This window comes from Pelophylax lessonae (genome assembly GCF_965119305.1).
Source record: "Pelophylax lessonae genome assembly, chromosome: 3".
Lineage (NCBI taxonomy): Eukaryota > Metazoa > Chordata > Amphibia > Anura > Ranidae > Pelophylax > Pelophylax lessonae.
Genome location: NC_138770.1, coordinates 452,502,332 through 452,790,689, shown reverse-complemented (window position 1 = coordinate 452,790,689; position 288,358 = coordinate 452,502,332). Strand labels below are relative to the sequence as shown.

The following is a 288,358-nucleotide window of genomic DNA, read 5'->3' as shown; positions in this document are numbered from 1 at the left end:
AAATACCTTCTACTTCCTAATAATAGATATCACTGTGCTTCTAGGCATTGATAAAGCTTTTGACATTTTTTTTGTATTCATCCCCTGTCCACAACTTTATTCCGGAGATGCCTTGCCACCCATAGTTGATTATATGCTTCAGTTGCACTATCAGTGATTGAAATGCTTCAGGAAGCTCTTTTCATGCTGAGATAATCACAATTACCACAGCTGATCCCAGTTGAAAGTCAATTGGCTTTGTGTGCCATTGAGAAGGTGATTAGCTACACCCAATTGAGTTTACAAGTTATTTTTACTAGGGGGTGATCCTCTATCTAACTCAAAGATTCTGTTTTTGATTTTTTTTTTTTTTTTTTTTACATTTTGGTGTTACATCTTTCACTTGAATGCTATAAGTTGCAGTGAGTAAATACAGCTGGATAAAACAAAAAAGTGCCTGTCTTCATTTCAGGCTGCAAAGCAAACAAAATATTATTATTTTAAAGGGGGGATTTGATTATTTTCTTTATCCACTGTATGTGTGTGTCTGTGTATATAGATATATATATCTATATACAGTGGGGATCGAAAGTTTGGGCACCCCAGGTAAAAATTTGTATTAATGTGCATAAAGAAGCCAAGGAAAGATGGAAAAATCTCCAAAAGGCATCAAATTACAGATTAGACATTCTTATAATATGTCAACAAAAGTTAGATTTTATTTCCATCATTTGCACTTTCAAAATAACAGAAAACAAAAAAATGGTGTCTGCAAAAGTTTGGGCACCCTGCAGAGTTAATATCTTGTACTGCCCCCTTTGGCAAGTATCACAGCCTGTAAACGCTTTTTGTAGCCAGCCAAGACTCTTTCAGTTCTTGTTTGAGGTATCTTTGCCCATTCTTCCTTACAAAAGTCTTCCAGTTCTTGGAGATTTCTGGGCTGTCTGTCACACACTGCTCTTTTAAGGTCTATCCATAGATTTTCAATTATGTTGAGGTCAGGAGATTGTGAAGGCCATGGCAAAACCTTCAATTTACGCCTCTTGATATAATCCTCCGTGGATTTCGTGGTGTGTTTAGGATCATTATCGATTTGTAGAAGCCATCCTCTCTTTAACTTAGATTTTTCACAGATGGCATCAAGTTACCATCCAAAATTTGCCGAAATTTTATTGAATCCATTTTTCCTTCTACTCATGAGATGTTCCCTGTGCCACTGGCTGCAATACAACCCCAAAGCATGATTGATCCACCCCCATGCTTAACAGTTGGACAGAGGTTCTTTTCATTAAATTCTGTGCCCCTTCTTCTCCAAACGTACCTTTGCTCGTTCCGGCCAAAAAGTTCAATTTTAACCTCATCGGTCTACAGAACTTGTTTCCAAAATGCATCAGGCTTGTCTATATGTTTATTTGCAAAGGTAAAACGCTGATTTTTGTGGTGAGGACATAGAACAGGTTTTCTTCTGATGACTCTTCCATGAAGACCATATTTGTACAAGTATCTCTTTATAATGGAATAGTGTACCACAACTCCAGTGTCTGCCAGATCTTTCTGGAGGGATCGTGCAGTCAAACGTGGGTTTTGAATTGTTTTTCTCACAATCCTGTGAGCTGTTCTGTTCGATATTTTTCTTGGTCTTCCAGATCTTGCTTTAACTTCCACTGTTCATGATGACTGCTATTTCTTAATTACATTCCGAACAGAGTATATTGACATCTGAAAACGCTTTTCTATCTTCTTATAGCCTTCTCCAGCTTTGTGAGCGTCAACTATTATCAGTTTCAGTTTTCTAGACAACTGCTTAGAAGATCCCATGGTGCTGATTGTTGGGGCAAGGTCAGATGAGTCTGGGCATTTAAAACCTTTGAGATTGACATCACCTGGTCTTCCTATACGATGATTGAGAACAATCCATGACACTGGCAGGTCTCAGCTTTGCAAAGGGGGCAGCGCATGCTATAAATTCTGCAGGGTGCCCAAACTTTTGCAGATGCCATTTTTTTGTTTTCTGTAATTTTGAAAGTGTCAATGATGGAAATAAAATTGAACTTTTGTTGACATATTATAAGAATGTCTAATCTGTAATTTGATGCCTTTTGGAGATTTTTCCATCTTTCCTTGGCTTCTTTATGCACATTAATACAAATTTTTACCTGGGGTGCCCAAACTTTCGATCCCCACTGTAATATATGGAAAGAAAAAGAGAGAGAAAAAAAACAGATCTTGCTCTGATTTTGTTTCTTTTTCTATTTCTTTATGTATGGCTTTATCTATGGCTTTATCCTTCAAGTTCTGGCTCTCTGTCTCTTGCTCGCTCTCTTTCTCTCTGGGTTTTTCTCTCTCTCCCTCTCAGGTCCTCACTCACTTAGATTCAAATTCAAATAAGTTTTATTATGAAGCACATATGGCTTTTTTATATACAAATTGGGCCTTCAGGGGCAACAACTTTCAATTTTCCTGTGTCCCAGAGGTATTGCTTCAAAGTTTGGTTTGTCCTTTTAGTTGGTCATTTGTCTGTGGGGGGGGTACCAGAAAAAAGTGTCATTGATCTTAAGCTTACTGCAAATATCTTGCCAAAATCTTGAGGTAAATAATGGGCCAAACACTATACAATTGTCTTTAGATATTCTCCTTTAGATTTACCAAAACCATATAATATGAGGTCAAATCTAAACACTTTTAATTTGAATGCAATCAGGCAGGCCCTTGCACTACATAGTTGAAGGTAAATCTAAAGGAAATCTAACCACAAAAGTTGTATAGCGTGTATCCAGCTTTACACTCCTCTTTCTAATAGATGTCATGAACACCAGGACGTCCGAGCACTAGACATAGCTGAAGTGTCCTTCATAGGGAGGAAGTGTGTCATCCTGCTGATTCTGTCCACAACCGCAAAGATGGAACTGTATCCTTACATTGTAAGTAAGCTCCAAGTATGAATTGTGGTCTGCTAAGAAAACCCAAAGGTTTGGCCGTACAGCTCTTTGCATGAACGCAATTAGTCAGGATGAAATAAATGCTCTAGTCTTTAACAAAATCTGGTCACCAAAAAGTTTGTGGTAATAACTTCTACGTTCTAGAAATGCTGGAATGCCCAGCAACTAGGACGTCATGGCAGACACCAACCACAGCAATTTGGGGATCTTATCAGGCAAAAGTAGATCATTAGAGCAGCAGATTTAAATGCAGAGAAACAGGTAAGTCTTGGAATTTTCTTTTATCTGAGATAGCAGACTGGGCTGGATGATCAATAAATTCTTGCCTGAGAGGATGGTCTCAGGTGGGACAGGAACAGCATCTTTGGGAAACATACATGATAAGGTACCATGAGTGATGAATACCTTCCCTACTCTTTTCATCCAAGCAGAGGACACTTTCCAGATTAAACAAACAAAATCGGCATTCATTTGAGTGGAAAGAGACCTCCCCAACAACCAATTAATGCTAGGATTATAGGCTTGCAACCAGGGTTCTACCAAGATGGGGGGAAAACCAGGATAAAGGCTCCGGTGGTCTGGTGACCTGGCAAAACTGTGTTTAAGAGAGGGTAGGTTGCTTGTGTGACAGACAGAAAAAATTAGGCAAAAAGCACTATATCTGGTGAGTCACCGGGGAATTGTTACAAAAACATATTAAATCAACCTACAATAAGTGTAGCAAAAAGTATCACATCTTATTGTAAATACAATCTAAGCAAATGCAACATGTAGACCCCGTTCACACTGGGGCGACGCTACTTGCCGGGGCGACCTCACATCTCGGCCGGCACAGACTTCATATCATTGAAGTCAATGCAGGTCGCTCCAGGTCGCCCCAAAGAAGCTCCGGATCCTTTTTCTAAGTCGGAGCGACTTGTGTTGCTCCTATTAGAACGGGTCCACAGCTACTCTATGGCAGACGACCGAGTGTCTGAAATGATGTAAAACAAAACACCTTCGCACCATCACCAATAAAATACAACTATGTCTTTTTAAAATAAATAAATACAATTTGATACTTTTTGCTACACCTATTGTAGGTTGATTTAATATGTTTTTGTAACCATTCCCTGGTGGCTCATCAGATATGCTGCTTTAGGCTACTCTTTCTATTGCCTAATTTTTTCTGTATGGTGCTTTTTTGCTATAGAGCCCCACTCTTTAATCTATTGTATATTTAAGAGTGAGTGGGTAGGTTACTAGAAGATGTTCACTACATCCTAATTTATTAGCATTCACATTTTTCTTTTTTCTAGTTATATGCTTGTGTGACAGGCCTGTTTTTAATGGCAGAGCCACCAGATTTTTGAATGGATAGTGCATGAGTGTTTAGGCAGAGAGGTAGGCCTACGTGACAGGCAAGGGACATGTCCAAGCAGGCATATGTGTCCGAATCAGTTTTCGATTGAATCTCCATGGTCTTTTTGGGTCCTCGCAAAAACATGAGTAATGAAATATGGGTGGGAGAAGCAAAAGAAGGCCATGGTAAGCTAGGGAAATTACCCAGAGCCCTTCAGTAGAGACATGGGTTGGTTTGTCAAAGCCACAGGAGCTCTTCAGGGTTCAAAGCTGGTCAGGCCATGCTCAGCTGCATCCTTTTCTTGTGTCTGTTCTCTTCCCTGAGACAATGGCTGATCTGGGTGGGCAGTGGACTACGCTCATTCTTTGTGATTTTGATTCCAACTCTAGCTACTTCACCTTTTAACTGTTCTGAGAGAACTAGGCGGAAATGGTGCTTGAGGAAAGCGTCATTCCATTGAGTGTTCACACTCCACCTAGGAAGTCAGAGATAGACTCCTGAATGTATCTTCAACCTTGACAAAGGTTTCCTATAGAAAACACTGCAGTGGGACAAGGGTCATCACAAGGTTTGACCAGTGCTTCAAACAAGGAGGAGACACTGTAAAAAAATCTCACTTTCTTTTCCACTAGGAGATGAAAAGCCCAGGCTTGAGGCTCATCCTAATGTTGGGACGTTGTGAGATTATGGTGCCTGCTCTGGTACACTAAACAACAAAGGTTTGGATCAGAGAAGAGGGAGTTTGGATTCGGAAGTGATAGGCAAAGCAAAGGCAGGAACAGCTGAGGGCCTGGCAGAGAACATAGCAACTGGCAGGCACATAATATATTGGTGAATGAAAAGAATGAATAGTGCGCTAACCTAATATATAAGTGAAAATCAATAAACATAGAAATTCATAACTTGCACGTGTCAATATAAGTGCAAAGTATATATAATCTTGTGAATGAGTCCGTGTTAAATGTGATGATCAATTAAACACAAATCAGAAAAAACACAAGTCTCTCAAATGATGTGAAGTATATGAAACTTCAAAACTTGAAAAGAGTGTTCCGTGCCAAATAAACGTGCCACTATGTGAAGGTGATCGTATTTCCCATATAGAATCCTTAATTTTTGTCAAGGTGGCCCTTTACCGCAGAAAACTTCTAAGAAAGCTTTCAAGTGGTAAACTTTCTATGGCGTTGAAGTGATGACACTTTATGGTAAAGATGGGTGCTTACCAGAAATCAGGGAGACTTGAGCATGGACTGCTGTAAGACAGGGAATTCCGCGAGGAAGCTTGGAAGCCGATCCGCTTTGCAGTAATGAGGTTCCAGCAATGTAAGGAGCAAATTCCACGGAGCAGGTACCTTCTCTTTACAGACTCTCCAACACAACTTGATCCAAATGCTCTTTGGTACCTGCTCCGCTCACCAAAGAGATGCCTTCTGTGAAGTTTAGGACTGGAGCTAGGATTTAGCTCAGCCTGTCATTGTTTGGAGCGGTACCTGTTCAATCTTATATGCTGCCGGGGAAGTGAACAAAGAGTGATTGAGTGGTTTCTGTCAGTACACACAGCCCTGCACTAAGACACAAGAAGGTGACAGGCTGTGGAGATACAGCAGCATCTGCCCAGATCTGAGGGTTCCGATTGCAGGCAATTAAGGGCTCAAGGGGCAGCTGCTTTGGGCCCCACAACAATGACTGGGACCAGGGAGGCTGCCCCTTTTGCTCTGCGTTAAAGACAGCTTTGGGTTAATGATGGGTATAATAAAGAAAGTTGGACTGCATCACTGTTTAACTCCAAGGGCCTGCCAAAAGTACTTTGTTTTTTCTAATTCACTATCAAGCTGCAACTGTTTTCAGCATATGAGCTCTTCAAGAGAGCATATGTTTTTCCTCCTATTCTACTCTCCACTTTCCAGTAGTTTGAGGAACAGTCCTGGTTGCCACACTGAATTGATATCCACAAAACCAGGCAAACCTTTCCCATTTTTTATTTTGAGGCCATAGAGGGATTTCTTTGATGCAGTTGGTCAGCTTTAACAAGTATTGCAATATATGTGAACTAAAAATCCCTGTTTTGTATCTGTTTGGCAGAAAGGGTATATAGCAGTGTGCAGAGGGTTTATCCAGAATTTCTATTATTCATTTTGGACACAGTTCTTGATAAGATTGTGTATGTTGACGATGCTATCTGTGCTACTTTGGTCTGATACGATCCCTTTTCAGCTTCTCCTGAAAGCAAAAGGCTGTGTTAGAAAGGTTAGGATGCTTTTGTGTAGGATACAGTTGGAACTGTTTCAAATAATGCTGCTGACTTATATCCCTCTGTAGTTGGACCGCACTTTATACACTGTGAGTGTTGAACTTTCCAAGTTGTTTCTTGTACTGTAACTGGTATATCTAGTGGGTTTTGAAAACCCTTGTTTTTTTTTTTCCTCCACAGCATTTAGGGGTATATGGGATGATGTGTTGTTTCTTCCACGGTTAATTCCTCTTTTGGGATGTGCCTGTAGAGTATTTTAAAGCAGTTGAGACACATTTTACCATTTTGCATGTGGAACTTTTTTTTCATACATCTTGATGTGATTCCATATTTCAGTTTTCCTGAATTGCATCTTCTGATTGTTGCAGGTTGTTGAAGATGAAACTTTTTATTTTCTCTTTAAGGCTTTGTGCTTTTTTGTGAGATGTCATGAGATATTCCTAGACCAGTGTTGTCAATGCCCCCTTATTTTTTATTCGTGATGGTTTCTCGTTGTTTTTTCTATTTGGAATATATTTGTAATGATGTTTAATATTTAGCAGAGGTCCTTTGCTCCATTCACACCTTACTTACTTCATAGGTGCTGTTTGGAAGTTTTCAAGCTGTACTTTCAGGTCTGTCAGCTGATTTCTGGCCTGTAAATTACCTCTCTGAATTTTATGTACTTGCCAACTGGGCCAATTATGACGCTTCTCACATGTAAAAATCTACATTTTGCTAGAAAATTGTATATATTGCATATATTATATATATATATATATATATATATATATATATTCATTTACACCCCTCACATTTTTGTAAATATTTTATTATATCTTTTCATGTGACAACACTGAAGAAATTACACTTTGCTACAATGTAAAGTAGTGAGTGTACAGCTTGTATAACAGTATAAATTTGCTGTCCCCTCAAAATAACTCAACACACAGCCATTAATGTCTTAACTTCTGGCAACAAAAGTGAGTACACCCCTAAGTAAAAATTAAAAAATTGGGCCCAAAGTGTTAATATTTTGTGTGGCCAACATTATTTTCCAGCACTGTCTTAACCCTCTTGGGCATGGAGTTCACCAGAACTTCACAGGTTGCCACTGGAATCCTCTTCCAGTTCTCCATGAAGACATCACAGAGCTGGTGGATGTTAAAAAACATTGCGCTCCTTCACCTTTCGTTTGACGATGCCCCACAGATGCTCAATAGGGTTTAGGTTTGGAGACATGCTTGGCCAGTCCATCACCTATACCTTCAGCTTCTTTAGCAAGACAGTGTTTGTCTTGGAGGTGTGTTTGGGCTTGTTATCATGTTGGAATACTGCCCTGCAGCCCAGTCTTCAGAGGGAGGGGATCTTGCTCTGCTTCAGTATGTCACAGTACATGTTGGCATTCATGGTTCCCTCAATGAACTGTAGCTCCCCAGTGCCGGCAGCACTCATGCAGCCCCAGACCCTGACACTCTCACCACCATGCTTGACTGTAGGCAAGACACACTTCTCTTTGTACTCCTCACCTGGTTGCTGCCACAAACGCTTGACACCATCTGAACCAAATAAGTTTAGCTTGGTCTCATCAGAGCACTGGACATGGTTCCAGTAATCAATGTCCTTAGTCTGCTTGTCTTCAGCAAACTGTTTGCAGGCTTTCCTGTGCATCATCTTTAGAAGAGGCTTCCTTCTGGGACACAGCCATGCAGACCAGTTTTATGCAGTAAGCGGCGTATGGTCTGAGCACTGACAGATTGACCCCCCACTCCTTCAACTTTTGCCGCAATGCTGGCAGCACTGATACATATATTTCCCAAAGACAACCTCTGGATATGACGCTGAGCATGTGCACTCAACTTCTTTGGTCGACCATGGCGAGGCCTGTTCTGAGTGGAACCTGTCCTGTTAAACCGCCGTATGGTCTTTCACACTGTGCTGCAGCTCAGTTTCAGGGTCTTGACAAACTTCTTAAAGCCTAGGCCATCTTTATGTAGAGCAACAATTCTTTTTTTCAGATCCTCAGAGAGTTCTTTGCCATGAGGTGCCATGTTGAACTTCCAGTGACCAGTATGAGAGAGTGAGAGCGATAAAACCAAATTAAACACACCTGCTCCCCATTCACACCTGAGACCTTGTAACACTAACAAGTCACATGACACGGGGAGGGAAAATTGCTATATGGGCCCAATTTGGGCATTTTCAATTAGGGGTGTACTCACTTTTGTTGCCAGCTGTTTAGACAATAATGGTGTGTTGAGTTATTTTGAGGGGACAGGAAATTTACACTGTTAGGCCCCTTTCACACATGCTGTCCGTTTGTCCGTTTTTCATCCATGTTGACGGATGAAAAACGGACATCAATGTATCTCTATGTAAAAATGGATTACAACGGATGATCATCTGTTAACATCTGTTTTCATCCGCTTTCGTCAATGTCCGTTTTTTTGAACGGATGAATGCCCTATTTTTCATCCGTCAAATAAACGGATCAGATGAAAAACGGATGACAACGGAAGAAAACGGATGAAAAACTGATAACAACTGCCGAAAAACGGATGAAAAACGGATGACAACTGACGAAAAAAGGATGAAAAACGGATATGAACTGAGATGAAAACGGACGTTGACTGAAGACAAAAAACGTGACTGAACTGATGAACTGAATGGACCGTATGTCCTTTCGGTATGACCGTATGTGAGCTATCCACTCACTACTTTACATTGTAGCAAAGTGTAATTTCTTCAGTGTTGTCACATGAAAAGATATAATAAAATATTTACAAAAATGTGGAGGGTGTACTCACTTTTGTGAGATACTGTATATATATATAAATATATATATACACTATATTGTCAAAAGTATTGAGACACCCGCCTTTACACGCGAATTAACTTTCATGGCATCCCAATCTTAGTCTGTAGGTTTCAATATTGAGTTGGCCCACCCATTGCAGCTATAACAGCTTCAACTCTTCTGGGAAGGCTGTCCACAAGGTTTAGTAATGTGTCTATGGGAATGTCTGACCATTCTTCCAGAAGCGCATTTTATATACTGATATTGGACGAGAAGGCCTGGCTTGCAGTCTCCGCTCTAATTCGTCCTAAAGGTGTTCTATCGGGTTGAGGTCAGGCCAGTTAAGTTCCTCAAACTCACTCATCCCAGTCTTTATGGACCTTGCTATGTGCACTGGTCCAATTCATTTGGTGGAAGGGGGATTATGGTGTGGGGTTATTTCTCAGGGGTTGGGCTTAGCACCTTAGTTCCAGTGAAGGGAACTCTTAGGGTGTCAGCATACCAAGACATTTTGTACAATTTCATGCTCCCAACTTTTTCGGAACAGTTTGGGGATGGCTCCTTCCTGTTCCAATATGACCGCACAACAGTGCATAAAGGAAAGTCCACAAAGAGTTTGGGGTTGGGGAACATGACTGGCCTGCACAGAGCCCTGACTTCAACCTGATAGCATACCTTTGGGATGAATTAGAGTGGAGCCTGCGAGCCAGGCCTTCTCATCCAACATCAGTGCCTGACCTCACAAATGCACTTCTGGAAGAATGGTCAAACATTCGCATAGACACACTCCTAAACCTTGTGGACAGCATTCCCAGAGGAGTTGAAGCTGCTATAGCTCCAAAGGGTGGGCCAGCTCAATATTGAACCCCATGGACTAAGACTGGGATGCCATTAAAGTCCATGTGCGTGTAGAATAAAATTATGGGTTTTGAAATTTTTTATGTCACACGGTATTTGCACAGCGGTTTTTCCAATTCTTGGGGAAAAAATACACTTTAATGAATTTTATTGCACACAAACACAATTCTGTATAATACCCAATTTTTTGGTAGAATGTAAAATATGTTGTTCAGCCAAGTAAATAGATACCCAATATGTCACACTTTGCCCGGGGAATGGCACCAAACTACTGTACTTAAAAATCTCTATAGGCAACTCTTTGAACATTTTTACAGGTTAGCAGTTTAGAGTTACAGAGGAGGTCTGGTACTAGAATTATTGCTCTTGCAGATGTTCGCAATGAAACCTCCATGTGTGGTGCGATCACCGTTTACATACAGTATGTGTGTGGGACTTACTGATGCGTTCACATTTGCGCATAAGTACCGAGGGACGGGGGCACTTATTTATTTTATCTAAAACTTTTTTTTTTAAAATGTCTCTTTCATTTCTTTTTTGTATTAACTTTATTGCTATCACAAGGGATGAACAACATTGCTTGTGACAGCATGGGCCGTGACAGGTCCTCCTTATGGAGAGACCTGGGGTCTATTGGACCCCAAATCTCTCCTCTCGCCTCCTCTGGCCTTAGACACAGATGGGTCCAGTCAGCTGCTTTCTTGGCCGCTAACGGCCAGGTGAAAAAAGAGAGAAGAAAACCGGAAGTGCCGAAATCCGCATCACTCCCAGTTTCTGGGAACACAGAGAGGGAGGAACAATGTCAGTTCCTCTTTCTCTGTGCTGTGCAGCTGTTGCTCCCAGCCACAGCTATCCCGGGCTCCATGATTGAATGGTAGAGCTGTGCAAGTGCAGCAGCGTTGATGAATTGCCAGCTGAAAACTCTGATACTGACATGATATCTGTAGCTGCAGGCATCATCTCTGTATAACCAGGGCCAGCACAACCATAAGCACCAGCATGGGGTTTGGTAAAATCTGAATCTCCAGCCACTTGATTGGAATTCAGATCTTTAACCAATCTGCATACATGTGCTTTTTTACACACTCCTGGCCAGTTTAGCATTTGTGTACGGCAAATTTATCACCACTACTAAAACGGATACCGCTCAGCCGCAGTTACATATGAGAAGTGTAAAAAGGCGGCAGTATATAAAACGTGGCTGTGTGTTTTCACCACTGATCACCGCGGCCAAGCAGATTTTATTATTTTATCGTTAAGACTCTTCTGTTTGATATGTAAGTGCATTTAGTCTTTTAATAAAAATTTAGTTTTTATCTACTGCACCATGAGACTTTCCCCATTTACACTTCTTATATGTAATTGCAGGTTAGCGGTATCTGTTCCGGAAGTGATGATAGGTTTGCCGTGTATGAGACATTCTCTTTGGAGAAGGAAGTCCATTCATCCGAAAGTCTGATAGCGGAGGTTTCTGCCTTGGACCTAGTCAGCTTTTTTGATCTCTGTAACTTGAGATCATTGGTTGCCAGTAAGAGTCGGTTTCTGCTTGAGGAGCACTTTTATGCACTGGAGCACCTTATATGATATTTATGAGCACAGAGCACTTTAATCACACTGGAACTTCATATGGACTTTATTGTTATCTAATTTTCTTTTGTATGAGTTGTATTCTTTAGGATTTTCATATTATTGATTATACATTGTATATTTGCAATGGTATAATATGTGGTATTCGTCCATATATGAGCACTTAAAGGATCTATTCATTTATCCATTCATTCACTTTTTGGGTTTAGACACTTTTTAAAGGGATAGTTCACTATTACACATACGGATTGCTTAATTGCAATGTTGGTTTTACCTATGGAATAAGTTATCACTATTTATTTTTGATTATTAGATACTTATTTCTAGCTGTAGCAGTCTGGTTACTAACTTGGAAGTAAGCGCAAGGATTGTTCTCTATGTATCTATAGTAATTATTAATGCTGTACTTTAACTATATATTTGAGATATTGCTAACAACACTGTTCCACAGCTGGTTGAATATTAATCATACTAATAATGTAAACTATCCTATTGGTAGTTCAATATGCTGCAATTACTATTTTATTATTTTCAGTTATTCTGACACCTTCTGTTTTCATTGTAGAAAAATAACGCATTTTTTCTGCAACAAATGTTTTTTGTTTTTTTTTTTGTTAATTTGCTCTTTTTTGAAGAAAAAAACATCGTAATCAAACATTTTCTAGGAAATGTTGAAAATAAGCATTTCATTTGTAGCTAACAATTTTGTTGCATGTTCATGATTTCAATAGAAATGAAAAGTTATTTGTAAATGCCCTTAACAGATCTCATCCTGTTTGGTTCCTAAAGGGAAGAACAGCTTTAGTGGAAGGTATTTTTGTTCAAATTACATCTATGATTGGTCTGTACCATGAAACAAAAACTGTGGCTGATATTAGATTTGGCAAAAAAAAAAATGAATTTAATATTTTTTAAAGAAATTTTGGAGGTTTATAATACAGCCACATAGGTCACAGATAAAATTATAATAATTACTGCAAGCTTCAATATAGGATCTTAAAAACAGAGAAAAATTCAGCTGTTGAAGGAGTTGAAAGAAAACTCGCAACGGGAACAAAAGTATAAGTAAGGGCTCATGTACGCACAGACTGGGTTGACCGCCGGCCGCAGGAAAATGCAAAACGCGGCAAAATCACTGCTTATTTTTTAGAACCTTTGTCAGCATTCATTTTCCTAATTCAGATTTTCTTTAACTTCATCTCTAACAAAGGCATAATAAACATTTCTTCTTGCACCTGCATCTGCATAACATGTGGGATGTTATTGTAGTTTCATGGTGTGATTTGTTAACCTGTATGCATAGCCTATAGTAAAACTTTGCATTCTCGTGTCAATAGGTTCTGTTTGTGTTGAAGCATGAGACATCTTGCACAACACTGTACAGGTTTTTGCATGACCTCTGTCTGTAGTGTGAGACTTGACATTTATTGTGAAGGAACTACATATCCCACAATCTCTGGGTGTCTCAGTTTAGTGGTTGGACAGGTTAGAACTGCCCAGTAATTAACATGTACACAAGCAGGCAAAGAGTTGTGATGCAACACAGAGGGGACGGCGAGGCATGCATTGGGCTCTGTGTGCTCCAGGACAGGAAGTTGTCCTTTCCCCTTGATGCATAGAGACCGGTTTGCTGCAGCAATACATGGACATAGGGGAATTATTCAGCCATGACACTGCAAACTGCAGCCACAACATGTGAGCCCATCATAGAGACTGGCTTGCTGCAGCAATACATGGACATAGGTGAATCAATCAGCCATGACACTACAAACTGCCGCCACAACATGTGTGAGCCCGTCATAGAGACTGGCTTGCTGCAGAAATACATGGACATAGGGGAATCATTCAGCCATGACACTACAAACTGCCGCCACAATATGTGAGCCCATCATAGAGATCGGCTTGCTGCAGAAATACATGGACATAGGGGAATCAATCAGCCATGACACTACAAACTGCAGCCACAACATGTGAGCCCATCATAGAGACCGGCTTGCTGCAGCAATACATAAGCATAGGGGAATCAATCAGCTATGACACTACAAACTGCAACCACAAAATATGAGCCCATCATTGGAAGGTAAGGAAAACAAACAACACAGGAAATATAACTACACTAATACATAGGTAAAGCAATGGTATTTGAAAGTGAGAAAAGCCTTTAAAATCTTGTTCCCGTAAAAAAAAGGTAGAGGACTTTTTTCTTGGTTGGAACAACAGATACTAGTAAAACAGTGGGTTCCAGCCCTTCCCCACTTTAGGTTCACCATAATTGACCCATACTGACTATTGTTCTTTTGACTTTTTGAAATTGTTTTCAGTAGTAAGCAGTACAGGGATCTTAACTTTTCTATGTACAGTAAATGCTCAACAGCATTGGGGCAGACCTCTAAGGTCCCTTTCAGACGGGCGTTCTGATCAGGTCTGCTTGTCAATTTTTTAGGCAGTACCAGATTGCAAGGTTCATTCATCCCTATTGGCAACTGGGCATAAATAGACTATGTTTACACCCACCTACCTTTGGGTCTAATGAGGTCCACTATAAAAAAAGGGGAGAGGACTGTTCAATTGGAGGTAGCTGGGTGTAAACATACAGTAGAAATGTTTACTCCCGGCCACCAAAAGAGCAGCGTGGCCCTGCCCATGTTTACTCTGCAGGAACTAAGCAGACAATGCTGATCGCAACAGAATCTGCCCATTTTAAAAGTTGCCTAAATGTACAGCCTTAAGTTTTCTCTACATGTCTGTATGTATGCATTACATGGAGTTTCACAGTGAATTTTGGCTATTCCCAACAAATGCATTTATCCACTCTTTCACCTTGGCTGAAAATGTATATATTTCACTGTGAAAGAATGAATGCATTTAATTTATGCTAGGGCCTACATGTAATGATAAAACTGTGTCATATTTTGAAGACAAGATTTACAAGTAATTTCACTTTGTATTAAACTTGTCTTGCTTCGTTGCTTTTATGTTCATTCTCAGCTGGAGCTATTGGAACATGGTCCCCTTAAACATCTTCCCTGTATCATCCAGCAATCCTTACAGTTGAGTAATAATATGAAAGATGCAGGACACCAAAATATATCTCCCTCTTTGCTTGAAGCATATTGAAAAAATCCATAAGAAAAGGATATCCTCTCCAATATTCGACCTTTTTCTGATAGTTGACATTATAAATCAGCCAAGTTAGTAATACGTTACACATATCTTCAAATAGATTCAAACATTCATAAGAGATTATTGTACTCTAATACAAATTCATATTTTCAGATATATAACTTTTATTCAAGCTCCTGATGAATGGACAAAGGTTCATGAAACGTGTCAAGCCTACAAGAAATTAAGATGTATTGGATGTATTATTTAGAGACTGTAAGCCCACAGATATCAATATGTATGAACCCCACTGCATGTTCAGAGGACAATTCAGCAGAAGAGGCCATAGAGGAAGAAGAGGAGGGGGTGGGGCAGACAGATGTGGCAGAATCACCACCAGCTTTTTGGAGGCGTGGTGGCGGAACAAGCTCCAGCACAGAACCCTGTCCTTCATCCTTCCCAGCTGCCAGCAGAGGTACCCAGGAAATGTCATGTACCTGACCATACCTGCTGGACAATGAGTCAGCAGTAGTGTGAACCTTGTTGCTGACCACTCTGTCCAATCAGGCCAAAACATTGCCTTCCACATGATGGTACAGAACTGGAATTGCGTTACGTGAAAATAAATTTGTTGTCAACTAATTGTTGTCAATTAGTTTTTTTAATAAAGAAAAAATTAATAAAGCCAAAAAAAAAGAAAACCCACGCTGATGCAGAAGAAATAGCACCTGCGACGCAGAAGGGGGACAGAAATGATGCCCTAAATAATATTAGTGCAAACAGAATAAAATAGAGATTATTGCGCTAACTTAAAAAATGTAAGCAGCTGACATCAATCACTGAACTAAGGAGGGTGATAAATCAATAAATACAAAAATATGTGCAGCGCTAGAAGAAAAAAATTCCCAACAAAATAAATTGTCCAATCGCAGGAAACATTCCACAAGTAACGTAAACAATTGATGGTGAGAAAAAGTCCAATATATAATGGTGCAAATCATATATAAGTGCAGCAAATCCCGTCACCAGTGAAGGTAGAAATATATTGCGCTCACCAGATGGATGGGACCCCAAAACACCATATAGTGTAGGAGTCAAACAGGCTTAAAAATGATGGAGTGTCCCCACAGATTTTTCACCGATTCCAACGGCAACCATGCAAATCTCCGGTAGATGGAATAGTTCAGAGATTCCCCTTCCACATGGTGGGTGGTAAAACCGAAAAAAATGGAGGGACATATAGCGTAATATTGCTAAAATCAATTTAATAACAATAAAGCTGATACACTTACAGACATCCGTGAAAGACAGGCATATAAGATGTAAAACAGCTGGGCTGACCAAGTCCTCTTTACATGTTTCGGCATAAATGCCTTTTTCAAAAGATAAAGTCAGCAGGTAGCCAGTGTTCATATATATATAGAGGTAGAATTAATTGGGTACACCTGTAGGAAGTAGGCGGTGGACTGCATGGAAACCGGAAGTAAAACCGGCGTTTGTTCCAAGCCTCACTATGGTATAGCGCCAAAAATGAAGTCTATTAAATCATAAGGGGAAACAGGAAGTGATGAAATGCCTGGAGGGGATGGCATTAGCCATCGTACATCCCAAGCCTCTTTATGAATTGTAAGACAGGAAGTGCTGACATCACATCCGGGAATAGGCGGAAGTGATGTCAGCGTCAAAACATCGAGGGGGAACGGCCTTTAACCATCATCAACCCCAAGCCTCCATCTGAAGTGTAAGACCGGATATGCCGACATCACATCCGGGATTGGGCGGAAGTGATGTCAGCACGGCAAGGCGGACCGCTTTACCGGAAGTTGGAGCATATCAATGCACCAGGTCAACAAAACAGAAATGGAGACAGCTCAGATTGGCCGATTCAGCGAGTAGTGAATATCGCCAATAAGAGAACAAAAAACGGGGGAGAATAAAAAGATGACGTTATAGTTAAACAGCGCCAACAAAAAAGGGGAGAGGAAAAAATCGGTTTAGTTATCTAAACCATAATATATCAACATAGTGGGCTCATTTATTGAGAAACCAGTATATTGAAAAAAACAAAAATGTCAATTGTCCACAGTTGAAGGGACATAATAACAAATTTTGTCTATATACAGTCCATAGTCTATCTCCATATTAGGTGACCCTTAATACAGGATATCTATAACAAAAAATATTTTTATTACATAACTACATGATGTATACAGCCAAAAGACAAATATAATAAAAATATTTTAAAAAATATCGTGAATAAAAATAATAAAATCACATAAAAGAACGAATGAGGATAAAGGGAACATATAAGGCTAAAAATAGCCAGAAAGGCAGATGGGAATGGGATATTTAGTACGCTAAGCTGTGTTTATAAAGGCGTTTATATCCCACTCTATATTCAACCCAAAAGGATGGTAGGACTTCAAAGTATAGATCCAGTATGTCTCTCTCCTAGAGACACCACGAATTTTTGAGCCACCCCTCCAGGGAGGTACATACTGGTCTATGACCTGAAATAAAGTGCCAGTGGGATCTTTATGGTGATAAAGAAGGTAATGTTTACCTACAGTATGCTTATCCTTGCCTGTGAGAATGCTCGTAATATGTTCATTAACACGCACATTAAAGGACCTTATAGTGCGTCCCACGTACTGCTTTTTACAGGGGCACGTTAACAAATAAACAATATGAGTAGTTATGCAAGTGGCGAAAAATTTGATATGGTGAAGACTCCCTGTGACAGAAGATTGAAAGGATGTAAATTTCCTTCTTTTATCACAATTATATTCGCACACTCTGCACTTCCGGCAGGGATAAAAACCAATAAGATCAGCAAAAAATTTTTTTGGTTTAATTGGTTCATCCGGTACATTGGGAGCTAATTGTCCTCTTAATGCAGGTGCACCTCTGAAAGTGACCGAGGGTCGTACAGGTAAAACGGTACCCAAAATGGGGTCATTTCTAAGTACATCCCAATGTTTGGATATAATTCTCTTGATGGAATTATGCTGAATAGAAAAATTGGTAAAAAAGGACCATTTAGCAAAATCAGACTGGTTTTTTGTTTTATTTCTATTTTTAGACCCAGAAAGTAATTGTGCTCTATCAATCTGGGTTACTTCCCTTATAGTGGACTCAAGAGCATCAGAATTATAACCCTTAACTAAGAACCTATCCTTTAGCAGCTGGGCTTGTTGGAGGAATTCATGTTCATGAGTACAATTCCTCCTAAGTCTGATGAATTGACTCTTGGGTATTCCACCCAACCAAGCCTTGTGATGACAGCTGTCAACAGGCAGGTACGAGTTACGGTCTGTGTCCTTGAAAAAAGTACTGGTGACAAACTGATTGTCCACTATGGAAATATTGAGGTCTAGGAAATGGATATTGGTGGAACTATATTCAAAAGACAAATGAATACCTCTCGTGTTATCATTCAAGAATGACATGAATGTCTCGAGAGATGAGGTGTCCCCTTTCCACAGGAGGAGGATGTCGTCTATATAACGCACCCAGAGAACCAGCTCGGGTGCGTCATAAGGAAAGACGACATCCTCCTCCCATTTGGCCATAAAGAGGTTGGCCAAACTAGGGGCGAACTTCGCCCCCATGGCCACACCCCTTTGTTGTAAAAAGTATTGGTGATTGAACCAAAAGTAATTCCTCCCGGTGGCAAATATCAACAGATCTAGAATGAAATCTCGATGTGAAGGAGAGATAGATTTATCTGTCTTTAAGAAATGGTCAACAGCATTTAAACCCTGATCATGAGGGATACAAGTATAGAGAGAGGTGACATCTGCTGTCACCATCAGATGTTCACCTTCTAACTTGATATTTTTCAGCCTGTTGATAACATCACAGGTATCCTTAATAAAGGAAGGAGTTTCACTAACCAGCGGTTGTAGATAGAAATCAATGTATTTGCCAATACGTGATGTAATAGAATTGATGCCGCTAATAATAGGGCGACCAGGAGGATTTACCGGGTTTTTATGTACTTTCGGTAAATAGTACATGACTGGGATGCGAGGGGCTGTGGGAACCAAAAAAGACCTTTCTTTCTTGTTTATTAAGTTCCTTTCATAGCCTTTCTCCACCAGTCTCACCAATTCTTTCTTAAAAGAAGTAGTAGGGTTATTTTGTATTTTAATATAGGTGTCCTGATCTCCTAGGATTCTACCCATTTCATCATAGTAGTCCTGTTTGTCAAGGACGACGATGCCGCCGCCCTTGTCTGCAGGGCGCACTATGAGGTCTTTCTGTTCACACAGAGATTTTAGACCCTTTTTCAGTTGAGGCTGTATATAGGGTTTCTTAACAGCTAACTCAGCCAGATCTTTAAACACCAAATCTTTAAACACCGCCACTGATGGAGCAACCGGACCAGGGGGGTTAAATAAAGATGGATTTGATAATCCGGAATGTTTAATAGAAGAGGTATATTCATGTGGTACTTCTGTTCTGGGTTTTGACAGAATGTACCTTTGTACATTTATTTTGCGTACATATTTGTGGACATCGATAAATGTACTAAATTTGTTAATGGGTTTGGGTGGAGCGAACTTCAAACCTCTATCCAAGGTGTATAGCTCATCAGGACTGAGTTCCACCTTGCTAAGGTTGAAGATACCGGATCCAATCAAGTTTTTATTCTTTTTTCTTTGGATCCGCCACCCCCCTCTGGTACCTCGCTTGGATCCGCACCCCTTTTTCCCTTGTTGTGTTGCCGGGGAAAATCCCATTCATGACTGGGTCCTGGGCGTGGCTGGTTGTAATTAAAAGGTGAACTATTTTGATGGTCATACTCCTCATCGTATGAACGAGACTGATCATCATGTCTAGGTTGTTGCCTCAAAGGAGAAAACCTATTATGTGTGTTCACATTATATGGTTTAGCATATGTTTGTTGAGGGTAAGGTCTAAATGGAGGGGGAGAGAAATGTCTTTGATAATTCTCATTATGAGACCACTGTCCCCTAGGGGAATTCACTGGATGAGGAGGATACCAGTTATTCTTAACAGGGCCTCTTTCATGTGGTGTTTGTGGTGGATGGTTACCCTTCCAATTCTGATTTTTTGGATTTTTTCCTTTTTTATGGGGGGGACCCTTGTTTTTTGGCTTCTTTTGTGTTTTGGGTGGAAGAGAAGTTTGAACAGAGGTAGCCCCAGGAGCATTAGGAATCACATGGTCCGTCTGATTACCATCATTAGGATCACTATTCAGTAGATTCCTTTGCCATTGAAAGACAGTACGGTTATCATAATCGGACATGTCTCTCATAAACTTTTTTTGTTTCTTAGTTTTTTGTTCCCTTTCCTCTTTCTCTAAATACTTTTGAAGATTTTCAGAGAGAGTTTTGTACTCAGCTGTGGTGTTAAAAGGAGTAACTTTTTCTTTTAACTCTTTAATCTCCCTGTCTAGGGAGGTTAATTTGGTACGTTTAATCTCAACAAGATGCCGTAATAACTGTAAACCAGCATTATTGAAATAATCGGACCAAGCCTCTAAGGCTGTCTTACAATTCATAAAGAGGCTTGGGATGTACGATGGCTAATGCCATCCCCTCCAGGCATTTCATCACTTCCTGTTTCCCCTTATGATTTAATAGACTTCATTTTTGGCGCTATACCATAGTGAGGCTTGGAACAAACGCCGGTTTTACTTCCGGTTTCCATGCAGTCCACCGCCTACTTCCTACAGGTGTACCCAATTAATTCTACCTCTATATATATATGAACACTGGCTACCTGCTGACTTTATCTTTTGAAAAAGGCATTTATGCCGAAACATGTAAAGAGGACTTGGTCAGCCCAGCTGTTTTACATCTTATATGCCTGTCTTTCACGGATGTCTGTAAGTGTATCAGCTTTATTGTTATTAAATTGATTTTAGCAATATTACGCTATATGTCCCTCCATTTTTTTCGGTTTTACCACCCACCATGTGGAAGGGGAATCTCTGAACTATTCCATCTACCGGAGATTTGCATGGTTGCCGTTGGAATCGGTGAAAAATCTGTGGGGACACTCCATCATTTTTAAGCCTGTTTGACTCCTACACTATATGGTGTTTTGGGGTCCCATCCATCTGGTGAGCGCAATATATTTCTACCTTCACTGGTGACGGGATTTGCTGCACTTATATATGATTTGCACCATTATATATTGGACTTTTTCTCACCATCAATTGTTTACGTTACTTGTGGAATGTTTCCTGCGATTGGACAATTTATTTTGTTGGGAATTTTTTTCTTCTAGCGCTGCACATATTTTTGTATTTAATAATATTAGTGCTCCTGCGCCACAAAAAAAAAGAAAGCACCTGCTGACACAGAAGGAATGGCACTGGTGATGCAGAAGGGGGGACAGCAATTATGCCCTAAATATTAGTGCTGCTGCGCCACAAAAAAAAGAAAACACATACACTGCTTACACAGAAAGAATAGTACCTGCGACACAGAGGGGGACAGAAATGATGCCCTGAATAGCACCTGCGCCACAAAAAAAGAAATCTGCTGATGCAGAAGGAATGGCACCTGCAATGCAGAAAGGAGGACAGCAATTATGCCTTAAATATTATTAGTGCTGCTGCACCACAAAAAAACCCTGCTGGTGCAGAAGGAATAGCACCTGCTACGCAGAAGGGGGGACAGCAATTATGCCCTAAATATTGTTAGTACTGCTGTGCCATGAAAAAATAAAATAAACAAAAAAAAACATGCTGCTTATGCAGAAGGAATAGCACATGTGGCGCAGAAGGGAGGACAGCAATTATGCCATAAATATTATTAGTGCTACTGTGCCACAAAAAAAAACCCTGCTGGCGCAGAAAGGATAGCACCTGCGACACAGAGGGGGGACAGAAATGATGCCCTAAATATTATTAGTGCTGCTGCGCCACAAAAAAAGAAAACTGCTGATGCAGAAAGAATGACACCTGCAATGCAGAAAGGGGGACAGCAATTATGCCCTAAATATTATTAGTGCTGCTGTGCCACAAAAAAACCCTGCTGGCGCAGAAGGAATAGCGTCTGTGACGCAGAAGGGGGGGCAGCAGATATGCCCTAAATATTATTAGTGCTGCTGCGCCACAAAAATAAATAAATAAATAAATCACTGCTGACGCAGAAGGAATAGCACCTGCGACACAGAAGTCGAAGTACTAATATCGCAGCAACAGAACCTGATCCTGCAAAAAATACATATATATCAATAAAAAATCAGTGTGGTGACACAGACGTGTTGTATACACCAACACTTCAGAGGCACCACTACACTGTGTTACACAAGAATCAGCACAGCACTACACTACACTACACTGACTGCACTAAACTGACTGAAATCACAATTCACTAACTACCTGCCTAATCTCCACTCCTAATCTCCACTCCTAACACACTACACAGGGCTGCCGTGTAAGCAGCTTTATATAGTGTTTGGTCAATCATGGCTCTGACAAGACATTGTGCTGTGATTGGCCGAAGCATACTGGTCAGGTGCATGCTTTGGCCACAAGCACTTAATGCACTGCAATCGCACAGTGCATTCAGCGAACATTCAGCCCATCACTACTCTTTTGTAATGGAAATATTTCAATAAAGAGTTTATGCGGAAAAAAAAATGCCCAATTCCTTTACATAACATGCTTGGGGGTGTCCTAATCCTGCCCGTGAAGGGACACATCGCTGTGATGTACAAAAAGTGCTGCAGCAATATCAACATTTTAAAAAAAAAAGTGTTTTACATTGTTAGGAAATTCCATTTCATTGTCAGCTTCTTACAGAAAAAAAAAATTAAGCCTGATGAAGAAATGTAATTTCAATATTAAAATAAAAGGATGCGCTGGCTTAACGAATAAGATTGCAGCACTTAGGACTCCCTGAACACTGGGAGTAGCATATATTGAAAGAAAAAAGAAACTAGTGCGCTATCTAGAACTCAATAAGTGTGACATATATGTAACGTGACACACTTAGTGATAATCAATGAACTGTGGCCAGGTCCAAAAAGAACAATTATCACTTCTCAAAACACTTGTAAAAAAACATAAAATTGTGACACATACAAAAATAGTATAGTGAAAAAAAGTTGTGACATTTACAAAAATAATACTATTATGAATCACTGTGACAAAGAAGCAAAGCACTTAGGCAGCATGTAAAAAGTCCCATTGCAAAAAATGGCAAACCAAACAGTCTCTGCATGAAAATCAACTGTGCAAGATGTCAGTGGTGATCACCTCCGGGTGCTGCATTCATCCCAAGATTCTCAAAAAAGGAAGAGTGGCCGCTTACCAAAAACAGGCAATCACACAGCCTTTAGAGAGTGCCACAGAGAGGACTCGACAGGGATCACCAGGCCAGACAAACAAGGGGTCCCGCTGTGCTCCAGCAATCAACCCACCTTTAGAAATTCACCACAGAGAGGGCTAGGTGGATATCGCTTTTCTCAAACTTTCAGGAGATCCCGGCTCAGTGTTAAAAAGTAAAGGACTGATAGTGCGTTATCTTCCACATAAAACCAAATTTATTAAAATATTGCACTTACATCAAGCTCTTGAAAAAACAGACATCTGAAGCACGGCTGCCTGCAGTGTGGTTCGTGTGTGGTGACAGCTAGGCTGGCTCCTCCCGACGCGTTTCCCCTCAGAAGGCATCAACTCCAATCCCAGTTGACGCCTTCTGAGGGGAAACGCGTCGGGCGTTTCTCAACCTGCCTCTCAGCAAATAGCTTAGAGTGTCTACAGAAAAAAGAAAGGCCAAATGCGCTAATAATGGGGTATGAGATGTGTGGGGTATAGATATAAAGTATAAGTATAAATCCAAATAAATAAACAGGTGGTTAATCCGTAGGAAAAGCAGCCAACTGTGTAGTGTCACCACAACTGAATACGTAAAAGGAAATCTGAATCAGCGCTATTTCCTAAGTGAGCAAAGGCCCACTGATGTAAATAAAATTCCTATGTGTTCAGAAAATGAAATGCTCCTTAAACTGTGTAATCAATCATATAACACAAAATTATATATCTCAAAAAAAGTAATTCGGTGCAAAGACGGTGCAAATCCAGAGGGTGAAAAAAGTGTCAGTACAACACTAGATACAATTATGAATTTCCCAAAAAACATGTGCGATCCAAATTGGACATAAACATATAATAAAATATATTGCACTAAGTAGATAATCAATCATAGAATATAATCAATCATAAAAATGTGTCCATATTGCACTAAAAATGCGATAAAGTGTCCATGTGCATGGTGCAAAAAAATAGATGAATCAAAAAGGTGCTCCAGATGTAAAAAACTCATGAATCTTCAATTTCCACAGGGTGTGTCACCATACAAGTGTATCCCAAGACAACTAAATCAAAAAATGAGTGAAGTGGCCGCTCACCTCCAGTAACACTCAAAAGCGCGTTGGTTAATAAGTAGACTGTTCTGGATACTCCTCTCTGTAGGGACTGGTGGGGCCTAATCTTCAATCACCCGCTTCTAAGTAAGAACTGGTTCAGCCACTTGTTGTCACACTACTTCCAGGGGCTCACGGAACAACTTCCTTCATATTCTTCCCCTCATGGTAAGGATACAAATGGGGACAACCTCATGGTGCAGTATGTAACAGACTTTATTTAAATAAAACTAGTATAAACATACAGTTCAGTAAGGATTAGCAGGTAAAAACATGATTCTACCGCGATTTGCAGGGTTTGTGGTGTTTTTACCTGCTAATCCTTACTGAACTGTACGTTTTTTTTCATTTATATTGCAAAAAAAAAAAAAAATCCCAGTGGTGATCAAATACTACCAAAATAAAGCTCTATTTGTGGGGAAAAAAGGTCGCAAATTTGGTTTGGGTGTAGCGTTACATGACCGCGCAATTACCAGTTAAAGCAGAGCAGTGCCAAATTGCAAAAAATGCTCTGGTCAGGAAGGGGGTAAAACCTTCTGGAGCCGAAGTGGTTAATTACCTGTTCAAGAAATGGGCAGACTGCCAGAAACAAAAGAGGTCTTAATTAACACAATTAACAATGGAACTGCACCCTAGGAGCCATGCAATGGGAGAGACACACATTTGTGTATTTTGTCCACTTGACACGTCATTAGAACACAATCCATGTCCCAGCAGTCTGATTAATTTATCTTCATAGATTTCTTAAGGGATATTGTTTATAAATACTCCTGTACCATTTAAATCCAAGCCCCTCTCTCAGCTTCCATTAAGTAGTTGTCCATCATTTTCTTGGTCACCCTGCGCCCCTAATAGACACAGGGTGACTTACACATAAGAGTGGCTGGGGAGCGGAAAAATTTGTTTCCTGACCTCTTTATGGCAAGTTGGGTTCCATGAGCCCCCCACCCAAAGTTACTCCCATCATACTCCTCAAAAGCAAATGCCACTATAATGTAAATGCTGATGCCACTGGCAGATACATATATGTTTTGTAGACAGCAGCCTTATATACCAATGCCTTAGATGCTATTATCATGCCTATTCAAAATTAACTAGACCTACACCTATTGAGACTTCTGTACATGTAAATACAGCATTATACAACACAGTTTTAGATCTGATTATCACAGGTGAATCAACACCAAACATTGTTTGTTATAACTGGACTGTTGACCTATGTGAGATTATAAAAAATGACAATGATTGTAATGTGAAACTTTACATGATCAGCATATTAAGGTGAGACTGGTGAAAATATGTAGGCCATACCCAGAGATGGTACTTAACTTCATTGAAAATATCCACATTCAAAACTCAAACCTCTCCGCCCTGTTAAGGAGGATGTGGACTAATAGGGTCCCTGTTTTACAGCCTATGGAGCTGCCCAATGCTTCATGGTTTCTTGAAAGAAGTCTTCAATATCATCTCAAAACATTGTTAAAGCCCTCGTTCCCCTAACACCTGAACTAGCCCTACTCCACCTATCTATAGAAACTATCCCCACACCTTTACGCACAGTACATAGTTACCCATGTACTGCTGGCAGCTAGACTGATTACTAGGCTGTGGAAATCTAACACGTCCCCTTTGACAGAGAACACAATACAACTGACCCAAACCCATCACACCTATTAAACATTGCTGTCTTCCGATAGGAAAGCTTTCATCAACATCAAAAAAGCCTGGAGCTCATGGGCTCAATGGTATACACAACACTTCTGTAATAATACTGCTTTATTATACTTTATATTGGTGCATTTCCCTATGTTTGACTGTTACCCTTTTTCTCTTTTTTGGTATTCTGGATTTGACACACAAAGGTGAGGCATTATTCTACAGTACGTTCACTGTAAATCTTATTTTGAATGTATGCACTACCTTTATTATGTTTTCTGAAACCTGTTTTGTGCTTAAATTGTTTGCATACCCTATATTTGCCATTAACATTGCCTGGCTGTTTTGTTACCCTTGAAAACTCAATAAAACCTATTCAAATGAATATGTAAGACAAATTATGGTTGCATTGTTTTGCTTTAAAATTGTAGAAAGTAAATATTCAACTGAATAAAATGTTCACACGCATTTTTCAGAGAGTCTCCTTTAAAATTCCCTTTTTGTATGTGGTATTTTTTTGAGGGCACTCCTATGATTCTTTTAAGTGGTTCTAAAGGCTGAAGGTTTTTTACTTTCATGCATTCTATACCCCAGCTCCCCCTATCCTTAACTGAGCTCCCTCTGATCCAGCGATTTTCACGATAGCCTCAGCTGTTCCGCGACTCTCCCTCCTCATTAGCTGAGACAGCAACGGGAGCCCTTTGGCTCCCACTGATGTCAATCACAGCTATTGACCCAATGAGGAAAGAGTGGGGGGGGGGCTGAGCCTCGGCTTTATGATTCTTGTGGACATCGGTGCCCCCAGAGCAAGTGGCTTCCTCTGGGGGCACTGCTCGTGGGGAAGGAGCACTAGTGGGGGAGTTTACATTTTTGGTTGCCAAATCAAGCTGCTAAAATCACTATTTGTTACTAAAGCCCCGTACACACGTACTGATCGTCGGCCGAACGATCGGCCGTCTTTTGCCCAGGGCTGTCATGTCTGTTGAAAACTGCAAAAGACTGCACACGAATTTTGTCGGCCAACAACAGCCGACTGCAGAAGTAATGTCATGTGATGGTTAACTTTCCTTGTCTTTTTTCTTTTCTGAGCATGCCCAGTCTTGCTAATCAGCTGTCTGTCGGCCGAAATCTGTACTGACTGGTGAACAATCGGCCGTTCTGGTGATGGCCAACAAATATTTTAAAGTCTGCACGACAGATTCTGTTTGGCCGAAAATGCGCTGTCGGCTGTCGGAAGCATCATACTAACAAGCCTACAATCGGCCGATCGGTCGGCGGCCGAATATTTACGGCCGACAATAGGTACGTGTGTACGGGGCTTTAGAGTAGTGATCAATCACTACACAGATGGAGCAAATGGATCTCTTTGGTATAAGCTACACAAGTAGCATGTGGTAGCGATTAATCGCACATAATCACACAATGCATCAAAGGTGCCTGAATCATTTATGAAACACATTACTACATGCTACTTGTTTACATTGTAGGGAGCCGTTCATGGGTCAGTAGGCTGCACAATATCCCTCTCCACCCCAAATAACAAGATACTTTAATATCTTTTATTACTATTAGAACAATACTAAAACTCAATTACTCAAATTCTAATAATACAAACACATTTAAATGCTTAGTCATAAGAACCCAAGCAAGTAATATAAATTCCATGCAATAACAAATTCCCCCCTCAATACAAGCGCAACATACCACATGAAGTGCTTGTGACAGGTGGAAGGGTGCCTAGTTCTTTTGCTGACACTGACCAACAGTAGATTGCCTTGCCAGTAGTTTGCAAAAAAATTGAGATTTTTTTTTACATGGGTCCACAGGCCAAATGTTACCAACCCCCCCAATAACAGACATTCATTAATAATACCTTTTACAAATATATTATTTGCAAACAAGGCTAGCCTACCCCAAAATCATGGCCATGGCCATGTCAGTGCAGCTCTGAAGCCCCAGGTTAAAAATGTTGAGACCTATATTAGAAAGGTGTATGTATCCTTGCCTATACAGGCCTGAAATACCACCTCCCAAATCAAAATGGCAAAAAAGAAAAGCCCTTAATTAGATGCATAAATATCTCTATAGCTCTATTACCTTGCTTCCTGATCTTTTCAAGTGGCTTAAGACTAGGAAAAGATAGCCAAAAAAGGTTGGATACTATTTCAAAATATACAATGTTTGTTTTTGGGGAAGACAGTAAAAAATTAAAAAAATATGAAGATCAATTTTTTTCATGTAAATTAAATCCAAAGTATTTACTTGACCCACATCATTACCCCCAAGATGCACAACCAATATAGAAAAAAAAGGCCAGACCAGGAACAACCTATAAAGATGAAAATACAATTTAGACCATTGTAAAACCTTTCCATATGATGAAATCATATGGATGTAGAGAGAATTTTTCTAAATAAGCTCTATAAGTCACTCATTTTTGCAAACAATAAATATGGGAGTACACGATAATCCATACGCAGCATGTAGCACCTAAAGAGTTCAAAGGTTTGGCCAGACATAATTTGATACTAAAAAACAAAATAAAAATAGAAGGAGCACACACCTAGTGCATTACCATAAAACCATTTATTCAATAGTGTGAACAATAAAAAAATGGGTACTCACAAAAAAGGGTTAAGAGTCAAGCCAGAAAACTACACACTGCTGGACACTGGAACACGCATGTTTCGCATTCACATAGCAGAGTAGACATGGCTTGACTCTTTCACCTTTTTTGTGATTACCCATTTTTTATTGTTCACTCTATTGAATAAATGGCTTTATGGTAATGCACTAGGTGGGTGCCTCTTCCATTTTTTATTTTGTTTTTTAGTACCAATCGGACCACGCAGTCTGAGGTGGGCAGCATCCGCTTAGGTGGTTCAAGTCATCGTTGTCCTTGCTGTCCTTTACTACGGAGGACCTCTTAGCGCTGGAAGTGGCTGTTTGTGTTTGTACATTAGACATAATTTGATATCTATTTGACCCATCCTTCTCAGTGGCAGCCCCAATCTAAATGAATGAGTGGTAAAACGAAACAGTTGCTAACCTAGGTGTGTAAAACATTTTTTAAATGCAGAATCAAATTTAAAGTTTGTAAGATGGGCCTAAAATGATTTAGGCTACACAACCAAACATTTTTTATTTTTTTTGGCTAAAATAGTGCACATCTCAAAATCCCCATGGAGAAACAAATGAATCCATGCCAAACTGGTCTGTTTTAGATCTTTTAAGAAATAAATTAACACCCGACTCTGAAAGAGCAACTTGATCAAACAAAAGAACCATCCCGCCCTTACCATTTTTAGGCACCTAATTCGTAAGGCACCAAAAAAGGCTTTCACTAAGGCTGTTTGAAAAACAAGGTTTCGCACTGGGAGAAACGTATGGAAACCGTGATAGCAGAGAGCTTCTTCAAAATGGCAATGGAAATGGGTCTTTTGTAGTCAAGAGAAAAGTAAGATTTTTTTATATCCCTTGTTAGCAGCCTGTTTAACCAAGCAAAAATTATTACAGGGCAGAAAATCCATTACCCTAAAGAAAAAGAATCTCCAGCCGAAATTTTCATTACATGGATAAAAGATAATTCCTGCTTCATTAAAAAAACATAAATTGTTCTTTCAGACAGAAATTAAAATGTAAAATTAAACATATTATTAAATGAAACCCATTTTTCCCATGCGGCCGAAGACCTGGTCTATGTTTCAGTAGCCATAGATTTTTTTATAGCTATTACTATACAATTTAAATCAATTCCCATTGGTTAACTGGACACTGGTCCAGGTCTGCATTAGGAAGCAGGCTTCGCAAACAGGCCATCTGAAACTGAAATAAATAATTTGCAAGGTTATTAATCTTTCCAGGAATGAACTGAGCTTTGAACAATTTATTAACTTTCAGACAAAGTAGAACAAAATAGCATAGGAGTTTAATAACTAGAATTGACTTGGAAGACAGGCAAATGATAGCAAAAAGTATGCCTTTACTCACCCCATATCTCCAAAGCTACAACTAATGTGTTGTAACTGTGTAATAATTTGAGTAAAATTAAATTTTTTTGGGGCTTTCTTGTAGTCCAGGATGATGGCCACATACTGCAACACCAATGAGTGTGGCTGCAAAACGTTTGACCCTGTAATGCTCTTAAAGTGGCAGTAAACAGCAAAAAAAAAAAAGAAAGAAAATTTCAACAAAATGGTCCCCTACAGGATAATGTCAAAAAGAGCATATGTTGGGTGAAAAAGCACCCAATCTGAGGAGTGGGTGTACTTGTTGACTCACCAAATGGATGTGGTACTAGACTAAAAAAAATTGAAAAAAGAAAAGGGGGTATACAGCTGTATAGTACAAGGATGTACTAACATATGAAATTGGAATTTACTGTAGCGCCGGCTGACAATAACGCCTAATGTCAAATTCACTAAGACTCCACAACGTCAGGGATAGACTTAAAAACAGTTCAGCTAAAAGCTTGACTACTTTTTTCTAAAACATTGTTTAGCACCCCAAAAAAGCCCAAATGACTGTGGAAGATGTGGGATATCATTTGGAGATGAATGGCTTTTAAACTGTGTCAAAAAGTGACATATAAAGAGAGATTTCTTCAAAAGTGTAAAAAGTAAAAATAGCTAATGAAGTCCCGAGCTGCAAGAAGGCTCATGTGCGCATATGCAATGCCAACTAGGCTGAAAAATTTACGTTTTGCAAAACCTAAGCAGGCAGTATAATGAATTTGAAGGGAAAACTCGCCTTTTCGCCCATGTAAACTGGAGCGAACTGGCGAACTTGGAAAACATGCAGGTTGTCACTGCACACAGTTCATACTTCTAGCAAGTGATTCATTAGTAAACACCATCACATTCCAACATTTTTTAGGGGTTTCCTGCTAAATCATTTTTCCCTTGACCAATGTTATATATAGCTTCTATATATAACCCCAACATTATATAGGGTTGCCCCAAAAATATTTTTTGAGTAAATACGTATGGCCAAGCCTTTGCATTTTGAAACAGATTTTACTGCAGCTGCATCCCCTACCTGGATATTTTGGCACATTTGGTAAAAACCTAAATATATGTATAGATTTTTTGGGTGGTTTGTTTATTTGTGGGAATTTCTTTCTATGAAGAGTTTGGTGATACAAATGCCTATGTCCTAAACAATTTCAAAAGTATTGATGGTAACATTTTGAGGGTTGGAGACCTCGAATTGTTGCCCATAGAGAGAGCTGTTTCAGGATTTGAACCCACAAACAAAGGGCAGGAAGGCAGACTCCCTAATCGTTGTGCTATTTTTCAATCTTCATTGAAACCCCAACCTGAACCCCAAAAGAAATGTCCCCCCAAAATCAAAAATACAAATATATATATATATATATATATATATATAGATCTAGATCTAGATCTAGATCTCTCTCTCTCTCTCTCTCTCTCGCTCTCTCCATATATATATATATATATATATATAAATATATATATATATATATATAAATAATGTATTTGTTTATATTTATTTTTCTATATACCTCTATAAAAACATTAAAAATATGGAGATATAAATATATCTACATATATATACACATACATATATATATATATATATATATATATATATTCTATCTATCTATCTATCTATCTATCTATCTATCTATCTATCTATCTATGTCTATACAGTGCTTTGCGAAAGTATTTGGCCCCCTTGAACTTTGCGACTTTTTGCCACATTTCAGGCTTCAAACATAAAGATATAAAACTGTAATTTTTTTGTGAAGAATCAACAAGTGGGACACAATCATGAAGTGGAACAGAATTTATTGGATATTTCAAACCTTTTTAACAAATAAAAAACTGAAAAATTGGGCGTGCAAAATTATTCAGCCCCCTTAAGTTAATACTTTGTAGCGCCACATTTTGCTGCGATTACAGCTGTAAGTCGCTTGGGGTATGTCTCTATCAGTTTTGCACATCGACAGACTGAAATTTTTTCCCATTCCTCCTTGCAAAACAGCTCGAGCTCAGTGAGGTTGGATGAAGAGCGTTTGTGAACAGCAGTTTTCAGTTCTTTCCACAGATTCTCGATTGGATTCAGGTCTGGACTTTGACTTGGCCATTCTAACACCTGGATATGTTTATTTGTGAACCATTCCATTGTAGATTTTGCTTTATGTTTTGGATCATTGTCTTGTTGGAAGACATATCTCCGTCCCAGTCTCAGGTCTTTTGCAGACTCCATCAGGTTTTCTTCCAGAATGGTCCTGTATTTTTGCTCCATCCATCTTCCCATCAATTTTGACCATCTTCCCTGTCCCTGCTGAAGAAAAGCAGGCCCAAACCATGATGCTGCCACCACCATGTTTGACAGTGGGGATGGTGAGTTCAGGGTGATGAGCTGTGTTGCTTTTACGCCAAACATAACGTTTTGCATTGTTGCCAATAAGTTCGATTTTGGTTTCATCTGACCAGAGCACATTCTTCCACATGTTTGGTGTGTCTCCCAGGTGGCTTGTGGCAAACTTGAAACTACAATTTTTATGTTTATCTTTAAGAAATGGCCACTCTTCCATAAAGGCCAGATTTGTGCAGTATACGACTGATTGTTGTCCTATGGACAGAGTCTCCCACCTCAACTGTAGATCTCTGCAGTTCATCCAGAGTGATCATGGGCCTCTTGGCCTGCATCTCTGATCAGTCTTCTCCTTGTATGAGCTGAAAGTTTAGAGGGACGGCCAGGTCTTCGTAGATTTGCAGTGGTCTGATACTCCTTCCATTTCAATATTATCGCTTGCACAGTGCTCCTTGGGATGTTTAAAGCTTGGGAAATCTTTTTGTATCCAAGTCTGGCTTTAAACTTCTCCACAACAGTATCTCGGACCTGCCTGGTGTGTTCCTTGTTCTTCATAAAAGGTCTCTGTGCTTTAAACGGACCTCTGAGACTATCACAGTGCAGGTGCATTTATACGGAGACTTGATTACACACAGGTGGATTCTATTTATCATCATTAGTCATTTAGGTCAACATTGGATCATTCATAGATCCTCACTGAACTTCTGGAGAGAGTTTGCTGCACTGAAAGTAAAGGGGCTGAATAATTTTGCACGCCCAATTTTTCAGTTCTTTATTTGTTAACAAAGTTTGAAATATCCAATAAATGTGGTTCCACTTCATGATTGTGTCCCACTTATTGTTGATTCTTCACAAAAAAATTACAGTTTTATATCTTTATGTTTGAAGCCTGAAATGTGACAAAAGGTCACAAAGTTCAAGGGGACCGAATACTTTTGCAAGGCACTGTGTATGTATATGTAAATATATATATATATATATATATAGAGAGAGAGAGAGAGAGAGTTGAATATCTATATATGTATTTTTAGAAAGATATATATGCAACTGTTTGGCCAACCATAATAAAGTTCAGGGTGTTTAGCTCTCTCTCTCTCTCTTGCAATTTGCCATTTCTGTTCTACTGGGCATGCTCCCAGACTTTGCCATTTTCATCAGTTTCTAGATAAACCACACATGCTACAAAGCTTTGCAATTCATCCCTGTTACATTCCACTCAAAATTGCAGTTGCACTTATGTTGGTTTGCTTCTAGGACACACACAGTTAATTGGTCTGCTGGGCGTTCCCGTTACTGGGTGTGTTGTCTGACGTATCTTATAAAAAACCATCAGACATCAGGGATGTTTTGGGCTGGCAAAAGGTCCAATATATTGTGGTGGGGATATTTTTTGTGGTGATTTGCTTTGTGTTTGTTTTTTTGGGGTTTGTTTTTTTTTTTGGCGGAGGGGGGGGGGGGGACTTTGGCTGCGTTCCCTGTCATGTCTAATGACACATAGCCCAGGGCTGTATTTGGGGAAATGAATACTTGACCCTCTGTAAGTTTTTTTTTGCTAATTGTGTTTTGGATTGTTAATCTGCACATGCATATTAATCTTATTGGCTCTTTGTTCATGTATGTTGTATGTATTTACTATTGCTGTACTGTACTTGTAAGTAGTTTATTTTTGAAAAGTTCTCAAGCTATTGTGGCTTTAGGCTTGGATATTGTTCACAAAAAATGTCATATGTGAATTGTTTGTGCTGCGCATTGTGCTTTAAATAAACATTGATGGTGGTGGGCGGGCATGTTTAACCACTTCCATACAGAGCAGTTAGACCCCCTTCCTTCCCAGACCAATTTTCAGCTTTCAGCACTCACAATTTGAATGACAATTGCTCAGTCATGTTACACTTTAACCAAACAAAATTTTTATAATTTTTTTGCACACAAATAGAGCTTTCTTTTGGTGGTATTTGATCACAACTGGGTTTTTTTTTTTCGTGATATAAGCAAAAAAAGCACACACATTTTGAAAAATAACCACTTTTTTTTAGTTTCTATTATAAAATTTTGCAAAAAAATTAATTTTTCTTCATACATTTGGGTCAAAATTTATACTGCTACATATCTCTGGTAAAATTGACCCAAATTGGTGTATATTATTTAGTCTGTGTGAAAGTTATTGAGTCTAGAAGCTATGGTACCAATTGCTGAAAATTGATCACACCAGATGTACTGACGGCCTACCTCCTTTCTTGAGGCCCTGAAATGTCAGGACAGCACAAATACCCCCCAAATGACCCCTTTTTGTAAAGTAGACAGTCCAAGGTATTTAGTAAGAGGCAAGGGGAGTTTTTTGAAGTTATAATTTTTTCCCACAATTCTTGGGAAAATTAAGAAAAACATTTTTTTTTCTTTTTTTTCCCCACAAAGTTGCCAAATTATAAGCCATTTCTAACACATAGCACGTACACAGCAAAAATTACACCCCAAAATACATTCTGCTCCTCCTTCTGAGTATGGCGATACCACATGTGTGAGATTTTTACACAGCCTGGCCACAAAAAGAGACTCCACATCCAAGTAGCACTTTCAGGCGTTCTAGGAGCATAAATAAACATAAAACTTTCTTACTATCTATCACATTTTTGAAGGCCCTAGAGCACCAATACAATGGAAAAGTCCACAAAATGACCCCATTTTGGAAAGAAAACACTCAAACGTATAACCTATGAGGCATTATGGGTAGTTTGAACATGTCATTTTTTCCACAAGTTTTTGGAAAATGTGGGAAAAAAATGAAAACTTTTTTTTTACACAAACTTGTCAATTTATAGGATATTCCTAACACATAGCATGTACACAGCAAAAATGACACCCCAAAATACATTCTGCCACTCCTCCTAAGTATGGCGATACCACATGTGTGAGACTTTTTTACAGACTAGCCATATAGAGGGGCCCAACATCCAAGGAGCACCATCATGCATCCTAGCTACTTGCCTAGGCCTATTTTTGACATTTGGTGTTTACAAGCTAAAATCAGTTGTTTTTGCTAGAAAACTACTTAGAACCCCCAAACATTATGTATTTGTTTTTAGCAGAGACCCTAGAGAATAAAATGGAGATTATTGCAATATTTTTTTTTTTTCAAATTTGACTTTATTGAACATATGATAGAACACAGTATATTAAATGCATATAAACAGAGGTATAGCACATCAGCAAGAACAGTGAAAAGTTGCAATCATAAAGTACAAGTATCAAGGAACTGAGAGATTCATAACACATACGAATGCATAATGTAGAGGTTAAGGTGCCGAAATACAAGGCAGTACACAAGTATGGTAGCAGAAATCAACAGGGAAAGCAAAGTAGCATGTGTACAGGAAACCAAAACCATTGGGTTCATACGCTTAATGTGGGGTAAAGTGGAGTAGCTGTATATGTAAGGAAGGGTTACGGGACAGAGGTAGGGGAAGACGGGTAGGAAGAAAGGGAGAGGAGTGAAGACGGGACATGGAATGAGAAAAAGCCAAAGGGAGGACCATAGAAAAGGGGAGAGGGTCCACAGGTAGTGGGGAAGGAGAGGGGGAAGCAAGCAACCCGTGCGGGCGACTCCCGTCTCCAGTCAGGCAGAGGTCGAAGGGGGAGTAGCGCTCAAAGCCTGTCCCCTGTCTGACAGTATAAACATATTCCAGCATGCCCATGTTTTGGAGTATTGTTCTCGTCTACCCTGTGCGGAGAGTACCAGGTCCTCCAGGTCATGAATCTATTTCACTCTGCGCAACCAGAGAGAGATCGTCGGGGGGGGTCGTGCTTTTCCAGCAGAGGCTAATACAGGACTTAGCCGCATCTGTGAGGTGTCGGATCACAGAACGTTTGTAGCGCTTCAGCGCCATCCCAGAGCAGTGTAGTAGGAAGAATGCCGGGTCATCCGGGATAACAGATTCCGTCATTAGTTGGGTAATCCTGTGAACTTCAGTCCAGTAATCTCGAAGCAGAGGATAGCTCCAGAAGTTGTGAAGCATTGTGCCCTCATCCTGTTGGCAACGCCAGCACCTGTCAGAGGTGTCCGGGAAGATATGTCGGAGTCTGACCAGGGAATAATACCAATGAATAAGAATCTTATAATTAGATTCCTGGATACGTGTGCATATAGAAGACTTAAGGGAGAACCGAAGGATGTTGCGTCGCTGGGGTTCAGAAAATGTCCTGTGAAGCTCCCTTTCCCACTTAAGGATTCCCGGAAGAACAAAATCCTCAGGGGGGAGCGAGAGAAGGGCATATAATTGGGAGAGAGCATGAGGCATGTGTCCCTGGGTGGTCAGAAGATGCTCGAATGACGTCAAGTCCCGTGCAAACACTGACGGTTGACCCAGTTCTCTGAAAAAATGGAGAAGCTGCAGCGCCTGCCACCGGGACAGTCGGAATTTCCCCCCTGTGGCAGTCAGTTGAGAGAGGGTCGGCCATTCCCCACCCGTGATAAAGTGGGACACCTGGAACGAGCCCTCACGCAGTAGGTCCCCAAATCTGTCCCCTGCACAACCCGGGGGGAACTTCGGGTGTCCCAAGATTGGAGACAACGGGGACAGTCCGTCCGAAAGGCCCTTGCTAAGAACCACCGCAGCACACGCTCGAATCATCGGACCAATGGTGGGATGGGACTTAACAGCATTAGATATGTCCTGAGAGATCAAAGGCGCCCTGGGCAGGAGAAGTGGAAAGAGTTGTGATTCCAAAGTCACCCACTGTTTGAGGTGGGCATGGCGGGCCCAATCAGTCCACCTCGTCAGCATAGCTGCCTGATAGTAGCGGCGTGGGTCCGGCAAAGCCACTCCTCCATCTTTTTTAGGCAAGACAAGAAAACGGCGAGCCAGCCGCGGTCTCTTCCCGGCCCACACAAAGCGTGTAAAAGTGGATTCGACCTTTCGAAAGAATGACGCCGGTATAAAGATACGCAACGCCTGAAATAAGAATAAAAGCTTGGGCAGTACCGACATCTTTAAGATGTTGCAACGACCGAACCAGGAGCGATGTCCCCCGGACCACTTCTCCAGTAGTGTGCGAAGTACCGCGAGAAGGGGTGGAAAGTTCAGGCGAAACAAGTCCGCAGGGTCGGGTGTTAGCCAGGTGCCCAGGTAGCGTAGACCCCCGGATGCCCACTTGAAGGGAAAATTGTGGGTCAAGAGATCTCGCAGAGCTGGTGCTAAAGCAACCCCCATGATCTCTGACTTGGTGAAGTTGATCTTCAGGTTGGAAAGTGTACCAAATAACTCAAATTCCTTCAGGAGGCAAGGCAGGGAGATCAGGGGCTGGGAGAGGGAGAAAAGAAGGTCGTCTGCGTAAGCCGAGACCTTATGCGAGGTAGGCCCCACAGTAACTCCCGAAATGTCTGGGTTCGAACGGATTTTGGCTAAAAAAGGCTCCAGAGATAGCGCGAAGAGCAGGGGCGATAGGGGACAGCCCTGGCGAGTTCAGTTGAGGATACGGATCGGATCCGAGAGGACTCCATTCGCCTTCACCCTTGCACTGGGATTAGAGTAAATGTTCAGTATCCATGACATCATCCTCTGCCTAAACCCAAAGTGGCGCAGAACTTCAAACATATAGGTCCAGCCGACTCTGTCGAACTCCTTTTCGGCGTCGGTGCTCAAAAAGATCGTCGGGGCCGCAGAGCGTCGGGCAACATGGATCAGATTGATGACCCTGATGGTGTTGTCCCTAGCCTCCCGCGTGGGAACAAAGCCTACTTGGTCCAGATGTACCAGGTCCGGTAGACGTGATTGGAGACGTAGGGCCAGAAGTTTGGTAAAGAATTTTAAGTCTGCATTGAGCAGCGAAATCGGGCGGTAGCTACCGCAGACTGAGGGGTCTTTCCCCTCCTTGGGTATATTGCAATATTTTTTATCACACCGTATTTGCGCAGAGGTCTTCCAAACGCAATTTTTTTGGAAAAAATGCACTTTTTTTAATTAAAAAATAAGAAACCAGTAAAGTTAGCCCAATTTTTTTCCATAATGTGAAAGATAATGTTACGCCGAGTAAATAGATACCCAACATGTCATGCTTCAAAATTGTGCACGCTCACGGAATGGCGACAAACTTTGGTACTTAAAAATCCCCATAGGCAACACTTTAAAAATTTTTACAGGTTGCCATCTTAGAGATACAGAGGAGGTCTTGGGCTCAAATTATTCCTCTTGCTCTAACGATGGCGGCAATACCTCACATGTATGGTTTGAACACCGTTTACATATGTGGGCTGGGTTTCCGTATGCGTTTGCTTCTGCACGCGAGCTCACGGGGACAGGGCGCTTTAATTTTTTACTTTTTATTTTATTTATTATTTTTTATTTTTACACCATTTCTATAAAAAAAAATGATCATTTTTATTTCTATTACAAGAAATGTAAACATTCCTTGTAATAGAAATAGGCATGACAGGACCTCTTTTTTGTGAGATCTGGGGTCAAAAAGTCCTCAGATCTCACAAGTACACTAAAAGATAGAAAAAAAAAATTATTATATAAAATGAAAAAAAAAAAGGGACCTTTAAACCGGTTGCTAGGCAACGACGTTTGCCGTAGCTCCGGTCCTCCAAGACCATAGAGTCGAGTGAGGGCAAGCTTGCCCTCACTCAACATCCTGTCTGTGAGGATCCGGGACCGGATCGTTTTCCCTGCTGCCGGCGGGTCCGGTAAGCGGGGAAAAGGACCGGAACGCGGCGGGAGGGGGGGCACCTCTTCCGCCATCCCACGGCAATTCTGCCGCTGGGACCACCCTTATCGGAAAGCCAACTGTCCACCGTTTAAAAAAATACCAGGGTTATGGCAGCTATCTGCTACCATAACACCGTTATTTAGGTTTAAACGGAGGACGTATATAAACCTTTTTGGACTTGGACATTGTGGCTGTATGAAGGGTGACAGGTACTCGGGTACTTTGCTGGGCAGGTGACAGGCAGGTGACAGGTACTCTGGCACTAATGAGCAGGTGGCAGGTACTCAGGTACTCCGATAGGCAGGTGACAGGTACTCGGGTACTCTGATGGGCAGGTGACAGGCAGGTGATAGGTACTGATGGGTACTGATGAGTAGTACTGATACTGATAGGTGACACAGATACTGTACTGATGGGTACTGATGATCAGTACTGATACTGATAGGTGATATGTACTGATTGGTACTGATGAGTAGTGATGGGTACTGATGAGCAGGCGGCAAGTACTCGTGTACTTCAGGCGTCAGGTACTCTGATGAGCAGGTGGAAGGTACTCGGGTACTCTGATGGGTAGGTGACAGGTACTCGGGTACTCTGATGGGTAGGTGACAGGTACTCGGGTACTCTGGTGACGGGTACTCGGGTACTCCGATGATGGGTACTCTGATGGCGGGTACTCCGGTGACAGGTACTCAAAGTACCCGAGTACCTGTCATCAGAGTACCCGAGTACCTGTCAATAGAGTACCCGAGTACCCATCATCAGAGTAGCCGAGTACCTGTCATCAGAGTACCTGAGTACCCATCATCAGAGTACCCGAGTACCTGTCATCAGAGTACCCGAGTACCTGTCATCAGAATACCCGAGTATCTGTCATCAGAGTACCCGAATACCTGTCACCAGCCCATCAGAGTACCCGAGTACCTGTCATCAGAGTACCTGATGGGCTGGTGACAGGTACTCGGGCACTTTGATGGGCTAGTGACAGGTACTTTGATGGGCTAGTAACAGGTACTTTGATAGGTTAGTGACAGGTGCTCTTTATTGGGGGGGAGGGCAATCAGTGTGTTTGGGGTGCACTGTAATTGGTAACTAGCTGTTCCCACAATCTCCTCCTCACACAGGATCAGTGTGTGAGGAGGAGAATATGGTGACAGCTAGTTACTGTGTTCTCTGTTGACATTTGTGACCGGCTGTGTTTGGACACATCCGGTCACGTGGTAAAAAGCCAATTTCATTGGCTCTTTACCTAGATCGGGGATTGGCTCTGTCCGGGGGATGAGCCTCGTCCCCGATCGCTGCTCTGCGCGCCCCCGGGGGCTTGCATTGCAGAGAGAACGAGCGGCTTGTGCTGGAGCTGCTCATGTGATCGGCTGTGATTGACACAGCCGATCACATGGTAAACAGCCAATTTCTATTGGCTGTTTACCTTGATCAGGGATGGGCTATGTCCGAGGGACGAGCCTCATCCCTGATCGCTGCGCTGCGTGCCCCCGGGGGCGCGCAGTAGCAGCTAGAACGGGCGGACGTCATATGATGGCCGCCCGGAACGGTAAAGCCATCCTGCCGGCGTCATATTACTATACGCCGGTATGGATGTGGTTAAAATGTCTTAAAAAATACTTGCTTATGTGTTAAATAAAAATGATTTCTGGTCTACCCAAATGTTTGTTATATTTTTTCAATGTTTGTTGTAATGATTATCTGTATCTCGGACATGCATTGTGTGTTTAGCAAATTGTGTTTATCAAATGATTCCGCTTGCTCGCAAATTCGCTCGCTTTGTTCATGCGGGCTCACATTTGCAAAAGAAACAGGAAACGACATTGTTAGACGGTGCACACATTTCAGGAAGTTGTACAGTTCCTCTCGCAATTCGGAGAAACATGGCTAGCTCCTTATATACTCCCGAGGTGTTGGTGTTTATCTGCAAGGTAAGATGTGTGTGAGAAAATGTACACATTAGAATGTGGTATTTCTCTCAGTTAGCTAGCAGGGGGGGGGGGGGGTACAAGTTGAGTGTTATATAGTGTAGGTTCACACACGTGCACTTCCAGGCTAGTATACGTCAGTTCCCAATTGTGGAAACTTCCTACATGTGAACCTGTTCCTGTATGTCTGGTTACAAATCTCTCCCTATATATCTACAGGGCATTGTGAAAGTATTTGGCCCCCTTGAACTTTTCGACCTTTTGCCACATTTCAGGCTTCAAACATAAAGATATAAAACTGTAATTTTTTGTGAAGAATCAACAACAAGTGGGACACAATCATGAAGTGGAACCAAATTTATTGGATATTTCAAACTTTGTTAACAAATAAAAAACTGAAAAATTGGGCGTACAAAATTATTCAGCCCCTTTACTTTCAGTGCAGCAAACTCTCTCCAGAAGTTCAGTGAGGATCTCTGAATGATCCAATGTTGACCTAAATGACTAATGATAATAAATAGAATCCACCTGTGTGTAATCAAGTCTTCGTATAAATGCACCTGCACTGTGATAGTCTCAGAGGTCCGTTTAAAGCGCAGAGAGCATCACGAAGAACAAGGAACACACCAGGCAGGTCCGAGATACTGTTGTGGAGAAGTTTAAAGCCAGATTTGGATACAAAAAGATTTCCCAAGCTTTAAACATCACAAAGAGCACTGTGCAAGCGATAATATTGAAATGGAAGGAGTATCAGTCCACTGCTAATCTACGACGACCTGGCCGTTCCTCTAAACTTTCAGCTCATACAAGGAGAAGACTGATCAGAGATGCAGCCAAGAGGCCCCTGATCACTCTGGATGAACTGCAGAGATCTACAGCTGAGGTGGGAGACTCTGTCCATATGACAACAATCAGTCGTATACTGCACAAATCTGGCCTTTATGGAATGGAGTGGCAAGAAGAAAGCCATTTCTTAAAGATATCCATAAAAAGTGTAGTTTAAAGTTTGCCACAAGTCACCTGGGAGACACACCAAACATGTGGAAGAAGGTGCTCTGGTCAGATGAAACCAAAATCAAACTTTTTGGCAACAATGCAAAACGTTATGTTTGGCGTAAAAGCAACACAGCTCATCACCCTGAACACACCATCCCCACTGTCAAACATGGTGGTGGCAGCATCATGGTTTGGGCCTACTTTTCTTCAGCAGGGACAGGGAAGATGGTTAAAATTGATGGGAAGATGGATGGAGCCAAATACAGGACCATTCTGGAAGAAAACCTGATGGAGTCTGCAAAAGATCTGAGACTGGGACGGAGATTTGTCTTCCAACAAGACAAGGATCAAAACATAAAGCAAAATCTACAATGGAATGGTTCACAAATAAACATATCCAGGTGTTAGAATGGCCAAGTCAAAGTCCAGTCCTGAATCCAATCGAGAATCTGTGGAAAGAACTGAAAACTGCTGTTCACAAATTCTCTCCATCCAACCTCACTGAGCTCAAGCTGTTTTGCAAGGAGGAATGGCCAAAAATTTCAATCTCTCGATGTGCAAAACTGATAGAGACATACCCCAAGCGACTTACAGCTGAAATCGCAGCAAAAGGTGGCGCTACAAAGTATTAACTTAAAGGGGCTGAATAATTTTGCACGCCCAATTTTTCAGTTTTTTATTTGTTAAAAAAGTTTGAAATAGCCAATAAATTTTGTTCCACTTCATGATTGTGTCGCACTTGTTATTGATTCTTCACAAAAAATTAAACTTTTATATCTTTATGTTTATGTGTGTGTGTGTGTGTGTGTGTGTATATATATATATATATATATATATATATATATATATATATATATATCTTTTTTAAATATACAAACAAGTTACATATTGATCTGAAATTTAAAAATATATCTATAGTAACACAAATCGATTCACCCTTTTCCACATTATAGTATTAAAAAATATATGATAATGAAATAAACAGATACATACATAAACACTGCAAACTCTTGTGGTCTACATGTCTTTCTGAGTTTCACCATCATAAGATGGCTGTGCACATGTCTATCACTGCAAACACAGCAGCTAATTTGTTCACCGGTGATGTATATGAGTGACTTAGAAAACCTGGCCTGTTCATGTCTCCAAAGGATTGCATTGGAGAAACAATTCAAAAAGCCAGGCTATTAGTCTGGGTTCACCTGATACTGATGTGAGAACACTGCGAGTCTACTGCATGTTAATGGATCGCATTCACAGCACAGGCAGCTCAAACTGGCATATGTGAATCTATGGGGGTGTCAATTGCAAGTTAGCAACACCCCCAGATCAGATTGCATATAGCAGTGGGATTTGACAGGTCGCACATGAATCGGATGGCACTGGTGTGAACCACTATGCGATCCAATTCTGCTGTGGACCACAAAAAGGGTCCTGTGTGATTTCACTGTGATTGCATTGCAAATTCAGCCAGACAAACTGTATGGCTGAATTGGCACCACACAGACATCGAATGTGATTTTATGAGCATTGTGCTCCAAATCACATCCGATGTCTGTCATAGCAAGAGTGTGACCCGGCACTAATAGCTGCTCCAAAGTAGCCCCCAAGTAGTGGAGTAACTTTTTTATACGGTGCAGCGACTTGAGTCACTCTGCTTAGAAGGGTTCCATTGCACACAATGGAGATCGACTTGTCAGGCGACTAAGTCATCTGACAAGTCACCCCAGTGTGAAAAGGGTGTCAAGACATCATTTGCTTTACCAATAATGTACTGTATGTTTGTTTGTGTTGAAAATTAGATGTTAGCTTTAACATGTGTGTCCAAAAATTGCATAGGTACAGATTACAAGATGTGTAAAGAGTGACTTTTGCATGTACATTAGAAAACACCCCAAAAATAAAACATCTTTCAAATACCATGACTCCAACAATAGAGATGGTGCCCTTTGTTGCTTGTCTAGCTTTTTGAAAGTAATAAATAGGCTACAAGTTGTGCTCAGATAATGTCAGGGCTCCCCCCCCCCAAAAAAAAAGCAAAAGTTTAATATGGAAAATGCATCCAAGTGTTGTCATTGTTGGAATTTGAAACCATGACCTTGTTAACTCTAGTTAAGTTTCAAAGCAGATAGCTATTCTGCAGAATCTAGTTGTTTTGGGAACAGAAAGGAGTGGCTTGAGGCTAAAATGCACATATAGCTAAGGTACTCAACATTGTAGGGAATCTAGGAAGAAGACCATTGAAAAAGTGTGACGTTTTAATGTGGACCTCAGTGGTGTAGTGGTTGTAATTGTTTGCTATGCACCGTGCAACCATGAGTTCAAATCCAGACAAAGATGAGATAATTAAATAGCTGTACATGATGTGACTTTGCAAGCGCTTCACAGGGTATGTGCCATCATGTTATCTGCATGTACTTGACGTAAATTTTTGAGCCATATAAATGATCTAATCTGTCAGAGTTTAACAAAAACATATGTCTCCCCAACACAACGTAGGTGGAAATGGTCAGACTAGAACCTACGGCGGAGTGAGATGCATGAATCAGAGGATATGTGCAAGATACCACTAGACCACTGTGCTGTGTGCGAGTGCTGCGTTCACATTCACATAAGCATGATAATTTGAAAAGCCGCGATCAACGCCACTGAAAGCAAAATTCACTGTTTCTCTAACGCTGTCAAGTTCGCCACAGCGGAAGTTAATTGATTTTAACGTGGCGAGAAAAAAAAAAAGCCAGAATCAGAGTTAGGCTGGAGGTTTAATGAATTAGGCCCCCAGTTTCTGCTTTAGCTTTTTGAAGCTTCCAGACTAAAACTTTGATTTTTTTGTATAGCTTCTTCAAAAGTAGAATATGAAATATAGGCCATAGATTGGTCAATGTCATCATTAGGCGAGCTACCTTTAGGAAAAGAGAGGTGGCGGATGAGTCTAAACAAATTAGATTATTTTTTTAGGAATAACACCCAATGGGAATATTCTAAAATGTTTAAATGGAGGAAAATCAAAAGGGCCTACTATGAGACCTTCAGAAATTTCTTTTCTCAACCTGTCCCTAACTATATCATGAAAATGGTCCACTAATTTAAAATTTTTTACTATATGACATTCAACACCAGAAAATGAAGGTAACGTAAATCCTTTAGTAAAACCTTCAATTAGAAGCTGTGCTTTCTCCTTGCTTGGATACAGAACCAACCTAGGGCACCTATTTTCCAGCTTCACTGGTGTGCAAGCTTTTGGAATAATTTTTACGTTAAACATGTGCAGACATGCTTTTATCCTCTTTTTTTCAGTTGAACACTGATTAGCATACACTCATCCATTCTTCCTTTCTCTTTTCTTTTCTCCATCCTTCTTCCTTTTAGGTAGTTTGTGTATAAGAATCATAGATGTATTTTTACCATTTTATATCATTTTTAATGTTTCTCAATCAATATGCTTTTAAAGTAATCATATTACAGAACTGGGTGGCCATTTTATTTTTGTTTGTTTGTAGACCTTTAGCAGCCATTAGTATGGTACAGACTTCAAGAAGTCATATTAATGTGGTCTCAACCAATTATCCTGCATGGCCCCTACCTCCAGCTTTGTTAAATATATATGTGTACCCAAGAGCATATCCTCAGGCTTGAAAAAGGAGCAGTTACACTCTGACACATACAGCCATACTCCTCAAGTTTTGCCCCCCCCCCCCCAACTGTGGCGTCCTGTGCAGTCTATGCAGTCCAGGGAGGCTCCAGGATTTCTGGTTTTGTTTCTGCTGTCTTGCGTAGTCTGTGCACTTCAGGGTGGCCCCAGGATTCCTGGTTTTGTTTCTGGTGTCTTGCATAGTCTATGCACTCCATGGTGGCTCCAGGATTTCTGGTTTTGTTTCTGGTGTCTTGCATAGTCTGTGCACTCCAGGGTTGATCCAGGATTCCTGGTTTTGTTTCTGGTGTCTTGCATAGTCTATGCACTCCAGGGTGGCTCCAGGATTTTTGGTTTTGTTTCTGGTGTCTTGCATAGTCTGTGCACTCCAGGGTTGATCCAGGATTCCTGGTTTTGTTTCTGGTGTCTTGCGTAGTCTGTGCACTCCAGGGTGGCTCCAGGATTTCTGGTTTTGTTTCTGGTGTCTTGCATAGTCTGTGCACTCCAGGGTGGATCCAGGATTCCTGGTTTGGTTTCTGGTGTCTTGCATAGTCTATGCACTCCAGGATGGCTCCAGGATTTTTGTTTTTTTTTTCTGGTGTCTTGCATAGTCTGTGCACTCCAGGGTGGATCCAGGATTCCTGGTTTTGTTTCTGGTGTCTTGCATTGTCTATGCACTCCAGGGTAGCTCCAGGATTTCTGGTTTTGTTTCTCGTGTCTTGCGCAGTCTGTGCACTCCAGGGTGGCTCCAGGATTCATATTTTTGTTTCTGGTGTCTTGCACAGCTCCTGACGGCGGCATCCGCTTCCTGGCTCTTAAAGACACAATGAGGCTTAACAGCTAACTGCACGAAGTGGATTACATGCCTTATGTATCTTGTGGGTTTTCACTTGTGACTTTTAATAAAGTAATGTTCCTATATACTGCACTTAGTTGGTAACCTCTGCTGTTTCCTTGGTCATTCATTTTCCTGTTCACAAGGTGTGCAGAAAATTTAAAGGAGCAGTGTACCTAACATTATAATTAGAAAAGAGTGGGGGGGATGGAACAGCCGCAGATCCATGCAAGTGAGTCCAAATAAATTTTGCCCCTTTTAAGATTGTTGTAAGATTTCTGTGATCAAATTATCCCTTTTACCATCGCAAAATGATTTAACATGTCTTTCTTAAAGGAAAAGGTTGTCTATGGAAGGCCAAATCTTTTATCTTCTGATATATTAGTCTTTGACCTTCTCCTTAGAAATAGTTTCTTCTTTCTTGATGAAATGCATTGTGGTATGCTTTTATATTGAGCTATCTCTACTTCCCTTTTAAAGAACTATGTGGAGAAGGTCCCATTATTATAATTCACACCAGTGCCTTTGCTTTAGTTATTTATACAAACGCATGCATGTGGTAGTTTCATGCTGTACTGATTGTTTGTTTTTAATACTTGGCAAATGCAGCAAAGTAATTTCAACAGCAATTCTTGGAAATATGGTGGTTCTTTTATATGGAAATTATCAGCATAAGTTAGCATTTTAAAGGCTTCAAATGTTAGTGTTAGATGACCTCCAGTTTTTATGTAGAATACTGACCCAGCTGACCCATTAACTACTATTTGCTCTATTTAAGCTTCACAATAAAAATGTTATACTAAAAAAAAACTATTTAAGCTGTCACTCATTTGCTATCAAAGTTAGAGTAGAGGGGATCTATATACAGTATTGTTAATGGTGAAGTGCAGGAATTTTAAGTATCTACTGATGACTGCCAGATATTATTAGTGGAAACTGAGGATGATATTGTGATTAGAAGGAACAAAAAGCAGCTTAAAGCGGAGTTCCACCCAAATGTGGATGTTCCGCTTTAAGGACTCCTGACTCCCTGACATGCCACATTTGGCAAGTCATTTTTGGGGGGGGGGGGAGCGGGTACACAGTTTTGACAGGGCCCCACTCCCATGCCTAGGCGGCCCAAGCGGAGGTTCTCCTCTCCCCCTCCCTCCCTGAAATCTTCTGGGACACATCAAAGGTCCCAGAAGATTGCCCGGCCATTCAGGACACACAGAACGACTTGCAGTGCACACCTGCCTGTGAAGCCGCAAGCTGTCAAAGCCGGGAGCCCACACTAGTGATGCTGGGGAGAGCAGAGGGAGAGAACCGAGGGTTCAGGCGGCCGCATTGCTGGATCGTGGGACAGGTGAGTGTGCGTTTATTAAAGGTCAGCAGCTATACTTTTTGTAGCTGCTGACTTTTTTTTTTTTTTAAATAAATTTTATTGAGAATTTTCACAGTACAAGAAGCATTAAAATCTGCATGGTAAACATGGCAAAAATTGTAACATTCAAAATATAACCAACAGTGCAATCCGAATAGGATCTGAAATAGCATAAAAGAGGAAAATAAGGGGGGGAAAGGATCAAGAAAAGGTGAACATGGCATATCTAACACTACCAATTACCATTGGGCAGCAGGATGAACCACCGGGGGGGGGAGGGGGGGGGTGAAGGTCATTTTCTCGGAGCAGATGATTGAGGCGAGGAAGACCTCTGAAGTTTGGTCAAGTATCCTGTATGGTAGGTAGGGCGGTCATGCAAAACCAATAGTTCCTGAGGCGACATCACAGCTTTGGCAAAGGTGTCCCACCGAGAATTAAAACGAGCAAGAGCCTTCAGATTACCTGGGTCTACACCAAGTCGTTCATTGTACAAGAGTAATAATAAGGCTTGCTTAAGCTGGGAAATTTTTGGACACACTGCTGACTTTTAATAAACACAGAAACAATGGAACTCCATGTTATTAATACACATGCAGTACTGTTTTCAGGTTGAGCAGATGCAGGAAGAAAGGCAATTCTGAGGGTATACCAAGTGGGCCCTCAGGCACCAGAAACAGCAACAGATTATACAAAAACAAAGACATTGACACCAAAAACCCCATCAGCACACATATTAAGAAATCAGATTCAGAAGTGTAACCACCACGCCATCTATAACATTCTTTCTAACTTTGTCTAACATACAACTTTTTTGAAAGGAGGAACATACTGTAATTAACACTGGGCATCACTGCAACTGGTCAGTATATACAATTTTATGTTGTTGCTAATTGTTTTAGGCAGGGTGAAGTCAACAAAACTAAGCCAACTTAGTTCTGTTGACAATATCATTTTTGTTTCCAATGTTTTTTATTGAAGGTTTTCTAAATAAACTGGTACAAGAGTATACCATACACTATATTTGTCAAAGCCACTCATGGAGGACTGTCAATAATATGGAGATTTGCACAAGGTTAATGGAGCAATACATAAAGTTAGGGCATTTGATAAAAAATTCAGGATATGCAACCGTAAGAAGCTCAGGGCCGGATTTAAAGAAACTGCAGCTTCAAACATCTATGACGTGTTTCAGTTTCGCCGCGTTCAAATCAATTAACTGGCGCTGCGGCGAATTGGCGAGTAAAACAGCAATAATGAATTCCGCCGTCAGCGGGATTCACTTACGATCGCGGCTTCGCCAATTCGCAAACTTATGTCTTCGTGCTTATAGCAGTTTCACATAGCGATGTGGGCTAGTGGATTAGTGCACACATCACATGTCTGTAATTCATCTCCCTCTGCTGTAGGTTTGAGGCTTACCATCTCCACCTACTTTTTTTATTTTCTTTTTTTGTTTATATTGCTAAAATGTAACGGATTACATCATATATATTGCTAAATAATGTTACACTCAGAAGCGCTTGCAAGCTTACACCATTTTAAGTGTTTTTTTGATCTTGTCTGTGTGTCGAATCGATCTTATGAAGGAAAGTACCAAAGGCAAGTGACCAAACCCCTACCCTACTTCAGGGCAAGATGAAACCTCACAATTTTACCATGGTCTTCTTCCCACATTCCATACAATGTTTAGTTCTTTAGCTATATGTGCTTTTTAGCCTTAACACACTCCTTTTTTTCCACCATACAGCTTTATTCTGCACAATAGCTAAGTGCTTTGCAACTTCACTGCAGTTAACAACGTCATGGGTTCAAATCACATCACTACACTTGGGATCTCTTTTCACTCTCATTTTTTTAAACAGTTTTTTTAAACTATCTTGAATTTGGGGGGGGGGGGGGTGTCCTACCCAAATTTCAAGCACATCAATGGAAACAACACAATTTTGATTTTATGAGTGTGGTCCTAGTTTTATCGAGATGCAATTCTTTACATATTTACCATGGTTCTTACAATTTCTTGACCAATAAACATAGGTGTCTGATATTGGACTCTCTCCATATTTCAACAACACAGACCCTCATAGTCCAACACTACATTTGCCTCACACCTCAACACAACACTGTCACATCCCTACTCTACATTACAACCCCTCACATCACCAGTACAAGCAGCATGCAAAGTGCAAAACTCCGGCCTTGGCAGCTTAATGGGCCATACACTAACAATTTGTCTAGACTTTTTCCTGTAGACTTAACCAAACCATATAATATAAGCTCAAACCTCAACACTTTCAATTTGGATGCAATCAGGCAGGCCCTTGCACTACATAGAAAATGTCAATCTGAAGGATAAAGTCTTCTCTAAATCTTACAGTGTGGATGGCCCTTTTGTCTGTAGGCACCCACACAAAACAAAAAAACACATGTTCAATTCTAATGTATTTATTTATTTGAGAATGACAGCAGAAGGAGGGATGCAGCAAAAGAATATTGTCACTCTCCAGTCCGTGTGCCTTTACAGCGCCAGACCACGATCTTTGCTCCATGGCTACGGGATTCTGATGTCTTCCACAACTTCCGGCAGAGTTCAGAATCCATTCTGCACCTCTACCAGCTCATAGGGGACAGGCATGGCAAGTTTGCTGGTCAGCTTCCAAGCCACTTTCGAAGTTCCAGGGTGTTCATGTTGGTCATTGGCCATGTGCCTTACCAAATATCCACTGACCACAAAAGAAAATGAGTGGAGTCCATCAAGGTGGGTTTCTACCACCTACACCCGCAAGCAGTACCACTCCTGGAAAAATAAAACAAAGGATAAGACATTTCATAATGAAAATCACATCTTAATGCCTGTTTGCTTCATTCTGAACTTCATTTAATTTCGACATCACGAGTGAAATAACACATTTTATGCCAACTTACACAAACCAGAAATCATTAATGTAAACATTTGAATACACACCTGTGACGCCAGACAGCCCATCACCACTGGCTTCCCATGGTACGTGCCATGATTCCAAGATGTTGATGTTCTGGAAAATTACAACACCATAAGATACCAAGCAGCCGTTCATGTTATCAATAACTACACAGGTGGCATAGACACAAATAAACACCTGCCAGCTCTTCTCAGCCCTTTACACTATTCACAATACCAACATGTTTATGGTTAGAGGTGCATGTTTTTGCTCAAGTAACACAATTTTACCAATGTTGACTACACTTTATCTACAATGGCAAGTGTCATTGGCAGATGATAATCACCCTCTGTCTCCCTGTGAGTGGCACCTCTGCTAACTAGCTAATTAATACACATGCCCTATCTTGACCGGTTACAGTACTTACATGTAAAGTGGCTAGCAACCAGGGTATTCCGGGTGGCCATACCGGCAGCGGTGCTCCGCCGCCTGGGGGCCGCCGGCTGACGGACCTCTGGCTCCCTCTCCTCCGTCAGCTCCCAAGAATCATCCCGGGCAACGCACATGTTGTGCAACACGCAGCACGCCAGGATGATCTTGGAAGCCTTTGTAGGAGAGTACAGGAGTTCACCCCCAGGCCGGGCCAAGCAGAGAAACCGGGACTTGAGAAGACCTATGGTCAACTCAATGATACTCCGGCTTCTCCGCAAGGCCCTGTTGTAATTCCTCTCTGCTGGGCCCTGGGGGTACCTGATTGGAGCCATCAGCCACGTCAGCTGCGGGTAACCAGCATCCCCTGAAAAATAAGAAAAATATACATTAGTTCTTCCTATCATGTGACTTTAGATGACTCCTCAAAATGGGAGACAATTAGGCATTTTACTAAACAACCTGCTCGTCTGTTTGCAAAAAATCATATGAAACATCTCAACTCTGTCTAACTGCCTAAATCACTAATACAAATGGGAAAAAGGACACACAAAGTGGTGGGTTTCTCTTGCAAGTTACAACTTGGCCCCTATTTTGTTCCTATTACATTAGCCTAGGTCTTACTTCTGGAATATATCTGCAACTAGAGTGAGGAAACCAATATTGACTCACTTATGCAAAGTACTTTGGGGATATGGCAATACCATTGGAATCATTTGTAGGTTTTCTTTGGGTGGCTAGAGGACACCATTTACACATTGGTTAACCACCTTCATTGGACTCAAAGACAACTTTGCAAATCTTTCTTTTGTGAGCTGCTAAGCTGCTGATCTGGTTGTGTGTGAACAGCCTGACAACTCCTAACACATCCATTTTAGGTAGGCTTTGCTTAAATCAGGGTGTACACCGATGTAGCTTATTCCTATGTCTATGTAATCTTACAGTTTATGTTGTTAAGACAAAATACTTTACCAATAAGCCACCCTTCGGGCATTTGTCCACTTTCAAACACCTCGTACAGAGTACTTGTTCTTAACATACTGGAATCATGGCACGACCCTGGGTGACCAGTGTTGACACTCATGATGCGCTGTTTGGCGTCACACACTAATTGGACGTTCACGGAGTGGTACTGCTTGCGGTTCCGGTATTCACTTTCGTGGCTCCTTGGGGGCCTAATGGCTATGTGGGTGCCATCGATTGCCCCTAGGATTTGCGGCATGTGTGCCCGCCGGTAGAAACCCAACATGACTTCATTCCACTCATTTTCATTCTGTGGCCAGTGGATAAAATTGGGCACTATATCCACTATGGCATTAATGACCAACATGAACACCCTTGAAACTGTGGGCTGGCTAATGCCCATGATACTTCCCGAAGTGGCTTGGAAGCTGCCACGCCCTAAAATATACAAAGTGGCCAGCAATCTGGCCATGCCGGGCACCGCATGGCCGCGCTGTGTGTCCGGGTCAATTTTGTCTGCTATGAGCTGGTAGAGGTGTAGAATAGTTCCTCGCTCGAGCCGGAACTTCCTCCTGACATCAGAATCCCGCAGCTTGTCCAAATAGATCCTTGGAGCAAAAATGCGTGGCTGGCGAGGTAAGGGCACACGGACTGGAGGTGCTGCTGCTGGAGGTGCTGCTGCTGCTGCTGCAGCTTCCCCACCTTCTGCTGCCTCCTGTGCCAGGGCCTCCTCAAACAAGGCACCGATAAATGCCAGCATTGCACCATCTAATGCGTCTGGGATATCGTCCTCCATTTTGAACGCGCAAATTCGCGAATGCGCAGATATATATAGAAACGGCCGCTAATTATCACACCTGTGAGCCAGCTATAAAAGGAGCACATGGCCAATATGGCTGCTGGATGTTATAGATCGATGTTTCTTATGTGCTAGCAAGACCCTGTGACCCACAACCTACATTATCTGGAGGTAAGACAATTGTATCTCTCTCTCCCAAAAAAAAGGAAGGAGAGAATTTGTACTTATCTTGGGTGTGCTTAAGTTGTCTATGGTGAATCCCCTCCAACCCACAATAGCTTGGGAACCCCTCAAGTGTCTTTTAATCATTGGCAGTTGGCCCCATGTGCATGTGGTTTGGACATGTGTTTTCTCATGTTTGTTAAAGGTGTGCAGTCTAGATTTGGCATCTAAACCTGCCCCCTTACCTTCCCAGCTTCCAAAGACACCATTTTTGCTTTCCTGATAACTGTAATTTATTATGTGCACGTATGTAGGTCATGCGATTTCTCATGTATGTTTAATGTTTGCAGCCTCCTTTTGCCTATAAAGGATTACACCACCCCCCCTCCACCAAGTCTGTTTGTGCCATTAGGTAAGTGTTTGGAGGGCCTTGTGTGATTTGTACCCATATGCGTTTTCTTATGTGTTTTTTTTTTCCATTTCTTTGCAGCCTCTTCTGCTCTTTGCCACCACCACCACCACCACCACCACTGTGTTTGTGCCATTAGGTAAGTGTTTGGAGGGCCTCGTGTGATTTGTACCCATATGCGTTTTCTTATGTGTTTTTTTTTTTCCATTTCTTTGCAACCTCTTCTGCTTTTTTTGCCACCACCACCACCACCGTGTTTGTGCCATTAGGTAAGTGTTTGGAGGGCCTCGTGTGATTTGTACCCATATGCGTTTTCTTATGTGTTTTTTTTTTCCTTTTCTTTGCAGCCTCTTCTGCTCTTTGCCCACTACTACCACCACCACCACCACCAAGTCTGTTTGTGCCATTAGGTAAGTGTTTGGAGGGCCTCGTGTGATTTGTACCCATATGCGTTTTCTTATGTGTTTTTTTTTTCCATTTCTTTGCAGCCTCTTCTGCTCTTTGCCACCACCACCACCACCACCACCACTGTGTTTGTGCCATTAGGTAAGTGTTTGGAGGGCCTCGTGTGATTTGTACCCATATGCGTTTTCTTATGTGTTTTTTTTTTCCATTTCTTTGCAGCCTCTTCTGCTCTTTGCCACCACCACCACCACCACCACCACCACTGTGTTTGTGCCATTAGGTAAGTGTTTGGAGGGCCTCGTGTGATTTGTACCCATATGCGTTTTCTTATGTGTTTTTTTTTTCCATTTCTTTGCAGCCTCTTCTGCTCTTTGCCACCACCACCACCACCACCACCACCACCACCACCACTGTGTTTGTGCCATTAGGTAAGTGTTTGGAGGGCCTCGTGTGATTTGTACCCATATGCGTTTTCTTATGTGTTTTTTTTTTCCATTTCTTTGCAACCTCTTCTGCTTTTTTTGCCACCACCACCACCACCGTGTTTGTGCCATTAGGTAAGTGTTTGGAGGGCCTCGTGTGATTTGTACCCATATGCGTTTTCTTATGTGTTTTTTTTTTCCATTTCTTTGCAACCTCTTCTGCTTTTTTTGCCACCACCACCACCACCGTGTTTGTGCCATTAGGTAAGTGTTTGGAGGGCCTCGTGTGATTTGTACCCATATGCGTTTTCTTATGTGTTTTTTTTTTTCCTTTTCTTTGCAGCCTCTTCTGCTCTTTGCCCACTACTACCACCACCACCACCACCAAGTCTGTTTGTGCCATTAGGTAAGTGTTTGGAGGGCCTCGTGTGATTTGTACCCATATGCGTTTTCTTATGTGTTTTTTTTTTCCATTTCTTTGCAGCCTCTTCTGCTCTTTGCCACCACCACCACCACCACCACTGTGTTTGTGCCATTAGGTAAGTGTTTGGAGGGCCTCGTGTGATTTGTACCCATATGCGTTTTCTTATGTGTTTTTTTTTTCCATTTCTTTGCAACCTCTTCTGCTTTTTTTGCCACCACCACCACCACCGTGTTTGTGCCATTAGGTAAGTGTTTGGAGGGCCTCGTGTGATTTGTACCCATATGCGTTTTCTTATGTGTTTTTTTTTTTCCTTTTCTTTGCAGCCTCTTCTGCTCTTTGCCCACTACTACCACCACCACCACCACCAAGTCTGTTTGTGCCATTAGGTAAGTGTTTGGAGGGCCTCGTGTGATTTGTACCCATATGCGTTTTCTTATGTGTTTTTTTTTTCCATTTCTTTGCAGCCTCTTCTGCTCTTTGCCACCACCACCACCACCACCACTGTGTTTGTGCCATTAGGTAAGTGTTTGGAGGGCCTCGTGTGATTTGTACCCATATGCGTTTTCTTATGTGTTTTTTTTTTCCATTTCTTTGCAACCTCTTCTGCTTTTTTTGCCACCACCACAACCACCGTGTTTGTGCCATTAGGTAAGTGTTTGGAGGGCCTCGTGTGATTTGTACCCATATGCGTTTTCTTATGTGTTTTTTTTTTTCCTTTTCTTTGCAGCCTCTTCTGCTCTTTGCCCACTACTACCACCACCACCACCACCAAGTCTGTTTGTGCCATTAGGTAAGTGTGTTCTGTAACTGTTCACTAATTATACTGTATATGAAGAGCAATCTGCAAATCCTGTTTTTTCTGTTTTCTCTTTTGTCATTTCAGATTTAGGAGTTTGGGGCTCTTTGCTGCTGCTGGACAGCCAGATTCTCTGCCCACCTCGTGCTCCCATGGCCCCACCCACTGGAAGGATGAGAAGGGGCAGGGTGGCCAGGGGGGCCAGGGGGGGCAGGGGGGGCAGGGGGGGCAGGGTGGGCAGATCGTCTGGCTCTGGTGTGAGGGAGGCTCCAGCTGTATCCATGAGGGAGTCCACCATCCCCATCCCGGAGGAGGAAGCCGGGGGAGGTGTTAACACACCAAGTGGACAAGCTGGCTCTTCTGACAGTAGTCCTGGAGCGGGTCCGTCCACCAGAGTCAGCTTGTCCACATTACCCCGGCTTCCCCGTTTCACCCACAATCAGTGCTGTGCCCTGGTCCACGTCTTACTCAGTAACAGAGAAGAACAGATTGTGGGATGAAATCCGGGATGCTGTAAATGCACTGGGTGAAGCACCTCGCCACCGTGACAGTGTGCGGAAGAAGGTCAACGACATCTGTGGGTCCGTTCGGAAGAAGCTAATTGCATGGGCTGCGGAGGGTCTTTATGACCGTCAAGGTCGGCTGGATGAACGTGCACGAAGTTCTCTCTGGGATTATCAATTACCTTTCTTGAACATCATAGGACCCGATACCATCTTTCCCAGAGAGGACTTAGATTCGGATGCTTTGCACCGAGGTAGGATATTATCTTGGATGTCAATTGTGTGAGTTGTTTGGAAAAGATTAACTACTATCCTATGTGTGACATTAAGAGAATGTGATACTTGCCCTTCCAATTGTCCTTTTTTTGTTTTCCCCAACCTGCAATTTGTTCATCTGTAGCACGGATCTCAGCCCCTCCACAGCCCATGCAGCTTGGCGAACCAGACGGACTCACAGGTGTTGACATCAGTGCTGACCCTCCTCCTGGTAGGTCCAATATCATACTGTGCCAAACAATGTAGATGTTTTTTTTTTTTCCAAGATAGCTCATATTGCTATGTCCTTTACAGAAGATCCGCAGCAGGGAACACACCCAGTGCAGCTAGGCCTGGAGGAAGGTGTTGGTATGTCTAGTCAAATAATGTTTTTTTGAATCTTATTAACCCCATTAACACACATGTTTTTTCTTATGAAAGAGTGTTGCCTTTTAGATGTTTACCCTGCAAAACACAGTTGACAGCATTAATGGGTGCCGTCATTAGTAGGCAGACCAAGCCTTCTTAACCTTTGGGAGGGTTTAGCAAGTGTCCTATGAGCCCAGGAAAGCACTTTTGAATGTTTGGCCTCAATGCTTCATTCATGAAGCTAGGAGGGCAATCTGGCCATAATCATTACTGACTAAGGTTATGTACTAAACATGTTTTTTTTTTTTGTTTTTAAAAGAACATCAGGCCCCTCTTGACGTTGCAGCTGGAGTTGGATCAGGAGCTGGCGACGATTCTGCATCCAGTGCTGTGGTATGTGATATAAGGGAACAAGGTGCACATGTAACATTTCAATGGTAGCATTGATTTTGGACTAGATGTGGCTTACATTGTGTGTGTTAAATTAGTGCTATGACATTCTGACGATGCACCAGCACAACAAGAGTTCTATCTTGAACATCAGGGAATTATGTTATAATTTGGTGTGCCACTAATGTTCCAAAAACATCCAGGATCTTTAAAGTCCGGCCCGTCTTTGATTTTCCAGGTCCAAATTCATGGGTATCGTTTGGTTGGGTTGTCCTCTAGCCGATTGATGGCAAGATTTTAGACAACATACGTAGATGTATAAAGTCATTGGTGTAGTAACAGATTTACCAAAAGCATAAACAACCTACCACACCAGGGTTAATTGGGAACACCTTCATGTTGAATCTTTTTTGCCTTTGTCATATTAGTCATACCAATATAATATGTACCCATTATCAGAAGTGTTGCTAGCTTGGATAATCTTACAATGAACAAGTACTCATTAGAAGCACATCAAACTTTTCAACGTTCTGCTTGGGGTGTTAAGTTGTCAAACTAATCTGAAATATTTAGGCATGATGTTTGATAATGATTTGGTCTATTTCTTCTGCTTTCAGGTAGCCTTAGATGCAGAGGGATTGTCACCTACCCAACTTCGTCCATCTATGCTGGATGTAGCCGAGAGGCTGCTTGATGAGTATCAGGTCCAAAATGAGTTAAGGAGGCGTACTCAGCAATCTACTGAGGCAGTACGTCTGCTCGGGCTCATACAGGAATCTGTAGCAACAATGGTACAGGTTCACCAGGATATGTTACAGGTTCAACAGGATATGCGTAACAGCTTGGTAAGTTTAGCAGACCAGCATCAACGGGATCGGCAAAGTGTTGACACTCAGGTGCTGGCCACACGCCAATGCCTGTTTGGATCTGAAGATGCCCCATTGGCAGAGCCCTCCCAAACATCTCACTCACCTGCCACTGCAGGTTGTGGTAGTGGGAGGGTAATGCCAGTGTTGGCCACTTGTCAGGCAGCTGGGGATGGGACAATTCCTCCTGTAGCCACTCCTAGCACTTCACACTCCGTTCGGACTCCCACACCCCTCAATGAGCAATCCTCCTGCACAACCTCAATGCGCACTGGTTCCACAGTACCCCTTCCACCTGACTACATTCCCTCCACACCTTTATCACTTCACTCCTCCCCAGGCCGTTCTTCTTTTTTGTCACCAATGCGACATGTCGTTTGCCCCCGCACCGTGGACCACAACAAACAATCAACCACCACTCCCCACACATCTTCACAACCCTTGCACCACCAGCAGCATCAAATAGCCTTGGAGCAGCAACGATCCCATCTCATGGTAATGGCACACGTTGCCCAAATGCTTAGGCTGACCCCAGAGCAGATGACACTATTGGCAGAACATCTTCTGTCTGGGACATTTCCAACGTTCAACACCCTGCATCATCAGCAGCCTCAGACACAAGATATGATCCTAATGGGCCACTTGAGCACAACTCTACAGTTAACCCCAGACCAGATGGAACTATTGGCCCACCATTTGATGGCAGGAAACTTAACAGTGCTCACCACACTGCTTCAGGCACCACCACCAACTTGATTTTTTGTTTTTTTGTTTAATTTGGTTTAGTTTTGTTAATGATTTACATTGGCCAATTTGTTGGGCCATTTTTTTTTTAATTTGAGGGTGGCACAATATGATTTATTATAGTGCTTCTTTTGGGGATGAAATAAAATTTTATGCAAAATGATTAGTTTGTGTTTGCTCTTTGGTTTTTTAGGAGTGTTGGTGGCCAAGTAATGGCCCTGGTTAATGTAGGCATTTATACACACGTGCTTCTCTATCTCCAAACATATGATTTCATGTAAATTTAGATAACTCAATGTTCACATAACGACCCAAGAAAAGGTCTCCCTTCAAATGTAGCTTCAAAACAAGTCTCAAGGCTAACATAAACCAAAGCCAACATACTAACAATTACAGACCACACCACTCAACTAAACAAATACAACACAAAAGACATTCGATGTGTACACCAAAAAGAAAACTTGGGTAATAAAATAAATGTTTTAATAACACATGTGGGTGTCTACCAACTGTAGCGTACAAAAAATATATTACAATATATAATAGAATGAACTAAATTGCCAATGTAACATTTGTGTTGCAAAGAGCAACATACTTAAATTTAATTTAGATAAACATTTTAAACATTTTTTATGTTTTGACATCATTTTTTGGAAGGTTTTCACAAAAACAATTTTTTTTTGTAAACATTTGTGGTTTTGTCGTTTGCCCTAAAAACAACAAGGCTTTTTTGTAAACATTTGTGGTTTTGTCGTTTGCCCTAAAAACAACAAGGCTTTTTTGTAAACATTTGTGGTTTTGTCGTTTGCCCTAAAAACAACAAGGCTTTTTTGTAAACATTTTTGGTTTTGTCGTTTGCCCTAAAAACAACAAGGCTTTTTTGTAAACATTTGTGGTTTTGTCGTTTGCCCTAAAAACAACAAGGCTTTTTTGTAAACATTTGTGGTTTTGTCGTTTGCCCTAAAAACAACAAGGCTTTTTTGTAAACATTTGTGGTTTTGTCGTTTGCCCTAAAAACAACAAGGCTTTTTTGTAAACATTTGTGGTTTTGTCGTTTGCCCTAAAAACAACAAGGCTTTTTTGTAAACATTTTTGGTTTAGTTTGTTACCAAAAACAACAAGGCTTTTTTGTAAACATTTTTGGTTTTTTCCGTTGCCAAAAACAACAAGGCTTTTTTGTAAACATTTTTTTTTTTTGGTTGCCAAAAACAAGGCTTTTTTTGTTTTTTTTGTTTTTTTGGGTCCCAAAAAAAGGGTTTTTTTTAATTTTTATATTTTTTTTGGTTGCCAAAAACAAGGCTTTTTTTGTTTTTTTTTTGTTTTTTTGGGTCCCAAAAAAAGGGTTTTTTTTTAATTTTTATATTTTTTTTGGTTGCCAAAAACAAGGCTTTTTTTGTTTTTTTTTGTTTTTTTGGGTCCCAAAAAAAGGGTTTTTTTTTAATTTTTATATTTTTTTTGGTTGCCAAAAACAAGGCTTTTTTTGTTTTTTTTTGTTTTTTTGGGTCCCAAAAAAAGGGTTTTTTTTTAATTTTTATATTTTTTTTGGTTGCCAAAAACAAGGCTTTTTTTGTTTTTTTTTTGTTTTTTTGGGTCCCAAAAAAAAGGGGTTTTTTTTAAACTTTTTTTGATTTTTTTGTTAGATTTTTGTTTATAATGGGCAACAATTACAAATGTGACATTTCTTTGTGTTGCAACGTGCAACATAAGTAAACAAAAAAAAAAAAAAAATACTAGGATCTTTTTAAAGGTGTGACATTCCTAATGAATGGCTCCTTAGGGTCTGGATCCACGCCACAAAGGTGTTCCAAATAGAGAATTCGGTCTCCGCACCACCTCATATAATCCAGGAGGACCTCGTAGGTGAGGTGGGTGTGCCCTGGGTAGAAAAAAACATGACAATTAGTTTTAGGCAAAATGATCCAAACAAGGATTGTAATTAATGTGCCTCAACAAATATGCTTAGGAGTCTATTGGTTGGCTTTTATCAACACTCTGAAGCAAATATGCTAAATTGCTGTTGTAAACCTTAAACTCAAACTTTCACAGCAAATTGTTCAAAAGGTTACATAAGATGGCTTGGAATGTTAGTAGCAGTTCCACCAAAGCTAAGTAAAATGCTTTTCTGCATGTAAACACAAGCAATCATTTTGAAGAATGTAAGGTGTTTTGGGTTCAATTGGTCAACACGATACATGTGCACACATTTATCTCTATCACCATTGGAATCTGTGGAGCGTTCTCTCTCCCTCTTACTGTCTATAGATTGAACCTGACACATAGTAGAGACTCACCCTTAGGAATTTTGAGGGCCAGTTCTGGACGGAGCAGATGTGTCTGCTCCCCTGATCTCCTTTCCGCCATCCCAGCTGTGTTAAGAGAGAAGAAAAAGTTTATCAACAAATGGACTCACGCTAACTGTAGGTTACGCAGTCATGAAAACGCTCTAACACCCACTCATTACCCCTCCACATTTCCCTGAAAGTTTGATTTAGACATTGATATGGTGGTGATGCAGATTTGTACAGTGCAAGCGTCATTCTTCTGGGTGAAGCTTGTAGCGTTAAGGATACGTACTCCCTGCTTTTGTGCTGATTGTGTTTTTCTGATGTTTTTGGTGCCTCAGCCCTGCCTGTTCTAAGTGTTGGAAACATATCATTTTGGGAGGGCTGCGGAAAACTAATCAGGTTAGACTTACACTCTCTAGGTTTTTGGGGACAAGAGAAATAACAATCCTCCTTTTTACATGGCCCCTGTACACACCTCTAGGCACCTCCCTCCTGTTGTTTGACCCCACAGCAGGCAGCTTGCTATGGAGGCACATGAGATGAAGCCAAGCACCCTGTGCCTGTTCAGGCACTAGGCTGTGAGCCAGCCTTGCCCCCCTCCCTTCCAATGGTCTCAATGATTAGGAGTGACAGCATCAGGAGGCAATATTGGCATGCTGTCACCTCAGTTAAGGAGGAGGGGGAGTCTGTTCCAGACAAGTATTAGTGCAAAAATTTGGACCGTAAAAAATGGTCCCAGTAAGTCTTAGGGGGAATATGCACACCTATCACTTGGAATACTAATGCATAGAATGCATTCACATAAAGAACCCGCTGCCTTTAGAACAACTTGAAGCCTGAGCGGGGACATGCACAGTTAGCATTTCTCCACTTACTAAGTAGACACATTACTGGAAAAGCACACAACTTACCATCATCAGGTTTTTTTGGGGCCCCTGAAGTGGATGGCGTGGCTGGCTCTGGAGAAACTGCACAAAAAGAACACAAATTGTGAACTGGAATGTGGTACATTACCGAGGAAGAGTATTTATGAAAGATTGACAAACACACATTTTCAGTGTTGACTAAATCAGGACATGATTAAATTACAATGTCCCCAAAAAATTTACAAGTACAAAGCACACCATTTCCAATGTAGAGAAACTAACACCAATTTAGAATAGGGTGGCTTGAGATAACTTACAAAAGATAACATGTCCTGTAATGCTCCCCAAAACCACCTTTCAAACATGAAGGTTAAGCAAGAGTGTTTCATGACCAACCTTCCTGTCACATATAGCAAAACTACACTTGCTTTGACTCCAACTTAGATTATCCTAGATACACATCATCCTAGCACACACAATTCATGTGAGAATCTAATTTTAGGTACTTACAGACTAGTTCAGGGGAGCCTGGAGTGGGGGAGGATGGGGGAGACCCTACATGGGGGGATGGTGTCCCTTCATGGGGGGATGGCGTTGTATCTCCTAGAAACACAAAGACACAAATACAATCCTTGAACAAAAGCTATTTGATAAAGGCACACAGAAAGTAGTCTGGAAACATTGAAGGTAGTAGTTACAGTGGACTGGGTAAGCAGTGGCCCCTCTTCCCCAGTCCTCCACAACAAACATCCTCAATGTCAGCTGCTACAAAACCCCAATGTCAATATATATATATTACAGCCCTTATATTTACCAGGACACATTGAACACACAAACACATGTAGAATACTTACTTCCCCTTTGAGGAGAGCCCAGGTCCTCATCCGAGTCGGACCAATTGGCCTCTTCTTGGCCAACAGTTTGTTCCTGGCCCGGATCCAGGTGACTTGGCCCTGCCTGAGGCTCCTCTCTTGCTGAAGTTACATCAACCACAAAAGAAAACAAAACAAACAATCATTCCTCCAAGTTCGACCTAATACACAACACACCAGCACATCCACATTACTTACAGGGGGCCTGAGAAGGCTGAGCCTCCACATCCTGATCACTGGTTTCTAAAATAAAAGAAAAACATTATATATTATTTATGGACACAAATAGGCAGTAACCTCTCATCATGCTAGCACCATACTCAATGCCCCTACAATTCAGAACATAGAAGTGCACTTACACCAATGAGATGCATTGACCATGTTTTAAAACAGGAGGGCACCATGCAAATTAAGCGGGCGCCTAAGGCCTCGCACCTACAGGGGCCTTGCGGCCAGTGGCGGAGCACCAACATTTTGAAGGGCGCAGTCAGGGAAATCTCCCAAGTAAAAGATTGCTTTCAATCCTCGGATCAAAAAGTTGCAGCAGTGTGCTGCAGTCCCTTCACTGCGTCTGCCAGGTGTCTGTTGTCCACTGACACTTACTCCTCCTTCTCTGCCTGGGGATTGGCCGTCTGATCATGTTATCCTAAGATGTGGAGGAATCGGTAGGTGTGTACCTGCACCAGTAGGAAGTGACTGGCCGGTCAACTCACTCTGCTATCATCAGTTGTTGCTCTGGGAGGAGAGCTCCGCCCTGGACCCGGAACATACAGGTAACCAGGCCCAGACTTGATATTTTGCAGGCTGGTCATAGATTTGTTGTGTCCACTATGCAAAGTGGTTGAGTAGCCCCAGGGAAGTTGGAAGAGTCTGAAAATGGTTGGTGGAGGAGGAGGAGAAGAAGGCCCTGGGTGGCTGGGGGACAAGGAGAGGGCCCCTGGGGCTTTTCTAGAGGAGGAAAGATCCACAATGACGCCAGAGTCAATTGCCAAGGAAGAGAGTGGAGCTGAGCAAGTCCTGCCTATCTGACATGAAAGCCAAACATGGTGTAGATGGAGCCCTTTGCCCTACACAATGACAGCACCAGAGGTGGAAGGTGAGTGGTAGCGGGTCTTTGACATTATAGAGCATATGGACTCTGTCCATTATTGGTAGTTTTGTTTGGAGTTGTCCTTTAGATGTTTAACTGTGTTGTTTTTGACCCGAGCTGTGAGGGACTGAGGTATGACAGCCCACTATGCTGAGACTTATAGTGCCCTAGAATGTTGAGGACTGAGGAATCCTTAGTCCCTAACAGAGGGCACTACAAGTCTTAGCATAGCAGGCAGTATTTCCTCATTCCCCTACAGAGAGGATTACAAGTCCAAGCAGGTAGCCTTCTGCAGTGGGACTTGTTGTGCCCTTGACTGTGGTGGACTGAGGAAGGGAAGTGTAAGAGGGTCTCTGTAAGCTCAGATGTATGGGGGAGCTTTGGGGACCACAGAGTTCCCTTTTACACCAGAGTCCCCAGCTTCCCCCCTCAAATAATGGTTCCCAAACTCTCCTTATATCAGAGTCTTCACACTTCCCTCTTACAGTGTAGTAAGTCTGGAGACTCCGATGTAAAGGGGGCTCTGTAAAATGTGATTAGAGATTAGAAATTTCTATCATTTTTATTTTCTACTTACGATCCACAATTTTCAGCTGCTCAAATGGCTCGCTGCCTCTGAATGCGTATTGTAGTGTGGCCGTCCTCCTCCTCCCCTTCTTCACCAAAAGCACAAGAGGGTGCCGGCCGTCCGCTTTGGCTAGAAGCAGAAGAAAAAAAAGAAACATAAAAAATACGAATGTACATAGTAGTATTAAAGGTTGTGAAGAGACACTTGATGGAGGTAGGAAATGTAGGAGCGAGAGGGAGGGGGGGGGGGGTGTTGGTATTAGTGTTGTTGCATAGCTAAACACATGTCCACCTACCCAAAAAATTGTAACCTATCTGGTCACATGTAATGTATATTTTTACTTACCGGAGATTTGCTCCACAGCCTTTAGCAGGAGCTTGGGAAAGAGAGGAGGAGGAGCTGTGGAAAGAGCAGTGTATGTTTGAGTCCAAGTATGTCCAAAATAGTACAGTCTTCAAATAACATGCTAGGTCGTCTTTGAGATATTGTAGAACAAAGAATTCCATTTCTGGTGATACATATACATCGATGTCCAAATCTACCTCCATGACATAGGTTGCCCCACACTGGTGATTTCCTCTACATGATATAGCCATTTTCTCAATCGGCCTTTCATGACACACCCAGGGCCGCCATCAGGGGGGGACAGGCAGTCACTGTATTTACAACCTTATTGCTGTCCATTTAGCAGGGTGCAAGTAACTTTACACACATGTAGCATAGGTATCAACTTTTGTCACCATGTTAAAAGGACAGCAGTATGGGTAGCATTACAGTGACTGTTATTAGTCCAGGCTCACTAAACTAGCCAATGCTTGGAAAAGCAAGCCATGCAGATTGCTTTTCAGGTCCCTTTTAACACGAGCTGTCTGATTGGGTGTGGCTGTTAATTTTTGACGCAGACCTGATAAGCCCCTCAATTCTCCTTTATGGAGTGTTATATGTAAATGGGATTGCTTCATTTGAGATGCAGATTTAAACTGTGTATGGCCAGGCTGAAGGTACCCAAGTTGATTGGTCGTTCACCTGGAGGACAACGTACAACCAGTCTGTCAGATTTTACACACACTTATCGCTAGCATCTCTTGTAGCCACTAGCAATAATCACTGTGTTTTCCTGGCAGGGGCAGCACCAGGAGAACACAATGGCTCCGCAGGAGGGTTTCCCCTGTCTGTGTTGATGGTGGAATCAAGGCAAAATGTTTTTCCTGCAAGCCACGGGACAAACAAAGATAGTTTTTTAATTAATCCATGATTTTGCCAAAATGGAAAAAAAAAGATGTTTGCTTTGTATATTCTTAAGTTTGCTACATAACTAGAACATGTAACAGTGTTATATCATTGCAGGAGATTTCCCTTCACTTCCTGTCTTGGTGTCACCAGGGCAGGAAGTGAGGGAATCTCCCGTGGGGATATAGCCAGCAATTCTTTCCTTTTATATATACTATGGACATTATAAGGCAACAATTGCAAGCTATTTCCCCACAGTGATATTCCCCTCACTTCCTGTCTTGGTGACACTAAGACAGGAAGTGAGGGAAAATCTCATGCAATGATATCACCCTACTAGAAATTGTAGTTCCGTCTAAAAAGTATACATAAAGTAAGCACTTGGTTTCCAAAGTGGCAAAATTATGGAGGAGTTAAAACCCCATAGTGTGATCGGGTAATCTGACGGTGTGTTCCTACACTCCTCAATGTGTCTGTTCATTAAGCTGTGCTGAATTATCCTTGATTCACAATTCCTGCAAGAGTTGCACATGGTATGTGGGAGATGCAAATTTAAGGTGGCATAATTATCCACACAATCACACATAATCCTTTTTAAAGGTCCCCAGCAGAATTTGATGGCATAGTGGTTCACAGCAGTGCCATCAGATTCCAGTTAGATCTGTAAATTAACAAAGCAATGTGATCTGGGGGTGTATTTAACTTGCAATGGACACCCCCATTCATTATCATATGGCAGTGTGAGATGGGTGTGATCCATTGAGACAAGTGATTATACACTCATGTGTTTCTTTTAGAGGTGATTTGTTCAAGGCAATCCTTTGAAGACATGACCATTCCAGATTTTTGTGATCACTGATTCCATCTCAGGTGAACCAATTAGCTGCTGTGTGCAGATCCAGCTTATGATGGTAAGAGTGTCAGACAAGACAAACGGTGCCGAGCTTGCAGTGTGTATGGATGTATGTAAGGCAATAATTTTTGGCATTATGCATTTAGGGAATATAATGTTTCTAATCTTGCATATATGAAAAGGGTCAATACATTTGTCTTTATCGAGACAGATTCCAAAGCGTCAGAGCAATCTGTCACAGATAATTGTGTTTCATTTTGTGTAAAAGTTGAAACGAATCAAATCTATCTATCTATATACAGGCATAGCCCACTTTAAGTACACAATGGGACCAGGGCATGTATGGAAACTGAAAATGTACTTAAAGTGAAGCAATCCCTTTTTTCTTTTCTCGATGCATGAAAATACACCAGCTCCATTGTAAATTTTGGCCACATTGACATGGCCTTGCTCCCAAACCATGTGGGAGCATGTTAAGGGGATCCAGGACTATGACATGATAGATTACCTAGGCAAGCTGGCCAGCCACAAAATGGATATGGTGTAGTCCTGGGTACCTGGGTACCCTGTCGTTGCTCCCTAAGTTTGTTATCCCTGTCACTTATGGTTTGTGAGCAGTGTCATGGCAAGCTGAACAAGCTGTGTCCTTACTCACGATTGTATATAAAGTGAGTGTACTTAAAGCAGGGTATGCCTATCTATATCTATATAGAAAGTTCAGAGATGTGAACCTGTTCCCTATTATATACACTAATATATGGTATATAACATATTCTATAATGTATCTAATGTATATATATTGTATATAATATATACATAGTATATATATTGTCTAATATATATTTTTTATATACACATACATATATATATATATATACACACACACACTCACACTATATATATATATATATATATATATATAGGGAACAGGTTCACATCTAGGAAGTTTCTATAACAGGAAGCTTCTAGATCACGTCTAATAGGCAGAAAGTGCATGCGCAGATCAGCAGACCAAAAGTTTCTTGCACACCCGCTAGATAAGCGACCCACCCATCCCCCATCCCCCATCCCCCATCCCGCACCCTGCACATTCACACCCCCTCCTTACCTTACACACAAATGCCACTATTTCGTCAGTAAACAGAGCAGGAGCCATGATGCACACTTAAGACAGGGCCTGGACAATTTCCGGAAACGTGTGCACGCACCAAAAGTTTCGTTTCCGGTTTCATGTATAAATGTGAGAACGCGGTTTTGTATATTCGCGAATTGTCAACATACACAACCATTAAGCAGATTTAACTTAGAAAAAGAAATACAAATACATACATTTGTGGACACCAGAAAACTTTATTTAGACACATGAAGACATTTAAAAAAAAAATTGGAAACATGCTGTTTATTACATTTGTATTTTTCAAACAAAAACAACCTTTGTACAACATTTAGACCATATACATCGACAAAGAGCCCATAATCAACAGATGCATGTGCAGATTGACAGAATTATGTTAACAGCAATAAATACTTACAGAGAGTCAACACACAACACAGCCAAATCTCACCTCCATAAATAACAAAGGGCCAAAAATGTTACCCATAAAGCATGTGACACACAAATATATTGGACCTCTTCGTAGGTCAAATCTTTCCTGATGTCTGAGTGAGCTATATATAATCCAAGCAAACACATACCCAGAATGGTAACGCCCAGTCAAAAAATTAACTGTGTGTGTCCTGTGTGTTTTGGAGCATGCTCAGTTGCCAAAACAAGGGAAATAGAAATGAGGAATAGAAATGTATGTAGGTGTGTATAGTATATGTGAATTTAAAAAATTCTCTCTTGAAGTTTGCTAGTCATTATTTAGAATGTTTAGATACAGGAATACATACATATATATACAATTACGTGAGAGAGAGAGAAATATATATTTAGGTAAACAATTGAAACACACCTTTTGGGATTTGGGAAGTGAGATTGTGACAATTGACCAGATATGTAAGCCAACAATCTGACTCATCACTCATGAACATCCCTAAATTTGGCGTGGCAATTATATCAGGCGTTCTTATGTGCATTTTGGCTGGCGTTTTCACAGGCGTTTTGACATGCATTTTTTGGGCAGGCATTGTTATATGAAATCACCTACAAAAGCCCCAAAAACAGACCACAAACACGTACATGTGAACGTAGCCCGTTTGGGGGCGTTTGAGGGGGATTTGTCCAGCTCAAGGATCAGCTCCCAAAACAGGCAAAAAATCCAATCCTATTCAGTTCAATGGCCCCTGTTCCCATGTGAGCATTTTGACGGCATGAGGAAAACACCCAACGCTCACTGAGAAATAGCACAATGATTAGGGAGTCTGCCTTCCTGCTGTAGGTTTGTAAGTTCGAATCCGGAAGGTGCCCTCTGTATGGGCAACACTTGGATATCTCCAATCCTCCAAATGTTGACATCATTAATTTTGTTCATGTTTGAAAAAGGCATGTGTATCAGCAAACTTTTAACCACTTGCCTACTGTGCACTTAAACACCCTTCCCATCCAGGCCAATTTTCAGCTTTCAGCGCTGTCACACTTTGAATGACAATTGCGCGGTCATGCTACACTGTACCCATTTGAAATTTTTATCATTTTTTTCACACAAATAGAGCTTTCTTTTGGTGGTATTTAATCATTTCTGGGTTTTTTATTTTTTACAAAAAAAAAGAATAAAGACAGAAAATTTTGAAAAAAAAAAAAAGTTTTTCTTATTTTCTGTGAGTAAATTTTGAAAATAAATTTTTCTCCTTCACTGAAGGGCGCTGATGAGGCGGCACTGATAGGCTGCACTGATGGGCACTGATGAGGTGGCACTTATGGGCACTGATGAGGTGGCACTTATGGGCACTGATGAGGAGGTACTAATATGCCGCAATGATGAGCACTGATAGGCGGCATTGATAGGTGGCACTGATAGGCGGCACTGATAGGTGGCACTGATATGCGGCACTGATAGGCGGCACTGATGAGCACTGATAGGCGGCACTGCTGGGCACTGAGAGGTGGCACTGCTGGGCACTGAGGTGGCACTGCTGGGCACTGAGAGGCGGCACTGGCGGGCGGCACTGATGGGCACTGAGAGGCGGCACTGATGGGCACTGGCGGATGGCACTAATGGACACTGACGGGTGGCACTGATGAGCACTGATGGGCAGAACTGATGAGCACTGATGGGCAGCACCATCAGTGCCCACACTCAGTGCCCATAGTGCTGCCAGTCAGTGCTTATCAGTGCCTAGATGAGCAGGCACTGATGGGCACTGACTGGCAGCACTATGGGCACTGATTGTGGGCATTGATGGGGGACACTGATGGAGGGCACTGTGGGCACTGATGGGGGGGCACTGTGTATGTTTTTTACCTTTTAGTAATCAGGGCACTGGTAATCAGTGCCCTGATTACATGTCTCTTTGTCCCTGGCGCTGTGCAGCTCTCCCTCCTTCCTCACACTGCAGGCTCCGTGTGAGGAAGGAGCGCCGGCGATGAGAGATGATCTCATATGTTTACATATGAGATCATCTCTCATTGGATGATCCGATCACGTGGTGAATGGCCGCTGTGATTGGCCATTCACCTTGATCTGTAATCGGCTGTGTCCAAGGGACACGGCCGACACAGATTCTCCCCGCTGCGCGCTCGCGGGAGCGCGCGGGGGGCGTGTCACTGGGAGGCCGTTTAAAAACGGCCTCCCGAAAATTCGAGTCCGCGCTGCAGCCGTATATAGGCTGTAGCGCGGATGGGAACTGGTTAATCTAAAGACATGAACAAAATACAAAAGATGCCACATAAAGTCAATATGTAGCAATATTGTGAGCTAAAGCTCTATTTGTTTGTTGGGCATACTTTGCTAATTAGCCAAGTATAAGGGATATATATATATATACCTTCAGTTAAATGTGTAGTAAAATGGTAACACTTGGCCATACCCATATGGAAGAAAAGGTAGTATTTGCAATATATTTCTAAAAACATTCTTTGGAAACACATAAAATATTGTCAAAATTGTGACATTTCCTTGATATGTGTGAAATGCTAATAATTAGTGTTGAGCGAACACGGACTGTATTATTCGTGTTCGTACCGAATAATTGGATTTTTTTTACCCGAACACGGACACGGACACTTTACTGTATGTTCGGGTAAAAATCCGTGTTCGGTCGTTTTATTTCCGGGTTTTGCATGCTTTGGCGCTCTTTTCATGGAGGGCTTTCAACAGCCAATCAACAATCGTTTAACTGGTGTGCCTTAAGCCATCCCAGCCATGCCTGCAAATGTCTTAGTAGCTGTGATTGGCCGTCTGAAGCATGTGACCAAGTCTTTATAAGTTCGAGGCAGCCGCCGCAGCAGCGTCATTCTGCTGCTTAGCTAAGGGACAGAGCACACATCAATGTGCTGGCTGCTGATTAGGGAAAGATAGGCAGGAAAAAACCATTTGTGTCCGGATAGAATTGAGGGACAGGTCGGAGTGTTTAGGCAGGGCGAGTTGTAGGCATTTTAGGGATAGAGTCTGCTGAATTATAGGGTCAGTGTCTTCTACAAACTACAATCGATATTGCTGTGTGGGGGGTGGGGTGAATCTGCACTCAATCCTGATCTACGATCTCTTCTCAATCCTGTTAGGGACAGAGTCTGCTGAATTTTAGGGAAACTGTGTTCTACAAACTACAATCGATATTGCTGTGTGGTGTGGGATTGGAGATAGGCAGGTGTCAGTGATCCACATCCATTTTTCTGTGTGTGAGCTGCAGTGAACACAATCTTTTTGGGCTGCAGTGAACACAATCTTTTTGGGCTGCAGTGAACACAATCTTTTTGGGCTGCAGTGAACACAATCTTTTTGGGGTGCAGTGAACAAAATCTTTTTGGGGTGCAGTGAACACAATCCTTTTTGGTGTGCAGTGAACACAATCTTTGTGGGGTGCAGTGAACAAAATCCTTTGTGGGGTGCAGTGAACACAATCTTTTTGGGGTGCAGTGAACAAAATCCTTTTTGGGGTGCAGTGAACAACATCCTTTTTGGGGTGCAGTGAACACAATCTTTTTGGGGTGCAGTGAACAAAATCCTTTGTGGGGTGCAGTGAACACAAACTTTTTGGGGTGCAGTGAACACAATCTTTTTGGGGTGGAGTGAACAACATCCTTTTTGGGGTGCAGTGAACAAAATCCTTTTTGGGGTGCAGTGAACAAAATCATTTTTGGGGTGCAGTGAACACAATCTTTGTGGGGTGCAGTGAACACAATCTTTTTGGGGTGGAGTGAACAACATCCTTTTTGGGGTGCAGTGAACAACATCCTTTTTGGGGTGCAGTGAACACAATCTTTTTGGGGTGCAGTGAACACAATCTTTGTGGGGTACAGTGAACAGAATCTTTGTGGGGTGCAGTGAACACAATCTTTGTGGGGTGCAGTGAACACAATCTTTGGGGGGTACAGTGAACACAATCTTTTTGGGGTGCATTGAACACAATCTTTGTGGGGTGCAGTGAACACAATCTTTTTGGGGTGGAGTGAACAAAATCATTTTTGGGGTGCAGTGAACAACATCCTTTTTGGGGTGCAGTGATCAAAATCCTTTTTGGGGTGCAGTGAACACAATCTTTTTGGGGTGCAGTGAACAAAATCCTTTGTGGGGTGCAGTGAACAGAATCTTTGTGGGGTGCAGTGAACACAATCTTTGGGGGGGTACAGTGAACACAATCTTTTTGGGGTGCAGTGAACACAATCTTTGTGGGGTACAGTGAACAGAATCTTTGTGGGGTGCAGTGAACACAATCTTTGGGGGGTACAGTGAACACAATCTTTTTGGGGTGCAGTGAACACAATCTTTGGGGGGTACAGTGAACACAATCTTTTTGGGGTGCAGTGAACACAATCTTTGTGGGGTGCAGTGAACACAATCTTTGGGGGGGTGCAGTGAACACAATCTTTTTGGGGTGCAGTGAACACAATCTTTTTGGGGTGCAGTGAACAACATCCTTTTTGGGGTGCAGTGAACACAATCTTTTTGGGGTGCAGTGAACAAAATCCTTTGTGGGGTGCAGTGAACACAATCTTTTTGGGGTGCAGTGAACACAATCTTTTTGGGGTGGAGTGAACAACATCCTTTTTGGGGTGCAGTGAACAAAATCCTTTTTGGGGTGCAGTGAACACAATCTTTTTGGGGTGCAGTGAACACAATCTTTGTGGGGTGCAGTGAACACAATCTTTTTGGGGTGGAGTGAACAACATCCTTTTTGGGGTGCAGTGAACAACATCCTTTTTGGGGTGCAGTGAACACAATCTTTTTGGGGTGCAGTGAACACAATCTTTGTGGGGTACAGTGAACAGAATCTTTGTGGGGTGCAGTAAACATAATCTTTGGGGGGTACAGTGAACACAATCTTTTTGGGGTGCAGTGAACACAATCTTTGTGGGGTGCAGTGAACACAATCTTTTTGGGGTGGAGTGAACAAAATCATTTTTGGGGTGCAGTGAACAACATCCTTTTTGGGGTGCAGTGATCAAAATCCTTTTTGGGGTGCAGTGAACACAATCTTTTTGGGGTGCAGTGAACAAAATCCTTTGTGGGGTGCAGTGAACAGAATCTTTGTGGGGTGCAGTGAACACAATCTTTGGGGGGGTACAGTGAACACAATCTTTTTGGGGTGCAGTGAACACAATCTTTGTGGGGTACAGTGAACAGAATCTTTGTGGGGTGCAGTGAACACAATCTTTGGGGGGTACAGTGAACACAATCTTTTTGGGGTGCAGTGAACACAATCTTTGGGGGGTACAGTGAACACAATCTTTTTGGGGTGCAGTGAACACAATCTTTGTGGGGTGCAGTGAACACAATCTTTGGGGGGGTACAGTGAACACAATCTTTTTGGGGTGCAGTGAACAACATCCTTTTAGGGTGCAGTGAACACAATCTTTGTGGGGTGCAGTGAACAACATCCTTTTAGGGTGCAGTGAACACAATCTTTGTGGGGTACAGTGAACAGAATCTTTGTGGGGTGCAGTGAACACAATCTTTGGGGGGTACAGTGAACACAATCTTTGTGAGGTGCTGTGAACACAATCTTTGTGGGGTGCAGTGAACACAATCATTGTGGGGTGCAGTGAACTCAATCTTTGTGGGGTACAGTGAACACAATCTCATACTTCTGAAGATTTGAGGGTGCTGCCTGTTCCATACTCCCCCTACTCCTCATCTAGCCTTTTAGGGGTACAAACAATAGTAATTGGGGCCTAGTGTGGTTGTGTACGTGTGATATACATACACTTTTTTTGGATCATATTTTCTATTCCGCTATTTAATCAAAAACCTTTGGGGATCAGTTAAATTGGGGGATAGTCTGTGTTGGTACGTGTGAGAGAGATCCACCTTTCCAAGTTGTTGGGGTTCATCTCATACTTCTGAAGGTTTGAGGGTGCTGCCTGTTCCATACTCCCCCTACTCCTAGCCTTTTAGGGGTACAAACAATAGTAATTGGGGCCTAGTGTGGTTGTGTACGTGTGATATACATACACTTTTTTTGGATCATATTTTCTATTCCGCTATTTAATCAAAAACCTTTGGGGATCAGTTAAATTGGGGGATAGTCTGTGTTGGTACGTGTGAGAGAGATCCACCTTTCCAAGTTGTTGGGGTTCATCTCATACTTCTGAAGGTTTGAGGGTGCTGCCTGTTCCATACCCCCCCTACTCCTCATCTAGCCTTTTAGGGGTACAAACAATAGTAATTGGGGCCTAGTGTGGTTGTGTACGTGTGATATACATACACTTTTTTTGGATCATATTTTCTATTCCGCTATTTAATCAAAAACCTTTGGGGATCAGTTAAATTGGGGGATAGTCTGTGTTGGTACGTGTGAGAGAGATCCACCTTTCCAAGTTTTTGGGGTTCATCTCATACTTCTGAAGGTTTGAGGGTGCTGCCTGTTCCATACCCCCCCTACTCCTCATCTAGCCTTTTAGGGGTACAAACAATAGTAATTGGGGCCTAGTGTGGTTGTGTGCGTGTGATATACATACACTTTTTTTGGATCATATTTTCTATTCCGCTATTTAATCAAAAACCTTTGGGGATCAGTTAAATTGGGGGATAGTCTGTGTTGGTACGTGTGAGAGAGATCCACCTTTCCAAGTTGTTGGGGTTCATCTCATACTTCTGAAGGTTTGAGGGTGCTGCCTGTTCCATACTCCCCCTACTCCTAGCCTTTTAGGGGTACAAACAATAGTAATTGGGGCCTAGTGTGGTTGTGTACGTGTGATATACATACACTTTTTTTGGATCATATTTTCTATTCCGCTATTTAATCAAAAACCTTTGGGGATCAGTTAAATTGGGGGATAGTCTGTGTTGGTACGTGTGAGAGAGATCCACCTTTCCAAGTTGTTGGGGTTCATCTCATACTTCTGAAGGTTTGAGGGTGCTGCCTGTTCCATACTCCCCCTACTCCTCATCTAGCCTTTTAGGGGTACAAACAATAGTAATTGGGGCCCAGTGTGGTTGTGTACGTGTGATATACATACACTTTTTTTGGATCATATTTTCTATTCCGCTATTTAATCAAAAACCTTTGGGGATCAGTGAAATTGGGGGATAGTCTGTGTTGGTACGTGTGAGAGAGATCCACCTTTCCAAGTTGTTGGGGTTCATCTCATACTTCTGAAGGTTTGAGGGTGCTGCCTGTTCCATACTCCCCCTACTCCTAGCCTTTTAGGGGTACAAACAATAGTAATTGGGGCCTAGTGTGGTTGTGTACGTGTGATATACATACACTTTTATTGGATCATATTTTCTATTCCGCTATTTAATCAAAAACCTTTGGGGATCAGTTAAATTGGGGGATAGTCTGTGTTGGTACGTGTGAGAGAGATCCACCTTTCCAAGTTGTTGGGGTTCATCTCATACTTCTGAAGGTTTGAGGGTGCTGCCTGTTCCATACTCCCCCTACTCCTAGCCTTTTAGGGGTACAAACAATAGTAATTGGGGCCTAGTGTGGTTGTGTACGTGTGATATACATACACTTTTTTTGGATCATATTTTCTATTCCGCTATTTAATCAAAAACCTTTGGGGATCAGTTAAATTGGGGGATAGTCTGTGTTGGTACGTGTGAGAGAGATCCACCTTTCCAAGTTGTTGGGGTTCATCTCATACTTCTGAAGGTTTGAGGGTGCTGCCTGTTCCATACTCCCCCTACTCCTAGCCTTTTAGGGGTACAAACAATAGTAATTGGGGCCTAGTGTGGTTGTGTACGTGTGATATACATACACTTTTTTTGGATCATATTTTCTATTCCGCTATTTAATCAAAAACCTTTGGGGATCAGTTAAATTGGGGGATAGTCTGTGTTGGTACGTGTGAGAGAGATCCACCTTTCCAAGTTGTTGGGGTTCATCTCATACTTCTGAAGGTTTGAGGGTGCTGCCTGTTCCATACTCCCCCTACTCCTCATCTAGCCTTTTAGGGGTACAAACAATAGTAATTGGGGCCCAGTGTGGTTGTGTACGTGTGATATACATACACTTTTTTTGGATCATATTTTCTATTCCGCTATTTAATCAAAAACCTTTGGGGATCAGTTAAATTGGGGGATAGTCTGTGTTGGTACGTGTGAGAGAGATCCACCTTTCCAAGTTGTTGGGGTTCATCTCATACTTCTGAAGGTTTGAGGGTGCTGCCTGTTCCATACTCCCCCTACTCCTAGCCTTTTAGGGGTACAAACAATAGTAATTGGGGCCTAGTGTGGTTGTGTACGTGTGATATACATACACTTTTTTTGGATCATATTTTCTATTCCGCTATTTAATCAAAAACCTTTGGGGATCAGTTAAATTGGGGGATAGTCTGTGTTGGTACGTGTGAGAGAGATCCACCTTTCCAAGTTGTTGGGGTTCATCTCATACTTCTGAAGGTCTGAGGGTGCTGCCTGTTCCATACTCCCCCTACTCCTAGCCTTTTAGGGGTACAAACAATAGTAATTGGGGCCTAGTGTGGTTGTGTACGTGTGATATACATACACTTTTTTTGGATCATATTTTCTATTCCGCTATTTAATCAAAAACCTTTGGGGATCAGTTAAATTGGGGGATAGTCTGTGTTGGTACGTGTGAGAGAGATCCACCTTTCCAAGTTGTTGGGGTTCATCTCATACTTCTGAAGATTTGAGGGTGCTGCCTGTTCCATACTCCTGCTCCTACTCCTCATCCATCCTTTTAGGGGTAGAAACAATAGTAATTGGGGCCTAGTGTGGTTTTGTACGTGCGAGATACATACACTTTTTTGGATCATATTTCCTATTCCGCTATTCAATAAAAACCTTTCTAGGGCAAGATCTTAAATTACAGAAATATGAGGAGACCGTCAAATAAGGGCCGTGGCCTGGGTCGTGGTGCTGCTGGTAGAGCTCCTGTTGCAAGGAGAGGACGTGGTCGATCTGTGCCAGCTACACGCACAAGTGAAACACCTTCCTCAAGTGTGAGTAGGCGACAGAACCTGCATCAGTATTTGGTAGGGCATCAAACGCCCCTAGAAGTGATGAGGCCAGAACAAGTTGAGGCGATAGTAGATTGGTTTGCTGCTGACAGTGCCTCCAGTTCCTTCACATTGTCTCCCACCCAGTCTACTGCAGAAAGGTCAGAGTTGGCACCTGCAGCCAATGTCCAACCGTCTTTCACCTCACCCCCTTGCAAATCAGGCCAGCAGTCTGAGCCCCAAGCCATACAGCAGTCTCTTATTCTTTTTGAGGACTCTGTCAGCAGGGTTTCCCAGGGCCATCCACCTAGCCCTGCCCCAGAAGTGGAAGAGATTGAGTGCAGCGATGCCCAACCACTTATTTCTCAAGATGAGTACATGCAAGGATCATCGCAGCACGTCTCCGATGATGACGAAACGCAGGTGCCAACTGCTGCGGCGTTCAGCATTGTGGAGACCGACAAGGAGGGCAGGGGTGAAGACTGGGTGGAAGATGATGTGGAGGACGATGAGGTCCTCGACCCCACATGGAATGAACGTCATGCAGGTGACCTGAGTAGTTTGGAGGAAGAGGCGGTGGTCGCACAGAGCCACCAGCACAGCAGAAGAGGGAGCAGGGTGCAGAAGCGGAGCGGCCGTGCCCTAGACACTACGCCCGCTACTGCCCAACGCAGCAAGGGAACGAGCGCACCAAAGTCAGCTCAAAGGAGTTCTCTAGCGTGGAAGTTCTTTAGAAAATGTGCTGATGACAGGACACGAGTGGTTTGCACCCTGTGCAATCAGAGCTTGAAGCGAGGCATAAACCTTCTCAACCTGAGCACAACCTGCATGATCAGGCATCTAAGTGCAAAGCACGAGCTGCAGTGGAGTACACACCTTCAAAACCAAGAAACGTCTCTGGCTCATCCTGCTTCCTCTTCTGCTGCAGTCTCGGCCGCTCCAGCCACATCTGTAGTGATACCGGCACCTGCCACCCCGCAAACAGACGATCTGTCAGCAACACCACCACCTGGGTCACCAACAACCATCTCCACAATGTCCCGTGGAAGCGTTCAGCTTTCCATCTCCCAAACACTTGAGAGGAAGAGGAAGTACCCCCCTACCCACCCGCGATCCCTGGCCCTGAATGCCAGCATTTCAAAATTATTGGCCTTTGAAATGCTGTCATTCCGTCTGGTGGAGACGCACAGTTTTAAAAACCTTATGTCGGTGGCTGTCCCACAGTACGTCGTGCCCAGCCGCCACTACTTTTCCAGGCAAGCCATCCCTTCCCTGCACAACCAAGTGGGGGAAAATATCAGGTGTGCACTGCGCAACGCCATCTGTGCCAAGGTCCACCTAACTACGGATACGTGGACCAGTAAGCACGGTCAGGGGCGTTATATCTCCCTAACGGCACACTGGGTAAATGCAGTGGCGGATGGGCCTGAGGCGGATAGCAATTTGGCGCATGTCCTTCCACCACCGAGGATTGCAGGGCGCTTCAGTTTGCCTCCTGTTCCTAACTCCTCCTACTCCGCTTCCTCATCCTCTACCGCCTCCTCATCCGGACAGCGTAACACCTTCACCACCAACTTCAGCACGGCCAGGGGTAAACGACAGCAGGCAGTTTTACAACTTGCCTGTTTGGGGGACAAACCACACACCGCGCAGGAGTTGTGGAGGAGCATGGAACAGCAGACAAATGAGTGGTTGCTGCCAGCGAGCCTCAAGCCCGGCCTGGTGGTGTGCGATAACGGGCGAAATCTCATAGCAGCTCTGGGCCTAGCCGGTTTGACGCACATCCCTTGCCTGGCGCATGTGCTGAATTTGGTGGTGCAGAGGTTCCTTAAAAACTACCCCGATATGTCAGAGCTGCTGCAGAAAGTGCGGGCCGTTTGTGCGCACTTTCGGCGTTCTCACCCTGCTGCTGCTCGCCTGGCAGCGCTGCAGCGTAACTTCGGCCTTCCCGCTCACCGCCTCATATGTGACGTGCCCACAAGGTGGAACTCCACCTTGCACATGCTGGAAAGACTGTGCGAGCAGCAGCAGGCCATAGTGGAGTTTCAGCTGCAGCACGCACGCGTGAGTCGCTCTGCGGAACAGCACCACTTCACCACCAATAACTGGGCCTCCATGCGAGACCTGTGTGCCTTGTTGCGCTGTTTTGAGTACTCCACCAACATGGCCAGTGGCAATGACGCCGTTCTCAGCTTAACTATCCCACTTCTATGCCTCCTTGAAAAAACAATTCGGGCGATGATGGAAGAGGATGTGGCACAGGATGAGGAGGAGGAGGAGGATGAAGAGGTAACATTTCCAAGGCTTTCAGGGCAGTCATTCGCAAGGGGCTCCGAGGGTGGGTTCCTGCACACGCAAACGCCAGGGACGCAATTGTCCAGCAGGGGCACAGTTCTGGAGGATGAAGAGGATGAGGAGGAGGAGGAGCTGGAGGAGGAGATGGAACCATGTTCACAGCAGGGTGGCACCCAGGCCAGCTCATGGCCATCACTGGTGCGTGGCTGGGGGGATACAGAGGACACGGACGATACACCTCCCACAGAGGACAGCCTTTCGTTGCCTCTGGGCAGCCTGGCACACATGAGCGATTACATGCTGCAGTGTCTCCACAACGACCGCCGAGTTGCCCACATTCTAACTTGTGCTGATTACTGGGTGGCCACGCTGCTGGATCCCCGTTACAAGGACAACGTACCGTCCTTAATTCACTCACTGGAGCGCGATCGCAAGATGCGCGAGTACAAGCGCACGCTGGTAGACGCCATGCTGCTGGCATTCCCATCTGACAGCGGGGCCACAGTGGAAGCACAAGGCAGAGGAGGAGGAGGAGGAGGTCGCCAACGCAACCAGGGCACCGCCAGCACCTCAGAAGGCAGGGTTAGCATGGCCGAAATGTGGAAAAGCTTTGTCAGCACGCCACAACAAACAGCAGCACCAGCAGCTCAGATGGAACGTCTTAGCAGGAGGCAGCATTTTACCAACATGGTGGAGCAGTATGTGTGCACACGCCTACATGTAGTGAATGACGGGTCTGCCCCCTTCAACTTCTGGGTCTCCAAATTGGGCACATGGCCTGAGCTTGCCCTTTACGCCTTGGAGGTGCTGGCGTGCCCTGCAGCCAGTGTATTATCTGAACGGGTATTTAGCACGGCTGGGGGCGTTATAACAGACAAGCGCAGCCGCCTGTCCAGAGACAATGTGGACAAGCTCACGTTCATTAAAATGAACCAGGCATGGATCCCACGGGACTTTTCCGTACCTTATGCAGAATAGCAATGGATACCGACCTTACCCACCCATTGTTCCATTTTTGCTCTTTCTCACTCTTTTGGGGTGTACCCTCATTTAAAATTTTTGAAAAGAAGCAGTGTTGGCTACCTCGTCCTCCTCCTCAGGGCCAGATTAATGTAGGGGCTATTGGAGCTGCAGCTCCAGGCCCCTACCTTTTATATAGGCCCCGGGTTGGCCATATTCACTGTTACCGCTCTTCTGTCACTTGTAAACACAGAAGTCTGGCTTCTATGCTCGCTTCCCCAGGCAGCACCCTCAGAACCTCCCCACACAGCGTGAAGGCCGGACAAGGAGGGACAGTTGGCGATGCATGGATGTGTTTATGGGCTTCAGAGACAGCATCCCATGTTGAATTAGGCATGCATGGCTGCACCCTTCCTCCTCTGGGTGCATGGCAAGGCACGGCCCTTAAGGCCCTTCAAAATCCTCAGCACCAAGCCCATGATGCTGTTAATCCGGCCCTGGTCCTCCTCCACCGCCGCTTCCACCTACACCGCCCATAGGTGTGCGCAGCCTATTGCATTAAGGTGTGCACCCCAAAGTTGAAATACACATGCATGTGTTTGCCAGCAGGGAGAGTAATGTATCGGGGCCATGTACCTGTAGGCAAGGAGAAATAGAGCAGAGCAGGTCCCAGGGAGATCTTTCCCATCTCCTCACTGGCAATGCTATGTGCCCTAGGTGATTAGGGTGTGCCCAGGCACACCCAGCACACCCTGTGCGCACGCCTATGTCACCGCCACATCCACCACCACCTCAACCTCCCTCCTACTCCATATGGGCCTCGTCCTTCAGAGATGAAGAAGAACATTGTTTTATTTTTCTGTTTTTTTTTTGTTGTTTTAAGTTATTTCCCTATCCACATTTGTTTGCAGAGCACTTGCCATGCTCTTAATTACGTTTTGCTGCCATTTGCAGCACTCTAGCCCTTTCCTTTGGTGTTTTAGAGCCATTTTAGTGCCTTAAAGTTCGGGTCCCCATTGACTTCAATGGGGTTCGGTGTCCGGGAAAAGTTCGGTAAAAGTCCGGGACACGGACCCGGACTTTTTTTTAAAGTTCGGCTGAACCCGTCGAACACGGACATCTAGGTGTCCGCTCAACCCTACTAATAATCTTTCTTTGAAATATGTTTTACATCTATTTTTTTTCTATCTGACGACCAATTCCCCAATGTAATATTTTGTGGGTTTTTTCAGAGAATGTGGAGGTTCTATATAAACACTGTAGATTTGACTGCTATGATTTCGGAGTTAGCAGGAAAGGTGTATGGAATGTGATGGTGTTTACTAAAGGATCCCTTGTTGGAAGTGTGCATGTTTTTCCAATTCCGCCGGTTTTTGCCATTTTCTATGGGCGAGACAGCGGATTTGCAAGCGGTATTCAAAAAAAAATTGACCCAAAATCGCGCTGGCGAAATTTTTTGAGCCTATTTGGCGTTGCGCATGCGCACATTCGCGAGTTCGCAGCTCGCGGCTGGAGGAGCTGTTTAACCTTTCCACACTTTCACAGATATCTCTCTTTCTAAGTCAGTTTTTGAGATTTTTTAAACGCAAGTCATCTCCAAATTGACTTCCACACCTTCCACAGTGATTTGGGATTTTTGGGGGTACAGGGGAAAATTTGGCTAAACTTTAGTCGAGCTTTTAGCTGGCGTGGTTTTAAGTCGCGCTCTGACCATATTGCATCTTAATAAATCTCACACTAGGCGCTATTTTCCGCCCGCCGTTCTTTGAATGCCAATTTCAGACTTAAATAATCGCCGCTTCGCAAAATCACGCCGAAACGCCAATTCGCCGTACTATGAATCAGGCCCTCAGTGTCTAAAATGTGTCAACAATAGAGTTATGTATGTAGCTATTAGGGGTCCCTTTTATTTAAGGAGGATATTGGTGAAGAAAACCTTGAAAACGGAAGAAAGAGGTTTCAGTAAGGATGAAAAAGATTGTAGCAATTGTGAATGTAGTGGTCATGAAGAAAAAGGGTTCTCAGAAGAACAAGGAGATACATGGGAAGGAGGCCTCAGTGGGCAATGTCACCAGTGTTAGTCTGGAGGCAGGTAGTAATCTAAAGGTAGGAGACTAAGAAAGAAGTACCAAGATCAGCTCTGCTGCCAGCCAGTGGGTCCATATTTTCAGAAATGTAGCTTTTGTGTCATGAAGGATACTTTTGAGTTTTTCACTAAGAATCCATGGATACAATTTTTAAAGTGGTTGTAAAATCTGAAGGTTTTTTTTTTTTATCTTATTGCATTCTATGCATTAGGATAAGAAACCATTTGTGTGTAGCAGCCCCCCCCCCCTCAGCCCCCCTAATACTTACCTGAATCCATATCTATCCAGTGACGTGCATGACTGCCTCGGCCGTCTGGGACTCTCCCTTCTGATTGGCTACAGAGATACAGCAGTGCACCATTGGCTCTTGCTTCTGTCAATCAAAGTCAGTTAGCCAATAAGGAGAGAGAGAGGGGACGGGGCCAAACCGCGGCTCTATGTCTGAATTGATGGGTGCCCCCATTGCAAGCTGCTTGCTGTGGGGGCGCTCAACAGCACAGAGGAGCCAGGAGAGCCAAAGAGGGACCTGAGAAGAGGAGGATCTGGGCTGCTCTGTGCAAAGCCACTGCACAGAGGAGGTAAGTATAATATTTTTGTTATCTTTAAAGAAAACAAAACGAGACTTTACAATCACTTTAATTCATTGCAATGATATGTCTTGCTTTTTTTTTCCAGGCTGCCATTATGGTTTAAACAGGTTTATTAAACTAAAATTGTCTTACAATTTCTGTGTGTGGCCAACATAAGGTTTTGAGGTTAGCTTTATGGTCCTTTTGTCACTATTATTGAAAATCTAAACATATATCTCAAACATGCACTACTTTTAAGACAACGGCTAAGAATATTTCCAAGAAAGAAATGCTTGCAAAGAAAGAGCGTGAAATGAATCTTAAAGCAATAATAAAAACTGTTAGATGTCTTATAAGAAACATTTGGCTGTTGTGATTTCTGCCACAGGGAATCTTACTAAGTACTGACTGACAGGGTAACCAGATGTATGCACATTTTAAGTTTAACTCAGCAAATAAATACAAATTTTGCATTACAATTTGCAGAAACATGTCACACTTATCTTAGTTACTTAGAAAGGCGTTATAATAGTTGCCTGCAAAGTTTTTAACAATTTTATCACGAGAGTTATCACATAAATATGTGTTTCTATGTAAAAGCACAGAATTTTAGGAGGACAGTGACTTACAAACCAAATGCAGATTTCTAGATTTTACTTCTCTGTATATAAGACAATTGGTGCTAAATAGAATATCACAAAAAAGTGTAGCGCTAATGATAAAAGTCCAATAAATCTAATGAGATTGAATAAACAAACGAAGAAGCAAGTGTGAAGGGTACTTGAGTAGAAGTCCAAGGAAAGCCACTACCAACACCAAACACACTGCCTCTTACCCCAGGATGTGGACCCCCTGCACAGAAGGTCAAAAGAGCTTGATACTATCCTTTAGCAATAATGGACACAGGCACCATTCGTTTCTCAAGGATCCTTAGAATATGACACTAAATCCTCTCTAAACTTCTCCAAAGTCTTGTGAGGCTCATAAACACAAGAGGGACATCTCAGGGGGTAGTACGTTCAAATAGAATTAATTTTATTCAAATAGTTCAACTCACATTTGACAGGTTTTTAAAATCTTTGGGGTTATGAGCCTCAAGAGACTTTAGAGAAGTTTGGAGAGGATTTAGTGCCATATTTTAAGGATCCTTGAGAAACTAATGGTGCCTGTGTCCATTATTGATAAAGGATAGTATCAAGCTCTTTTGACCTTCTGTGCAGGGGGTCCACAAATGTTGTTGCAGTTAAAATATTACTATACTTACTTAAGGTGTAGGTCTTTAGGTATCTCCCGAAACCTGTCTGAAAAACTCCCAGAGATGGCATTACGCCATCCTAACTTGTTAGTAGGCCGTTGTTAAGACTTCAGTCACTAGTATTGACATCATCATTGTGCTATTCATAGCCTGTGCCGACAGCAGAGGAGTGGGAGGGACCCCACAGGCTCCACCCACTACAGGCTGCCTGCAGAAAACTACAAGACCAGTCATCCTGCACAAGGCAGAGGAAAAGCTTCACTGTGGATTACTACACAGATACTCAAAGCACACCAAGGTTCAGGTAAGAATACACATGCCTTTTTTATTTAGACAGCATTTTTGTTATTCTGGAGTTCATCTTCAATCATTCATTAGGAAAACCAAAAATATCTGCGCTCGGTGTTATATGGGTGAGTATCAAAATATAAATGATGTGATATAACAAACAAATCATGTGATTGTGACACAATGTAAAAACATGAATATAAAACAATCAATAATAATAAATAATATTTTGGACAGCAGCACTCATAGATACTGTATAGAGACACATTAATCCACTAAAACAAATTTAAAAAAAAAAAGTTTTGTTTGTTCATCTTTAGACATTGAAATCATGTCCATATCGATAGTATCAATAGGATCTGGGTTTCGCAACAGTGCAGGGCTGTTCAAACCTGTTCACCCACGCAAACTTACTTTCGCTTATTACTTCCATCAAGTGATACATTTCTGCTGCACAGTGCACTTTTTTACTTTTTTTTTTTTGTGTGAGGTTTTTCCTCAATATCAATATCAGACCCTTTGTCTGGCGAGAAGTACTGGCAGCCACACGTCTGCAGCTCGGCATCTAGGAAGTGACGTCACGGCCCTCCGACGGACGAGCCTCGGCAAATCAAGGATCAGGGAAGTCTTCAGTTAACACTCAGGCGACCCCCACTCCTAGGAACAGCTGTGACCGCATCGAGAGGGACCCCTATGATGCTGATGCCCAGGACCATCATTTATAAACAAATGATTTCTTTTATACAACTCTTGTGAGTAAGAACTTTTTTATACTGTATTAAAATGGTTTACTGCTACATTTAGAATGGCACTTATGGCTTTCTCCCCACGGTTAGTGATTATATATTCCATATATAATTTAATGTTTTGGGGGGTTTTACCTAATTTTCTAGGTAAAAATGCAGTTTTTTAAAATTGGTGAGAAAATTAAAAAATGAAAAAAATCCTCCAGAGGGGCTCTGGTTAATTTAAAAAGTCATGAGTTGCTAAATTAAAAAAATATATTTCGTCCCATTTGTGCTCATAAAAAACCTGGACCAAGTATTCGTTAAAACAACAAATCAAATAAAGAAATACTGTCCAAAAAAAAAACTGTGTAAAATAGATCTAGGTAGGAAAATTAGTTTGTAGAACTTTAATCAAATTAACTAAAGCATACAGGCGCTGCAGAAATTGATCTTGGCATCAATGACCTCAGGTGACTAATAGGTAAAAGTTAAATTTTCTTTAAAAAAAAAAACCTATAGAGGTCCTCTCATCTTCGTATGTACTATGCCCCAGCACAGAGCTCATATGTAGTATGAATCCTCTTTCCACTGCCTGGCTAACCATTGTATGAATGGTTTAAGTAACATTAGGAAAAATTGATCTGGGATCATGTAGACATGAACTAGTACGATTGTGCCAAGTATGTAGCCACAAAAATGTTAAATGAATTTGCACATGACTGTGTGAAAGTATGATGCTTAGAAAGCTTATGAAGTAAGTAGTTATATTATATTATTATTATATATTATTATATTATATTATACTTATTTGATTTTTTTAGATATTTTTTTAAAGAAGCTGGATAAGGTCTTAACTCCCTGATTCTATATATACTGCCTCGCCCATTCATTTTATCATCTTCAATTACCCAAATCAAGGCACCTTTTTAAGCTCAGAAAGGATGCATTTTTTTTTTTACCCAATCTCATCCCCAAAATCATTAAAACTTCAGGAACATCGCTGACACGAGAAGTTGACCGGGCTACACAAAATGTTTCCCAAACCACTGGAGGGAGCGAATATACTCGGAAGAGTATAGCCATCTCCACCAGAAGTGCCCCCCCTATATAAAATAGAGGGGGCTATACGTGCCGGGCATGTTCCTCCTCTCCTCTTCTGGGGCCTGGACTCCCATCCTTCAGATCCCAGGGGAGGAGACTGGAACAAATGCCTACTTCAGAAGGAAACCCGTGGGAAACACACATTGGGAGCTACAAACCCCCCAGGCTAAAGGTTAAAGGAGATAATAGGCTTCAGACCATTTCTTGAGGGGTTTACAACAGGAAGGTCAGAACATTTGATGTACACTGAACATCATTGTTAGCCTTGTTGATTTTGTGTTTTTTACACATTGTCACTTCTTCTTTTCTTCCCCCCCTCCCTCCCATCTCCTCCCCCTTTTTTCCAGTTAGTCACATATGTATATTTTAATTTGTATATTATTCATTTTTTCTTACGCCCAGTTTTTGGGGGTTAACTTTTCACATGGATGCCGCCATGCCTGAGCGCACGTTTTCTGTGTACACACGCCTCCTGGCCTTTTGGCTGTGCAGTGCCCTAAATGCCCGCCACACGGGGGGGGCACTTCTGGAGGAGATGGCTGTGCTCTTACGAGTATATTTACTCCCCCTGGTGGTTTGGGCAACATTTTGTGTAGCCCGGTCCACTTCTCATGTCGGCGCTGTTCCTGGCTTTAGCCGCCCTTTTCCATAATGGCGTCAGTGGAACGTCCGTGTTTGAAGTCGCCGCCCTTCCGACTGCAATTCGCTTTTGGCCAGAATGAACCACTTGCCCAGAGACAGCGGTGGACAAGAGGAGACAGCTGTCTCCAATTTGTGGCAACTACTAAGGGGCTGTGTATCCCTCTCTATGCCTCCACAGTGACATCCATCATACCCAGCCTCCCTTGCAGAATGGTTTATGTCTTGGTCTCTACATGCAGGTATGTTGCAATCTTTGGAACCTTTGAATCCCTTCTGATTTACATATAGCACTCTTTGATTATTTTTCAATATTCAAAGTGCATGTGACCAGGGACACGGTCCCTGTCACCTCTGCCCCTTCTATACGTCTGGCTTATTTTTTGGAATGCATGTATGTATTAGCGGATAGATGCAGATTCAAAGGCCCAGGCTGCCACTTTTCTGTCCCTTGCATTCAGGATTCAGCACTGTAGATGTAGGATAATTTCATCTGGTCCCATCCAGTGAATGGATCCCCAGTATAAGTTAATCATCTTTAAGCACCTTTTTGTATATTTAATACGGTTTACCTGTCCAATATTGATAGGATTTCCTTTATATATGTATATTGTCATATTTTCTGATTATATGTTGTAATTTTAGGAAATCCAGCTTGCATTTAAGGTCCATCATTATTTCCCTGAAGAAGACTGAACCAGTCGAAACGCGTTGGAGTTCTGGATGAGAAGCATTGGGATTGTATATTTTTGATGTCAGTATCGCAAAGCCCATTCTATCCTGTATCACATGGGTTCGGTTATATTTGTACACTCCCTATGTTGGGAATTTTTTAACCAATTATGTCAATAAATTTGTGAATTTTACTATTTACCCCTTTTTTGTGAATATTGTTTGATCTCTCTGGCATCACTTAGAGTCCCGCCTCTTCCCCTTTTGACCCTTGTGGTATTTTGTATAATAGCAATTTGGGATGGATGACATCCAGATGACTACAACTTATTATTTACTTAGCCACTAGCTAGACGGTTGTACACAGTGCACTATATTTGTAGCTCCTGTATCAAACACTGTAATTAAAATCAGATCGTGTTGGAAGCCCTATTAATTAATATTTTGTCTTTTTATGGTTTTATTGGGGGGGGGGGGGGGGGTTGCACACCCAGTCCAAAATCTATACTGAAGCCTTGTACTGAACATCAAGAAAATGTTCTCTTCATTTTTAATGGGCCTGTGAAAGAGATTTGTTTTTGTAGAGAACATAAGTGCTGAACGCATGACAAATCAATGCTGTTTAATAGCAAAGCTCAGCTCAGAGATTGATTTAATTAGAACTGATTTAAATCACTCAGCTCACAGAAATGCATTCTTTTTGGAATAATAGTATAAAGGCTCTTATCTTTCACTGACAGAATTATACATAAACGTTTGATATTGTAATGGAAGAGCTCATGATACGTTTAAAAGAATGATAATTTTTTTTATTTATATGGCTACCCTTAACTCCTTCTTCAAAATGAGATTTGTGGCCTTCTAAAGAATAATTACATTTGCAATCTTTGTACATGTGATAATCCTGTACAAGGAATCAATCCAATCAACCAATCAGCTGCACTCGGTGGTCAGTGTATTCTGGCAGTGGTGGGTGCCACTGTCAGAATACAATGTCCCAGTGGTGGGGTTTCTTTCATCTCCCTTGTTTGTGTGAATGTAGGAACTTGTTAGTCTTTCTTCATTCTGCCCGCTGACTGAACAAAAAAAATCAAATTAGGTATGGACTGCTTTAGGGCTTGTTCACACTGGAATGCAGTGCCGGAATCCCGCATTTCCCACCAGCTTCCCACACTGCATTCTGATCGCAGTGCCCTTGCGATCTGCTGCAGGGTTCAGTCCAAGTTAATGACATCCCAAATGCAGGTCACAAATGCATTGTGTTTGCCCACACCTGCCTGCACTGGATCACATGGTACAAACGTATCATGCAATGCGGTTGCCACATGTTTTAAAAAGTAGTGCACGCACTACTTTTGGTGCGGCGTGGTGCAATTTCAGCCTATTCAAAATGAATGGGGGTGAAATCGCACTGCAAAGAACTGCATGTGAAGCGCACAGGAACAGCAAAGTGTTCCTATTAGTCAGCCAGTATAACCCCTTCCATTTCCATCCGAATCCTGTTTTCTTAATTGTTCATTAGGTGTAACCAACTCTTGGCAAGATACAATTAGCTTAACACCCACAATATAATAAATAAGTACTTTATTGAAGAGTTCAGCTGATGATAACACATTCCATTATTTACTAAGCGGGATTAACTGAATAAATCCAGCAAGCCAATTAAACTATCAGTCCATTAACAGTACTGTTGCAACCAAGTCCATAAAGCACTGCATTACATCTATAAGTCCTCTTTATGGTGCCACCTCATCCCTTTAAACCCTAACACATATGAATTACACAGGTTCTGTGGCTGATAAAAGTGGTAATTACTGATTAAAGGACTCACTTGGTGCCTTATCTGCATTAAATTGGCCCCAGAACCTGGTAATTTATATGTGTTCGGGTGTAAAGGGATAAGGTGGCCACCCTAGCAGGGACTGGCTGAATTTTTATCCATCTAAGGCCTTTCCGCTTGAACAGGACTGTTGGAAAACTTTAATTTGATTGCTGGCTGCAGGCTGATCAGTGTATTCTGACAGTGGAGGAGTCCCGTTGTCAGAATACAATAGCACACCGGGGAGGATTTCTCCATCCATTTCGCTTGTGGTTGGGGAAATTCATTCATTTTTCTTTTTTTTTCGATCAGCCCTCTGGCAAAAAAAAAAAAAGAATCATCTATGGTTGATCTTACTGCATATACAGATGTATCTCTTCTCTTCTAAAATTAGAATATCATCAAAAAGTTAATTTAATTCAGTAATTCAATCCAAAACGTGAAATTCATATATTTTATATAGATGTGTTACACACAAAGTGATATATTTCAAGCATTTCTTTCATTTAATTTTAATGATTATGGCTTACAGCCATATAGCTTACAGAAAATTAGAATATTACTTAAAGCGGAGTTCCACCTAAAAAAAAAAAATGACATAAAAATACCCCCGGAACAGTCAGGGCTAGTGCATTCCACAATGGCTAGCCTCTGATCTGTCCCGGGTTGCACTTACCTGCAAGAAGAAATACTTACATTGAAAATGTATTGTCCAGCGTTGCAATCTCAGGTGTGGGCAGCTTGAAGCCAGCACGATCCTCTCTGCGTCCTCTTCTGTCCTCTTCGGTCCCACAATGCACTGTGCCGACCCCCCGGTGTCTGCGCGTCATCCCTCCACAGCTTCTGGGCATGCCCAGAAGCTGTTTAGAAGGGAACTGACATCGGGGCCGGTGCAGGCGCATTGATTCCTGGGAGCGATGACGTTCAGCTCCCAGGAATCATTGCAAGCCAGGAAGTGACGACTCGCCGTGTCCGCCGAGGGGAGGAAGAGGAAGTAAGGTAAGTATATTTTCTTCTAATCTAAGGTAAGTAAAAATAAAAAAAAAATGCGATTATCCATTTCTTTTTAAGGTGACCCGGACCAAGAAGATGGACAGAAGTGTAATTTTAGGGTGGAACTCCACTTTAAGACCAATTTAAAAAAAAGTTTTTTTAATACAGAAATGTTTTCTTACTGAAAAATATATAGATGTACAGTATAGTATGCACTCAATACTTGGTTGGGGCTCCTTTTGCATGAATTATTGCATCAATGCGGCGTGGCATGGAGGCGATCAGCCTGTGGCACTGCTGCTGAGGTGTTATGGAAGCCCAGGTTGCTTTGATTGTGGCCTTCAGCTCATCTGCATTGTTGGGTCTGGGGTCTCTTAGCTTCCTCTTGACAATACCCCACAGATTCTCTATGCACAGTGATACCATGATCATTAAACCAGGTATTAGTACTTATTAGTAATTTTATGAGATGACCCTGTATACTTTAGAGGCTTTCTTATAGGTGTCAGAGTTTCTTAGGTGTAGTCCCTTTCATAATGTCCATTTAACTCTCAGGCTGCCGTTCCAGCATATTCCATCCAACAGATATCCTGTTAGTCCAGCAGCCACAGTCAGCTCCACAGGTATCACTCCTCTGTCACTGTGTTATAGTAACTCCTCCATTCAGGACCACTTTTGTGCCTATTCACACTTTCTGTTTGTTCTTTCTCTGCCTGCAATCTTCAGCCTCTTGCAGCTCTTTTCTCATTACACCTCACAGCTGCTCAGCACTTCCTTCCCTCTCTGGTTTTATACTGGCCAAACCTCTCCCCTATACAGGATTTCCTGCCTTCCAGAAGATTATGGGTATTTCTGTCCACAGACTAACCAACCTTACCAAATCTACTGTACATTATCCAAATTGTAAAACTGCCATAAATAAATTAAAAAAAATCAAATCAAAGTGTTCCTATCTACCACCCTTACAAAGGGACACAGGGTCAGAAGAATTTCAAAAAGCAATCCAACTAAGGGGTGGGCAAGAGAGCAAATGAAATGCTAACAAGTCAACAAAACAACTAGATGAAAGTTTAATGAACTGCCTGAGGCTTGCATCAGCTAGGGCTTGGATATATACCTGTTAAAATGTAGAAAATATGTGAACAGAAGACCAGGTGGCAGCCTTGCAAATCTGGGAAACAGATGTGTGATGCTGAAAGGCCAAAGAGACACATCTAGTAGAGTGTGCCTTGCCAGGAAAAGGTAAAACCTTGTCCTTTAGCCAATACACTTGAATTGTAAGCTTTCTAGGCCACCTAGAATGTGGAGTAAAAGACGGGACAACAATTACGGGAACCCCAAGGAATAACAAAGAGAAAGTCATTCTAAAAGAAGATGATCTGAGGGACCAGCAAAAAGAACAGCAGTGCTGTTGAGGAGAGTGCCAGTTGGCTTGGTATTTTTGTTATCTGTTTTCTTGGTTAAAATACATGGATGGGGCCATGTATTGTAAAATCTTGGGTGAGAACTTTTTTCCATCAGCTAGAACACTGAAGATGGGTCTTCCAGTCTTCCAGCATGACAATGACCCAAAAGATACCCCCAAGGCAACAAAGGAGTGGCTCAAGAAGAAGCACAATCAAGGTCATTGAGTGGCCTAGCCAGTCTCCAGACCTTAATCCTACAGAAAATTTATGGAGGGAGCTGAAACTTCGAGTTGCCAAGAGACAGCCAAGAAACCTTAAGGATTTAGAGAAGATCTGTAGAGAAGAGGGGACCAAAATCTCTCCCGAGATGTGTGCAAACCTGGTAACCAACTACAAAAAATGTCTTACCTCTGTGCTTCTCCACCAAGTACTAAGTCATGAATTTTGCTTGGGGATTAGGCAGTGGCTGAGTGACAGACAACAGAGGGTTGTAGTCAATGGAGAACATTCAGAACAAGGTCATGTTACCAGTGGGGTACCTCAGGGATCTGTACTGGGACCAATTTTGTTTAATATCTTCATAAGTGATATTGCAAAAGGCCTCGATGGTAAGGTTTGTCTTTTTGCTGATGACACAAAGATATTTAACAGGGTTGATGTTCCTGGAGGGAAACGCCAAATGGAAAAGGATTTAGGAAAACTAGAAGAATGGTCAGAACTCTGGCAACTGAAATTTAATGTGGATAAGTGCAAGATAATGCACCTGGGGCGTAAAAACCCAAGGGCAGAATATAGAATATTTGACACAGTCCTGACCTCAGTATCTGAGGAAAGGGATTTAGGAGTAATTATTTCAGAAGACCTAAAGGTGGGAAGACAATGTAATAGAGCAGCACGAAATACCAGCAGAATGCTTGGATGTATAGGGAGAGGTATAAGCAGTAGAAAGAGAGAAGTGCTTATGCCGCTGTACAGAACACTGGTGAGACCTCACTTGGAGTATTGTGCGCAGTACTGGAGGCCATATCTCCAGAAGGATATAGATACTCTAGAGAGAGTTCAGAGAAAAGCTACTAAACTAGTACATGGATTGCAGGAAAAAACTTACAAGGAAAGGTTAAAGGACCTTAACATGTATAGCTTGGAAGAAAGAAGAGAAAGAGGGGATATGATAGAAACTTTTAAATACATAAAGGGAATCAACTCTGTAAAGGTGGAGAGCATATTTAAAAGAAGAAAAACTACCACAAGAGGACACAGTTTTAAATTAGAGGGGCAAAGGTTTAAAAGTAATATGAGGAAGTATTACTTTACTGAGAGAGTAGTGGATGCATGGAATAACCTTCCTGCAGAAGTGGTAGCTGCAAATACAGTGAAGGAGTTTAAGCATGCATGGGATAGGCATAAGGCTATCCTTCAAATAAGATAGGGCCAGGGACTATTCATAGGATTCAGATATATTGGGCAGACTAGATGGGCCAAATGGTTCTTATCTGCCGACACATTCTATGTTTCTATGTATGTTTCTATGGGATCAAATGCTTATTTTACTTACTCAACTGCAATTCAATTTATAACTTTTATATTATGTGTTTTTTTCTGGATTTTTGGTTGATATTTTTTTCCATAATTTAAAATACACCTATGATAAAAATGATAGATTCTTCATTACTATCTATCTATCTATCTATCTATCTATCTATCTATCTATCTATCTATCTATCTATCTATCTATCTATCTATCTATCTATCTATCTATCTATCTATCTATCTATCTATCTATCTATCTATCTATCTATCTATCTATCTATCTATCTATCTATCTATCTATCTATCTATCTATCTATCTATCTATCTATCTATCGCACCCTCCTAGGTAGGTTGCTAGGATGTATTTAGTTAGCATAGTTTGGTCTCTTGCTTAACAGGAAACTAAGGTAAAAAATAGTAGTTTCCTGTCTAACAGGGAGATTAACCACTTCCCGCCCGCCCTATAACAGAATGACGGCGGGAATGTGGTTGTGTTATCCTGACCGGATGTCATATGACGGCGGCAGGATAACACAGCTCTGGGCGCCCCCCGGGGGCGCGCAGAGCGGCAATCGGTGATGCGAGGTGTCAGTCTGACACCCTGCATCTCCGATCTCGGTAAAGAGCCTCTGACGGAGGCTCTTTACCATGTGATCAGCCGTGTCCAATCACGGCTGGTCACATAGTAAATAGGAACAGCCGTTGATCTGCTTTCCTTAGTTCGTGCCTGACAGGCACGAGTAAAGGAGCGCCGATCGGTGGCTCCCCTGACGGGGGGGGGGGTCGGCACTGGTAATCAGATCATTGATTACCAGTGCAGACCCTCGGGGGGGGGGGGATGCCACTAGATCCACCAGGGATACCCACTATGACCCCAGGGATGCCCACCATGACCCCAGGGATGCCCACTATGGCCACCAGGGTGGCAATCAGGGCTCAGGGAGCCCCCCATTGCCCTCCCCATCAGTGCTGCCCGCCAGTGTCCTCCCTATCAGGGCTGCCCACAAGTGCCCATCATTGCCATCCTTTAGTGTCGCCCACCAGTGCCCATTATTGCCCACCAGTGCCACCTATCAGTGCCCATTAGTGCCCATCAGTGCTGCCCGTCAGTGCCGATCAGTGCCACTCCATCAGTGCCCATCAGTGTCCACCAGTGCTGCCTATCAGTGCCCATTAGTGCCCGTCAGTGCCACCTATCAGTGCCCATCAGTGCCACCTATCAGTGTCCATCAATGCCGCCTATCAGTGCCCAGCAGTGCCGCCTATCAGTGCCCACCAATGCTGCATATCTGTGCTACCTATCAGTGCCACATATCAGTGCCTATCAGTGCCGCATATCAGTGCCGCCTATCAGTGCCGCCTATCAGTGCCACCCTATCAGTGCCACCCCATCAGTGCCTCCTCATCAGTGCCTGTCAGTGCAGTCTCATCAGTGCTCATCAGTGCAGGAAAAAACTTATTTATTTACAAAATTGTATAACAAACAAAAAAACTTTTTTTTTTTCAAACTTTTCAGACTTTTTTTATTTGTTTAGCAAAAAGGAAAAAACCCACAGGTGATCAAATACCACCAAAAGAAAGCTCTATTTGTGGGGGGAAAATGACATAAATTTGGTGTAGGTACAGTGTTGCATGACCGCGCAATTGTCATTCAAAATGCAACAGCGCTAAAAGGGGAAAATTGGCCTGGGCAGGAAGGGAGGAAAGTGCCCTGTATTAAAGTGGTTAAATTAGTGCGGCCAGGGAGTCCTGTGTGTTTTGACAAGTGTCACTGTATCTGCATTGACTCATCTGTATCCAGGCAGTTTTGGAAACTGTTGGAAGAACAGGAGTGACTCATGCAGACCAGTGGCATGAATATGGATGCCATCCCAGCCAAAAACAGGCAAACGGCCCCTATGCATGCTGGGAAAGGGTATTCATATTTAGTTAGGAGACACAGGAAGTGATCTTTGCCTGGAGAGGAGAGTCTAGGTGAAGAGGAGTCTAGGTGCCCTCTGCAGCACATGCTGACATGCGGCCTCAGGATGGAGGCCTGGAAGCTGGAGAGCTGACCCGTGTGTTCTGAAGAGCTGACTGAGAGGAGCCATGCCTGAGAGGATCTGTTTGCAACTCCAGTCAGTACAGACCAACGATCTAGGGTCTTGTTCTTTTGTGGGCTACCCCTCTGTTCTAGGAAAGTCAGTGACTGGGTACAGCAGAAAGGGGGTACTGGCTAGTGTCTTGAAGAGCAATAGTCTATCCTTCTCATAGAAGAATGGCTCAAGAGTGCATGTTGCTGAAAATAGGAATTCCACAGTCAAGCTGAAGCAGTTGTTCTCACTGTAGTTAGTTGAATCTGAAGTATCCCAATATCTACCCTTCCCTATCTAAGTTCTCAAAAAAAACATAAAAAAGCAACCAAAACCCCTAGAGTAGATTATTCAAGAAATGAGCCTGTGTGCCTGGCTGTGGAAAATACTGTGTGCCTGGCTGTGGAAAATACTGTGGGCCTGGCTGAAAAGATAAAGCAAAAGAGAGTATTCAAGCAGCTCCCAGCCAGTTGCTTGAGCTGTTTGTAAAAGTAAACCACCTTTATTGTTCTTTCAAACACTATCAAACAAAACAGCTTCCTTCAGCAAAGTGAACACAAACAGTCCATAATTCTGTCTAATGAAAACAATGCAATGGATCACTGCCAGTGTACCAGCCCACACCAGGACTAAGGGTTCCTGTCTGCTTCAGCATAACGCAAAGGCTGCAGGAGCTCAGCAAACAACGTCTCAGTCGCCAGACACTTTCTCAGCTGTGAGCTTTTCCACTCCACCTCACTGACTGGTGCTGACTCCTTCCTGCTCCTTTTCAAGCCTTCCCTGAAGGTGGGCTAACTCTTTTGGGACCAAAGTCCCTGTAATCAGAGTTGGAGCCTTTTTCCAACCCAACGTCTCTCCGAGTCTCCTAATTCTGGATCCCAAATGAGGCCTCACTGTAAATCAATCCTCTCCTCCCAAACTGGACTACCCCTGAACCCCTCACCCTGCATGGGTGAGAAACCCTGAGTACTCAAAAACGTCTCTTTTCGTCCCCTTTAAAAGGACCACAAACCAAACATACCTGCCTGCCTTTCAGGACCCTTCCCTGCTTCCCTGTAATAATTCAGACCCCACCTTGCAGCTGTGTAGCAACAGATCACTTCTAAAGGTAATATATTCCTAGCTGCAATCAGCAAGATTGTTTCAGCTCCTGATTATTCTGAAAAGTTTAAGTGGGATAACTGCTGGAGAGTTGTGAAGTATATATAACAATTGGGGCATATGTATCATTTTTATAAGGTTTACCCGTCCTGTCAAGGACAATTTGAGCTTGGACCACATTTTAACCTTGTCTCGATTTAGGTAATCTAATGGGCGGGGTCACCTGAATACCCAAGTATTTAAATGAGGTAGTGACTGGTATATTGGCAGGTAGGGAGGGCAAGCCGTCTGTGGTAGTGTCTAGTGGCATCAATGACGACTTGGTCCAGTTGATCACCAAGCCTGAGTAAGTCCCAAACTTGGTGATGACCGCCATAGCCTCCTCCAGTGAGGATGCTACATCCCCCAACATCAGCATTATGTCATCCGCGTACAACATGAGGTTTTCATGAAGTAATCCATATTGAAATCCATTTATTTTTGGGTTGGCCCAGATCAACGTCGCCAAATAACAGCGGAGACAGGGGGCAGCCCTGCCTAGTGCCCCTGTGTCAATCAAAGCTTTGGGAGATCCTACCAGCCTCCCTGATCACAGCACTAGGATTAATGTATAGTAGTAGCCTGACCCATGAAATATACACCTCCCCGAACCTAAACTATTTCATTGCGCTCCACAAATAAGACCATTCAATGCTATTGAATGCCTTATGGACATCCAAAGACAGCAGGGCCCTGCTGCCAATGTTGTCAGGGCGTGTTTGCAAATTTAGAAATAGTCGGCTTAGATTTATGGCCGTAGACTTTTGAGGCATAAAACCATATTGGTCTGAGTGAATGATGGTGGAGATTACCTTGTTCAGGCTCAAGGCCAGGACCTTGGCCAGAATCTTAATGTCGCTCTGGAGCAAAGATATGCGGCGGTAAGAGCCCGGGTCCAGAGGGTCTTTGCCTTGCTTAAGTATACGGACAATAGTTGCTTTGGACATGGATTCTGGCAGGGTTTGGCAGTCCCTAGCCTCCTCAAACACCCTAAGCAAGTGGGGGAGCGTGTCAGACTCAATCGGTAGACCGTCAGACCCAGGGGCTTGTTGTTGGGGAAAGACTTGGTAGCCAACTGTAGTTCCTCTAGTGTTAGAGGGGCATCCAATAAATGTCGGGAAGCCTCAGACAAAGAGGGCAACAGGATGCTCTCAATGTATGCGCACACCATCTCCTCAGAAAATTTTTGTTGGGATTGGTACAAGGAAGAGTAGAAAGTAGCTAGTTCCTCCATGATATAAACTGGGGAGTTAGTTATCCAGCCATCATGCTGTTGTAGTGCTCCAATGGATGGGGACAGCTGCTGGCCATGAGCGGTCTTGGCCAAGAGGCGACCAGTCTGTTCCCCCTGTTTCCCCCGTTTGCTGAAAAAGTGCTTCAGTTCCACGGCCGAAATTTCAATGTGGGAAAACGCCTCCTGAGCAGACCGCCAGCGGTCCCTGTTCTCATCAGTGTCCTCCAGTTGTACCAGACGGGCCAGCCGTTCCCCCTGGGATGCCATGTTCTTTTTAATGGCCTGCATTTCCTTGATAAGTTGGCCCCTCAGGAAGACCTTAAAGGCTTCCCAGGCGGCACCCAATAAGTGGTGGTTGGCATGCACCTGCCAAAATTCAGAAATACGGGACTTAAGATGGTCTGGATCGGGGAGCAGATTTAGTCAGAAGGCGTTCAATTTCCATGGTTCTCGGGGAGTGATCTGATATGCCTCTAGTGCCATAGGTGATAGTAGCAATATATTTGGCCACATTCTGGGAACATAGGCAGAGGTCAATTCTAGATAGGAAGAGATGTGTTTTAGAAAAACAGGAGAATTGTCTCACTCCAGGATGAGTAATACGGCAGTGTCCAGCCAGCCAGCCTCTGCTAAAAATTTACCCAGGGCTGTCCGACGAGTGGGGTTCGCCGTGGTTGCGGGCAGGTGTTCATCTAGGACTGCATCAAAATAGCAATTGAAATTGCCAATGACAAACAGGGGCAAGTCAAGGTAACCCATATGGTACATGAGTAACGCTCTTAGTACTTCACAGGGAAAGGGAGGAGGGACATATACAAAAGGAAGAATACATCCCAAATTTTAGAGTCTGCATGTCAGGAAAACATATCTACCCTCCGCATCCACAGAGTGGGCAAGTTCTTGGAAGTCCAGCGACCCGTGAACAAGCACACTGTACCCCCTAGAGTAGTTTGTATGCATGGCATGGTATGATTTCCCCACCCAGGCAAATTTCAGGGATGAAATTGAGTCCTTAGTGAGGTGGGTTTTTTGAAGTGCGCATATGGCTGGAAGGTACTTACGTTTGATGGGATCATGTATACCTCTAATGTTCCAGGATACGATAGGGACCGAGACATGGTGTGATAATGGGAGTCCTCCTGAGCCCAAAGCAAGTGGGCCAATACTGCCAACCTTTGGAATCTGTAGGACTGGTTTGGCAAACAGAATCATCATGTCTCGCCTAGAATATTGAAATGGGACTTGACATAGCTGAGAGGGGTCTAGCACCTCCACAGTGTAGATCTGGAAAGAATAGGACACAATGCTCTGGATTTGACAGGTAAACTCTAGTAGAAAGATGAGACTGTACGGTGTGCACAACTGTGCACTGACCGTGTGCCGGATGGTCAAGGACACACCATTAATTGTTTAGGTAGCAGGAGGGGCAACTGTGCCCCATGTGTCTGTCCATCCAGCTGTCTGATGAGTGCTTGTCTCCCGAAACCCCAGCAAAGGCAATATGCAGAGCTGAAGAAGGACAACAGGTCTTCTCCACAGCTGCGTTATCAACAACTCCTTCTCTAGGAGTAAACTCAAATCTAAAGCAATGAAAAGATTCTGTAACTTGGACATTAGTACAGTCACATACTCCAAACATTGTTTCAGCTCCTGGGTTTATCACTGGACCCCAGCTATCACTGACAGCTGATGGTTTCAGTGCTATTGCTCCAGGGGCAACAGAAACTGCTGAGACTAGTCAACAATTTTAAAATGGCACAGGGGTGCTCTGGGGGAATGGCTGCTATCCCTGAACCACTTTATTGTGATTCTGGGGACTCAAGTGAATAACGAATGCCCTCTTAATAGGGTATTGCTTAGCAGAATGTTTGGAAGGGGAAAATAGCTTGTCAGCAGAGTACCAGTCACTATACAAAATCAGTGCTAGTAGCAAATGTACTGGGAAGGTTTTTACAGGCTGGGGACAGGGAGTCCAGAGTGGTAACCTGGAGAATTTAAATGTGTGTTGCTCCATTTTTAAACATATATGCACTACACCAATACATGCACTACACCAGTCAAGGGAACGAACCTCCTAAGGCACCAGATAATCCAAAGGTAATAGGTTAGACTTCTCATCATCATCAGCTGTATGTGCAGAAGTAGCTACAGGCATATCAGTGATAGACTCTGGAGGAGAAGGAAAATATTCCTCCCTGGATAAGCAGAGGAGAGAGCCACAACAGACGGAGTTAGGGAAGACTCTGGGAAATGTATAGACTCAAGCAGGGGGAAAATATCTGGGCTGTCAGCATCAGGTCCAAAAGGACGTACTCTGCAAGCTGGCCTGGGGCTGTTTTTTTTAGGTTTAGGTGACCTTCTAAGATCAAGTCATTGTAGGTAGCAGTGTAGAGGAATGACCCTGGTTACCCTCATGTGGAGTCAGTGATGTTTCTATTCAGGCTGAAGTGGATAAATGTGGTGCCTGACACATTACAAAAAAGTGTCACAACCATGTTCCTTGAAGTGCTTGAAACACATACAACCCTTTAGTGATTTGTATTTTTTTTTTTTTTCTGAACATGGGCCTGCAAAAAATACAGACGTGGTTCGCTTCAAGCCCCACAATCTCTCTGAGCCCTCTGTGGCCTCACCCACACACCATGGAGTTTATTTGGGACGTTATGACAAGTAGGGCACTAATGGACTACGTAAATATCACATTAAATGTGAATTAAGTGGACTTTCTGGTTTCCTGGTTGTTGTCTGGATTTGTACACTAATAAAGTTCCTGTAACTTTGGCACTAAAACGGGATTTTCCTAATAAAAGGTGGAAATGCAGGCAATGAAACACTCACAACATGTTTGTGGGACGATTCTTAACCTCTTATGGTGTTGCATCTGGTTTCACTTATGACTCATTTTTCCCATATGTTGATACACCAGGCTTTTAGTGAGTCTTGATTCACATGCTCCTTATAGGTCTATGACAGCCAAGTCAATGCGAAAACATGAAATCTTTATTGAATTAATATCCTGTGAGTGTCGATATGTTCATATTTTTTGAAAGCTTACCTTGCATGTGAAGTCTCATATGGGTCATACTGGTATTAATTTTCACAGTGTTTATCGATTTTATTATAACACCAGATGGCATGTAATCATCTAGTGCCACCATGTACCATTTGGCCTTAATGTACTGTATAATGCATTAGAACAGGTGGAAAAACTAACAGCATTTATTTTTTAATAAAATTTTTTAAGTTGATCACCTAAGGGCAAATTCAAAATATACCATATACAGTTGACATAGCTACATATATATAAAGACTTGTTGCATCTTACCCGAAAAGACTCCTGGCTGTATTAGATCAAAAGGGGGCTTCTACTAAATACTGAGCAAAGGGTCTGAATACTTAGGACCATGTGATATTTCAGTTTTTCTTTTTTAATAAATCTGCAACAATGTCAACAATTCTGTGTTTTTCTGTCAGTATGGGGTGCTATGTGTACATTCATGAGGAAGAAGAATGAACCTAAATGATTTTAGCAAATGGCTGCAATATAACAAAGAGTGAAAAATTTAAGGGGGTCTGAATACTTTCCGTACCCACTGTATATATACAGTATATATTACTTAAAACATAATTTATTGCATTTTAAATTTAAATAGTATAAATACCTGAACTTGTCTTAATGTTTGCTTCCTGTAATCCCTTACCTTTTAGGACTGGTAGAGGAAGTGGCTATTTAGTAAGCTATTTGGGCTCTACTACTTTGCGCAATGCTGTTTATTCACACTGGAAGCTTGCTACCAAATAAAGAGACCAATGTGTTAGTTTCATCTCATCATCATCAATGTGGGGTCGTTTATTTATTAGCCGATTAACAAGCTGGTGAGGTCATTTACCATGCTGCACAGCCTCGGTGCAGTGGAGAAACGTGACCATTCTTTCTGGAAATGAGACCTAGATCTTATACCGTATATACTCGAGTATAAGCCGAGTTTTTCAGCACATTTTTTTGTGCTGAAAACGTCCCCCTCGGCTTATACTCGAGTCAGGAAAAAAAAAAAGTCCCTGGCCGCTCCGACGTGCTTAAGCTTTAAAAATGGCGCTGCCCGGCGCATACATGTCACCGCGCATGCGCCGCCGCCGCTCGGGAGAGGCCGGGAATAGCCGAAAGTATACGAGCGGCGGTGGGTGTGCAATGACGTGTCTGCGCCTGGCGGCGCCATTTTTAAAATGAAGGCGCCTCTGGAACAGGTAAGTGAAACAGCTGCACTACCTGCCATTATGCAGGGCTGCGGGCATACTACAAGGGATGCAGTACTGCGGTCATGGTCCACCTGTACCATGCCCACAGCACTGCATCTCCTGTAGTATACCCACAACCCCGGATCCTCTTGTACCATGCCAGTACCCTGCATTCTCCTGCACCATGCCAGTACCCTGCATTCTCCTGTACCATGCCAGTACCCTGCATTCTCCTGCACCATGCCAGTACCCTGCATTCTCCTGTACCATGCCAGTACCCTGCATTCTCCTGTACAATGCCAGTACCCTGCATTCTCCTGTACCATGCCAGTACCTTGCATTCTCCTGCACCATGCCAGCACTCTGCATTCTCCTGCACCATGCCAGTACCCTGCATTCTCCTGTACCATGCCAGTACCCTGCATTCTCCTGTACCATGCCAGTCACCCTGCATTCTCCTGTACCATGCCCACCGCCCTGCATTCTCACCCTAGGCTTATACTGATGTAAACACAGCTGTCTGTCATTCTCCCTGAAGTAATCACAGAGGCTATGTGATCCTGCTATATAGGATCACATGTCTCTTCTATGATTTTATTTCCCTGACAGTTAGAATCACGCCCCTAGGCTCACATTTAACCCACTGATCACCAGTAATGTTAACCCCTTCCCTGCCAGTGTCATTTTTACAGTAATAGTGTATATTTTTAGCACTGATTACTGTAGTAATGTCATTGGTACCCCCAAAAGTGTAAAAAATGTCAGTTAGGGGTTCGAGCTGTCCCCCGCAATGTCGCAGTCCCGCAAAAAAAAATCGCAGATCGCCGTCATTACTAGTAAAAAAAAACTATAAAAATGACATAAATCTTTCCCGTAGTTAGTAAAGTGGTTAAGTAACCCTGCCCTTGCTAAACGCAAGTGTGCTGAACTGTGATCACTTTTTAGTGCCTTTCATTTACAAATGTGTAACAAATGACCACTGTTATTCAGCTGTCACATGCCATGCCACAGTCTCTACTGCTTACTGCAGACTGGCCTTTAAAGTGTTACTAAACTCAGAACCCTGTATTCACTATATCTGGTCTCTCACAGTGCACAGAACATAGAATTGCAAATATTTTAGTAAATATAAACTGCTAAATGCCTTTTAACCTCACATAGTAGTCTTGTGACTTCCATCAGTGTCTGGTTAAAGCTTGTAGGAGGAGTTTTCATTCTACTCTGACTGCCCTATGAGGCTGCATCACCCCTGACCTTCTGTCTGGACAGTGCTGATTGCCCTGTGCTGATCACATGCACCCTCCCTAGAAAAAAAAAAAACAACTCTCTAGCAATACACACCAAACTGAGCATGTGCAGAGTGACTCCAGAGGCTCTGTGTATCAGGAGATGGCTTGGGGACTATGGAAGAAGAGGAGGATCAGAGATGGCAGGATCAAACAGCCTTTTTACACATTGTGGACAATTACCCCTTAGGTTCCACAGTGAGTATAACAAACATGCTTTACTGCATAACAGACTGATTTTACTGTTGTGGATTTAGTAACAATTTAAGTATCAAATCGACGGACCAATAATTATTCATTCATTATTCAATGACAATGGTGGGGAATTTAGGAAAAGATCTCCTTCATTATCAGTGGATCTCTAACATACTCAGCATCATCACACTCCCCATCAGCAAGGACTTCTTTCACACTTATGTTTAGGTAACTTCTAGCATAGAAACACACACCATCACCTTGTCAAAGCTCCCTGACCCTTAGAAAGAGAGCATAGCCGGAAACAATAACAGTCCAATTGTTTGAAGATACTTTGGGAAACATTTGGTGTAGATTGGTGGACTTTGAGGTGCCAATAGTATTTACATGGAAAATCATTAAAAAAGAAAGGTAATTTATTATAACAAATACTGTACTCATATATTGTTTCTCAGTAAACGTCATCAGGAAAATGTACAACTTAAAATCACTGTGTTATTGAATAAATATTCTATTTCAAGTAGTATATTTTTCTGACACAGCCTAGCGTGAAACGCGTTGAAGAAATTACTTATCAACATCTATACAAATCATTCTTTGTAATCACATTACTGGACACCGTTAAATAACAACTGTATAAATTTGATTATATGTCATGTCTTGGCCATAGATATTCTCAGTTGGTTTTATGCTGATGGATTTTAATATTTGGATGTGTTATAATAAAAAAACAGGAACAGGAGTTGCTTCCATCTTTCACCCATCTCATTCACGTTTATGCAACAGGGAGCCGGTGTCTGTGTACGAACTGTCACCATATTGTTGAAGTCTACTAAAGCCTGACAAGCTGATCCTGTCTTTCTTGCATCTGTCCATTCACATGCTGATCGGACTGACACAGGTTTGGGGGGCATTCAATACTATTTTCATTGTTTTGGGCTACATATGTAAAGTTCACATTGTCACGATTGTCCATTTGTTAGTCTCACATTGTCACGATTGCTCATACTGTATATTGTCACTTTTGCCTGATTGTTGTCCATATATTGTCACAATTATCAGCGCGTTGCCTCCTAATAGTTTTGATTGCCTGTTTGTTGCTCTCATTTAGTCACACTTGCCTATTTGTTGCCCACCAATTGTCAAGTTTATGTATTTGTTACCCACATTTTGTCACAATTGGCTGTTTTCTGTGTACATATTGGAATTATCATGTTACGTGTGCATTGTCTATTTGTCTTCCTGCTCAGCTAGGAAAAGCTCTGTATAGCTTTATATTTATTTTCTGTTCCAAGCTCATCTAATTGCTGGAGCTAGATATACTGTAATTTTTTGAGCTATCTGATGCTCCTCTGTGAAGGTCTGCACCAGTTTTGGATTAAAACATTCTATGACCTGCAAGATGTCATTTACAGCTACACTATATTACCAAAAGTATTGCGGCGCCTGTCTTTATACTCACATGAACTTTATTGGAATCCCAGTTTTAGCCTGTAGGGTTCAATTTTGAATTGGCCCTCCCTTTGCAGCTATAACAGCTTCAACTCTTCTGGGAAGGCTGTCCACAAGGTTTAGGAGTGTGTATATGGGAATGTTTGACCATTCTTCCAGAACCGCATTTGTGAGGTCAGGCACTGATGTGAACTAGAAGGCCTGGCTTGCAGTCTCTGCTCTAATTCCTCCCAAAGGTGTTTTATCGGGTTGAGGTCAGGACTCTGCGCAGGCCAGTCAAGTTCCTCCACCCCAAACTCACTCAACCATGTCTGTATGTACCTTGCTTTGTGCACTGGTCCAAATCATTTGGTGGAGGGGGGATTATGGTGTGGGGTTGTTTTTCAGGGGTTAGGCTTGGCTCCTTAGTTCCAGAGAATGGAATTCTTAAGTCATCAGCATACCAAGACATTTTGGACAATTTCATGCTCTCAACCTTGTGGGAATAGCTTGTGGGTGGCACCAGTACAGAAACAAGATCCATAAAGACATAGATGAGTGAGTTTGGGGTGGAGGAACTGGCTTGTACAGAGTCCTGACCTCAACCTGATAGAACACCTTTGGGATAAATTAGAGCAGAGAGCCAGGCCATCTCGGTCAACATCAGTGCCTGACCTCAGAAATGTGATTCTGGAATGATGGTCAAACATTCCCATAGACACACTCCTAAACCTTGTGGACAGCCTTCCCAGAAGAGTTGAAGCTGTTATAGATGCAAAGGGTGAGCCAACTCAATATTGAAACCTACGGACTAAGACTGGGATGTCATTAAAGTTCATGTGCGGGCCTCCTATTACTTTTGGTATTATAGTGTATCTTGCCACAACCTGATTAGTTATAGGGATCACACTTTAGTGCTTAGATTGAAGAGGCAGAACCAAAACGATGACCTGTTTGCTGCTCGCATATTTTTTATGACTGATTTGTCAGGCCTATAGGCATCCATAACCTTCTTTTTGAAGACCTTAAATAGCTCTTTTTATCTTGGCATGATGACACCACACATGTCAATAGCAAAGAGAATACCAGACCACAGATATCTGAGGTTTAGGACAGGTTTTACCTGTTTGGTTCTTAAATAGGTTTTAGGCTAGGTTCACATATATGCAAATTCAATGAATTTTAGACTGAATCCAATTTGCATGACACGCGAATGTGACAGCCTCTCAATGGAGCTGGTTCACACTTGTCTGGGGCAGCCGCAGTGTGGTTTGGTTTAAAAAAGGGTCCTTTGTGTTTTTGTGTCCGGTTCAGGTGCAAATTCCAGGAAAAATTTGGCCCTGAATAGCACCTGAATCGGCGAACACAAATCCACCGGACTGCAACCCGCAGCCGGACATGTAGGAACCCAGCAATAATCATCATACAGTGGGGATCGAAAGTTTGGGCACCCCAGGTAAAAATTTGTATTAATGTGCATAAAGAAACTAAGGAAAGATGGAAAAATCTCCAAAAGGCATCAAATTACAGATTAGACATTCTTATAATATGTCAACAAAAGTTAGATTTTATTTCCATCATTTACACTTTCAAAATAACAGAAAACAAAAAATGGCGTCTGCAAAAGTTTGGGCACCCTGCAGAATTTATAGTATGCACTGCCCCCTTTGCAAGGCTGAGACCTGACAGTGTCATGGATTGTTCTCAATCATCGTCTGGGAAGACCAGGTGATGTCAATCTCAAAGGTTTTAAATGCCCAGACTCATCTGACCTTGCCCCAACAATCAGCACCATGGGATCTTCTAAGCAGTTGTCTAGAAATCTGAAACTGAAAATAGTTGACGCTCACAAAGCTGGAGAAGGCTATAAGAAGATAGCAAAGCGTTTTCACATGTCAATATCCTCTGTTCGGAATGTAATTAAGAAATGGCAGTCATCAGGAACAGTGGAAGTTAAAGCAAGACGTGGAAGAAAAATATCAGACGTTTGACTGCACGATCCCTCCAGAAAGATCTGGCAGACACTGGAGTTGTGGTACACTATTCCACTATAAAGAGATACTTGTACAAATATGGTCTTCATGGAAGAGTCATCAGAAGAAAACCTCTTCTAGGTCCTCACCACAAAAATCAGCGTTTGAACTTTGCAAATGAACATATAGACAAGCCTGATGCATTTTGGAAACAAGTTCTGTGGACCGATGAGGTTAAAATTGAACTTTTTGGCCGGAATGAGCAAAGGTACGTTTGGAGAAGAAGGAGCACAGAATTTAATGAAAAGAACCTCTGTCCAACTGTTAAGCATGGGGGTGGATCAATCATGCTTTGGGGTTGTATTGCAGCCAGTGGCACAGGGAACATCTCATGAGTAGAAGGAAAAATGGATTCAATAAAATTCCAGCAAATTTTGGATGGTAACTTGATGCCATCTGTGAAAAAGCTGAAGTTAAAGAGAGGATGGCTTCTACAAATGGATAATGATCCTAAACACACCTCGAAATCCATGGGGGATTACATCAAGAGGCGTAAACTGAAGGTTTTGCCATGGCCTTCACAATCTCCTGACCTCAACATAATTGAAAATCTATGGATAGACCTTAAAAGAGCAGTGCGTGACAGACAGCTCAGAAATCTCAAAGAACTGGAAGACTTTTGTAAGGAAGAATGGGCAAAGATACATCAAAAAAGAATTGAAAGACTCTTGGCTGGCTACAAAAAGCGTTTACAAGCTGTGATACTTGCCAAAGGGGGCAGTACAAGATATTAACTCTGCAGGGTGACCACATTTTTGCAGACACCATTTTTTTGTTTTCTGTTATTTTGAAAGTGTAAATGATGGAAATAAAATCTAACTTTTGTTGACATATTATAAGAATGTCTAATCTGTAATTTGATGCCTTTTGGAAATTTTTCCATCTTTCCTTGGCTTCTTTATGCACATTAATACAAATTTTTACCTTTTGATCCCCACTGTACCTAATCTGCAAAACCTGATTCAAATTTCATGGTTTGAAACTGGTGCTAGATGTAAGAGTTTATTTACTCTTTGCATTTTAGTTAATTTAGATTATAAGAATGGATATTACAGTGTCAAACGTATGTGTAATTTGTTCAAGTATATCAACTTTATCTGTAGGCACTGATTCAATAACAATTGAATATTTACCTGTTTAAAGATTTAAAAAAAGTAAATCATTTCAAAGGAGTGTACTTACTTTTTCACATGACCATATATAATTTATGATGGCCTATTTTCTGCCTGCATATTTTTACAGCTGTCAATACATGTGCTCTATGTTAATACAGAAAAGACAAACTATGTTTCTTTTGCATTAAAGTATTCTTAGTGGCCTGTTCGCACTGTACACAGGCAACTCAGTGTGCAATTTCGGCATCTGCCAAGATGAATGAACTCTCACCCAGGGAGTTGACATCATCTCGGCTCAGCTAATCAAAACGGCCAAAGATCAGAATCCAGAAGAAGACTGCCCGAGGATATCAGTGGCCGCTGAGGGGGCTCCAGGACATCACATCGCTAGAGTGGAGGTGAGTATAGTTCTGATTTTTAAGCTCTTCCTTTTACTGCATCAGGACTAGTTTGAGACACAGGAGTTAGGAGATGAATGCTTCCAGAAAAACTGAATACTATAAGTGTTTTGTGACAAGTCTCCTCTAAATGCTTTATGATCAAGCTGTGATATTTTTCATTTTCAACTTAGTGCTACTAGATATGCCAAAATACAGTGCACCTAACCAGTGACTCACATTGTGCAAACGCAATGTCAATGCAGGACAATGGAGAAAGATCGGTCAAGAAATCTTTACAGATTTATCTATGTACAGCGCTCCTGGATGCAATACTTATAGATATATAATGCATTTTGTTACACAGTTGAGTCCTTGAGCCTTTATGTACATAACTCCCTTTGAGTCCCAAAGCATTTTTTTTCCAGTCTTGGTTCTACACAATTTACTTTTTGGTGTTTGTAGCCTACCGTTAACTATTTTACATTTTTTTTTTGGGGGGGGGGGGGGGGATTAAAAGCTTTTAAATTGGTAGCAGATTTGAATCCACGAACACAAGGAAAGGAAAAATTGCCTTTTTAATCACATATTTAACAGAAATATTGATAAATGTAATCGCGTACTGTGAAAAAAGTAAGTACACACTTGGGCCCAATATCCTGTTTTGCCCCCTTTAGCAAAAATTACTTAATGTGGGTGTTTTGCATTTTCTGACATTGACTCAGTGAATTGTTGACTATTTCTGTATGCAAAATTCCCTCAGTTGTATGAGGTTTGTGGGTTTTCTTACATGAAATGCCCATTTCAAATACCCCCACAACATTTAAATGTATAAGTCTATAACCCTACATTACTTCTTTTCTAAAAGTAGTATATTTGCTAGTATCTTTCAGATCATTATTGCATTGAGAATCCATTTCCAGTTCAACCTAAATTTTTAGACAGATGGACTTTTTTAATGAAGCATACTTTGATATGATGCAGAATTCATAGTTGAACCAATGACTGCAAATTGCCCATGTCCTGAAGCAGCAAAGCAAATCCAAACTATAAGCTTTCCACCACTATGCTTCACAGTTTGTAAGATGTTTTTCTCCTGAAACTCTATCTTTGGTTAGCCCCAAATATGTATACTATCACTGTAGTCAAAAAATTCTCTGTTTGATTACTGAGTCCACATCACATTGTTCTAGAAGGCTTGGTCTGTGCTTATATATTTAATGGCAAACTTTAGTCTTGTGCTATTGTTCTTTTTTGGACAGCAGAGACTTTTTCCTGGAACATCTCCCACACAGGTTCAATTAGTGCAATTTCTTTCTGACTGTAGATGTATGCACTTTGACAATAGCTGTTACAAGAGTTACCTGGAGATCCTGCAAAAACATTTTGGGAGTTTTGGAGACTTCTTTTAGAATCAAACAGTGAGCTCTTAAGCCCCGTACACAAGGGCCGAATATCGGGAGACATCAGCCGTTCAATAAAAGCCAGCAGCCGACCGACTCCCGATCGACACTCTTAAGCCCCGTACACACGTACTGATAGTCGGCCGAACGATCGGCCGTCTTTTGTCCAGGGCTGTCGTGTCTGTTGAAAACTGCAAAAGACTGCACACGAATTTTGTCGGCCAACAACAGCCGACTGCAGAAGTGATGTCATGTGATGGTTAACTTTCCTTGTCTTTTTTCTTTTCTGAGCATGCCCATTCTTGCTAATCTGCTGTCTGTCGGCCGAAATCTGTACTGACTGGCGAACAATCGGCCGTTCTGGTGACGGCCAACAAATATTTTAAAGTCTGCACGACAGATTCTGTTCGGCCGAAAATGCGCTGTCGGCTGTCGGAAGCATCATACTAACAAGCCTACAATCGGCCGATTGGTCAGCGGCCGAATATTTACGGCCGACAATCGGTACGTGTGTACGGGGCTTAAGTCATTGGATTAATTCTCTAGCGGGAGGGGGGGTGGCAACCCCCTATCAGAACACAACAGCTCAGTGGGGGAGATTGCTGTACTAACATCAGATCATTAATACAGTAGCTTCGACTGGAGCTGACAGGTTTTTTTTCGTTCAACCCGCTCATAGTGTCTACAAGGCTTTATGCTAAATATACTGGGTCCAGGCAAGTCTCAGACAAATTAGCATTCTTTTTAAATCTATGCTATTGTATTTTCCCAGTGGGATTATCAATTTCGAATAACTTGGTAACCTTTTTAAATCCTTTGCCAGGCTTATAGACATCCATAACCTTCTTTCTCAGAACCTTAGAGAGCTCTTTTTATCTTGGCATTATGACATCACATATGTCTATAGCAAAGAGAACATCGGACCACCTTTATAGCTCCTAAGGAGGTTCTTGTCATCATACCTAATCTGCAAAACCTGATTAACGTGTCATGGGTTGGGGGTTGTGGTAAATGTTGTGGTTTGCTTACTCTTTCCATTTGTATTTTACTTATTTAGATTATGAGAATGTCAAGCTTATGTGTCATTTGTTCAACCATATCAACTTTACCTGCAGACACTGTTTCAATGAAAATCTAATATTTGCCTGTTGGAATATTTTTAAAAAGTAATACATTTCAATGGGGTGTACTTACTTTTCACACAACCATATATATTTTAGTTTTGTTTTTGGATTTAGATAAGCTTTAGGTCCGGTTCACATTTTGTGCGACACAAGCTCCGACTTTGAGAGCACATGTCGCAATACAGGTCGTGCCCTATTAAGTGCAATAGATCCGTTCTAATATGAGTGACTTGAGACACTCTGACTTGGAAAAAGGTTTCTGCACTACTTTCGGAAAACTTGAATTGACTTCTGTTAAAAAGTGGTATGCAAGTCGTGCCAAAGTTGTGCTGGGATGTCGACTTTGAAGTCGCGACAGTGTGAAAAGGGCCTGAAGGTTCCCCTAGACCTATACTTGTTGCCCCAATGTGATAATCTCTCAGGACAGCATGACAGTCAGTTAACCTTTTAAGCCCAATTGATTTATTAGCGGTTATTTAATTTAAACTGTAGTTGGTTTGACTGTATGATTCAGACCTCAGATCTGACAGCCGTTTTAATACTCTGTGACAATCTTTAGTTTACCTCTATTCAACATATCCGTCCCGACCCAATAGTAGAAGTAAATACAACTGAACAAATGTGGGTGACAATTTTAGGATATAGTGGAGGATGATATGTTAAAAAAAACAATGAAAAAATTAATGAACAACTTGCAATCTTCCCCACTCACAGCATGACATGAGAAATGTGCAACACAGTTGATGCATGTAACTGTATATTTATTTCTTTTTTAAAGAACACTCCTTATTGTTTTGTAATTCAATATACAAACTTGGTTTCACAGATTTATAATCCACTAAATAGCACAATAACCCAGTTCCACACAGTCAGATGTGCTTTGTCACCTTGAATTTTTTTTTCTGTTTTTTTTTTTTTTTTTTTTTTTTTATAGACACTCCAGAAAATGTATTTGGTGACCTGTCCAACTGAGATTTACAAATAAATTGTACCAGTGATGCACTTGTACATATACATGGGGTGGAATGTTTCCCATATGTATGAATGGAGAATATCAAGCAACATGTTCACATAAGACCATATACTTGTGATATACTTATAACTGTGCTATACAGCATTGGGAGAAAGAAAACCTCACAATAAGCACATGGCTGTACTTTTAATGCTTTTACATTACTATCATTTTAAAATCACAATCAGCATTTAAGTTATTGTCAATTTAGCAAACAAGGGACGAAAAAAGTACATGAGTAAAGAACTGACTGATATAACTGTCATTTTTTCATTGATGTTTACAATGCATAAGTGCATAATAAGATAATATTTCAGTTTAAATATCTTGCTTACACTATACATTTTTTGTTCTAATTACGCAACAGTAAACCCCATGCTTCACATAGAAAAAAAGCATTTCACAACAATAAGAAAAAAATGTACAATTTATGAAACAAAGTAAATAAATATTAGTATTACAGGATTGGAGCTGTACATAAAAGCTGTTGAATTTCAATCATATAAAAATATGTTTTAGTGCAACCTCACATATATATTGATGCTATTTTTAACTTTGTACATTTAGACCAAAGTGTCCAAAAAATAATGAAATTACAATTATTACAAAGCAGATACACAAATTCTAAAATATATACAGGGTACTGCTAAAATGCTTATAAGAATATAAGCAAAGTAAAGAAAAAGGCACAAACATCTGTACAATTAAAAGTACCAGACCCAATACAAGAGTTTAAAGTTTCATTTTGGTCAGGCTCATGATGACTTATTTGTAGAGATACAGTATATACATATGTGTGTGTGTGAATATATATATATATATATATATATATATATTCATATTCATATAATAAAAGTACTTTCAAGAACAATAACTGTAACGCACATCAGACATGCTATGTTTTGTACAAGAAAAAAAAGGTATTCTGTAATATAGTCTACATGCCCATTCAAATCATTGCAGGTTGCTGGAATCAGGGGAAGAGTCCTTTATGTTCTGTGTGCTTGATGGCTCTTCTTTCCTGCCATGGAATCCTAATTTTGTCATGTCCATGGTCTTACTATAGAATTTGGAATGAGCTTGCGTAGACTGTGATGTACCAAAACTGTCTTTTTCTCCGTGCAAGTCAACTGGGGTGGCTGAGGAGCATGCAAGAGACATGCCCCCTTCAAGTCCACTAAAGTGCCTAATGCTAAACTGTGCACTTTCTAAAGTTTTTTGATTGGGCTCAGGAGGACGAGACAGTTGGTCCCGCTTCAGCGGTTGACCTTCCTCTGCAGCAATCCTCAGGCAAGCAATGGCTTTTGTGCAAGTGCGTATATTTTCCTCTTGCTCCCTCTCAGTAGGCTGTGAACTTTCATCTGACGGGCTTTGCCCCGGTGAAGGTAAGAGAGTAGGGGAAGCTCCAGAATCTCCTGGAGGAATATCAGGAGAAGAACGTTTATCAAGGTGCAGTGGGATACAGGACACTGAAATAGTCTTCTCATCTGAACTTCTCAGGTGCAGGGGTTTAGTTGTAGAAGGCTGAGGACTGGATTGGATTGCAGAATTAGAATTAATTATTTGAATCCCACCAATTGGGATCATAGGTAAAGGTGCTCGTATCTGCTGTTGTGAGTGCAATGGAAGGTGACTGAAAATATAGTCTTTGTGGCCATCAGGGTCTTGGCCAAAGCTTTGGTGTCCAGGAACATCTTCTGGATGTGGGCCTATATATGAGAACTGTGGCCAGATTTTTCGTAAATTCTAAAAGCAAAGACAAGAACAGTTTATAATATGGCAAAATAGTGTAATCTATACCAATGTAAAACTGTTATTCAACTTTAACAAAAAATCTGATAAACAGAAAACTTTTTTCCTGTGCAATACATGATTTCCAAAACCAAAGTCCAAAAAAAAATTCTGATTAAGAAACGTCTTTGCTAGCAGAAAATAATTTGTGCATTGTCTGAATATGTTTTTAAACACTTAAGGGGCCACTATACACCAGTTAATTCCAGACAGATCAGTTGAGTTACCATGTCTGTGGGTCTACACACCTGGTTGGCAGTTCTCTAACTATAATGAGCCAGACCTAATTTTTCAGCCAACTGTTTATTTTTCCCCTCTCAACCTTTCTGTTTCATATACATAAACAGTTAAAGTGGGTATTTTATTTGAAAGATAATTAAGATAAAAAGATCTAGTAGTGGTACAACCATACCAGCATGATTGACTCTAGTTAACAGGGTCAACACCTAGACTTGGGAAGGTCATCAGCCCATAATTCCAGTTTTGGATGGATAAAGCAACCCTTTTATGATCTGTGGGTAGCAACAGACACCATTGGTCAACAGCCCTCTGTAATAGGTATTTGCCAAACTATTTTTTTTTTTTCAGCCAAAGGTTTTAGGTAGCTGGAGTTGGAAGTATCTGCTAGTTTCAGTTTCCTCATCTACAAACATGATATGCAAGTATGAATGTTACAAGGGAGTATATGAAAAGATAATTAGGTAGTTTAATGTCTGACTTCAATTTAAACTAAACCTCTGCAATTCATATAAAGAATATGACAAAAAAAATCCATAACCAGAAGTCAAATTCAGTGAGACCATGTATCAAAGTGATCAGCAGAGCTAAAGATATAGGCAAGCAAAGTTATGTGCAAATCTCAACTTTCCCATTAAAGGTCAAACCAGCGGCCGACCGGCTCCCAATCAGCACTCTCAGCCGATGGCTGAGAGCACTGACCAGAGTGTTCTGGCACGGGGAGTATTCCCCTGTTAAAACACAATAGCTCAGTGGTGGAGATTGCTGTACTGACGTCAAGATTTTAGTACAGCAGCTCCGACCGGAGCTGACAGTTTTTTTCATTCAACCCCCTGAGTTGAACAAAAAAAAAACTATTAGTGTGTACTAGTTTATGCCTGGTACATACTAATAGTTTGTTTTCATTTACCCAGTGGGTTGAACAAAAAAAAACTGTTAGCTCTGTTCGGAGCCACTGTACTAGCAATCTGACATTAGAACAGCAAACTCCCCCACTGAGCTTTTGTGTTCTTACACTGGGATGCCCCCCCCCCCCCCTTCGCCAAAACACTCTGGTCAGCGCACTCAGCCATTGGCTAAGAGTGCTGATTGAGAGTTGGTCGGCTGCTTGTTTTCCTGTGTGCTAATTCGACTGGCCTCTGTCGGACCGGCTGACGTGCACACAGGCCAAATGTTGGCCATTTTTTTGAACTGGCATATGTCTCCGGACATTCAGCCAGTGTGTGCGGAGCTTTAGGAGATGAAGGTTCATGGCTCAAGCTTGCCATTTACAGGAAACAATCAGTAGACCCAAAGGCAAAGGTGGCTGATGTTATTTGCAAATGTTGACTCTTCTAGTAAAACATGTAATGGACTCCCTACTAGTTCTTGAGCTTCCCCACTGACACTTTATTATGATGACCGATGAGGATGGATCTGGATTTAAATCAACTTACATGAAAAAATAAAGATTTTCACATAAGTTTAACTGTTCAGCATGTACTAGTCTACATTTTGATATGAAATGCTCCATAAAGGTAGTATTTTCATGCTTCTCATTAGTTTCATTATATGGCCAAATTTGTGACAGAATTACCTTATGAATGAGATGCACTATTCCTACCATGGGGGACATACAGTGCTATGTAGAAGGGCCAAGAAAATAAAATAGTAAACTGCTAACAAAAAAAAGAAATACCTTGTCAGATTTTTAAACTGTTACAAAAGTTGTCCTAAAAGGGTATGAGCACCAGAATCCCAGAAACACATCCTAATAGTGGTCCCAGAGTAGTGGCTGGGTAAATACATCTAAGCCGGAAACTTTTGGGTGGTATTTGGAGTACTGTACAATATATGTTTTTGTGTACCATGACAATTTAAGAAGAGTAATCACAAGTGCCATTTTTTAGCAACTACTATTGAGTTCAAGGTTACCCAGATCAACTTACTGAAGACTTGCTATATTTCTGTATTTTGTTCTAAGCAAAGTCGTAGCTTTAGTTTTGTTTGTAATTATGCGCAACAACTCAAAAATACTTTACCTTGTTTTTTTTACAGGACCAAATTTTACCGCTTCAGCCATATTTTTTTACATTTTTACTTATCAGCGGCTTTTTCCCATAAGATATCTACACTGTGTAGCTTTCCCAGTGCTACAAAGCCTTTCCTGAAACCATTGCAGTAGGCCAGTGAGCAGCCACACATGGTTGGCTTAGACTCCATTAACTTGGCCTGTCTGCAGCCCATCAAATTGTTGACAGGGCTGTACACTGAAATTAATGAAGATCGGGGCATGCATGTGCTTAGGGTGTAGTGATCATCTGGAATGATTTAAGGTTGTACAGAACTGGAAAGATTGTAGAGTGAAGATCTTCATAAGGAAGTGTTATAAATATATTCTATTTTTAATATAATTAGCACAGGGAGGGAGCTCACTAAAGATAAGTGCACTGAATCTGCAGAAAATGTCATTTCTTTGATGCTTTTCTGTGATAACTTTTCCTATTTAGCATACTTCAACAACAGCATGAATAGAAACATATTTAAATGAAAAAAATAAGAAAATTACACTTACTCCATGGCCAAGTAATCCGGACTCTGAGTGCAAATAATGACTCATTGGCAAACTTGTATTATGATGTAAACGTCTTCTTGGGGAAAGTGCTCTAAATGTGGCCATGTATCTTCTCTCTCTCCGTGGGGAAAGGTCTCTTCCGGTGGACATATCTTTCCCAGGGGACATTGGCCGTAATGGTGAAAGATGTCGTCTTGGTGATACATCCCGTCGAGGAGACAACTCTCTCCTCAATGCAGCGTCTTTCCTAGGTGACAGATGTCTCATGGGAGAAGCATCTCTACGTGGTGATAAGTGCCTTCTTGGAGATAAATCTCCCCTCAATGACAGGTACCTCTTTGGTGAATTATCTCTGCAGGGAGAAGAATCATATCCCGGGGAGGAATAACGGCTACTAGACGAGAAGTCTCTAGGAGATGAACTGGGCTCTGAAGTAAGCATATAGTCTTCATCCATGCTACCAGGCATATCCATTTTATCCCGGTCGTGATCTCGGCTAGTAAGGAAAAGCTTTTGATAATCCACCATCTGTGAGTCCCCACTCATAGTGCTTGTGTTCATGAGATGTGTAACCTGTATACTTGGCATGGTGGACAAGTAGCTCATTAAGGGTGAGTGTCCCATAGAACCTTCAGGTGATGTCCTGTGGGATGCTGATGAAGCAGTTACAGAGAGCGTTGAAAATCTGGGAGGCTGAGGGCTAGTACTCCTTGACCTGCTTTTTGGTGTTACATCTCCCTGGTTCTCATCAAATTCCTCCTCCTCATCATCTTCGTCGTCATTGTCATCTCCATCTTCACCATCTGTTTCCTCAGCATCAGAAAACTGGTGATCAATAGAAATGTTGCACTTTTCTGTTTCTTTGTGCATTTCTTCAATGTTTCCTGAAAAAAAAAAGACATTTTAGTTATTGGTGTGCTGGCTGTTAAAATTTAAATTTAACCCTTTTTACCAGTAAAATATGCATTAAACATGAATTTTGATGAATACAGCCAATAGAACCTTTATGGATATTTAAAGAGACTTTGCCAGTGTAGGAAAACTGCTGCAGGCATGACATGCATATACAGAGCAATACTACCTGGAAGTATCGGGGCTTTGCATGTAAAAATAGTGGCAATTAGCAGTGACATAAAGGTTTGGGAGGCTGACAAGGTTATGTTAAGTGCCTGTAATTCACACATGCATCAGTTTGCCTCCCTCCCCCACCCAATGACAGAATCTGTCAAAATAATTTCCTGAATTAACAACATTTTAAAATCCAACCACCACTATGTGAAAAATAAGTGCCCTTTACATTATTCACTTGCATCATCTTAAATGCAAGTCGTAACTAATTAATTTCTCTAATTCAACGACTTTCAACATTTTTTGGAAGAATTTCAGCCCACTCTGCCCTGAAGAACTGCTTTAAGGCTGGGTTAACACTTGTGCAAATTAGATGAGGGATTCCCCGCATCCAATTTGCATGACAGGAGAGTGTGACTCTCAATGGAGCTGGTTCCCACACCTCTGGGGCGGCCGCGGTCTTGCTGTAAAAGGGTCATGTGCGTCTTCTGGTCCGTTTCAGGTCCGAATTCATGCCAAAATTCAGACCTGATTCACACCTGAAACAGGGAACAGGGACGCACTGGACCCCTGCTGTGAGCCACGGCTGCAGCTAGTGTGAACCCAGCCTATTACAGAAATGCTGGCTGGATTTCTAGCAGCTCCTCTTGTTTCAGGTAATATGCAGTATTTCTACTGGGTTAAGATCTGAATATTGACTAGGCCAGTAAAAAAGTTTTTTTTATTTTTTTTGCTTGAAATAATTGTCTTTCTGCATATATCAACTACACTTTGGCCTACGAAGGAATGGGTATACATTCTGCTTCAGGATTTTCTGATACAGAGCAGAATTCAAAAGTCATTTATTATGACAATCTATCCAGATCTTGAGGCAGCCAATGCATCAAAAAGATTGCACTGCCACAGCTATTCTTTTGAAACCGGAACTAAAATGAAAGCTGGTATACATACTTGCACTGTATATTTATGCGAGCCTAAGAAATATACTTATTTACTGAAAATATACTGAAGCCTAAACATATTCTGAGCTTGTAACGACTACAAATAGTATGTATTCCTTTATCTATCTGTATGGTCAACCTTTAGCAAAAGGAAATTTGAAATACATTTTACAGGGTAAGAAAACAGAGTTAAGCAGAGTTGCAGGAAAGAAAATTGCTCAATTCCCTCATCAACACTGTCTTTCGGGGAAAGGACGTGGGGAGCCGTCTCTGCCAGGGGAACACAGTGATTACTTCTAGCGGCTATAGCCGCTGACAATATTCTCATGCTAAAAATCCAACATGCTGGTTGTACCCACGCTGATCAATAGATTGACTTGGGTACAATCAACCTGCCCATAGATAGATCAAATCTTGGCCAGTCCCTGCTGAACAGGCCAAGATTAGATCCATCTATGGCCGGCTTTAGAAGACCCTTATAAGACAGCAACTATGTTCACAAAGCAAGAAATGTTCAATGTTATCTACTGCTTACTTCAAAGCTAAGTTATTACTGTACCAATGACATAAAAAACAAAACATTAAATGCATATCTGGTCAGTTTGGTGACAACACAACGAAGAGCCTGTATATACTTCATTGTGTATTGACACAAAATGATAAGAAAAAAACGTTATATTCTTTAAACAGCATAGCAACCAACGGTGATGGCTCTTTGTTTTCATTCTGAATCTTGGTCTGTCAAACAGGCTATATGAGCAAACAAGATAACTTCCCTTTGTATGCAATGACATTGTTCAAAGAATAAGTCCTATTAATTCAAAGCACCAGATGAAACATATCAAGTTAAGCTAAGCTGCAAGGCTGCAAAGCTGCATGCCCAGTCTACAGGGTGAAACACAGGGGTTGATTTACTAAAACTGGAGAGTGCAAAATCTTGTGCAGCTGTGCATGATAGCCATTCAGCTTCTAACTTTAGCTTGAATAATTAGGCCCTTTCACACATACGGTCCGTTCAGTTTATCAGTTCAGTCACATCAAAATGTATCAGTTTTTCATCCGTTTTTTTACATCCACTACCAATTTACATCCGTTTTTCGTCTGATCCATTTTTTTTACGGATGAAAAATAGGACATTCATCCGTTCCAAAAAACGGACATTGACGGTAGCGGATGAAAACAGATGTTAACGGATGATCATCCATTGTCATCCGTTTTTACATAGAGATGCATTGATGTCCATTTTTCATCCGTCAACAGATGGATAAAATGTGTGTGTGAAACGTATGTATGAAAGGGGCTTAAGCTTTGACAGAAAAAACTGGAAGGTGCTTGGTTTCTATGCAAAGCTGCACCAGATTTTGCACTTTTCAGTTTTAGTAAATTAAACCCACAGTCACATAGATCAAGATCTATAAAATATATCACTATGCTACCTAGTTAAGTGGTGTGTAAAAGAAAACTACACTCATTATTTTACGCAGGGACGTAACTACAGGGGTTGCAATTGAAACCGGGCCCCTTGCTCCAGGGTGCCTGTGTGGCTCCCCTGTACACCAGGATAGGAGGGGCGGCGGGGGCAGCAAGTAGAGAAGTCACTGTATTCCTTTTTCCTCCTGTAGCTGCAGGAGGAAAATTGAGGAGATTGGTTCCTCTGTATGCTGCCCCCGCCACTTCTATCCAGTTCACTTGTGTTCTGCTGTTTCTGGGCACCTGTGTGCTCCCCTGGTCCCCCCCCCACTGTGCTCCCTCCCCTCTCCTGCCGGCTGCTGCAGGGGATGTGTCACAATAGAGAACCAGGAAGGGGTCAGTAAATATGTAATTTACCAGCTCCTTCCTTTTCTGAATGGACAGAGTCATAGTCAGTGACATTGTAAAAAATAAAATAAAATGTTAAAAAATAATACAATTAAAATACCAAAAAATAGAAACTACTGACACCAGTGGGTGAACTTCCAGGATCGCAAAGGTCACACTTGCGACCGGGCCCTGGCATTCCACCACCGTGGGGAGGCCCCAAGATGGCAGGAAGGGAGCCTACTGCAGAACTTGTGAAAGGGTCCCGCTGCGGGACCGTAATAAAGGGCACCCGCAACGAGAGTAAAGGGCCCCAGGATCAGTGGGAAGAGCCCCAGGCTTGAAGGAAAGGGCCCCGGCCAGAGGTCCGGGGGGCCCTTTATGGTTTCTTGCACCGGGGCTCTGAAGGTTCTAGTTACACCTCTGATTTTACGTGGCTTGCTTTTATAAACCAAGTGTAATTTGAAAGACAATCTCACAGTTGTAAAGGTAGATGGGTAGAGTGGCTGAATTATTCTGCCTACGTGTGCAGTCATTGTATAATTGTTTTTGTATCCATTATTCAGAATAATTACATAATATTCTTATAAAAAGACAAAGAGAGAGGGATGAGAAGATCCCACAGCTAGCTGGGGTCTCTACCGCCTCTCCACGTGGTAGGCACGCCAGCACTTAGTGCTGGCGTGCCTACCACGTGGAGAGGCGGTTGGTTATACTGTTAGTGACCGGGCTCATTTCTCTGGCAACAGAACTTTGGCTTCTAATAAGCACTCCTTCCTTAAGTGGGGAATGCACCGTTTTGATTCCCTATGGATCACTCGAGACATTGAGCATTAATTTATGCTGTGCAGCCAACAAGGGCCAAACCTGTAGGAATCACATGTGATACGTCTCCACCTGGACCAGATATCTTTTTCTGGCATAAAGATTTCGCTTACTCAAGCATGTCTGTTCAATGGACAAGGGTAAAAGGAATCGTCTGAGGAAGCGACATGAGCGAAACGCGTCGCGATTCCAGAATTTCCACTGATATATCCCATATCATTTTGTACTAGTATCATGAATCTATCATGACTCATTAGTTATCTTTCAACAATTGCCTTTGATCTCAGAGGCTGGTTGGGATCCAGTGCTTTACCTGTATTGTCTTATGTACATGCATTATTTGCTTTATGAATTTACACCTTTTTGATATTTATATAAGATTTTTAAGCCTATACTAATAAATGCTATATTTTTTATATATCTTTGGTGTATTCATTTTCATCAGGATCTCCACTCCTAGCCTTAAAAGTCCCATTTCTATGTGAGAGACTGTAGAGACCCCAGCTAGCTGTGGGATCTTCTCATCCCTCTCTCTTTGTCTTTTTATATACGTTCCAGGGATGTGGCAGGAGTGGTACCCTCAGTATATCTCACTTATTTTCTACATAATATTCTTGCTTGTATTTTGGCTCTATCTGATCCAAAACTTTTGATGGTTATAAGGATTGGTAGATGAGAGCCATTAAGTAAACCTATTATGGTTATGGTTTCAAAGTGGACTCTTTTTAGAAGAATATAACTACTTGGTTATCATGACAAACCTCCAACTATGAGTCATTCACTAGGTATACAAAGTAGATTATGAGTTCCAAATTTACTCTGACTTTGGAGATGTGCAAAATTGCTTCAGGTCAGTGACTCAAACAGCTGAGGTAAAAAGGTTAGTATGGTAGCCAGGCAATAAGCATTTTTCAGAAGGAAGTCCGCAACAGCAACCTCTATGTTTCTCCCAAGACAGGTTTTTATTTTAAGGAACACAGTTGAAGATTCCATCTTCCAACAAATTTAATAATAAATTCATGACATATTAGAGACATTTCTCATTGAAGTCTGAGCTATGTTATTAGAACACGTTTTCAAGCGCTGGCATCCTTTTGAATTAATAAGCACACAGGCACACAGATTTGCTGTCTAAATTTATCCTTCGATGCTAGGCAGTAGTGTGGGCGATTTATCTTCTTACACAGACACCCAGGAACCAAAATTAACTGGTGACGTACCTGACTCTTCTGTTTCTGCATCATCTACAGATGTCATTGCTACTCCAAGCTCCAGGCACTTCTTCATGTGGGCCTTCGACTTCATATGTTTTGTCAGATTTCCTATAACGAGACAAGAAATATGGTTTCATCTAGCAGCAGAATAAAAAAAGGCATTTCCAGGTCATTCATATAATTCTAAATCTAGATAGTTGCCCCAAAAAAAATTTGGATTATATTCCTTTTGCTTTGCAGCTGATGTAAGAAGAATGGTATTACAAAATATGTAAACAACTTTAATAACTGTAAGCCATTTTTAAATATCAAATTCACTTCACTCAGAATCAATGCTACAGGGTTAAGTTACGAGGGTGCTATTACTGTAGAGCAAAACCCAGAGGAATCATAGAAAAAGAAGCACAAATGGTGGGGAACCTCACACTGCATCGGCACACAAGGCCTGCAATACCTTTAGATCGCTCTTTTTGTGCAGAAACATGATATTTCAGAGAAATGCAAGTATAAAATAAACAAATCAACTTGACACGCAAAGATGTCAGCCAAGCTGGCATATAGTAAATCATCCAAAATCGTCCACGGCCCTGTCAGTAAATTTAAGGTACAACATTATTTTAAATATATTCAGATCTGATAACATTCCCAAACCATGATATACCTATTTCTCAGTGATTTTAATATTCTATATAATCATAAAGACTGGGCAGGAAATAATAGAAACAGTTGTTTGAGGATCTTAAATACATCTGGCTGTATTTATTTTTGGCTGTAATTGGACAGCCATGGGCACCTTTAGCCAGACTCCACCTTATCTGTCAGTAATGGGTTTAAAGCAGAACTCTGAGAAAAAAAAAAATGCTTAACCTCCTTAGCGGTAATCCCGAGATATGGTTTTTCATATCAGGAGCGGTAACCCCGAGTCACGCTCGGGGTGGATTGCAGAGAGCGCAGCGGTGTTCTCTTACCTTCTCCTGGCGATCCAGCGATGATCTCTCATTGCTGTGACCCCCAGCCGAGAGTCCCGCCGCTCCTCCGTCGGTCTCCGTCGCTCTGATCACTTCCTAGTTCCGTTCCCTGCAGCAGCAATGCTGCATGGGAGCGGAACTAGGGAGGGAAATTCAAAAAAAAAACGTTGCACAAAACACATTTTATATTATATATATATATATATATATATATGCATATATATATATATATATATATATATATATATATATATATATATATATTGAGCTATATATATATGCATATATATATATATATATATATATATATTGAGCTATATATATATGTGTATATATATATATATATATATATATATATATGCGCATATATATATATATATATGCATATATATATATATATATATATATATATATATATACACACCGGTATGTATATATATATATATATATATATATATATATATATATGCACACACACATATATCTATATATAATATATAATGCATGAATTATAATCTAATCAATAATATAATTTTATTATATATATTATATATTAAATAATAAAATAATATTATTGATTCGATTATAATTCACGTGTTTGTGTTTCAAATTTATCACATCTGGGATGTCTACTAGACTCTTGTTTTGGTCAGGTTTAAGTCAGTAATTACTAAGAATTGTAGGCCTATAATACATAACGCCAAATTTCCATGAAAAGAATTGTACCGCTTTTGGTATGTAATTCCTGACATAATCATACCGCCAGGGAGGTTAATAGGTCTGGGAGTTTATAAATAAGTTGTAATAACTACCCTATTTCTGGCTCCGGTAGGCTTTTAGGACTCTCCTTTTTCAGACGCTCTAGGTTGTGGAAAGGCTGTTGCTGACCTCAAAAACAATGCAGGAGTGGTGGTCCTGCATTGTATGTAATGATATCGCTGTGCGACCGCCAGCCAGAGCTCTAAAGAGAAGAGGATTTGGGGGACCATTCGCACAGCATGCAGGAATTACAGCCTATTCCATTACCCCCTAAAGTTAACAAGGATTTACCTCTTGCAAGACCTACTGCAAAGGTATTTTTTTCTATGATGCTCACAGTTGAGCTTTAAGAATATCCAGAAATGTTAAAGCGGAGTTCCACCCGAAATTTATACTTACCTCCATCTTCTCGCTCCCGGTCACCTGAAAAACAAATGGATAATCGCAATTTTTTTTTTTTTTTTCACTTACCTTTTAGAGAAAATATACTCACCTTACTTCCTTCTTCCTCCCCTCGGCGGCCACGGCGATTCGTCACTTCCTGGCTTTTGCAATGATTCCTGGGAGCTGAACGTCATCGCTCCCAGGAATCATTGTGCCTGCACCGGCCCCGACGTCAGTTCCGGGGCGCGCGCGTCATCCCCTTCTAAACAGCTTCTGGGCATGCCCAGAAGCTGTGGAGGGATGACGCGCGCGACCCGGAAGTGACGTCGGGGCCGGTGCAGTGCATCGTGGGACCGAAGAAGGAGGAAGAGGACCGAAGAGGACGCGGAAGAGGATCGTGCTGGCTTCAAGCTGCCCACACCTGAGATGGCAGCGCTGGAGAAGACAATTTCAAGGTAAGTATATCTCCTGAAAGGTAAGTGCAACCCGGGACAGATCAGAGGCTAGCCATTGTGGAATGTGCTAGCCCTGACTGTCCCGGGGGTATTTTTGTAAAAAAATGTATAACCAGGGTGGAACTCCGCTTTAACTGATTCAAAGCATCCCTTTTAGGTGCGGCTCCTTTCTAATTCTTTATGATGAACTTCATATGCTATAGAGCAGAAAAAAGCATCTATCCATCCACTCCTGTCTATCTACGTTACAGTAGATGTTGTGTATGTGTTTCCCCCCTAAAAGTACACTTGTCATAAGGTTTATTCCCTAAATATATAGACTGCCATTGTTGGCTTTGACACTTCTGTGTCCATAATTATCCAAGCAGCAAATGAAAGTCAGGGAAAATTCAATATTTCTTATTTTTATACTCGTTCAAGATCATTGATTTGAAGTATTGAAACCAAAACATAAGCATGACAAAAGCAATTCGTATTTTGAGAAGACGCCAGTAATGGCAGGTGCCATATTTCCCTGATAAGTTCCCTTTAACATGTAACTGGCAAAAGCAAACCCCTCTTTGCACCATGCACTGCTCTGTGTGCCACTTGGGGCTGGATTTTTGCACAGCCAACTTGGGGCACAGCTTAGGTTGGCAAGGCTGCCTCAGGATAGCCAGGTGTTGGCATTCAGTCACCTTACGGGTCATTTTCTTGATTGTCAATTACATATTTTCATTCTGCTTTCTTCGCTACTGAAATAACAGGTCATGTCTTCATTGTGTCTGTCTCTGCATAGTTTGTACCTTTTGGCTGGTAAAAATGTTTACAGCAGTGGCGGCCCGTCCTCCTATCCATGCATCCATCCCCCTAATCTACATGCAGGGCGCCGGATGCATGGATTCCAATGGGGGATTAGAGCCAGAGGCTCTAATAGGCTTCAAAAAAGGGTGGGCTCGGGGCGCAGAGCACTATGCCCCGAGCCCACCCAGTTGTGTGACAATAGCGAATGAATATTCTCCTGGCCAATCAGTAAGCGGGTCCTGAGACATGGGTATGTTGTGCGGTGCGGGCTGGAGCTGGTGTGGTCCGTGGTCAGGTCCGTCTGGCGCCCCTTCCCCCAACCCATGGAGCACCAGCCGCCACTGCTTTACAGTGTGGTTACAGTTCACCCATTCTGGACCTGCATATCTAACATGCAAATCTCTGAACATGTAAAACTGTATAAAATGCTTTGCTGAAAACAAGATAGGCTAGGTCCACAGCTCCAACCTGTCAAAATTATTAATGGGATTAGTCTGACGTGATCTGCTCTCAGTAAAGCCATGCTGCTTTGGGTTTGGCAAGTGTTTTAAATGATCATTGATTCTTCGTTTTAGGAGTGTTTTCATTAATTTTAGCACTACAGGTTTTAAACTCCCTGGTCTGTAGTTGCCAGCTTCTTCCATACTACCTTGTGGATAAGTACAATATTATTTATTATTTGATTTTCATTTTTAAAGGCTAATATATCTATATCTATATATATATATATATATATATATATATATATATATATATATATATATATATTTTTTTTTTTTTTTTTAGGATTTATGTATAGGGTTAAAGATGAGAGGAATTACATAGACAGTGTAAGTGCATTATTTTCATGAATTGCATTGAGTAAACACTGTTTTTATCCTTGGTTGTTCAATTCCTTTTGCTCTATAAAGAACTTTTTATTTATTCATTTTCTCTGTACACAAGCTTATTTCTCTACGTCCGCCTTCCAAAGGCTAATGACTACAGGTATGACCTGGGATCCTGTGGTTATCGCTGCCAATGAGACAGTGAGCTGAATGTGGGGATAAGTCAGAATGGTGTCACTCAGAGCTGGTGATTCTCATACAAGCCTACTTAGATTTTATCTGTTAGACCTATTTCCCTGTAAGTCTAATAGTGATGGTGAGTTGCTAGTTACCTTATCTTGAAATAATGGTATGGACTATTCCCTCTACATTCAATGTTTCTACATTATATATATATATATATATATATATATATATATATATATATATATATACACAGGTGCATCTCATAAAATGAGAATTTTATCAAAAAGTTTATTTATTTCAGTATTTCGATTCAAAAAGTGAAACTCATATATTTTATATAGTTGCGTTACACACAGGGTGATATATTTCAAGCATTTAATTATTTTTAATTTGATGATTATGGCTTACAGCTAGTGAAAATCCTAAATTCAGCATTTTAGAAAATTAGACTATTACATAAGACTGATTAAAAAAGGATTTTTGGTATAGAAATGTTGGCTTCCTGAAAAGTATATCCATGTACAGTATAGTATGCACTCAATACTTTGTCGGGGCTCCCTCTGTATAAATTACTATATCAATGCGGCGTGGCATGGTGGCGATCAGCCTGTGGCACTGCTGAGGTGTTATGGAAGCCCAGATTGCTTTGATAGTGGCCCTCAGCTTGTCTGCATTGTTGGGTCTAGTGTCTCTCATCTTCCTGTTGACAATACCCCACAGATTCTCTATGGGGTTTAGGTCAGGTGAGTTTGCTGGCCAATCAAGAACAGTGATACCATGATCATTAAAGCAGGTATTGGTATTTTTGGCAGTATGGGCAGGTACCAAGTCCTGCTGGAAAATGAAATCAGCATCTGCATTAAGCTGGTCAGCAGAGGGAAGCATGATGTGCTCTAGAATTTACTGGTTGAGGGCTGCGCTGACTTTGGACTTGATAAAACACAGTGGGACCAACACCAGCAGATGACATTATCACGACTGTGAAAAATGATGCATTTCATTTGGAAATCAAGGTCCCAGAGTCTGGAGGAGGAGTGGAGAGGCACAGAATCCAAGTTGCATGAGGTCCAGTGGGAAGTTTCCACAGTCAGTAATGATTTGGGGAGCCATGTCATCTACTGGTTTTGGTCCACTGTGTTTTATCTAGTCCAAGGTCAGCACAGCCCTCTACCAGGAAATTCTAGAGCACTTTGTGCTTCCCTCTGCTGATCAGCTTTATGGAGATGCTGATTTAATTTTCAAGCAGGACTTGCCACCTACCCACACTGCCAAAAGTACCAATACCGGCTTAAATGATTATGATATCACTGTGCCTGACTGGCCAGAAAACTGGCATGGCCTAAACCCCATAGAGAATTTTTGGGGTATTGTCAAGAGGAAGATGAGAGACACCAGACTCCACAATGCAGACGAGCTAAAGGCCACTATCAAAGCAACCTGGGCTTCCATAACACTTCAGCAGTGCCACAGGCTGATCGCCACCATGCCATGCCGCATTGATGCAGTAATTCAAGCAAATAGACCCCTGAACAAGTATTGAGTGCATATACTTCACTTATTGAAAATCACTTATTGTTAAAAAGTCATTATTTAAAGGTCACTAGGTTAGAACTACCTGTGAGTCTGCTGGTGTAGAGATTTCGACAACAGTCAGATTTCTCATCTCTTACTGCCCCTGAAAGATCTGCCTGTCTATGGCTACACCTGCAGTAAATAAAGTCAGGGACATTGACAAAGGCAACACTAATACCGTTCAAGCTGACCATATGTGGAAAAAAGTGATCGCTAATCCAACAAAAAAAGCCACCAACTCTAAAAATGTTATTTTATGTACAAAAACATTTTTTTCTTTTTTAAAGACTGAAAAACAAATGTCATAGATGAACAAACTAACAATAAATGAGCATGTAGAACAATGAAGAGGTGGGAAAAAAACATGACATGCCTCTAATGTGTTAAAAATCTCAAAAACAAAGAACAAGTAAGTTAGTGTCCAATGTGTGCTCGGCAGGGAAGAGCCTTTGCACTCAACAGATGTACATATTTTGGTGATTACTTGGTGCTTATATAGAGAAAAAAAGCCAAGTGCATTAGAAACAAGAAATAACTACATGCAAGGCCAAGCCTGAATCATATAAGATTTCTATTACAGACAATATTGATTTCAAAGGCTTCAATGCAAATCCCAGCTTCAATTAATAAAAGCATCCCTGGACCAGTGGCATCAAATGGAAGTCATTTTCTCTGCAAATGAATGTATGTGAACACTAGCTATCAGGACTCCATCAATAATTAATGCAGCTACGGATGAAGTGGGCCACCAGGGAGTCTGTGGGCCTTTACATTATTGATAAACTTGAAACTGTCCCACTGAAAGGACCATAAAAGCACACTTTTCCTTGAATACCTTTCTATCATAATGCCTGTGCCATCTCTCTGCACACTGCAGGCCACAACAGCACAGTTACAAACATTGTGATTGTCAAAATTGCATCACAAACATCTGTCAGCCAGCGTCATGGCTGTGCCGCACCTTCCCTGCAGACAGGTTTGCATTATACAGTCTACAGATTATAATTGAGTTACACAGGGAGTCTGGAAGTCTCACATGCAAATCCCTGAACTACTAAAGAATCATAGGAACAAATATAATATTGCCTCTATCCATGTATATGGTGACACATTTTAGAAAACAGCTATTGTGTGTTTTGCTTGGTCCTCTAATTTGTTATACATGACATTTTTTACATGAATTGGTTATACCTCTGGCCTATTTCAGGAATTTGTAATGTTCTGTGATGATACAGCCACTGTGGCATACATTAGGTAGGAATATGAATGCATGGGACAGATCCCTGGTAATAAAAATGGTGTCACAGGTACTGTGACCAGTTTGTGCACGGCTAATCAGAAATGTATTTTTCCAGATACACTAAGGGTCCTTTCACATGGGCTTTCTGCCCGCCGTACTCCATTTTGCTCGGCAGGGGATCGATACACTGATCCCCGCTGAGCAGGTGGATGACAGGTACGTCTCCGCTCACTCTTCGGAGACGAACCTATCAGATCCCCGCTCTCCTCTACGGGAGATCGGATGAAAACTGGCCGCCTGTCCAATCCTCCAGACAGATGGAAAATAGAGTTACCATCCGTCTGGATTTCACGGACAGCATCAGATCAGAGAGCAGCGGGTGTCAGCGGACATGTCACCGCTGACATCTGCTGCTCCATGGGGGTGCATGGAGCATCCGATCAGGTCCGCCTGAAAAACTGACAGGCGGACCTGATAGGAAAGCCCGCGTGAAAGGGCCCTAAAGTTCTGAAGGGTTATGGACCTGGAAAAAATCAAGTTTAATTAATCAACCATTGTTCATCTGCCAGCAAGCTGTTTGTCTAAAAACGAAAAAAAAAAAACAACGTAATCTTGCAATCTGGAGTTGATTTACTAAAACTGGAGCACTTAGAGTCTGGTGCAGCTGTGCATGGTAGCCAATCAGCTTCTAACTTCAGCTTCTTCAATTAAACTTTGGCAATAAAACCTGGAAGCCAATTGTTGCATCAGATTTTGCACTCTCCAGTTTTAGTAAATACCCCCTTGTTTCTTTATGTGTGGTCAAGTTGGAAAATGTAGCCAAATGCTGATCCAAATACACATCAAATAATTATTTAAAACATAAAAATCTGTTTTATATGCTGAAAGTATTTGTTTATCTGAGCTGCACTCCGATTGCCTAAAGATGTGGAAGCACTAGTAGTCAAGAAGGCCTGGTGAATGCACATATCCTGATGCTGCTTAGGGCTCTTTCACACGGCCGCTCCGCTTGTCCGCAAATCATCCTATTTTTTTCGGATGATTTGCGGACATAATGTAAGTCAATGGCACTGCTTGTGTCAGCGGAATATCATCCGCTGACATCCGATTTCCTTCCTTTCAGTTCTGTTCCGTTTTTTGGAACGGAACAGAACCCTATTTTTTCATCCGTTCAAAAAACGGAAAGGAAGGAAAATCGGATGTCAGCGGTGTCATCCGCTGACATCCGCAATGCCATAGACTTACATTATGTCCGCATATCATCCGCAAACGGATGGGATGATATGCGGGCACACGGAGCGGATGACAGAAATGTCATCCGCTCCGTGAAAAAAAAAAAGTCCCGCAGCGGAGCTCTCACACGGAGCGGCCGTGTGAAAGAGCCCTTAGAGGAGCGCACAGATGGATTACTAAACAGTATTTTGCTACTTTTTCACTGTCCAATCACAGGCTAAGGGCAGGGAAGTGACCCTGTTGTATTGCTCAAAATATAACTAAAGACAAAACTTTCAGGTTTTCAGGTTTTGTATTGCTGCCCAAGACTCACCCTCTCTATTTGTCCAATTTACCATTTGCATCGAGAGTGAAAGTGAAAGAAAATTCAAAATTTTGGGTTATCCCCACAACAGTAATAGAAGAGAAATCTTCCAATGGGAAAACTAGTTCTGATGATCCTCATGACAAATGATGATTTCCCCTCTGGAGGGATTTCCTCTTGCTTCCAATTTTGACCAGTGGGACAACCCCAATGGGTTTAACCCATGCTCTATCCAAAAAAAAAGTTTTACCTTTAGTTCTACTGTAAAGGATAATTACACCTTTGGAACATGTTACATATTCCATCTGCATTTAGATTGGAACATGTAACATGTAATAACTCCTGCCCCCTCTCCCCCAGATCGCCCCTCTATGTGACAGTGGATGGGGGCTCCTCTCCCAGCACCTGCTGTCACTTTTTGAAAACAGCATGGCTGTGCGGGGCTCCACCCAAGCAGCAGCGTCATTTATTCACAGATTCCTGTGAATGAATAAACTAAAAGTACCATGTGCCATTGTGGAAGTCAGACGTGTATTTTCAATGGGCTGTGGGGGGCACTGATGAGCACTCCTGTAGTCCACTGACATGTCTCCTGGCTTACCAAATGAAAGCCCATACAGAGGTACAGGATGAAAGCTGGGTGACATGTCTGCAGGAGACCACAATGCACCTGTGATCTACTGATCATGGGTGCAATGCTTTCCAGGCTCCTGCAGGAAAAAATTATAAATGCACTGCCTATTTTTCGTAAAGGGGAATTTAGCCTTTAACTTCAATAGGGAAAAGTGGGATCACTTATATTGCTTTGATGTTTGGAAAGGCTGTGTACATTTCAGGATTGAATGGAGAGAATAAAAAATCATTTGACAGGTATAACCACTGTCATATATGTATTTCTTTTCTGTATTAATTGTTTGCCTGCAGGTCAAGGTTTAACCTTTTTAAGTTAAGTGAACACCAGCATAGTTTACCGGGTACTTGTACAAGCTGTCCTGGTCTAGAGAATGCTCACTATTAGCACATAATGTCTGATTAAACTGCTACTAAACAATGATAAGAACTCTCAAAAAAGTATAGAAAACATGGGCACAGATAGTTTCAAAAAATGAACTCAAGTTTTTTCTATACTTCTTGAAGTTGCAAATGGCTTATTTTTGGAAAATAAATGTTTGGGGTAAAGTAAAACAGGGTAGCCAATAAGAATTAACCTCCTTCGGCTTTGATGTTATTGAATTAAAAACTTGCAATCACATATGGATTAAACATGGTTCATTTTATTTTTATTAACTAAGCTTGATTTATATATAGGTATGAACAGCCAATCTCTTTTTTTGTAGGCCAATTCAGTTACTTATGCCAGCTTTACATATAAGACCAGAAAATGAGACAGTACCTTTTGTTTTGAAGGCAAAGTTGCACAACTTGCACACGTAAGGGCGTACATCTGTGTGGGTGCGGATATGCTTCTTCAGCATGCTTGGTTTCTTGCAGCGTATACCACATTCTTCACATATGTACTTTCCACGACCTCGTCCCCTCACATATACATAGTCTTCATTAGACTTGAAGCTGTTGGCATCAAGATGACAAACAATGATTCATTTGTGTCTTCTAACTCTTTGTCCTCATCATCCTGGATCTAGAAATGTGGTTTATACATCACGTTTGCTTGTTATGAGAGTTAAAAAACACCCTTACTTAAAGTATTTTTCATTTTACTATGCCTTCAATCATGTGTTGCAGAAGCATTATTTTGTAGGATGTAAAAATGAAGTTACTATATCCAGAAAATATAACACTCAGACGATGTGTATTGGACCAGTGGTGGGATTCAGCCGGTTCGCACCGGTTCGTGCGAACCTGTTACTACAAATTTACAAGTTTGCAGAACCGAAGCTCAAAGCTGACTCCGATTATGTCACTGAGTCTGTGTAGTCAGATTTACAGTTCAGTGTTCAGCAGACCCGCGCAGGTCACTTCTGTGTGTAGAGTGGAGAGGGGAGGAGCCTCGGACCCAGGCAGCTAATCGGCTGCGGCTAGCAGGACACTTCCTTGTGTTCAGTGGAGAGGGGAGGGGCCTCTGACCTGAGCAGCTAATCAACTTCTCTCTTCAGCGTACAAGCAAAGTAATTCACTTGTACACTGAAGCCGATTAGCTGCCCTGGTCAGAGGCCCCTCCCCTCTCCACTGAACACAAGGAAGACAGTGACACCTAGCAGGAGGGAGAGTGGGATCCATGTGATAAGATATGTGTCAGTGTAGGTGAGTTATGATGAAGGAACGTGTACTGGGCTCATCAGTCACTGGGCAGGGTGCGTGCTTCTGGTGTCCATAGGACTGAAGAGTTGGGATGGAGCTCCCTCCCTGTCATCTCTTATCTCTCATACAGCAGGCTGGGTGTGAAGAGGTGAGCCCTGGCTGCAGTGTGACATTTAGCCTGCACACAATGGATATACACGAAGAGTTCTTTTAGAGAACACCAGACCTGGATGTGATCTTTTATAAGTGATCCCACATCTGTTATCTGTGTGTATTTATGTTCAGAAGACCCCACGATGATGTAATAGTAAAATGCCAACCCTTTGTTCTGGCAAAGATGCTGCTATTATTTGAAACAAAGATTCCTATACCATATGTGTCACACTTCCCAGGTGTCAAGAACAAATCCTCCTAAAGAGCGAACACTGCTAATGTGTTTGCTCTTCAGGAGGATTTGTTCCTGACACCTAGGAAGTGTGACACATATTGTATGGGACATTTGCAATTAAGGAAAATGGGTGTCTCCAGAACCATGGGCCTAAATGAGCCCCAGCAGGCCCCTATGTGTTCTGGACATACACCCGATTGTGGGACTTTGAGAGTGGAATGCACTTGGCATGTAAAGATAAATAATGGTACAGGATAACAAATAAAATGCAAAAGGTTTATTAACACAAATCCATATTAAAATTGGTCACAAAATGATACCAAATGTCAGTGCATTATTATAATACAATCGAAGAACCGTATCTTGTGGTAATTGGGTCACATGGGTCCGACATGTTTCGCCGCCAAAGTATCGGCTTCCTCAGGGACCTTTGAGACTTGGTCACCTCCAAATAGTTTCAATTATTGTATCCAGGGCATACATATATCTATGCTCATGGGTAGAGACTGTGCGTCCATCCAGAGAGTAAATAACTCCTGGACAAAGTCCAGCTGAACACGTCCTCCCTGAGAGACAGAGACTGAACCGAACAGAGCTAGACCACAGGAATTTCCATTGCTAAACGAGCCAACCATGAGAAGGTTGTAGCCTCGGATGTATCAGAGTGTCATAGACATCGGTACAGCAGGCAGCGCCACCGTAGTCGTGGCCTGACCGAGGCCACGACTACGGTGGCGCTGCCTGCTGTACCGATGTCTATGACACTCTGACAGATCGGAACCCTAACTGACATTAGATAAAAAAAATTACACCATGCTTGAAAGTAGGAACTGGTTACTAAAATTTTTGAATCCCACCACTGTATTGGACCCATTTGAACATATGTAAGTAAACAAGTAATTGAGTGAATGTTGTTCGGCGAATCATTAAAATAATGAATATGCGTTAGCTATTTAGCAATTTGGTGGTCTCAATGGTCACATTTCTATTCTTTTGCTAGCAAAGGGTCTACGAAGCCTTCAGTCACATAACAAAAAGCTCCTGTTCTGCAGGTTTTTCAGGTCAGTAATAAAGTGAATATCTATTTTGCAAAGTGAACGTTTGCTGAGCTTAGTAATACTGTAAAGCTGCGTTCACATCAATGGTCCAAGCTAATTTTTTTATTTTTTTTTGCACATAATTGGATGTTAAATGTGAACACTGTTTCACCTTATTACCTATGCTCAGTGAATATTTAAATTGTCGTGTTTGTGTTTCTTTATTATATCAACCCCCATGTACCTCCTGGAAAACAATGCACATGTGACTGAAGAAAACTGGAAAAAATAAAAAAAAAATATTAAAATATGATACCATTTTGATGAAAACACATTTTAAGGATATGTACCCACTGACATTTCTACATGCACATGCAGAATGCAGCAATTAAGATACGTGAAGCATACTTCTCTATACCCACTGCTAGTTTTGATGGAAAAAGTGTATATGAGAACATCCACTCTGTAAAAAGAATAGAACACATAATAGGAAAACCCAACATGTCTCAATATAAACTAAATGAATAAGAAGCAATGGGCTAACTAAAATAAAAGGAATAGCTGGTTATGTACAATCTAGTTGTACAATCCCAATTCAATCTCTTTTAGGTGTATGGATAAACAATTTATTCAGTTTGTATCGAATCTGGTAGGCCCTTGTATTACATGTTGTTAGTAACATGTATGGTCAGCATCACTTGAGATACTTGCAAGACCACACTACCAACAATCACTGGGGGTTATTTACTAAAACTGGAGGGTGCAAAATCAGGTGCAACTCTGCACAGAAACCAATCAGCTTCTAGGACTTATTGCCAAAGGTTAATTGTACAAGCTAGAGTTAGTAGCTGATTGGCTACCATGTACAGCTGCACCAGATCCTGAGAGCTCCAGTGTTAGTAGATTAACCCCACAATGACTATATACATATATATATATATATATATATATATATATATATATATATATATATATATATATATATATATATATGTCATAATATGTTAGCATAAGTTTGTTATGACCGTCTGATGAACGCTAAAAGAAACTGACTATATTGAGACCTATTTTCTTTCTCCACCATCTGTAGACCTCTATCCAGGAAGGAAGATGTGCAAGAAATATGATAAAATACAGTTAAATATATCTTCTTTGCTGTACATGCTAAGCATAGTAAACAGATAAGCTATCTACACCTATGTAAATACACCTGCATGTATGTAATCCTCAGTACGAGAGGCCAAAGAACATTTTTGCACATGTGCATTACTTACATCTGTTTCTAATTAAATGCAGGAAAAATGCAGCATCATTACGTGTATATAACCACTATAATGGCGAAACACTCCGCTTGTTACTGACTAACTATGTGTAACAAGGCCCCATAGCAAATTGATTAAATAATGCTATTTCTCTAGGGATATTACTATTACTGCCTGCCTAAATCACTGAGTGGTCAGTGTTAGGTCCTCTGTGCACCTGGGTTCCATAGCATTAAAACAACAAATAAATACATTTGAAGAAGGGTCTTTACAAAAATATGGCACTGGTTTAAAAGTTTTTATTTCTTGAACCCCACAACAATAATTTAAAACATTAAAACACAAAATCCATTTTTTTTTACACATTGTCAATGCCTGTCATTATTAGACTATAGAAAGTAGTTTTAGCCATGAAGTAACCTTGCTATTTACCAATAGACATCATAAATCCATGCCTAAAGTAGACCTCTCTTTAAAAAAAAAAAAAATGTAAAGTGGCACAATAATGCCTCGTTTCCACTGAGCGGATCGGTTCGGGTCAGTTCGGTACGGTACGCTAATTTGAGTGTTTCCATTATGAAAGTGGCCCATACAACCGAACCAAACCGCACCATTCTTGGTCCTGCTTCAGATGTAGGGCCATAGGAAATGGTACGGTACGGTTAGGGCGGAGCTACTGGCGTCACACGATAGATTCCACTGATTGGCGGACAGGAAAACCTCAATGCTAACGTCAAATGAAAGAGCAAAACAAACACCTAATATGGTGTAAACCCCGCATGGTCCCTGGTGGCCCGACTTGCAGTGGAAACGCTCACCTAAATAGACCGGACCATTCTAACCCTTCCAAACTGTACCGACCCGAACCGTTCCGCTCAGTGGAAACGAGGCATAAATGTCCTTTAAGCTTAGAAGCTTGCATGGACCATTAAAGCTGGGTTTTAGGCAAAAAGCTAAATACACAGTTATATACAGTAGGCATATGCATACACATATGTGAACCAACTCACCTGCCAAATTGTTTGGTGCATTTTTAATTTATCTGTTGCCCAGCTCTAAATCCCTGCTAAAGAGCCCCTGAGAGCCCGAAAACTGGGAAAGTGTGGTGGTTGGTGGTGGCCACTTGAAGAGGTGTGGTTAGCACTGTTTTTGCATGTGTGTGCATATTAGGGAAAATCATACTTAAAACTTGAAAACTTTTTAACTGCCATCCAGACATTACATCATGCTACAGATAGCTGGCAATTTAGCTGCAACAGTGCTGTCATCAGTGTGGGAGACTCAAAGGAAGGCCATTACTAATTCTGCCTAACCATCCCACAACTATGAAGCCACTGCTAGGTAATAGTTGGGCAACAGGGGTAGAGGTTAGGAATTATGAAAGGTTTCTCTAAACGTATTCTATTTTCTCTTTGGTGAGCAAGCAATAAAAGACCTGGAATAGTGTATTTAATTTTTACTCAGTGTCCATTCACACTACTGCGACTTGTCAGGCGACTTGTCAGCCTGACAAGTCGCGGTCCGTTGCGGTCCATGCAGTGCTACAGGACCCGTTCTAATAGGAGCGACACAAGTCGCTCCGACTTAGAAAAAGGGTCCTGTACTACTTCAGGGCGACCTCGGAGCGACTTGCATAGACATTCATTATATGAAGTCCGTGTAAGTCGCGCAGAAGTCGCGGTGCACGCGACTTCACAGGTTGCCCCTGAAGTCGGAGCGACCTAGTGTGAACCGAGACTTAATGTAAAGTTTATAGTTCAAGATTTACATGGTTACAAAACGTTATCAATATTATAATAAAGCCCAACTCCAGTTTTATTGTTTTGGAGGGAATAAAGCCTCTATCAGGTTTTCATTGTTGTCAATGCCCCTATCAGGGATATTTATTTCCCCTCTCTTCCCATCAAGGCACAGGGACACTGACAAAAACACATTTCTTCTATAGGGGTCATAGTGACAGTAGGGGTAATCTCTACAAATGTTGACTCTCCCTACTCAAAAAAATGATAAAGTTCAAGGACCTATATGTAAAAGAAAATAAAAATTTGTGAACAGGCAGGTTTTTTTTATTGCAGAAGAGACATGTAACGTCTCTTTTGCAATAAAGTACACTTACCTGCATAGTCTCAATCCGCTGTGGAATGTATACTGAGCTGTGAATGCGCGGCTCAGTTTACATTCCAGCACACTGCTAGTGTTCTGGGATGACTGCCCTCTCACACTTGTGCATGAGTGATGTCATCTCACCTTGGACAATCAGAAGAGCCGAAAACAGGCACACTTAGGGGAATCTTAGAGGATGCCAATGCCAACGAGGGACCTCACAACTGTCGGATCGTTGGAGCATAGGTGAGTATTTATGACTTTACTTCTGCTTTAAAGAGGTTGTAAACCCATGAACGTTTTTTTTTTTTCTGTAACCTGAAAGAGAAACACATAATGAGCTAGTATGCATCGCATACTAGCTCATTATGAAATACTTACCTAAGAACGAGCCCCCGCCGTGCCACTCACTCACCTGTATGACGGGCGACATGTCCAGTCGCCCGTCTTCCGGGATCGCGGCATCCAGCCATCTGATTGGCCGGAGCCGCGGTGACGTCACTCCCGCGCACGCGCGCGGGAGCCGACGGTCACGGCACGGGGCTCTGAAGAAACGGCACCAGCGGCCCTTCCTTCAGAGCGCATGCGCCAGTGACGTCACTGGCTGCATGTAAGGTAAATATCTCCTAAACGGTGCATGTTTAGGAGATATTTACACTACCTATAGGTAAGCCTTATCATAAGCTTACCTATAGGTAAAAGTGTCAGAGGAGGGTTTACTTCCTCTTTAACACATACCTACAATCTCAAAACAGATGCTATCTGTCTGAGCTTACTTTTACTGCCATTTAATTAACAATTATATATTACTAGCAGAGTTTTTTGTATTAAAGTTTTTACATAGTGTGCTAATACATTATGACTGTGGATAAGAACAAGTATGTGTACTGAAATCTAGGATATAAGATAGGTGTAGGGAGGAATCCATGTATCCTATTAGGGAAATACTGTTTAACTATATGGCCGTTCAGTAAAATATGAGAAGCATTGCAGCACACCACACGAGATAACACACTATACTGCACATTATCATATGCAAACCACTTCTTTATAAGATCCTAATAAAGAGAAGTCACACTTTTGCATGGCAAATGTAACTGAACATGAACTTATAGCAGAACAGCAATTGCTTACAACCAGTTATGTGCTGATGTACAAAGGATTAAAGTGGAACTCCAGGACTTTTCAATTTTCAGTCCCCTCCTTTCTGTATTAAAAAAATATACAAATTTCTATCTACCCCTCTCCATGCTCCAGCATTGTCCCTGACTTCCTCCTTGGTCCTACATCAGATCCTCTTTAGGGCAGAATGACATTCTGTCACTCTGCCCATTTTCTTTGAGCTCAGCCTGTCATTTACAAAAACCTCTATAGGTGTGTCATCACACAGGCTGGGCTCACAGTGCTCCAGGATTGAGTGGGGCTCACCCATCCTAACATTATCTTAAACGATGCCCATTCACATCCTACCACTGACAGGGGGAGAAGAGGCTGCAGTACTGTCACTAGACTGGCAAGAACACAAAGCCAAAAAAGGTATGCATAGGGGCTTAATGAAATACAGAGGGGGCGAACAATTGCCCAAGCCTGGAAAAAACTATCTGTCCCCTTTCAGGGGCTGAAAGATCGCAAGACCTCGTTAATGCTTGGTGAACAGATGTTGAGCATCTGCAACAACACTTATGCCAAGTTCCTCAAAATTTGGGAACCATGGCTGTCAAATGCCTTTCCTACCCCCCCAGCTAGCTTGGGTCGTCTGTGACAAATGGTCCAGATGTTCCTGAACCCTTCCCTTTTCCCCATCTCTTGGTCCCTATCCTTCTGGCCTCTCTTTATTTTCTAGACTCTCCTATCCCTTCTCAAGCTCCCTACTCGGTAGGTGAGCGACCTCCCTATAGCTCCACCTTTCTGTCTAACTTTCTTCTGTTTTCTACTCCTCTATTCCTTTCAGTTCAGCTTTGGTTGTACATTGCACCACCTTTTGGAATTTGACGGGCCTACGGGGTGCCTCGTAGTTGTGGGAAATCTCTCTGGGACCCCTGGATCATTAACATTTAAATTTACTACTGTTGTGTTAATTCTATTTTTTTCTGTTTATGTGTCCCTTTATGTTTGCCCTTTTTATGAGCTAATACCTGTTTCAACCTCAATACGCTATAGCCCCTGCGTGGGCGGAACTCTTTTAGCCACTTGTTAAAACTGAATAAAAACGATTGAAACAGAAATACAGAGGGGGCTTCAGGGGAGTAGAGGGAGGGAGGCAGGTGGTGCGTTGGGGGAATCCTGGAGACTTTAAATAATCAAAACTGGTATAAATTGCTGTCCAGAAGTAATTGCGATGCTTACCTAGGTATTTATTGTAAGGAATACATTTTTATACTCCAAACCAGATTTCCTGTTTGCATCCCTTCAGATGTCAAATCTGAATTAGAGACATTTTTCTTAAGAACTGTAGCAATTACATTTGCATTTTTTGTTAAAAATACCAGGGATTACTGAAAAAAAAAACATTTATGGCCAGATTTCTGAGACTATGAAAATTGCTGCATTGTGCAATATTACTTCTACTTGCATATCAATTATTGCTTGTTATCTTACCCTCCTTCAAATATTTTAATCCGCATTGGTTCTGATTGTTTAGCTGAAATATCTTTCTCTCCATGACTTTCTCCTTTTGTCCTTTCTTTGCTACTTCCAGCAGTCTTCTTTTCAAATTTACTGTTAACAAGGAGGGGCGGCTCTGGTTTCATCTAGGACATAAAAATAAAATTGTTCTATGATCTCCAATTATATCAGTCTTTTTCATCATGCAGAACTGTTCCCTGGATGTAATATTTGAAAATCCACACTAGCAGCGCCAATAGGCATTATGATCAATTCACAGGTTCTCAAAAAAAATTCACAGCTCTAACTTTTCACAATGAATTCTTATAGAGAGCTTTTCCACATCTACCACAACTTGCAATAAATAGAATATTCATATGTCTTTAGGGTCTATTCAAACACACTTTATCATTACATTGAACCTTTCAGCTGCAGTTAATGTACCTTTATATAGGTCCTTTCTTATTTACTGAACATCACTCGTTCCATTAGGAGAGTGGTTCCACCCTTACTCATTTATTCAGTTTCACCACACAAAAGGCCAGTCAAGTCAACTGTTATCTCTTATTTCTGTCAATTGACATCAATAAGAGGAACTGTCTTTGTATTCCAGTGGTCCCAAAATTCTCAAAACGCTATATTTTTAATTTGTTTTCATTGCATGACCACATTTCACTTTGTTTAATCAATATACATGACTTTACATGGACACCTAACATACAATGCCTTTTGAAAGCATTCGGCCCCCTTGAACTTTGCGACCTTTTGGCACATTTCAGGCTTCAAACATAAAGATATAAAACTGTAATTTTTTTGTGAAGAATCAACAACAAGTGGGACACAATCATGAAGTGGAACGACATTTTTTGGATATTTCAAACTTTTTTAACAAATAAAAAACTGAAAAATTGGGTGTGAAAAATTATTCAGCCCCCTTAAGTTAATACTTTGTAGCGCCACCTTTTGCTGTGATTACAGCTGTAAGTCGCTTGGGGTATGTCTCTATCAGTTTTGCACATCAAGAGACTGAAATTTTTGCCCATTCCTCCTTGCAAAACAGCTCGAGCTCAGTGAGGTTGGATGGAGAGTGTTTGTAAACAGCAGTTTTCAGTTCTTTCCACAGATTCTCGATTGGATTCAGGTCTGGACTTTGACTTGGCCATTCTAACACCTGGATATGTTTATTTGTGAACCATTCCATAGTAGATTTTGCTTTATGTTTTGGATTATTGTCTTGTTGGAAGACAAATCTCCATCCCAGTCTCAGGTCTTTTGCAGACTCCATCAGGTTTTCTTCCAGAATGGTCCTGTATTTGGCTTCATCCATGTTCCCATCAATTTTAACCATCTTCCCTGTCCCTGCTGAAGAAAAGCAGGCCCAAACCATGATGCTGCCACCACCATGTTTGATAGAGGGGATGGTGTGTTCAGGGTGATGAGCTGTGTTGCTTTTACGCCAAACATAACGTTTTGCATTGTTGCCAAAAAGTTTGATTTTGGTTTCATCTGACCAGAGCACCTTCTTCCACATGTTTGGAGTGTCTCCCAGGTGGCTTGTGGCAAACTTTAAATGACACTTTTTATGGATATCTTTAAGAAATTGCTTTCTTCTTGCCACTCTTCCATAAAGGCCAGATTTGTGCAGTATACGACTGATTGTTGTCCTATGGACAGAGTCTCCCACCTCAGCTGTAGATCTCTGCAGTTCATCCAGAGTGATCATGGGCCTCTTGGCTGCATCTCTGATCAGTCTTCTCCTTGTATGAGCTGAAAGTTTAGAGGGACGGCCAAGTCTTCGTAGATTTGCAGTGGTCTGATACTGCTTCCATTTCAATATTATCGCTTGCACAGTGCTCCTTGGGATGTTTAAAGCTTGGTAAATCTTTTTGTATCCAAATCCGGCTTTAAACTTCTCAACAACAGTATCTCGGACCTGCCTGGTGTGTTCCTTGTTCTTCATGATGCTCTCTGCGCTTTAAACGGACCTCTGAGACTATCACAGTGCAGGTGCATTTATACGGAGACTTGATTACACACAAGTGGATTCTATTTATCATCATTAGTCATTTAGGTCAACATTGGATCATTCAGAGATCCTCACTGAACTGAGAGAGTTTGCTGCACTGAAAGTAAAGGGGCTGAATAATTTTGCACGCCCAATTTTTCAGTTTTTTATTTGTTAACAAAGTTTGAAACATCCAATAAATTTTGTTCCACTTCATGATTGTGTCCCACTTGTTGTTGATTCTTCACAAAAAATTACAGTTTTATATCTTTATATTTGAAGCCTGAAATGTGGCAAAAGGTCGCAAAGTTCAAGGGGGCGAATTCTTTCGCAAGGCACAGTACCTTATATACTAAATACAGTATGTAGTCTCACAACTGATAAACAATCTTAACATATTGGTTTTGGTCCTCTACTGTCCTCAAAAACCTTACTCTTCTCTACTAAGTGGAAAAAAAGACAATGACCACATCTACACATCCTTGATTGTTAATGTTTATTCAACTATGATTATTTGATGTGGCAATGTATTCACTTTGACCTAACTGGTCCCTCAAAATTGAAACCCTTTTATCAATGACTGAAAGAAAGGGGCCTACTATTTATTTTATGTTCTTATATATTGCATTTGTAGGAATTCTCTTATAGAGACATTTTATATTGTTGAAGGGAGGTGATGGCTAATCACGTGAAGAAGCTTAATCTCCACTGATGATTTCAGAAATGTGGATGTAGTTATTACTAATCCATTCCTCCCTTTCTGGCTGGCATGACTGATCAGTTTAGCAAAGAGAAAGGAAAAGGTGCTACTACCCCAAATTATCCAAAAGTCTTCCTGAGCTGTTGGGTGCAGGATAAGCAGTCACTCAGCTGCATACACGATAACTGGTAGAAGATGATCCGCAACTCTATACATGCTCTTAAATATCTCCAAATGTATTGATACTCCATAAAAGACAAAAAGGTACAGCAGATGGCATCAGTGTACTGTGATGGCATGGTAGTCTCCCCGCTGTCAGAATAAAATAACGCAGTGGGGAGGATTCCCCCTTCCACCTTGTATGTGTGGATTGGGGAAATTGAGCCATATTTTTCACTCAACTAGCTGGTTTAATGATACAAAAATGACTTATCTATGGGCAGCATTAGTCAGAGCATCCATTGACAGACATATGAGATAAAAGTTGATTTGACTGATTTCAATGGCCTTGGAAAATGGAAAATTATTATTTGATTTAAGGAGTTGCTCTCACAATGCAATAACTGGAGTTCAGAAAAGAATAAAAAACACAAATAATAGACCCTAAAGAAACGATATTATATCCGGAAAAGTGAAATCCTATTTATAGATGTACAGCTGCAAGAAAAAGTATGTGAACCCTTTGGAATGATATGGATTTCTGCACAAATTGGTCATAAAATGGATCTGATCATCATCTAAGTCACAACAATAGACAATCACAGTCTGCTTAAACTAATAACACACAAATAATGAAATTTTGCCATGTTTTTATTGAGCACACCATGTAAACATTCAGAGTGCAGGTGGAAAAGTATGTGAACCCTTGGATTTAATAACTGGTTGAACCTCCTTTGGCAGTAATAACTTCAACTAAACATTTCCTGTAGTTGCAGATCAGAACTGCACAACGGTCAGGAGTAATTCTTGACCATTCCTCTTTACAGAACTGTTTCAGTTCAGCAATATTCTTGGGATGTCTGGTGTGAATCGCTTTCTTGAGGTCATGCCACAGCATCTCAATCGGGTTGAGGTCAGGACTCTGACTGGGCCACTTTAGAAGGCGTATTTTCTTCTGTTTAAGCCATTCTGTTGTTGATTTACTTCTATGCTTTGGGTCATTGTCCTGTTGCAACACCCATCTTCTGTTGAGCTTCAGCTGGTAGACAGATGGCCTTAAGTTCTCCTGCAAAATGTCTTGATAAACTTGGGAATTCGTTTTTCCTTCGATGATAGCAATCCGTCCAGGCCCTGAAGCAGCAAAGCAGCCCGAAACCATGATGCCCCCACCACCATACTTCACAGTTGGGAGGATGTTTTCATGTTGGTGTGCTGTGCCTCTTTTTCGCCACACATAGTGTTGTGTGTTTCTTCCAAACAACTCAACTTTGGTTTCATCTGTCCACAGAATAGTTTGCCAGTACTGCTGTGGAACATCCAGGTGCTCTTGTGCAAACTGTAAACGTGCAGCAATGTTTTGTTTGGACAGCAGTGGCTTCCTCTGTGGTATCCTCCCATGAAATCCATTCTTGTTTAGTGTTTTACATATTGTAGATTCGCTAACAGGGATGTTAGCATTTGCCAGTGACTTTTGTAAGTCTTTAGCTGACACTCTAGGATTCTTCTTCACCTCATTGAGCAGTCTGCGCTGTGCTCTTGCAGTCATCTTTACAGGATGGCCCCTCTTAGGGAGAGTAGCAGCAGTGCTGAACTTTCTCGATTTATAGACAATTTGTCTTATCGGGGACTGATGAACAGCAAGGCTTTTGGAGATACTTTTATAACCCTTTCCAGCTTTATGCAAGTCAACAATTCTTAATCGTAGGTCTTCTAAAAGCTCTTTTGTGCGAGGCATCATTCACATCAGGCAATGCTTCTTGTGAAAAGCAAACCCAGAACTGGTGTGTGTTTTTTTTATAGGGCAGGGCAGCTGTAACCAACACCTCCAATCTCATCTCATTGATTGGACTCCAGTTGGCTGACATCTCACTCCAATTAGCTATTGGAGATGTCATTAATCTAGGGGTTCACATAATTTTTCCACCTGCGCTGTGAATGTTTATATGGTGTGTTCAAACATGGCAACATTTCATTCTTTGTGTGTTATTAGTTTAAGCAGACTGTGATTGTCTATTGTTGTGACTTAGATGATGATCAGATCACATTTTATAACCAATTTGTGCAGAAATCCATATCATTCCAAAGGGTTCACATACTTTTTCTTGCAGCTGTATATACTAAGTTAGCACTTTCAGTTGATTGACCCATCTTTTCACATACACAATCTGCTAATGTGGACACATGCAGGCAAACAGCAGTCATTCCTTGAACCACATTTCCCTCCAACCTTCCTTATGCATATTTGGTGTTTTGGGACTTCTTTGAGATTAGACAGGTAAAGTAAAATACTTGAGTTATAAAAGCTGAAACTAAAGGTATTGGGGAAGATGTATATTAGGAACTCTAGGTGCAGTGATCATACAACTGAGCTTGTCTTGAAGATTGTGAAAAAAAAACCTATACTGCTCCAGAGAGCAAGATTCAAACCTTCTAAGATTTTACTGACTGCACTTCAGAAGAACCCTCTTATATTTTAGGTGCATCAAACAGCCAATGAAGTAAAAGTGGTGAACTTGAGTGATTATATTTGTCTTTGACAATTATCTCTATAGCAAAAAATAATTTACACTTATGAATGGGAGCCTTTAGATTCAGGTAATGTTTACGAAATAGTACAAAACAGTCTGCTATACCATCCTAGAATTTTGACTAATTTTGAAATGTAAAAAATGTGAACACGGATATGGTTTATACTACATCTTGTTACTCAAGAATGTTTGAAAGTAACATTGTAGAGATTTGCAAATGAAACATTTCCCCCAAAAAGCTGGAATTTTTGTTACCATTTTTGTTCTGTGACATAGATATATCAAATATTGTTACTGTTGTAACTGTAGGATAACTAAGTTAGTACACAGTTTATCAAGGACAGAATTTGGGGCACATCTACATTTCAATTACTCACTAGCATTGTACAGTGTAAATAGCAGAATTCAGAAACTTTAATATTAGTAGTAACTACTGTATGTAAATTCTAAGTTATAAAAAATGAAATTATAGATAACGATGGGAGTCAGCAAAGCTTCACCTCATTCTCTAAGCTCTAAAAATGTCCTTGCAAAGTGCAACTTACTTTGCAAAGTGAAAGACTATTTGCCTTTAGTATATCAACATTTTGTGAATATTCACTTTAGTTCATTGTGTGAATATCCACTTCAATTATTCAATCATGTGCAGATTAAATAGGTAAACAGGGATTTGCTTTTCGCATGATTGGATAACTGAAGTAAACCCTTGCAACCCTTTTTGTAAATCACAGGCTTCTGTGAGTTACAACTTATGAATGTATGAGTTATTTTGGGAAAAGGTTGACGAGTACTACTGCAAAGCTAAAATGTAAATTTTTCCTTGCACTATGTCGAGCGTTGACTGACCAAGAAGCTGAATAAAATATAGAATTGCAATTTAAAATGCCTGTGTTTTACATTCTAGCACTGTTGGAGAATACCTTAACCAGGGTTACACTGTGGAAGTTACGTGAGTTAATGCACAATGGTTCATTGGATACAAGGTTAAGTAAACACTATATTTTACAGTACATGGGGAATCCTAATAAATGTTGGTAGTGTCATATTAAAACACGAATTATGGCAATATACCTGAGGCTATCTTTCACTAGACAGCCCCAGGTTTATTCCCTAATTAATTTCCAGAAATTGAAATTATCATTGCATTGCTTCTGTGCTAGTAATATTTAACATGCAGTAATTACTATATAATTAAAGTATTAGCAAATCATGTTGTTGTGTATTCTTATACAGCACATTTAAAAAAAACATAATATCATCAAATCATAACACTGAATAGTGAATAGCAGCATTACCTTTGCAAACTGAAGTTTCCATACTCTTGAAGAAGTTAGTTTTCCAGCTCCAGATCTATGCATAGTAGCTGTGGTGTAAATTGATAATGTATTCTTTTGCTTGGATCTCAGAAGTGCTAGAGATGTTCTTGTGCTAAGCCCTGAAGGGTTGGGATTGCAAGAACTAATGCACCATGAAGCATACACAGAGGACAGCGATTCCTGTTCTGTATGACTGGGTTTGGCATAATTAAGAAAACACCAGCTGACAGTAGTAGTAGTCCGCAAGCTGGGAAACTGGAGTATTTGTTGGATTTCCGATACATCTTTAACAAGTATACTTGCAGTCCCATCTTTTGACCCTGAACTTTCTGACATTTGTTTTAAAATTCCTACACCCAAAATTTTGTTTTTAGGAGGTTCATCCTCAAGAGTTTCACAGGATGTCCTCGGAGGGCTTAAGCTCATATCAGATGCAGCATCTTCATCATAAAATTCATCAGGTGACATTCGACCTTCAGTGGTGTCACTAATCTTGGACTCAGACAACTCCTTCTCTGTACTAGATGAAATGTTAAGAGGAGAATTTGATAATGATGGTGGTGGAGTCTGAGCAGAAGAAAGAATAACTTTTTGCTCTTTTGTGCGACCCTGTCTCACTAACTGAGGTTTTGAGGTTCGTGACAAATTTTTCTTTATGTCAGAATTACTAAGTTCAACTGCACTCAGTTCTTTAACAATTTGTCCATACATTCTTTCTTCTTTAACACGCTTTTGCTGCTTTGTTTCCATAAACAGCTCTAAACTACTGGCAGGGGAAAGCATCCTTTTGCCACCTCCAAAAGTAGATGCACTGTCAGAAGTAGACACCAAACATAACGGTATTGTAGATTCTATGCCAAGTGGTGATGTCTGTGGCACTTTCCATATAGGATACTGTTCCAGTTCTCCACAAGGAGCTAACATTTGGGCTATGTTGAATCCCAAGCCTTTCATGGATGCATTTGTTGCCATTATCTTCTGTGATGTGCTTCCATCCACTTTGCATATAACAATTGATGAGCTATTGGTTTGTGAATGTGTAACAATAATTTGTGAAATGCTAGTGTACATAACACTCCCATAGGATGGCACGTGCGTCTGAATTCTAACTGGAACTATGGGACCTGACAAAGGCTGAAGAAGCCCAGCACTAGGAGAGATAGAAAGTTGTTGGTCAGTGGAAGAATCACTTGATCCGCCACTGTGATCTCTCTGTAGTTTTGAAAGAATGTGTTTAGACTTTTTTGATGATGATGATGATGGTGAGGATGATAAAGATGAGCCAGATTCTAAATATGGTTGACAGCTTTTTTCCATGGTATGCAAATAATTATAAGGCTTGCATCCAGTATGGTCTTGGGCAGTATCAAGATAATAGGAAGAGTGTAGTTCTGATTGGCTTGGTGGCTTGAAATACGTTTTTTGCAAATTTTGCAAATGGTGCTGGAAGTGTCTTTGCAAAGGATCGATGCAAGATGGCCACAAAAGTGGATGAGGGGCTGGTACTTGAGCCATGCATACAGAAGAATAAGGTAACTGAAAGGTACTATGAATTGGTGGATATAAAACTTTCTCATGATGTGGAAATGAATGTTGTTGGTCTGGCAAAAGTCTCTTGGGAATATAGGATGACTGCAGTCCTAAAGGATTTCTTAGCACATCATAGCTAGAAACAGATTGCTGAGAATAAGGAGATGAGGTACATGCAGGTAGTGGAGAAGTACCAACATCTACATTTCCAGCCTCATCAGAGTTTGTAGAAGATGAAGGAGAAAGCTGCCAAGCAACCTGTGAAGACCTCCGACTGCTATGCAGTGGATCAGATTGTTCTTGGCTTCCAGTTTGTTCTTGCTCTGCCTGGGAATTTTCAGGAAAGCCACTAAAAGAAGCTTGACGAACAAGAAAGCACTTTTTCCTTTCACGGGCTGGAGAGAGTGTTGTAGTGATAGCACCAGGCCCAGAGGCATGAGTTAGGTTTCCATAGTCAAAAGATTTGCTTCGAATTTCAGGTATCTCAGTAAGGCTAGGACATGGAATCTGTTCAGAAGAAGAGCGTCTCATTTCTTTCTGATGGTGGTGACCAGGTACAGATAGAGAATAGGCTCCAGGAGGAACAGTTAAAAACTCTGGAGGCCTTCCAATTTCATCCTGTTTAGCTGATACAGCTGATTTGATTATATCATCCCTGTCAAAAGACATTGAAAAACTTGAACTGTGTGATAAATTGCTCTCCTGACTTGGACTACGTGACAGACTCGTTCCTGTGGACTCAAAACTGGATTCTCCAGAGGAGTTTTCCATGTCTGCCAACCGAAGACGTTTCTTTTTTGGTGGCAGTTTTTCTGCAGGAAGTTGTGAAAGGGTTTCACTTCTCTGAGGCCATTGAAATTCTTCTGGGGGTTTTTCAGGCTCTTTAACTGGAATTTCTGGTTCTTTTTCAGGTTTATCAGGTTCCTCTGTAACACGAATCTCCGGCACAGTAATATTATGTTGGCGAACCAATTTGGGTGGCATGTGATATGAAGACTGCTGTGAGTGTTGCGATGGAGATGGTCTTCCTGGAGATTCTGAGACATCTGATGCCTGTGTCCATTCTGGACTCATAGAGGACATTGTATTTCCACTGTCACAGGTTTCTGATGGTGAGCAGGCTGACTGGCTAGCAAGTAGTTCTGTAGATTCAGACCTTTCAAAAGAGTTGGGTCTGCTCAAAGAGTTAGTGTGTTGAATTACAGATATAACGTTTCCAGGAGGCTTTCTACTTGTTATATCTATAATTTTATCAGTGTCTGAAGAAGACTCATCTAATATAGGTACAGGACTTCCCATCTGTTGATGTGATCGACCAATTTCTTGAGGCCCACTGTAAACATACTCTTGCCCTGAAATAGAAAAGCTAGCCCTGCCAGGTTCCTGAACCTGTGTTTTTGTATCAAAGTCTATGATGGCAGGACTACCTGCTGAACTGTTGACTGCATCTGAGGGAGCAGAAATTTCTTCCTCGTCTCCAACACTTTTCTCCTTTCTGCGCTTTCTGTTTTCAATCATTGTTCCAACTCGAGATTGTAAAGGTGCCATTGCATCTATAAAGTATTCACCTCCTGGCTTCATCCCCCCTATGTACTGAACATCTCTATATCCCTGTTTGTGGGCTTCATATTCATCCCATCGTTTTGGATGAATTCCTGAGACACTATATTCATACATTGATGCCATTTTCTTCTCTTTTGAGGAAACTGTTTTTTCATGTAGAACTTTCCTGCTGTAGCCAGAAGGTGTGTTTTTAGGCATTCTGGCATATGGATCAAAATCAGAATGGCCCTCCAAGACCAGCGGCAATTCAAATGCAGCTTGCCTCCTCAGTAGTCTTTGATGTGGGATGCCCGCTGTACCTGGATAAAATACATCATCAGAACCTGTCATTCGCTCATCAAATGAGTGACTGCCCCTTATAGATGGTGGAATACTTAAACTTACTCCAGAGGAGGTTGGCATTGAGTTACTTCTTATAAGTGGTGATACATCATTGGGAGTTTCCAAAAAGACCGCTGTTTGGCCCTGGTGGATGTCTGGATACAGTTTAGATTCACTTTCAAGAGACTCTGTAATAAGCTGTGATTTCTGCAGTTCAGAAACACGGATGCCAGTCAATCTTGACTTCATAGTCTTCAACTTGCTGTGATCCAAAAACTCTTCTCTTTTTGAAATATACTGTGAGATATGCTCCTCAATCACACTAGTGTTACCAACTGACAGACTGACTTCCTGACTTTGCACTGAAGACCTCGGGCTTAGTCTACAATACTTGCCAAAAATGATTTCTTCATAGGAAGTTGCATTAGTATTAGGAGGACTTATATTCTGATCTGCACTTTCTGATCTTGAAAAATATCCAGAGTCTGTGCTTCCTTTACTGTGAGGACTTAAAAGATTTAAAGACTTCTCTGAATCATGCCCTTTTTTTTCTGTAATCTTTAGTGCAAGTTTTTGTTTAGCGGTATGTGGTTCATTCATTTTTCCACTTAATGATGGGTTGTGCATTAGTTCAGGTGTTATAAAATGAGGGTTTTCACTGGATAAACTAGTTCCACTTTTAGGGATTATCAGTATTGGCACTTTCATTGAGCCACTTAAAGATTCTTCTGATGTGTGAAAACCTGGATCTAAAAGTTCCCCACTTTTGACAGCCAGATCCAATGGAATCTGGGAAATGGGGCTTTCAGAGTCTTCTACTAGTAACAATGTCTCTTCATCAGTGTCCGTACTCTGCTCCCCGTCAGAATGTATTTCTGTCTCTATATCAATACAAGACGATTCTAAATCTAGTTTGGACACAGCAGAGTCGGCGAAAGGAACTAATCCAGCTTTTATAGCATGTGCATGCGACTTCCTGTGCTTATACAAATTGCTTTTTGTTTTGAAGGAAAAACCACATGGTACACAGGGATAGGGGCGCTCTCCAGTATGAGATCGTATATGTTTTTTCAGCACACTTGGTTTGGCACAAGCCCGTGTACAATACGGACATATATACTTGCCAGGTTTTTTGGGCTTTTGCTCCTTTTTATGGATGTCTTCTGATTGCTCAGTAGATTTTTGTGAATACTGGCTGAATGAGGCAAGTGCTGAAAACTTTTTTCTGGAGAATGGAGCACTGGGTCCATGCATTCGAAGGAATAAATCCTCTGGAGCAACAGGCAAGTGACTATAAGGGTAAGCATGTCCTTCCAGACTCTGGTGAGGCTTTGTGCTATGCACCAACCTCTGTTGATGAAGATTATGTTGTGGAAATGAGAGTGAATGCCTATGAGTGTAAGAACCCGGGCGTTTTTGCGTAAATTGCTTTTCTGGCATCTGCTGTGTGGCTTCATTTTGTGCTCCTGTTTTTAAGGAACTAAAATATTGTACTGATGCTGGGTTTGAGAGATGCTCAGGGTTAACCTTTGGCTGCCTTTCTCCTTCTTGAATATCATAAATGCTCATTGTAACTACAGCTGGATTCTCTTGACACCATCTGTTTGGTACTATGTCAGATTCTCCACATGTTGAGGTAGATTCTTGCCCTAACACGGTGTCTCCAGAGTCCATTTTGATTGACTTGGTCTTCAGTGCTAGCTTACTTTAATGCTATATAGACACATGGGGTTCGAGTGACTTTGCTCTTTAAATGAATGTTTCTTCCATTTTCCAAAAATCTCTTCAAGTCAGCTACTGAAAGAGTTCATGTAGTAGTAGTATGTGGATATTAGATTAAGTTGTAATGCATGACACCAGATTTCCACGCTCTTGATGCTGAATAACCGGTATATGGAGGCTCCAGTGGGTAATTCTGGACTAAAGTGCAGATCTAGTCATCACAATTGTTGAACCTATAGACATACAAAACAAAGCGTAAATGAGGAATCAACATTCACTCTGGAAAAAGTATTAGTAGAGAAATAAAAGATGTAAAACTTGGAATCTTACACATGAACTTCTTACACAACCTAGGCAAAAGCTAGAGATGAATGAAACCGTGCAAAATGTCATTTTATTTCACTGAGCAATCTGAAAGTGTTTAGATAAAGTGAACTTCAGTAATCCCCCATTATGTCCACATGCCTTTGATTAAAAACCACAGCAGACTGAGTGAACTATCAATGCAGACAACCCAGAATTAAAGTGTTATTAACCCAAAAGCAAACATTTATTATATTGCAGCTTACCATTTCTTAGATGTGAAGGCTACATTCATTTTCTTTTGAGGAATTATTTCCTTTATTTTCACCTGGTGATCTGGCCAGTAAGTCTGTTGTTTTTCAAAAGAGCAAGCTCAAGCAGAATGTATCAGTTACAGAGATGAGACAAATCATCAAGCACTAGCAGGGGTGCTTACACTGATTGGCTTTTATTTAGTTACAGAAAACCTTTATCCCAAAGGAAAATAAAAATGTTTGCTGTAACTGCTTTTAAAGTTTTAGCAGGAGTCTGGCTGCCATTTGTTAGTGTACCTAAATCTGCTAGTACATCCAACACTCCCCTCACCCCTAGCTGACAATGCTGCTGTTCAAAGGTGCCCACTGTGCTCATTCATCCAGAGCGGGGGCACTCTAATACATGAGTTGCATTATTGGCCAGATCCCCAGATGAAAACAGAGGGGATAAAGCCTTAGAATGGAAAACTAATGTAACCACCACATCTAAGGATTGGTAAGCTGCAATATATGACATTTTTGGATTTGGGGTTAATACCGCTTAACCTCCCTGGCGGTATGATTGTTTCAGATTTTAGGTGCTGAAAGCAGTACCATTATTTTGTTAGTAATTCTAAAGGACGAGCAGCCCAAACCAACTATTTACATATGATTTTTTTTACTGTGCGTTCTCCTTTATAACATCTCGGATATGATAAAGTTTGAAACACAAAATCATAAACTATAATATAATAAATAACTATAAATAAGTTAAAGTATATATGCGTATATATATATATATATATATATATATATATATATATATATATATATATACGTATACATATATTATATATATATGTATGTGTGTGTGTGTATGCACATATATATATATATATAGATATACGTGTATATCTATATATATGTATATATACATACATATAAATATATATATATATATATATAGTACAGTAAAACTGCAGAAAAGGGCACTGGGGGGCAAACTAATGTCAATTTATTTTATTTTGTAATGTAATCCAATAGGATTACAATATATCAGTGTGTTTTACTTTTCAAATTTACCGCCGGTTCCACCCCCCTGCGAGCGTCACATCGCAGGAGACGGAAGCCGAGGCTCACAGCATCGGGCGGAAGATCCGGCCGCTGTATGCTGCAGGGACACATTGCGGGATCCCGGGGACAAGGTAAGTAACCTCTACCTGGATCCAGCGATGCTCCCTGGCGGTACCCTGAGTGTGGCTCGGGGTTACAGCTAATGACACTAAAATTACACCCCGAGCCACACTCGGGAATACCACTAAGGAGGTTAATATTCCCATCAGGCTACATGCATAGGTAGGTAGATCACTGATAATGAGGGATTGTTTTACTAAGGCAAATAGAAAGTTCACTTTACATGGGAAGTTGCATTTTGCAAGGTATTTATCCCTAGAGCTTAGTGAATTGGGTGAAGCTCTGCTGATTTCCATCATCCAATCATGTGCAAGCAAAAATTACGTTTTTTTTTTTTTTTTTTTGGATATGCTTTTCAAAGTGAAACTTTCCACATTTACTAAGCTCTAGGGAAATTTTTCATTTACAGTGCAGCTTCTCTTGCAAAGTAAACATCCTGTTTGCCTTTAGTAAATCAAACCCTTAGTCTTTCTAAGCCATGGGTGCTCAACCTGTGGCCCTCCAGCTGTTGCGGAACTACAAGTCCTATCATGCCTCTGCCCTTGGGGGTCATGCGTGTAACTGCCAGCCTTGCAATATCCCATGAGACTTGTAGTTCTGCAGCAGCTGGAGAGCCACAGGTTGAGCACCCATATTTTAAGCAGTTTCGGGTTTACCATTCAGCTATTAAATAAGCAATATGGTTTAATTCATACATACTCAATACCAAACAAATGGATAATATTCTACAAGATTAAAATGTTTAACACTGCAGTCTTTAAATCCAACTCACTTTGTTTGCTCTTAACAATTATACTGTTGTGTTACTAATCGGTGCACAAAACACTCTCATACCCATGTGTGAACTCACTCTCAGAAGAACTACAAATTAGACAGGTCAGAACCCCCATTCCAGTAATGCTAAATTATCCTCCCCACATCTTCCTCTCCACTGACATAAATAAGCCAAGCATACATGTTTACAAGGCACACTGCAAGGGTTTACCTATTCACATTGTGCCTGTATATGGGTGCCCTAAGTGTACAAAACAAAATCACCTCCTAATGTGAACTTGACCTGACTTAAATGTTTTAAAGGTGTTGTGCCTGCAAGCTCAGGTATTATTCTACAAATCCAAACATGTGTGCTAGCCCTCTAAACTTTTTTCCCAATGGGGTTTAGTTACCAAAACTAGAGAATGCAAAATCTGGTACAGCTCTGCACAGAAACCAATCAGCTTCCATTTTTTTGTAAAAGCTTAATTGAACAAGTTGGAGTTAGAAGCTGATTGGTTACCATGCACAGATGCACCAGATTTTGCACTCTCCAGTTTTAGTAAATCACCCCCCAACATGTACATGGAGCCTTGACTTCTGCCCAATCTGAGATTAAGCGTCACCACTTTTACTGCTACGCCTCACCCCTTTTAGTGCTAAGCCCCACCACACATGTGATGCCTAAGTATCCTCAGTGGGAAGTAGAAGATTTGGCATTTCATAGTTTAATGTCGGGGATAGAGCTTAACATCAGTGGGGGTTTGCTAAATCTTGATTTTGGTAGAAGTGGTGACCCCATGCACAGTCCAATCCTAATATCCAATAGAGACAGAGGGATTGATTTGATGACTAGTACAGGTCCTTGCTAGCGGTTTTAGACCAGGTCAGGTTTTCTTGAACTTTAATTTAACCACCTCCCACCCGGCCCCTGTACATATACGGCCGGGTGGGAGTCTCATCCTTCTGATTGGACGTTTCCGGAACGTCCTTCAGAAGGAGCGAGATCACGCCACCGCGGGCACGCGCAGCGGCGAGATCTCGATGTGCCTGTGTCCCTCGGACACAGAGCAACAAGTTGCATCAGGAGGGCCCTGTGATTGGCCCTCCTGATCACATGACGGCTGTGTCCAATCACAGCCGTCATGTAATGTAAATACAGCCATTGTAACGGCTTTGATCTCTTCTTCTCCTCACACAGATCCTGTCAGTGAGGAGAAGAAGATGATCTGTGCTGCAGCCAGGGGGATCAGTGAGTTTTTCTAATTACTCACTGATCACAGTGCAGCCCTGGGGGGGGGGGGGGGTGCCACTAGAGCCTCCAGGGATGCCCACTCATGACCACCAGGGATGCCCACCATGGCCACCAGGGATGGCAATCAGGGCTCAGAGAGCCTGCCAGTGGTGCCCTCCCTATCAGTGCTGCCCACCAATGCCATCTATCAGTGCTGCCCACCAGTGCCCATTATTGCCAGCTATCAGTGCCGCCCACCAGTGCCCATTATTGCCCACCAGTGCTGCCTATCAGTGCAACAGCGCTAAAAATTGGTCTGGGAAGGAAGGGGGTTTAAGTGCCCAGTATTGAGGTAGTTAATATGAACTTAAGACATGAGCTCTATATGTATACTGTATATATGTATGTTAAAATGTTCAAAATAATTCATGCAGCAAAACAAAAAAAGAAAAATTGGCATCAACAACCAGGTCTGCAACTTATGAAGCACAAACTTGTATGCAGTGTTATACAATGGCTTCACCTATACCCCTATACAACTTGTTTTTATTTTAGAAAACTATTATGTAATTTTCACAGTAATTGTATAGCAAACTGTATTTAAGATTTATTCCCCTAAACTGGAACAGTAAATTTTGTAGCCCTGAGGTTAAGGTATGAGTCCCCCTCAATCCCGAAATCCATACTAGGATGACACTGTCTAGTTGTCCTAAACTCCTACAATAAACAGTTCAAGGTATTTCCTTTGAAGAAATCTTCTTCAGAATATATGGACGTGGTTAACAGATGAAATAAAGACTTATTTCAGAACATCTGAAGACTTTCAGTTTAACACACTCCAGTCATGTGGAAATCTTAAGAGCTTAGCCATAACTGTTTATGACCATTCAAGAAAACAAGGAATGTGTTCATTCCTAAATAATTTATTACCATTGTCATCTTTTGTGAAGATGTAAAAACCTGCGATTATTTTACAAACCTAAATTACAGAAGGTGAATAGGCTAAGGTTTTCTGTGGTGAGATCTTACACTAACTAAAAGACGCACTATTGCAGGTCAGACACATGACAAGAGACATTCACAATAAAAGACTTACGTCTACTTCCTATATTTAAGTCTGTGTTTCCATGCTACGCAAAAAAACATTACTTCTACTACATCTATATCATAAAAAAGAAAATAATTTGAAGTACCTGTTAGCATCAAGAATTTCATACACATGGCTAGGCTGAAGTTGTCTGTAAACGAGAAGAAAACAAGTGTTTGATTAGCATTAAAACTCTGCTTTACTACTAAGAGGAAAGGAGCTACAGGACCATAAAAAGGAAGGGAAAACACACTAAACTTTTGAATTTTCTTGCATGCAAGTTTTTGGGCAGACCTCATGTTTGCATAATGAAAGCCATTGCACCCAGCTGCCAAGAATAACAAGCACAGGAAATGAGCAGTGAAAGTATGCTATTTGCTGTGTGCAAGCCTCTCTGAACTCTGTTCTGTCATATTATTCTTTACCTGATATTGTTCTTAGCACCTTTGACACTTGATATTTTTTGTACACACTCATTTTAATTATCTCACTTTACCAGTCTTCATTCAATATATAAGTGCCCAAATCTTTAACATAAGCACAAAAGGCTCATCAGCATTCATTACCTCTTCCTAAAATGTCTAAATCCCCTTCTATTTAAGGTAGAATAAAATTGATGAGTAAAAGAGAAAAAAAAATTCTACCTATGCATGTTTCTACTTGTCAGAACTGTTTTGCTACATATCATGATGAAAGAGCCACAAACAGCTTAGATAGTATGAAACTGAAACTGCTTGGACATATGTTATTTCAACTTCCGCTCAAAGGGACAGGTTTTTTTTGCACGTTATGTCACTCACGTTCTCGTGGTGTAACTTGCTGAAGGTTGAATGCGAATTACTCATACTTGTCATATATATACAGTATCTCACAAAAGTGAGTACACCCCTCACATTTTTGTAAATATTTTATTATATCTTTTCATATGAAAACACTGAAGAAATTACACTTTGCTACAATGTAAAGTAGTAAGTGTACAGCTTGTATAACTGTGTAAATTTGCTGTCCCCTCAAAATAACTCAACACACAGCCATTAATAAAAAGGAATAATAGTAGCGCTAGAACAATCTAAAAAAGTTCCTGGAAGAGTTCCTACAATCACCCGTGGATGATCACCAAGTTGACAGTGCAGTTGATAAACAGTCCTCACAGTCTTTTAGTCAAATGATCCCATAGGTGAAATATGAACATCAGTCCACTTTCAGATCTTCAATCACCATAAAAAATTAATGTATTGTTGACGACAGTGTTTGGATATATGCCAAAACTCCGTGCAATCTGATAGGATCACCACAAGTCCACCACCAAGTGCAACCATTAATGTCTAAACTGCAGGCAACAAAAGTGAATAGGCCCCTAAGTGAAAATGTCCAAATTGGGCCCAATTAGCCATTTTCCCTCCCCGATGTAATATGACTCTTTAGTGTTACAAGGTCTAAGGTGTAAATGGGGAGCAGATGTGTTAAATTTGGTGTTATCGCTCTCAGTCTCTCATAGTGGTCACTGAAAGTTTAACATGGCACCTCATGGCAAAGAACTCTCTGAGGATCTGAAAAAAAAGAATTGTTGCTCTACATAAAGATGGCGTAGGCTATAAAACGATTGCCAAGACCCTGAAACTGAGCTGCAGCATGGTGCTTAAGACCATACAGCAGACAGGTTCCACTCAGAACAGGCTGTGGTCCATGGTCGACCAAAGAAGTTGAGTGCACGTGCTCAGCATCATATCCAGAGGTTGTCTTTGGGAAATAGATGTACGAGTGCTGCCAGCATTGCTAAAGAGGTTGAAGGGGTGGGGGGTCAGCCTGTCAGTGCTCAGAACATAGGCCGCACACTGTATCAAATTGGTCTGCATGGCTGTCGTCCCAGAAGAAAGCCTCTTGAAAAAATGATGCAAAAGAAAGCCCGCAAACAGTTTGCTGAAGGCAAGCAGACTAAGGACATTGATTACTGGAATCATGTCCTATGGTTTGATGAGAACAAGTTAAACTTATTTGGTTCAGATGGTGTAAAGCGTGTGTGGTGGCAACCAGGTGAGGAGTACAAAGACAAGTGTGTCCTGCCTACAGTCAAGCATGGTGGTGGGAGTGTCATGGTCTGGGGCTGCATCAGTGCTGCCGGCACTATGGGAGCTACAGTTCATTGAGGGAACCATAAATGCCAACATGTACTGTGACATACTGAAGCAGAGCATGATCCCCTCCCTTCAAAGACTGGGCCGCAGGGCAATATTCCAACATGATAATGACCCCAAACACACCTCCAAGACGCCCACTGCCTTGCTAAAGAAGCTGAGGGTGAAGGTGATGGACTGGTCAAGCATGTCTCCAGACCTAAACCCTACTGAGCATCTGTGGGGCATCCTCAAATGGAAGGCGGAGGAGCGCAAGGTCTCTAACATACAATAGCTCCATGATGTCACCATGGAGGAGAGGAAGTGGCAACTTGTGAAGCTCTGGTGAACTCCATGCCCAAAAGGGTTAAGGCAGTGCTGCAAAATAATGGTGGGCACACAAAATATTGACACTTTGGGCCCAAATTTGACATTTTACCTTAGGGATGTACTTACTTTTGTTGCCAGCGGTTTAGACATTAATGGCTGTGTGTTGAGTTATTTTGAGGGGACAGCAAATTTACACTGTTATACAAGCTGTACACTCACTACTTTACATTGTAGCAAATTGTCATTTCTTTAGTGTTGTCACATAAAAAGATATAATAAAAAATATTTACAAAAATGTGAGGGATGTACTCACTTTTGTGAGATAATGTATATTACTCTAACTCAGGGAGAACACAGCCTAACTGTGAACACAACCTAGTGACTAGCTTAATTTCCATTATAAACTCAGTCAGTCGCATTCATTTTTTTAAGAGCAAGTAGCGATGTATGTTGTTTTGTACAGAGAATATGACACTGCTCTATTTCTGTGTAAAAATATTTTAAGAAGATTTCCAGGTATGGCATTTTATACAGAGTTACATTGGTCATACTTGGATGCACTTGGATGTACCATATTCGTGGGGTCCATCTAGAACAGGCTTTTTCAACTAGACTGCCTTCTGGTTTCTTTAGGGGTGCCTTTGCAAAATTCCTAAAAAAGCCCCAGATTGCCCATAAATTGTCAACAAGCTGGCAGTTGGATCAAGCTTACATGTATTTTTGTGCAGCATTACAACCTTGGGCACCATGCTGGCCAGTTGCTGGCGTCCCAACAACTGATGACTGAATTTGTATACCTGCACAGTATCCTTGTTTTCCCCTCTCCATCAACACTGGGGTCACTTTAGTTGAGTTAGGAAGAGAAACTGAGGGAGAAGAGACATGCTGAATACTAGTCAGTACCACTGTGCATAGGTATATTGCTTCATAAGAATTAATCACCTCTAATGTTGAGTGTAGTATGATTTTGGTTACCACATTATGTAAAACTATTAGTTTGGTTTTTTACACTTAAGAATGGGGTGTCTCGAGATTGTGCTGAGTTTTAAAGGGCGCCTTGACTAAAAAAAAAAAGGTTGAGAAACAGTGATCTAGACTAAGGATGGAAAACACTGTGGTAGGCACCACTATTGCCAGGGATCTCTACTAGCTTCCATTTCCCGTGCCGAGTGGCTACCCAGCTGCACTCTGAACACCGGAGGTCGTCTGCACAATAACCATTCAGAGAATGCTTTGCATTTTGTACTATGATTGCAATATATTCTCCGATTAGAAGAGATAGAGATGCGGGCTGGTGATGTCACGATCTCCACCTCATCCAATCAGAGAATTCTCCAGATACATTAAAAACATGCAAAGCATTCTCTAAATGGTGCCTGTGCTGAGTGACTGACCTCCTGTATTCAGAAAAAGGGGGAGTGCCTGTTTTAAGCCCCCCTTTCTTCATGGGATTATGTCAGCAGAACGGGTTTCCAGACTCCGCACACCTGCACATGTATCTGTGAGGGAAGACATGTGAAGGAAAGGTCAAGTGACCTAGAATGTTCTAGAGGGGTCTTGTGGCCCTATATAAGGCTGAGGTGAGCTCTCAAGAAGTGCCAGCTGTTAGGTATACACCGCCTGTAAGCTTCCCACCCGCCTGCCCGTTTTGTCATGTCCATATTATATGGTGGGCCACCTTGTTAGCAAGGGGGACAGTTCTTTTTTTAAATTTCTGTTATTTGTATAAATGGCTCGAGTCGTAGTGACTGGGTCTGCTTTGGTTTTTGGCTAAGCGTCGGTTCACACTACCGCGACGCTACTTCGGGTGGCGACCTCCTAGGTCACGGTGCGAGCAGCGCGCCGCGACCTCGGAGCGGCCGCCACGGACTTCATAACATTGAAGTCTATGGCGGTCGCCTCCTGGTCGCCCCAAAGAAGCTCCGGACCCTTTTTCTAGGTCGGAGCGACTTGTGTCGCTCCTATTAGAACGGGTCCGTAGCTTCCCTATGGGAGGCGACCTGCGGCGACCTCTGAGGCGACCAGGTCGCCTCACAGGTCGCCCTAGTGTGAACCGGCAATAAATGATTTATTTATTTTTATTCATTATTTGTTTTGTGATGTGATTTTTAAAGTTTAAAAAATAAATAAATCAAATGCTATTTTTAAACCTTTAGACAATCCGGTACATCAGACGGACTCCGTTTATCTCAGCGGGGGACCGATCTGCCAATCCCCTGCTGAGCAGGTGGATGGCAGCTGTGTCTCCGCGCTGTGTGTGGAGACTGAGCTGTCAGGTTCCGCTGTTCTCTATGGGGGAATCGGATGGGAACGGACTGTCTGTCCATTCTCATCCGATCCTCTGGACGGATGGAAAATAGGGTTTCCATCCGTCCAGATTTTACGGATTGGATCAGATGTCAGCGGACATGTCTCCGCTGACTCATAGAGATGATTGGGGCGTCTATTCAGATCCGCCAAAAAAACTGACAGGTGGATCTGAACGGTCCACCTGTGTGAAAGGGGCCTTAAAGAATAAATAAGGGTAGCGGAAAATTTTATGTCATTCTTTGTGTTTAGTGTTTTTATTTATTATTTATTGTTTTTTCTTGCATGCTGCCTATGATCCCATGCAGCAGAGCACCCAGAAACCAGTGAAGATCACTGTAGTGTTGGTGTACAGTGATCCAAGCTGGACCAATGTCACTATGTATAAAACGCCATACCTGGAATTCATCTTACATAGTTACATAGTAGTTGAGGTTGAATAAAGACAATAGTCCATCCAGTTCAACCTGTGTAGGTGTGTGTGGACGTATTCATTTCCCATACCCTTGAATGTTTAGATCTTGGAGATGTATGTCCAAGTGTCCTTTAAAAGTAGCCATACTCCCCGCAGTTACTACCATTTGTGGAAGCGAGTTCCACAATCTTATTGCCCTTACTGTAAAAAAACCCTTGCATAGCCTGAGGTTAAATTGCTTTGAATGGCCTCATGTCCTCTTGCACTCCTCATCATTTTTTTTCTATGCTGAGATCACTGTTGAGATATTTGTAAATCACTATCATGTCCCCTCTCAGGCATCTCTTCTCTAGGGAGAATAAATCGAGTGCTTGTAATCACTCCTCATAATTTAGGTCTTCCAATCCCCTAATTAGCTTAGTTGCCCTTCTTTGGACTCTTTCCAGTTCCAGCACATCCTTTCTGAGGATTGGCTACCAGAACTGCACAGAATACTCCTGGTGTGGCCAGACCAGAGTTTTAAAAAAGTAGTAGGATTATAGATTCATCGCTGGAATATATCCCCTTCCTTATGCATGCCAATATTCTGCCGGCTTTGGCAGCTGCAGCTTGACATTGCATACTATTGCTAAGTCTGTCTTCAACTAAGACTCCCGTATCTTTTCTCCATTCTTGATTCCTCCAGAGGTTCCCCCCTAACGCGTATTTTCCATTTATGTTTTTAGTCCCCAAGTGCAATACCTTACACTTCTCCACATTACACCTCATTTGCCACGTAGTTGCCCACTCTGTTATTTTGTTCGGGTCACTCTGTAAGATTTCTGCATCATGATGTGAAGTTATTGCCCTGCTTAATTTTGTGTCATCTGCAAAAACTTAGATTGAGCTAGTGATCCCGTCCTCAATGCTATTTATGAATAAATTGAACAAGATTGGTCCCAGGGCTGAGCCTTGGGGCACCCCACTTATCACTCCAGACCAGTCTGAGTACGCGTTATTTATTACCACCCTTTGGACACGCCCCTTTAACCAGTTTTCTTTAAAAATACATTTTCAAATTTCCTGCTTCTCTATCACACTACCAGCATCAATGATTTACAGACAACCAGCAAGTTAAGCAAAACAGTGCCTCAGATCAATATGATAATCTTTCAAAGAATCCTTTAAGATAAAAAGTATGATGGGTTCTAGACTCTACTTTTATAAAGTACCAGCTTGAACTACATAGTACAGAATCCATGACACACAAAGGCATTTGATTCAAAAGTATATCAACACTTTTTTTTTTTAGAAGAACTGTTGTTGGGGAAGCTGTTTCTGCATATTTATCTCCTTTAGACACAAAATATTCACAGCTATGCACAACTAGATTTAGAAAGGCTTAGTTCTGGAAAACTAAGTTTCATTAAGACAGAAGATTTATGTATCCTATGAAGCATTTTTAAGTCTCCTCTCCGATGAATAAGTAAATTGCTGGCCCCTTCTTCAAAGTTGCTTAATATTCAAATGACAGTGTACTGTATACTATACATTAAAGCTGTCATCAGTTATAGTTTCAGCTTTTCTGGAAAAGATTTGACGTACAAATCAAAAAGGAAATGTCATAACGTTACTATCCCATAGCATTTGGGAACTTAAATCTTGAAGCTGTGGTATTGAGAGACTAATGTGTTCTTCAATTTAAAGGCAAAAACTATGCGGTACCATGTAATATTGAATAATTTTGTTCTAAGTGTAAACTTTTCTGTATTATTTTTTTGCATAGATCCTTAGATGCCTGACTGTAAGTTATTATTGTTTGTTCCCTATGCTCCCTATTCTTTTAGCTGCGGGAGCCCATAGTGAGTGCAAATTACTTTTTCAACAATCCCCAATTAATTTTATGCCTTTGTCCGCATGCCTAAACAGAACACAAAGTTGTGTCAGAGCAGTGTTGCATCTATGCCTTGGTCGCAGAACCTATTGGATTGTAAGCTTTTACAAGCAGGACCCTCCAAACCAATTTGTATTCTATTGTATTGATGTAACTGTACTGTCTCCCTTATGTTTTTAAGCACTGTGCAAACTGATGGGGCTATATAAATCCTATAAGAAAATAATAGTAATAATAATAATAGGGAGAAATGAATCTCCCAAACCCACTATCAGTAAGCACAGAGTACCAAGGTGCAAGGATTGGACTTTTAATAGTTGCCGCCAAAGCATGGCATGCTTACAATAGCTGCCCTACCGTCTGCACAAAGGTCCTGGCCCCTTTTGAATTCGAATTAAATAAAAGGCACCATAACCCCCAAAAATAAGCAATACAGAAAGGGTTGAGTTATTCCTTTGCAGTGGTGTTAAGAGGCCAATTTAGATGCAAATCCTTACAAATCTGTTCAATTTCAACAAACTCCGTTCCTTATATTTCAAATTTAATTTGATAAACACTTCAGTCAGAGAGTTTGCATACAAGGCTAGAGCTTGTATTGTAGATCAGCTTGTGGCAGAATAAATGATTGTAGACCAAGTGAGTGAGTACATTGTTTTAATAATGTGGCAATTGTGTGCAGTATACTATAACAACCAATTAACCTTTAGGGCTCTTTCACACGGAGCGGACCGCATTGCGATCCGCTCCGGCACTTTTTTTTTTTTCACGGAGCGGATGACACTTGTGTCATCCGCTCCGTATGTCTGCATATCATCCTATCCATTTGCGGATGATATACGGACATAATGTATGTCTATGGGCATTGCGGATGTCAGCGGATGACACAGCTGACATCCGATTTTGCATCCGTTCCGTTTTTCAAACGGAACAAAAATAGGGTTCTGTTCCGTTCCAAAAAATGGAACAGAACTGAAAGGATGAAAATCGGATGTTATTGACATGCATTATGTCCGTATATCATCAAAAAATAGGATGATTTGCGGACATGCGGAACGCCCGTGTGAAAGGGCCCTTACTATGTTACCACTAGTCACTGCTTTTGCTGGCTTCTGATTAGCTGATGTTACATAGTTACAATCTTAGTCAAGTTGAAAACTGTCCATCCACTTCAGCTAATATAAAGAAAATGAATAAATAAAAAGAAAAAAAAAAGTAGAAATAGAACAGAACCTTATATGCCATATTCGCACAAGGTTTTTTTTAAAAAAAAAAAACAATGATGGGGTACATTTGTAACCTTTTTCCAAGAGATTATATATATGAGAGTTAATGCACCCTAGGGTAATATGCAGTATTTAAAAAAAAAAAAATTAAATTATTTAGTGCATATTTCTCCTAAGATAGTTCATTATTTAGAATAATTAGTTAAATAAAAGATAAACATTATTATAAACAATTTGTGTCCATATTTGTACTGGCTTTGGATAAGGAAGGAAAGCATGTAAGTTTTATTGGTTGCAGCAATGTTATCCAAGACCATGTCCATTACACGTGCTAAAATTACTTCACTTCCTAATTTAAATGTGGAAAATCTGATAATAAAATCAACCCACAGTACGGAGATGTTATTATTTCCTCCCCAACTTACACTAGGTACAGGAAAATCAATAGCCCGCCAGATAAATAATTTTAATGTCTTGTGAAATGCCAAATAAGTTTACTAACTCTGATAATAACAAGAATGTTTGCACAAATGTATAAAATATAAAAAGATAACTTCTAAGCAATGTGAAAAATTTAACTATGTGGCCTTTGACCCACACCAAACTGGAACTTGGCATGAACATACTCCAGGTTTGTCTTTTGGCACTCCTAAATACTCTATTTAACTCAAAGTTGAACACCTAACCTTCTTCTATCAATATTAAATGAGAAATGTGGCTCTGTTAAAAAATAAACCTTTATACCCACCTCCATGCTGCAGCATAGGCCTAATGTTGCAGCTGTCCCCCAAAAATGTAAGAACTGAACAATCACATAATTGCTGATTGCTCAGTTCTCAGTCAGAACTGTTAGTCACCACTCTCCCAAAATATATGACTTCAGTATTATTTGTGTTTTCCAAAATCTTTGACAACATCAAAGCTGGCAGCACACCCTATCTCTACTTACTGGTTCTCAAGTAGCAGGGCACTGTGCATGCTCACAAATCATATACCAGGGCACTAGATTCCAAGAAAGAAAATATGTTATGGGAAATATAGTTTTGAGTTCAGACACCCATGCTGAACAGGTGACTTCAGAAGATGGGCTTGAAACCCCTATGTGGTGGCCAATTCTTCATTATGGAGTGATGTTTTGCTGTGGTGGAAAATACAGGCAAGTCTCTGCTCATTCCATAATCAACCTGTTCAGAACATTCAAGCAGGATAATATACAAAGGTTTAAGGCATGGGTGTCCAACCTTTTGGCTTCTCTGGGCCACATTGAGTGTAGAGAAATTTTCTCGGGCCGCATATAAAATATATACTATAGTTAAAGTATATAAGTAATAAAATGTTGCCGCGCCCTTCCCGCACTGCTGCGACCCCCCTCCCCCCAGCACTAATTTAACACAACTAGTGGATAATCCCCTCCGAGGCACCCTCTGCCTACAGTTAGTTGTAAGCCGCTGTGGCCGTGCCCCCGACTCCACTTCCTTCCTCCCCAGCAAAAAAAAAATATATATTGTCAGGGGGCAGTGGGCCGCATTGCCTGCGGTTCTGGGCCGCATGCGGCCCCCGGGCCGCAGGTTGGACATACCTGGTTTAAGGTATTTTAATGGGACATTTTAAGAGCACCTACTGTTTATAGACTTGCAAAACATTCAGCTTCCAACACAATCACCACTAGTATAACATGTAACTAATTTCATGTATTCTACAATGATTAGAACAAAGTAGACCTCTACTGTCCTAAGGTTGGGAATATTTGATTAAATCAAACTTCTCAAAACTAAGGAAAAAAATGTAAATTCATCACCACTTTAATATCTTAATCACTGTATAGCCGGCGGTGCTGATCAGTGTATTCTGACAGCATTGAAGTCTCCCCGCTGTCACAATAGCTCAGTGGGAGGGATTTCCCCATCCACATCAAGTGTGCGGATGGGGGAATTTAGTGATTTTCTTTTGTTCAACCTATTGGTTGAACAAAAGAAAAAAAAAAATAACTCAACTTGAGCCGATTCTTTTTTTTTTTTTTTTTAAGATATTTGGTGGATTGGGGAAAGGTTGGAGCCTTTGTTAGTTTTTTATAATCATCTCTGTTTTCTTTTCGGCAATATTACCCTAATTTCCTCCCTGGTGAAGCAGACAAAAGCAAAATACATATTTTTAGTAGTGTATGGAAGTTTTACAACATCTGACAATGTTTTTATTACTGTCTATGCCTTTCTGCCCCGGTGACCAAGGCACACTCCATTTTTTGCGCAAAAAGTGAGGGAAATCCCCTCAATGGGGGTCACAGAAGGACACTATAACCAGGAAAAGGTTGACTACTCTATCCACATCAAAACCTCCCAGTTTTCTTTCCCACCCAGTAACCACTTTACCCAATACTAATAAAAAAACAAAAAGTTATGACTTGTTGAGTTGAGTTGAGCTTACAAAAAAATTGGAACATAGCTGGGTAATATTTCTTATTAACAAAGCAATTATTTTATCTGAAATGCTACTATCTAGTTAACTCAAAACAGACATGTTGGATGGATATTAAGCTGAAAGCTCAAATTGTTCCAGAACATAAGTGTTTGATGAGCTTTTCCGATTCTTTTCAGAAGTATGTGAAATACGAGCCACCTCTTGTGCTATACCATTCATAAAGTTCAATAGGATTTTCGTTACATGATTGCCAAATAAGTATAATGTTTTCTAAAATCCCTTCACAGATGTCAGGCTACAAACACCTGGTGTTAGCGCCAGTGTAGTGTTTCATTTACATATCCCACTGCAAGGTGAGCATCCTAAATCATTCTAAAAAATGGGTGCAATCATCTGTGCTTCAGCAGTAATTTCTTACGTAGATCACAGTTCCCATAAACTGGAAGTATATTAAGTTGGTCCTTTATATTCTGTGTTCCACAGACATGGTATAAATTCTGACATAGAGTTCTAAGCAAATATTCACAGAAATGCTGTTGTAGATAAACCAAAATGTACTTTATTACAGCAGTTGAGAGGGAATTGTAATTATATCTGTGAAAGTGATGACCTCACATAAAACAAAAATTACAGACTAGATCAGGGATGTTCAAACTATGACCCTTCAGGTGTTGCGGAACTACATGTCCCATGAGGCATTGTAAAACTCTGACATTCCTAGACATGGATAGGAATAATATAAATAATATGAATTGTAGTTCATGAACAACTGGAGGGTCATAGTTTGGAGACCCCTGGACTAGATCATTCTGTCATTGCAAGCCAATCTGGTATTTTATTACATTAATGCACTGCATGTTTGTATCTATGTAAACAAAAATAGTGCAGTGCAAATGTATATAATAAGTGTTTAACACCTGGTTAAAATTATAACATCACAACATACACTACAAACAGTCAAAAGGTCTCCAAGCTAAATCACAGTGTAAAAGTTTGAAATACACCATATTTATCGGCGTATAACACGCACCGGCGTATAACACGCACCTTCATTTTAAGAAGGAAGTTTCAGGAAAGAAACATTTTAATCAAAGAAAAATAATAGTACACAGCCCCTTTCATTATACAGTCCCCCTTTACATTACACAGTTCCCTCATGCACAGTAGGACACAGCAGCTTTGAATCTAGAGGGGGTGTCAAGAGTCATACATCCACTGTCTCCATCCTAGTACCTCTACACCCCAGTACTTCCCAGCTGAGCCCCTACATGTATTGTAGTTGTGGGACTTGGGAAGGATTTGAGGTGTGTTGGAGATGAATTGGGTTATACATTAACTTTTTTTCCCTTTCTCCAGCCCCCTTTACACTGCACAGCCCCCATGCATTACCAGGAGACCCCCCAGTCTCCTGGGACAGCCCTGCAAGCGTACTATAAAGTAAAAAATCACTGCCAGCCCCTTTTCATAGATGCTTCCTACATTGTCAGTGTAATAGTAAACCGATGCCTCTAAATACCTTGTTAGTGCCGTTCTTTCAAATCCGATCATGTGACCGCTCTCCTCTGAATTTGAATGACCGATCACTAAGAGGAGGAGGAGCGGGAGGAGGAGTGCGGTCAGAAAGAAGGAAACAAGCAAGGTATTTAGAGGCAGCGTTTTGACATGAGAGTGATATAATGCAGGAAGGATTTATAAGAAGGGGCTGGTGCTGATTTTTTCCTAACTGCAGAGTACGCTGGCAGGGCTGTCCCGGGGCCAGGAGAGGCGGGGTGGCCAGCCTGACACCACTCCTCCGGACCGCCGATCCCCGCCCCCCCCCCCCCCACATTGCTAAAAAAAAAATATCGGTGTATAACACGCACCCATTGATTGCACTATTTTTTCAGGGCAAAAAAGTGTGTGTTATAGGCCGATAAATACGGTAACCCAAAAGACCCGCAATGAGCTAAAAGAATTGCACGTGTTTTGAAGAAAGATCAGATGCACATTTCACTCCAAGTGGTTGGTTCCTTCACTCACAGACAGATTGCACACTCCCTTCAAACAAATGACTCCCGAATTACCAGAAAGTCAATAACGCTTGTCCAATACAGGGGAATACTGTGTGAAGAAGCGGGAGTTCCCGGACAACTACATCCCAGATACATGTAGAGAAATTACAAATCTAAGTGCTCTCTGCTAGTTTAAAATTGCACACATTTATTAAAAAGTAAACAACTCACAAATGATCCTCTTGGTACACAGCATGTATTGATACACAACAAATGCCGATCTACTGTCATCACTGTAGGATAGCAGCGGGTGACATCATCCTATCCTACAGTGCCAACGGTAGATCGGCGTTTGTTGTGTATCGATACATGCTGTGTACCAAGAGGATCGTTTGTGAGTTGTTTACTTTTTATTAAATGTGTGCAATTTTAAACTAGCAGAGAGCACTTACATACCAGTCAGTGCACAAAGCAAGGTCCATAAAGACATGCATGAGCGAGTTTGGGTGGAGGAACTTGACTGCCCCGCACAGAGTACTGACCTCAACCTGACAGAACACCTTTGGGATGAATTAGAGTGGGGATTACGAGACAGGCCTTCTCGTTCACATCAGTGCCTGACCTCACAAATGCGCTTCTGGAAGAATGGTCAAACATTCCCATAGATACGTTGTGGACAGCCTTCCCAGAAGAGTTGAAGCTGTTATAGCTGCAAAGGGTGGGCCAACTCAATATTGAACCCTACGGACTAAGACTGGGATGCCATTAAAGTTTATGTGCGTGTAAAGGCAGGCATCCCAATACTTTTGGTAATATAGTGTGTATATATATATATATATATATATATATATATATATATATTTATTATCTAAAACCCTTTTTTTAAATGCATGCAAGACAAGAACGTACAGTACCAATATCTTCCTAAAATACCAAAATAAGGCAGAAACAGGACATATATTTTACTAGCCACAAATACAGGCAGTATTAAATTTTAAATTGTGTGGGATAACAGCTGCAAATACAAATATATTACTCATTCAATGCCTTCCCTGTGCACAAGAGAGAGGTGTACATTCATTCATAAAAATATGTGACATTCCATTCACAGCTTAACCCCTCTGGGATCTTTGTATGCATAGTAAAGATCCAGTACACCTCTCTCTTGCACAATTGCAGAAAGACATCTCCTCTTCTAGGCATATTACCTCTCTCAATTCCTTCAAACTGTAAAGTCTATATTTCCCCATTGTGGCATTCATTAAAATCTCTGGCTACATATGTAGGATTGTTTTATATTTATATCATACAGATGGTCCCCTAATCGATCTCTAACTCTCCTTGTTGTCCAACAAACAAATTCTAAACGTTAAAACATATATTGGCTAATACAATTTACATGTAAATCAACACCATTCACCATAAAAAAATAAATAAAGAAAAGATCTCTCAGTAGTGCTAGTGTATAAATCTGGTGGGCCACTGATGGAAGAGACGCTACACAACCTATGGGTGAAAGGCCACTCAATAGATCCTTTCTCTGAACACTTTGCCCATATTTTACCTGTATGTGCACAACATACATACCAATATGACACCACATTAAGCACAGAAAGTTGGTGGCCCTGTCTGATTATAATATTGCTACTTTGTCTTACCTATTATTCACAGTACAACACTCAAGCCTATTTTTTGCTTTTGCCATTCCCCCAAGGAACAACCAACATTACTCATATTCTCCACATTCATGAAAGGGATTCCATATTCTGTTGTGTAAATTCACTACAAGAATTTACCACAATATGCAGGGCCAGATTAACGTAGGCGCTATTGGAGCTGCAGCTCCAGGCCCCTACCTTAATATAGGCCCCGGGTTGGCCATATTCACTGTTACCGCTCTTCTGTCACTTGTAAACACAGAAGTCTGGCTTCTATGCTCGCTTCCCCAGGCAGCTCCCTCAGAACCTCCCCACACAGCACGAAGGCCGGACAAGGAGGGACAGTTGCCGATGCATGGATGTGTTTATGGGCTTCAGAGACAGCATCCCATGTTGAATTAGGCATGCATGGCTGCACCCTTCCTCCTCTGGGTGCATGCCAAGGCACGGCCCTTAAGGTGCACCCCTACCGAGGAAGTCAGAGGAGCATCACGCTCGACGTAACGCGTATAGGGGGGGCGGAGCGTGCGTGACCGACGCAGACCTTCTCTCTGGTGTACTACGATCTTGCCAATACAGCAGGCACGGCTGCGTGCCTCATAAATGTGAGTTGAATGAATGATTTTCTTTAATAAAGCCCATTCAAACTACCAAACAGAGAGCACTAGATTTTGCCATATCTTTTTTCCCATCTATGTCCCGTGATCCCCGGAGGTGACAAGCAGGGAGGTCCTTTCCTGGAGTCTCATAATCTTTATTATATGCATTTGCTGGCCCGTTTGGGTCTTGCAGGAAGGTGAGAGGCCATTCCATCTGGTGGAGGGAAACGTAGTGGTGTTCACAATTTGCTGTTATTTGTCACCATACGATTTCCTTATTGAACACTGGGACACTATATATTGGTTCTGAGCACGAGCACCACTGTGTGCCTTATGGACTTGATTTTTTCACAACTATTTATGTCATATCACCTTTATTAATTGTGTATTTCTGGCGCGTCACATTTTTGTATGATTACCAGTTTATTGTGATTTGTGTACACGATTGGTGTATGCAGCCGGATATTATTATTATTTTTACACGCTGATGTTTTATATTTATGCACTTTATTCACGCACAGTGATTTTGTGTTGAGTTTACATCACTTATTTGATTTGCGCTGATAGTTTTTGGTTTTAAAACTTTTTCAGATAATTACCAAGTTAGGAATAGTACATACTGTCTACTTGTCTAATTTAAGACCAAAAGAGTAATACGGTAATTCACTATTGTAAATACAGTATATTGACCAGACTTACAAGATACTTTAAGTAGGGATGTTTGCAAAAACGTTCTATGGTAGTGAAGTGATGTGAGTATGCTGATAACTTAAGCTGGCCATGCATTATACAATTCCTATTCAATTTCCTTTATATTTACCTTTAACTATATTGTGCAAGGGCCTGCATACAATTTGAAAGTGTTTCGGTTTGACCTAATATTATATGGTTTTAGTAAATCTAAAGAAAATTGCAAAAGAACATTGTTTAATGTATGGCGAGCATTAGTCTAAAGCAGGGGTCTTCAAACTAAGGCCCTCCAGTTGTTCAGGAACTACAATTCCCATAATGCCTAGTCATGTCTGTGATTGTCAGAGTTTTACAATGCCTCATGGGATGTGTAGTTCCACAACAGCTGGAGGGCCGTAGTTTGAGGACCCCTGGTCTAAAGTATATATTTAGAAAACCCCTGTGGCCATTGTGTAATAAAAATAAATTTAGTTGCTTTTTGAACTAACTAAACCCATGAAAACTCGCATCTGGTTGGCTGCAGCAGACTATCATAATTCTTTGTACTTACAGATTGCCAGTATCATTTGGAGGTATCAGTAATATGAAAAGCAGATCCAATGGAAGGCATTCACTGACATAATGGCCAACCATCAGGTATAATTTGACAGGTAACATTATAAGCTCATAATCCCTGGTGAGATACTTGTTTGAGAAGCTCTATTTTAAAATTAGATATAGTGTGATAAGTTCACACTTCTATTACTTGTAACTTCAAAACCAACAAATCATTCCCAAAGGTTTCAATTGTGGAAAAAGGTTGTCAGTCTGCTTTCTTTAAACACAACTCTTCAATAACAGTGCAACTTTGTAAGAACTGAATAAATTCACACTGAAACATAACCCAACAAAAATATTTCTCTCTGATTTAGAGAAAATGTGATAATGTGTATTTGTGTTCCTTTCTAAGGGTCTTTTTGTATGCAAACTATAGGAAAGGCCTTAAGCCCCGAACACACGCGTCGATAGTTGGCCGTGAATTTTCGGCCAACGTCCAATCGGCCGATTTTCGGCTTGTTAGTATGATACTTTCGACAACCGACTCCGACTTTTCGGCCGAAAAAAATCTGGTGTGCATGCTATAAAATTTTTGTTGGCCGTCACCACAACGGCCGATTTTCCGTCAGTCAGTACAGATTTCGGCAGACAAAAATCAGATGAGCAAGACTGGGCATGCTCAGAGATGAAAAAACACACGGAAAGTAAACCAGCACATGACATCACTTCTGAAGTAGATTTTTGTTGGCCGAGAAAATTTGTGTGCAGTCTAGAGCACATTTCAACCAACACAACAACACTGGACAAAAGTCGGCCGATCGGTCGGCCGATAATCGCTGCGTGTGTACGAGGCATTAGGAACTCAGAAACCTTTGCAAATTTGTATAACTTGATGTTCTGTAAGTTCCCAGATAGAGCACACACACTGGCTATTATCTGCCATACATTATACTAAACATTAAAGTACACTTGTTACCTGTACATATTAGGTTTGATCTAAAACAATATGGACTGTTTACTTAGCAAAGTACACTTAGCTTGGAAACTCAATATACACTTATCTTGGAAAACCAAGCTGTGTAAATTAAATTATCCGATTCAATCATGTGCAAGCTGAAAATATATTTTTTTTCATTTCCCTTGCGCACAATTGTGTATTCAAAGTAAACACAGCCTCACCTTATCTACTAAGATAAGTAAATTGTCACTTGTTAGGGAACCTTCTTTACTCCAGTAGTAAATCAACTCAATGTAAAACTGTCATTTTGTGACCTCAATCATTAGTCTATTGGTGCTAACTAGGATCCACTGTAAACAAAGAAGCACTGCATCCAAACATCTAAAATATCATCCTGTGCAACTTGATATGCCAGACAAAACTTTGCATAGCCTTACACAGAGTTACAGCATAATGGCACTTTCACACGGGCTGTCCAATCAGGTCCAGTCAGTTTTTTCAGGCAGACCTGGTCAGACCTTGCAGTTTCCCCTATGAAGCGGTGGATGTCAGCTGACATCTGTTGCTATCCGATCTGATCCTGCCTGCAAAATCTGGCGGATCAGATAGGATTGGATAACAATGGACAGGCGGTATCTTTCCATTCGATTTCCCCATAGAAGAGAGCAGGACTGTGTCCATGTCCGCTCTGAACCTGTCGTTCACCTGCTCAGCGGGAATCAGCAGAGTGATCCCCCCATTTGTAGGAAAAGAATTAGCCGCACATCCAGGGATTCCAATAGGTTTCAAATACCTTTATTTCCAAAAAGTTGCAAGTGATGACACCAAAGACACCAGAATGAAGTCTCGTAGACGCGTTTCACACATACATCTTGTGCTTAATCATTACCAAATGAGTGATCCCCCCACTGAGCAAGCGGAATGCTTTGCACGGAGGTGACTTTGTGAAAGGGGCCTTACTTGTGTTTTGTAAGAGATATGTATGTAGATGAGTCTCAGGTTCACCATACATGTATATATTGGCATACCTGGGAATGAGCCCAAAGTCGGCTCAAACTTGACCACACACAAAGGTCAAATCACTGTAAAGGTAGACATTAGGATACCTTGCAATTTACAGCAATACTTACCTATCCACAGCCACCATCACTGGCTACATCCTGCCACCTTAACCTCTGTAACATTTCCTGAATTTGCCATTTCTTAACGAATGACAGCACAAAACAGCTTATTCTTCCTCTGGTTATCTCCTGCCTTGACTACTGCATCTCCCATCTCACTGGGTATTGAAGATAATCTCCCTTTGGCCACCCATCAAAAGGATCCCATGTAACTTTTGAGTAATGGCAACCTCAGCCTGAGCTCCAATCAAGCCATGCCCCCAACATGTTTTACACGCTTTGGAGCTTAATTATCCCTTCTCACTGGCCTACATATACACAGGTTACCCCCCCCCCCCTTCAGTCTATCATGAATGCTGCTGCTAGACTCACACACCTTACTAATGGATCCATGGCTACTGCCCCCCTGTGCCAATCCCTTCACTGGCTTCCACTAGTCCAACATACAAAATTCAAAATACTAACATCAGCATACAAAGCCATCCACAACATTGCCCCCAGTTAGATCACAAACTTCAGTATCGAGATATCACCCAAATGGTCCTCTCCACTCCTCCTCCCTTGTTCCCATGCTCACCTCCAGGACTTCTCCAGAACCTCTCCCATCCTCTGGAACATCCTACTCCAATATGTCCAGTTAGCCCTTACCCTGTACTCCTTCTGGTGATCCATGAAAACTCATTTATTCAGGAAAGCCTACCCCCAATTCCACCTAAAAACTGTACTTTGGCCACCTCCATCAGATTATTCCCACAGCTATTAAAGTTATTGTAAAGTTTTTTTTTTTCTATTAAAATAAAACCCATGTTATGCTTATCTGCTCTGTGCAGTAGTTTTGGACGGGGCAGCCTGAATCCTCCTCTTCTCGGGTCCCTGGCTGGAGCTCCTGGCCCCTCCCTCCTGTTGAGTGCCCCCACAGCAAGCAGCTTACTATGGGGGCATCTGAGCCAAGCCGCAACTCCCTGTGTCCATTCAGACAAAGGGCTATAGTTCAGCCCCACTTCCTCTGTCTCCTCTTTGATTGACAGCAGCGAAAGCCAACATGGCCGCTGCTGTGTCTTAGCCAATCAGGAGAGAGAGGACGCCCAAAGCATTCCTGAACATCGCTGGATTGAGAGGGGGCTCAGGTAAGGATGAGGGGGGCTGTTGTACACAGAAGGCTTTTTATGTTAATGCATAGAATGGATTAAGATAAAAAACCTTCTGACTTTACAACCCCTTTAACTTTTGTATCACCTCTAACTTCCTTTAGATTGTAAGCTCCATGAGTAGGGCCCTCCTATTCATCCTTTCATAAACTATATTCATCTCCCTTTATATTGTTAAGCGGTGCGCAAACTGTTGGTGCTATATAAATCCTGTATATATTATTATGATGAAGAAAGGAATATAATATTAAGTGAATTCAGGGAGATCTAAAAAAAATGCCTGAGGGTGATCTGATCAGCAGACACACCCTTAGTCATTGGGTATTTTACCAAAAAAACATGTTTCCTGGCTACATATTGACACTTCCTCAGTTCAGGGTGATATACTGATGTATGGCTTCTGGCATTGAGAGTGACCACTCTAATCCTGCATTGAGACTAGGTTTTCACGACCTGCGCACACGGAAGATTTTGTGTCCCTGTCCCATAGGGTAACCATAGCCTCATCAGATGTATGTTATTTTCCATCAATAGGTATCAAAGAGGAATAAATACATGAGCTAAACAAAATAAGTAAAGTATTCGTGCTTAACCGCTTCAAAACAAGGCACTTTTACCCCCTTCCTTCCCAGGCCAATTTTCAGTTTTCAGCACTGTCACACTTGAATGACAATTGCGCGGCCATGCAATGCTGTACCCAAATTAAATTTTTTATAATTTTTTTTCATACAAATAGAGCTTTCCTTTGGTGGTATTTAATCACCACTGGGTTTTTTTTTTTTGGCTAAAAAAATGAAAAAAAAAAGAGGTTTCTGTCAGAATATTTTATAAATAGGTAATTTTTCTCCTTTACTGAGGGGCACTGATGAGACGGCACTGAAGGGCACTGATAAGGTGTCACTGGTGGGCACTGATAGGCGGCACTTATGGGCAATGATACGCGGCACTGATGAGCAGGCATTGATGGGCACGGAAAAGCTGCACTGACTGGCATCGCTGATAGGCACAGATTGACATCACTGATGGGCACAAATTAGCATCACTGGTAGGCACAGATTGGCATCGCAGATGGGCACTGACTGACACCCCTGCTGGGCACTGTTGGGCTGCACTGATCATCAGGGCATTGATGATCAGTGCCCTACATATCTGTACAGGTCTCCCCTGTGAGGAGATGCCACTGATCTCCTCTCCTCATACTCTGTCAGTGTGAGCAGAAGAAAGCCAATAACCGACATTTGCTTGTTTACATGATTGGACACAGCTGATCACAGGCCTCGTCATCGGCTCTTAGAAAATGTATTATTATTCGTCAATGGCTCTTTACCAAGATCTGGGCTGTGCCATGTCCCAGGCGCGCAAGCGCAGTGAGACTGGGGTGACGTCATATGACGTCACAAGAGTGCGTCCCACCGTAATTTGTCTATACAGTGGGCAAGAGGTGGTTACCAAGTTAAGGTAACCCCGAGGGAAGATATATTAACAGATCATTGAGAAGAGGGGACACCCCCAAAACAATGCGTTTCATAGTGGAGCTAGTTTATTGGAAATTGCAGGAGGCTGAAATTAAGACAACTAATTACACCAGTTGCATAAATACCATTTTTCTAAATAAATACATAACTTCATTGTTTCTTAAATCTGCCTGGAGTTCAGCTTTAATTCCTGAAATCAGACAAAACCTAGGATTAAAAAGATATATCTAATATTGGCTCTTTGGGGGGGGGGGAATAAAAATGACAATTTGTTCAAATGTAAAACTATTAAAAAATATTACAGGCATGTCAGTTGTATGAATTGAGACATATCTCAGCGGAACAAACCTGCTGTTTTACAATATCTCTGCTAGCAGCATTCTTCCTTTCAGCAGCACAGAGACAAGATTTCAGGGTAGCCTATTTGGAGTGAGATATAAATCATTACACAGCAAGCCCTCTCTGTCGGTTCCTCAAAAGAAGACAAAAGATATAAAAATATCTTGTGCAAATGAAGTGAGCACCACGTCAGCAGCCAGATGAACGTGGGTGGCCAGATAAGACTCAGTTGCTGCAAAGGGCAAATTATTAAGAGAAGACTTGTGTTTTTTTTTAGCTTTGTTCTTCCTGCCTGAGCTCACCCATCACAGCACATGATAACATAAGTGACACCTGACAGCCTTCCTCCTCCTACGCAGTAACTGCATTTTCATAAGGGCCAAGGAAACCGTAACAAGCTATCAACTTGAGGCAGATCTGGTGTCAGAAAAGAGTGTCTTATAAATAGACACAGCTGGGTTTATATTTAGCTCAGGTGCACTTTTTTTTTTTGAAAATCTGTTATCTCGGTTAACTATCTGATGCCCAATAGCTTCCTGTTTCTATATATAACCCAAACCGGCAAGCCCTAAAGTTGAGGGGGAGGGCACGCAGACGGAAAAATCAAAGTCAAATCTTTCCACTGCTGCTGTTATACTCATTTATCTAGAACAATGTGCTGGATGTGGTTAAAGATTTTGCAAGTGGAGATTTGACAAAGAAGAAAAATGTTTCTGCCATACCCCCACCAGTTTAAAAATGAATATATTGTAGACAGACTAAGGCATTCCTTACAAAAGTTTCCCAGAGGTTGTATTGCAAATAAGTAATGAAAATGCGGGACATTAGTACTGTATTCTGGCCTTAGATAAAATAAAAACTTCAGCGAGCCGAGCCGTCTAAATCACAACTGACAAACTAATGGATAATCCATATTGCTCCCTTGAAACAGATTTGGTGGAAATATGGGCTAATAATATGGAATAGTCTGCTTTTCTTATTATACAAGAGGAGCAAAAAAATCTAAACCATAAGGCCTCTTCCTTTTGTTTCCTTTTATATTGTTCTATAGTAATATTTATCTGGTGGAGGTAAACACATCAAAGGCTATTCCCCCAGTGATTCTCTAAATCCAAGGGTATTTTTCTATTACTGGTAAAGCTGAACTCTTGGGCACAAACTAATGGTGTGAATACACGATTAGAATATCGCCCGATCATTCAACCGCCGACTTTTGATAAAGTGTTTGTCGGTTGAAAACGTTGCCAACATACACAGTCCGAATATCACCGGACCGTTGCCCAACGACCAAATATTTTTGGGCATGCGTGATGAGGTTATACAGATTTAAACTGAACGACCTCAATACCAACATATAGAATATTGTTCTTTAGCAAACAAGACGACAGAATTTTTCGTGTTTTTCAAACTGTATTTTTCGTTCACAATATCGATATCACTCATTGATGGCCGGGCATTAACGAGTAGAATATCGGCCGATCGCTCGCTGAACGAAAATTTTTGGCCGATTTTCTTATCGTGTATTCCAGCCATTAGTTATGTAATCATTGATTACCCACTTAGGCCTTGTTCACACCTGAGCGTTTTTCAGCTCGTAAGACGCTCATCTCTGAAGTCTCAAAATGCCCAACAAGGAAAATCCCAGTCATTTCAACGGCCCCTGTACACATATTTTTTTTTTTCTCGCCTGAAGCAAAATGCCTGAATCTCAAGAAAGTACACAAGCTTCTTTTTTGGCAATTACAAGCGTTTTTGTTAGCTGTCAATGCCTGCCTCCAAACACCTGCAAAAAAGCCTGAAAAATGGCTAAAAAAACGCCTGAACATGATATGGTCAGGTGTGAATGGAGCTTTAAGGACCAGGCCTATTTACTGACACTTGTTTTTTACAAGTAAAAATCAGCATTTTTTGCTAGAAAATTACTTACCTACCCCCACACATTATATATATTTCTTTTAGCTAAGACCCTAGAGGATAAAAATGGAGATCATTGCAATACTTTATGTCACACCATCTTTGCGCAGTGATCTTACAAACACAATTTTTTTGGGGAAAAAATACACTTTTTTGAATTAAAAAATAAGAAAACAGTAAAGTTAGCCCAACTTTTTTCCATAATGTGAAAGATAATGTTACATCAAGTAAATAGATACCCAACATGTCATGCTTCAAAACTGTGCACGCTCGTGGAATGGCGACAAACACTGGCACTTAAAAATCTCCATAGGCGACGCTTTAAACATTTCTACAGGTTACCAGTTTAGAGTTACAGAGGAGGTCTAGGGCTACAATTATTGCTCTCCCTCTAATGATCGCGGTGATACCTCACATGTGCGGTTTGAAAACGGTTTACATATGTGGGCGTGACTTTCGTATGCGTTTGCTTCTGTGCATGAGCTCGAAGGTACGGGATGCTTTACATTTTTTTTTTTCCTTTTAGTTATTTTACTTTTTATTTTTATTTTTACACTGTCCCTTTTAAAAAAAAAAAATTGATCACTTTTATACCTATTATTCCTATTACAAGGAGTGTAAACATCCCTTGCAATAGAAATAAGCAGGACAGATCCTCTTTAATGTGAGATCTGGGGGTCAAAAAGACCTCAGATCTCACATCTACACTAAAAAGCAAAGTCATTTTTTTTCATCGTGAAAAGAAATGGGCCCTTTAAGACCATTGGGAAGAAGTGATGTATGATGTCGCTCCGATCCTCCAAGGCCATAGAGTGGAGTGGGGGCCAGCTTGCCCTCACTAGACTTCCTGCCTAGGAGGGGAAAGGACCGGATCCCTTTCCCTGCTACCGTAAGTGGGGAAAACGACCGGGAAGTGGCAGGGGGGGCACCTCTCCCTCTGCCCAAAAAAATTATCCCACCGCTGGGACCACTTTAACGTGAAAGAGGACTGCATGCCCTGTAAAAAATACCGGGGTTATGGCAGCTATGTGGTTCCATAACCCCGGTATTTAACGTCAAAGTAGTGACGTAAAACTGCAGGTGGGCGGTACCCATAGGAAGAAGGAGCAGACAGCGCAGGCAGGGGACTGCCAAAGGTGAGGTTTGGGACAATACCATTGCACTGAGCAGGTAAGTAAAAACTCATTTTTTTTTAATAAAAAGAAATAGCCCTTAGAATCACTTTAAATGTATTTTTAAATGTAAGCAGTGTGCATACCTGAACTTAAAATAGGCATCAGCCTCTTGCAGTCCTTTTATAGCAGGGCTGGAGTGTAAGAGGAAAAAGCAACACAAGGAGCCAATCAGATTATGTTCTCACAAGAAGCTTGGTTATAGAAGAGAAAGCAGAGTGACAGAGAGACAAGGCCACCACTGTGCTTCTTTTCCTTTTACTGTCCAGTCACGGCCCTGCACAGGTCCAGGACAACCTGGGTTTGGAGGAAGTGGGCTGAATGATGCTGGCCAACAAGTGGCAGGAAAAAAGTACTGCAGGGGGAATCTCTGAATAGAAGGTAAATATTGCATCAAAAATTGGTTTTGTTGTTTTATCTTTTAACAGGTTATTATATTTATTATATTTTTATCTTGTTATTTTTTGCTGAAGTTCTGCTTTAAAAAAAAAAACCCTCTGAAATCACCAATTGGAATTGCCAGACAGCCTTTTCTTACCACCTGGGGACACTATAGGAGGGAGAAAAAAGTGAAGCTTTGAAGAAATGTACCTGCATTTTTCTGCAGTAGGTGAGCCCCATTCCTTATTTACCAGAATAATAAAAAAATAATTATCATGCCTAATCCAGAAAGGAGCCCTCTTGTGACGAACGCGGATGTCAGACCCCTGAACTTCTCACCAACTTGTGACAAAGGACTGCCCAATTTCACACTGTGCTGTCACTTACGCAACAATGCCACTCTCAGATATACCCTGCACAAAGGTTTTCCAGCTCGCGGGCCCACAACCCAGGTGCCAGCAACCTGAGAGTAATTGTCACTGGATTAAGTTAATTAAGCATGTAACCCTTTAAACGCCAAACTGCCACCACATAGGATCGGCCTATCACCTGTCCACAATTTTGGCAAGAACAATTATGAAAAATAAACATCTATACATGCACTTTCACCACAGACAAGTGTGTTCAGATTAAAAATGATATGCAAGTTTGATGATTGGGTTTACATCTATTTCAAGCTAAGCCTATAATATTTAGTTTTGCTGTCGCAATAATGAAGTTGTATTAAAATGATCACACTGCCTACCTTGTAAAGCTTACAAAAGTATGGCATCTGACAAATACTAATAGGAAGGCAGACATTCTGAGAACTCCTGGGCTTTACCTAATTTCTAGTTAAAAAATGTATGTTGTCACTTATGAAGGAGATAATTGCACCCTTGTTTCCAAAAGTGAGAAATCGAGGATATGTGATCTCGCAAATGCAGGTAATGACTACCATTTATTGTTCACTGTGGCCCAGCTTACCCAATAATTGTACTTATGTTTCCGCTCTGTTTATATCAGAGCTAAAATAAGATGACTTCCAAGGACTTTGTTTTCTTCAAATATATACACCACATATAAGAAATAAATTAGGACACCCTTAGGGCTATTTTAAAAAGGCCATATCTGAAAATACTTCTCCATTGTATCTGAATGTAATGAATTGTCAGAAATGAAATCTTAAGCTATCTTAAGAAAAGAAATAGTGTCAGTATTTGCTCTTAATAAGCAAGTTGTTTGAAAGAGAACTATGATTTTTTTTTTTTTTTTATTCATAATTATCCAGGTGGATGCAGCATCGCTCCGATGCTGCATCTGTCCCCCGCTGGCTCTAACACTGAGAACTAAGAGATCAAATACTGCCGATCACTCAGTTCTCACAGCTCCCAGAGCAGAGAGCTGTTGACTGTCAGTCAGCAGCTCTTTGCTCTGCCCACCCCACCCACGCTCACTGGAGCACTGGGCTGTGGAAGGGACGGGAGAGGCCAGCTCAGTCTCTTAGTGGGTTGCTGAAAGGCTCATCCGGGTGGCGGTCCAGGCACATGGGTGGATCCCGATATAGTCCTGATCCTTCCTGAGTCTGGACTGGCCCTGTGACGTCAGCAGACAGCGGGCTTCAGCCAACTGTCTGCTGAAAACAGGTCATAGGAGTGCAAAATGAACTGCACTCCTGTGATTCCCAGGAGAAGTACAGCCAAATGAGCTTTGGCTGTACTTCTCCCTTAACCGCTTGCCGACCGCCGCAAGTACATATACTGCGGCGGTCAGCCCCGTGCAGGCAAAGTGACGTACCGGTACGTCACTAGCCTGTGAGCCAATAGGGGGCGAGCGCGCTCCCGCCCCCGCTCGATCACGGACACCTCAGTGCGAGTGACCGGCATGTATATATTTGTTTGCTGCATATACTATTTGAACACAAAGATATGGATTTCTCCATGGAAAGGCTGCATTTGACCTGCTTAGCCTGCAGATCAAACATACCGCAAAAAGACATGCTGCATTCAAAGACACGCAGGGCAATTCAAAGCAGGTCAAACACAGTCTCTGGACTATCATGTGTACTCCCCAATTAAAGGAGAAGAATACCCAAAGCTCATTTGGCTGTACTTCTCCTATGGATCACATGAGTGCAGTTCGTTCTGAAGCCCGCTGTCAGTTGATCTTTCCACAGAGCTGGTCCAGGCTGGGGAAATATCACATATTGTTGGGATCCAAAAGTAGGGTTGGCCATAGACAATAGCCAGATCAGGTCATGATATTCGGTAAAAATTGCAATCAGGCAGGTTTGAAAACTCATTTTAGATTCAATAATGTTTTTTCTGTTAACATTTTACTATGACCCCTTTTCCCCCCAATAATATGGTCAGTTTGTTTTGTCCTGGAATATAGCAACGTTTCCATGTACAATCAGCACTGAATGTAGTTAAATCTGGAGGTCAGGTCTTGCACAAAGCATTTCCTTGTCTTAAATGCATTTTTTTCATTTGTTCCTTCCAAAATATGTGCACACATAAATATATTATTACATTTGTGTCTCTTCTGGATTAATAGTACTTCACCGTCTGCTTTATATATTATGCTTGGCTAAGCACTTTCAGTATTTAGTAATCACCTAATTTGGTCTTTTACAAGAGTATCTTTTTTTTTCTATAGCTTATTACTCTCTCAGTAGGTTAGAGAGAGAGAATCAATGAACAAAACATTTGCAAGACTTAGCAAACACTGAATTCCAGGAGGCCCGGAATCAGTCACCCAGGTAAACATTGCTGGGATATTTTCTACTATTTTTACTCCAGGAAACACTGTATCAGCACAAACCTGTGATTCCCAGCTTCAAGGCCTCAGTATATAAACAGTGCAGGTTAGCCCTAGATTTTTTTAGGTTACGAATAGATAGCTGACTCAAGTAAATGTTGTACAGCCTTTGGCTGTAAGGTTTATCAATGAAACAACCATAAGTGTGTCTTGGAAAGTAACATAGCAATGTTACTTTTTGCTAACTAACTTTTGCTAAGCATTTTACATGTTACACCCATTATTAGAATATACCATGGTCCCGCACCTGTCCATGCAACCCCCCATGACAGCAAGCAGGAGATCCTCCCTCTGCACCTGCTGTTAACATTTCAAAAGCAGCATGCCTGTGCAGGGCTCCGCCCACACATGAATCTGTGAATGAATGAACTACATGTACCTTCATCCATTGCGGCAGATGGCTTGTAAGTCTCAATGAACTTTGAAGATTCTGGTGAATGTTCTCGTAGTTCACTGACATTTTCTACAGCTTTATAACAGAAAGCCCATACAGAGGTATGGGCTGAAAGCTGTAGTATACATGAGACTCATGTTATGCCCACAATCCACTGATGGTGGGTGCAATGCTCTGCAGGTTTCTGAGAAAAAGAAATTCACATTTTATTACCTGCAAAACATTTAGTATTTTGCTTTTTCAAGTGAAGTTATCCTTTAAATCAAATGGTTCTCTGGTTGCATGGTATGAACCAGTGGATACCAGAACAGTGATGCCAATGTACACAACTGAAGAAAAAGCTGATCATGGAGATCTATGTAAATTAAGAAAAAAATAACTTGATAGAGAAAAATGTGATAATCCTCCGTTAACTGTGTTGTTCCAGGAAACAAGTAGAATGACAAGAAAAACTTCCATGGTGGTGAACAGTGACTCAAAGCAAGCTGTTACTGTAAACATTTGCATGCAAAATTTACATGTCACAGCTCTAAACAAATGAGGATATAAAAACACTGCAGTTCCCTTTTATATACATGACCCGCTTTAGGATTCCAATTCAAATTGACAGCAGATTAAGAATCAATAAAAACTTCCAATAGGTATTTTTTGTGACACACACCTGGAGAAAACTCAAAAATGCAAAATGCCCAATCTACAGACAGGAGGGAGGGGGATTCAAGAAAGCTGCCGTGCCACTTTTTTGGTGTTAATCTCTCCTGGTAATGTATTGCGCCAAATGTATGAAGCATTTGTAACACTTTTGGTTTTGACAGTGACTCGTGCACCATATTCAGGTTTTTTTTTTTTTAAAGCCCGTAGCGTGTGAAACACACTCAAAAGACTTCACCCGGTGCATAAAAAAGTGCACACACACAAACGTGATGAACACAAAAAGTGCACAGGGTGTGCGAACACAAATGGTCTTCCCTCCGAAGAGGTAGGACCCGAACCTCGATCCCCCGGGGCGCAAGACTCCTGACAGGGATTTGAGGTACTCATGGTCTGTCTGGCCGAAACCAGACCGACCCCGTTCTTCAGGGGGACTGCCGAAACAGCCCCCACCGAGTACTAAGTGGGGCTCCCCGGAAGGGAGACCCCATGAGAGAGGGCGAACTAAGCCAAAAGGCCATATCCACCCCCTCCCAAGACTCAAGGCAGGGCCCGAGGACCCACACCCTACAAGTCGTGCAAGTGAAAAAAAGGTGATAGAAAGTGACAAACTACAAAGAAAAAGCACACACAAACAAAAAGGTGGGGGAGGGGAAGTGGAGAGGTGAATTAGTGCCCTTGTGAGAATACAAGGGCAGGCCTTCCGGCCGGAATAAAAATTCCTCTGGTCGAAGCCAAAAGGCCTTGCCCAAGAGGCAGGTGCTTAAAAAAGTGTGCGTAGGTGCAGTGACCATGGTGCCGAAAAACTCAAGGCGAGCTGCCCCTCACCAGTGAGAATTAAGGCACCCCTGGGCTGCCACCCCAGGGGCACATACACTACGGGCTTTTTCTACCCCGACCCGACTCGTGCACCATATTCAGGTAGTTCTAAAATGCCCCACTTTTACATTATGGCACACATTGAATACACCCAATGTATAAGTGATGCCAATTAGGATCAACTCTCTCAAAGCTTACAGAGAGAAAAAAAAACTGGCTCAGACAGATTTTGGGAAAAGTGTCTTGCGTGCATTCCAAAAGTGGTCAGCATACGCCAAATTAAAGTACAAGTTCCAGACAGGTATCTGAATTTGGCGCATTCTTCCACTTTTAGAATGCATTAGAGACACTTTCGCAAAATCTTTCTGCGCCAGTCTTTATGAGTTTCAGGGAGTGGGTCTTTCATAGGTGTGTATTCCAGGGAATAATAGTAAAACATCAAGCTTTTCAAAATAGGGTTCCTAAGGATGCATTTACTAAGCGCCAGGTCACATCACAATTTCTGGATTTTGGATGTGTTTCTGCATGCGTATTTTTTAAACGTTCCAAAGTATTTTTTCCCCATCTCCATTCAAGACGTACCTTCTGGTGCGTTCTTCATGCGGTTTGCTACGTTTCATACAGAAAATATGCAGCATGTTCTACTTTTGTTGACTGCACTGGTGTAAACTAGGGCCATTGGAATACATGGAAAACACTGTGCATGTGTTTTTGATGTAGATTAAAAATGCAAACTGGCGTGAACCAGACCTAATATTAACAAACCAGTCTTTCTGCCAATAAATTCTTCAGAATGACAGGGTGCCATTTAAAATGGCTGAGACTTTACATGAACCCTCATTATAGGCAGCTGTTCCTTGCATAAAAGAATGGATAACTCTTGTGTCCGTTGATTAGAAGGCTTTCATTGATAGACCTGATTACACTTGTCCAACCACTTTCAGACCTTCCAACATGATCCACTCTAGTAGTTACCAAACACTCTGCTCCTGACCATCTCTGTTACCTTTCTTCTATTACTTTTAGACAATGAACTCATGTGAAGACTGGATTCACACTATAGCAAAACGTGCTGTAAAGCACAGCAAAATGTGGTAAAACATGTGTTAAATATGCACATTAAAATGTAGTGAGTGAAACTAGAAAAAAAAAAACGAATAAGAGCACAGTGGGTCTTGTTGGTAGGGACAAGTGCTTGAAATAACATGCAACTGATATTCGGCTATACTAATGGGCCATACACACTATAAGATTTGCTGAAGACTTTTTCCTTTAGACTTACCAAAACTATATAATAGGAGGTCAAACCTAAACACTTTCAATTTGTATGCAATCTGGCAGGCCCTTGCACTACATAGAGAAGGGAAATCTGAAGGAAAAAGTCTTCAGAAAATCTTATAGTGTGTATGGCCCTTAAGTCTTTGGATTAGAGACTGAGGACTCTGATGTGAAAGGGAGGGAAGGCCGAGGACTCAGTGTGAATAGGGGAACTTTGATGTGAAAGGGAGGGCTTCTGATGTGACTGGGGTGCTTGAGATTTTGCATACATGAGAGAAACACTGGATTAGACCAATATTTGCAATAGTCCTATCAGAGAGCCAGAATTTTCTAATAATATCAATCACATTATTTACAGTAAGCATTGCACTAGGTGAGCATTAAACAGTTCACGGTCCATCTAGCTCAGATTGTCAATAAATATGAAACACTCCACTAGTTTGCATGTTGACTTACATAGGGGCCAGGATAGTCTTTTCTGCATCATTCAATTTTAGTAGGCAGTTCAGTGGTGGATGTTCAATTATAAAATCTTTTCTAATCAAAAAGATACTTTCGCTAACTAAAAAAATGTAAATAAAGCATTGGTACTGTTAGTACATTTATAATACCATTCCCACCTTCACTGTAGCCAGTCTTTGTTCTTTTGTAAATTTGGAGCCACTTGAAGAATCTTTAGCAACCTTCTGGGTGTGTCAGTTACCTATGGTATCTTCCCACTGCCTGATGTCACTACACCACATCTCCTAATTCACTATTCTGCCCCTGTATCTCTCCAGGAGACAAAGATTAATTTTCTATTGTCGTGTCTCTGTGAAACTACCTGCGCCTAATTCAAGTAAGCATTTGTTCCAATTTAGGTACAAGTATAAACGCATGCAACAAATACCGGTAGTTCTAACTACTGCTACTTAAGAACCTAAGCCACTATGGGAGTGACCGATTCTTAAAGAGTTCACAGACTAAGAAGCAAGACCAGAGGTGCACCCGTGATCAGAGTGTGGCATGTTTGTGCTTGGAAGATGTCATGAATGTTATAAATTTGCACACAGGGCTCTATACCTGGCCCAGGGATATTGGTGATGACAATGGCCATATATGGGAAATGATAATTTACAGGTGAGGCGGACATGATGGGGAATTGGTACCCACAGCTGAAGTGCCTTTGTGAAGCCTGATGGGGAATAGGGATACCAGTCCAACATTTTTTGATTGACAGCGGATGGCAGTGGGTGCATTTGAAAGCAATTTGGACTAAATAGGTGCTACGGATCCACCTATCATTGTACACTGTAAATCTAAAGAGAGATGGACTTGTTGGGAAATTAGACTCTCAGTTCCCCATGAGGCTCTGCTCAGTCCAATAAAAAAAACTCCTCGGCCATGTACCTGTCTGCGTGATGGGCGCAGTGGCCAGGGAGGGACAGCCCTGAGAAAAGGAGTGTGCTAATAGGTTAATGAAGATGAATCCAAAGCAAGCACTAACAACTTCTGTGTGGAGACCCAATGGAACACTAAAGAGTGCCTATGACTCTCTTTCTGAACTTCCCCTATGTCTTTTTAAGTAAATATTCTAAGACAATGAAAGAACACAATGTATTTTCAGAGTATGCTACCACAGATTCTTAGAAGTGACAATAAAATGCAACCCAACTTTCAGTATTCATACATAGTTATTACACTGTACAAATGAAAAAGCTCTTGTGATATAATATTCTGAGACTCAGTAAACAGTACATCTTACATTGTAGAAACTTTGTTTCATACAAGAGCATGATCAAGTGTACGTTCCATCCATTATCATATGGCCATTGTGCGCCTCCCTAGGGAGTGGAAGTAGGAATGGTTTTCTTTTAAGTGCAATGCCTGCAATGAAGGAAGGAAAATCAATGCTTATCAGGAGATATATGTCTGCGAACATGTGTGCCTAATGATATTATTTAGTTTTTGCACCCTGATGAAAATGCAGAGTGCTAACATTAAAACCACACCTGTACATTAAAGCAACATTAGGTTGCACTGAAACACAATTTCCAATAATTTACCAGATCTGATTCCTTTGTTACTCAAAGGATCTTTGGACGATTCGTATTGTGTCTCTGATGTGAACATTTCTAGTAGAGGCAGTAGCATATTATTTGCCAATAATCTAGAAGCTATCCTTTACTGTCTTTTAAGTTGTGTCATAGCTCAACATATCCTGCTATTGATTTCCACCCAAGAAATTTTAGTGCTTGCTTTTAGTTAACAAATACAGTGGCATTTACCGTTTTATTGTTTTGGCAAGTGTTGCCAGCATTAAGTGCTATCAGGAAACCACACAAATTTGCTTCCAAAAATTCAATCAGAACTATACATTTGCACCGAAGAACAGTTACAAGGTGATCAAAGTACACCTGTCATCAGATGTCATCACAGGTTTTAAGGACTGCAAATCACAGAACTCTGGTTGCCATCGCAATACAGCATCAAAATTACGAAGGCATACTTTTCACTGCAGTTTCTAATTTTGAGTGACTACCACAATACAGTCCCAGATTTCTGCTACAATGTGGAGGTACATCTCTGGGTCTTCTACAGTTTGTACCCACTATCTCTGGAGGTTCTGAAGAATTCTCTTTTAGTTTTTCTTTCTTTAGTAAGTACTAGACACTGTAAAACTAGACCATTGAATGTTAATTATTCCACAGTTATTCTGCTTCCTGCCAAAATAAAATAAGCATTTCTACAAAGCATAGAGGAAGCACACAACAGCCTATCAGAGCACATTGTGCTGTTTTAAACATGCTCTCTCTTGCTGGAAGTATTACAATGACTCTGTTGCTAAAAGTAAAATTCAAAATACAGTACCCCTGAAAAAACTCACAACTTCTGCCACCAGAAGGACAAAAGTCAGTTTACACATGGCCTGTCCAAAGGGCTGCATGAAACGTCCGATCAGATCCACTTTGAAAACTGAAAGGCACACCTAAACGGAAAGGTGACTTAAAGTGATACTAAAGCCTTGTTTTTATTTTTTAAATAACAAACATATTATACCTACCTGCAGTGGTTTTGCACAGAGCAGCCTGGATCTTCATCTTCTTGGTTCCTTCGCCGGCGCTCCTGGCTCCTTCTTCCTTCCTCCTGCCAGGTGCCCTCACAGCAAACAGCTTGCACTGGGGGCACCCAAGCAGGCGTACTTCTGACCCACGCCTCTCAGTGTCCATTCACATATGGTGCCGTGGCTCTGTCACGGTCCTTTGCCTCCTGATTGGCTTACTGGCTGTGATTGACAGCAGCCGGAGCCAATGGCTGGCAAAATCCAATCAGGAGTGAGAGTCCCCGGAGAGGCAAAGCTCTAGTGGACATCTCTGGATCGCTAAAGTTTTACTTTCCTGCATAGAATGCATGAAGTTAAAAAACCTTGTGCCTTTACAACCACATTAACCGCCTTAGCGGTAATCCCGAGCGTGACTCGGGGTTGATTTTTCATTGCAGGAGCGGTAACCCCGAGTCACGCTCGGGGTGGATTGCAGAGAGCGCAGCGGAGCTTCTCTTACCTTATCCTGGCGATCCAGCGATGATCTCTCATTGCTGCGACCGCCAGCCAAGAGTCCCGCCGCTCCTCCGTCCCTCCGTCGGTACGATCACTTCCTAGTTCCGTTCCCTGCAGCAGCAATGCTGCATGGGAGCGGAACTAGGGAGGGAAATTCAAAAAAAAAAACGTTGCACAAAACACACTTTATATTATATTATATATATATATATATATATGCATATATATATATATATATATGGATGCATATATATATATATATATATATATATATATATATATACATGCATATATATATATATATATATATATATATAAAATTATATTATTGATTCAATTATAATTCATGCGTTATATATTATATATATATATACACACACACACACATATATCTATATATAATATATAATGCATGAATTATAATCTAATCAATAATATAATTTTATTATATATATTATATATTAAATAATAAAATAATATTATTGATTCGATTATAATTCATGCGTTTGTGTTTCAAATTTATCACATCTGGGATGTCTACTAGAGTCTTGTTTTGGTCAGGTTTAAGTCAGTAATTACTAAGAATTATAGGCCTATAATACATAACGCCAAATTTCCATGAAAAGAATTGTACCGCTTTTGGTATGTAATTCCTGACATAATCATACCGCCAGGGAGGTTAAGCAAACTGTTGTGTAGCACTGTAAGGCAAAAAGTTGGGACAGAGTACGTAGAAAGTAAACATGGAAGCCCCCATGTACATATTACAAACTGTAGACAGAAAACAGACCTAGATAACCCAGTAATTTAAAGCTGATCTTTTTTTTTTTTTTACATGTATCAAAATATCATTTTAATGACTATACTTGAAAGATTGTCTAAAAAAATACATGACAATAGTGGAAGTAAAAAGATTGTCTTGCGATAATTCTAACAAGGGCTTTGCATTTTTATTAGAACAAGGCAGGTGTTCCGTGAGAATTACCTACCCTGTGAGAATTACCTACCCCTCGTCACTTCCGGCCAGAAGCATCTGAGCAGCGCAGCAGTGCGCATGCTCAGAGCACCGGATACCTAATGGCAGAACAGAGGAGCTTACTAGTGCGCATGCGCACTAGTATAAACCGATTACGGTGTACCGTGAGAAAAACCTACCGACGCGGCACTTACCTAAAACAGCTGTGCTGACATACGAGTCATCCCCGCACCTGTCCCGGTCACTTCCCTGCTCTCGGCAAGTAAATATAAAAGCGGCTTTCGGCTCAGTGATTTATGTTTTCATATAGCCGCCGCCGCTTTTATATTTACTATCCGAGAGCAGGGAAGTGACCGGGACAGGAGCGGAGATGACTCGTATTTCAGCACAGCTGTTTTAATGTACCCGCTGCGTTACATACAGTGCGGAGTACCGGAAGTGACGAGGGGTAGGTTTTTCTCACGGGTAGGTAATTCTCACGGAACACAGGAACCAAGTATATTTGTACGGTTGGTGGTTTCATCCTGTGCAGCTGCTCCAATATGTGATTTTGTATGTATTACATTTCAGGAAATTAAGTAGCTCTGTCGTAATATTTTGCTGGCTGAAATGCCAGATCTGGCTTCTTCTGTTAAAGTCGGAAAGTGCTGGTATCCTGTTCCCCTGAATGGAAAGATGGGCTCATTGTCTGCATTCATCCATGCTGTACATTACGCCTTCTACATGGTTGTACAGCTGACCTAAAGCAACCTCTCATCTCTGCTGTCTCTCCACTTTCCTTTGTACAACAACTGCACACTGCTCCCACTAGAGGGGAAAAACAGCCCTGTTCATTCTTAATTGCTGATGGAAACACTGTCATATTTTCCACAGACCAAGCTTGAAACCATTACTGTACCACCTTCATTAGTTTTTCCACAATATTTTACAGAAATGTCAGGAAGCAGCTGCCTCTGAACTGGGCTTAGCACTGTAGTGGAGCTTCTCCGACGCAGTACATTTGGTTTCTGGAAGCTATAATGAAGGTTTCATTCCTTCGCTCATCAAGCTTGTTTTATATACAGTTACTCAAGTCTTTTTTCTTTTTTTTCGAGGAGAACTGCATGCCCGGATCTGGTGTTTCTGTGGTAGGAGAATTTGTCAGGCTTTGGAACTGCATACTTCTAGGAAAAGATTGCTTCCTGCATATTACTCAGCTGTCTTTCTTGGACCATATTCAATAAAGTTCAAGTCTTGCAAAGGAGTAACATTCACCAGGATCACAGCTAACTTGTACCGCAGGGGGAAAAACAACATCTAGCTTAAAAAGGGCAGCCTTTTCTCTAACAACTAACAATCTTTCATGCATTATATACATACATAGATTTCATTTTCCAGGTCATGATCTATAACCCCCAGCCTCATCAAATCACACATTGTATATTATGGAAAATAAATGAAACTGTATATTTCATAGTTCAGGCTACGCAACAGCTAAAATTCTATAATGCTTCACTGAGACCTACATTTAGTAAAGACTTCAAAAGGTCTTTAGATTGCTTGAAGAGTAGAGGAATGGTCGAACTTCCCATACGATGCAACCAGAATTTATTAATAAAGTAAAAAAAGGCACAGGATGTAAAAGGCATCATGCAGGGGACAAAAGGATGACGCGTTTCACGCGACTAAGCGTGCTTTATCAAACCATTCTTCACCGTCTTTAGATTGCTAGCTGGGGAGAACTGGGACATTGCAATAGTGCAGATGGTGAATTGGATCTCTGAAATACTTGCTTTAAGGCCACCTTCTATCAGTAGACAGGACAAGAGAGGACCTGGATGTTGCTTAAAGTACTTTCACATATCTTTGAGACTCCCTCCAGTGTCACTGTACCACTTACAGCAGATGCTTGACTGCCTGTCTAATAAAATCACCTATGGACATTAGAGAGTGTTTGCCAAATCTAGCACTTAAAGTGGTTGTGAAACGAATCCTCCTACATAAGTTTTATTTGTTTAACTGCAGTCTTCTCTGCTCTACACCCCTTTCAAAGTGCAGATCATCTTAAAAATCTTTCTTCATCTGCCAGCAGCAGAGAAGAGGGGGAAGTTACACTGCGTGAGAGCTGATTGGAGGAAAGGGACACACTCCTTCTCCACATAGGCAGAGGAACAAAGGAACATGCAGAGCTGTATTCTAAATAGACAAGCTCCTGCTTATCTCCCTCCCCGACACCAATTTTATCTTATGTTATCTCATGTGTCAGCAAAATTCTCAGAAGTGACTCATGCTGATAATAGAGGAATGAAGCACCAGAGGGAAACAACACTTAGAGATTTGGCGAGAGACAAGTAAACACTACAGATATATATATATATATATGTGCTTAGTTTAAATTTCATGACTGGGGTATACAACCAATTTAAAGAAGAACTCCAGGAGTGATCTATTTTTAAAATGTCCATTGGCCCAGTGTGGTTACCTTTAGTTATTGATATGCCACACCTGGAGGACTGCATGGGAGTCTCATAATCACTAAAGTAGTCTGTGCCTCATACAGTCAGTGCTTTCCTGTACCTGCAGTACTAGAGCAACTACCCCTCTGATACACTGAACATGGGAAGATGCTCACCCAGAACCTCCTCCATTCAGAAAACATGCTGTAGTCATTTTAGTGAATACAAGGCTTTCTCTGATTGTGCAAGGGTAGATCACGAGGTCATTGGCCCCTCCAATCAGTCAAGGCCTTGTATTCATTGAAAATAGTTCACAAAATAAAAAAAAAAATTGAATGGCAAAGGTGCAAAGTGACCGATTCTCTGTCTTAACTGTACAAGAGAGGAAGTCACTCCAGCACCACTGGATATGGCACAGACTACTGTGGTGATTTTGAGACTCTGTTGCAGCCCTCTGCATATGACACATAGATAAAATATTGGTAACCAAGCTGGCCTAATGAAACTTCTAAAAATAGATTATTCCTAAAGTTCAGCATTAATGATTGGATCATGAAATATCAGCATATCTGTAAGGGCTCTTTCACACGGGCGTTCCGTATGTCCGTTTTTCATCCCATCCGTTTGCAGATGAAAAACGGTCATAATGTATCTCTATGTAAATACGGATGTCAGCGGATGATCATTCGCTGACATCCGTTTTTCGTCCTTTCCGTTCAGTTCAGTTTTTTGGAATGGAAGAGAAAACTATTTTTTCTTCCGTTCAAAAAACGGAACGGACACAAAAACGGATGTCAGTGGTGTCATCCGCTGACATCCGTATTTACATAGAGATACATTATGTCCGTTTTTCATCCGCAAATGGATGGGATGAAAAACGGACAGACGGATCGGATGACACAAGTGTCATCCGTGTCCGTTTCAAAAAAAAAAAAGGACCTGATCGGGCAAAAAAAACTGAACGCCCGTGTGAAAGAGCCCTAAGCCTTACTTGATACCCGCATTATTGGCTATTGTTTTTACCTTGCCTTGGGTTGTCAATAAAGTCCACCCCGCTCCAAAGAAACACGCCCAACATGAACATGCATGTTTGTTTAGTGCTCAGGATCCAAACACTGGATACTTCACATAATCAAACAGTAGAGTAATGAATATCTGTCCGCAACTTTATCCACAATCAGCAACAATTCAATAAAAAAGATTCCTTAGCAGTTGGCAGTGCTATAGTATAAAAAACACTCAAAAATGTATGTGTCACAGAAGAGCACCTGCCTAAAAATGTCTCTTGATTGCCTGTTGTTTATAAAGATTCAGCATTAATGAGATGTAATTTTGTACTACCATTTATACTTTGTCCATATTTGCTGAATACCTGATGATTTGTAAATTGGCTAATCTTTTTTACATTTTAGGTAACATGGGGGAATTTCGTTTTTTTCTTTGACCTTTGAGAGGATCTAAAAAAGAGGAACTGCATTTCAACACCACATTTTTCTACTCAGTGCCGTATTTATAACGTGGGACAGCTTCAACACATTTCTGGTGTAATTAGTGTCATGATTAAAGTGTGTGCCAAAATGACCATGTAATGTTTGCAATTATAATTATAAATGTGGACCATTTGAGCCAGTGGTTATTACCAGCATTGACACATCTAAATCTGAATGTCTGGTACACAAGCTAGAACACTAAATTTATAGTCCTAAGAGATTTAAAGTTGTAGTAAAGCCTAGATCCAACTACACTCAACAAAATTATAAACGCAACTTTTGTTTTTGCCCCCATTTTTCAGGAGCTGAATTCAAAGATCTAAGACTTTTTCTATGTACACAAGGGCCTATTACTCTCAAATATTGTTCACAAATCTGTCTAAATCTGTGTTAGTGAGCACTTCTCCTTTGCCGAGATAATCCATACACCTCACAGGTGTGGCATATCAAGATGCTGATTAGACAGCATGATTATTGCACAGGTGTGCCTTAGGCTGGCCACAATAAAAGGCCACTCTAAAATGTGCAAAAACAAAAGTGTTGCTTTATAATTTTATTCAGTGTATTTTAAAAGATATTCCCTCCCCTCATCTTCCACCTATCCTGTAATTCCTGTATACAAAAAATCTGTGTCTGGTCCAGCTCCAGCTACCCTGTGTACATAAATAACATGCAGTCTTTAACCACTTGCCGACCGTCCCACCCCGATTTACCGCAGCAGGGCGGCACGGCTGCGCATAATCACGTAGATCGCCGCCGGGGCCTCGCTCCCATTGTGATTAGACAAAGCGGGAGCCAGACCATGGGAGGAGCGGGCGCGATCGCCACCGGCCTCCCTCAATCTTTAGAGAAACTGACAGGAGAGCCGTCTGCCTATGTAAACAAGGCAGGCGGCTCTCCTGTCATGACAGGCACAGTGAGATCGTGTGTCTCAGCTAAACTGTAACACAGATCTCTGTGTGCCTGTCACATAGCCCTCCCCACCACAGTTAGTAAGCACTATTTAGGCACACACTTAACCCCTTGATCACCCCCAGTATTAACCCCTTCCCTGCCAGTGTTATTTATACAGTAACAGTGCATATTATTTAGCGCTGATTACTGTATTGGTGTCTCTGGTCCCCAAAAAGTGTCACTTAGTGTCCGCAATGTCGCATTCCCGCTAAAAATCACTGATCGACGCGATTACTAATAAAAACAACAACAAAAATAAAAAGTCCAAAAGTCTATCACATAGTTTGTAAATGCTATAACTTTTGTGCAAACCAATTATTTTACGCTTTTTGGGATTTTTCTTTTTTTTACCAAAAATATGTAGCAGAATACAAATTGGCCTAAACTAAACTTTGGGAATATTGGGAATGTTCTATAGCAGAAAGGAAAAAATATTGTCGCTCTTTTTTTGTTTATAGCACAACATCTAAAAATCGCAGAGGTGATCAACTACCACCAAAAAAAAGCTCTATTTGGGGGGAACAAATGACATCAATTGTATTTGGGTACAACGTTGCACGACAGCGCAGTTGTCAGTTAAAGTAAAGCAGAGCCGAATCGCAAAATATGGCCTGGTCATTAAAGGAGTGAAACCTTCAGGGGCTGAGGTGGTTAATGCAGCAGTCTTAGTGTGTTGATTTATCATTTTTGTTTTTGGACAGCTGGCTGAAATTGTGTCCTCCAGTACAACACATTGGGACCAATCTCAATGCCTGATTTGCACATAAAAAATAAAAAAATATATGTATATATATATATATATATATATATATATACAGTAAATTATCCAAAAAGTATATATACACTGCTCAAAAAAATTAAAGGAACAATTTTTAATCAGAGTATAGCATCAAGTCAATTAAACTCCTGGAATATTGATCTGGTCAGTTAAGTAGCAAAGGGGGTTGTTAATCAGTTTTAGCTGCTTTGGTGTTAATGAAATTAATAACTGGTGCACTAGATGGGCAACAATGAGACAACCCCCAAAACAGGAATGGTTTTACAAAAAGGCCAAAGGCCACCGACATTTTTTTCTCTACTCATCTTTTCTGACAGTTTTTCACTAGTTTTGCTAGTTTTGCCACTACTGGTAGCTTAAAACGATACCTGGACCCTATAAAGGTTGCACATGCAGTCCATCTCCTCCAGGATGGCACATCAATATGTTTGCTGTGTCCCCAACCACAGTCTTAAGAGCATGGATGAGATTCTGGGAAAAAGGCAGTTAGTCTAGGAGAGCCGGACAGGGCTGTAGAAGGTCTTTAAACCATCAGCAGGACCGGTATATGCTCCTATGTTCAAGGAGAACAGGATGAGCACTGCCAGAGCCCTACAAAATAACCTCCAACAGGCCACTGGTGTGAATGTCGCTGTCAGAAACAACAATCAGAAACAGTCTTCATGAGGGTAGCCTAAGGACCCGACGTCCTCTAGTGAGCCCTGTGCTCATTGCCCGGCACTGTGGAGCTCAACTGGCATTTGCCATTGAACACCAGAATTGGCAGGTCTGCCACTGGCTTCCTGTGATTTTCACAGATGAGAGCAGGTTCACCCTGAACACATGTGACAGAAGTGAAAGGGTCTGGAGAAGCCAGGGAGAATGTTATGCTACCTGTAAATTTGTTTAGCTTGACCTATTTGGTGGTGGGTCAGTGATGGAGTGAGGTGGCATATCTATGGAGGGACTCACAGACCTCTATAGGCTAGACTATAGCACCCTGACTGCCATTAGAAATCAGGATGAAATCCTTGGACCCATTGTCAGACCCTATGCTAGGCAGTGGGTCCTGGGTTCCTCCTGGAGCACAGCAGTGCCCGGCCTCATGTGGCCGGAGTATCCAGACAGTTCCTGGAGAATGAAGGAATTGATACCATTGAATGGCCCCTACACTCGCCTGACCTAAATCCAACAGAACACCCCTGAGATACTATGTGTGGGTCCAGCCCACGCCACCAGGTTGCACCTCAGTCTGTTCAAGAGCTCAGTGATGCCCTGGTCGAGATCTGGGAGGAAATACCCCAGGACACCGTCCGTCGTCTCATTAGGAGCATGCCCCAACATTGTCAGGCATGCATAAAAGCACGTGGGGGCCATACAAACTACTGAGTACCATTTTGACTTGCTGCAATGAAATTTCAGCAAAATGGACTAGCCTGCTGCATCATTTTTTCACTTTGATTTTCGGGGTGTCTTTGAATTCAGCCCTCTGTAGGTGGATAATTTTATTTCTGTAGCACCCTCCTAGGTAGGTGCTAGTGAGAAAGTATACTTTGAGCTCTGTCTGCTTATCAGAAGAGTTGCAGGTAAATCTATATTGTTCTCTGCCTACCAGAGAGCAGGATCTGTTAGTAAGGTCTGCTCAGAGTGCAACTCATTCTGTCTAGAGAGTGTTTCACACTGGTCCAATAGGGAGGCATGTTGAACAGTGGGAGGAAACTTAACAAATGGGTGCATGGGCTTTTAATACAGTCTTGATGATTGGCAGAGGGAATGTCGCCTCTGTGTATGTTGGGATACTGTATAAAAGCCAGGAGCACATGCGATCAAGGTCTTTCGTTGGGGAGTGGAGTCCCGGAGGGAGGGGGCGGCTGCCTCCTCCTCTGTAGAGGTGCCATGCAGCCTCAGGGGGTCGTTCTGAGGGCCAGAAAAGTAGTAGTGAGGAGCTGAACCTAGAGGTCCAGGGAAGCTGACTGAGAGGGAGACACTGTAGAATCTTTCTCTGCAGTACAATGAGTACAGAAACTTGTGTCAAGGGGCCTGACCTGAGGGGGGCCACCCCTGCTCCTAGGATAGTCAGTGGATGGGTGTCAGTGGGAAGAGGATGCTAGTGAGAGTGTCCTTAAAATAAGATATTGTTCACCAAGTCGTCTTGTCAGAGAGTAAAGAGAGCAAGAGACTTAACCCCATGTACACTTGTGGCAGTGTGGATTAACAGCCTGGCTGTTCCTAAGTACCAAAGAAGTTCTGAAGATAGAAGTCCGCATCTATGTGAATAGTTCACTTGGAGTATCCCACTATTCCCTTCTCCTATCCCAATTACAAAATAAACAACAAAATAAAGAAACCAGCACTAGTAGACTGTTTATTTCTGTGAAGAGCCAACAGGAGCAAGGAGGGATCCAGAAACTTTATCTAATTATAACCGTGGTAACCAGGGGAGCCCGCAGAATCAATATCCAGCAGTCCCTGCGGGGGCAGTGCTACATTTCCATCAACCAATGTGGCATCCTTTCGTTCCTAACACAATACCCAGTCCATATCAGTATAGATATCCAGCATGCTATTTTTCTCCATTGAGATCTGATGTGTTTTCAAAGTGTTCCGTTAATTTTATTGAGCAGTATATATATATATATATATATATATATATATATATATATATATGCTAATCACTACAAACCTATATAATCTTTAACATGATAATGATATAAATAAATAAATACATATATATATATGTGTGTGTGTGTGTGTGTGTATATATATATATATATATACGGTATATATCATAAAAATACACCTGTAGTGAGAGCACAGCCACACTATGATCTAAGATTTAGGAGTCACTGCCATAGACTGCTAATATTGTACAAAATTGCTGGCCAGAATAAACATTCACAACCTTTTATATTGGACTCAGATAAAACTTTTATTTAGACTGTTAATTGAAGACAAATATTAGCACCATAGGTGTTGCCTTTATATTTGTTTGTTTGGGCCATGAAACCAATTTGTTTTGATGTCATTCCTAAAAGTCTGCTGTGCTCTCTGGGGAAAAAGCCGGCTTGCTAGCCTTTGCCCTGGTGGCACACACATTTGGTTGAAACATAATGTTTAAAGTCTGCTCAGTTTTAAAGGATAACAGTACATTTACATAACTGCTAGCCCCTGTTAATGATTAAAATTAACCCACCCTTTACCCTGCCCAAGATACATACTTATAAGTAGTACAAAGTTAAGTATAACTAAAAGCAAAACATTTTTTTTATTTTTGAATAGATCAGAGAAGGATTAGAAGGCCTGTCAGTTTTTATTAATGTCTGTGCCCCCATTAGGGAGATTCACCCTCTTTATTTGTTCTGTTTAAAATTATCATTGAAAGTGAAACTGAACGAAAAACCTACATTTTGAGTTGTCCACAGAAAAGTAATAGAGGAAAAAATCTTCCAGTGAGGACACTAGTTCTGGTGACCTGGGGGTCCCCAAGGAATTCCCTTATTTGCAGGGATTTCCACTCACTTCCTGTTTGTCTATGGGACAGAAAGTGAAGGGAAATCTCTGCAATGGGACACAGATGGTGAAAAAAAATATGACAGGGGTTATAAACCTCCCTTGCTCTATCCAAAATGAAAAAAAAAATGTTTTGCCCATAGTTTTGATTATCACAACCAAATCCTTTACTTCCCATGGTTAAAATATTCTTGCTTTTAGCAGGGCATGCACAGTTTTTCACCATGGGCATTAAAGTGGAGCTCCAGTCTCCCCCCCCCCAAAAAAAAAAAAATAAAAGTCAGTAGCTACAAATATTTTGAATATAAGGACACTTACCTGTCCAGGGATTCAGCGCTGTCCTCACCTGAGCCAATTCTTTAATGGGCTTCAGGTCCAGACACCTTTATCTTAACTAAGGGAAACCGGCTGTGAAGCCTTGAAGGGGGTTAACTTCCATTCGGATCGCCTAGGCCTTGCTTTGGGGATTCTTTGGACACAGCAAACACATTCACTTTCTAACATCATCATAAAAAATCAGCAGGGCCACTCACAGAGTAAATTTTGTGATTCAGCACAAATCAAATGAAATTTGTACAGTGTATGGCTAGACTTAGACGAGTCTGAGGCAGGAGAAGCTAACTGGAGTTTTCCTTAGAAAAAAAAAAATATCACATCCCGATCCATAATCAGAATGTGATTTGATTTTATTAATAACTCATATGTCCACTAAAAATGTCTTTGTCTTTTAATTAGCAAGTCAAATGCATATATGACCAGTACACATGTGATCCAGTATACTGGTGTAATTCATAGAAATTGCTGTGCAGCTGAATGGAATAGTGAATAGGCTTGTCCTAGCATGCACAGCAGTGCACTCCCCATATTTCCCTTCTCTGGAAAATGACTAATGATATGATTACAAATACTTTCAGATAAGTAAACCTCACTGTGGATGCTGCTGACACATGTTGCAATTCTCTAAAGAAATATGACTGCACTGCATGTTTTAATCCTCATATATCCTGTCTGAAGGGTATTATTTACTATTAAGAAAACACCTCTAGCACTTTACATGCAGAAATACATGGCTTAGAGAGGTTGGCCAAGTTATTACTGTTTGCAATTGTATTTAACCACTTGCCGACTGCCGTCAGTAGATTTACTGCGGCAGTCAGCCCCTCACAGGCAAAGTGACGTATATTTACGTCACTAGCCTGTGAGGCTCTGGGGAGCGAGCGCGCGCCGCCGGCGGCGCACTCCCGCTCCCGCGCGGTCACGGACCCTCCGCGCGTGTGACCGGCGGACCCGATGTCCGCCGCTCACTCTGTGATCGTCGGGGGAGAGGGAGAAAGGCAGGCAGCTTGTGTAAACAAGCTGCCTGTCATTCTCGCCTGTGTAGAAACCCTGATCATACGGTTCTACTATGTAGGACCGTTGATCAGTGTAACTACAGCTCAAGCCACAGCCAATCACAGTTAGAGTCACGCCCCGAGGGACACACACAGCCCCTCCCTCTCAAATAAAGTTAACCCCTTCACTGCCAGTGTATTTTTACAGTAACAGTGCATATATATAGCACTGATTACTGTAGAAATGTCACTGGTAACCACAAAAGTGTCAAAAATGTCAGTCAAGGGTCCGATCTGTCCGCCCCAATGTCGTAGTACCGCAAAAAAAATCGCAGATCGCCGCCATTACGCGTTAAAAAAAAAACAACAAAAATGAAAAAAATCTTTCAGTTTGTTAGTAAACGCAATAACTTTTGCACAAACCAATCAAAATACGCTTTTTGCGATTTTTTTTTACCAAACATATGTAGCATAAAACAAATTGGCCGAAAATGTTAAAAAATTTTGATTTTTACTTTTTTTTGGGGGAATTTCATATAAAAAAATGTGAAAAATATTGTTATTTTTGCAAAATTGACGCTCTTTCTTTGTTTATAGTGCGTGATCAAAAAATTGCAAAGGTGATCAAATACCACCAAAAGAAAGCTCTGTTTGTGGGGAAAAAAGGACGTCAAATTCATTTAGGTACAGCGTCGCACGACCGCGCAATTGTCCGTTAAAGTCACGCAGTGCCGAATCGCAAAATACCCCCTGGTCTTTTAGCAGCCAAATCCTCCGGGGCTTAAGTGGTTAAAGCAACACACAAGATGATCATTTTAAACTCTCTGTCTGGGAACCCTGTACTTTGTCTTGCATTGTATGTTTGTACATTCTAGCAGTCAAGAGTTTGGCTACATGCCCTTTATAAACACATCCGGAGCCCGTTATACAAAATCAAAAATGTAATTCTGGCCATATAAGTTTACTATCAATTGCAACATATTTTGGCCCCCAGCACTATAAAACGCCCTTCTTCGCCTTTGGATCTTACTGGACAATGAACATGACAGAAGGCCTAACTGGACAAGGAATAGTGCGGGGAGGCAGGGGGGAGAGTGACCAGCCATGGTTTCGGCGCCAGCTTACCTTACTTGTTTAGGATGTATAGTTTTCGACTTAAAAAATGAACAAAAATGCTCCTTTCACAATAAAAGTACTTATCTCACTGCCTGTGCTACTGATCTTTGCTCTCCTGGAGAGTCAGGCTTAACTGAAGAACCTCATGGGAATGTCAGCTTCTTGGGCCACCTTTCTGTGCTGTGATTTTATTCGCCCCTGCAAGACAAAGTTTTGATGCAGAGGTAGGCGAAAGAAAGCACAGCACTTACCAGGCATCTGATATACATGGAAGTGTGTTGGATGCTGAAGATTCTTCAGAATTCTTAGCTCTTCAGAGAGGAAAAATCCTAGATACAAGCTAAGGGGTATGTATTAATTCTTGCCCTTGCAAGAAGCACCTTTCTTTAGTTTTTAAAATTATGAGAGTCGCTTTTGAAATCAGCAAATCAGCTCTTCAGAGTTCTGGTTCCTAAGTGGGGGTTTTATGCCCAAAGTAGCAGGGGGTCGCGGGCCTGTCAAACCCAGAAGGAAACAGCATGGCAGCCATGCAATAGGAAGTGTTTTTTTTCTCACAGATGGTGATGTGGACATCCAAAAAAATGAGAAGATTTGGGCCGAGGTTATCGCGTCATCTCGGCTTCAGGTAAAAAGGGCTTTTTTTTTTTTTTACTAAAGGGATCATTTAGAGGGGTAGGAGGGAGGAAATTTTTTTTCCACCGAGATGCTTCAAACAAGCTTAACAGAGCTTTACATTCAACCGTGTTGAATTGTGGCTGCACAGTAAAAGACTCTTTTCTTTAGCAGTCCTCTATACTCTTGTCCTTTGGATGCCAAGCCACAGTTCTAAGGTGACCATTAGGATACCATTAGGGAAGTCAGTCCACTCAGTATTTTTGTAATGATCTGTATTACAGTAAGGTTTAATTTCTGAATGTCAAAATAAACCACAAAAGGTAGGCGAGAGCTTGTTCCTGTCAGCAGCTGCCACATCGTAAACTCCAAGGAGAGACAAAATTGGCTTTGCTTGTTTTCACAGGGATATAAAACTTGACTAAAGTAATGAAAGCCTATATGAATGGCCATGCTTCTCCATGGGAGTAAAATCAGAAACTATCAAAATGATTAACCACTTTACGACCAGTCACTGTGTCTCTACTGCGGCACAGTGCTTCGTTCCCGTCCAGCGACGTAGGCGCGATCGCCGCTGCTCTTCCCCGATCGTCGGGCAATCGAGTGTGGAGATCCGCCCGCTTGTGTAAACAGAGCAGGCGGATCTCCTAAGTGACAGACAGTGACAGATTGCAGGATTCGGCATAGCTGAACATGCGATCTGTCCCTGTGTCACTCAGTCACCTCCCCCCACACACGTTAGTAAGCACCAGGCATACATTAAACCCTCCCTCTCCAATAAAATTAACCCCTTCCTTGCCAGTGTCATTTTTACAGTAACAGTGCATATTTATAGCACTGATTACTGTAGTAATGTCACTGGTACCCCCAAAAGTGTCAAAAATGTCAGTCAAGGGTCCAATCTGTCCGCCGCAATGTCACAGTCCCGCAAAAAAAATCGCAGATCGCCGCCATTACTCGTTAAAAAAAAAAAACACCAAAAATGACAGAAATCTTTCCCTTAGTTAGTAAACGCAATAACTTTTGCGCAAACCAATCAAAATACGCTTATTGTGATTTTTTTTACCAAACATAGGTAGCAGAAAACAAATTGGCCAAAAATTAAAAAAATTTTTGATTTTTACATTTTTTTGGGGGGGAATTTCATATAAAAAAAATGTGAAAAATATTATTTTTTCAAAATTTACGCACTTTTTTGTTTATAGCGCAAAAAATAAAAATCGCACAGGTGATCAAATACCACCAAAAGAAATCTCTGTTTGTGGGAAAAAAAGGACGTAAATGTAGTTTGGGTACGGCATCGCACGACCGCGCAATTGTCAGTTAAAGTCGCACAGTGCCGAATCGCAAAAAGTGGCCTGGACGTAAGACAGCAAAATCCTCCGGTGGTAAAGTGGTTAAAGAAGGAAATTGCAATGTTCTGAATTTGTTTATCGCAACTTCCGCCAAAAATTAAAGATTCCAAAACTTAGCTTATTCATACTGCAAGTCAGCTGGTCTAGAAAGAGTTTATGGTAATATTCCAGAAGAAAACAATGAGTACTAGTCATATTGGGTGATCCCTCAACTAGAAGAATGGAGAGCATTATACAAGTGTCTCTCCTGACAGTTTTATTAGCTAGCAGAGGTCTCCAGGTGGCAAGGTTACGTGTTCTGCTAGAACACACCACAGAACTCAGATACAAAATAAATGCTTCCCTGACTGCCTCTTTCATTCTTGGCTCTTTGGCAGCACAAAGACAAACTCAAGAGGTGTTAGAACCTCCTGTTTTCATTTTCTGTAGAATTACTATGCTGGTCTCATTAAAACTCAAGTTCATGCCACTTCCTTCCGACGCTGAGAAGGTGTAAATATTTATTTGTTATGAATCTGAAATGGAATCCAAGCCATAATGACGATTTTTGGGATATTGCATTCAAGATTTAAAACTGACCGAGTGCCAACACATTTATATTTGCTACAACCAAACTGCATTATATGCATAAAGACCATGTAGTAATGTCCTAACTGTGAGGATGGCAAAAAGGGCCAAAAGGTAAACTCTGCAATAGATTTAATAAAATATAATGGTAGATTTGTTAGAAAAAACAAGGAGTGTAGTTAAAGTGGAACTCCAGCCAAACCCTTAATTCTACTTTTGGGTGAGTTATGTACATAACCTTGCTTGAGTGGGGGGTGTCAGATGGAGGTGTAAGGAAGGGGGGTGGTTGGCACATTACCACACACATGGAGGTGAATCGCTTCCACAAGAAAGCAAACAGTCAACTGAGAAAATGTAAATATAGCAGCCAAGACGTTGTCCACATGTGGGCGCTACTGCTCAAGTATGACAGTAGTTGGTGGAAGTGAAAGGGTTAATTTAAACTATACATTTTGTTCAGATGATTTCCACTTTCCTTCGTTGTATTGCTTTCTCCTGAATTGTGAATTTCCACGGCAGCTGTGCTGTATTATGAGTCAAACAGCAGGAAGAGCGAACCTGTTTTAAATGTCAGCCTCTATCTAGTCTCAGCAACAGCTCCGGGACTACATTTTCCAGGATGCCTCTCTCTCTAACATGCCCTATTGGCATAGACGTCTATGTTGGTGGAGAGGGGAAAGACTAAGAACAGCCACACATGGTTCAAATCTTGGCCAGTTCAGCAGGAATCGGCCGAGACTGGAACCATTAATGGGCAGGCTGAATGTACCACGTTGATTGATTGATCAGTTTGGGTACAACCAGCCTGTTGGATTCTCTTACAATTATCGCTAGCGGATGCTATAGCCGCCAGCAATAATCACTGTCCTCTCCCGGCGGGAAAGGCTTCCCTCACCCACCAGGAGAAGACAATGGCTCATAAGAAGGGATTCCCCTGTCAGCACTGTCTGTGTTGATGGGGGAATCATGCAAATTTCTTCATGGGTTGCAGGAAAGAAATTTGCATCGTCTTTGACCGGCCATGGGCTGATAAAGTTAGAGCATTATGGGCAGGATGCAGATGCACATGGTCAATTCCCTGACAGACAAGCTAACAGCTTGTTTTATTAACTCCAACGACGCTCCATCTCCGCGTTGCACTGGAGTCTAAACAGACACAGCGGGGTCAATTTACTAAACGCAAATTGACTGTGCACTTGTGCAGTTGCTCCAGAGCTTAAATGAGGTGAAGCTTCACTTTGCAAAGAATAGCCAATCACACGCAAGGAAAAAAAAAACAGCATTTTTTGCTTGCACGCTATTGGATGGGGGAATTCAGCAGAGCTTCCTCTAATTTACCAAGCTCTGGAGAAACTGCACTTGCATAGTCCACAGTCTATTTGTCTTTAGTATATCAACCCCAGTGAATGTAAATGGAAAAAGAGTGCCATCGTTTCCCAGAAAGCTAAACAGAAATGGCAACCGCTCAAATCAATTTATACCTAGCTTTTTAAACTAAAGCTGGCCAAAGACGGTTCGAATCTGCTCTGCTCTTCCTCCTGAACCAGCCCATATTCAAACCATGTATGTGCAGGCTGAATGTACCCAAGTTGATTGATCGATCACATGTAAATCAGGAATTTACATGTGATTACGTCTAGTGGCTGTTATAGCCGCTAGCAATAATCACTGTGTTCCTCCAGTAAGGACGGCTTCCCCTGCCCCCCCCCCCCCCCACCAGAAGAACACAATGGCTCTGCCGGAATAGCTTTGTCTATGGCTGACTATGGGGCAACTCATCACGACTTGCATTGACTTCTGTTAAACAAGTTGTATGCATGCCACAATGATGTCGCCTTCAAAGCCACGTGACTTTTAAGCTGTACTGGTGTGAACTAACACTCACATTATTTAAACATTTTATACATTAAAGAGAGCTTTTTTTTGTGGCACACATGTGCAGTATATGGAAGTTGCACTGCATATTCAAGGCCCTTCTGTATAGACAGTAGGTATATTGTGACATTTTTGTATAGTAGGCAGGTGAGCATCATTCCCACATAAAACAAATTGACATGTTACATGCTGGACTGCCAGCATCTCCAGGTATTTGTGGGTTTATATCAGGGGTTATAAAGCAAAACACAAAGACAGATGTGTATGTGAATGTAATAATAAAAAAAAAGACAAAACGTATTTGTTTTTTATGGGATAGTGGGGTGTAGGATCTGGTATGAATTTAAAGTGGAACCCCAGAATCCATACCATACCCTTATTCGGGCATGCAGCCTGGCAGGTCAGGAAAGGGGGGGGGGGCGAGCGAGCCATACCAGGCCACATGCCCTCAACATGTGGAGTGTGCTTTGTGGGGGTGTGACGTCACCAGCCCAGCATGCACCGGTCTGTGACGTTAAAAGGGGGGCAGGACCACCAGGTGACATTGCTAGGTGGCCCTACCCTTACCTATATACGAACTATCAAAGCGCAGAGGAGGCATTCCGCGGGGGCCGTCCTTGAAGGCGGAGCATTTTTTCCAGGTCGGCGGTGTGATTGATGATGGTGTTACTTTGAGGGAAAACTAGAGAAACAGGCAAATGTTCGGCCCAAACTCACTCTCGGGCCGAACTGTTCGCCCAACACTAGTGGGGTGATGGATTAGTACACCTGTCAGTTTTTATTGCTGTCTGTGTCCCCATTAGGGAGATTCACCTTGTCTAGCTGTTCTGTTTACCATTATCATTGAAAGTAAAAGAAAATTTCAAATTTTGGGATGTCCCCAGTAAAGTAATAGAGGGAAAATCTTTCAATGGGGACACTAGTTCTGGTGATCTTGGGGTCCCCAAGGAATTCCCTTAATTTGCATAGATATCCTCTCACTTCCTCTTTTGGCTATGGGACAGGAAAATGAATGGAAATCTTCTCAATGGGAAACAGAAGGCAAAAATACATCTTACAGGGGTTATAACTCTCCTTTAGGCTCAGTTCACTAATGTAAATCAGATGGCGTTTTTAACTGCATCTGATTTGCATAAGATGTGAATTGGACTGGCTTTGAATGGAGCCAGTTCATACCTGTCTGCGACGGATGCGGTCCATTTCTAAAAAGGGTCCTCTGCGATTTTGGGTCCGGTTTAGGTGCGAATTCTAGGAAAAATGTGCACCTGAATCGGTGTACAAAACCGCAATGCAAACCACAGCCGCACATGTGTGAACCCAGCCTTACTTTATTTAAAATGAAAAATAAAGCTATGTCTATATTTCTACTTTAAAAAAAGCACACAATTTTTTTATGAAATCTGTCACACCAATACACCAGATTCTGGCCTAATAAAACATATATGATTAACTTTTATGTGTTTCTTTTTACCAACAACATAAAGAGGAAATGTAAGAATCTCTCATGTGAACACAAATGCTTTATGAATAGAGTTTCCTACTTGTTTCTTCATTGCTATTCCTCCAGTGATCATCAGTAGTACTAAAATAAGCAGTACAAATGACAATTGCCAGCAGCAGGCCAATACACTATGGGAACATAAATTTGGGACAGACGCAGCCAGTGCAATTTCCATAGGGTAACTTTTTTATTATGTCTGGGGTAGAATTATGGATTGCAAGCTCCTTCAAGGACAAGGTCTGACATGAATAGATATAACACAAATAAATGCACACAGTTTCTCATTAAAAAGGAAAACAGTGTGAACACATTGCATACTTAGTCCCCGTTCACACTTAGGCGACCTGTGAGGCGACCTGGTCGCCTCACAGGTCGCCTCCCATAGGGAAGCTGCGGACCCGTTCTAATAGGAGCGACACAAGTCACTCCGACTTAGAAAAAGGGTCCGGAGCTTCTTTGGGGCGACCAGGAGGCGACCGCCATAGACTTCAATGCTCGCACCGCGACCTCCAAGTAGCATCGCCCCTATGTGAACGGGGCCTTAATGTAAAAAGATGCAAATATTTAATTATTTAACACATCTCTGCTTGTCAACCAGATTTTAAGCTGGGCATACACTAGTAAAATTTTGTCTGAAATTTTTTGTTTTAAGAATGTTCATTTGATTTTGACGAATGGTTAGTGGGGCAAAATCGGCATTCGCTTTGGGCTGCAGTGCCATGTCAATTTAAAGAAGCAGGAAGGAAAATGTTTCTCGAACAAATTTCTAACAGTGAATGTTGTTTTTGTTCAGGAAAGTCCATTTACTCCAAAATTGAGGCTGGGTTCACACTGATGCGGTGCGGGAATCACAGCGATTCCTGTTCCTGTGCCACATCAGAATTGCTGGCAGTTCACACTGCGCTCTGCGGACCGCTGCGGGTGTCAATATAAAGTTAACGACACCCCCAAATTGTTTCGAAGAGTGCAGTGCAAACTGTGGAATCGGATAGAATTGAGTTGCATGGGTCTGAACACCCATGCCATCCAATTCCAGTGTAAACAAAAAAAGGGTCCTGCACCTTTATGGTGTGAATCCAGTGCGAATTGAGCCATACTGTCAGCTTCTAACTTTAACTTGTTCAATTAAGCTTTGGCAAATAAACATGGAAGCTGATTGGTTTCTCTGCATAAGTGAGTCTGATGTTGCACTCTCCAGCTTTAGTAAATAAACCCCACATTCTTAACCTCCCTGGCGGTATGATTCTTTTGGATTTTAGGTGCTGAAAGCAGTACCATTATTTTGCATGTAATTCTTGAGAATGAGCAGCCCAAACCAACTATTTACTCAGTTCTTCTATATAACATTTTTGGTATGATAAAGTTTGAAACACAAAATCATAAATTTTAATACAATAAAAAACTATAAATAAGTTAAAGTATGTATGTATACATATATATATATATACATATATGTATATATATCTATATATAGATATATATATGTATATATATCTATATATATATACACGTATATATATCTATATCACGTATATATATATATATATATACATAAAAAGTACAGTAAAACTGCAGGAAAGGGCACTGGGGGGCAATGTAATGTGAATTTATTTTATTTTGAATGGTATCAGTGTGTTTGGTGTGTTTTACATTTGAATTTGCCGCCAGTTCCACCCCCCTGCGAACGCCACGTCACAGGAGACGGAAGCCGGGGCACGGAGACGATCGGGAAGAAGATCCGCCGCCGCATACCGCTCGCATACATCGCTGGATCCCGGGGAAAAGGTAAGTAACCTCTTTTACAGGATCCAGCGATGCTTCTGGCGGTACCCCGAGTGTGGCTTGGGGTTACCGCTTTTGGCTCTGAAATGTAACCCCGTGCCACGCTCGGGAATACCGCTAAGAAGGTTAACTTAAAATCCCAGACTATTTTAAAAACTTTTTCAAATAATTGTTTAAGTTGTCCAAAAGCAAAACAGTTTCTACTTCAGACAAATACGACTAATATCAGTTTTATTAAAAGTGATAATTCAAGTCCCATTGTTTTAGCCAGAGTAGGTAGGTTTAGATCCTCTCTGTCTGGTCTAGATTGCTATCTGTGGCTCTGCTAGGAAGATTTCCCTAGTAAGCCTCATACACACTACCAGTCTTTTTCATTCAACCCAGCCATTGGCTGAGAGTGCTGATCGGGAGTCAGTTGATAGACTTTTTTTGGTCATAAGCCTTCAACAGAAACCGGCCGAACAGCCAGTTTCTGACAAACCGGCTGCCATACACATTGGTTGAATGTCTGCCGGTTTCTATTAAACTGGCCAATGACGGCCAACATTTGGCCAGTGTGTACTACGCTTTAGTCCCTGAAATTCAACTTTTTTGCTCCAAGTAATAGTTTATTGAGAAATAATAATATACATTACCAAAGAATACACATCATTGAATAAAGCATTCGGTAAAACAGCTATCAGTAGGACAGGATGTCAACCACTTTACTACAAGAAGCCAATGTAATTGCTAGAGCAGCCTTTCTCAACCTTTTCAACACAGAGGAAACATTGAAATACATTTCTGGTCTCGGGGAACCCCTGCTAAAAATTTAAAATCTACAACTCATGACAAATTAATGTGACAGTCAGTGGGAAGAATGCTCCTTATTTTTGTCATTATTGGGAAGAATTACCCCCTTACAGATAGCTAAAAGGAACAATGGTGTCATTGGGAACTTATCGAAGAAGCAGAAATTACCCATTGCTCAAGGAACCCCCAGCAACCTCAGGAGGAACCCCAGGGTTCCACAGAACCCTTGATGAGAAACCTTGTGCTAGAATATTACAACTAAACATGCACATCTGTGTAGCATGACATACAAAACCCATGAACTTTTAATAAGCTCAAAGAACCCAAGAAGAGTTTTCCTGAAACAAATACTAGTGCCTGCCAGTTAAACAATTATTATAGCACAAGTGAGGACAGGAGGACAGGTAGAGTCATGTTGGGGGCTAGCAAATCAAGACATCACAAATGAATGTATCAAAAGAAAAGGGGGAATTCAAATCTTGTGTAGCCATGGTCAGATTTTAATTTATTTATAAGGAAGGTGCAAGCGGATGATGACAGAGTCAAGTTCTGCATAACACCAAATACACATACAAGAGGAGCAAAAGGAGCTGGACAGCCCATCAGATCATGTAGAAATGTATGGATCTGTATCCCGTTCACTAAAGTTCCACTTTATTCATATTGTTACACCACCACTTACCCTGGTGCACTTTGGCTTCAGCTCTTGGTGACAAACACCTCCTGACCTTATGTTGACCTGCCCTTTCCCTCTACTATATAACATAGGTGTGGACAACTCCATGGGGAGTAAAGGATGGGTTTACTGGTCAAACAGGGGAGTGAAATAGAAAATGCAGTAATTCTAATCAAATAACTGTAGAAATCATGAGGTATGGCCACAGTAGAATTCAGGAGAATAATCCAAGTGTTATACGTTTTATGTGGATTTTACAGTTTTACTTTCTTCATGCCTCCGGGCATGTGCATGGAGGATAAAAATAATAAATACTATACATTACTACTTACATTTTGTATTTACAAAAAAAAAAAAACACTATTTACTGGTGTCAAGGAAAGTACTTACATGTTGTCACATATGGGGCAGTTTTTCCCTTGAGTAAACAAAATGGATTATATTGTATCTTCAGAGGAAATAATCTCTGCAAACAAAGAAAATAACACTGTATAAAGCAATATATAGCGTATATAACTAATGCATATTAGACGGCATCTTAATTAGAATACACATCTTGAAAACACTTTTTCATCTACAAAATGTAAAAAATAAAACATGCAAAAGATTTAGAATTGCCATATAAAGACATTCTTGATATTTAATTCTGCATATGTTTTCAGCATTAATAAGTCTCTGGTGCAACTACTTTGGTCTGGTTGGGTAATTTAAAGTTTATTTACACCCAAACACAAAAATGTAATATTTTGCAGCTTACCAGTTCTTAGAAGTGTTGGCTGCATTCAAGTGTATATATAAAAAATGTGCAGAGCTACTCATGCTGTGAAACATTCTTTGCAAATGGGTGCAAAAATGAATGCTGTTTTCTCTACAAGTTGAATGGTATTCATTTATATAGAACAGGGTGAATCAGGAAAATGCTGCATTATGGCCACTGGACAGAGCTGATGATCATAGGAAATAAATACCTGTTGTTAGCTCCATTTAGTGGCCATTTTGTGAAAGTTTCCTGATTTACTATATTCTGTATGAATGTAAAACATTTAACCTGGAGAGAAAATAGCCTACTAACATTTGATTTTGCCCCTATTCGCACAGAATGAATTTACACATTTTGTGTAAATATATCCCTTACTGTTGTAGGCTTACAATGGTCACTTCCTGTACCGTATTAGGACAACACAAACAGGACAAGACTACATAAAGCACCCCCTCTCCTTTTCTCTATAATATATAGGGATGCGGTTCTAATGTTCTCAGCAATAACTAGAAGCGATGATAAAAGTGCAGCATGGGCAGACCACAAAAGAAGTCATTAGCTGATAAGATTTCTAGAACAGGTATTTTTTGCACTTATCAAACAGATATAACAAAATACTTTTAATTGTATATTTAACAGACCAAAAGGAACCATTTAAGAGAAATAAAGTTTATGTACCCTTTAAAGGTTCATTCACATCTGTGGCTTTAAAGTGGAAGTAAAGTCAAAATGTAAAAACCCACTGACAGGTAGGGATAATATAACAGAAGAGACCCCATAGGTCTCTTCTGTCATAAATGTCCCCCGGTTCAGGGGCTTCTAAAAAAAACGCCCAACTGCTCCTAAACGGCCATTTACAACATCCTGTGTACATGGAGCCTAAGGGTCCTTTCACATGCGCTTTCCGCTCGGCGGACTCTGTTTTGCTCAGCGGGGGATTCATCCGCCGATCCCTGCTGAGCAGGCGAATTACAGGTATGTCTCCGCTTACTTTGCAGAGACAGACCTGTCAGATGCCCGCTCCCCTCTATGGGGGATCGGATAAAAATGGACTGCCTGTCCGTTTTCATCCGATCCGATCCTCCAGACAGAGGGAAAATAGGGTTTCCATCCGTCTAGATTTCACGGAAATGTCACCACTGACATCCGCCGCTCCAATCAGGTCCGCCTGAAAAAACTGACAGGATGACCCGATAGGAAAGCCCGCGTGAAAGGGCCCAAAGGGACTACCTGATTGCATAAAAATTGAAAGGGTTTAGGATTGACCTCATATTATATGGTTATGGTAAATCTAAAAGGAAAATTGTATAATGCATGGCCAGCCCTAGGTTTAGGTTCATCACTTCATCCAATTTTCTCTGATTGGTCACAAAAGTGATATGCTGTCACTGTCACTGCAGTGCATGCTTGTACAAAAATCATTCCTAAAGGCCTCCTAATACACAACATATGTCTCTGCAATACTACATACTATCAAAAACAAAAACAAGCAGGCTATGGTAATGTTTCACTAACCAGTACATGTAAACAGTGCTTCAAATCAGCATTTTAACATATAAGAAAACATATGCCTTGGCTTCGGGTCTGCACTCTTTGAAACATCACAAGACTTTCCAGGAAACTCATCTGGATTCAGTCTATGCAGGACATTTCAGAAGTTTGGAATTATTACAAGTGATTCGCTATTATCTTTACAATCCCAGAATACCAGGAGATTCCTCCATTTCTGTGCACTTTAGCTCTCCCTAGGCAGTCTGCAGATTTCAATGAAAAAAGAAAACAGCGCTAATTCACATTCCAAATGTCCAAAGTTGAGCCTTTTCCAGCCTTATCTAGAGAATGTGCAGATTTCTAGCAAATCACTGTAGCAAGGGAGGCCAGTTTTGTAATTCATCCTTTCCAGTAAGCTGCCAGAAAGCTGGAACATGACTTATTTATTGTTTTCCTTTGTTAATAGCAGAATGTGTTTTTTTTCTACACTCGGCCAAAAACCTACCATGTATATAAAGGAGTCTTAACAGATCTATTATACAGAATTCTAAAAATAAGCTTTCCATTTACACCCTGAAAATGTAAAGTGAAACTCCACTTTTAAGAAAAAAAAAAAATATAATAATATTATTGTGTATACAACTGCTAAAAATGCCATGCTGTAATATAATGTTATTAAAAATGACCTTTCCTTTTCAATCTGCAGATGTTGTCATTTTCTGTAAAATCAAAATTCAATGCAATATGGCAAACTGGAGGTATTCTCTACAATGTTGATAAACAGAATGCCCCCAGAAATATCATTCTCTGTTTTTCAAGTTCAGTTTTGGTGAGCTATTCCCCAAGGAATAAACATTTAAAAAAAGATGCAGACACTGCAGTTTTTCCAATTAGAATACTGAGCACTGCACCAGGTTATTATAATGAACCAGACCCTCTTACTCAGAATCAGTCTATTTCTTCAGAGAAATAAAAGGTGACAATCTACCACAATTGTTGAAATCCCTGCAATGTATATTGATTGTTTTTTTCTCAACAGAAAAGTGGGGTTGCTCTTTAACCACCGGACAGCTTATAGCATATCAACTGGGGCAGGGTGGCCTTGCTGTGCAAAATCATGTACCTGTACGTTATTTTGTGCATGAGATCTAGGGCACGTGCGCGCACCACCGGAGCCCCATTCCAGCTGTAATTGGACACAGCGGGAGCCAATCACTGGATCCACCAATTGTTCCAAGGAGAGGCAGAAAGGTGGTCTGCCTATGTAAACAAGGCAGACCGCCATTCTGTCACAGAGGAAAATGGAGATCTTGTGTTTCTGGAAGCCTGCGAAGAAGAGTACTCTTTCCCCCTGTGATGCCCTTAATGATGTCATCCAAGGAAGCTCAAAACAGGCGATCCCCCACAAATGGGAAATCAGATCAGGCCTTCTTAGAAGTCTGATCTACAGACCAGTATTTCATCCAGATAATACGCCGAAGGACCACTGCTGAGACAGACGGTCTGGAAATCAAGGGATCAGCATCCAAAGAAGCATCACAGACAATCTGTAGCCCCTGAACAAATTGATCCGCCAGCTCCACAAAGGCAGGGGGAAGCTGTTCCCCCTCCAGGTCCTGGCGTAAAAGTTTATTCCACTCGGTCAGAGTTTGCGACACCAGGGCAATAGTAAATACCAGACTAAGTGCCGAACCAGCCATAGTGAACATATGGCGGGTCAGAGCCTCTGACCTCCTATCAGCTGGATCTTTAAACCCCTGGGACTCCTCATCCAGAATTAAGGTAACTTTATTTAAACTGGAAACTGGCAAGTCCATTACAGGTGGGACAGTCCACTTTTTAGGCAGTTAATCCTCATAAAGATTCCGCATCACAAAGAGCTTAGGGACCACATTTTGGACAACCCCACTGTTTAGTGACAATATTATCAAAGTAAGCAGGAAAAGGGAACACCCCCCTGCCTTGGAGGGTCTGTGGGTGCCGAAAGGGACCTGCGCCTCTGACGCAGCATCAGCCGCATTTTTAAAGTTTCACGCACTGACACAATCCACCAGCGCTTTTTCATGCCTGGCTAGAGGAATCATCCTCACTATCTGAGCATGCAGGGTGCGTGGACGCAGACCCGGAAGGGTAACATCCGTGGCGGCCGAATCAGATTCAGGATCTGATGACACAGATGAAGCAGGTGAAGGCAGAGGATACTTTTTTCTACTGTTTTCCCAGGACCAAATCCACCTTGGACACTAAGTACTCCAGGACCACGGTCAGTGCAGTCAGGGATTGTTGGGACATGGAGGGCTCAGCAGCATCTGAGAGGGGATCAGGTGGGGAGATGTGCTCCAGGGACTCCATTAGAGAAGAGGGGGACCCATGCCAAAAAAAGTGTATACCACTGCTAGGGACACCCCCACCACGCTGGCGGCATCGTAGGGTCCAGCACAAAGCACTACCACTGCTATAGCAGGGAGAGGGAGAGAAAACCCAGAAAAAGACTTACCACCACTGATCAGGCACTTACAGCACCAGCCAAACTGCACACCATGCGGCGATCAGGAAGAGAAAGATCCAGGAGTTAGCACTAGGGCATGAGGAGGGGCTCCCACCGCTGAAATCACTGCCCATATAACTTCAAAAACATGGTCGCCGCTATTTTCAATGAAAAAACCACAAGAAAATGGCCGCTGAGGCAACACAAATCATGGCCGGTAATATGCAGCACAAAAGGCCACAAGAAAATAGCGGCCCTGCCCGACAACACATGGCTCCTTGGGGGTCCAGGGGGGATCCCAGGAGCACCGAACATGATCCCAGTAGGAAGGGGAGCCCAGGCAGGAGCTCCCACCAGGTACAGCCCCCACCCAAAGGTGGCGTGCTCCCCCCCACCCTCATCGCCAGATCGACACCCCAGACTGACCTAAAAGGTATGGCTATCCCATGGGAGGGGAGGGGGGAGGTTGGGTGTGGGCAGATAGGGGGTACTAAGTCCACAGAGGACCATCGAGAAGGGTGTGGGTGGGCACTGCATGAGGAGGGGAACCCGGGGGTCCAATCATCCCAGGGAGGGGCCCGCGTCCACCCCAAAAACCTCCAGGGTTAGAGGGGGGACCGCTACTTACCATACAAGGAACCGGATGGGCACTGCTCCTGACAGACCACCGCTCCATCGGAATAGGGGAGGCTGTCGGCCAGGAGGAAAGCTGCAACTCAGGCCGAGGCCAGGTCGTATGCGCCCTCGCGAGACGTTTAACTCGCAGGCCAGCCCCCGTCCAGTGGGCTATGTCGCGGTCGACCTAGTGCGGACCTAAGGCCTGGGCGCGCGTGCTGGCCAGACTGGGGGGACCCTCTGGATCAAGATTATCCAGTGCATCGCCAAGTCCAGCAGTTGATAGTAGATTCTCAGAGGAACAAAATAACAAAGATAGGAAAAAAAATGCCATTTAAATAGAAAATATTGCCAGGACCAGAGATCCCACAAGGTCCTTACTCCTGACCAGGCAGAAACAAACTGAGTGCCTATAGCTGAGAGTGGGAGTATATATCCCCTGGGACTGCCTCATAGGCATAGTCTTGCTTTTTTCCTACCTAGTGTCCTACTCCTGTAGAGGGCAGTATAACCCAATGGTCAAGAAGATAAGGAGCTGTGTCCATCAATGAACGAAAGAGAAAATTTGATTTTTGACATTTTTTTATCGGATGTGTTTTATAGCAGAAAGTAAAAAATATATATATTTTTTTTTTTCAAAATTGTGGGTCTTTTTTTGTTTATAGCGCAAAAAATAGAAAACACAGAGGTGATCAAATACAACTAAAAGAAAGCTTTCTTTGTGGTAAAAAAAAGGACATCAATTTTATATGGGTACAGTGTACCACGGCCGCGTAATTGTTAGGTAAAGTAACGCATTGGTGTATTGAAAAAAATGGCCTGGTCAGGAAAGGGGGGAAAACTTCCAGAGCTGAAGTGGTTAGGGAGAATGTGAAGTGGTATTATAACTACTAAAATGGTAGTGAATTGTAACCATTGACAGACAAATTCCAAGTACCTGTTAGCTAGTTTGACTTCTCATTGAGTATTCGTGGAACCCTGAACCTTGGGTGACCTGGTATGTAAATTTTAGACCAGCTTGGCGGGCTGACAATCTGGCCTGGTTCCCTCCTGTGTTTCACTACTGAACCATTAAAGCGATTGTAAAGTCTCGTTTTTTTTTTTTTTTAAACAACAAACATGTTATACTTACCACCTCTGTGCAATTGGTTTGGCAAAGGGCAGCCTGGATCACCCTCTTCTCGGGTCCCTCTTCGCTGCTCTTAGCCCCTCCCTCCTGTCGAGTGCCCCCACAGCAAGCTGCTTACTATGGGGGTACCCGAGCCGAGCTGCAGCTCCATGTGTCCTTTCAAAGGGTTCGGCCCCGCCCCCTCTCTCTCCTGATTGGCTAACGGACTTTGATTGACAACGTCGGAAGTCAATGACGCGGAGACTGTGTCTCAGCCATTTAGGAGGGAGAGTTCCAGACAGCCGAGAGACTTGTGGACATCGCTGGACAGAGATGAGGTTCAGGTAAGTATTAGGGGGTGCTGGGGAGGCTGCTGCACGCAGAAGGCTTTTTATCTTAATGCATAGAATGCATTAGGATAAAAAAACCTTCTGATTTTACAATAGTTTATACACACTATAAGAAAATTGGGTGATTATTTTCGTCCAAGGAACGATTGTACTATTTTCTGACAGTGTGTACACAACTTTTGACAGCCGATTCCAACCATCCGAAAGAAAAATTGCTAGCATGGGAACAGAATGAATGTTTTTTATTTAACGTGTACCGTTTTCGCATGGTTTTCGTACAAGAAAAATCTGAAAAGAAAGACTGCGCATGATCAGAAACAATAAACAACAAAAAAAAAACCTTTGTGGTGAAAGAATTTTCGTACATTATTTGCTTCCTGGGTCCTGAATGGCTTGTGAAATGAGAAAAATCAGACGAGCGCTTGCCCAATTTTCTTATAGTGTACCCCACGTTATTGTAATGAGTGGTCTCATTAGCCAACAGAAGTGCCAGAGCAGACTCGTTTTCAATAAGAACTCTTTCAAACGAGCGCACCGCCCGACGGTGTCCGTTCTGCTTAGCGGGGGATCGATCCGCGATCCCCGCTGAGCAGGCGGATGACAGCACACAGAGCGGAGATGGAGCTGTCAGATCCCGCTGTCCTTTATTGGGAGATTGGATGAGAACGGACCGCCTGTCCATTCTCATCCGATCCGATCCTCCAGACAGATGGAAAATAGGGTTTCTATCCGTCCGGATTTCACGGACAGGATCGGATCGGAGAGCAGCGGGTGTAAGTGGACATGTCTCCACTGACATCTGCTGCCCTATAGGGATGCATGGAGCATCCGATCAGGTCCACCTGAAGAACTGACAGGCGGATTGGATCGCCTGTGTGAAAGGGGCCTAAAGCTGTTTGCAATTTGTATAGCTGACTGATGGGTGGGGGTAAAAATGAGTTAGGTTCACATATTGTAAATATAGTGGGTTAATAATGTTTTTTGTTATTTCTGTATTTATCAATTATCATGCCTCCCTGTCTCCTGAAGAAGTGGGTTAGTTTGCATGAAACGCGTAAAGATTTTCAGAAGCTTCCCTTGAAAACTTCTTTAATTTATACATACATTTAATGTACTATCAAGGTTGGATTTTGAGAGCGATTGCTCTCATTGTATTTTTAAAGTGTGTATACACAACACTGAGAGTAATTAAGGTAGTAGAACTGTATGAGGGATTATCAGTATTCCTGTTAACAAAATGTGATACACAGGCAGGTTTTTAACTGCATATCAGTTTTATTACATAGTTTAAATAAAAGTTGTATAATTTTATCATTGTGTTTGAAATGGATTCTTGATCGTCATCAAAAGTCCCATTGCCTCAAATACTTGTACAAATTTATATACAAATGTCAGCTTTTCCTGTAAATATTAAGCTTGATCCAGCCATTACATTGTAAGTATTTGGTACACTTCATCTTATTTATTAAATACTTGAAACAAACACGTTTGCAAAAAAAAGTAATCTTAGGTTAAATAGGTTTTCCCCTTCTGACAAGAAAGTGGAAAATCCCAACTTTTGTACACTAATGCAAATCAACAGGGATATCTGCACTTAGAACCTCAGCCAATCATCTGTTTCTATGCTTAAAAAAGTAGACCCAAGACAGCTGCAGTACTTCCAGATGTTTGGTCCTTTCTAGAGAAAAGCAGCACTCGCTCAGACAAGCTAAAGCCATGATGGATTTAATAAAAGGGCAAGATGCTGAAAAAGCAGAAAACGTTTTAGGCTCCGTTCCCATACTGGCGTATCGGATCGCGGGCAGAATCAGCGCGATTTCGCCCGCGATTCCGAATCATTGCAAATCACGGGACTTGCAATGGCACCCCAAATGCGGTGCAAATTTGCCACATTTGTCACCCAACAAATCGCGCCAAAATCACTCAAACAGAATCGAAGGACGCCTGTCGCCCAAAAAAATAAATTATTTTGGGCAACAGGCGGCCTGCGATTCTGTTTGCGGGATTTTACAGCAATTCATCGGATGATAATCGCGGCAAAATTGTGCTGCGTTTGGGGTGCCATTGCAAGTCACGGGAAGCGCACGGGTGTCCCTCGATTTGCAATGACTCTGGATTGCGGGTAGAATCCCAAGAAGTACATGAGTTTCTTTTTTGGCAGATTACAAGCGTTTTTGTTAGATGTCAACGCCTTCCTCCAAACACCTGCAAAAAACACCTAATAAAAGGCCCGAAAAAAACACCTGAAAAACGCTCAAAAAAAGCCTGGAAACTATACGCTCAGGTGTGAATGGAGCCTTAAAGAGACTTTTTTTTTAACAGAACAGAGAGCAGCTGACTGATATGAGTTCTAAGTGTCAAAAGTGCTGCTTGTTCTCATTGGATGGGTACAAATTCATAGGTTTTCCAATCTCTTGTCAAGGTTGCTTTGGTTAGCTGTACAAGTAAAACGCCTTCATTTTAGAAACCTAACATTAAAGTTGAACTCCGCAATAGGCAAATATCATCTAAATACAAGAGGCATTTGTATGCTTCCTTGACTCTTGGTGTGCTTTGTGTATTTCTTCCAGATCTGTGTAGTAATCCAGTATGAAACATTTCCTCTGTGCACAAACTTCCTGTAATAAAGACCAGTCACCACTGCTCTCTACTTGTGCAGGGTGACTGGTCTGGTCTCCGCCCCCTCCTGTTGTTTTCTGAAGGCTGGCTATAGTGGGTGGAGCCTGCTGGATCCCTCCCAAAGCTTGGCTGTCTGTGCAGGCTACATACAGCACATGTCACTGCTACATTTACAAGGTAATAAATGGGTTTTCAAAGGCATTTAATGCACACAAAGTGGATTCACAATCTTTGTAGCTATTGAGGAATACATTTAAATGAAAGATATTGTGCCTGATACTCCTGTTAAAAAAAAAAAAAAAAAAGGCAAAATACAAAATTGATAATGCTTTGTGGGACTCAATGGCTCAGTGTATTAAAGGAAAAGTGCAGCCAAGGGTCGTTTGGCTGTACTTTTCCTTTGGATCACAGGAGTGTAGCTCGTGCTGCACTCCTGTGACCCATTTTCAGCATACATCAGGCTAAAGGCCACTGTTGGCTGATGTCACGGAGCCAGTCCATCGCGACCACATGTTTGGGATCCACCCACATGCCCGGACCAGTCCGCCACCCGGCTCAGCCTCTCAGCAAGCCGATGAGAGCCAGAACCGGCCAGTCCCACCCCCTCCACAGCCCAACGCCCCAGTGAGCGCGGGGGGGGGGAGGGGGTGGAGCGGAGAGCCGGTGACTGATTAACGGTGTTTGGTTCTCAGTCTTAGAGCGGGTGGAGGAAAGATGCAGCATGAAATAGATTTGAAATATAGTGAATAAAAGCAATGCATATTTAAAACTCCAGTCAAACAGCTGAATACGCAGATGAAGTACATACACTATATTACCAAAAGTACTGGGACTCGCCCAACCCCTAAAAAACAACCCCACACCATAATCCTCCTTTACCGAATGATTTTGGACCAGTGCAAAAAGCAAAGTCCATAAAGACATGAATGAGTGAGTTTGGGTTGGACTGGCCTGCACAGAGTCCTGGCCTCAACCCGATAGAACACCTCTGGAATAGAGAGGAGACTGTGAGCCAGGCCTTCTCTTCCAACATCAGTACCTGACCTCACAAATTGGCTTCTGGAAGAATGGTCAAACATTCCCATAGACACACTCCTAAACCTTGTGGACAGCCTTCTCAGAAGAGTTGAAGCTGTTATATCTGCAAAGGGTGGGCCGACTCAATATTGAACCCTACGAACTAAGACAGGGATGCCATTAAAGGTCATGTGCATGTAAAACTGGTACTACTCCCATCAATTTAAATAAAACATAATAATTTTTTTATTAATCTTATGTAATCAATGGAACAAAAATATCCAGACTTTGTTGTGACTTTGTAACTTTTTATGATACATTAAAATTTACACATCTTTCGCCATACTTATGCTCTAAAACGTTCTTTAGAATGATAGGTCCAACTACTGTATATTCTTCATTAACTACATGTCAAGTATACAAATCTGTGTTTCTATGTTTCTGTGATACTTGAGGTGCTCACTAAAAAAAAAAAAAAAGTTGTGGGAGGTTAGCAACTTTTAAAGCAAGTGACAATACAATCGTAAATACATGTAAATGAGAAATTTATTAATGTGTGAAAAAAAACCTGTTGACCTGGATGTGAAATGCTTACTTGTCTACTTTATCCATTGTTGCTTAGCTTTACATTAGCACCTCCAGGGCTTTCCTCTGTTCAACTTAATTAAGTTACCATATCTTCATGACATCCTTATCTCTGACATATGATATATATGGCTTAAGCCCCATACACACAAGCTAAATTACCCAATCAGAAATGTTACAATCTCTCCTTGACCCCATGGCAACCAAACAATCAAACTAAATATTGCTGTTGCACAATTTTACAGTTTAGCTTTCTGAGTTGGAACTACCTGTTTCATGATATCATCTTAAAGATATGTGTGATCTACTCATAGAAACTGAAAGATGAATGATGGGAAACAGGATACATAAAAATATGTATTGGGGGAGGGTAGATACAAGCTTATCTTTCCAAGAAATAATCAAAGTCCAAGCCTGTCTGGGCGGTCAGAATCCAGCATGATTTACCTTTTATCAATCTTACGAGCAAGGTCAAACTAATATAAAATATTTGGTTCCAAATCATAATTTATTGGAAGCACTATTTTACCATAAATAGCAAACAGAACCAATATTAGAAACCAGTCCACTATTACTTCGAAGTCTGGATAGGCAGTCAATTACTGTCCACTTTTAACATAAGTACCAAAATAAGTACCAAACAGAACCAATGTCAGAAACCAGTCCACTACTACTTCCTAGTCCGGATAGGCAGTTAATTAGTGATCACTTTTAACAAAAGTAGCAAAAAGAACCAATGTCCGAAACCAGTCCACTACTACTTCGAAGTCTGAATAGGCAGTCAATTACTGACCACTTTTAACATAAGTAGCAACAGAACCAATGTCAGAAACCAGTCCACTACTACTTCATAGTCCGGATAGGCAGCCAACCACTGACCACTTTTTTTTTTTAAACAATAAATTTTAGTGAAGAAATATATTCAGCGCAAAACCGAACCTAAATGTGAAAAAATGTAAAAAGCATCTGAACACTACAGGGCAAGCCAAAAACCTCAGGAAAATATCAAATACAAACAGTGCAACGCATAACATCAGAAGAATAGCAATAGGTAAATGTATTAATCATAAGTAATAAACTCCATAAGTAATGTAGAGATGCAGCCTCTTGTGGAAGGGGGTGATTCCAAAAATATCATGCAATGGTGTATAAAGAAATACAGCCCGTCCACCAAGGCAAACACTGCCTTTCACCTCAATTATTCCACCCTAATAAGGGTCACACAGCCAAATTCCAAATTCACAAGTGATAAACTCCAAGTAGGCAATCCCGAATGGAGGAAGGATCTTCATGTGGCTCCATGAGGATGAGAGTAAAGAGTCTGATCTAGTGCTCTCTGTATATTAAAAATGACTATTGTAACAGCAAAAGTACTTACAAACAAAGCGCAATCCCAGTGCATATGGACAGCGTGTATCAAAACAGAGTGATGGCCTCTGGTGACATCATAACTCCTCCCCCCGTACACGTTACATCCGTGGGCAAGACTTCTGCATTCGCTGACAAAGTCCCGTCCACGGACGTAACGCGTACAGGGGGAGGAGTTATGACATCCCCCGCGGCCATCACTCTGTTTTGATACACGCTGTCCATATGCACTGGGATAGTGCTTTGCTTGTAAGTACTTTTGCTGTTACAATAAAGTCGTTTTCAGTATACAGAGAGCACTAGATCTGTCTCTTTCCTCTCATCCTCACGGAGCCACATGAAGATCCTTCCTCCATTCGTGATTGCCTACTTGGAGTTTATCATTTGTGAATTTGGAATTTGGCTGTGTGACCCTTATTAGGGTGGAATAATTGAGGTGAGAGGCAGTGTTTGCCTTGGTGGACGGGCTGCATTTCTTTATACATCCTTGCATGATATTTTTGGAATCACCCCCTTCCACAAGAGGCTGCATCTCTACATTACTTATGGACTTTATTACTTATAATTAATACATTTACCTATTGCTATTCTTCTGATGTTATGCGCTGCACTGTTTGCATTTAATACATTTTATATCACTGACCACTTTTAACATAAGTAGCAAACCGAACCAATGTCCGAAACCAGTCCACTACTTCCTTGAAGTCTGGACAGGCATCCATTTACTGACCATTTCAGCAGTCAGGCCATTTGATACCATCAATGCACATTAGTAGTGAGTACAGTTGTTGGATCAGCATCTAACATGCTGTAATTTGAAACATGCTACCTAGTTATCACAACCATCAGCAAACTGCTACCTAGTCCAGCCACTACACATCAGATAACACCTAAGAGCTGAAGCATATGTTTTAAATAAAATTAGAAAACACGTCAACCAATTTAATATTATATTGCAAAGTGCAACAAACGTGCATATTAAACCATGGGCACCAAGGAGGAGTTAGCTTAAAACAGCTTAACATGTTTAGACCACAAAAGCTGACATCTGATTTGTTGCTAATCTTCACTGCACACAACCGCCATTTGCAATGGCAATAATAGGTCCAATAACGATATCAGATTCCATCAACCCTAAATGTAGTTCTAAAAATTAACAGCTATCGCCATTGGCTTGTAGGAACCCACAATGACTTATCACAGATCACAGATCTATTGATCACAGATCACGCACCTCTCACTTGTCTACAATACGAAGCATTCATAAAAAGTATGGCGGCTGCAAATGCTTGCTTTTAGAAATACTAGTCCCTTGGTTGCCATATTAATCCACCCCAAAATTTCCAAAGTCACTGAACAGAATGCAGATCAGGACCTCTATCTTCATAATAAATGAACACCTAATGCAGGGGTGCTCAATCTTTTGAAGAGCAAGGGTCACTTAAATAATGTGATAACTGACCTCGTGCCACAATAAACTATGGGGTTTTTACCACCCCCACCTTTAAACCACAAATGTAAACACACCCTAACTGTCCTGAGCCAGCTATAAGGCTGCTTTCACACTAATGCATTTACTCATAGACTTCTATTACATCTTAAGGGTGTGGTGCACTTTCTGAAAGTGCACCACAACCCTGCATACAGAACCCATATGATGTAATAGAAGTCAATGACTTAGTGCAGCTAACCAACAGGTGCACTGTGCTGCACCTGCAAATCATTGTAAATGCAGCCTAATAGCCCTTTTTTAATAGGACTAATATGTCTATTGCAAATGTGTGGTGTATGTGATGTTTAATACACTGACCATTTCCTCGTCCAGATCCTGCTGGCTTTTCTCTCAAAGCTGCTAAAAGGGTCCTAGGCAAAGTGCACTTGGCAATACTCCACCAGGGACAGGAGCTGGCGCTTCAGAGGAATCTTATGTGACTCCTGCCCCCTCTGCGGCCACCTGCTTCCTCTGCTGCTGGTGTCAGCTCTATGCACTCTGATGCTTTGGGTTGGCTCCCATTGATCGTGATCTGCGCTTGGCGATTCACCATCCCAGATCATGGGCATGCCCTTCCCTGGTTTGAGGTCACAGGCCACATCAGAGGGCTCTGTGGGCCACTGGTTGAGCACCCCTGACCTAGAGCACTGTTTGGGAAAGGGCTGTTCAGGGCTATTGTAAGGAACAATATCAAGAGTCCAATGGTAGTTTATGGTCTAAATGGCCTATATACACCTGAGTGTTTTTCCCCTGATGCTTTTTCTAATGAAATAAATTAAACCACACCAAAATGCAGGTCAACGCATGTCAACAACGTGTTGCGATGTACTTTGTGCTGAATATCAACACGCTTTATAACGCACTCTGACACATGCTACTGTATGCTATGATGCGCTCTGTGTCTTGTTGCATGCATTGATATGTGTTTACATCTGACCATCCTCCAAAACACAGGGACCTGTTGAGTTTTTGTGCAATTTACAGAGATTCATGTTTTTTTTAAAATTGTGACACCTAGCGGAAAGGGAGAAGAACCCCGTTAGCTGTCACAGCGGGGATTAGGGAGGTCCGGGGGCTGGTCCATTCGTAACATGACACGAAAGGTGAACTTATCCTTTAACAGTACTTAAAGTCATGATGTGAGAGCAAATTAGTACAGCAGAAAAGGACCAGCCACCGCCATTGCTGAAGAGGAAAAACCTGTGATTACAGTGAATAATGAGTAATCCCGCGCAGATAGTTGGAAGAAATCTGTGTTATAGTCCTGAAGTTTGCAGCCTCCCTAGAATACTTCACACTAGAAGTGGGAAGTTTAAAATGGATTTTGAGATTTAAAGGGTATTGGCGCTACTTCCAATATGTTAGTGTGGTGACACTAGCAAGTGATGGTGTTCTATTGAATGGGTGTGAATGATGTGCATATAACAACACTCTATAACATATACAGAAATACTCTATAGTATAAACAGGTTCAATAAAGTGCTTACGTGCTCAGTGTTACAAATAAAAGTGATCTTCTATATTGGTGAGAATATAATAATAAAAAAGTAAATATACGAAAATATAAAGTGCTATATTGATACTTGTGAAGCAGTAAATTCTACTAAATAGTAGTTAGTTAATTTAGTAGAATTCACTGCTTCACAAGTATCAATATAGCACTTTATATTTTCATATATTATATTCTCACCAATATAGAAGATCACTATTATTTGTAACACTGAGCACGTAAGCACTTTATTTAACCTGTTTATACTATAGAGTATTTCTGTATATGTTATAGAGTGTTGTTATATGCACATCATTCACACCCATTCAATAGAACACCATCGCTTGCTAGTGTCCACCACACTAAAATATTGGAAGTAGTGCCAATACCCTTTAAATCTCAAAATCCAACCTGTGATTACACCTTAATTTAAGAAAAAAAAAGGTAAGTACAGTTTGAATAAAATAGGTAGAGGAGGGTGGGTGTTCTGTCCCACAACAAACTGGTCCTTGCGGCTTAGGTGACCACAAATGATCAGGTTGTTTCCATCTTATTTTAAAATAATGAGCATCACAAGTGTTGTCATCACACACAGAGATTTTCTAACTTTCTTCATTGAAAAGGGAAAAAAAGGGGGCAAGCAGGGTGTGCACCACGTCTGTCCCATGAGAAACTGTGGCCGTTCCCAGCACTAAGAACCATAAGCAAGTATATTCCCCGCTCAGGCAGTATCGGAGAAAACCTGCCTGTCTTTCGCTAGCCTAAGCCTTTTTTGTGAAAGAACTGACTCTCTGGAAAACAACAAGAGTAATTTGAAATATATTTTCAAACTATTTTTTGTGTGTAGAAATAAAGCAGAAGTAACCCTCAACTAAATATAGCATTTGTCACAGGTAGTGATAAGAAGAGTATGTAAAAATAAACACAACCCGTCTCCCCACCAGTGACAGAAACTCAAGCAATATGTGTGGGCTGAGAACAATAAATGCCAAAAGAAGGTATCCTGTGGAAAAACATGAAACCACTTCCCATATTGCATGCAAATTCAATACAAAAACTACCATGTGATACCCTGAAGGCTGCTTAGTGGTTTCATTTATGACAGGTGAAGTGCTGCAAATTACAGGCCCTGTGTGAAAATATATTTATTGTAGTAAGCAGGATGAGCTGAAAGTTCTGCTTACTCTGCTATACTTGTTGGTTGCAGACACATTTTTTAAGATATGTATGCCATTTTCAGATCGCTGGTGCCTAAGTTGCAGCCCTATGCCAATGGTGGGTGGCCCTTGCATAGCTCCCAATTGTCTCTGACTTGTAGAGATTGTCCCTCTTTTGGATAAAAGTTCCTCTGTCCCTCTTTTGTCCTCAATTGTCCATCATTTTGTTTTGATGTATGTTCGTGTATAAAAAATACTAAACCTTTCATCCAAATTCTACATTGACACATCTATAAATTTCAAAAATCAAAATATAGGAAGGAATAGTAGTTGGTAATTTTTCCAAAGGGCCATATGAAAAACTGGGACTGGAGAGAGATATTGCACCCACCTCGGACCTTAATGTCCTACTCCTAAGCGACAAGTGGAAGGCTTGGGATCTCCAAGCTTTCCCCCCTACCATGCAAGCATCCCTAAGGGTGTGGCGTCGCTCTCCGGCTCCACTTAATGAAAGGGATGTTCTACCTGAAATCAAGTTACCGATCTCCATCCTTCAATCGCACATACCTGACCTTCCCATACACCTATTAAATCGCTGGGGTCTTGTATCCATTGACTCCTTCTACCATGCTGGTTCGTTGGTCCCAGTCTCCGACCTGATTCACAAATATGCTCTCCCGCACCATTCCTTTTATCACATTCTTCGAGTAACACATTTCCTCTTGTCTAACCCTCTGTGCAAAATGCTAGTTGATGGGAAAATATGGGATATATTCACGAAGACCTCACAAAAGCCCCCTAAACTGTAAGATTATTACAATATATTACTAGACAATGTGACATTCCACAAGACTACACATATGTTCAAATGGGACAAAGATCTAGCTACGGCCTTCTCTGTTACAAAGTGGAAGACAGCACTTAGTGCGATTCATAAATATTCCCACTGTGCCACTCACTGGGAAATGGCCCTCAAAATAATGAATTGGTGGTACTATACCCCCTTTCGCTTGGCGGGCTTCTCCCCAAGATATTCCCAATTGTGCTGGAGGGATTGCTCCCAAGTGGGCACTCTGCTCCACACATTATGGTCATGCCCTTCGCTACGAAGCTTTTGGAATCAGGTATTCTCTTATATGTCCTCACACATGGGGTGCTTGATGACACCATCTCCAGCTTTAGCTTTGCTACATCTGGGTATATTCAGACCATGGGTCACACATGTCCTGCTCACAGCTAGAACAGTTGTTCTACGTAGGTGGAAAACACCTGATGCTCCGAACTTATCGGATGTTGTTACCTTGCTAAAGATAAATTATCAATTTGAAAAAGCTATTGCCATCAGCCAGCTGAAACTACAATCTTTAAATTCCCAATGGAACTTCTGGGCTACTATATAACCAAGCTCTAATGTTGTATTGTATTGTATATTATTGATATTGATATCTGTACCACATCCTTACCTTACCCTACCTTACCCTATCCCTACCCTTGCCTGTTCCCAATCCCCCCTGTTTCAGGCTATGCTCAGCCTCAACCTCTGTATTACCGTTGAGCCTGTACCATGTTATTACATTACCGTATTCGTACATTTGTTCACTTACATTGTATGCATTTAATTTCAATAAAAAATATTTACATAAAAAAAAACTGGGACTGGTGTGGATGGCTGAAATTAATTCTGCTCAATATTATTTTTGGACTTGGGAAGGTCTGTAAACATAAAAAAAAAACACCTGGTGCTAGAAATAAAAGATGCAACTCCTTCAGATGGCCAGTTGGGGGTGGTAAGAACAAACGGCTGAGCAGCGGTTAACCCCCCCAGCTGCCCAACTGAACTGTAGAATAATAATATAATATTAGTATATGTAGAGTAATAATAATAATATAAATGATAGCTGGACAGGGTTGTGCAACATTTTAACATTTTGACTTGAGCTGCAAAGTTTTACAAGACATACTCTTTGTCAAACCCACCCATTGAGTTTAATGGGGCTGTGCCGCAACCAGCATGTAATGTATGGGGTTGCAGTGTGGCATGTTCATCATTGTAGAGTTAAACCAGGCAGTAAGGAGGTGATATAACACCTCCTCACTGCCTGTCAAATACCCTCTAAAGAGCACCTTGACTGGAAGGAGAGAGCCTGAGATTGGAACAGCGGGGATTTCTGCAGATCCTAACCCAGAGTGAAGAACAGATGCATGGCTCCTGGGGTCTGCAGAACTTGGCCAGGTAGCAGAGTGGCAGGAGAGCGCCAGAAAGCAAGCATTGGTGCTGTTTCAATCACCTGCTCAGGCTCTCTCCTTCCAATTCTTTCAGCTCACCACATGGACATCTGTGAGCATGTCTCTCTGAGCCTGACAGCTTTCTCATTGAACAGCTGACAGGCTCAGACAAGCATGTTGACAGTGGAGACATCATGGGTCAAGTACGGACAGCCCAAGAGCCGGATGTGGCCCTGGGGCCACAATTTTGGGGCCAGGTCTGGTTTAACTAATCATTTCTTTTAATGAATTCTCCACGTGATCGAATTGTGACAGGGGTGTGTCCTTTCTTTATATATATATATATATATTTAGCTGTTAAGTTTCTCATCTCAGAAAGTTGAGAGGTATGTCCTTGGGGCTCCTGCAGACAGTATTATATGTTTTGGTGCCCAATCGAGCCAATGAAGACAAAAATTCTTTAGACTGCCTTCTGGTAGCTTTTTCTGGGTTGTCCATACTTTTTACTGAAATACAGATTGTTCATTCACAAAGCATTTGGATATAGAGGGGAAGGGTTACAACCTTTCATTGCTCAGTTGTGGAGATTTATCCCCACTTCTATCCTCTAGTCAGGAAGCAAAAATACATTTTTCCAATGGGAAGAAGACAAAAATAAAACCCCAATATCAGGGCTCCTGCAGCCATCCCAGCAGTCCTGGGATTTGAATTCCCCACTATTCTTCATAGGTAAGTACACTGAAGACCAGGGAACTGGCGAGGGGGCACTTTAAAGAATTTTCTAACATACTCCACAGACTCCTTCGTAGATCTGAATGGTTAATTGCAGCTTTTGGTGACAATTGCCTTTCTTTTGGGATTGTATATACAGATGGTATCACAGTATTTTATAGTCTGTGGCAGGTCGAGGCCATGCCACTACTTAAAATGGTGGTCTAGGAAACAGGCACACTAATGATGCAGCTATGTGCTGGGTTTATGTTGGAGACAGAGTTAGAGGTCAGTGGCCCCACTTTCCTGAGGAGGTCAGTGTGTGAATGGAGCTGTGAGGGGCACTTTGCTTCATACTGTTCCAGGTTGGGACAGGCAAAGGCACGAGCCTGTGAGAATGGAACCACGAGGCTGAGTATTATTTATCGCACTGATGGTGAGAACCCCCTGCATGGGAAGATATTCATGTGAACTTGTGTGTTTCTTTTTGCGTTGTTTTAAGTAAAAGTATGCAGAAAAAGCCCTGAAACCTACTTCTGGTGTGGAGTAAACTCTCGGTTTGGCGCTACCAATGATCTACAGATTCCCCAACTTGTCACAAGTCGTTTAGAGCTAGTCACAACATATGCGAAAAAAAGATGTCTATATATGTAAAAGAATGATGGATTTCAGTCTTTTATTTTGGATAATTTTATTTTAGACAGAGCCTATAGACAAAAACAGTGTGTCCATTTGCTTCAGTAAAGACATATATTGCATTAAATGGTTTAAAATGAAGCACAGACCAAATCAAGCCACTTAACATTACACCACAGCACTGGTATATTAGAAAGACATCACTTTGTCCAACACATCACAGCTGAAGCCTGCTGACCTTGGTCCTTTGATTCTTGACTCCACACTACATGCTACCAGGGGTGTTGTAGAGGTTGTTACTCTTGCACTTACATGCAATCTTAGCAGTTATGGTCCACTCTTGGTTACAGTGCTACAAATCTCTTTGAATGTGTTAATCACTTTTCACTTAAAATAGCACTTAACGCAAGACAAACTGCTGTTGCCAAGCAGATGTGTTAATGAAACCTGAACATGAAGGATATCACTTCCAAAGGTGTTTAAATACTGAGTATCTAATGTAAAAGAGATTTCTGTAATAATACAACTCCATGATAGAATGGCATTCATGGAGCTTTGCTATAAAACAACTAGTGCAATTGTTCTGAAAATTCTGCGATGATAAGCAATGAAAAGTGAGATTGCACCCCAGCTGTAAATTCTTGTCCATGACCTCTACTCAGCTTTATATATTACCTGTGATAAAGTGAAGATTCTGTACCTGTTTTATTTATAATATGCTTTATTAAGTTATTATAGTGGGCTGGCATTCAGCAAAAGAATGTAAATGACAGAAGTGAAGGTTTTTTTAATGCTTACAGCAAAACTCAACCCATCGATTTAACAGTTTCCCAGAACTGTCAAGACATCATGGCTGGTGTCATAACTGATCACATGTGTATTACCATGGCAACTGCAAATTAAACAGAGGCTAAGATGGCAGCATCCTGTATAGGGGTGCATTTTTTAAATATGTCTTCTAAGGGAGTGATGGAAACTAATGTGGACTACATTAGGTCTGAAAAACCAAAATTAAATACCCGCACATCTGTCAAGTAATTTGTAAGTAGTGTGTTCTTGTGCTTAAAGTCTTACTATTCTTTTTCTAATTTCCATGCGTCAGCCATACTATAAAAATAATAGAGTCACTTAGTAAAAACTGCAAAAAGGCACAGACGTGAGAACCATATTTGCCAGTTCACCAAAACCAAACTGTAAACAATACAGATATAGACTGCAAGCAGAATAAGGCGGGCCATAGACGGTGCACATTTCATTTTTTGCAACCAGGGGTTGACAGACAGTGCTGACAGGGGGATCCCTCCTGCTGAGCAATTGTCTGGTCCCGAGGGGGGTGGGGGCAGGGGAAAATGTCCATGTTGGACGAAAACAGTGATTATTGCTAGCGGCTATAGCAGCTGCTAGAGATAATCGCAGGCTGGTTGTACCTTAACCACTTTACCACTAGAGCATTTTGCTGTCTTACGTCTGGGCCACTTTTTGCGATTCGGCACTGTGCGAATTTAACTGACAATTGCGCGGTCGTGCGACGCCATACCCAAACTAAATTTACGTCCTTTTTTCCACAAACAGAGCTTTCTTTTGGTGGTATTTGATCACCTGTGCGAATTTTACTTTTTGCGCTATAAACAAAAAAAGAGCGTAAATTTTGAAAAAACAACAATATTTTTCAAATTTTTTTATATGAAATTCCCCCCAAAAAAATGTAAAAATCCAATTTTTTTAAAATTTTTGGCCAATTTGTTTTCTGCTACCTATGTTTGGTAAAAAAAAATCAAAATAAGCGTATTTTGATTGGTTTGCGCAAAAGTTATTGCGTTTACTAACAAAGGGAAAGATTTCTGTCATTTTTGGTGTTTTTTTTTAACACGTAATGGCGGCGATCTGCGATTTTTTTTGCGGGACTGCGATATTGCGGCGGACAGATCGGACCCTTGACTGACATTTTTTACACTTTTGGGGGTACCAGTGACATTACTGCAGTAATCAGTGCTATATATATGCACTGTTACTGTAAAAATGACACTGGCAGGGAAGGGGTTAATTTTATTGGAGAGGGGTTAATGTATGCCTGGTGCTTACTGACGTGTGGGGGGGGGGAGGTGACTGAGTGAGCCAGGGACAGATCGGATGTTCAGCTATGCTGAACACTCCAATCTGTCACTCCCTGTCACTTAGGAGATCCGCCCGCTTGTGTTTACACAAGCAGGCGGATCTCCACACTAGATCCCCGATGATCGGGGAAGAGCAGAGGCGAATGCCGCTGCTCCTCCCCTGGCCCGACTCCCGCTGTGACTGAAAACAGCGGGAGCGAGCTTCCGGCGGTGCGCGAGTGCCGCCCACAAGGGGAGTGTCTGACGATGTAGTACTACGTCGTCAGACGATAACGAGCCACTTTGCCGCAGTAGTACTACGGTTCTCAGCGGTAAAGTGGTTAAGCCCCGTACACACGAGTCGAAATTCGGCCGGGAATTTTCGTCCGGCGACCGATCTGTCGATTTTTGGCTTGTTAGTATGGTGCTACCGACAACCGACTCCGATTTTTCGACCGAAAAAATTCTGGTGTGCAGGCTATAAAATTTTTGTCCACCGTCAAAACACGTCCGATTTTCGTGCAGTCAGTACAGATTTCGACAGGGAAAAATCTTATGAGCAAGACTTGGCATGCTCAGAGGTGAAAGAACACAAAGAAAGCAATCCAACACATGACATCACTTCTGAGGTATAATTCTATCAGACGACAAAATTAGTGTGCAGCCTAGAGCACATTCCAACCAACAGACACCACTCTGGACAAAAGACGAACGACCGGTCGGCGGAAATTCGTTGCGTGTGTACGAGGCTTAAGTTGATGGATCAAACAACTTGGTACATTCAGCCTGCCCATGCACGCTTTGAACGGTTCAGTAGGAACTGGCCAAGATTCGAACATCTATGTCCGGCCTAAGCAATGCTCAAATAAGTGACATAATCTGAGCTTAATACCTAAAATGAAGAATTTCATATGTAAAATTAATTATTTTAATCTTTTTGTATATACACACAAATAAGCCAAGACAAACTAATGTTCTGTCCAGACATATCTTGGCAGCATAGAGATAATGATGATGGCGATTCTATCATTCAGATTACACAATTGCTTTGTATTGTAGATTCACATTAGAGGTTTATAACTTCTCTCTGTTTTATACAACGTATACTGAAAGCATTTTTGGAGGGTTAAAAGATTGCTCCCGTAACTGAAGAAATTGTACAAAATAGCATTCATCATTCCAATCCAATGTTGAATGCTATTTTGTACAATAATCACCATAGTTATAAAAAAGTAAATGAAAGATTCACTAAAATGTTTGCTACATTTGTAACATTTTCCCTAATATATTTTATAGATATCTTTTTGATTAAAGTACATCTAAAATCAAGAATTGCATAGCTCCCAATTGTCCCTGATTTCAAGGGACTGTCCCTGATTTGAAACAAACTCCTTCGGTCCCTCTTTCCCTAATTTGTCCCTCATTCGGTCTGATCTATATAGTTGTATATGAAAAATGCACTATTTATCTTTCACAGTGCTAAACCTTTCATTCAATTTCTAAATTGCTGCATTTGTAAATTTAAAAACCAAGTATAAAGGAATAGTAGTGGTAAAAAAAAAAAAAAAAAAGCACTTGTGGGTTTAATTATTATTTTTTCTATATGATTCTCCTTTAATCACTTCCCGACCACCCGCCGCCTATTTACTGCGGCAGAGTGGCTCTCCTGCGCAAACCAACGTAGGTCTACTTCGGTCGCACGTGGGAAGCTAGGGGGCGAGCGTGCGCCTCCGCGCTCTCGCCGCTGCTAGGCAACGGGGAAGCCGATGCACGGGTCAGGCGGCTCCGATTGCCGCCTGACACCTGCGATCGCTCCCCGCTGAGGGAGAAGGACGGTCGGCTGTTGAAAACACAGCCGACCGCTCTTCTCCCTGAAATGATCACAGAGCTTATGTGATCCTTCTATATGGGATCACATATCTCTATGGTCATTTCACAAGCCATGTCCCAACCACAGTTAGAATCACTCCCCTAGGCTTACATTTAACCCCTTGATCACCTACAGGGTTAACCCCTTCCCTGCCAGTGTCATTATTACAGTAACAGTGCATATTTTCAGCACTGATTACTGTAGTAATGTCACTGGTACCCCCAAAAGTGTCAAAAATGTCAGTTAGGGGTCCAATCTGTCCGCCGCAATGTTGCAGACCTGCAAAAAAATTGCAGATCGCCATCATTACTAGAAAAAAAAAAAACAATAAAAATGACATAAATCTTTACGATAGTTAATAGACGAGATAACTTTTGCGCAAACCAATCAAATTACACTTATGATTTTTTTACCAAAAATATGTAGCAGAAAACAAATTGGCCTAAAATGTTAAACAATTTTGATTTTTAATTTTTTTTTTTTAAATGTCATATAGCAGAATGTGAATTTTTTTTTTTTAAATTGTTGCTCTTTTTTTGTTTATAGCGCAAAAAATAAAAATTGCACAGGTGATCAAATACCACCAAAAGAAAGCTCTATTTGTGGGAAAAAAGGATGTCAATTTTATTTGGGTACAGCACCGCACGACCGCGCAACTGTCCGACAAAATAACGCAGTGCCAAATCGCAAAATAGGGCCTGGTCATTGAGCAGCCAAATCCTCCTGTCTGAAAGTGGTTAAAGGGGTATAGAAGGGGGTGTGTCCTATGCCTACATACTTTTCCTAATAGGTGTCCCTCATTTTCATCTGAAAAAGTTGGGCGGTATGGAATTGTGCCAACGAAACCTAGACGGAGAGAGATTCTTTTACAAAATAATATCAACATGCAAACTTCAGAATCTAAACCAATCATTCAGCAAAGATCTTTTTTACTCGAAACAATGATCTAACTTATAGAAAGTGAAGTGTGATTGACTGCTGGGAGCTCCTGATTTTACTCATCTTCACTGCACATAATCCAGTATGTCTGAAGTGCAATGTATTTATTTTTTCAATATGACTAAAATCACCAGCGGCACAACCAGCTATTATGCTTCCTATTTTTCACATACAGTAAATTGTACATGTTAAAAAAATAAAGCCCTAGTGGAGACACATAATGATACATTAAAAGTAACTGGTATAGGGCAGCAACATAGCTATTACAGGAATTAAGGGAAAATATGTTATATTTTTTATTTATATCACATTACTATGACAATAAAAACACTGCATAATTTCTTTTACAATTTATTAATATTCTTAAAAGTATTTTTTATTATAATTATCCAGGCTTGAGATGCTTATATTTATCCAGAATTGATTTTATGTATTTACTATATAGAAAAGTTCCTACCTTGCATTCCAAGGTGACAAACTTCTCTGTTAAGCTTTTTTTTACCCATACTTCTCTTGTGTTGTCCTCTTAGATTGTAAGCTCTAATGAGCAGGCCCCTCTGATTCCTTCTGTACCAAATTGTACAGTAACTATAATGTCTACCTTAATTTTGTAAAGCGCAGTGCAAACTGTTGGTGCTATATAAATCCTGTATAATAGTAATAATAATAATTCCACTTTAAGGATTCAAGTGTCTATAGGAAACAGTCTTTTTTTTTTATAACATGCACTCAACCAGGTACCCTTTAATTTCTGTTTCTTCTGCATCCTCTGGCTAATCTTTGTTTCTGCTCATTACTGGTCTATAACCTTTAACAGCAGAGTGACGTTACAGATATAGAGCATCCAATTCTGCAAGGAGATAGAAAGATGGTTGGGGCACAGCGGGTAACCCTGAGCTGTAGATAAGAATAACAGATGGGTGTTTTGGTGTGTAATGTATTTTATATCTTGGTACAGCTTTACTTAGATCACAAACAGTATATGTTACAAGGTGGTACTTTTTATTTCATGAATGCAATGCTGTATAAGCTGGAATTCTCCTTTAATAGTAACCGTGAACCTGAGAAAACACAGTAAGCGTCTTTTAACAGCTCACTAAACTGCTGCCAGCTTTATTTCTTGGAACTTTCTGAGAGCCTAATGTTTAATCTACACAGGTCAGGCTGTAATAGGTGAGAAAATACTTGTATCTACTAATACATGGGCCTGGAAACTTTGATTTACACCTAAAAAAAACACCTTGAAATGTTCAGATAAGCCCCAATACCTGTAAAGTTATAACAATCAGGCTAATTTAAAGAAAATATTAAACCATAAAGTGTAGCGCTAAAGACAGTAAAAGATCACAACAAAAATGATAAATAGTATGGAACATATCCTTTCCCGCGTCTCCTTGAACACTAAGGCATTTCACAAGAAATGGGATGTTTGGCTCCAGCACCCTAAATGTACAGTTATCATTTGATGTAGTATTGATTACCTGCTTTCATGTGAGGTGGATCTAATGACATTGTCCTCTCCACTACCCTCCTAACTTCTTAACCGCTTTATGTTTACCCTACCCTCCTCATGTGTCCTCCCCTACCTCCCCCCACACTCACCAGTTTCTTTCCCTCTACAGTGGCAGTCTTGGTAACATGCTCATTGAAGCCCACAAGTTGTTTACTATCTCATGTTCGTCAGGGTGGACATCCCCCCCTGTGTCACAGTTTGTTCCCATTGGGGTGCCTGGGGGGGGAAGTCCGCCGTTGTTCCAGGCTACTGTTACAATACCTTTCACATGAGTTTCGTGAGAACAACTATTGATGGCTATGTGTTATACCTTTTGTATGCATTTTTGCAATTGTTCTGAACAACTTCTCTAGCATGAAGGAAATGTCTGTTAACTGCCTTTTATGAACGCTTATGTTCCTGTTAAAATCAATAAAAATCTATTGAAACTAAAAATGATAAATAGTGTCCAAATGAATGGAAAAAATTATTATTGATCACAATAGTGTAGATTTAAAGAGGGGAAAATAGTGTCCAATTGTTAAAGTCCCAAAGAAAGATTGATCTGAAATCAAATCCTAGATCATGCGAGATAATCCAAAAGGGAGGGTTTCTTCCCGTGACACCAAGTGTAAGTGGAGGAAAGGGCACACCTCAGTGATGAAATAAATGCAGCAGCTTACCAGATTTCCATGGCTGGTCAACTTAATGACTCAGCCTCTCCCAGCTATTTGATCAGGGCCACTGAAGACCTGATGTTACGTGAATGCTTTATTCAAAGATAGACCACTTCTCAGGAATCATGGAGGGATCAGAGCAGGGAAGGAGCACTTCTCAAAATTTCTCATCGATCATAAAAATGAAATATGAAAGGAAAAAGAAAGCGAGGCCCATAGCGTGATCCCGTTTAAAAATAGCAATCTTGTTTAATAAAAAAGGTACTCACAATATGACGTATGTTTCCAAGCATGTATACAATAGTAGTACAAGGGATGTACATGCGGCGTCCCACAGGATGTCCCAGGTAACAAAGTAGTATAGGCCGGCAAATGGTTCAAGGGGCGTGTGGACGTTGCGTCTGGAGTCGCCAACGTTTCGTCTCAATAGACTACGCCCAGACGAAGTCTATTGAGAAAATATTTTTTTTTTGTTAATCTTTTTTTACAATTAAAATTCAGCCCCCGCTTGCCCCCTACTTCAACACCTGCCTAGGTGAGAATCACAAGTACTACTGCCAAAGTCTACTAGGATATCTTACACTATATAAGTTATTTCAAGAGGTATCAGCATTCAAAGAGGGGCAGGAGGAGGGTGGACCCGGTGGCCATGTCTTTAGGAGGCCAGATGCAAGAACTTGGAAGGGACAGTTGGCTCTCAGGTGACATCAGAGAGAAAGATGGCGATGCAGGACCCAGCAAACAACAGCGAGAGATGGATTACACCTAGACAATGCTAGATTTCCTGGGCAGGTGTGTATAATTATTGAGAATAATCTAGCATGACAGAAGAGGGGATAAAAAAGAAATGAGCAGGAGGGAGTAAAGTTGCTCTTTAGAGAAACCTCAGTCACAACTGGTCTTATGGAAACACCTGAATAATTACTTTTAGTTTTAGATTTGTCATCTTCTCATCTAAAGATGACTCCTCAACCTAAAGTGGAACTAGAGGCAGTGGGGGCCCCTGGAGCATTTGCCACAATTTCCAAGTATGCATAGTACACTTGCACATTATGTCAGACTTGCCACCTAGTTTGGTCTACCTGTTTGATACAAGGTTTAAGTTCTCCCTTGTTGCTCCTTCCACCACCATTGCCATATATTCTTGGTTTTCTTTTTGCTTTTTTTGTCTTCTTTCTTCTGTTAATGGATTGCTATTAATGATGTAACCCCCGCTCATGCTGCAGGCAATGTACACAAAGAAAAAACAGCTGAAAGGGTAAAGGAGTTCTTCAGCAGTACAGAAATAAAGTCTCTTCTATCAAAAACTCTACCTGCTGCCAACTTTTATTTAGGTTTAGTTCTGCTTTAATAGTAAAGGGTCAGAGTTCACCTGAGATTTGACAGTGACTTCTGTCTACTGCCTCATCTTACATGATGTCTGCCATCTCCTGAGAGCTAATAATAAAGATAAATAACAGAGTCTGTAGTTAAAAGTGTAAACAATCACTATGTCCTCTAAGGGGCTTGGAGATAGTGGTATCAAGCAGCCAACAAGCAGGTGGCCTCTGATTCCTGACTCTGAAATAGTTATGATAATCTAAGATGTGATGCTAAGATTCTTGTATACCCCAAACTGATAGTTCGGTCAAGCAGCCAACAAGCAGGTGGCCTCCGATTCCTGACTCTGAAATAGTTATGATAATCTAAGATGTGATGCTCAGATTATTGTATACCCCAAACTGATAGTGGTATCAAGCAGCCAACAAGCAGGTGGCCTCCGATTCCTAACTCTGAAATAGTTATGATAATCTAAGATATGATGCTCTGATTCTTGTATACCCCAAACTGATAGTGGGATCAAGCAGCCAACAAGCAGGTGGCCTCCGATTCCTGACTCCGAAATAGTTATGATAATCTAAGACCTGTTGCTCAGATTCTTGTATACCCCAAACTGATAGTGGGACCAAGCAGCCAACAAGCAGGTGGCCTCTGATTCCTGACTCTGAAATAGTTATGATAATCTAAGATGTGATGCTCAGATTCTTGTGTACCCCAAACTGATAGTGGGATCAAGCAGCCAACAAGCAGGTAGCCTCCGATTCCTGACTCTGAAATAGTTATGATAATCTAAGACCCGATGCTCAGATTCTTGTACACCCCAAACTGTGACTGAATATCTTTAAAGCAAACCTGTAGGACAGCAAAAGCTTTTTTCTCCATGATGTGCATGAACAGCATTTCCTCACAACAACTCATCTTCCTTTCAAAAAGTGTTCCCTTTCCCTGATTATAAAGGTTATGCATGTCCCTCACCAACATCAAACATTGCAATGCTTGAGGCCTGAACCTCCTATTAGTGGGACACTGACACGTTGGAGTATGGCTATAGATAAGCAAATGGCAACTTTAATAAAAATAGAAATAATTTTCAATATTTAGGCTTGTTTAAAAGAGAAGTATGGCTTTTTTTGGTCATACTTCTCCTGTGAGTCACAGAAGGGTGCTTACTTTTGCACTCCTGTGACCCAAAGTCTGATGATAGAGGGCTATTCCCTGCTATCAGCTGAGGTAACCATGCCAAATAATGTTGGGATCCACCCAGCTGCCTGACTGACAGCTGGGTCTGCCTCTCAGTGTGCAGCTGAGAGCCGGAGCCATCTGCACCCGCCTCCAATCCTACCTGGCACTCCAGTGAGCACTGGAAGGGGCAAAGTGAAGAGCGATGACAGACAGTCACCGCTCTTCACTCTGAGATGACTGAAAACTGACTGAATAGTGCTCATGTGATTGCTCAGTTCTTGGGCTTAGAGCTGACATGGGACACCTGCAGCATCACAAAGGCGCTGTAGCATAGAGTTGACTATGTAGGTTCATTTATTTTTTCCTTAAATCTCCTTTAAAGTATAACTAAAGGCAAAACTTTTTTTTTTTAGTTTTAAGTGGAAAGGAGAGGGGTTGGAACACCTGTCAGTTCTTGCTGCAGTCCGTGCCCTCGTTACGGTGATTCCCCCTCTATATTTGACCTGTTTACCATTATCCTTAAAAGTGAAAGTAAAAGAAAATCCCAAATTATGGCTTGTCCCCTGAAAAGTAATAGAGGGGAAATCTTCCAATGGGGACACTAGTTAAGGTGACCAGGGGGTCCCCAAGGAATTCCGTTAATTTGCAGGGATTTACTCTAACTTCCTTTTTGGCTTTGGGGCAGGAAGTGAAAGAAAATCTTCGCAATGGGACACAGATAGCAAAAAAAAAAAAAAAATAATAATCTGACTGGGGTTATAAGCCTCCCTTACTCTATCCAAAAAGAAAAAAATGTTTTGCCCATAGTTCTACTTTAAGCTAGTGACAATATATGTCTTGTGCAAATAAACCAGTCTCAAAAACAGACCCCACATTTCATAGGCAAGTCCAGAACAGAGATATGTCTTCTGTGTGTCTAATATACCTCCTACAAACTGCACAGAGAAAGGTCCCTTGAGCCTGGCTTAAACTATTGCAATATAAACACTAGGTGAGTGTCTGTATCATTCATTTCAATCCCTCTATATAATCAACAGCCTTTCCTATTTCCCTCCCTTGTTCAGCCATATATAACTTTCGGAACACTTACCATCATCCAATGACTAGTCTCATATAATGGAGATATTGTAATCGTGGATATATGGCGAACAATATATAATATATGTACTCATATCCCTAGATTGATTGTATCTGGGGGTGATCGCACATATGGATGAATAAACCAGGAAGAGGATAATTACTTGCTGAGGGGTGATTGTACCCCAAGACGCTAGAGTGGAGCCATCTTTAGCAGGTTGGTTATAAAATATACAGACTATATTAAAACTGTTGGCGGCCATTTTGCAAACATAGATATACACCTATTGGCACTTTGATTCACAGCCTTGACCTTGATGACACAGCTGGGACCCAATATATCGGATTTAATGCAAGAGATTTTCCTTTGATGCCTATATAGATTCTGTATGGTGAATACGGAAGTATTATCTTCCGAACAGCTTATGCATCGCTACAGCCCTGTCGCTTAACACAAGTCACTGCTAAAAAGGGTCAGTACAAAACTAGAACCAAATACAAAAATATTCAGTAGCATGATGTATGTTGTATTATCAAACGTGTAAACTGATGTGTATTTACTTGTATTTATGTTACTCATAGAAACATCGGTCTGTTATGGTCTCTCAGGCCCTGAGGAAGCCTTAAGCAAAACGCGTCGGCTTGCTGGGGACCTACCATGACCGAATCCAGCTTGAGACCCATCTTCCACCTACACAGGCTTTGTTTTTCGCTCTAATCCCCTTGTGGGATATGTTTCTATACAAACGTTATATATTTTGATTTTAACAATTTTGTATGTTATTTTGTTGCTATCATACATGCATGGCAACCCATGCTTGTTTTTTACTTGTTATATCAATAAAATGTATCTTTGATTTTACAATTGGTTCTGTTTTTGATCCTTCTACTCCCACTGGCCCGCAAAGCCCCGCCTTTTTCTATCCCAATGTTTTTTTACTAATCTTCAACAGGGGTAAGGGCCTATTTTGCATGGCAATTTTTTGTCTAATATGCTGTATTTTAACCACTTTACCACCGGAGGATTTTGCTGTCTTACGTCCAGGCAACTTTTTGCGATTCGGCACTGTGCGACTTTAACTGACAATTGCGCGGTCGTGCGACACCGTACCCAAACAAAATTTACGTCCTTTTTTCCCCACAAACAGAGCTTTCTTTTGGTGGTATTTGATCACCTGTGTGATTTTTATTTTTTGCGCTATAAACAAAAAAAGAGCGTAAATTTTGAAAAAATAACAATATTTTTCACATTTTTTTAAATGAAATTCCCCCCCAAAAAAAAATGTAAAAGTCCAATTTTTTTAAAATTTTTGGTCAATTTGTTTTCTGCTACCTATGTTTGGTAAAAAAAATCACAATAAGCGTATTTTTTTCCCCACAAACCGAGCTTTCTTTTGGTGGTATTTGAAAAAGAGCGTAAATTTTGAAAAAATAACAATATTTTTCACATTTTTTTATATGATATTCCCCCCAAAAAATGTAAAAATCCACATTTTTTGAAATTTTTGGTCAATTTGTTTTCTGCTACCTATGTTTGGTAAAAAAAAATCACAATAAGCGTATTTTGATTGGTTTGCGCAAAAGTTATTGCGTTTACTAACTAAGGGAAAGATTTCTGTCATTTTTGGTGTTTTTTTCTTTAACGAGTAATGGCGGCAATCTGTGATTTTTTTTTTGCGGGACTGCGACATTGCGGCGGACAGATCGGACCCTTGACTGACATTTTTGACACTTTTGGGGGTACCAGTGACATTACTACAGTAATCAGTGCTATAAATATGCACTGTTACTGTAAAAATGACACTGGCAGGGAAGGGGTTAATTTTATTGGAGAGGGAGGGGTTAATGTATGCCTGTTGCTTACTAACGTGTGTGGGGGGAGGTGACTGAGTGACACAGGGACAGATCGCATGTTCAGCTATGCTGAACCCTGCAATCTGTCACTGTCTGTCACTTAGGAGATCCGCCCGCTTTGTTTACACAAGCGGGCGGATCTCCAAACTCGATTCCCCGACGATCGGGGAAGAGGGGCGGTGATCACCGCCGCTCCTCCCCTGGTCCAACTCCCGCTGTGACTGAATACAGCGGGAGCGAGCCTCCGGCGGCGCACATGCGCCGCCCACAAGGGGAGGAGTCCAGCGAGGTAGGTCTACGTTGCTGGACGGGAACGAGCCACTTTACCGCAGTAGAGCTCCAGTGAGCGGTCGGCAAGTGGTTAAATTTAATATTTAGAAAAAGACGGGAGATAAAAACTGCTTAAAAGCAGCCAAGTTATGAAATGTTCCATTACAGTGAAGTCGAACCTTCCATTTTTCTTAGAAAGATCATATAAGGATGAAAAAGGATTACAACTCTCCCAGTATACCCCTGATCTCCTGTGTTTCTTCTGTTGACAGGCACTTTGCTAATACTCGCAATATTTGCTATATTAAGTCAAGAAACATTTTTAGAGTACACAAGAATCATATTAAAGCTAATCAAAATACATTGGAGTTTCCTACACTGTATACTTATTCCCCCAATGTATTAATCCATCTTGCAAATGTGAAATTATAGCCCATATATGCAGAAAGGGGAAACATCTGTAATACAGATCAAGAAACTACCCCTCCCTGAAGATCCAGCCTATAGCATTTTTTCCTTTGATTTAAAAAGTCATCAGTCCACATTGTAGAATGAAAATTTGAATTTGTTCCTAAAGAGAGAAAACCATTTCATTCCACAAAGGGGATGCAGTAAATGTGCTTCAAACTGGATGAAGACAAAAAAAAAAAAAACATTTGAAATGACTTCAACAAACAGTTTGTGCCCAAAATACTAACATAAATGTTAAAGTGTTAGGCTCCTTTCACACGGAGCGGACCGTATTGCAATCCGCTCCGGCACTTTTTTTTTTTCACGGACACGGTTGACATTTGTGTCATCCGGTCCGTATGTCAGCATATCCGTTTGCGGATGATATACGGACATAATGTATGTCTATGGGATTGCCGATGTCAGCGGATGACACCGCTGACATCCGATTTTGCATCCTTTCCGTTTTTAAAACGGAAGAAAAATAGGGTTCTGTTCCGTTCCAAAAAAACAGAACAGAACTGAAGGGGCGCAAATCGGATGTCAGCAGATGGTCATCCGCTGACATCCGCAATCCCATTGACATGCATTATGTCCGTATATCACCCGCAAACGGATGGGGTGATATACAGACATACGGAACGCCCGTGTGAAAGGGGCCTTACTAAACCAACAACAGTAAAACCAGTCTGTATATGCAGTAAAGCATTCTTGTTCTACTCACTGTGGAACCTAAGAGGTTAATCCTCTGCATTGTGTAGAAAGGCTGTTTGATCTTATCTTCTCTGATTCTCCCCTTTTTCCACAGTCCCCAATCCATCTGCTGATAGTACAAAGCCTTGAAGGCATTCTACACATGCTCAGTTTGATGTGTATTGCTGGAATTTTGTTTTTCTTTTTTGGGGGTTGCATGTGATCAGCACAGGGCCAATAAGAACTGTCCAGGCAAAGAGTCAGGGGTCTTGCAGCCTCATAGGACAGTTAGGGGAGAATGAAAACTCCTCCCACAAGCTTTAACTAGTGCTCGGCTGGACACTGATAGAAGTCACAAGACTGCCAAAAACTGCTAATGAGAGAAGGTATTTAGCAGTTTATCTTTACTAAAATATTTGCATTTCCATGTTCTGTGTACTGTGGGAGACCAGATATAGTGAATGCAGGGTTTAGTAAGACTACTGAGGTTGAGCAACCCACCCCACCCCCCACACACACCTGTACTCCATCAGTGTCCACTATCAAGTGGATATAGGAGGAGTCCCCTGTAGTGCATTTGCACATCTTTCCCAGCAAGGAGTGTTGTCTCCAAGGGTTAGAAAGGCTGGATTCATCTCTTTTTCATGGATAGTGTAGGACCCACTGATAATGGGGTACTTTGACGTAGTGGTGGGCTTGAGCACTATATGGCCATATGGTGGGACCAAATCCCCATTTTTATTTATGGATTGTCTTCAAATTTGGTAATTTTTTTTTGCATGTGTGCGCTATTCTTTTTTAATATACATGTCTTTTGGTTCATAGCTAAACCAGCTTTAGAAATACATGGGTATGCTCCCCCAAATTTTTTGCTTGTTTATTATGTATTCGGTCTGACCAGACTACCGAGGTTGAGCAACCCACACATACCTGTACTCCATCAGTGTCCACTATCAAGTGGATATAGGAGGAGTCCCCTGTAGTGCATTTGCACATCTTTCCCAGCAAGAAGTGTTGTCTCCAAGGGTTAGAAAGGCTGGATTCATCTCTTTTTCATGGATAGTGTGGGACCCACTGATAATGGGGTACTTTGACGTAGTGGTGGGCTTGAGCACGATATGGCCATATGGTGGGACCAAATCCCCATTTTTATTTATGGATTGTCTTCAAATTTGGTAATTTCTTTAGCATGTGTGCGCTATTCTTTTTTAATATACATGTCTTTTGGTTCATAGCTGCACCAGCTTTAGAAATACTGCTCCCCCAAATTTTTTGCTTGAGGGTTTAGTAACACTTTTACCGTTTGTATTGATTACCATATTCTGTCCAATACCAGACCAGAACTTTTCCAGCAGAGACGTGCTGATATCAATACAGAGTTTCTACAGTTACTGAATTCCCTCTCCAGACAGCAGTGAATAATCCTTGAGGACCAATATTGCTACCGCTCACAGCCCAGTCCTGTGTATATCATTTTGACATTCAGGACATGTACACACATTAAGGGATCAGTATTCACAACATTTTTCCACCCATTGCTAACTGGCCTATCTGTGAAGATGCATTTACTTATGCATATTAGCTATATTATCTCTAGGATAAGAATTATTCCACCTATTATGCCATTTTCCTAAAGTATAGCCTATTTCCAGTGAGCACACAATTTGAATTAATATTACAGTGTTTACCTAAAAGTAATTTTTGATGAGACTTTTAAATGTTTGCACAGTATGTCTGATCTTCCTTAATTTTTTTACTGTATTACATTTAGAGATTTGTCACGAGATGATGTAGTTGTACATTTCCATGTAAACACTTACTGTCTGTATATGCAGTAAAGCATGCTTATTATACTCACTGTGCAACCTAAGGGGTTAATCCTCTGCATTGTGTAAAAAAGGCTGTTTGATCCTGTCATCTCTTTTCCTAACCTTCTTCCAATGTCCTCAAACCATCTCCTGATAGATCAGAGGCTAGGGGACAAGCTGCACATGCTCAGTTTGGTGTGTATTGCTAAAGAGTTTTTTTTTTTTTTTCAAGGTAGAGTGCATGTGATCAGCACAGGGCCAAATAGCACTGCCCAGACAGAGGGTTAGGGGTAAGGCAGCCTCAAAGGACAGTCAGAGCAGACTGAAAACTCCTCCTATATGCTTTAACCGGACACTGATAGAAGTTACAAGACTGCTCTAGTTGCTGATAAAAAAAAAGGTATTTAGCAGTTTATATTTACTAAAACGATTGCATTTCATGTTCTGTGGGAGACCAGATATAGTGAATGCAGGGTCCTGGGTTTAGTAACACTTTAACTCCTTAGCCACGGACTTGCCAGGTGCCATCTCAAATTGGTATTGCAAAACAGTAATTCACAGGTTTCCCCAGATATGCTAATGTCCTCATAGAATTAGTGCTGGGACTTCAAACATTAGATTGTGGTTACTGATAAAATTCAGTGAAAATCAACAAGAGTTCTTGATCCAGTTCTGCCTACTCCCTCGGCAGTAACAGATCACTGCACTAGTGATCTATTGCTCACTGATTACATTTTTGTGCTTGCTGTGCATCAAACGCTCATGCAAGCTATTGCAATGTCAAATATTGGTAGAAATAAATTTCAGAGTGAGCTGAAATACAAGGCTAATGCCTTTGAATTTGGAAGCTTTGAAGATGCCTTTAAGCCCAGTGTGACATGACGATGGGGGGAACAGACAGACCACTGCATCCTATAGATCAGGGTTTCTCAACCAGGGTTCCTCCAGAGGTTTCTGGGGGTTCCTTGAGCAATGGGCAATTTCTGCCTCTCAGATAGTTTCCAATGACATCATTGTTCCTTTTAGCTATCTGTAAGGGGGTAATTCTTCCCAATGATAACAAGAGTAAGGAGCAAAATCTTCCCACTGACTGTCACACTAATGTATCATGAGTTGTACATTTTTCATTTTAGCAGGGGTTCCCCGAGACCAGAAATTTATTTCAAGGGTTCCTCTGTGTTGAAAAGGTTGAGAAAGGCTGCTATAGAGAAAGGCAGGGGGCAGGTCACAGCTGTGATCCCGCTGAAAACCAACGGAAATAACTTCAATCACTGGAGCAGCAAGCAAAAGGTCCCCATCCACCCTCCTCTTTTTTTTTTTTTTTCACTCATTCTATTTGATTTATCGTTTGCTTTTGTATGCACATTTGTATATGTGCATGTTCTGGAATGTACTGTATTTTGAAAAAAAAAAAAAAAGAAAGAAAAATAAAAAATAAATAAAATTGCTTTTCCATTTGTCTTCTGATTTCCTATTTGTTTGTATGCTCTTGTTTTTTTTTTTTTTTTCTTGCATTTTTTTCATCTGTAGATGGTATCATTGTCACAGCAAGTGGTGTCCCTTGGTTGACTGACATGGCAGTGAAAAGTCTGGTGGAGTGGGCCCAGCTTGAAGGTTATCGATGAGGGCTTGAGTGCAAAAACTGGTGGGTTTATCACTCCCACTAACACCAAAAGAATGTAAAATGCTGTATTGTTAGATATTTCAGTTTTGCTTTTAACATTTATTGCAGGTTTTGAAATGGCTGAAGCCCAGGTAAGCTCCCGAACCAGAATAAGTGGTTAGAGGCAGTATTGGCTTCAAGCATAAATAAGTTTAGTTCAAACCAGCCAAAAAGGGATTGTTTTGGGGTATTTGTATATTTTGGACATCAATGACTATGGTGTGCTATTTTTGAAGCTGTGACCGATATATACATTTACATAAAATATATATCATTCCAACAAAAAAACTGCGTGTCATTTGCTATTAAGGTAATTGGGAGAAGGTTGTGGTTATCAGGGGAGTAAAGATGATCGCTCCACTAGTCATGATTCTGGTCTTAGGTTAAAAAAGGCTGCGCAATACCAGCAATCTACAAATGGATCGTGACCCAGGAAAATGCCAAAGACTTGTGACTTGTGTTGGATGTGTCTGACCACAAACCAGATTGGCCATATACTTTGTCATACCAACAAGTCTACAAATGAAATAAAATCATCTGATGAACCACCAAAGAATCTAAAAAGACACTGAAATCATACAACTACTGTAAAACAAATGTATGATTTAGTTTACTTTAATCTGTGTGCACACTGATTTATCCCCCATCTGCCACAGGCTCATCAAGCAGCAGCAGTCTACTGCTTAGGAGTCTCCAGGCAGGACTGCTGCCTTGCGGCACTCATTCTATAGAAGATCCCTTTTTCTACAGTGAAAGAAGAGAAAGGGTGTAAATATAATATATCGGAAAAGTTAGCGATGACCATAAATAGATTGTGGAGAGTCTTTAGTAAATGAAGTTGGAAGTAATGCAAAATCACAGACTCTGGATTAGGTGTTCTCAAGAGAAAAATTTGCCAATTATTCAATGTCATTTATAATCATTCGTTAGCCCAGGTTCACTTCTACTTCAGTCCCATTTTGATCCAACTTAACGTGACTTTTTACACTCTTTGGCATTGAAGTTGTATCAAAGTCAGATTAAAGTAGTGCAGGAACCTTTTCTTAAGTAAGACCAACTTGTGTTGGATCAGTTAAGATGGCTCTCATAGGGAAACATTGAATTTGACATATCATGGGATCCTATGTCGCACCAGTGTGAACCGGGTCTTATAGTGAAAAACTTCAAGTAGAACTATAGTCAAATTATTATTATTTTTTTTCATTTTGGATAAAGAAGGATAATAACCACTGTGAGATTTTTCTTTTTGCCATCTGTATTCCATTGCAGAGATTTCCCTTCACTTCCTGTCTCCTAGCCAAATAGGAAGTGAGAGGAAATCTCTGCAAATTAAGAGAATTCCTTGGGGACCTCCAGGTCACCAGAACTAGTGTCTCCATTGGAAGATTTCCCCTCTATTACTTTTCTGGGAACAACCAAAATTTTGGGATTTTCCTGTACTTTCACTTTCAATGATAATGGTAAACATGACATACAGAGAGGATGAATCTCCCTAATGCGGGCACAGACAGCAATACAAACTGATAAGCATTGTAATCCCTTTCCACTCTGTCCAAAACTAAAGAAAAAGTTTTGCCTTTAGCTATACTTTAATGTAAAAATGTGTACTTATGTATGTGCAGCAAAGCAAAAAAAATAAAAGATGGTTGAAGTTGTATGCAGAGGTTGCTTTGCATGCGACTTCTGTTTTGGGAAGTTTTTCAGAGAGCAGTGCTACGTAGAAGCAGACCATATGATTGATGTAAGGTCAGCTAAGCAACAGACTTTGGGTGCACAACACCAAAATTCCATATGAACGATGGCACTGGGCCATGGACTACAATAACAGAGAGCAAACACTTCCTTGAGATACTTCCCGTCACCTGCACTGTGACTTGTACTTGGCAATCAAAAGGAAAAAAACAGACTTTCTTTTCAAAGTAAAAGGAGAAGACAAACTTTCCCATTAAACTGAACATATATGTACAAGGCAGAAGCTGATTCAAGAGGATATTTATATCTTCAAAAGACATCACTTTATATTTATTTTATATTCATATACTCATTCTCTCTCTCTTTGTATATATATATACTTTTTTTTAAAAGTATTGGGACGCCTGCCTTTACAGGCACATTTATTATTTATTACACAGGCAACTTTATTAGCAATATGGAGTTAGTTTACCCTTTGCAGCTATACCAGCTTCAACTCTTCTGGGAAAGCTGTCCACCACAAGGTTTAGGAGTGTGTCTATGGGAATGTCTGACCATTTCCCAGAAGCGCATTTGTTAGGTCAGGCACTGATAGTGGACGAGTAGGCCTGGTTCACAATCCAGGCTTTAATTCATCCCAAAGGTTTTCTATCGGGTTGAGGTCAGGACTCTGTGCAGGTCAGTCAAGTTCCTCCACCCCAAACTTGCTCATCCATGTCTGTATGGACACCTTTGGAATGAATAAGAGTGGAGACTGCAAGCCAGGCATTTTCTCCCAACATCAGTGCCTGAGCTAACAAATTCGCTTAAGGAGGAAGGGTCAAACATTCCTAAACCTTGTGGACAGCCTTCCCAGAAGAGTTGAAGCTGCTATAGCTGCAAAGGGTGGGCCAACTCAATATTGAACCCTACGGACTAAGACTGGGACGCCGTTAAAGATCATGTGTGTGTAAAAGTAGGCGTCCCAATACTTTTGACAACATAGTGTATATATATATATATATATATTTACACAAAAGCATAATATTCTGTTCTTCGTGCATCTGTCAATGTCAGCAAAACAGGTTATGTCACTCTGTATTAGGCCATTTTGTGTGCCATGTATTTCAAACTAATATATCTAAGTGTCTGCTCCAAAAAAAAAGGTTGGAATTCATTACTGATTCGCTTCTTTATAAATCAGCATCACTGTCATATACAGAGAAACTTGGTTTATCTATTTTGTGCTACATACAAACAGTAATAAAAAAAATGTGATTTACGAATGAACCAGTAACCTTATGAGAAATATCTATACTTACAACTTGTGTTCTTTTGGCTTAATGTAAGTGTTGTGGCTAGATGCCAGAATTTCAGGATAGTGTGTTGCATAATTTAACAGACTACAAGAAGGTCAAAATGTGAATGCTACAGCTGCAATATCTGAATCCCTAGTGCTATAGTACACACACAAATATGAATAAGCTGTATTTTTATGTGTGTAATACTGATGTGTATATGACACACACAAAACGCGTAGAGCCAATACAATCACCATACGTGGACAAGATATGCTATACTGACAATTTTGGCCTTTTCTGATCATATATTGTAATATGAGTATGTTTTTTTATGTAATATTTCTATATGTTAATGTGAAGTAAATAAAGAATGTATTTAGCAGACTCTGGAAGCTGATTCCAGCCCTCCTCTGGTCCACCTCCAGACCCTGCAGTTGCTGTTTCCCAGCTCTGCCTGCAGCTTCTTCCCAGCAGCAGCACATGGTAAAGGGATGCACTGTGTTGTAAGGGAGGGTAGAGGCTCTTGACTTCTGTAGCAGTGGGCCAGAGATAGAACCGGGTCTCTGAGGGTGACCATAATGCAGATGCGGCCTGCGATGAAATTGAGTTTGACACCCCTGCAGTTTAAGTGATACTAAGGCTAAAAACATTTTTTACCTTAATGCAATCCTTACATTAAGGTAAAAAATGTTTTCTATTTCTCTGTCCTCCCCCTTCCCTGGGATTATAGATCACTATGTCTCTTCTCCTTTCTCTTCCTCTTCACACAAGGCTCGAGTAGCAGCAGGAGCCATTGGCTCCTGCTGCTGTCGATGAAATGCAGTGAGGAATTGGGGGCGGGGCTAACTCCCACTGTGTGTGTCTATGAAGTGTGGCTCCATAGACACACAGCTCAGGAGCGAATGGATAACAGCTGCCTAGTTATAAACCAGCTCCAAAGAAGCAACTAGAAAGAGATATTTTTGTCAATTATTTTTCAGTAAACTGAGTGACGGTGAACACATGACAGGTATACAGTGGGGGTTTCCCAAATCTGACTGCAAAAGTGGAAATACACTTTAAGGATATTATAAGGTTAACTAGAACTGTAAAAATACTTGCTCTAGATCTGTATCAAATCTCAATCCTTAATAAATGTATGCAGTATATATACTGCATATGTGTGACCTTGAATACACAATGCGCCTGAGACTTGTCCTCCTTTTTAGGAGTTGTGCATCAGAAAATGAAGAGCAATATAGATTATAAATAAATACACTACGAATAGCTTCTTCCCTATATTACCTTACCTTTAGGCCTGTCTGTATATACCAGAGTCAAGTGAGCTTCATTAAAAAAGGTCTAGAAGACAAAAAAGGAACAAAAAAATAATAAAACACTGTACTAAATCATAAATAATTAGTACATTATTAGTAATATTTGAAGGCAGTCATAAAAACAATTGTATTGATGTACATACAGTTAAAAAGTTTTATTCAGTGTTATATGCACTGCCTGCTAGGGATGGGCCGAACAGTGGGGTACCCATTCACTGACAAGTCCTTTATTAAAAAGAAAAAAAATAGTGTCCCTCAATGCATGCATGTTTGCAAAAAAACACTTTGCCCCCTAGGAGGCTACCCGCCATATGCCCGCTCTTCAGGTTTGACAATTATTTTACAGGCAAGGGGCGGGGCCACCCTGCTACGTCACTAAGTGGCACCGCCCCTTCTGATGTCACGTGACATTGTGTGACCTTAGAAATGGCGGTGCCATCAGGTTACGTAGCCAGATAGCCCTGCCCCTTGCCTAAAAAAGAACTGTCAAAGCCGAAGATCGGGCATACGGCAGGTAGCCCCTTAGGAGGCTAAGCGTTTTTTAATTTTTTCTATTTTTCGGGTCCGGCAGGTGTCGTGATTGACAATGGATTTACATTTGGGAACACTGTTTGTTTTTTTTTTTTTTGTTTTTTTTAAATAAAAGACTTGTCAAAAACTGTTTCCTGTGGCTTTTGCTTTTTTACACTTTTTTGGTGAATGGGTACGGGTACGGTGGGTACGGGTATTCAGATAGGGCGGGACTTGTTAAAGGGGGCTTCCAGATTCCGATAAGCCCCCCCGCCCGCAGACCCACACAACCACAGTCAAAGGTTGTCAGGAAGAGGCCTCTGTCCCCATTAACATAGGGACAAGGTGCTTTGGGGAGCAAGTGGTCTGGTAGGGTTCAGGAGGGGGGGGGCTTGCTCATCTCCCTCCCTTTCCTGGCCTGCCAGGCTGCATCCTCGGATAAGAGTCTGGTATGGATTTTGGGTGGGACCCCACGCCATTTTTTTTACTTTTTTTAATTTTGGTGTGGAGTTTCCCTTAAAATCTATATCAGACCCAAAAGGCATAGTACAGATTTTGGGGAGGATCCCACACCATTTTTTTTATTTTTTATTCTATCATAGGGTTCCCCTTGACAAAGATATCTCCCTCCCATAAATCCAGATTGTATTTTTATGCACCTGGGATTATTAGGTGTTTTTATCTAACCTTGCATCTTCCAGCACTTCTTACTAGATTCTTCATAATACAAAATAGGAGTAGTGGGACCCCCTCAGTGCAGTGGGTTCATAGAATATGGAAATAAAGCATAGGGAGCACGCCAAATGAGTTACAGAGAATTATAAGGAGCTGTCAGGTGTGTTAAATCTCTGGCATCTACCCAAAACAGAAATACCACTTTTTAGGAGACTGACTCTTTGAAACCGGTAAAAAAATTATAAAATTCAAAGACCACATGCATGTATTCACTGTAGAATATTGTATAAGTAACATTTCTGGTTTTCTTTGGGAAATTGTTTGCAAATAAGCCTTTAGCTCTGATTCACACTGCCGTGACTTGTCATGTGACTTGAGAGTTTAGAGTTGCATGACAAGTCGTGCCCCATTGACGGAAATGAAACCGTTCTAATCGGTTCGACTTAAGTCTCTCTGACTTAGAAAAAGGTTCCTGAACTACTTTTGGGTGCAACTTCAAGACGACTTGCATTGACTTCTGTTAAAGAAGTTGTATGCAAGCCGCGATGAAGTCGCACAGAGATGTAGGATTTAAAGTCATGCGAAAGTCGCGCGACTTTGAAGCTGCGGCAGTGTGAACAAATGTAAATGCTAAATGTACAAAAATGGGATTTTACAAAGCAACACTTTTCCCATTCAAGAAGCCTGTTATTCAACAAATCAACTACTTATTTGATGATAGAATATGCAATGATGATAACAAAAAAAAAAAAAAAAAATTGCAGTAATAATATTACCACTAATATATTATATTTCATTTAATATCAAGTATTTGAAAACACTCTTAATCACCTTGTAGATTACGGATGAGGTGCATTCCTTCTATTTATCATTTGAAATTTTCCAGGAATATATATATATATATATATATATATATATACACACAGTATATATACAGTGTATAGTATGTATCATAAGTAATAGGCATTAAAATCTTTATGGTTTAAAAAATGAGTTTGTATAACCAGTAAAAGATAATAAACACCAGGACTGTTAAATCTATTTATGTCCAATTAAGGTTTTACCTTCCCATTAAACTGAACTCTAATAGGTTTTACAACTAAAAGCTAAAAAGCCTCTAGTAGATTGGGTGGCTAAAATGAATTGGCTTGGCAACCTGACAGCCACAAATGGTGTGTGTTGATGGTGTACTTAAACAATATAGGACATCACATCATCATTATATACATTAAATAGCCTTATACACAGACAAACAAATATTCACAATGGAATAAACAGTTGAGTCTCAGTCATCAGAGTGCTATAAAAAAAGTCATGGAACTTATCTATTCACTATGCACAATATGAATGACTATTTTTCACTATTTTTTACAGCAAACCAGCTAATTTTATTCTTACCTGTTTCTGTAACCAATCAGAAAACAGTAAGTCATAAACAAGCTTTTAAATCAGATGTACTATTTCAATATTATAATGTGGATAACTTTTCTTCCCTCTGCTTTCTGTTTTTTCTATTTCTTAAAAGTGGGATTTTTGAAAGATTAGGCCAACTGGCCTGTAGCCCTGAAGATGGATTTTCCATTTTCAAATGGTAATAAAGTGGTGAGCAAGAAGTAGGCGTAAAAGTTAATATTTCATGTAATAATTTTTAAAAGAAAACGAGTTTGAGCTTTTTTAAACTTTACACTTCATATAACGGAAAGTGTTACTAAGGATTACTGACTATTTTACATAAATCCATAGTAGGCTGAGTTGCCAACCAAACATTAAACTTTTATTATTAACCAGATGTCTATTTTCAAAGGAGGCATGGTAGACCCTTATGCTTCTCAATTCAAGCATAAAAAGTCAATAAAAACATGTACTCTCATTCTAAATCACATTCAGAGAAACTTATAGTTTAGGGATGGTCTTTAAATAATTGATCCTCTATTACAGAACTGAATGGTTTGTAATGATCACTCCCAATCTTGTTATTAAATCTCAGTAATGTCACAGAGAACCCTGGCAACAAAGTTCCCTGTACTTTTAAAACCATTCCTTTGTGCATTTTGAATAACAGGTATGATAACTATTTAAATATATGGTATACTACAAGGCCCAAAGTTTGTGGATATCTGACCATCCAACCTATATGACCTTGTTGGATATCCAATCCTCTTGTGGCTATAACAGGCTTCATTCTACTGGGAAGGCTTTCAACAAGATTGGGGCGCCTGTGACGATTTGTACCCAATCAACCAAAAAAGTATTTGTGAGGTCAGGTTCTAATCTTGGACAATTCAACCTGTCTCGTAATCGACATTCCATTGGCATTTATTAGAGTTATTAGAGTCATTTAATAATTATTATTAAGTCAGCACACTCTGCAGGCCACCTGAGCTCCTTCATGTCAAAGTTATCAAAAAATATCTTCATGAAGAACCTTCCCCAAACCATCACCACGATTTTGGAAGCACACAATTATCTAAAATGTCTTTGTATGCTGAAACATTTACAGTACCCTTTATTGGAAACACCTGAACTCAATTTGTCAGGATGTCCACATTATTTTGGCCATATAATAGCTGTGATAGTCAGGTATCAACAAAGACATTCCAATATATATATATATATATATATATATATAAATATATATATATAGTGGGACAGTGCAGTTTTCTGTGATGGTGTATGTCGCCCAGAATTCTCAACGAGGCAGGTTCAGGGGCTCCAGGGAGCTCGTTTAATTTTAAGGAAACTGTGTTTTAATTTTCCTCGGAGGTTGATAAAACTCGATTTGGGACCTGGAGCCCAGAGATTTCACAGTGATCTGGGTGGGATGAATTTTTTGCAGTTCCTGCAGCTGTTTAAAACTCAATGGCGGGCAGGGAGATTCCTCTAATCATTTTGTTTAGTATGAACAGAGGAGTCAATTGGTTTCTCTTGTTCAGCCCACAAGGCTGAATGAAAGGAATCTACACATGTATGTCTAGCCTTGAAGCAGAGCTCCACTGAAAAGGGGAAGTTCCACTTTTAGGCCTCCCCCCGACTCCTGTTTGCAAAATGAAGCTATTGGTTTTAAGGGGGGGGGGTGGGTACCCAATTTTGATAGGTACCTGCTCCCACTTCTGCTCCGATCACCTTAGGCAATTAGAAGCAGAGGTTCTCCTCCCCCCCCCTCTCCAAGTCTTCTGGAACACATGACAGGTCCCAGAAGACTTTGGGACCAGTCACAGAGCACAGTGCGCTCGGGCATTTGCAGTGGGCACCCCGCTGTGAAGCAGCAAGCTGTTACAGTCAGGTGCCCATAGTGAAGATGCCAGCGCCGACAAGGGAGGACACAAAGAGAACATGACTGAGATCAGAACACTGCTGGATTGTGGGACAGGTGAGTGGCTGTTTATTAAAAGTCAGCAGCTACACTTTTTTCACTTAAGAGCCTGGAGCTCCGCTTTAAGCTGAGATGCTTTATCTGTAGAAATTATGTCAGCAGTGTACGATGAATAGAAGTCTCCCCTCTCCACTCATCAACCACAGAAACTGCAAGAAAAAGGCAGTAGGGGACAGGGTGTTGTGCTGTTTTATGACTTGTGTGCACAGCTCAGATCATAAAGGCAAGTGCATGGGCCTTGGGATTGACATAGTCCTATCAATTTTAGGGCAGAATCTTAGTCCAGGAATTTGATTCTGACCCTGGATGATGCCTGAACAAAGATAGCATGAAAATGGCATATTTTCTCTCTGCTTAGCAAGCATGCATGACGTTGGGTCCTCCAATGGCTGCTAAAGGACCATTACAAAAACTGCATTTCAAGCTGGTTTGTTAAAACAAAATAAAAGTTGTAAGGATAATATAAAGGATAATAAAAAGAATAATATAATATGTGGTTGCTACTGCAAGAGCAGTATCTTCTAAAGCATACCAATTCAGCAATATCATAAAAGAAAGCTATCAAACGTCATTTTGCTTGACAACCTGCAGTTAAGACAGTGTTAAAAGTCACCTCACCATGATAAAAGAGAAGCAATTACCCAATAAACACAAAACATAATAATGTCATACAATGCAATAAAGCCACCACGTAATACTGTATTTGTAAGCATGAACAAATTAAAATAAATTCCAACAGTATGTAAAAGCTTACTCAAGCACTGACATAGAGTCTATGAAGTATGCAAACTAACAGTGATATATCCTGTAGTGGTCCACATCCTGAGCTCTTCCAATATAAAATTAAATTCATTTGTTTCATTAATAATCAAATTAGTTTAAACAGCCACAGGAGATGAAGCCTTTAATCAACCTTCCTTCTCCCTGCTCTCACCTCCTCTGAACTGGACTGTGTAATTTCGCTCTACTGAACTGAGGTTGCAGCACTAGCCTGTGCCATGTTTGACAATCTCTGTTAACCACGACCCTGATTTAAGCCTGTTCTTCACGGGCTGAAGCATGTCATGGCATAACAACAGAGCAGTGGTCAATCTGTGCCTCTGTGCTTTTCTCTGATGTCAAGTCTTTTTAACAGGGTTTAACATCCCAATAAACTCGGAATTAAAAATTCAAAAAGCACCATCTATTGCTTCCAGCCTCCTCCAGACCTCCAAATACCCCCCCCTTTTTTTTGAGACTGTGATCTGACTTCCTGTGGGAGGGTGGCTACATTTTTTCTCTACAGTCCCACTGTATGTAGGAACGTAGCCACCCTCCCTTGCTCTTTCCTGAGATGGACTCCCACTGTATGTAGGAACGTAGCCACCCTCCCTTGCCCTTTCCTGAGATGGACTCCCACTGTATGTAGGAACGTAGCCACCCTCCCTTGCCCTTTCCTGAGATGGACTCCCACTGTATGTAGGAACGTAGCCACCCTCCCTTGCTCTTTCCTGAGATGGACTTCCACTGTATGTAGGAACGTAGCCACCCTCCCTTGCCCTTTCCTAAGATGGACTCCCACTGTATGTAGGAACGTAGCCACCCTCCCTTGCTCTTTCCTGAGATGGACTTCCACTGTATGTAGGAACGTAGCCACCCTCCCGTGCTATTTCCTGAGATGGACTCCCACTGTATGTAGGAATGCAGCCACCCAATCTTGCTCTTTCCTGAGATGGATTCCAACTGTATGTAGGAACGTAGTCACCCTCCTTTGCTCTTTCCTGAGATGGACTCCCACTGTATGTAGGAACGTAGCCACCCTCCCTTGCTCTTTCCTGAGATGGACTCCCACTGTATGTAGGAACGTAGCCACCCTCCCTTGCTCTTTCCTGAGATGGACTCCCACTGTATGCAAGAACGTAGCCACCCTCCCTTGCTCTTTCCTGAGATGGACTCCCACTGTATGTAGGAACGTAGCCACCCAATCTTGCTCTTTCCTGAGATGGACTCCCACTGTATGTAGGAACGTAGCCACCCTCCTTTGCTCTTTCCTGAGATGGACTCCCACTGTATGTAGGAACGTAGCCACCCTCCTTTGCTCTTTCCTGAGATGGACTCCCACTGTATGTAGGAACATAGCCACCCTCCCTTGCTCTTTCCTGAGATGGACTCCCACTGTATGTAGGAACGTAGCCACCCTCCCTTGCTCTTTCCTGAGATGGACTGACACTGTATGTAGGAACGTAGCCACCCTCCCTTGCTCTTTCCTGAGATGGACTCCCACTGTATGTAGGAACGTAGCCACCCTCCCTTGCTCTTTCCTGAGATGGACTAAGGACTATGGACTATGGGATGTATAATGTGGATAGTGCAGTCCAAGTAACAAACACTAACATGCACTGCTCATTCCAAACATAAATTAGAAACAGTAAGAAAGAATTAAATAAAAAATAGATTACATGCCGATAAGTAGTGGAAATGTATGCATTATTTTTGGAGAATAAGGATTTACTCCCGGTTCACATTTGTGTGATGCGGGAACGATGCGAATATGCAGCGTGATCCCGCATCGCATCCGCACCTCCTGGCAGTTCACACTGCCATATGCGATGCGCAGGGGGTGTCAATTAAAAGTTAACGACACCCCCAGTTGAGATTGCATATCGCAGTGCAATCTGCAAGTTCGCACAGAGTCGGATCGCACTAGTGTGAACCACCATATGATCCGATTCTGCTGTGGATAAAAAAAAGGGTCATGTGCATGTATAGTGCGGATGCGGTGCAAATTCAGCCATACAAACTGTATGGCTGAAATTTGCACCGCACAGAGATCGCATGTAATTTAGGAGCAGTGCGCTCCAAATTACATGCGATCTCTGTGATCACACTAATGTGAACCGGGGCTTAAAGTGTTACTAAACCCAGGATTCTGCATTCACTACATCTGGTCTCCCACAGTACACAGCACATGCAATTATTTAAGTAAATATAAACTGCTAAATACCTTTTCAGCAGTATATAGCAGTCTTGTGACTTCTATGAGGGTCGGGTCGGGTTAAAGTTTATTTTTCATTCTGCACTGACTGTCCTTTCAGGATGCAGGACCCCTGACCCTCTGTCTGGACAGTGCTGATTGGCCCTTTGCTGATCACATGCACCCTCCCAAGAAAGAAAAAAACTCTCTAGCAATACACACCAAACTGAGCATGTGCAGCCTGTCCCCTGGCTTTGTATTATCAGGAAATATATAGGGGACAGTGGAAGGAGGAGAGGTTTAGAGGAGACAGGATCAAGCAGCCTTTTTACATAATGCTGAGAATTAAGCCCTTAGGTTCCACAGTGAGTGTAACAAGAATGCTTTACTGCATATATATATATATATATATATATATATATATATATATATATATATATATATATATATATATATATATATATATACCACTCACATTGATAAAAACATACATTTTCCTTGATATGGATTAGTGTAGGTGAATCATCATATTAACTATAGCACCACATCCCTTGGTATTTTAGAGATGTAGAGGAGGAAATTCACGAGACTTTTCAGATGCAATATCAAAAGTAACACAACTTCACTGAAACTTTGATATTGGTTAGTAAATAAGTTAAAATAATGTATCCATATAAAGACAAATAAAGTCATAACCCATTTCAAATGGTCCTTGAATTCATAGCAGTATTGTGATGGGAAATCTTGAAAAGTTTCGCCCTTTGGGCTTCTTCAGGGGTTTTACTGTCTGCTAAAGGGTAATAGCATTACATCAAATAAAGACATATTTACAGACAATATTGCAGCAATGTATGCACAGATTCAGTAATGTTGATCCAGCATGCTTACCCCACAGGTATTTATATAAAGCATGAATATGTGATTTGAACTAATCAAGATATCTTCCTAGTGGTGTCAGCCCAGGAGAGACATTATGTGGCCACAGGAGGCACACAAGGACCAAACTAGAATAATATAATAAATTTTTCTTGGTGATCCTGCCAATAACACACATCCTGCTCTAGGACGACAACACTCAGTCTCCTAACTGTACTAATAAAGGAGTAGCATTTTCACACTACCACAACACAAAAAAAAAAAAAACACATCCACCTCTTTTCATCTCCATACGATAAGGGAAGGTGTTCTGTAGTCCACCAAGAGTACTGGGGAAAATGCTGCTTACAGCACAAGCAGAGATCAAAGGAAGTGGTTTACTTAACTGAACTAGATAGAGCAAATAAGAAGTGTTCATTGTTAAAATGTATATAACTTTAGATGCATAAACGTAAAGAAGCCCTTATGCACCAGCTCAATGTGGGACAAGACCGGAGCTGCTGCAGAATAGGTAAGTATAGTGATCTCTTCTTTACAGGTCTAAATACTGTAGATAAGGCTTATAATGTGGCAGAGAGTAGGTTTAGAACTCCACTTTAAGTGTGTTGTATTTAATATGACCATCAATATAAGCAGGTATTACCCTAATCTAGACACTTGCCTGACCTATTATAACTCCCGCCTAGACAACGAGATTCCTGGGTAGCCCAAAGCAAGGAAAATAGTACCTGTATCAGTTGGATCAGCATGTGGATAGATTGGTGCAAGACAGACAGGATGGTCTTGTCAGGCTCTAGTAGATGTCAACAAAATGGCGGCTGTCTGAACACAGACACCACCTCCCTGTTTCATGGATGTGAATGAAATGGGTAAAAGTTGGCTTCTGCACCATTTAGGAGATATTCCAATGAACAGCACCTGGTGACATCAGCAGGGCATGTACTCTGAAGGAACGGCATACCTGTGCCGTTCCTTTAGAGCTCTGTGTCATGCCCGAGGGGGGACCCAATTTTATTTTTATTTTTTTACTTTTTCTATCGCTTTAATTGTACTCTTTGATTAAGCCCCAAAAAGAGCAAAATTCATCTGAGGAGTTCTCAACAATGGAGAACAGAAGCTGAAGCTATCATTTACCCATTTCATTAACATCCATGCAACAGGGAGTCAGTGTCTGTGTTCAGATGGCTGCCATTTTGTTGAAAACTAGATTCCTGGAATGCACATATAAAAGCTCAAATATTTGAAGGTTTTATTTCAGATAAAGCTACATTTTAATATACTGTTGGCCATTTAATAGGGTATTCTAATTCCCAAAGCCCAACTCCAGAAAATGTGGGATGAGAGAGCTCACCCACACAGACTCCTGAACTGACAGGAACGGAGGGAGGGGGAGAGGGAGAGACTGTGGGATGGCGGAGGCACGTAACCTGACCACGGTATGATGGATCATGAGCCACGGTTATTGTGGTCAGCATACTAAGGGGGACACAGGAACAGGCAGGATTAACCAGGTATTTTACAGCATAGAGTGTGACAAATTACACCGCACAAGCACTATGCTGTACACCCTGCTTTAAAGGAACAGGATCTTTTTTTGAATATACCTGAATATACTGAATGACCAGGTTATTCCATCAAATAATTTTTTCTTCCCTGATGGCACGGGCATTTTCCAAGATGACAATGCCAGGATTCATCGGGCTCAAATTGTGAAAGAGTGGTTCAGGAGCATGAGACATCATTTTCACACTTCGTGACTTTAACGGACAATTGTGCGGTCGTGCGACGCTGTACCTAAACTAATTTGACGTCCTTTTTTTCCCACAAACAGAGCTTTCTTTTGGTGGTATTTGATCTCCTGTGCGATTTTTACTTTTTGCGCTATAAACAAAAAAAGAGCATCAATTTTGCAAAAATAACAATATTTTTCAAATTTTTTTATATGAAATTCCCCCCAAAAAAAATGTAAAAATCAAAATTTTTTAACATTTTCGGCCAATTTGTTTTAAGCTACATATGTTTGGTAAAAAAAATAGCAAAAAGCGTATTTTGATTGGTTTGCGCAAAAGTTATCGCGTTTACTAACAAAGGGAAAGATTTTTGTCATTTTTGTTGTTTTTTTTTAACGCATAATGGCAGCGATCTGCGATTTTTTTTGCGGTACTGCGATATTGCGGCAGACAGATAGGACCCTTGACTGACATTTTTGACACTTTTGGGGTTACCAGTGACATTTCTACAGTAATCAATGCTATACATATGCACTGTTACTGTAAAATTACACTGGCAGTGAAGGGGTTAACTTTTTTTGAGAGGGAGGGGTTATGTGTGTCCCTAGGGGCGTGATTCTAACTGTGATTGGCTGTGGCTTGAGGTGTATGAACAGTGATCAACGGTCCTACATAGTAGAACCGTATGATCACCATTCATACACAGGAGAGAATGACAGGCGGCTTGTTTACGTTAGCCGCCTGCCTTTCTCCCTCTGCACCGACGATCGCCGAGTGACCGGCGGACATCAGGTCCGCCGGTCACACGTGCGGGGGGGGGGGTCCGTGACCGCACGGGAGCGGGAGCGCGCCTCCGGGGGCGCGCGCTCGCTCCCTAGACCCTCACAGGCTAGCGACGTAGTACTACGTCGCTCTGCCTGTGAGGGGCTGACCACCGCAGTAAATAGTCGTGCGGCGATCGGCAAGCGGTTAAAAAATAATGCAACACTGGACAGAAATAAATCTTGTGACATTGCAGAAGCTTATTGAAACAATGCCACAGCGAATGCGTGCCGTAATCAAAGCCAACAAAAAATTAGAGTGTGTGACCTTTTTTTTGGTGGCGACTTTTTTTTTGGCCAGGCAGTGTATATTTGTGTCAAAGAAAATGTTATAGACTCTTTAGCTGCATAATTTTAAACACAGAAATACATACTGCTAAACCCATGATATACTACTATACTAAAAGCACGATAGCTACACATACATAATATCCTGCAATAAATATTGTATTTTAAACTATATGTGGGGAAATGAATTCCACAAATGATACACCATTACCACAGAAGGGTGCTGGCACTAACGTTTTTTTACTTCTTTTTTATTGTTTAGTTGAAGGAGTTACAGACCAAAATGGGAGGCCTCCAAATCTTGGTGTCCCTCACCACCTGTGAACTTCCAAAATGCAACTCTTACTACACCCAGATACATCTGCACATTATGCATACTGTAGATGCTGAATCATGATGGTTCTTCTTTAAAAATATATGCTACAAAACCCAACAATCACAGGGCATAAACATAAATTATGGAAATATAAAGGGTTTGGCAAAATGCTGAATGTTCCTCATTGGCTGTCCCTCTTTCACATGAAGGAAAATGCTAAAGTACAGTATTTTGAATCCCTGCCATTACCTGAGAAAACCCCAGGAAGTGGCTTGAAACGGAGAACGAGATCAGACTTGCACATGTATGAGAGCCTATCAAATACACCCTTCACCCTGCCATCTGCTGCCTAATTTGATATACACAATATAGAGCAACAATGCTGAATCCATAAAGGAGGGCAGAAAACGTATTTCAGACAGATCTGGGGAATCATTTGTGTTTTAGTGAGTAAGTAACTTGGGAACCTGCCCAAAAGATTAATCATCTACCACAATTTCATGATCTTAACAGACCTGCTCTTTGTACATGACTGCTGGGTGGCGGGGGGGGGGGGGGGGGGGACAGAAGAAATATCAAAGTTTTACTAGAACTCTGACAGCAGATGTGTCAAAACGATTGTCAGGCTGCAACCTATTGGACAGACATGACTGTCAAGCTGCTAAATGCAAGACAATGGAGTATATTTTTAGAACTGTTTGGAGAGCATTTGTTTGCTTACCTGGTCATGTGTTCCAGAGTCTTTCTGGGCACCAATACTCACAAAATAAATGAGGAAAGAACACTTTATTATTTTTATTTTCTTAATTAACACCTCGTGTCTCTACTGAGCATACATCTGCTGGCCTGAATGCATGCATAATTATGTCTTCCCAGAATTCATCTTTTATCAGATAAAAACATGAAAATAGGTTTACCATTGATACCGTTAGGGCATTCTGCTAGCAGATAGCATCATTTCATAGCACTGACTGTCCAGCTCCATCTGATCCCCAACAGTGCTTGGTATTACAACGGACCTTATGTTAGCACCGACTGTCCAGCTCCATCTGAACCCCAACAGTGCTTGGTATTACAACTGACCTTATGTTAGCACTGACTGTCCAGCTCCATCTGAACCCCAACAGTGCTTCCTTGGTATTACAACTGACCTTATGTTAGCACTGACTGTCCAGCTCCATCTGAACCCCAACAGTGCTTGGTATTACAATTGGCCTTATGTTAGCACTGACTGTCCAGCTCCATCTGAACCCCAACAGTGCTTAGTATTACAACTGACCTTATGTTAGCACTGACTGTCCAGCTCCATCTGAACCCCAACAGTGCTTCCTTGGTATTACAACTAACCCTATGTTAGCACTGACTGTCCAGCACCTTCTGAACCCCAACAGTGCTTCCTTGGTATTACAACTGACCCTATGTTAGCATTGACTGTCCAGCACCTTCTGAACCCCAACAGAGCTTCCTTGGTATTACAACTGGCCTTATGTTAGCATTGACTGTCCAGCTCCATCTGAACCCCAACAGTGCTTCCTTGGTATTACAACTGACCCTATGTTAGCACTGACTGTCCAGCTCCATCTAAACCCCAACAGTGCTTCCTTGGTATTACAACTGACCCTATGTTAGCACTGACTGTCCAGCACCTTCTGAACCCCAACAGTGCTTCCTTGGTATTACAACTGACCTTATGTTAGCATTGACTGTCCAGCTCCATCTGATCCCCAACAGTGCTTGGTATTACAACTGACCTTATGTTAGCACTGACTGTCCAGCTCCATCTGAACCCCAACAGTGCTTCCTTGGTATTACAACTGACCCTATGTTAGCACTGACTGTCCAGCTCCATCTGAACCCCAACAGTGCTTCCTTGGTATTACAACTGACCCTATGTTAGCACTGACTGTCCAGCTCCATCTGAACCCCAACAGTGCTTCCTTGGTATTACAACTGACCCTATGTTAGCACTGACTGTCCAGCACCTTCTGAACCCCAACAGAGCTTCCTTGGTATTATTCAATGTTTGAGGTTCCTTGGTGTACCAGTTTGGATATTTTTAAACTGATTCATGACAAATGTTCCCATACATGTGTAATAATTTCTCTCACCCACAGGTGGTTTAGTGAGCTTTGACGTTGTGTGTAAAGATGGCTGCAGCATATCCAATTGACCATGTGGTTTTGGGGGGAAGTGCAACCATGTCTTGCTGACATCACTCACAAAACAACCTGTGAGTGGTCAACAGAAATATTTACATCCTGTGAGTGGTCTCTGTTCTACAGGACTATGAATAGAGTCTTTAGCATGGCGGAAGAGAGGTTTGTTTTTGGAGATGTGGAAGGAAAGCATGCAGCAAAATACCTCTTCATTGTTCTGTTCCAGATATCGAGTGCAAACTGTTGCTAGAGTTAAGTATTATTTTACCTTTATTTGGGATATTGGGAATAGGTGCGTATGTTTGAGTCTTGTTAAGGTTTATGGTAACTTTTATGTGTAAGAAGCTTTATGTATTTTGATGTCCATTAAAGTTTTGTTTTATGCTTTTTATCAAAACTGCTCTTGGTGTGTCTGTTCATTTTAAATATTTACTAGATATTTCAGTGACTGTCCAGTATACCCTCATTATAAATGTTGTTGTTCCCACATTTGATACACTTGGTATTACAACTGACCTCATGTAATCCAGTTATACTCAAACATTACTGCGAGAATTGGCTTTCTTGGAAAGCAAAGCTTTTATACCACAATAGCTAACCCCAACGGTTTTGTCTATGGTCTGTTAATTTGCATTCATGGATTAAATACTTCCAGACTGGTTGTCTTGTTACTGCAGCACACCAGGATCTTGCCCACTTTGGACCCTTACCTCTCTTTACCCATCCACATAAAAAGGCTTTTACAACTTTGGGTACATAAATACCTGCCACCTCATTTTGATGAATCATTGCTTCTCCCTTGATGCTTGATGAGCTGTATCAGTCTATTATTCAACTGTCTTTCTACAAGGTTGGTATACTAGAGTTCCCCCCAGGATGCCCCTGGCCCAACCTACCCCCTTTTTTTCTTTCCTTGTCTGGGTCCTTGGTGTAACTGCTTTACTGAGCCATAAGGCATATTGGATATATTTAACATGTGACTAAGCTGCAACAACACCTGTCTCTTCCTTGATGCCCTTAGCTTGTCCAATGACCCGACTCAGGACAGGATCCAGGTGGGCCATCTGACATGTTTTCTATGGGGTAATCTGAACAACATTTACAGTGGGAATGCACTTACGGAGACACCAAGTGGCACTCAGGTGGGCCTTGAGGGACAATGCTGTGCAAAAAAGAGCAGCTGTGGGTGGGTTGCGACTGGATGCTGTGGAGCTCATACCCACTCAAAGAGGCAGGTTATCACTCCTTTTCTGTAAACTACACTGAGGAGGAAATGCAATCCAAGGCATGAATAAAACAGTGGTGCCTGATTTCACAAACCAGAAATTGAAAAAAAGGAGATATGGGGGGGGGGGCATGTTTGGGGTAGAAGAACAAGTGTAAAAACTGATTTTAAAATAAATGGACATAATTTTTTCACAAAGTAAAAAGCACCTTGATAATAACACTGTATTCTTACTGGGTGGAGTTCAGATGTAAATACAGTGAAATCTGGGATCTTTGGATAAACCCTCCCAAGGCCTTATCTGGCACATTATCTTCTCTGTAATATGAATAACATCCTTGTGATGTTTATCAGCATCACTCAGGTTGAATTGTACACGTCCACTCTTGGCCTTTTCAAATAGTCAGTCCAACTAAAAGAGATATTTCATTTAGGAGTGAAGTATGATTGGCTTTATTACATTTCTTGGGTATTATTACATATTTTGGGGTTCCCAGTGGTGACATTTCCCTACTTTAACTCCTAAAAGGCTTAGAGTGTTTGGAGTTCTAACTCCTCTTGGGATATGCTTCCAAATTCTGTGGCATTCTCTATCAGATAAAACACATTTTCACAGTTTTTCTTTTTTGTTAGTTGCACCTTATTGACGTTTTTGTATCTCTTTAACAGTTAATATACAGCAAATCTGATATGTTTAGTAAATTTGTTTTACTTTCAGCATTCTCTGCTTTATGTTTGACAGGCTATGGATGTTACATAAACTTATGTCTAAAGGCCCGTACACACGTACCGATCGTCGGCATACAAACGTCGGTGGACGAAGGATCTGCCGATTGTACGCGTGTTAGTATGGTGCCTCCGACAGATGTCTGCGCACAATCCGCGGACAAAAGTCTTTCGTGCAAACATGAAAATTTTTGTATGCCGACACCAGAACGGACGATTGTTCGCCTGTCAGTACACAATTCGGCCGACAGACCGCAGATTTGCAAGACTGGGCATGCTCAGAAAATAGAAAACACAGGGAAAGTTAACCATTACATGACATCACTTCTGCAGTCGGCGGACAAAATTCTTGTGCTGTCCTTGTGCTGTCTTTGCACTTTTCAGCAGACACCGACATCCCGGGGAGAAAAGAGGAACATTTGTATGCCGACCATCGGTACGTGTGTACGGGGCTTTAGTCTACGTTTACATCTAGGCATTGCTATTTTTACAGGCGTTTTTCAGGCGCTTTTTCAGACGTTTTTGCAGCTTTTTTGTGCAGGTGGATTTAGGTTGACAAGTGACCAACGAAAAAATAAAAACGCCTGTAATTCGCTAAAAAAAAGAAGCTCATGTACTTTTTTGAGTGACGAGCATTTTTCTTAAGGCGACAGAATGCTCAGATGTGAACAGGGGCCGTTGAAATAAATAAGATTTGTCTTGTTGGGCGTTTAGAGCAGAAAATCACCCAAAAAATGTTAACAAAGCCTTATACTATACCTGTTAGGTATATGTGTGTCAATAAAAACATTTGCAATAAACAGTAAACACCAGTTGACCAGTTAAAGTGATTGTAAACGATCACCTTGTAAAACAACCCATTCAGTTTAAAATAGAAATGAAAGGCGAAACATTTTTGTATAGCTATAAAACATTATAAATACCTTTTTCCCTTTTTAATAGGTGATCACATCCCCTCTGTTCTCAGCTGCATAGCAGTTGGAGGCAGGAGAAGCAGCAGTACACTAGGCTTCCCAGAGAATGGCTGAGCAGTGGGTGTCAGGACAAGTCTGATCATGTAGGAGAGCCCACTGAGTTCCCACCACAGCTAGAGAACTGAAAACTGTGTGCTCCCCTGCTTAGTGTGGTCAGTTTTTAATAGGAAAGCAGAGGGACTGGCAGGAACCCCAGGGATTTCACATAAAGGAAGCAATAGAAAGAGAACAGGATACTTTCTCAAATACATGGTACAGCAGGCACATATCAGGAATATGAAGTGTTGGAGTAACAAACGCTTTAAATGCTATGAGTTACGTCACAAAAAAAAGTGCAAAAATAATCTATATATAAGCAATAAAAATAAAACCCCTGTGGTAGAGTTATATGCAACCCCCTGTACAGCCAATGAGAAAAAGTAAAAGGTTTGAGAAATCAAAGTAAAATTGCAATGTATTTATACACATAATATTAAAATAATTTGTTTCAATGTATTAAAACTATTAACAATAAATTTCTCCTATTTGCTCCTTTTTGCTCTGTTAGTGTTACTAAACCCAGGACCCTGCATTCATTATATCTGGTCTCCCACAGTACATAGAACATGGAAATGTGGTTATATTAGTAAATATAAACTGCTAAATACCTTTTCTCATCAGCAGTATATAGCAGTCTTGTGACGTCTATCAGTGTTTGATTAAAGCTTGTAGGTGGAGTTTTCATTCTCCTCCAATTGTCCTATCAGGCTGCAGGACTCCTGACCCTCTGTCTGGACAATGCTGATTGGCCCTGTGCTGATTCAATGCACCCTCCCAAGAAAAAAAAAACTCTTTAGCAAAACACCAAACTGAGCATGTGCAGCGTGACTCCCAAGGCTCTGTCTTATCAGAAGATGGATTAAAGAAGAGGAGGATCAGAGAAGACAGGATCAAACAGCCTTTATTAACACAATGCTTTATACTCCACAGTGAGTATTACAAGCATGCTTTACTGCATATACTGTACAGACCTCAGCCCCCCCCCCCCCCCCCATAGTCCTAGGAGTGGGGCAGGAGAGCGCCGAGACATCAACTGACTGCACATCGCCAATGCAAGATGAGGTATAAAACAAATGAGGTGTAGAAAACAAAGGCACTGAGCGATATAACCTAATATAGCACAGGGGATTTTAGTAAGTAGAGAAAGTGACTTTACAACCACTTTAAATACTATAGGTTTACGTAACAAAAAAGTAGCATAAATAATCTATATATAAACGATAAAAAAAAAAAAAGAAAACCTGTGGTACAGTACTATGTGACTTCCTGTACAGCCAATGATAAAAGGTAAAATCTTTGAGAAATCAAAGTAAATTTGCAATGCCTTGTGTATATATACAGTATCTCACAAAAGTGAGTACACCCCTCACATTTTTGAAAATATTTTATTACATCTTTTTATGTGACAACACTGAAGAAATTACACTTTGCTGCAATATAAAGTAGTGAGTGTACTGCTTGTATAACAGTGTAAATTTGCTGTAAGTGACCATATGCTGCACACTGCATGACATTGGTATGCATGGCTGTCATCCCAGAAGGAAGCTTCTTCTTAAGATGATGTGCAAGAAAGCCCGCAAACAGTTTTCTGAAGACAAGCAGACTAAGGACATGGATTACTGGAACAATGTCCTGTGCTCTGATGAGACCAAGATTTGGTTCTGATGGCGCCAAGCGCGTGTGGCGGCAACCAGGTGAGAAGTATAAAGGCAAGTGTGTCTTGCCTACAGTCAAGCATGGTGGTGGGAGTGTCAGGGTCTGGGGCTGTATGAGTGCTGCCGGCACTGGGGAGCTACAGTTCATTGAGGGAACCATGAATGCCAACATGTACTGTGACATACTGAAGCAGAGCATGATCCCCTCCCTTCCCTGGGCCGCAGGGCATTCCAACAAGATAATGACCCCAAACACACCTCCAAGACAACCACTGCCTTGCTACAAAAGCTGAGGGTAAAGGTGATGGACTGGCCAAGCATGTCTCCAGACCTAAACCCTATTGAGCATCTGTGGGGCATTCTCAAACAAAAGGTGGAAGAGCGCAAGGTCTCTTAACATCCACCACCTCCGTGATGTCGTCATAAGGAAGTGGAAGAGGACTCCAGTGGCAACCTGTGAAGCTCTGGTGAACTCCATGCCCAAGTAGGTTAAGGCAGCGCTGGAAAATAATGGTGTCCACATAAAAAATTGACACTTTAGGCCCAATTTGGACATTTCACTTAGGGGTGTACTCACATTGGTTGCCAGCGGTTTAGAAATGAATGGCTGTGTGTTGAGTTATTTTGAGGGGACAGCAAATTTACACTGTTATACAAGCTGTACACTCACTACTTTACATTGTAGCAAAGTGTAATTTCTTCAGTGTTGTCATATGAAAAGATATAATAAAATATTTACAAAAATGTGGGGGTGTACTCACTTTTGTGAGATACTGTGTGTGTGTGTATATATATATATATAAATTGTGTATTTGCAATACACATATTATCGAGATGCTTTATTTCGGTGTGTGTAAATATATTTCTCTTATTTTTTCCCTTTTGCTCTGTTAAATATATCATTTAGGGTGTTTTATTATGTCTGTTCAACAAGCGAAAAAAGTAGCTGTACATCCAGCCTGAAAACGTACGTAATGAAAACTTCCTGTACTCTCTTGCCTTGAGGCTGTTATGTTAAGCAGCCCATAGATATATCAGTTTTTTTGGTTCAACCAGCGAGATGAGCAAAAAAACTCACTTGATTCCCTCATCCACACACTTAATGTGGATAGACTAAGCTACTGACTACTCCACCATCACAATACACTGATCAGCATTGCGGGCAATAGTCTGTAGCGCTGGTCGTGTGGGGAAAATCTGACAGGGTGGTTGTACAGAATTCAATCAACCTTCTATACAACCTCAGTGTCCATATTTGGATCCCTGCTGACCCAGCCGAATTTCGATCCATGTATTAGCACAGTTCCCTGCTATCTCCATGAAGCAAAAAACACCTCTCCCTGTCATGAAAAAGAGCGGGAGATGTTATGCACAGCAGTCCTAAGACACTCCTTGCAAGGGGATTTTTTTATATTCCCGAAGTTCAGCTTTAAGTCTCTGGGAACAGCTTGCAGCTTGGAATGAATCACTGTTCTTACACAGACAAGACCGAGTTCATGTACCTAAAGGAATGTTCCTCACACAGGTCCCGTCCGTCCGTTTGCAGTGTTTCATGTGACAAGTTCAAACAAAATGAATACAAGTGATCTAAAAACACAAAATTAAAATAGAAGACGCATTTAGGCATGTTTGCCAATGAACAAATGTAGTTCTTTACAAGTAGGTGCCTTCTCATCAGTAAAAATGACATTAAAGTGTTACTAAACCCAGAAGCCTGCATTCACTATATCTGATCTCCCACAGTACACAGAACATGGAAATGCAATTATTTTAGTAAATATAAACTGCTAAATACTTTTTATCATCTGCAGTATAGGGATTGCAGAATTATTAGGCAAATGAGTATTTTGACCACATCATCCTCTTTATGCATGTTGTCTTACTCCAAGCTGTATAGGCTCGAAAGCCTACTACCAATTAAGCATATTAGGTGATGTGAATCTCTGTAATGAGAAGGGGTGTGGTCTAATGACATCAACACCCTATATCAGGTGTGCATAATTATTAGGCAACTTCCTTTCCTTGGGCAAAATGGGTCAAAAGAAGGACTTGACAGGCTCAGAAAAGTCAAAAATAGTGAGATATCTTGCAGAGGGATGCAGCACTCTTAAAATTGCAAAGCTTCTGAAGCGTGATCATCGAACAATCAAGCATTTCATTCAAAATAGTCAACAGGGTCGCAAGAAGCGTGTGGAAAAACCAAGGCACAAAATAACAGCCCATGAACTGAGAAAAGTCAAGCGTGCAGCTGCCAAGATGCCACTTGCCACCAGTTTGGCCATATTTCAGAGCTGCAACATCACTGGATTTCCCAAAAGCACAAGGTGTGCAATACTCAGAGACATGGCCAAGGTAAGGAAGGCTGAAAGACGACCACCACTGAACAAGACACACAAGCTGAAACGTCAAGACTGGGCCAAGAAATATCTCAAGACTGATTTTTCAAAGGTTTTATGGACTGATGAAATGAGAGTGAGTCTTGATGGGCCAGATGGATCGGCCCGTGGCTGGATTGGTAAAGGGCAGAGAGCTCCAGTCCGACTCAGACGCCAGCAAGGTGGAGGTGGAGTACTGGTTTGGGCTGGTATCATCAAAGATGAGCTTGTGGGGCCTTTTCGGGTTGAGGATGGAGTCAAGCTCAACTCCCAGTCCTACTGCCAGTTTCTGGAAGACACCTTCTTCAAGCAGTGGTACAGGAAGAAGTCTGCATCCTTCAAGAAAAACATGATTTTCATGCAGGACAATGCTTCATCACACGCGTCCAAGTACTCCACAGCGTGGCTGGCAAGAAAGGGTATAAAAGAAGAAAAGCTAATGACATGGCCTCCTTGTTCACCTGATCTGAACCCCATTGAGAACCTGTGGTCCATCATCAAATGTGAGATTTACAAGGAGGGAAAACAGTACACCTCTCTGAACAGTGTCTGGGAGGCTGTGGTTGCTGCTGCACGCAATGTTGATGGTGAACAGATCAAAACACTGACAGAATGCATGGATGGCAGGCTTTTGAGTGTCCTTGCAAAGAAAGGTGGCTATATTGGTCACTGATTTGTTTTTGTTTTGTTTTTGAATGTCAGAAATATATATTTGTGAATGTTGAGATGTTATATTGGTTTCACTGGTAAAAAAAAATAATTGAAATGGGTATACTGTATATTTGATTTTTGTTAAGTTGCCTAATAATTATGCACAGTAATAGTCACCTGCACACACAGATATCCCCCTAAAATAGCTAAAACTAAAAATTACTTCCAAAAAGTTTTTTGGGTTCATTGAGAACATGGTTGTTGTTCAATAATAAAATTGATCCTCAAAAATACTCATTTGCCTAATAATTCTGCACTCCCTGTATATAACAGTCTTGTGACTTCTATCAGTGTCTGGTTAAAGCTTGTAGGAGGAATTTTCATTCTGCTCTCATTGTCCAAGGAGGCTGCAGAACCCCTGACCCTCTGCCTGGACAGTGCTGATTAGCCCTGAGCCAGTGTTGCCAACCTACTAGATTGAAATTTACTGACACAACACCCAGAATTTACTGGCACAGCCAAGTTTTAGCTGACATTTCCAAAATTTACAAAGTTTTAGGTGCAAATTTTAGTATTTAGGCTACAAACAAGTATAGTATCCAATTAGTAATGTGATTAAAGTAGATATTAAGGCAAAAAACATATTTCTTTTTATTAATTTTCCAGTCCGAACAGCACTGACAGCCCCACTCCTGGTTTGCCTTGCTCCTGTCCCGCAGACAGCTCCTTGGCACCATGACATCACAGACCACGCTCAGGCACCACCTCCTCTAGCAGGCACTCGAATGGTCCTGGCCAGGTCCAGGCCAGAACTGTGCGAGCCGAGCACCACAGCCATATTTGTTACTGGCAGCCTTTTCCTTTCACTGGCATTAACTGGCAGGAGTAAAGTGCCCATTTTTTACTGGCTGCCAGTAAGAATACTGGGGGTTGGCAACACAGCTAAGAGTTGATCACATGCACCCTCCCAAGAAAAAAACTCTCTAGCAATACACATCAAACTGAGCATGTGCAGCTTGTCCCCTAGCCTCTGTACTATCAGCAGATGGATTGGGGACTGTGGAAGAAGGGGAGGATCAGAGAAGGCAAGATCAAACAGCCTTTTTACACAATGTGAAGGATTAACCCCTTAGATTCCACAGTGAGCATAAAAAGCATGATTTACTGCATATACAGACTGATTTTACTGTTGTAAGGTCAAACGTTTCAAACAGTTCACTACGGTTCAGAGCATTGTAGTAACACCACTAATACGATTTTATACAAAACCTGGCACAAAATGTATCTGAACAAACCAAAGTGCCTATTTTCAGAGTTTTTACATTTAATATACAACATTTCTCGGGATCCCGGCTAATGTTTGACCAACCGACCACTTCTGGCGCAATACTGAATCTCCTTGTAAAACAAACCTCGCTTCCCCTGTTAAAATGTAATGCTAATATATCATGAATCTAATTTCTGCAGACAAACTACTACAGACTCTCTAGAGATAGATCTATAACATTATTGTAAATTATAGAGGCAGCCAGGCAATAAATCTTACCCTGGGTTTGACTGTTCCTTAAAGACAGCTTGCTTTAGGGTTTATAAAAAAAAAATAACACCAGTGATTATATGAGCGTAAAGGAGAAGTCCTATACATGAAACGAACACAGAAAAATAATACGTATTCATTAAGGAGTTATTAGTGAAAATGCCGAACATATTCAAGTCCAAGTGCAGCTTCATTCCCCAGCTTCCAGCAGATGTGGAAGATTTGCTGTGTGGGTCAAAGCTTTTTTGAAGGAATGCAGAAGACTTGTAAGTAATACACCTCGGATTTTCCACTCCTGCTGTGCCCACATCCTTTTATCAGTTTTATACGAAAGAAGGAAATTCCTAAAAACATTTGCCATTGTCAATAGAGTGCTTGGTGTAATTTAAACAGCTAATGCATTAAGTAGTAGGAAAAAACTGCTCACATCCTTTGGGATTGCTGTCTGCGGCAAAGCTAGATGTACTACAAGTTCTACAAACAAACTGTCCTTTGAAAACAGTGTATATTAAAAGAGACCCATTAATCACGCATAGCATTTTTTCCCCCTTTGCTTACAAATGTTTCTGATTTACTCATGTTCTTGTCCAGGCAATCCAAGCTCCCTCTTACTGGAACTCCAAGGTTCACAGCAAAGCAAATGTTGTAAAAAATCTTTCAGCAAGCTGTTACAAGGTGGTGTAATGCAGAATGCCTGAATTCTAAGATTTGATCAGTGATTTTGGACTACAAGGCCACAGCAGATGAGTGCCAACTCGCAACAAAAGATTTACATCAACAGATGACAGAATTTAGACTTTTTATGGGAATCATTTTTCATAATCATACCTATCTAGGTGGATGCGGCATCGGTCCAAATGCTGCATCTGTCCCCTGCTGGCTCTAAAGTGGGGTACACACTAGTAGAAAATCTGCAGAAAATTCCCGTCCGAGGTAAAATCGTACGATTTTCGGCTAGTGTGTACACAACTTTCAGCAGCCGATGCCGACATTTTCAATGAAAAAAAACGGAGGGACAAACACCAAAATTTTTATCGTCCGTCCCCAGACGACCAATTTTCATTTAATGTGTATGCAGTATGTCCGCGAATAATAGGATACGAAAGACCACGCATGATCTGAAGTTGCTGAAGATCCGGAAGTCTAGGAACAAATGTCCCAAAAAAAAAAAATCGGATGAGAAATTTTGTGAACATTTATGCACTGTCAACTAAAAACGGTAATAAACGCTGAGCAAGAGAGAGAAAAATCGGAGGATATTTTGTCCGATTTCCGTCAAGTGTGTACTGGCCTTAACAGTGAGAACCGAGCGATCAAACATCGCAGAACGCTTGGTTCTCACAGCTCCCTGAGCAGAGAGCTGGTGACCGTCAATCACTGGCTGTTTGCTCGGCTCCCCAGGCTCACTGGAGCGCTGAAATCGAAAAACAAACACAAAGGTGCACTGGCCTCTCAGAGGCTCTGAGGAAGAGGCTAAGCCTCGAAACGCGTAAGCCTTTCCAGCTTCAGAGGACGATACACCCTTTGATTTTGATGGTGATGGCAATATACCCATTTGATATGCTTGTATCAAGAACTCGTTTGTGAGTATTTTTATACCTTTTATTCAATAAAACCTTTTTAGAGAATAATGCACTAGGCCGGTGCGACCTTGTGTTTGTTTTTCGATTTCAGCGGTCCCAGACTACCCTGGTCTTGTAAGGGGCTGCAAGGCAGAAGCATGCAAGTGATGCCAAGTAGAAGGTCTTTGGTAGCCGCCTGAGTGTGGCTGGATGTGGTTAGAAGATCACCAGAGTGCAGGGGACAGGTGCTTTGCCCCGATTTTTTGGTTTGTCACTGGAGCGTTGGGCTGTGGAAGGGGCTGGAGCAGCGGGCTCAGGCTCTCAGCTTCTTGCGGAGAGACCGAGTTGGGTGCAGGTCCAGACATTATGGTTTGTGATCTTTCCCGAGCCTGGACCGCCTCTGTTACATCAGCCGACAGCAGGCTTTAGATTAAAACGGGTCACAGTGTCGTGTGTGGGGGTAGGGTGCAAACCAATTCTTACCCTAAGGAGGTACAACCCCATATGACCCGTTCACACAATCTGAAATTCGGACGAAAAATACCGCTTTTGAAGCGATCGTATGATAATCGGATCGTTATTACAGAGCTTTCGAGAGCCAATTGCGACAATTCATCCGATATTATCCGATCGGACAAGCTCAAAAATGTTTCTCGTACAATACCAGTTTGTACAATTTTCGTTTAATTAGTACAGTAAAAATACAATACAAATACATTAAAACACATTACATCACTTCTGATTTTCTATCCTGTTGTATGAGAATTTTTATAACTTTAGTAACCTCTCCATTTTCGATATGCGACTAGCATGCAAAAAAAAAAAACTGGACAATCTGTCCTTTTTTGGATTGTGTGTGCAGGCAATTAGGCTGGGTTCACACATATGCGAATCAGATGTGGGTTTTTCATCCAATTGGCATGACAGGAGAGTGTAACTGGCTCCTAATATAGCCATTTCACACAGCTCTGGGACGGCCGCGGTGCACATTGAAAAAGGGTCCAAAGCGTCTTCTGGTCCAATTCAGGTGCCAATTCAGGCAAAAATTCAGACCTGATTTGCACATGAATTGGTGAACAGGGACACACCGGAACCCCATGCTGTGAACTGCGGCCATAGCATATCTGCGCAGAGCCTCAGAAAGCAAATATAAAAGTACATAGTTGTTTGGGACTACGAGTGTACCTCCTTGGGTCTAATCAGTTATAAAAATTAAACATCTTTATTCAAAATGTTACACAATTGTTTAAAAATGAGTTTGTTTTAAAAACAAATTCTCAATCTAGTTGTCCAGGGTAATGTTGTCCTGACCTTGAGATCCGATTTGAAAGCCAATGCATTTTGCAGGCTGACCCACTTCATCAGGGCCTCAGATCCTGTTAAATACTGTATAGTATTACATAGTAATTGGTAATAGATAGCTTGGTTGGTTCGTGGGGAATTTTTCCAAACCCTCAATGACTTGCTCGCATCTGACAATGGACAATACCACAAATCTACACATTTTACATAAAAAAGGTGTCCAAAAGATGAAAGGAAGACAAGGAGCAAAAAGCCTTCGGTGGCTTAGGTGTTGTGGCTCTTGTGATATTTCTGTATCTTATCCGGTATGGCTTGAGTCCAGCGTGGTGTGTATTCCAGAGCAAATGGCAGACTGCTAAAAACTGGTCACAGGAGTGCAGAACGAACTGCACTCCTGTGATCAACAGGATTACAGCCAAACAAGCTTTGGCTGTACTTCTCCTTTAAAGGGTTAGTTCACTTTTTTTTAAAAAAAACTGTGAGAGTAAGGGCAACCTGTGAATAAAAACAAGCTGTAAAGCTTTGACTAAAGCTGGATAATGCCCTTATTAGAGGTGTGGGGCATTTACATACGAAGAAATGTCACCAGCACACCAAGGATTTCTTCACTTCTCATTGAGTGTCTACAGTTCCTAGCCTGGCATCAGTGCAGCACCCACCAACACTGAACAGCCATCTTTATGGAGCATTGGAAATATTTTGATTGGCCATTTACGTACCTCCCAAAGGCCGGCTGAAAAAACTCTCACAAATGGCATCATCCTGTCCTGCCTTGTTACTAGGACATTGCAAAGACAATTTAAATCATTTTGCACACACTCTCTTTTTGGCCAGGCTTCAGGTGGTACGTAAATGGCTTTTTTCCCTTTAATAAGGGCATTATCCAACTTTAATTAAAGTTTTTCTTTAATCTATAAGAACCCCTTACCTGCATAGACATTTTTTGGTGAAAGTGAACTAACCCCTCAAGGCGGGGATAGGCAACCCATCGATCTAGCTGTCAGATAGCCATAATCAACTGGTAGATCGCGCCCTCGACCAGCTCTGAACCATGCCTGCCGCCTCTCAGACCACAGTGTCATCTATAATATGTACCATGGGGGTGAGGGACATGCTAATTAAGGGGCAGAGCTGGACAGGAAGGAGAGAGGTGCTGCCAATTACTGAACCATGGGAGTCCCTGCCCAGCCAGCACTGTACAACCACAAGCTTTGTCTGTGTAAGGCAGCCACAGGAGAGTCTGGTGGAACTCGTGCTGAAGTACAGGTAACTGCAGGCTAGATATGGGTGAAAAGGTAGAAGTCCTCAGTGCTGAGCTGGCATTTTTTTATAACACTGCTGCCTATAATGCAGATGTGTATATCTGTCAGACATCAACATTTATTTTGTGTTATAGTAGCCCCCCTGTACCCTGTCTGTTGACCCTTTGTCCTCTCCACTGCTGACCCCAATCTGCTCTACAAACTGCTGACCCCTGTATTGTGCCTTCCAAACTGCTAACTTCTGTATGCTCCCCTACAAACTGCTGACCCTTGTAGTATGCCCTACAAACTGCTAACTTCTGTACGCTCCCCTACAAACTGCTGACCCTTGTAGTATGCCATACAAACTGCTAACTTCTGTACGCTCCCCTACAAACTGCTGAACCTTGTAGTATGCCCTACAAACTGCTAACCTCTCTACTCTCCCCTACAAACTGCTGTCCCTTGTACTATGCCTTTCAAACTGCTAACTTCTGTACACTCCCCTACAAACTGCTGACACCTGTACTATGCCTTACAAACTGCTAACTTCTGTACACTCCCCTACAAACTGCTGATCCCTGTAGTATGCCCTACAAGCTGCTAACTTCTGTAAATTCCCCTACAAACTGCTGACTCCTGTACTATGCCCTACAAACTGCTAACTTCTGTACACTCCCTACAAACTGCTGATTCCTGTATGCTGCCCTACCTACTACTGACCAATGTACACCGCCCTACATACTACTGACTTCTGTACAATGCCTTATATACTGACTCTTGTACGCAGCCCTGAATACTACTGACCTCTGTACACTGCCTTACATACTACTGACCCCTGTACGCAACCCTGAATACTACTGACCTCTGTACACTGCCTTACATACTACTGACCCCTGTACGCAACCCTGCATACTACTGACCTCTGTACACTGCCTTATATACTACTGATCCCTGTATACTGCCCTATATACTACTGACCCCTGTACACTGCCCTACATACTACAGACCCCTGTACACTGCCTTATATACTACTGACCCCTGTACACTGCCCTACATGCTACTGGGGTAAAGGGGTACAGAGCTCTAAAAGGCTCCCTGGATTGATCTCATATTGCATAGTGAAACATGCAATCTGCACTAGGGATACAGGGTGAGGAAACCTTCTCTGCACCTGTATGCTATACCTTGGAAAGTGTTCATAGCCTATTCATTCTAGGAATGAACAAACTGGGCAAAGTCCGAATTGCAGGAGGTTTGGCAAAACCAGCGGGAAGTCTGCAAACCCCAAACATAGTACTATATCCCCAGATATCCTGCCCCCCCCCCAGGAGAATGAGAATGGCTACACTAGTACCCCTTATTACTTACTCAAATAAAAAGTAAAATGTTTTGTTTGCAACCTGGATCTCATTAGGGAGATTTCCCTTCGGTCTGTCTAATAAACTCAGCAGGAAGTGAGAGGATAGGATATCTTTCCTATGTGAGCGAAATCCCCTCTTAGACAGCTGTCATGAAATAACAGTTCCCCCACATTGTGTTCTAGCAGCAACTCAAATCTTTGGATTTTCCCTCACTTTCATTTCCGTGACATTGGTGATCAGGACAATGTGAGAGCAAATCTGCTGAACAGGGACATAGACAGTAATAATACCCTGACAGGGGTTTTAACCCCTCTCCATTCAATTCAAAACCCCCAAAAGTTTGCTTTTAGGTACATAGTTACATAGTTACATAGTTAGTGAGGCTGAAAAAAGACACAAGTCCATCCAGTTCAACCTATGTGTGTGTGTTTGCTTTTAACCGTACATTGTATACCCCTGTATGTTGTGGTCTTTAAGGTGTCCATCCAATAGTTTTTTGAAACTATCAATGCTCCCCGCTGATACGACTGCTTGCGGAAGAGAATTCCACATCCTTACCGCTCTTACAGTGAAGAACCCCTTACGCACTTTAAGGTTAAACCGCCTTTCCTCTAGTTTTAGTGAGTGGCCACGTGTCTTATTGTATTCCCTTACTCTAAATAGTTTGTTCCTTATGCTAGGGTCGCCAGTACAGTATTTGTACATTGATATCATATCCCCCCTCAAGCGTCTCTTCTCCAGAGAGAACAAGTTCAGTGCTTGTAGTCTTTCCTCATAGCCGATGTCCTCCATTCCCCTAATTATTTTTGTTGCCCTTCTCTGGACTTTCTCCAGTTCCAGCACATCCTTCCTGAGGACCGGTGCCCAGAACTGGACAGCATACTCCAGATGTGGCCGGACCAGAGTCTTGTAGAGTGGAAGAATAATCTCTTTATTTCTGGAGTGAATCCCCTTTTTTATACAACCCAGTATTCTGTTGGCTTTGCTTGCAGCGGCTTGGCATTGCATGCCACTTCCAAGCCTGTTGTCTACCAGTACCCCCAGGTCCCTTTCCATCCTAGACTCACCCAGAGGTTCCCCCCCTAGTGAGTAGCTTGCTTTCTGGTTTCTGGCCCCCAAGTGCATTACTTTACATTTTTCTACATTAAATCTCATCTGCCATGTAGTTGCCCACCCCGTTATTTTGTTCAGGTCTGCTTGCAAGATTTCCACATCCTGCATAGAAGATATTGGCATGCCTAATTTAGTATCATCTGCAAATACTGAGATTGTACTAGATATCCCCTCCTCTAGATCATTTATGAATAAATTAAACAGGATTGGTCCCAGGACAGAACCCTGGGGGACCCCACTTTCCACACCCGCCCAATCCGAGTACTCCCCATTAATCACTACCCTCTGTACTCTCCCCTGGAGCCAGTTCTCTATCCAGGTACTCACCTTATGGTCCATACCTACCTTCCTTAGTTTGTACAGTAAGCGTTTGTGGGGAACGGTGTCAAAGGCCTTTGCAAAGTCCAGATACACCACATCCACAGGCTTACCTTTATCTAAGTGGCAGCTCACTTCATCGTAGAAGGTTAATAGATTGGTTTGGCATGAACGATTTTTCATGAATCCATGCTGATTACTACTTATAATACCGTTTTCATTACTAAAGTCTTGTATGTGGTCCCTTATCATCCCCTCCAAAATTTTGCAGACTACAGATGTTAGGCTGACCGGCCTATAGTTACCCGGGATATATCTCGGCCCCTTTTTAAATATTGGTACCACGTTGGCTTTTTTCCAATCAGCTGGCACCATACCTGTCTGTAAACTATCCTTAAAGATCAAGAATAATGGTCTGGCAATCACCTGACTGAGCTCATTTAGAACCCTTGGGTGCAAGCCATCCGGTCCCGGGGATTTATTTATGTTAAGTTTCTCTAGTTTAGCTCTAAGTCTATCCTCTGTTAGCCATGGCGGCACTTCCTGAGGTGTATTATTTAGTTCGGCCTTACAAGCGGGGTTCGTGTAGCCCCCCGATTCCTTTGTGAAGACTGAAGAAAAGAAATTATTTAACACTTCCGCCTTTTCTCTGTCCTCAGTGGCCATTTTTCCTTTATCATCTTTTATGGGGCCAATGTGTTCTGGCCTCGCTTTCTTACTGTTTATATACTTAAAGAATTTCTTGGGGTTCTTTTTACTCTCCTCCGCTATATGTCTCTCGTGTTCTATTTTAGCCGCCCTGATTTCATCTTTACATTTCTTATTACACTCTTTGTAATGCTTAAATGCTGCCAATGACCCCTCAGTCTTGTATTTTTTGAAGGCCTTTTCTTTAGCTCTAATATACATTTTTATGTTGGAGTTTAGCCACCCAGGGTTTAGTTTTGCTCTTTTAAATTTATTTCCCTGTGGAATGCACTGGTCCACCCCCTTGTTAAGTATGCTCTTGAAGCACTCCCATTTTTCCTCCGTGTTCTTTGTTCCCAGGGTTCTATCCCAATTGATATTTTCTAGCAGCGAGCGCAGTTTAGGGAAATTGGCTCTTTAACCAACTTAGTTAACAATAAATAAATAATAATTAGTTAACAATAACAATAGATTTAAGAAAATTGTTATATAAACCATTCAAAATCCACTGGATAAGACTTCAGTGTCCATTTCTGAGCCCGTGGATCTCTATAGGTATCCCAGATAAACGATGATAGGTAAAATAGCAATCAAGTATGTTGATTTTCTTTTTAACTGTGCAGTGCAGTTGATGATGGATTGACATTTTCTCAAGCAGAGCACATACCGCTTATTAGCAATCACATAATTTTCAACATATTCAAGTTAATGTGATGCAGATAAAATACCTACTAATAACTGGTTACCTCATTCAGTAGTATGAAATTGAAATCCATGAAAGTCCATGTGGTTTAGCCCTTATTGAACAGCACTCTAAGTGGGTTGTTAGGTGATTAGCTATATGTAGGCATTTATGGGAAGCTTAAAGCTATTATGGTAAAAATATGATAATGTTTAGCTACAGTAACAGTAAGGAAATCTGTATGATTACATTTGTGTCTCTCTTTTTCATTAACTATATCAAATCTTTCATTGTATCACAATCCTATCATGCTAAAGCTGCTTTTTTCAAAATTTTTTAAAATGGAGAAACTCTTGAAATACCTTTCTGGCCTCAGGGAACCCCTGCTAATAATGCATATGGAACATTATTGTGATGGTCACTTTGGTCACTGCGGAGAATCAATCCTACCCTTAAGTGGGGTACACTAGTAGAAAATCTGCCGAAAATTCCCATCTGAGGTAAAATCGGACGATTTTCGGCTAGTGTGTACACAACTCTTTCAGCAGCCGATGCTGACATTTTCAACGAAAAAAATGGAGGGACAAACACCAATAACGTCCGTCCCCAGCACGACCAATTTTCGTTTAATGTGTATACAGTACGTCCGCGAAAAATCGGATACGAAAGACCGCGCATGATCTGAAGTTGCTGACTACCCGGAAGTCTAGGACCAAATGTCCCACAAAAAAATGAAATAAAAAATTGGACGAGAAATTTCGTGAACATTATGCACTGTCAACTAAAAACGGTTATGACCGCTGAGCATGAGAGAGAAAAATCTGAGGATATTTCGTCCGATTTTCGTCAAGTGTGTACGAGCCTTTACAGATAGTTAAAAAAGATCATTGAACAACAATGACATTTAAGAGCTTGGCCTGAGGGCACAAAGGCATTAAGAGGAGAGAGGTTTGGAAATCTAAGGGGGGGAAGTAACAAGTAAACAACCCCCACACACTCCCCTTCCTCCCCTCTCCTGGTATAGCACCACTCATGTACCTGCTCTGCTCACCTGATTTGTCATCTCCATGGTTACCCTCATACACTCCTTTTATTACCCCTTTACTCATTGAGACTCCTTACAAATCCTAGTAAAACTACACATATACCCATCCAATTATACTCTGCCTTCCACCTTCCCTCCTCCACCCTTCCCAATCCCCTTTCTCCCCACAGTGGGGGACTGGGTTCCCCCTATATGGTCTTCATATAATCCCAATAAGAAGAAAAATCAGTTACACTTGTTTGATTAGTTATTCAATTCTGATAGTTAAGTGTTCTTGCCTATGCTAAGAAAACTTACTATTCTTTCACATATATAATATTCTTATTATAGTGAAAGCCTATGGGAAAATTTGGCACCCTAACTACTCCCACAGTTTTTACACTTCATAGACAAGTAATATTCCAAAACGAGTGGATCATTGCCGATTGCGTTGCTATTACTTTTTGGAAGGTTTTGCAGAATGGTTTGCAAAATATTGTCATTGTGGTGAAATTTGGCAAAATTGGCCCCATAGGAATGAATGGTGGAATGTTCAAAACTAGAGTGGGGCCTGAAAATAGTTAGGGGGTGAGAAAGACTATCGGTGGCGGCAAGAACACTTCACACAATTTTCCTGGAAATTGTACGTTTTTTATATTATACACGTGTTATTTGTGATGTCACGTGTCCTGAAGATGCCATTTTCTGTTTAAGTGTATAATTTACTGTTTTATTTGCACGCATGTCTTTCTTAATCTCTAACGTTCATACTAATAGGGGAAAAGAAAAGATAGAGAAGAGAGGGAGGACCGGCTGGGTCTCTACCCGATCACAGTTAGCTCCCAAGAGGGGTGTTCTGTGGGCATAGCCGGTATCTCCATCTCCAGCAGTATATTATAAAGCCCCCCATACTCTTTATTGTATTTACTACTCAGCTCAATTGGTTTCTCTAGAACGCATTGTCTATGTTTAGCCTTGTACAGTATATATGTTCTTCCTATATCAATAATCGTAAACATAGAGCATTGTACATATAACATGATAATCTGTGCCACATCCCATCATTGAAAATGGATAGAAACTAGAATATAGACTTTCTGGGCACCAATAGTAAAAAAAAAAAAAAAAAAAAAATCACAAAATGTATTAGATATACAAAGAACAATAAAAAGCACATATCATCACAATTATAAAACCATATAAAATGAAGAAACATCACATAAACAAACCACATGTGTCTGTCCCTGGAAGACTCTCT

General features: G+C 41.4%; 1 protein-coding gene across 1 annotated transcript; it reads right to left on the bottom strand.

Annotated features, from left to right (window-relative positions):
• Positions 1 to 111,561: 111,561 nt before the first annotated feature.
• HIVEP2 (HIVEP zinc finger 2) lies at positions 111,562 to 254,948 on the bottom strand. The gene is made up of 9 exons (XM_082252524.1): positions 254,901 to 254,948; positions 213,530 to 213,605; positions 157,375 to 157,419; positions 147,308 to 152,697; positions 140,615 to 140,766; positions 132,361 to 132,536; positions 122,263 to 122,364; positions 116,412 to 117,295; positions 111,562 to 113,575 (listed from the first exon to the last, which is right to left on the bottom strand). Exons 4-9 carry the CDS (start codon positions 152,414 to 152,416, stop codon positions 112,784 to 112,786), a joined length of 7,215 nt encoding a protein of 2,404 aa, XP_082108650.1. The 5' UTR covers positions 152,417 to 152,697; positions 157,375 to 157,419; positions 213,530 to 213,605; positions 254,901 to 254,948; the 3' UTR covers positions 111,562 to 112,783.
• Positions 254,949 to 288,358: the final 33,410 nt, after the last annotated feature.

Bases quoted from the DNA above. Each gene is read 5' to 3' on its own strand.
- HIVEP2 (XM_082252524.1), bottom strand. From the start codon at position 152,416: ATGGACTCTGGAGACACCGTGTTAGGGCAAGAATCTACCTCAACATGT. The intron at 117,296-122,262 runs GTACGTCACCAG...TTTTTTTTTCAG, and splicing joins TGCAGAAACAGAAGAGTCAG to GAAACATTGAAGAAATGCAC. The intron at 113,576-116,411 runs GTAAGTGTAATT...CTTTGCTTTTAG, and splicing joins CCGGATTACTTGGCCATGGA to AATTTACGAAAAATCTGGCC.